General features: G+C 37.8%; 2 protein-coding genes across 10 annotated transcripts; both read right to left on the bottom strand.

The window, feature by feature from the left end:
• Nucleotides 1–1,545: 1,545 nt before the first annotated feature.
• Nucleotides 1,546–174,799, bottom strand: LOC106094211 (pericentrin). 9 transcript variants are annotated; one of them, XM_059360958.1, is made up of 14 exons: nt 173,990–174,799; nt 116,454–121,109; nt 115,712–116,397; nt 111,058–111,292; nt 110,845–110,985; nt 101,765–102,181; nt 54,524–54,649; nt 48,300–49,469; nt 44,743–44,910; nt 38,523–38,717; nt 35,828–36,334; nt 7,891–10,943; nt 7,717–7,827; nt 1,546–2,415 (listed from the first exon to the last, which is right to left on the bottom strand). In XM_059360958.1, the coding sequence occupies exons 1-14, from the start codon at nt 174,014–174,016 to the stop codon at nt 2,145–2,147; spliced, it is 11,763 nt and encodes a 3,920-aa protein (XP_059216941.1). In that variant the 5' UTR covers nt 174,017–174,799; the 3' UTR covers nt 1,546–2,144. The 9 variants fall into 9 exon arrangements, with proteins under 9 accessions (XP_059216941.1, XP_059216942.1, XP_059216939.1 ...); XM_059360959.1 differs by having other exon boundaries at nt 7,891–10,934; nt 101,765–102,184; XM_059360956.1 differs by having other exon boundaries at nt 101,765–102,184.
• Nucleotides 174,800–188,816: 14,017 nt separating this feature from the next.
• On the bottom strand, nt 188,817–199,650 carry LOC106094710 (G-box-binding factor). Its single transcript, XM_013261950.2, has 3 exons — nt 199,404–199,650; nt 199,153–199,331; nt 188,817–194,102 (listed from the first exon to the last, which is right to left on the bottom strand). The coding sequence occupies exon 3, from the start codon at nt 193,887–193,889 to the stop codon at nt 191,304–191,306; it is 2,586 nt and encodes an 861-aa protein (XP_013117404.2). The 5' UTR covers nt 193,890–194,102; nt 199,153–199,331; nt 199,404–199,650; the 3' UTR covers nt 188,817–191,303.
• Between the last annotated feature and the right edge of the window lie 88,708 nt (nt 199,651–288,358).

Genomic DNA, 288,358 nt, shown 5'->3' on the forward strand with positions numbered 1-288,358 from the left:
ACCGACGTCAATCATGAAGGAGTTGAAGTTTCAAAGGACCGATCGCCGCTGGAACAGGGTGGCCATTTGTTACTTAAAGGCGCCAATAACTTACCTTGTTATATGGAGCATCATAGGCACTCAGTATTTGCGCAAGAGCCGGTGCCGCCTGGCCTCTCACTGAGACTCTCCGCATACATATATTCTTGATCGTCTCCACATTCTGAGTCGATCTAGCCATGTCCGTTCATCCATCTGTCAACATTACGGTAGCGTTCGAACGCGTAGAGCTGCCCGCCTGAAATTTTGCACAGATACTTAATATTGCTGTAGGTCGTTGGAGATTGCAAATGGGCCATATCGGTTCAGATTTAGATTTAGCTCCCATACAAATCGATCTCCTGATTCGACTTCTTGAGCATCTGGAAGCAACTGGCTGAGTACGGTCCGAATCGGTCTATAACTTGATATAGCTCCCACATAAACCGATCTCCCGATTTGACTTCTTGAGCCCTTACAAGCCACAATTTTTGTCCGATTTGGCTGAAATTTCGCACGTAGTTTTTTGTTATGATTTCCAACAACTGGGCCAAGTACGGTCTAAATCAGTCAATAACTTGATATAGCTCCCATCTCCCAATTTGACTTCTTGAACCGTTACAAACCGCAATTTTTGTCCGATATGGTTGAAATTTTGCTTGCAGTATATTGCTATGACTTCCAACAACTGTTCCAAGTACGGTCGCTCTATAACCCGATGTAGCTCCCATATAAACCGATCTCTCGATGTAATTTCTTGAGCCCCTGGAAGCCGCAATTTTTGTCCGATTTTGATGAAATTTTGCACGTAGTTTTTTGTTATGATTTCCAACAACTGTTTAAAGTACAGTCCAAATCGCTCTATAACTTGATATAGTTCCCATATAAACCGATCTCCCGATTTGATTTCTTGAGCATCTGGAAGCCGTAATTTTTTTCCGTTTATGCTGAAATTTTGCATGCAGTATTCTGTTATGACTTCCAACAACTGTGCTGAGTACGGTCTAAATAGGACTATAACTTCATATAGTTCCCATATAAATCGATCTCCCGATTAGACTTCTAGAGCCCCTGGAAGCCGCAATTTTTATCCGATTTGGCTGCGACTTCCAACAATTGTACCAAAACGGTCCAAATCAGTCTATAGCCTAATATAGCTCCCATGTAAACCGATCTCTCGATCATCCTTGTTCGGTTCCTAGAAGATTTAATTTTTGATGGTTTGACAGAAGTTTGGTATGTAGAATAAATGTATGCCCTTCTACTAAATTTATTTTACATACATTTTTAGCAGAATCCATGGTGGTGGGTTCCCAAGATTCGGTCCTATCGAACGATTTTACTTGTTATTTATTTATTTATTTTTTATTTATTCATTAGTTTATTATTTATTTTTCAAATAAAATCTCTAAAATATAGTTTCTTATATATCAACATGTTATTTTAACAAAGGCACTTCATTGTTAAATCTATGGGTGATTGGGAAATATAAAACCAAACAGCAAAAAAGTAAAACAAAAACTCATATATCTTGTCATATAATTTTATTATCAAAAAAAATTTCACATAAGGTAAGGGGGCTTCATGAGAGGCCCCCTCAAATAAATTATAAACATAAACACGAAAAATTAAACTCAAGACACAAATAATTTAGAATTAAAACTTAGGCATTAAAAATAAAAATTTCACAAAAACATTTTTGAGGGGCAGGTAGGGCAGTCACTATTATATTAAAGAATAACTTAAAAAGTATTTTTTTTATGGCTACAATAGGTAAAGGGTTTTACAGAAGAAAACATTTTTTAGAAACTTAGGACTACTGCAGAGGGTACCTTACAAGCAACAATAGAATACTGGGCTTAGATATTACACGAAACTTAAAAAAAGAAGAATAACAAAATTTCAAAATAAAAATACATTTTAATATGTTTGAGGATGGGAGGGGAGAATTATTTTACTCACTAAAACTTAACAAAATATTTAACACTACACTTAGCTTCTGGGTAAAAAATATGTATATACATACAATAAACATGGCTTCATATGGGGTTCGTTGTTGAGCATTTTATTTTGTAAGGTATTTTTTTGTTCTTCTTTTTGTTTTTTTGCTATGGTTGCACTTAAATCTAAATTTTCTTTGCCTTGTTTGCCACTTTTGGCCATTCGAATGCTGTTGTGCCTCCACCGCCGCCACCAGATGCTGTAGATGCTGCCGATAAAGGTGTTTTATTGCCACCATTTAACAAAGTTGGTGTTTTCAAAGGAGCCACAGGTCTTTCGAGGCTTCTCATTGGATTGTAGATGTGTGGCGATAGACGGCCATTTGTCATGTTTTCTCCAGCCTGTTGAGAGGATGATGTTATTATGGGGCTACTTATCGTTGGCGCCTGAGAACGTCTGTGTGAGAATGAAAAAAAGGAAAAATCTATTAGTAACCATGGCAGAAATGAGCTATGAAAGTCTTTTCACAAAAAAAAATCTAAAATATCAATAAGCGACATTACAAAAGGTGTTTAATTTCAATTAAGCGAAAAGAGTTTTAGGTTGAGAATATATAAAAACTAATTTTAAGAAAATTTGGAAAAGATAATTTTTAAGTTTGTATAAAATGTGATTGTGGCATAACATAGAAACCATAACTGGACTAAACGTTTACAGTGCGCATTTGATAAAATGAGAAAAAGTCTAACCGACTTATTTGTTAACTCAGATAAAAATACAACACTACCTCAAAGCCAGAAACATTTAAAACAGTCTGAAAATTCTAATATTAAACCAGTAAAAGCGTGCTATGTTCGGCCGGGCCTAATCTTGGTAACCCACCACCATGGATTCTGATAAAAATTTGCAAATTTTGCCCATGAACATTTCATTGGGAAACAGGGGCAAACTTCTCACATATCAATGAGTGCAGTCCGATTCAAGTTTAAGCTCAGCCGAGTCCAAACGGCGTGCCGCAGTGCGACACCTCTTTGGAGAGAAGTTTTACATGGCATAGTACCTCACAAATGTTGCCAGCATTAGGAGGGGAAAACTACCGCTGAAAATTTTTTCTAATGGTCTCGCCAGGATTCGAACCCATGCGTTCAGCGTCATAGGCGGACATGGTAACCTATGCGCTACGGTGGCCTCCCTGATAAAAACTTATACAAATTAAATTTAGGTGAAGCCCATAATTTTAATTCTGTCAAACCAGCAAAAATTAAAGCTTCTAGGAACCGAACAAGGAGGATCGAGAGACCGGTTTACATGGGAGCTATTGGGTTGCCCAAAAAGTAATTGCGGATTTTTTAAAAGAAAGTGAATGCATTTATAATAAAACTTAGAATGAACTTTAATCAAATATACTTTTTTTACACTTTTTTTCTAAAGCAAGCTAAAAGTTACAGCTGATAACTGACAGAAGAAAGAATGCAATTACAGAGTCGCAAGCTGTGAAAAAATTTGTCAACGCCGACTATATGAAAAATCCGCAATTACTTTTTGGGCAACCCAATATATCAGGTTATAGACCGAATTGGACCGTACTTGGCACAATTGTTGGAAGTCATAACAGAACATTTATCTGCAAAATTTTGGTCCGTGTGTCTGTCTGCACAGACTCGTATTACTGCTATATACAGGTTAAGTTCTTGAATGGGTCAAATCGGACTATATTTGGATACAGCTGCCATATTGGCCGAACAGGCGATTGAGGTTTTTAAGCCCGTAAAAGCCGCATTTTTTGACCGATTTGACTGAAATTTAAAAAAAGTAAGTTTTACTAGGGGCCCCTATATTCAAACCGAATATGATCCCTTTTGGGACCATATTTACATAAAGCTGCCATATAGACCGATATGGCGGTTAAGGGTATTAAAGCCGTAACAGGCGCGTTTATTATCCGATATCGATGAAATTAAAAACAGTGCGTTGTTTCAAGCCTCCCGACATCCGACTCGAATATGGTTCAGATCGTACCATATTTAGATATAGCTGTCATATACACCGATTTATTGTTTTAGGATCTTAAACCCACACTCAACCAAATTTGTTATTGAAAACAGCAAAAATTTTTGCTAAAACAGCAGTTTTTGTCCGCTGAAAATGGGAAGCAGACATTACTGCTGTTTCAGCAAACATAGGGCTGCTGTATTAGCAAATATTTCTTACTGCTATTTCAACAAACAAAATCTGCTGTTTTGAGTACACAAGTCTGCCTTGTTGCCTGTTACTTGTTTTGATTTCTTAAGGCATTTTTTATAATTTATTCGAAAATTGGTTGGAATATTACTGCAAAGAAGATACCTGATCCATCCATTGGTATACATTTCGAAATGTGGCTGAGCTAGCTCGCATTTTTTGTTATTGCTCTACTAATGTGTACATGACTGGCATGGCGTTTTGTATCTAAACTTAAAAAAAAAAAATTAAGAGAGTGCTAAGTTCGGCCGGGCCGAATCTTATATACCCTCAACCCTGGATCGCATTTGTCGAGGTCTATGCGCAATATCTCTTTTTAGGCAAACAAAGAATAATGGACAAGAATTGTTATGCTATTGGAGATATATTATGTTATAGTCCGATTCGTCCTACAAGTGAATTGAATGTTGAAGACCATAGTAGAAGTCATTGGGTTATATTATTGTCCATTCGGTTAAGAATTGCGCATTGTAGGGGCTCAAGAAGCATAATCGGGAGATTGGTTTATGTGGGGGCTATAAATCGATTTAGACCAAATTGGACACGCATGTTGAAGGTCATGGGAGAAGTCGTTGTATACAATTTCAGCAAAATCGGATAAGAAGTCAAGAACCCAGATAGGGTTATATGGCAGCTATATAAGGTTATAGATCGATTTGAACCACATTTGGTACAGTTGTTGGAAATCGTAAGTAAACACCTCATGCAAAATTTCAGCCAAATCGAATAGGAATTGCGCCCTCTAAACGCTCAAGAAGTCAAGACCCCAGATAGGTTTATATGGCAGCTATATCACAACATTGACAGATTTAGGCCATTTACAATCCCAACCGGCCTACACTAATACGATATATTTACTCCTTCGAAAGTTTACATGCTTTCGACAGAGGGACGGACGGACATGGCTAGATCGACTTAAAATGTCATGGCGATCAAGAATAAGTATACTTTATGGGGTCTTAGACGCATATTTCGAGGTGTTACAAACGAAATGACGAAATAAGTATACTCCCCATCTTATGGTGGGGAGGTGGGGAAAGTATATATGGTGATTATAAACAACCACTGAGACACACATTTACATATGTGTTCTATTTTTATACCCACCACCGAAGGACAAGGGGTATATTCATTTTGTCATTCCGTTCGCAACACATCGAAATATCCATTTCCGACCCTATAAAATATATATATTCTTGATCACCGTAAAAATCTAAGACGATCTAGTCATGTCCGTCCGTCTTTCTGTTGAAATTACGCTACAGTTTTTAAAAATAGAGATATTGAGCTGAAACTTTGCACAGATTCTTTTTCTGCTCACAATCAGGTTAAGTTCGAAGATGGGCTATATCTTGATATAGCCCCCATATAGACCGATCCGCCGATTTAGTGTCTTAGGCCCATAAAAACCACATTGTTTATCCGATTTTGCTGAAATTCGGGACAGTGAGTTGTGGTACGCCAGTCGACATTCTTCTTCAATTTGGCCCAAATCGGTTCAGATTTGTATATGGCTGCCATATAGACTGATCTCTCGATTTTAGGTATTGGGCCCATAAAAGACGCACTTATTGTCCTATGTCGCTGAAATTTCGGACAGTGAGTTGTGTTAGGTCACTCGACACCTTTCTGCAATATGGCCTAGATCGGTCCAAATTTCGATATGGCTGCCATATAGACCGATCTCTCGAGTTAAGGATTTGGGCCCAAAAAAGGCGCACAAATCGGCCCAGATTTGGATATAGCTGTCATATAGAGCGATCTCTCGATATATGGTCTTGGGCAAATAAACGACGCAATTATTGTCCGATTTCGCCGAAATTTGGGACAGTGAGTTGTGTTAGGCCCTCCAACATTTTTCTTCAATATGGTGTAGATCGGTTCAGATTTGGATATAGCTGCCATATAGACCGATCTCTCCATTTAAGGTTTTGGGCCCATAAAGGGCGCATTTATTGTCCGATGTCGCCGAAAATTGGGACAGTGAGTTGTGTTAGGTCCCTCGACATCTTCCTGCAATTTGGCCTAGATCGGTCCAAATTTGGGTATGGCTGCCATATAGACCGATCTCTCGAGTTAAGGATTTGGGCCCAAAAAAGGCGCATTTATTTTCCGATTTCGCCGAAATTTGCGACAATGAGTTTCGTTAGGCTCATCGACAACTTTCTGCAATTTGCTCCAGGTCGGTTTAGATTTGGATATAGCAGCCATATAGACCGATCTCTCGACCGATCTCTTGGCCTCATCAAAGGCACAATTATTATCCAATGTCGCTGAAATTTGACACATTGACTTATGTTAGGTTTTTCAACATCCGTGTCGTATATGGTTCTGATCGGTGTATATTTGGATATGGCTACCAAAAAGACCAATATTTTGCTGTATAGAATTGAACATTGACTTGTACTTATTAGACCACTCAATATCCGTGTCGAATTTGGCTCAAATCGGACCATATTGTCCGATTTGGCTGAAATTTTGCATTTAGTTTTTTGTTATGACTTGCAACAACTTTGCCAAGTACGGCCAAAATCAGTCTATAACCTGATATAGCTCCCATGTAAACCGGTCTTTCGATCATTCTTGTTCGTGCTGGTGTGACAAAAGTTGGGTATGTACAATAGAATAAAATTATGCCCTACAACTTATTTAATTTTGTATAAATTTTTAGCAGAGTCAATGGTGGTGGGTTCCCAAGATTCGACCCGTCCGAACATATCACGCTTTTACTTGTTAATTTTAATTGATTTTTTTTTTTCAATTAAAACTTTTTTTTTATTTTTCTATATTTTTATCTGTTTTAAAATTCTTACAAATTTTATTTTGTTTGTAAATTTTGTTTTATAATTTATCAATTTAATTTTATTTGTTTCTTATAATAGGATCACATTTTCCATTTATATTATCCCCTTTCTTAATATTGCATCTTACATAGGCGTGATGTTGAATTTAATTTCTAGATAAAAAAAACATTGTGTATCATGCCTTAAAATGTTTTCTATTAAAATAATAAGTAGGTTTTACTAACTTTATTCAGCTCTATTGTTTTTACTATTCTTTTTTAGTTTTACTTGTAAGTTTAAAGTCACCAAAGGTTTTTTACCATTTGTAGAACTTATGTGTTATTGTTATAAAGATTGTTAAAAAAGAAATAATGATAAGAACAAGATGTGTTAGATTAGAAAACAAATTTACCAAATAGTCTTAGAATAACAAATTTTAAAATTTCTAAAAAAATTTATGAAAATTTTAAATACTACACACGATTTGGAAAATGGAATTAATTAAAAAAATTGTGGGACTTATACCATCAATGAAAAATTATAGAAAATCAAATTAAGAAATAAATATTTATCTTAATTTCTTCATAATTCGCTATTCTATAGAGAACTTTTGAGAAAAAAACAATTTTTGTAAATATTTTGGAAAATTAAAAAAAAAAATCTTCTATCGGTTTTTCGAAAATTATAAAAATTTGTTTTTAATCAGACATAATTCCTAAAATATTTAACTTACTTTTGTTGTGTTATGGTAAAAACCGATTTTGAAACAATCCGCTTTCCCGTGTGCCAAATGCGTCCAATATACTTCATGCGTTGTATGGCAATAATGGCCAATGCCACAGTCCTAAAAAAAAAACAAAAACTCATTAAGAACTCATCAAGATTTCCTAACCTCCAATAAACTCACTTAAACAATTTCTTCTTGGGTTTGGGTTGTTGTAGCAAGTGACCCCCATTGAAAGCGGCCAGGGCACGCTGCTCACTGTCCTGATAGTTTTGCAGGGAAACCTTCAAATAACGCTTCTGATAGACCAAAGCCTTGCGATGTGATTCCACTCTCAAATAGCGTCCCAGCAAATGGTTGCAACGTTCCTCCAGTTCTGCAACATTGGCACTACCATTCAATTGTGCCTCCAATTCTTCACATTTACGCTGCAATTGACGGCGTTCCTCTACCAAATATTGAACCGTCTCGGCCATTTGTTTATTTTCTTGGGTATTCTCTGCCAACAGAGTATTGATTTCCTTCATTTTCTGCAGAAATTGTTCTGGCACTGAAGTTGTACCCTCACGGGCAGCCAATTGGGCATTGGCATTGGCCAAGGCCTCTGCCAGCTTGCTTTCACGCTGCGCCGAGCGTTCTATGTCATAGCGCAGCTGTGTTATGGTCTTGTTCAGAGAATCCCTTTCGGCTTCCAAGACCTGCAGCTGGTTCTTAAGCTCCTGCATTTCTGCCATTAGTTGAGCATTCTCCTTTTGATGTTGATCTTTGCGAGTAAAACGTCTAGTTTCTGCAGCCTGTAAACTGCCTATGCGTGCCTCCAGACTTTCGATCTCTTGAGTCTGGAGAACAAGTCTCTCCTGCAAGTGATCGATTTCTTGTTCAGCATTATCTTTGTCACGGGCCACCTTTTCCATTTCCCTTTTGAGTTTGTCGCAGTATTCGATTCTCTCCGATAATTCCTTTTCGTAGCGTGAACGTTCTCTCTCGCTGTTTCTTTGCAAATCAGCAGAGCGCTCTCGTTCTCTCTCATTTTGAGCAGTCAGCAATTTGATTTCACTTCTCAAACGATCTGCTAGTTCTGACTCAAAATCTGTCAGTGAACGTGGAGACTTGCGGGGTGATTCAGTGGGGGACTTCAAAAGCGAAGAATTGCGTCGACTTTCTGTGCGCTGCAAAGTGGTCAACTGAGTCTGCAAACGCTCACATTTTTCTCGCTCTATATCCAAATGCTTGTGTAATTCATCCTCTTGGGCCAAAGCGGATTCAAGGCGTTTACGCATGGCCTCTATGATGACCACATCCTGTTCTTGTACCTCCTGGGAGTGCTGTTTCTCATCGAGCAGCTCTTTGCGCAACTCCTCAGCATGTTCCCTTTCCACAGCTATTTGGGCCCTCAAAGCTTCCAATTGGTTGAGAAGATCTCGTTCCCCTATAAAGTTTTCATCATCCGTGGTTCCAGGAGCATCAATGCCCACCTTTTTGTCTATATGCGAGCGATCCAAATTATTTTCCTCCTCACTTTCTATGGCCTTGAGAATATTCGAATCCAGTTGGGCCGAATAGTTCAATTCCTTTTCCACCTGCTGAGCAATTTCGTCCACGGAAAACTGCCTCGAACTATTGTCACTGCTTTGTTGCTTCCATTTCTCTACCTCACGCTCAAGGTTGACAATTTGTCTCTGCAAATCGGATACTTTCTCTTCGGCTATGGACAGTTTGGTGGAGAGCGAGAGCAGACGCTCGTCTTTGGCTTTGATTTCTTGATTTAAATTTTCAATTTCTTTTTTACGATTTTCATTATCCTTGGCAGTGAACTTGCACTGCTCATGGACCTCACTAATGGCCCTCAATTCTTTGCGAAGGCTCTCCTTTTCTTTAAACTCCTTTTCGGTGTTTTTCAGCATGTTTTCCTCCAGTTCTTGGATTCTGTGTTTATAGTTCTCCTCGCTTTCCTGGAGATTCTTGAAATTTTTCTCATTTTTGCTAAGCAATTCTGATTTCTCCTTTTGCCACTTGTCTTGGTCCCTTAACAGCTGTTCAATTTCTAAGGATTTATCTGTCAGCTGTGCCTCTAGCTGTTTAATTTTCTCGGCATTGAGCTTGAACTCCTCCAATTCCTTCTGGCATCTTTGCAGCTCATCTTGCAAGCCATTTAGCCTTAGTTGCGAGGATATTAAATCATCAGAATTTTGATTCTTCTCCTTTTGCAAGGAGTCAGCAATCTTCTGCAATTCGTCCACCTTTTTCTCTAAAGCCTCTCGCGTCAACTTATCGGCCTCAGGCTTTTGTTCTGGTGTTTGGAATTGCCCCGGGGTCTTGAGTTTAGAATCATCGGTGAATTCGGAGAAATTAATTTGCCTTGGCACTAGAGTAGGTGTGGCTGTGGCGCCTGATTGAGCAGAGCCCAACAACAGGTTGGGATCCTGGAAGTAATAGGGATTATCGAAGGTATTTGCCTGGTGCAGGGTGGTGGCAAAGCCTGTTAGATCCTCGGTACGCTTATGGGTGAGGTTGGCTACGGCCCCCTTGGAGGTGTCCATGGTGTTTTGCAGAAATCCTCCACTACCGGCTGGTAAGAGCAAAGGCGAACTAGTGTTAGCAGTCACCGCTCTGCGCACCACATCGGGCTCATCGAATTCCGATATGGACACTATGTCACTCAGGGTTCTGGCACTAAGTTTTCCCAAGTCTTCGGGTTTCTTATCCATGGTCAAGGAGGAACTATGGGTTATATTCACAAATGCAGTTTGCAATTCCTTCTCCTTGCACTCTAACTGCTCCTTAAGATGGTCAATTTCTTCATTTTTATCGGCCAACATGGTCTCCATGAGATCAGGCAAAGCCAGCTTGTTGATCATTTCATTTTTGATTTTATCCTTCAGTTTTTGATTCTCCACCTGTTTTAGCTTTAACTCTGATTCCAAACGTTCTATGGCACTGCGATCCGGTTGATGTTCCACCGCCAATTCAGCCTCCAAACGATCGATGGCCGTTTTACTTTTCTCTAATTGCTGCTTCATGGTGGCAATTTGTTTATCCCGATTGGAGAGAGTCTCCCGCACTGTTTGCAACTCATTTTGCAGATCATGGATGCGTATATTCAAATCGGAAGTATTGGCCCGCTGCAATTCTTCGGCCCTTTGACGTTGCTCCTCGAGACGAGACTGCAAGGCTGATATGCGTTGAGTCTGCTCGGACATACGCTCCTGCAGCGATTCACGCTCATACTGAAGTTCCTAGGGAGCAAGAGAGAGAATAGGGAGTGATTAGAAAAATGTTGGGCGTTAAGTGGAGATTGAAAACCATAACAACTTTTATTCAATTTTAAAGTTTAAATCAAAAAATATGTGAGAGGTAATAGGAATACATGTGATCCGGCTTTAACCTGATCAAAAAAGCTTTTAATCCCAATAAGGCTCTTGTGATATAAACCAATTTTATACTCCCCACCATAGAATGGGGGTATAGTAATCTAGTCATTTCGATTGTAACAGCTCGAAATACTGATCTTAGACCCCATAAGCTATATGTATTCATGATCGTCTCGACATTCTGAGTCGAACTAGCAATGTCCGTCCGTCCGTTTGTCGAAATCACGATGCCGGTCGAACGCCATCGTGATTTCGACAGTTTACAATTTACGTCAGATTTTGCTCAAATTTTGCACATAGTGTTCTGTTATTACTTTCAACAACTGTACCAAGTACGTTCCAAATCGGTGTATAGCCTGATATAGCTCCCATATAAACCGATCTCCGGATTTGAATTCTTGAGCCCATGGAAGCCAAAATTTTTGTCCGATTTGGCTTAAATTTTTCACATTCTGTTCTCTTCTGACTTCCAACAACTGTGTGCCGAGTGCGGTCCAAACCAGTCTATAACCTAATATAGTGTCCATGTAAACCGGTCTCTCAATAATACTTCTTGAGTCCTTACTGGCCGCAATTTTTATCCGATTTGGTTGAAATTTGCGATTACAACAATTGTGCCAAATAAGGTCCAAATCAGTCCATAACTTGATATAGTTATGGACATGTAAACCGGTCTTTCGATCATCCTTGTTCGGTTCCTAGAAGCTTTAATTTTTGCTGGTTTGACAGAAGATTGGTATGTAAAATAAAATTATGCCCTTCAACTAAATTTATTTTGTATAAATTTGTAGCAGAATCCATAGTAGTGGGTTTCCAAGTTTCGGTTCCAAGGGCCTTCCAGTGGCATTCTGATCCGATTTATGTCCTGAGACTCCCTTTTAAGCTTCGTCTATGTTGTCCCGACATATACCTTTTCGCATATATCTGACTTATTCGCCTTGTCCTCTTTCTTAATTTTGGGATTGGTCCTCTTGAAAAATCTATTGACCGAGTCTTCTGTGCAACCTGATATTTTGTCTTGTTGTACACTTTTGCGCTGTTAAATGTTTCCGAAAAATGTTCAATGTATGTTAAAGGTTTGCAATTATTATCCGATTTAGCTGAAATTTTGCATGACATGTTTTGTTTTAACTTTCAACAACTGTGCTAAGAATAGTTTAAATGGACTTCTCAAATTGTGCAAAAAATTATAGAGTTCGGTTCTCATCGTTCTGGGACAAGCATATCCACTATTAGTATCATTATATAAGGGACACTAATCAAAATGGAACTATCGAGCTGCGGTACTCACCTACACAAGAAATGTTGACGGATATTCTAACAAAACCAATACCGAAACCAAAACATATTTATTGTTATAATGGGCATTGTACTTAATTTATTGATGAATATATCGGTTCTTGTGGATTTTTGGTAACCTGAATATTCTTGAAGCCGTCGCTATGTTACTGGTCATTTTGTTCTTTTCCATTACGTCTGTAATGTTTAATCTTTATAATTTCTCCACGAAATTATTATTCTTAGTCTGCAGCCCCGATTTTGGGTCTCTTTCTAGGCGTCTATAAGTACAAATATCACGCAAAATATTATTCATTTTCGTTTCGTATTCGTCTTTTAATAACGCCACAGTTTTTCCTCCCTTATCAGCAGTTAGAACTAACAAGTAAAAAGGCATTAAGTTCGGCCGGGCCGAACTTTGGATACCCACCACCTCGGGTATATATGTTAACTCCATTTCGTCACAATCCGCTGTAAATTGGATAACTTAAGAACCCAAATTAGGCACGGACATTGAGTGGTCTAATATATATGTCATGTCGGAAATTGATAGTTCGATGTGTTGCAAACGGAATGACTAAATGAATATACCACCTTTCCTACGGTGGTGGGTATAAAAATGCATATGTTTCTCCCGCTGCTTTCTGCTTGAAATCTATTGCAAATGCAAATTTGCCCATGAGCATTCCATTAAGGAACAGAGGCAAACTTCTCACATATCAATGAGTGCAGTCCGATTCAGGTTTATGCTCAAAGATAAGGGGCTACTTTTTATAGCCGAGTCCGAACGGCGTGCCGCAGTGCGACATCGCTTTTGAGGACATTACATGTACCTCACATATGTCGGCAGCATTATGAGGGGATAATCACCGCAGAAAATCATGTGATGGTCGCGCCAGGAACCCAGGCGTTCAGCGTCATGGGCGGACATGCTAACCTCTGCGCTACGGTGGCCTCCAATGGTTGTCGATAAGAGAATCTAAATGTACTCTTGCGGATGATAATTTTTGTTTATTCAATAATATTTTGCCAGAATTTTAAAAGTTTGTCTTCATACCCACCACTGAAGGATGGGGGTACATTCATTTTGTCATTCCGTTCGCAACACATCGAAATATCCATTTCCAACCTTATAAAGTATATATATTCTTGATCAGCGTAAAAATCTAAGACGATCTAGCCATGTCCGTCCGTCTGTCTGTAGAAATCACGCTACAATCTTAAAAAATTGAGATATTGAGCTGAAACTGTGCACAGATTGGTCCATAAGCAGGTTAAGTTCGAAGATGGGCTATATCGGACTTTATCTTGATATAGCCCCCATATAGATTGATCCGCCAATTTAGGGCCTTAGGCCCATAAAAGCCACATTTATTATCCGATTTGACTAAAATTTGTGACAGTGAGTTGCGTTGGGCCACTCGACATCAGTCTTCAATTTGGATCCGATCGGTCCAGATTTGGATATAACTAGCATATAGAGCGATCTCTCGATTTAAGGTCTTGGGCCCATAAAAGGCGCATTTATTGTCCGATTTTGCCAAAAATTGGGGCCAGTGAGTTGTGTTATTCCCTTCGACATCCTTCTTGTATTTGGCCCAGATCGGTCTAAATTTAGATATAGCTGTCATATAGACCGATCTCTCTATTTAAGGTTTTGGGCCCATAAAAGGCGCATTTATTGTCCGATGTCGCCGAAATTTGAGACAGTGAGTTGTGTTGGGCCACTAGATTCTTCTTCAAATTGGCCCAAATCCGTTCAGATTTGGATATAGCTGCCATATAGACCGATCTCTCGATTTAAAATCTTGGCCCCATAAAAAACGCATTTATAAACTGATTTCACTGAAATTTGAAACAGTGAGTTATGTTAGGCTTTTCGACATCCGTGTCGTATATGGTTCGGATCGGTTAATTTTTTAGATATAGCTACTAAAAAGATCAATATTTTGTTATAGACATTTTTAACCAATTTTTGACGAAAGGTGGTCGCCTTTTTACTTGTTTCTTTTCTTTCAGAATCTTCACAGTCCCTTATGTTGGCATCACACTTCTATTTACCCCACATTAATACATCACCCTCTCACACTTTTACGTCAATTTTGCACTGCAAATGAAATCGGTGTTCAGAACATAAGGAATGAACAAAATCTCTATAGTTTCTGCTTTGTTATACCCACCACCATAGAATGGGGGTACACTAGTCTAGTGATTCCGTTTGTAACACCTCGAAATATTGATCTGCGACCCCATAAATTATATATATATATATATTCTAGATCCTCTCGACATTCTGATTTGATCCAGCCATGTCCGTCCGTCCGTCTGTTGAAATCACGATAGCCGTCGAACGTAACGCGTAAAACTAGCCGCTTGAAATTTTGCACAAATACTTAATATTGATGTAGGTCATTGATGATTGCAAATGGGCCATTTAAGTTAAGATTTGGATATAACCCCAATATAAACCGATTTCCCGATTTAACTTCTTGAGCCCCTGGAAGCCGCAATTTTTGTCTGATTTGGCTGAAATTTTGCATGTTATAACTTCCAATATCTGTATAAAATAAGGTCAAAATTAGTCTATAACCTGGTATAGCTCCCATAAAAACCGATCTCCTGATTTGACTTCTTGCTTGGAAGCAAAAATTTTTGTCCGATTTTTCTGAAATTTTGCATGCGGTATTCTGTTTTAGCTTTCAATACGGTTCTATAACCTGATACAGCTCCAATATAAACCGGTCGATTATCGTTGTTCGTTTTCTAGAAGCTTGAATTTTGCTGGTTTGACAGAAGCTTGGTATGTAGAATAAAATTATGCCCTTCAATTAAATTTAGTTTGTAAACATTTTTAGCAGAATCCATGGTGGTGGGTTCCCAAGATTCGGCCCGGCCGAACTTAGCACGCTTTTACTAGTTTTTTTTTATTATTTTTTTTTTTTTTCAAACATCAGAGCAGACTTCTCAGTGGGTATTTTATTTTCCCGCCGCTAAACCCCCAGCAAACTTTATTTAAACCCGGACGCATGCACGCAACCAAAGCAGTATACAAATAAAAACAATTCAATCACTGAAATATATCATGGTGTGTCTGTCTGTTCCTCTTTTAAGGCATGGTGACAATGACAAAGAACGGCTAAATGTAATGACGATGAAGATTGCAATAGGTAGGAGAGTGATGCTGAAGCTGATGTTGCTGCAGATAATAATGATGATGATAATCCCATTGAAATTTTGCCACAAAGTGTTGATGTGTACGCAACACAACCATAACCACCAGACGATAGACGATGAAACGAATTAAATGGATTTACCCCAGCACATATATACCTATCTTTATATTGTATGTATGTGTAACTGAAAATGTCACGAACCCTATGGCGTTTATATGGGACACTTGAGTCTACAATAACAAAATTTACTACAAAAGGCCACCCACCTATTAACACACGCACACAGAAATACATCTGTCTTTCTCTCTGTATCTTCTGTAAGTTCTACACAGAAAAAAAGTTTGTCCTATTATAAAAGATTTATTTCTCGTAATATTAAGGAAGCGATTTTGTCCTAAATGAGAAGTAAATGCTCCTAATATTTGTGATTTTATGCTTGGTTTTAAAAACTAGGTCTTAAAAACAAAAATTTATTAACCTTAAAAATGGTAAACATATTATTTAATATTTTTAAAATCTAGTCCTTGACATAAGGATGCATATCTTTGAGCTAAATTTGAGGTTGCCTTATATTGTAGTATATTAACTTAAACATAAATAAATTACCTATACGAGGGTTGCCTTTCATAATTCGGGATTGGACAACCCTTGTGTTGCAAACTGCCAACTGGCAGCTCTATCAAAAAGCTTGATATTTTTGGAGGTTATACATACTCAGAACATTTTGGCATACGAGCGCTATTTGTGTTGTTTACAGTAAATTGAAAAATGCATCTCGCCCCAAAAATAGAATTAAATAGTGATTATTTTCGTGCGATTATTTTTTACAACTTTCGACGTGTAATAATTAAACAACGGTGCTTCGATGAACTTAATTCAATTTTTGGCAATGAAACTCCATCAAGGACAAGTGTTTATCGATGGTATGGTAAATTCAACCGAGGTCGTAGTTCACTCCAAGACGAATTTCGTGAAGGTCGTCCAAAATCAGTTGTTGTACCACAACCCATTGATGCTGAGCATCAACTGATATTGCAAGATCGTCATGTGACCTATCGTGAGATTGAGGCAAACTTTGGCATTAGTGGGACCAGCATACATTCAATAATGCATGAACATTTGACCGTCAAAAAAATTTGTTCGCGTTGTATCCCACACAATTTGTCAACCGCCCAAAAAAAGGCTCGTGTCGATTGGTCGAAAGTAATGTTTCAAAAATACGATCGCGGTCCTGACTTGGCACCGAATGACTTCTTTTGATTCCCGTAAGTAAAAAATAAAATGAGAAGTCAAAGTTTTTCGACACTTGCGATTGATGTCATCAGTTTACATGTTTTGGAGATACCTCAATCAGAGTGGCAAATGTGATTTGACAATTGGTTCAAACGCATGACAAAGTGTATGGATCTTAATGGGGAATATTTTCAAAAACAATAAAGCCATTTTCGATGATAAATATTTGTTTTTGTTCTATAATCCCCAAATATAAAAGACAACCCTCGTAAATTGAAGGAGAGCATACGACTTTGATTAAAAGTAAAAAATTGCAACTTTATTTCTAAAATTTAAAAACACTTAAACAAAAGTCAAATTTTCATTAAATTTTAAGATATTGGCATTAAGATGTATATTTCCATATTTATTAAATATGATATCATTTAGTGGCCTAATTTAATAAATATGGAAATTTAAAATGCATACCCAGTTTTAATCAAAAGAATTTTTATACCCTCCACCATAGGATGGCGGGGCATACTAATTTCGTCATTCTGTTTGCAACTACTCGAAATATTCGTCTGAGACCCCATAAGGTATATATATTCTTGATCGTCGTGAAATTTTATGTCGATCTAGCCATGTCCGTCCGTCCGTCTGTCTGTCGAAAGCACTCTAACTTCCGAAGGAGTAAAGCTAGCCGCTTGAAATTTTGCACAAATACTTCTTATTAGTGTAGGTCGGTTGGTATTGTAAATGGGCTATATCGGTTCACGTTTTGATAAAGCTGCCATATAAACTGATCTTGAGTCTTGACTTCTTGAGCCTCTAGAGTGCGCAATTCTTATCCGATTGGGATGAAATTTTGCACGACGTGTTTTGTTATGATATCCAACAACTGTGCCAAGTATGGTTTTAATCGGTTCATAGCCTGATATAGCTGCCATATTAACCGATCTTGGGTCTTGACTTGTTGAGCCTCTAGAGTGCGCAATTCTTATCCGATTGGAATTTGGAAATTTTGCACGACGTGTTTTCTTATGATATCCAATAATTGTTCCAAGTATGGTTGGAATCGGTCAATAACCTGATATAGCTGTCATATAAACAGATCTGAGGACTTGAATTCTTGAGCCTCTAGAGTGCGCAATTCTTATCCGATGTGGCTGAAATTTTGCAAGACGTATTTTATTCTTACTTTCAACAACTGTGTCAAATAGGTTCAAATCGGTTCATAACCTGATATAGCTACCATATAAACCCATCTGGGATCTTGACTTCTTGACCCTCTAGAGGTCGCAATTATTATCCGATTTGCCTGAAATTTTGTACAACGGATTCTCTCATGACCATCATCATACGAGTTTATTATGGTCTAAATCGGTCTATAGCCCGATACAGCTCCCATATAAATCGATCTCTCTATTTTACTTCTTGAGGCCCCAAAGGGCGCAATTCTTGTTCGAATTGGCTTACATTATACACATTATACCACGAACAATAGGTTGTGAACTGTAGGCCGGTCAGACGGACGGACATAGTGCACGATGGTGCCGATGAGATAATGAAACCCAATTATCGAAACGCGTCCACCAGTGTGGTGACATGTGCCCTGCATTGTCTGAGAACTTGCAATTTCTTTTCTTCGTTCGTTGAAAATTGCAAATGGGCCATATCGGTTCAAATTTGGATATAGCTCCCATATAAACCGATCTCCCGATTTGACTTCTTGAGACCATGGAAGCCACAATTTTTGTCCGATTTGGCTGAAATTTTGCACATAGTGTTATGACTTCCAACAACAGTGCCAAGTACGGTCTAAATCGGTCAAAAACCTGATCTAGTTCCCATATAAACCGATCTTCCGATTTGACTTCTTGAGCCTGTGGAAGTCACAATTTTTGTCCGATTTGGCTGAAATTTTGCACATAGTATTCTGTTATCACTTCCAACAACTGTGCCAAGTACGGTTCAAATTGGTCTATAACCTGGTATAGATTCCATATAAACCGATCTTCCGATTTGACTTCTTGAGCCTATGAAAGCCACAATTTGTATCCGATTTGGTTCAAATGTTGCACATAGTATTCTGTTATCACTTCCAACAACTGTGCCAAGTACGGTTCAAATCGGTCTATAACCTGATATAGTTCCCATATAAACCGATCTCTCGGTTTAATTTCTTGGGCCTCCGGAATCCTCAATTTTTATCCGATTTGGTTGAAATTTTGCACATAGTATTCTGTTTTGGCTTCCAACAACTGTGCCGAGTACGGTTCAAATCGGTCTATAACCTGATATAGTTCCCATATAAACCGATTTCCCGGTTTAACTTCTTAAACCCTTACAAGCCACGATCTGATTTGGCTGAAATTTTGCATACAGTGTTCTGTTATGAGTCTCAACAACTGCGCCAAGTACGGTTCAATTCGTTCTATAACTAGATAAAGCTCTTATATTTTAGCAGAATCTATGGTGGTGGGTTTACAAGATTCGGCCCGACCGAACTTGTTTTATTTTAAAACGTCGTTTTCTTGGTTTATATTGGCTCTACGTCTTTTATGCTGGGACGCAATCCTTGTTTATACGTTGCATATCTTTGGCTCGAAATTATTACCAATATCCTAAAATTAAGGACAAAATCATTAAGTTTGAGTAAACTTTTTTTTTAGTGTAGTAGTGCGGAGGGTGTACATCTGTCGTTTTCATATATAGCTATAGTTCAAATATAAAAGGGCCTGAATGTTGAGAAACACAGTTTAAAGATGTTAAAACAATAAACAAGGCAAAACGGAAATACTTTAAGGTCTATGGTGTCATGGCTTTCACACATTCTCCCTGCATGAATATATTTTTTAAGGGGGGGATTTAAGAATTCTTTTTAAATTAATTTGTAAAATTGTCACATACTATAACATTAAAAGGGCAAATAGTAAAAGATAAGGGATAATACAGAGTTAAAACATTATAAGAAAATTATACTAGGCAGGTTAGAAAGAAAATATGAACAAAAGGAATATAATACCAAATTTCAAATAATAGGTTAGGTAAGGTTAGGTTTAGTGGTAGTCTGCCATCACACCCACTTAGAAGTTTTCGTCCATAGTGATGCCACGGGAACGGAAGAAGGAAGGTGCCTTCTAGTTGCTACCGTTGAACCATCCAGATCGATTTAAAAAGCCCAATAACTTGCAAATATTCACATCCGCTAAATCAGATAGGTTCTCAAAGAAATGAGAACATAAAGTGGAACTCCTTCTGACTGCAAGTGCGGGACACATACACAGAAGGCGTTCTATAGTCTCTTCTTCTTCGATGTCCTCACAGCTTCTGCAAAAGTCATTTCTGGCAACCTTCAGTCTGTCAGCGTGTTTTTCGATTAGACAGTGACTTGTCATGACGGACACAATGGCTGAGACGACCGTTCTAGCCAATGACAGCAAAGCAGTAGACCTCTTCAAGTCTAGATTAGGCCACATAGTTTTAGAATGCTCATAGCCCCTTGTGACCATCTATCATTCGTTGTCCTTCGGACCTGGTCCTGAAAACTTAGCTTACATGTCGCTAGAGGCATACCCACAGATTCCAGTATCCCTGGAATGTGTAGGGTAGTTCCTAGTCTCGCAAGCTCGTCAGTTTTACAATTCCCTGCGATATCTCTGCGACCCGGCACCCAGAACAGGTGAATTTTGAACTGTTTAGCCATCTTGTTGAGATATCTGCGACAGTCCAACGCGGTTTTTGTGTTCAGAAATACGTTCTCCAGGGATTTAATGGCTACCTGGCTGTTTGAGACGATGTTTATTCCAATGGTCGTAATGACATTATATCTTAGCCATTCCACCACTTCCTTAATTGCAAGGATCTCCGCTTGATACACACTTCAGAGGTCGGGTAACCTTTTCGATGATCAGTTCTAGATCTTTAGAGTACACCCAAAGCCCACCTGGTCGTCTAGTTTGGAACCATCTGTATAGAAGTCTATGTAACTTCTCTTACCAGGGATAGCGTAGTTCCAATCGGTTCTATCAGTGATTACAATGGTACAGAACTCCACACTGATATTTTATCAAGGATAACACAGTGTACGCAGCCGCCACATGACCAATGAGAAAGCTCTCTTAACCGCACGGCAGTGGTCCCTGTAATTTGGGTAGCCACATTGTCTAGAGGCCTAAGATGTTGCATTAAATTCAGTGCATTAGATGGCGTCGTCTTCAGTGCGCCTGTGATGCACAAACAAGCCATCCTTTGAATCCGGTTGACTTTTGAACAGCTGATGGATTTTTGAAGCGCCATCCACCAGACCACAACACCATATAGCACTATAGGTCTGACAAGTGCAATATATACCCAATGCATGACACTCGATCTAAACACCCAAATTTTGCCAATGGCTCTCTTGCAGGTGTATAGGGCAAGAGTTGCTTTTCTTGTCCTTTCCAAAATGTTAGATTTGAAGTTTAATTTCCTGTCCAGCAAAACACTCAGGTATTTTACGCTTTCTGTAAATGGAACATTCTCTCCACCCAAGGAGACAGGTTCCACTATAGGTAACATGTATCTCTTGCTGAAAAGAACTACTTCTGTCTTGCACGGATTTATACATAGACAACTTTCGGTAGCCCACTTTGCTGTTGCACATAGAGCTTTCTGAAGTATATCTCTTAGAGTGCAGGGAAACTTTCCTCTAACCGCAATTGGAACGTCATCAGCATACGCGACAATAATGGCTATATTCCAAAGTAGAGGAGGCATAAAATTTTAGAACGGGTTGTTTATCACATCACACATCATTAGTGGACGTTTCGGAGCAAGGTAAAGGTCCCTTATCAACGCTATTTGTAAGGGACCCTCGTTATCACTATTTTTGTTGGGCGCCAGTATGAAATTTACATTTTTCTATATGATCATGACAAAAAATCTTGTAGAAAGTCGTATACCATTTTGTTTTTTTTTTTGTAACTTCCTTTTTTCCAAATTTTTACTAGATTATGGTTTAATGTATTTAGAAAGGTAAGCTCGCTCTACGGGACAGTTCGAAAATACATGTCTAATTATGCAGGTCCCACGTTACGCGCCAAACTGTTTATTAAATTCTTTAATCTTTTTGTTCTAAATTGTGTAATTGTTCGAATAATTAAACAATTTTGTAATAATATCAATCCAATATCATTTTTGTAACCGTTCATATATTGCATGAGGGCATATTATAGTGCAAGCAAATTATAATTTTTGTGTGATTATGAATTTATAAATCAACATATATACATAAATTTTTCTATTCTCATGGACACAAAATTATATCACAGATCTCTTTTTTTTTTGTTCCCTTTTAATTCTTTGGATATGTCTGTACTTCTTGTTAACCGACACATGCCATTCTACTTCCTTCATCGATAAATCACATGTTCCCCCTTTAAAGAATAAACACTTTGAATTTTAAGTTTGCCATTCTTCATTACATAGTACATCTGTGTATTTTTTCATCAACAGCAACATCTCCATGGGAGATGATGATGCAATTGCTTCTGCTGCAACTACTTCGTGCATTTATTAATCCCGTAAATTTGGAATGCGTTCGCCATGAAAGGAAAGAAAACAGCATTCTTAGAAATTAAACTCCAAATGTATCATTGTAAACAATGAAATCATTTGTGTATGCAAGAGAAATGCCGACTCTTTTGGCAAAGGGATGTTCCCGTCATAGTTTTTGGAGTTTTTCCAGAAAATGCTTTATTTGTATTTGTATTTTTTTTTTTTTCGAAACCAATTTTGTAATATTGTGTTAATGTGGTATGTGTCATTTTACAGTTTGTTCCAACAAGTTGTTTTCTTTTCTAGTCCGAATGAGTTATTTATGTTTTATTTGGATGTGGTAAGAGAAATAAAAAAGGTTGTGGAACATTTAGGATCAAATAATACAAACTATCAATTGCATGTAAAATGCACAAAAAATAAAAAACAAATGGCTTCTACTAAATTGAAAATAGAAAAAAATTACTCTTAAACTCCTAAAATAATAACTTCTCATTTTAAAAATTCGAAGCTTAAGGGAGTTATGGCATTTTCGGAGTAAAATTTTAGTACAAATTATTTTTTGATTTTAGTAAGATTTAAGAACAAATATTGTTGTCTAATATTGTTCAATGAAATCAAACCGGGTTTCGCTTTCAACAGCATATATAAGCCATGAACTGCTCTTCGAAATGCAAATCCGAAAAAATTTTGGATTTTTGAGCCATGAACTACTCTTCGGAATGCAAAACCGAAAAATTTTTGGATTTTCAAAAATCGAAAAATTGACAAAAATCAAAGGTTCGTTTTCAATGAATCTGTTAATAGAAACTAATTTCTCCGAAGTTCCCCCGAATTTCGGAATGCTTTTGAAATTGCGATTTTCACAAATTTGGGGGAGCTGTGGCATTTTCGGAGTAAAATCGAAAAATATTTCGATTTTTTGCCTATTTTCCAACGAAAGCAGAACAGTTTTCGCTTTCAACAGTATATGTGAGCCATGAAGTGCGCTTCGTTCAAATTTGACAAAAAATCAATGGTTCAATTTATAAGAAATTGTTAATGGAAATTGATTCCTCGCAATCACCCAAATTTCGAAATGCTTTAAAAAATTCAATTTTCACAAATTTGAGGGAGTTATGGCATTTTCGGCATAAAATTTTAGTATAAATATTTAAAAAAAATTTTTCTCTGTTTTTCAACGAAAACAAATCAGTTTTCGCTTTAAACATTTTACATGAGCCATGAACCGCCCGTCCCTTGCCAAAAAATTTTACAAAATTCGACTTCTAAGAAATTGATTCCTGGTGATCTGCCGAATTGCGGAATGCCTTCACATTTTCTAATATACACAAAAAAAAATATATACCAAAAATCAAAGCTTCGCTTTCTAAGAAATTGTTTATGGAAATTGATTTCTGGTGATATCCGGAATTGCGGAATGCTTTAACAATTCCAATATTTAAATATTTAAGGGAGTTACGGCATTTGCTGGGTAAAATTTTAGTACAAATATTTTTCAATTTTTTTTGGCTGTTTTTTAACGAAAATCAACCAGCCCTGCGGAATGTAAATCCCACAAATTTTTGGATTTTCGAAAATCGAAATTTTTAACCTGCGAAATGTAAATCCCAAAAATTTTTGGATTTTCGAAAATCGAAATTTTCAACCCCACAAAAAAAATTGACAAAAAAATCTAAAGATCGATTCCAAAGAAATTATTAATAGTAAATTATTAATATTCGTTGTCCGCCGAATTACGGCGTAAAATTTTTTTTCTCTATATCAATCTGTGATATTATCCATAGTTTTTACCAAAATGTCCTTTAATAAAAATGCAAATTTTACCCATGAATATTCCACAAAGGAACGGGGGCAAACTTCTCACATATCAATGAGTGCAGTCCGATTCAAGTTTTTAAGCTCAAAGATAAGGGGCCTACTTTTTATAACCGAGTCCGAACGGCATGCCCCAGTACGACACCTCTTTTGGAGAAAAGTTTTACATGGTACATAGTACCTCACAAATGTTGCCAGCATTAGGAGGGGAAAGCCACTGCTGAAAATTTTTCTGATGGTCTCGCCGGGATTCGAACCCAGGCATTCAGCGTCATAGACAGACATGCTAACTTCTGCGCTACGTGGCCTGCTTTAGTACTTACTTCTTTTTTGAGTTTTTTTTTTTCCTTCCACATTGTCCTTTCTCTATGCTAATTGAATAATGTTCATCAAAAGCCTTTACAATTTAAGTTTCCTACATTTCTTGTAACATTGCTAAAACACACAAAACAAAAACTTATTATGCAAATCTTGTAACAGTTTTCCCTAAAAATCATATTTTTTTATAGCAGGTTATTTATTTTGAGCGCATTAACCTAGATATCCCTAAAGAAAATATGTTTATATTTATGCGTTCCCATTACAAAAATAACAATTCAAGACAAGTCAGCTAGCATGAGAATGAAGAAACATCATTCGGTTCAGGCATTGATGAAAATTATGCTGAAGAAGCTGTACGAAGACAGAGGAGATTTGCACATTGAGCATTAGCAAGTGTGTTACTCAACCAAATGGGATGGATGGACCAGAATGGCAGCAGGGATTATCGAATGACAGATAGGATTATTGAGTTTGTTAATGATATTCAATTCCGAGGGAAAATTTTTGTTAAACTTAAATGTATTATGGTGATATAATAAGAATATGAAATAAAGTCAGAATAATAAAATTAAGTTATAAATATTAAGAAATATAAGATTGATATACATATATAGCTTTTGGATACCCCATTTTTTCATCATAGATAATTTTTTTAGTTATTTCTTTTATACAAATGATTGCAATAAATTTGTTTACAACAGATAAGGTTTTATAACAGACATATTATTAAAAGAATTTGCATAAATTTTTAAAACTCCGTTCAAAAAATTTAATAAAGAAAGTTTTTAAAATAAAAACTAGTAAGGGCGTGTTAAGTTCGGCTGAGCCGAATCTCATGTACCCTCCACCATGGATCGTAGTTGTAGAGTTCTTTGCGCGGTTTGTCTTTTTAGGCAAACAAAGAATAATGAGAAAAAACTGTTATGCGATTGGAGCTATATCAAGTTATCCGATTCTTCCGATTCGCACCATTAATGAATTGAATGCTGACATTGTAGAAGTCATTATGTAATATTTCAGTTCATTCGGATAAGAATTGCGATTTGTAGAGGCTCAAGAAGCAAAATCGGAAGATCGGTTTATATGGGAGCTGTATTAAGCTATAGATCGATTCAGACCATATTGGACACGTTTGTTGAAGGTCATGGGAAAAGCCTTTGTACAAAATTTCTGCCAAATCGGATAAGAATTGCGCCGTCCTGAGGCTCAAGAAGTCAAGATTCCAGTTTGGTTTTTAATGGCAGATATCGCGGAATATGTACCGATTTGCGCCATACTTAGCACAGTTAGTGGAAGTCATAACAAACCACCTCATGCAAAATTTCAGAAAAATCTGATGAAAATTGCGCCCTCCAGCGGCTCAAAAAATCTAGATCCAAGATCGGTTTATATGGTAGCTACACCAGATTATGAACCGATTTGAATCATACTTAGACAGTTGTTGGAAGTGGTACTAAAACACCACGTGCAAAAGCTGAAGAAGTCAAGACCCCATATGGGTTTTTATGGCCGCTATATCAGGTTATGAACCGATTTGAACCATACTTAGCACAGTTGTTGGAAGTGATACCAAAACACTATGTGCAAAATTTTAAAAGAATTTGTGCTAAATTTCTTAGACGCATATTTCGAGGTGTTACAAACAGAATGACGGAATTAGTATACCCCCATCCTATGGTGAAGGGTGTAATAAAAAACACTTGTGTTTGATTTGTTATACATTGTGGTTAAATGGGCATTAAATCGATTATTAGTAACAATGGGATTCGAAGAAAAAAATTCCTCATAAATTCACACATAGGGTATTTATCCGCAAATTTTATGGGTTTTTTTGTGGGTGGTTGTTGGGAATTAATTAGATAGATGATCATCTCTAATTATTTGATCAAATCAAAATTACTCTTTCTTCTATCGTTCGTGCACATCTCATATAGTTAAATGTTAAATAATTAACTTAAATCTTTTGAAGACACAGCCATAAGATTCCGAACGCCTTACCCATATCTTAATAATATACCAGTACACCCTGCCAGCAACTATAACTGTGATCTAGTACCTCTCTTTCCCACTGGGTAAATGTTATTGGGTTTCCCAAAAAGTAATTGCGGATTTTTCATATAGTCGGCGTTGACAAATTTTTTCACAGCTTGTGACTCTGTAATTGTATTCTTTCTTCCGTCAGTTATCAGCTGTTACTTTTAGCTTGCTTTAGAAAAAAAGTGTAAAAAAAGTATATTTGATTAAAGTTCATTCTAAGTTTTATTAAAAATGCATTTACTTTCTTTTAAAAAATCCGCAATTACTTTTTGGGCAACCCAATATATACAGCTGGGCTCTCTCTATCTCTCCATTTTCTCTTAAATTTTAAGCATATGAAAAAATTTAAAAGATTAAACCTACGCATAGGAAAAATACAAATCTATGTCATTCAGTTCATGTTTAATGATACTAATAGAAACACAGTTTATTGTTTTCAACTGTGTTGGTTCCTATGCCCAATGTATACCAATGTATATCACCTTACCGAAATCTCTCTCTCTCTCTCTCCTCATCTCTCTGACATTCAGAGGCATTAAGAAAATTCAGCAATAACACCCACGAATTGTTGTTGGGAAACGAATAAAAATACGAACATTCCGTTATAAATAAATAAAGGAGACTTCGTGCACATCATGAATGGTGTATGTTTCAGCCTTTCTCTTTTATAGCCGACTCCGAATGGAATAACGTTAAATTTCAACTCTTCGTAGTTAAGTTTTACATGTTTGAAGGCCTCCCAAATGTCACCGCTATCTGCAGTGAATAGTAAGCATGGGAAAAATGATGTTACTGTAGTCAATGCAATGTACACACACGTACATTGTTAGTCCACAAATGGAATAAATGTTGGTACAGGCAGATTTAAGCAAGTTTTATGAATGACTGACTGCACCGGGCCCCCTCCGCTGCGCCTTCTTTTACTTTATATGGAACAAAATTAATTAAAGAGCCATGTGTTTCCCAAACACATGGCTCTTCAATTGGATATCAAATTCGTTTTTTCTCTCAAGCACCTTTCGTTTTGAGCTCTATATTGTTGCGATTGGTCCATATACCCATTTAGAGGGTTTTGGACGGCCCCTGAGGCACCCGACCCCAACAATAGAAACCATGTTTTGTTTTGAGTGTGAGAGTGCTAAAAGATTTCGAACGAATCGCACTACCAATCTCCGAGATCTGGTGTTTTTGAAAATTAGGGTAATGAGAAGTGCTTTTTAGGGGAGGGATGGCACTCAGACATTTCGACTCAAATATGGATATCAAATTCGTACTGCACTCCCAAATCCATTTAACGTGAGCCCCATATTGCCATGGTCGGTAAATATGAACTGTTTGGATGGTGTTGTGGGACTGGGGCGGCCACTGGCACTTTGGCCTGAAAATAGATATCAAATTCGTTCTTTACTCCCAAATACCGTTGAATTGAGCACCATATTGCCATAATCGGAAATGAAGTTCAGTTTGGGGGGTGCTTTAGGCCGTACCCCCAAACACTTGGCTCCCAAATAGGATATCAAATTCGTTTTCTACTCTCAAATACCTTTCATTTGAGTTCCATATTGTCATAAAGGGTCAATCAATCTATTTGACTTATTTTTGGAAGGAAAAGCGCCACCTAGACTTGAACACAAATTTTAATGTCATATTCGTAATCTACTCTCAAACTCCCATATAGACATGGTCGGCTAATATGGCCATCGGGGGTCCTTGGGGATGGGGCGACCTTCCATTACTTGGACCTAATTTTTTATGCCATATTTGTAATCTACTATCGAATATTTTTCATTTGAGGTCGATATTGACATGAACGTCGAATATATCAGTTAAGAGGAGGTTTCGGGGGAGGCCCGCTGGGTACTTGGACCCAAATTTTAATACAATATTCGTTTTCTAATCTCCAATACCTTTCATTTGATACCTATATTGTGCCTAACGGTCCACTATTGGTAGGCGTAGTTGGGGTAAGGGGGAGGGACCGCCCCAATCCGATATGAAAAAAATTATAAAGCCTATGTTTCCTTCCAGACAAACTTACACAATCTCTGAATATTTTAAGAAAATTGGTTCAGCCGTTTTTGATTCTATGAAACAAACCAAAAAACCGTGTCCCATATAGTCATGATGGGTCATATGGGGGGTAGTAACCGCCCCCCTTCCGATATCAAAAAATTATATAGCCTATGTTTCCTTTCATACCAATTAACACAATCTGTGAAAATTTCAAGGTAAACGGTTTAGCCATTTTTGAGTCTATACGAAACAAACACAAATTCAATTTTACATATAAGAAGATATATTGTCACCATGGTAGCCATGAGTCTCCGTAATCTTTAGTAATCTTTTCGATATACCCAATCCTAGTTCTTAAGAGTAAGCCCCAAAGCTCATTTGGTTATCTTATTTAAAAACAACCATAAAGAAGTCAGCTTAGCTTCTTTTACCTGGGCTATTTAAGTTCCAATCAGCACTATCAGATGTATATTTTCCCGATATACATCCATGTCGGGAAAGTATACATCTGAACTCAAATCATTGGCCATTGATGGTGTCTCTACACAGATTTATTTTTTGTTATAGCCACCACCACCATAGGATAAGGGTATATTAATCTAGTCATTCCATTTGTAACACCTCGAAATATTCGTCTAAGACCCCATAAAGTATATATATCCTTGATCGTCTCGACATCCTGAGGCGATCTAGCCATGTACGTCCGTCCGTCCGTCTGTCGAAATCACTATAGAGGTCGAAAGCGTAAAGCTAGCCGCTTGAAATATTTCACAGATATTAAATATTGATGTAGGTCGTTGGGGATTGCAAATGGGCCATATCGATTCAGATTTAGATATGCAAATTGCAAATGTTGCCCATGAACATTCTACTAAGGTATAGGGGCAAACTTCTCACATATGAATGAGTGCAGTCCGATTCAAGTTTTAAGCTCAATGCCTCAAGGCCTCCTTTTTATAGCCGAGTCCGAACGGCGTGCCCCAGTGCGACACCTGTTTGATGAGAAGTTTTACATGGCATAGTACCTCAAAAATGTTGCAAGCATTAAGAGGGGAAAACCACCGCTGAAATTTTTTTCTGATGGTTTCGCCAGGATTCGAACCCAGGCGTTCAGCGTCATAGGCGGACATGCTAACATCTGCGCTACGGTGGCCTTCCGATTTAGATATAGCTCCCATAAAAAGCGATCTCCCGATTGCATGTAGTGTTCTGTTATCACTTCCAACAACTGTGCCAAATACGGTCCAAATCGGTCTATAACCTGATATAGCTCCCATATAAACCGGTCTCTGGATCTTCCTTATTTGGTTTCTAGAAGCTTAAATTTTAGGTGGTTTGACAGGTGTTTTGGATGTAGAATAAAATTATGCACTTCAACTAGAATTGTTTTGCATACATTTTTATCAGAATCCATGGTGGTAGGTTCCCAAGATTCTGGCCGGCCGAACAGTACGCCTTTACTTGTTTTTCTCCTATATTATTATTTGCTTAAATAAAACAAAATATTTATGTTTCGCGCATAGATTTACAGCCAAAGGAAAAACAACAAAAGAAACAACCCAATGCTATGGCGATGTAGTATTTAAAGGGGACAATATAGTGGCATATTTAAGCACAAAATTAAGAAATATTCGCAGTTTCTATATTCTGTATAGTCGTGTGGCAAAAGTGGTCAAAACATGTTATTGTTAGCATGCATAGTATATTCAATGAATTATGATTAACTCAGCCATCCTCTAAAATAAGCATTAATAAAAAAAAAAAAAAAACAAAAAAAAAACAATATTATGGCCAATCCGCAAAACGAAATAAATTTAAGTATTCTATCACATATTTCCCACCAACATTCCACTTAGTTGCAGAAGGTACTTCTCCCATATTGATGAGTGCAGTTCGATAAAAGTTTTAAAGTCAATGATTGGGGACCTCCTTTTCCCGCAGAGTCTCCGTAGAGAAGTTTTACATGGCGAATAGCTTACAGCATGATTCAACATGATTAATGAAATAAACGGCCGCAGGATATCTTCTGCCCCACGGCGATCTTTTGCTACATAAAGTAAAAACAAGTAAAAGCATACTAAGTTCAGTCGGGCCGTATCTTGGGAACCCACCACCATGTATTATACTAAAAATTTATACAAAATAAATTTAGTTGAACGGCATAATTTTATTCTACATACCAAACTTCCAGCGAATATTAGAGCATTTATTGGGTTGCCCAAAAAGTAATTGCGGATTTTTTATATAGTCGGCGTTGACAAATTTTTTCACAGCTTGTGACTCTGTAATTGCATTTCAACCAAATCGGATAAGAACTGCGCCGTCTAGAGGCTCAAGAAGTCAAGATCCCAGATCGGTTTATATAGCAGCTATAATAGGTTATGAACCGATTTTGACCATACTTAATACAGTGGTAGAAAGTCATAACAAAACACGTCATACGAAATATTAACCAAATCGGATAAGAATTGCAACCTCTAGATGCGGTTTATATGGCAGCTATATCAAAACATGGCGCGATATGGCCCATTTACAAACCCAACCGAGCTATTTTAATTGGAAGTGTTTGTGCAAAATTTCAAGCGACTAGCTTTATGCCATCGAAAGTTAGAGTGCTATCCACAGACAGACGGACGGACAGGGCTAGATCGACTTAAAATGTCAAGACGATCAAGAATATATACACTTTATGGTGTCTAAGATCAATGTTTCGAGGTGTTACAAACGGAAAAGCGAAGTTATTATAACCTTATCCTATGGTGGTGGGTATAATATAAAATTTTCCATTTCTTCGCCTGAAAGATGATCCTCTATCTTTCCAATAATGTTTTTTTATACCCACCACCGAAGGATGGGGGCATATTTATTTTGTCATTCCGTTTGCAACACATCGAAATATCCATTTCCGACCCTATATATGTTCTTGATCAGCGTAAAAATCTAAGACGATCTAGTCCGCCATGTCCGACCGTCTGTCTGTTAAAATCACACTACAGCCTTTCAAAATGGAGATATTGAGCTGAAACTTTGCACAGATTCTTTTTTTTTCCATAAGAAGCTTAAGTTTGAAGATGGTCTATATCGGACTATATCTCGATATAGCCCCCATATAGACCGATCCGCCGATTTAGGGTCTTAAACCCATAAAAGCTGCATTTATTGTCTGATTTGGGACAGTAAATTGTGCTTGGCCCTTCGACATCCTTCTTTAATTTGGCCCAGATCGGTCCAGATTTGGATATAGCTGCCATATAGACGGATCTCTCGATTTAAGGTATTGCGCCTATAAAAGGCACTTTTATTGTTCGATTTTGCAAAAATTTGGGACAGTGATTTGTGTTAGGCCCTTCGACATCCTTCTTCAATTTGGCACAGATTGGTTGAGATTTGGATATAGCTGCCATATAGACGGATCTCTCGATTTAAGGTTTTGGGCCCATAAAAGGCGCATTTATTGTCCGATGTCGCCGAAATTTGGGACAGTGAGTTGTGTTAGGCTCTTCGACATTTTTCAGCAACTTAGCCCAAATCGGTTCAGATTATGATATAGCTGCCATACAGACTGATATCTCGATTTAAAGTCTTGGCCCCATAAAAGGCGCATTTATAATCCGATTTCACTGAAATTTGACATAGTGACTTATGTTAGGCTCACGGTGGTTTACATCGGTTAAGTTTTAGATATAGCTACTGAAAAGACCAATATTTTGCTATACACAATTAAACAATGTTCCAAATCGGAACATATTTCGATATATTGTAGCTGCTATGGGGCTTAAGGTATGCATTTTTCACCGGATTTTGACGAAAGGTAGTTTACATATATACCCGAGGTGGTGGGTATCCAAAGTTTGGCCCGGCTGCCGTTTTACTTGTTCCATTTTGGGTTTTAAAAATATTTTTTTTTTTTACCAATTCAACCTGTTTTGGCTAAAACATTTATTTTCCCCCATATTTGTTCCCAAAATCCTTTTTCAAATTTCCATTAATCGGAATACAATTTTCCCTCACGCATTATCACAACTGCCAAAAGATTTTTCTTTAGTTTTCAAAATTCTAATAAAAAACAAAAACGACACGTGTCAAGGTAAATGTCTATACAAACCAGTCGATTTTTTTTACACACAATCACTAAACTCTATGATCTTGAAAAGGGAAAAAAAAACTTATCCAATATTTTAATTGGCAAGAAGGCGTTCCATAAACATGGCACAATATGAAATACGACACAAGCTTATTTTTAGGAAAAAAAAATAATTTTAGTCAGATACATAAAGATCAGAAATGGGGGAAAAAATATTTTCCATAAGTTTTTGGTTAAGGTTATCTTTAATATAAAACGAGAAATGTGTTTATCCTAATACTCCTTCTTCAGCACATATTCCCGCGCTTCAAATAATTATATCAAAAATGCCCGAACAAGAATACCAGACCAAAACAAACCATACAATATATGTATGGGCCAAAAGAAAATGTATTGTACAATATTCAAATCTATCAAGAAAACAATTTATGTGTATATTATAAACACAAAATAAAAACAATTTCAAAAAATTTAAACAAAACAAGACCTTCACTTTTAAAATACTTAATATTGGTGGGATATGCAAATGTATTTGGAAAATGTTTTTTTTTACAACAACTTACCCTGAAGGGGCTCATTTTAAAGGTTACATGTTTTTGTAACATTTGGGCAATAATTTTATCCCTTGACTGTCTTTAATTAGTTCACATGACCCTTTTAGTTGTGACACACAAAATAAAAAAAAAAAATTATATAGAATTCCTTTTTTTGTAACAAAAACTACATGGCATTTAGTAGTTATGTTGTCTTTTTTAAACAAACTTTAAATTGAATTAAATTTAATTCAATTATAAACGAACACAAAGCAACAGAAATGTTCTCTCAATGAAGATCGAAAGTGTACTAAATTTGTTTTCAACCAAAGAGCATAGATAAACTTAAAATCAAAGAGATCTTTTGTTGTTATATTAATAACAGAGAGAGCGGCTGGGACTTGATGCTCCTTATCTGTATCTCTGGATGGTGCGGAAAATGAACATCTCATGCAATGTTATGAAAATTGTGTGAGTTTTGTTTATGTTAACAAATGATATGTCAATTAACATACCTTCTCACGAATAATGTAGTTTAGAAGATAGATCTTTGTCGATTGCAACGTGTTGAAAAGCCCTTTCCATGAAAAACGAATAAATATACTTTGGCATATCAATTCATTTTAGTTCATTAAACATTTATTTCCATAATACATGGTACGAGGAAGAAAACACAACAAATTTGGGAAGTATATATGGCGATGGCTGCTATGTCCAAGGATCTGTTGATCAGTCAATTTCAGTAGCTTTTCAATAATCAAATCTTCCTGTCTAACATTATTCTCATGGTCATTCAGCTCGACTCCTCTTTGGAGAAAAAACAACAAACAGACGCACGGACAGAAACACGAACGTAGATTAATCGTCTTGGAGTTTTATGAGGTTCAAGAATATGCAAACTTTGTAGCAGGGCTGCGAGATAGTTTTCTCGACTCCGACTCCGGACCATGGAAGAATGTTTCAACAAATTCTTAAAATTTTTTTGGAATAAACAAGTAAAGGCATGTTAAGTTCGGCCGGGCCAAATCTTACCCCCCACCATGGATTGCATTTGTCAAGTTCTTTGGCCGATATCTTTTTATAGACAAACAAAGGATAATGGATAAGAAATGCCATGCTATTTTAGCTTTACCAAGTTATGAACTGATTGGGACCTTACTTGGTTTGGCTGTTGGAGACCAAGGTGGAATTCATTGTGCAAAATTTCAGCCAAATCGGATAACAAGTACGCCATATAGTGGCTCACAAAAAAAAAATTGGGAGATCTATTTATATGGAAGCTCTATCAGATTATGGACCGATTCAGGCCATATTTAACACGTGTGTTAAAAGTCGTACAAGAATTTGTTGTGCAAAATTTTTTTTAGCCAAAGCGGATAAGAATTTCTTCTTCAAGAAGTAGAATCGGGAGATGGATTTATATCGGAGCTATATGAGGTTGTAAACCGATTTGGGCCATACAAGGCGCAGTTGTTGACGGTCAGAAATTTCAGCAAAATCGAAGAATAAATGCGCCCTCTAGCGGCTCAAGAAGTCAAGATCCGAAACCAGTATATGAGGTTATGAATCGATTTGGACCATACATGGTACAGTTGTTGATAAACAAACCAAATCACTTCATGCAAAATTTCATCCCAAACGTATAGTAATTGCGCCCTCTATCGGCTCAAGAATTCAAGATACGAAATCGGTTTCTATGAGAGCTATATTAGGTTATGAACTGATTTGAGCTTTACTTGGCACAGTTGTTGACGGTCAAACCAAAACAATTCGTGTAAAATTTCACCGAAATCGAATAAGAGTTGTGCCCTCTAGCGCCTCAAGAAGTCAAGATCCGAAATCGGTTTATATGGGAGCGATATCAGATTATGAACCGATTTGAACAGTACTTGGCAGAGTTGTGTGAAGTCAAAATAAAACACTTGGTGCAAAATTCCAGCCCAATTGGACGAGAATTGCGCCCTCTAAAGGCTCAAGAAGTCAAGATCCGATATCGGTTTATATAGCAGCTATACCAAAACAAGGACCGATTTGGCCCATTTTCAATCCCAACCGACCTGCAATAATAAGAAGTATTTATGCAAAATTGCAAGCACCTAGATTTACTCCTTCGAAAGTTAGTGTTTTTCGACAGACAGACGGACATGGCTAGATCGACTGAGAACGTCAATTTGGCTGAAATTTTGCATGTAGTGTTCTGTTATGACTTCCAACAACTGTGTCAAGTGCGACCAAATTGGTCGCTAACCTGATATAGCTTCTATATAAACCGGTCTCTCGATTATCCCTGTTCGGTTTCTATAAACTTTAATTTTTGCTGGTTTGATGGAAATTTGGTATGTAAGCGTGCTCGAGCTCAGGCTCGGCCGAACTTGTTTTACTTGTTACTGCTATAACATTCATTTACTTGTTTAACATTCTCATAGCCTGCTGATCGTTCCACTTTTTGAACATTTCAATTGAGAACCCTCATAGACAAAGGAAAAGTATAGAGTTTGAAATTCAAAATGTTAATAAAATAGCTCAAAATTTATCCGTTCCATGTCGCCCGGGTTTCTTGCCATCTCCCCTTCTCTGTTATATTTTAAGAGAAAGCTGTTGCAATCACCACTAACATTTGACTGTTAAGAACTTTTACCGAAAAATGTTTAAGAAAAAGCTTTTCATCACACAACTTTATGGAACAAACTTATAGCTTATTTTCCCCCCATTGCATGCAAAATCATAACGTTTACTCACCACACATGCTGTCCGCATTTGATTTACTTGCATTTCTAAATCGCGTATGCGTTTCACGGCAGCCTCTTCAACACGTGAGTGTTTGGATAATTTATCCACCACTCGTTGTACACCCTCCATCGTCCACGAGTGTTGACGTGGGGAGGGATGTACTGGTGAACCTTGGGGTGGTGTTTCCACATTAATTGGCAGCGAAGTGGGACCTACACCACGTGCGGATACATCCTCAGGGCAGCTAAGGCTACCTACACTACTGGAATTGGATTGATGAAGGGATTCCAACATTTTGGTCTTCTGTTCCAGAGTGCTTTCTATGTCACGCAATTGTTCCACCACTTGATCCATGATGAGACTTTGTTCAGCAGGAGGTCTAATGTTTTGCAACTTTTCTTCCAATTGATTGATGCGCGTCTGATAGCCATGTTCTATTTCGCCTTTTAGCGATTGTACCTCCATTTGAAGGGCTTCATTCGAGTGCGATTGGGAATTGAGATATTCCTCCAATTGCTAGAGAGGGAGGAAAGGAGAATGTCAACCATTGTATTATAAATGCAAACATAAGAGGAACAATCTTATAAATAAAAATCAATTTGTGCTCGTTTGTAGGTTTGTTGTGTGACTCAGAAACGGTTGAACCGATTTTCAGCCGGACATATATACAACCCCCAAAATCGTACATATATATACCGACCATGGCAATAGGGGGCTCAAATGAAAGGAGTTTCCGAGTAAAATGCGAGTCTGATATCCAAATGTGGGACCAAGTTTCTGGGGGTCCACCTCTTCCCCAAACAGGACTTATTTACTGACCTTGGCAATATGGGCCTTAAAAGAAAGGTATTTGAGTAGAGAAAACGAATCTGATATGCAAATGTGGGACCAAGTTTCTGGGGGTCCACCCCATCCCCAAAACACCCCCCAAACAGGACTTATTTACTGACCATGGCAATATGGCACTCAAATGAAAGGTATTTAAGATTAGAAAACGAATTTTATATCCAATAATCGGACCAAGTGTTTGGAGGACGGACCCCCCAACCCCCAAAACACCCCAAATTCGGACATATTTACGACCATAGCAATATGGGGCTCAAAAGAAAGGTCTATGGAAATAAAGAACGAATCTGATATCAATATTCGGCAAGAGTGTCTGTGGGACCACTCCACCCCCATACACCACCCAAATAGAAAGTATTTGCTGACCATTGCAATATGAGGCTCAAATAAGAGGTTTTTTAGAATAAAACACGAATCTGATATATACTTTCAAAGCCAAGTCACTGAGTGGCCGCCCCATCCCCCAAAACACCCCCCCAACCGGTCATGTTTGTCGACTATGGGAAAAATGGGGCTCAAATGAAAGGTATTTGGGAGTAGACCATGAATCTGATATCAACATTCAGGACCAACTGTCTAGGGGATGTCCCACCACCATAACAACCACCAAATAAGACGTATTTGCTTGCCAAGACAATTTGGGTCTTCAATACAGTGGAGCTCGATATTCATAGTTTTTAGGGCCCATATCCCAAACCGGACACATTTGAGGGCTTTTGCAATAAGGGATTTAAATGAATGGTATTTGAGATTAGAATGGCAATATGGGATGGGAAATAAATGATATGTAGATATATGAGATTAGAGCACGTTGCTGATAAATATATTTTCAGTGCTTAGAGTTTGGGGGACCACCTCACTCCCCAAAACACCCCTAAATCGGGCATATTTACCGACCATGTCAATGTGGGGCTTAAATGAAAGGTATTGGTGGAAAGAACAAGAATTGATACCCACTTTCGGGACCAATTTTCTCAGAGTCTACCCCTTTCCCAAAATACCCCACAAACAGCAATTGTTTTGCTGACCATTGCAATATGGGGCTCAAATAAAGGTATTTGGGAGTAGAATACGAATTTGATATCCATATGTAGGACCATGTATTTAGGGCATCACCCCTTTCCTAAAACACCCCCCAAAGGGTAAATATTTTTCGACCATGCCAATATGTGGCTCAAATGAAAGGTATTTGAGATTAGAAAACGAATTTGATAACCAATATTGGGGTCATGTGTTTGGGGGACGCCTCATCGTGCAAACTCCCCTCAATACTAATGACAATATGGGATTTAAATAAATGGTATTTGAGAGAATTGTCTGGGGATCCACCTCACCCCCTAAATCAGACATCATGAGAATGTCGGGCTGAAATAAAGTATTTTAAGAATGGAGTACATCTTACACCCAAACATAAATTCGTAGACCAATAAAGATCATATGGGATTCAGATAAAAGCACTTATATGGTTAAACTGTTTGTCAAGCGATATACTATTTTCGTAGCATTGTATATCCCTTAAAGCTCTTTTATTGTCGAAAATAAATATTTAAAGGAAAATTTTGCTCCATATAAAAAAAAAGAAGGCACAGCGGAGCGGGCCCGGTTCAGCTAGTAGGGGAATAAACATGAAAATTTTCTTATTAAAACTTTAAGAAAAAAAATGCCTACCATAAAAAAATTTTTTAACTTAGCTGTCTTTGTAGGTAAAAAATCACTGATTTCGATAAACTGAGAAACGAATTCAGTGAAAATTTGTTAGTGGTTTAGGCAAAAAGTGATATGAAAAAAAAAAAAAAAAAAAAAAATAATAAAAACTTGAAGGCATCTTTATAGGCTTCTTCAAGTTGTCTACTATTACCTTAACTTTCTCTCCCATAACATGTTCATTGAGGGCCTTGGTCTCCACCTGGGTTTCCAAATCCGAAATAATTTCACGCAATACAAAGATCTTGTCAATGGAAGCCTTCAATTCAACCTCAAATTTATCACGTTTGCCATTGGATTCTTGCAGATTTTGAGTCAATTCACGTATTTGAGATTCCAAATGCTCCACCTAAATGTTTAGGTCAAAAAATATTATTGAAATATATCTAAGAGCTAGTAAAAAATATTTTTCAATAAAACCATAAAACAATAAAACATAAGAGGTTAGTTTGGTTTTGAAACTTACATTTAATTGAAATACTTGAATTTTTGGATTTTTTTTTTTTTTTTTGTTATCGAAGCGTGCAAAAACACAAATCATTTTTAGAGAGATATGGTTGGTTAATTATTTTGAGTGCTTTTCTTCATTTCAGAATATTAATGATTTGAATGTTGTTTGTTTGTCTTTCGGATTAAAGTGGATTTTCACAAAAAATATTCGAAAATGCTATTTACTTGGCCATCTACAATGGTTGATTGATATAAGGTGCGGGGTCGTAAGGCATGAGTAAGAGAGGAACAGGAAAAAATCACATCACATTTCTTTCAACAAAATTTGTATGGAAAACAACAACCTTGAAATTGAATTCTTTCATGTTTTTACTTTTTTTATTTTTATTTTGAAATGAGAAAAATGTACAAAAGAAGATTTTCTAAAAATTCGAATACTTAATGGATGGATAGTTTTTCTAGGGTGGATATATAATTAATGATGCTTTATCCGAGAGTGAGTGAATATTTACAAAACAGGTGTTGTTAGTTTTTGTTTCATTTTGTGAGTATTAACCCAAATAGAAATGAAAATGTTTTTTTGTTAGTTAATAAAATTTTAAATATTTATAAACTGTTAAACAGAAACATGCATTACCTTTGCCAAAAACACAATTATTTGAAAAAAAAAAAAAAAATAAATAAATAAATAACAAGTTAAAATCTGCTTAGTTCGGCCGGACCGAATCTTGGGTGGGTTCCCAAGATTCGGTCCGACCATGGATTCTGCTGAAAATTTATACAACCTAAATTTATTCTACATACCAAAACTTCTGTGAAACCAGCAAAAATTATAGCTACTTGGAACCGAACAAGGATAATCGAGCGATCGGTTTATAAGGGACCTGTATCAGATTATATTCCGATTTGGACCGTACTTGCCACAGTTGTAGGAAATGGTAACAGAACACTACGTGCAAATTTTCCAGGGACTCAAAAGTCCGATGATCGGTTTATATGGGAGCTATATCCAAATCTAAACCGATCTATATCAATACAAAGTATCTGTGCAAATTTCAAAATTTCAAGCAGCTAGCTTTACGCGTTCGACCGCTATCGTGATTTCGACAGACGGACGGACGGACATTGCTAGATCGAATCAGAATGTGGAGACGATCCATTATATATATACTTTATGGGGTCCCAGATCAATATTTCCAGGTGTTACAAACGGAATGACTAGATTAGTATGCCCCCATCCTATAGTGGTGGGTATAAATAAAATGAAAATAGAAACCAAACCCTTAAAATATTTGCACCGAATTTTATTGGTATTGAATTAAGTTTATGAACTGTTGATTTAAATTGAAAAATAGCATAGAAACTTAAATAGATTTTTTATGATCTTATGAAATTTTTTAAATCAAAAGATAACAACTAAAAAGGCATTTAGTTCGACCGGGCCGAACTTTGGATACCCACCACCTCCAATATATTGGGTTGCCCAAAAAGTAATACAGAGTCACAAGCTGTGAAAAAATTTGTCAACGCCGACTATATGAAAAATCCGCAATTACTTTTTGGGCAACCCAATATATGTATACCACCTTTTCTCATACTCCGTTGAAATATGCATTATTATTCCCCCATAGCAGCTGTATCCAAATATGATCCGATTTGGAACAAATTCGGCACGGACATTGAGTGGTCTAGTAAATACAAGTCACTGTTCAATTTTGTAGAAGAAAATATTGGTCTTTTGGGCAGCTATATTTTGTTTTAGGATGTCGAAAAGCCTAACACATAAGTCAAAATGCAAATTTTGCTAATTTTGCCCATGAACATTCCACTAAGGAACAGGTGCAAACTTCTCACATATCAATGAGTGCAGTCCGATTCAAGTTTAAGCTCAATGATAAGGGGCCTCCTTTTTATAGCCGAGTCCGAACGGCATGCCGCAGTGCGACACCTCTTTGGAGAGAAGTTTTACATGGCATAGTACCTCACAAATGTTGCCAGCATTAGGAGGGGAAAACCACCGCCGAAAATTTTTTCTGATGGTCTCGCCAGGATTCGAACCCAGGCGTTCAGCGTCATAGGCGGACATGCTAACCTCTGCGCTACGGTGGCCTCCCTAACACATAAGTCACTGTGTTTAAAATTTCAGCGAAATCGAATAATACATGCGCCTTTAATGGGGCCGAGACCTTAAATCGAGAGATCGGTCTATATGGCAGCTATATCCAAATCTGGACCTGAACAAAATTGAAAAATGATGTCGAAGGGCCTAACATAACTCACTGTCCCAAATTTCGACGTAAATCGAACAAGTATTGTACCTTTTATGGGCCCAAGACCTTAAATCGGCTGTACGGTCTGTATGAGGGCTATACAGACCGTATAGCCCTCATACAGACCGGTCTATAACCTGGTATATAACCTGGTATAGCCACCATATAAACCCATCTGCCGATTATCCTTGTTTGGTTCCTAGAAGCTTTTATTTTTGCTGGTTTGAAGGAGAAGATGTTTGGCATGTGCAACAAAATAATGCCCCTCAACTAAATTTATTTTTTATACATTTTTAGCAGAATCCATGGTGGAGGCTTCCTACATTCGGCTTTTACTGTTGAAATCACGCTACAGTCTTTAAAAATAGAAACATTGAGCTGAAATTTTGCACAGATTCTTTGTTTGTCCATAAGCAAGTTAAGTTCGAAGATGGGCTAAATCAGACTATATAAATATCTTCATATAGCCCCCATATAATCCGATCCCCCGATTTGGGGTCTTAGGCCCATAAAAGCCACATTTATTATCCGATTTTGCTGAAATTTGGGACAGTTAGTTTAGTTAGGCCCTTCGACAGCCTTCTCCAATTTGCCCCAGATCGGTCCAGATTTGGATATAGCTGCCATATAGACCGATCCACCGATTTAGGGTCTTAGGCCCATTAAAGCCACATTTATTATCCGATTTTGCTGAAATTTGGGACAGTGAGATGCGTTAGGCCCTTCGACATCCTTCTTCAATTTCGACCAGATCGGTCCAGATATGGACAAAGCTGCCACACGGACCGATCTCTCGATTTTAGGCCCATAAAAGGCGCATTTATTTTACGATTTCGCCAAAAATCGGGACAGTGAGTTGTTTTAGGCTTTTCGACATTTTTCTGCAACTTGGCTCAAAACAGTCCAGATTTAGACTGTTTTTTTTTAAGTCACATAAAAAGCACATCTATAATCCGATTTCACTAAAATTTGACACAGTGACTTATGTTAGGCTTTTAGACATCCGTGTCGTATATGGTTCAGATCAGTTTATTTTTAGATATTTTGTTATACACAGTTGAACAATGACTTGTACTTTCATATTTCGATATAGCTGATATGGGGAATAAGGTACGCATTTTTCACCGGATTTTGACGAAAGGCAGTTTACATATATACCCGAGCTGGTGAGTGTCCAAAGTTCGACCCGGCCGAACTTAAAGCCCTTTTACTTGTTTTTGAATTAAGAATAGGGCAATGGTTATACGAGGGTTGCCTTTTATATTGCGGGATTGTACAACCCTTGTGTTGCAATCTGTCAACTGTTAGCTCTATCGTAAAGCTTGACATTGTTGGGGTTATACATACTCAGAACGTTTTAACATACGAGCGCTATTTGTGTTGTTTACAGTAACTTTAAAGATTCATCTCGCCCCAAAAATTAATTTAAATCGAGAATATTTTCGTGCGATTATTTTTTACAACTTTCGACGTGGAATAATTCAACAAAGGTGCATCGATGAACTTAATTCAATTTTTGACAATAAAGCTCCATCAAGGACAAAGGAGGCCACCGTAGCGCAGAGGTTAGCATGTCCGCCTATGACGCTGAACGCCTGGGTTCGAATCCTGGCGAGACCATCAGAAACATTTTTCAGCGGTAGTTTTCCCCTTCCTAATGCTGGCAACATTTGGAAGGTACTATGCCATATAAAACTTCTATTCAAAGAGGTGTCGCACTGCGGCACGCCGTTCGGACTCGGCTACAAAAAGGAGGCCCCTTATCATTGAGCTTAAAATTTGAATCGGACTGCACTCATTGATATGTGAAAAGTTTGGCCCCCTATCGTGAGATTGAGACAACCTTGAGCATTAGTGGGACCAGCATACATTCAATATTGCATGAAAATTTTACCGTCAAACAAGTAAAAGCGTGCTAAGTTCAGCCGGGCCGAAGATTAGAAACCCACCACCATGGATTCTGCTATAAATTTATACAAAATAAATTAAGTTAAAGGGCATAATTTTATTTTATTCTACATACCTCTAGAAACCGATCAAGGATGATCGAAAAACTGGTTTACATGGAAGCTATATCAGGTTATGGACCGATTTATACCGTGCTTTGAATAGTTGTTGGAGTTCATTACATAACACTACATGCAAAATTTTATCCAAATTGCGGCTTGTAAGGGCTCACAAAGTCAAATCGGGAGATCGGTTTATTTGGGAGCTATATCAGGTTATAGACCGATTTGAACCGTACCTGGCACAGTTGTTGAAAGTCAATCGGATAAAAGTTGCGGATTCCAGGGGCTCATGAAGTCAAATCGGTAGATCGGTAGATCGGTTTTGTGGGAGCTATATCAAGTTATACACCGATTTTAACTGTACTAGGCACAGTTGTTGGAAGTCTCAACAGAACATTACAATCAAAATTTCAGCCAAATCGGACAAAAGTTGCGGCTTGTAAGGGCTCAAGAAGTCAAATCGGGATATCGGTTTATATGGGAGCTATATCTAAATCTGAACCGATATGGCCTATTTGCAATGTCCGTCAATATTTAGTATCTGTGCAAAATTTTAAGCGACTAGCTTTACGCGTTCGACCTCTATCGTGATATTGGCAGACGGACGGACATGGCTAAATCGGGTCAGAATGTCGAGAGGATCTAGACTATATATACTTTATGGGGTCCGAGATCAATATTTCGAGGCGTTACAAACGGTATGACTAGATTAGTACATTCCCATCCTATGGTGGTGGGTATAAAAAAATTGTTTCGCGTTAGATCCTACATAATTTGTAAATCGCTCAAAAATAGCCTCGTGTCAATTGGTCCAAAGAAATGCTCCAAAAATACGAAACAACAGCATTTTTGAGCACTTAAAACATTGATTTAATGAGTCCTGACATGGCACCGAATGACTTCTTTTTATTCCCGTACGTACAAAATAAAATAAGAGTTCAGGGTTTATCGACACCTGAAGAAGCGATTGATGCATTCAGAATGCATGTTTTGGAGATAGCTAAATCAGAGTGTCAAAAGAGCTTCGACAATTGTTCAAACGCAAGCAAAAGTGTAAAGATCTTAATGGGGAAAATTTTGAAAAACAATAAAACCGTTTTTGATGATTTATATTTGTTTTTGTGTTCTCTAATAACGAAATATAAAAGCCAACTCGTATCAGTGCCATAAGAAATGAATAAAAATAAAGAAATGGTTTGAATATATCACAAAAGATGTGTCAAAACCCAAACACCTTTTCGGACGAAGGATTGTGAAGAATAGTACCGAAAAATTCATACATACATTCATACAATCATACAGAAAATAAAAATTAAAAAATACAAATGATAGGAAAATGTAAAAATCTTAAAACTAAAGCAACTTTATAAGCAATCAAACTCATCAAATTAAGATTTAATTTTAGCCATAACAATAATTAACTAATAAATAAAATCAAATAAGAATTTCAACTCATTTTTGTTGAAGATAGTTATACAACAACCAAATTATATCCACAACCATAATTAGTTAAACAAAATCTCAACCATAAAAAAACTCAAATAAAATGGCATCTTTTAAACCAAACATATGCAGGAAAAGTGGGTACAGTGATTGAATGTAGTGGTTGAATTGTAGCAAAACTTATTCGTTTTTTTTAACTCACCTCCTCAGAGGCATTAGCATACGATGAACGCTCCTTTTCCTTGTCACGCAATTGAGCTTTGAGATTGTCAATCTCCTTCAAGAACTCATCACGTTCCTGTTCCCGTTCGATGGCTTGCTCTTCCAGAAATTGCCGGGTGGCTTTTAATTGTTTGTCGGCGGTATCAATCTGAGTTGCGATTAGATGTTGTCATATTTATTATGTATATATATATATAATTTTAATTTTTATTTATTTTTTTTTTTTTCATTTAAAAATAGAAATTTCACTTAAGCATAAATAATAATTTCTTAGGAAAAACTACCACTATGTTTTCAATTATAAAGCATTTTCTATACGATATTCATGTTGATAATCTTTATAATAAATTTCTAGAATGTGGTTCTCAAAACACACATAGTGCTAATGGATCTTTTAGGCAGGGGATTCTGATACCAGAGCCTTGGGCAATACTATTTCTTAAATTCATGTTATTTATACATTAAACTCCAACATTGAACATGAAGAGTGATTAACCCTGTTAACTGAGTCCATCAATATTTATATATACTTGTAAGTATTTCTGACCACAATTCCATAAAAAAAAATCCAGTAAGGAAGGGCAAAAGTCGGGCGGTGCCGACTGTATAATATCCTATACCTACACTATAACTACAATGTGGGGGCTTTATCTAATTCTAAACCAATTTTAATGGACCTCGGCGGATGTTTTCAGATGGGTTACTAAACAATCCGTATAATATAGTGGACAAATGACAACATTATTGGAAAATAAAGCCAAAACCTGACGAACGTATATATGGGAGCTGTATCTAAATTGCGAGCCAGCTTCTCAGATATAGTGGTAGTCATCAAGGAAAGCGTTGTGCAAAATGTTGGCAAGATTGGTCAATAAATACGCTTGCTGTGGCTCTGGGAGTGAAAATCAGGCGATATACATATATGACAGCTATATCTAAATCTGAGCCGATTTCTATGAAATTCACCATAAATGTCGAGAGTGAAGAAAAAATCCTTTTTGCCAAATTTCGAAAGAATCTGTTAACAAATGACCACTTTATTAGAACATTTCTCAAAATCGGACGAACATGTATATGGGAGCTGTATCTTAATCTGAACAGATTTCAAGCAAACTTCCCATATATCGTGGTAGACGTCGAGGAAAGCGTTGCGCAAAATTTTGGCAAGATTGGTCAATAAACGGGCTTGTTATGACTCTAGAAGTGAAAATCGGACGATATATATATGTGAGAGCTATATCTTAATCTGAACCGATTTTCATGAAAATCACCAGTAGTGACGAGAGTCAAGAAAAAATCCGTCCTGCTTAAATTCGTGAGAATCGATTAACAAATGACCATGTTATTGTATTATTACTGAAAATCGGACGAACATAAATATGGCAGCTATATCCAAATCTGAACCGATTTTTTCCAATCTCAATAGGTTTCGTCTCTAGGCCGAAAAACATTCCTACACCAAAATTTAAGACGATCGGATGAAAACTGCGACCGATACTTTGTACACAAATTAACATAGACAGACAGAATGTTAATCGACTCTGAATCAGAAAGTGATTCTCAATGGGCCTATCTCTCTTCCTTCTGGGTGTTACAAAAAAATTTACTAAGCTATAATAAACTGTACCACAGTAGTGGTGTTGGGTATTAAAATGTTATGTCATTATCAGGAGGTATATCCTATTGTAGACCGAGTACAATTAAAAGTTTTTGCCTTCGAAAATATGGCGCCCAAATCTCAAAATTAAATAAATCTCCAAAAAAACCAAAAGGAAATATTTTTCCAAGCAATGAAATAAGTCTCCAAATAGAAAGAATGACAGTCTAATAGGACAAAAACCGTTTGCCTTCCTTGGGTAAGGTCTCCCTGCTTTCAGAGTGAAAATGGTATCTGAGTCTCTCCATCCCGCTGATATATACGGCATGGTGATAAAAACAGAGTATATCTCCCTAACCCAAGGAGCCAGTGTGTCGGACACAGCTTATAATTCAAGTGGTGATACATCATTAGGGCCAGGCGATTTAAAGGAGTCGAAACTTTTTATCGTCCAAACGATTTTTGACACAGAACCAATTTCCCCAATAACCTCCGACGAATGCATATCAGTGACAACCTCTTCTGGCGCCACGTTATCCGTTGGAGTCTTTTTCGGTAAATGTGTGTCAACGAATAGTTCTAGTGTTACTAATGGGTGATTTTTTAGCTATTATCTTTTTGGCAACACTGGTTTAAAAAGCTCGCGCACTTTTCAGTTTGAACTATAATTTATCCATGAATCGTCTTAGAAACGAACAACGCTGGCAAATTATTGAATTACCAAAATGCGTGCTCTGTTAAGAAATTTCATCGCGCGCTTCTTCCATTTTACGATGAAGCTCCTTTTTGGCTCAATGTGTACGTAAATTAGTCGATTTTGGAGTGAAGATCAGCCAGAAGCATGGCAAGAGCTACCAATACATCCAGAAAAAGTCACAGTTTGATGCGGTTTATGGACTGGTGGCATCATTGGGCCGTACTTCTTCAAAGATAATGCGAATCGTAACTTAACTGTGAATGGTGAGTGCTGCCGTCAGATGATATCCAACTTTTTTTTTGCCCAAAAAGCAAGAGCTTGACTTGTATGTGCCACACAGCAAAATGTTGGAAAAAGTATGCCAAAATTGGACTATGCAGATGGACCATTTGAGGCGCAGTCACGGTCAACATTTTCATGAAATAATCTTCAAACATTAATTTATATGGACCGTACTATCGATTCAAATAAAATCACCCTTAAAAAATCACCCTTTACATCCTTAGTTCTTTTGCCGTCAGTAAAATTAATTTTTGTCCAAGAAATTAATTATCATTTTATTTTCATAAAAACCCTATTAAAATAGTTTGGGGATTTTTATTGGGTATTTTTGGGAACAAATTATTCGAAATTTGGGTACAAGGGACAGAAAAATACTGGCAACTCCCCTAAGTTTGCAAATTTGTACTGGAGATTTTTTTCCCAGCACAAATTAGCAGCGTCGAATAGCTGTTTCATGAAAACTAGCCGTTTAATTCAAATAAATAGCAAAAGAGAGCCTGCAAATTTTTACTGTAAATATACGCGAACAGAAAAAATCGGGATAATGGGTCATCAAATAAAAAAAAATTCAAAAAAACAAAAGTGAGTTTCTCTACCGCACCCTGTAGGTAATGTTTGATCATTGACATATTTTTTCGAGTACTCATGAAAATGCATATTTTGAAATTGTTTGTGCTCTAAGGGCCATTCGTAACTGTGACTGCTTTTTGAAACCGACGAAATGACCGATTCTTAGTCATCTACGAGGGGACAAACAAAATTAGTAAATTTAAAATGCTTTTCATAGTGTATACATATTTAGAGCACAAGACTCTGTGTAATTACATCAATCACAACAACAATTTTAGGCATGCTGGTGATTTCTATATCTGAAATCTAATATATGATAACTACATCTTTCAAAACTAATATATACAAGGTAATCTACTTAGACTTTATAGTTCATGACTCTCAAACTCACCTGCGATTGCAAATCTTCACGATCCTTTTTGCTGCACTCCACCACCTTATCACCCTCACGGCAAAAATCTTCTATCATTTGCAGCAGCTGCACTGTGGAATCATTATTCTGTTGTTTCTGAGTGGGTGTGGATAAAATATTTCTGGCCTTCTCCTGCAGTTGAGCAAAACCTGTCGATGAGTTATCCGATCCAGAGAGACGTGGTGGCGATTTTATAGTGGTTCCCAAACCATAGCCCTCATTGTATTCCACATTGTTCAGTGAAGAGAGCTGTGACAGTTGATCTCTTAGATGTTGCAACTCCTGACCCAAATCGGAATTGCGTGATATGGTAAGATCCAATTCCTGTTGCAGATGCAAACGATCATTTTCCGATTTGATGAGACGATTTTTCAACTCTGTCAATTGGAAATGTAATTCCACGGCATTTACACCACCAGCTGTGGTCGAAGACCAATTGTCCTGATACAAACGATTAAGATCCGGAGGCAGAGAGGTGAGATTTTGTGCCTGCTGTTGTATCAATGAAGAACGATGTGTGGGCAATTGTTGCTCATTAAGGGAATTGACACGTATGAATTTACGATTCTGCTGCAATTTCAGACCATCTTCCTGTTCACTGTCATTCTTCTCCCTCTCACTGGAATAGGAATCTTTGCGTTCATTGCTTTCATTGTGCTTCTTAACCAAATCCTCTGAAAGATGCAACAAGTATGAAGCCTCTGAGCGTAAACACTCTAGACAGTCTTTCAAATCAAAATCCTCGGAGTTGTCATTATTCTTTTGGGTGATGTACTGCACCAAACAGGGATCTTCCACAACTTCCATTAGAGTATGCACATCTGGCATAAGACGCATACGTGTTGTATTCAATGTTTCATTTAGCAATGTAGTGCTTAGATTGAAATCTTCCGAGGCATGTTCCTCCAAAGTGCGATTGCAAGAGAGCAGGCGTTGTACTTCCTCCACTAGGGCATCGTTTAAATCATTTTCACAGTTGGCCACACATTTCAACAATTCTGCCAACACTTGCCGGAAGGCATTGGACAGCTCACGTAAATTATCCCTTTCGCCCAGGAGCTTATCGTATTCGCGCAAAGAATCAAACGTTGAGTTGCGTTTGTTCTTGCGATTGAGTTGTTTTTCATAGTCTTGTTTTAGGCGCGACATCTGTTGGGTAGGTGGAAAAAAAAAACAAAAATTGAGACAAGTTATACATATATAGAAAGTCCTTAAAAAAAGTTTTTGGACAAATAGACGGACAAACAAACGACGAATAACGAAATGGGCGTACGGAGGGACTAAAGAACAAATGGATCAATGGACGGACGGACAATTTTAGGGATGGATGAACGTACAGACGGAAAGACAAATAGAAATGGACGAAATTAAGGGATGGATAAATGAACGGACGGATAAATGGAGGGATGAATAAACGGACTGGCGTATAAATGGAGGGACGGACAAATGAATGGACGAAAAAGTGAACGGACGGACAAATGGACGAACGGACTAATAGACGGACATACAAATGGATGGATAGAAGGCACATGCACGGACAAATGCAAAATTTCTGCGAAATCGACAAAAATTGCTACTTGTAAGGACTCAAGAAGTCAAATCGGGAAATCGGTTTATATGGAAGCTATACTCGGTTAAAGACCGATTTGGACCGTACGTGGCTCAGTTGTTGGAAGTCATATCAGAACACCGCATGCAAAATTTCAGCCAAATCGGACAAAAATGCGGCTTGTAAGGACTCAAAAATCAAATCGGCAGATCGGTTTATATGGGAGCTATATCAGATTATATACCGATTTGGACCGTACTTGGCAAAGTTGTTGGAAATCATAATAGAATATTACATGCATAATTTCAGTCAAATCGAATAAAAATTACGTTTCCAGGCCCTCAAGAAGTCAAATCGGGAGATCAGTTTATATGGGAGCTATATACAAATCTGAATCAAAACTTCAAGCGGCTAGCTTTACGCGGTCGGCCGCTATCGTATTTGCGACAGACGGACTCGGATCGACTCAGAATGTCGCGACGATCAAGAATATAAATACCTTATGGGGTTTTAGATCAATATTTCGTGTTACAAACGGAATTACTAGATTAGAATACCTTCATCCTATGGTGGTTGGTATTAAAATGTTGAATTTATTTTTCTGTTATACTTATAAGATGGGAGAAAATCCTAATCCTAGGCCTTCGTTTGGTTAATTTCCTTTCGTTTTAGAATACACAGAGCATTTTTATTTAGAAAAATTTTGACTTAAATTTTCTGTAAGACCTACAAAAGAGGAGACGACTATAAGCACGGCCGAAGGCATCGGTAAAGACTTTGGATTCCAAAGAAAGACTTTGGCCGGGCTTACGATTTTCTCCTTTCTCATAGCTTCAACAGTAAAATAAACTCAACATTCTTCTAAATCCAAATAAAAATGGCTATTGCATACAAAGAGGGGGAAATTAACCAGCCATCTCCACCCTCAATCAGTCTAAAGTAAAAAAAAAAGTCAAAATTTTTTTTAATAACAAATAAAAAGGCATTTCACTCGGCTGGGCCGAACTTTGGATACCCACCACCTCGGCCATATATGTTAAACACCTTTCGTCATAATGCGGTGAAAAATGCATAATTTATGAATCCATTGCAAAATATGGACAGATCTGAAGCATATAGGCAACGGATGTCGAAAAGCCTAACATAGGTCACTACGTCAATTTGATAATAAGTGCGCCTTTTTGCCCAAGACCGGCAGATCGCTCTATATGGCAGCTATATTCAAATATAGACCGATGGGTGCCATATTGAACACGGATGTGGAAGGGTCATAGACCGATTTAGGTCCTAAGCTCATAAAAGCCTCATGTATTATCCGATTTCGCAGATATTTAAAACAGTGAGTTTTATAAGTGTCCCGAAATAGGATCTAAATATGGTTCATATCAGGCCATATTTACATATAGTTACTATATGGACCAAACTGTCGATTCAGGATCTTACAGCTATAAAGGCCGCTGTTACCACTCGATTTTTTTTTAGAATTTTAGAACTTTATAAGAAATTTATAAGGACCATCGAAATACATACCGAATATGGTCGAAATTGGACCAAACATACGGATATCGTTGTCATATAGTCCGATTTGCCTATTTAGGTTCATTTATTATCCGATTTTACTGAAATTTGAAACAGGGAAGTTTCATTGAGCCAATCGATATCCAAACCGAATATAGTCTATGTTACACAGATAAAAATTGCTCTGCTATTAGAGCGATATTAAGATATGGTCCGGTTTGGATAACAATTAAATTATATTTATGTTGGAGACCTGTGTAAAATGTCAGCCAATTCGAATAAGAATTGCGCTCCTTGTGGGCTCAAGAAGTAAAATAGAGAGATCGATTTATATGGGAGCTGTATCGGGCTATAGACCGATTCAGACCATAATAAACACATATGCTAATGGTCATGAGAGAATCCGTCGTACAAAATGTCGGGCAAATCGGATAATAATTGCGACCTCTAGAGGCTCAAGAAGTCAAGATCCCAGATTGGTTTATATGACAGATATATCAGGTTATGAACCGACTTGTACTTTATTTGAAATAGTTGTTGAAAGTAACAATAAAAAACGTCTTGCGAAATTTCAGCCAAATCGGATAGGAATTGCGCCCTTTAGAAGCTCAAGAAGTCAAGTCCCCAGATCTGTTTATATGACAGCTATATCAGGTTATAAACCGATTTGAACCATATTTGGCACAGTTGTTGGATATCATAACAAAATACTACGTGCCAAAATTCATTCAAATTGGAAAAGAATTGCGCCCTCTAGAGGCTCAAGAAGTCAAGACCCAAGATCGGTTTATATGACAGCTATATAAGGTTATGGACCGATTTGAACCATACTTGGCACAATTGTTGGATATAATAACGGAACACGTTGTGCAAAATTTCATTCCAATCGGATAAGAATTGCGCACTCTAGAGGCTCAAGAAGTCAAGACCCAAGATCGGTTTATATGGCAGCTTTATCAGGTTATAAACCGATTTGAACCATACTTGGCACAGTTGTTGGATATCACAACAAAACACGTGGTGCAAAATTTCATCCCGATCGGATAAGAATTGCGCACTCTAGAGGCTCAAGAAGTCAAGACCCAAGATCGGTTTATAGGGTCTAAGAGGATATTTCGAGTAGTTACAATCAGAATGACGAAATTAGTATACCCCCCATCTTATGGTGGAGGGTATAAAAACAACCACGATTTATTTTGAATCTCAATAACCCAAAGCAAGCCAACATATAACAACAACAACAATATGTAAGCAAGACAAAAAACTCTCCAACCAGCCAACTCATGTGCTTTGCTTCGGGTGGTGGTGTTTTTATTTTCTTTGTTCGACTCGAGCTACTTTGTCTCGTTCGTTTTACTGCAGCACTCGGGCTTTTCTCTGTCACTCTCTCTGCTATGACCCTTAAAAATGTTAATAACTTCGGTGCCGCTGAGTATTGAACTCACGTTTGGTAGTCTTTAATGCATCCTCTAGCCTACCGACATCATGTTCTTTATGATGAAATAACTCAATAAGTACTGATGCACAGTAATAAAAAAAATTTTTTTTCTGAATACGGAATTCATATTTTTTATGCCGAATTTTCTAAAAAAAAGTTTAATGAAAAAAAAAAAAAAATAAATTTTTATTTTGTTTTTGGCCGACCGGGGTACTCGAACCTGGGTTTGCAAGTCATGAATGGCATGGGAGTTTTGTGCTCTATATGGTGGTGCGCCTATTTTAACAACTACCTCAACTAAAGAATTTGTTAAAAGTCTATAAGATTTGAATAATTTTGTCTGTCAAGTCTCTTGTAGAGACTTACTTACGTACTTCAACAAATAATGTCTTCGATTCAATGCTTAAATTCGTTAAGAATGTAAAGTTTCACATACAAATTTGGTAGTTGGTTTTTTTCTAAAAGTTATTTTTTTCTGTGTATTGTATTGTAGTGGAGGTGGCTATCCTCGTCAAGCTCTTATAGGAGAACATCATGGGCATTGGTTATTTAAAGGCGATAACATCTCGCCTTACCGTATAGAGCACCATAGGCACTCAATATTTAAGCAAGAGCTGGTGCAACCTGGCCTCTCACTGAGGGTCTCCACGCGACACCGCTGATTGTGCGGGACTATAGTTGCAGCTACTCCGTATAAAGCATTTTACTATCCGCAACATATGGACGTGCCCAGCAGCTCCCAGCTAAGCTTCCGGTGATAACGAGATTGGAGCTCAAAGTTCCAGCCTGTGTGATGCTGTTAGTTATCCTGTGCCGGGCTATATTTAGATAAAGCTGTCATATAGACTGTTCTGGCGATTAAAGATCTTAAGCCGCATTAAATACCCGATTTCGCAGCAAATTGGAACTTTCAGTTGGACTAGGCTCCTCCTTTGTCCGGTCCAGGTCGATATAGCTGCAAATATAGACCGATCTGCCAATAAAGGGTCTTAAGCCTATAACAGGCGCATTTATTATCCGACTTAGTTGAAATTTGGAGCAATGAGTTTCATTGGGCCCATCGATATCCCAAAGAAATATAATCTAGATTAGACTATATTTAGATATGTATTTCGTTATAGCTGCCATATAGACCGAGCTGCCTATTTAGGGTCTTCCAACAATTGTGCCAAGTACGGTCCAAATCAGACCATAACTTGACTTTGATAACTTTGACTTCTTCAGCCCTTGAAAGCCGTAATTTTTGTCCGACTTGGCTGAAAATTAGCACGTGGTGTTCTTTTACGACTTCCAACAACTGAGCCACGTACGGTCCGAACCGGTCTATAACCTGATATAACTCCCATATAAACCGATCTCCCGATTTGACTTCATGAGCCCCTGGAAGCCGCAATTTTTTTCCGAGTTGGCTGAAATTTTCTTATGACTTCCAAAATCGGTCTCTAACCTGATATAGCTCCCATGTAAACCGGTCTCTCGATTATCCTTGTTCGGTTTCTAAAAGCTTTAATTTTTGCTGGTTTGACAAAAGCTTGGTATGTAGAATAAAATTATGCCCTACAACTTAATTCATTTTGTATAAATTTTTAGCAGAATCCAGGGGCCAAGATTCGGCCCGGCCGAACTTAGCACGCTTTTACTTTGGTCATGTGTTATTAACCTTTAAAAACAGTTTTGTCTTAAACCTCCTAAACTCACCTCATCAGCATGTTTAATTTGCAATTGGGCAATCTCCAGTTGGCTTTTAGCTGTAAATTTTTCTCGCAATAAAATCAGTTCTTTGGGCCAATGTTGATCATCTGCTGTTGATTCCGATAATAAAGTCTGAAAAAATAACAAAAGCAAAAAAAATTACGTTAATTTGAGAGGGAAATAATTAATAAAACAAAAGACAAATAAACTTTCCGTTTTTCAAAAATAAAAGAAAATAAAACAAATACGTAAATCTTGTAAATATTTACAAAACACCCAAGATGTTTTCCTTTTTTTTTCAAAATGATTTCTTTCCCAATATACCAGCCCCTATATGCAGAAAGTTTACTTCGATGCATGGAGAAATGTGTGGCCCCTTTCCATGAGATGTGAAATATACAAATTCAACAGAAATGCTACAACGAGTTTTCAATGATGTGCATGATGTGGCCCTTTTTAAATTTTGTTTACTTCATTAATGCCACCCCTTTTTGAATGTTGCATGACGGATATGTCCAAAGTCGATAAAATGACAGAAACAAAAAACAAACTTTGAAAGAAGTCAAAAATAAAGCAAATAAGTAAAAATGCATTAAGTTCCGGGGTGTATATGCAAACCCCCATTCGTCACAATCCGATGAAAATTGGATAACTTATGCACCCAAATTCGGCACGGACATTAAGTGATCTTATAAATATAAGTCACTGTTGAATTTTTTATTTCAAATTTCAACAAAATCGGGTAATAAATAAAGCTTTTATGAGCTTCAGACACTTAATCGGCATATGGGTCTATATGACAGCTATATCTAAATACAGTCCGATCTTTACCATATTTGGGTCGGATGGTGGCTGGCCTAAAGCTACTTACTATTTCAAATTTCAGCGAAATCGCATAAAAAATAAAGCTTTTATTCGCTTCAGACCCTTTATCGGGATATCGGTTTGTATGGCAGCTATATCTTAATATAGTCCGATCTGAACCATATTTGGGGTGGATGTCGGGAGACCTAAAACTACCAATTGTTTCAAATTTCAGCGAAATCGGATAATATTGGGTTGCCCAAAAAGTAATTGCAGATTTTTTATATAGTCGGCGTTGACAATTTTTTCACAGCTTGTGACTCTGTAATTGCATTCTTTCTTCTGTCAGTTATCAGCAGTTACTTTTAGCTTGCTTTAGAAAAAAATGTAAAAAAAAAGTATATTTGATTAAAGTTCATTCTAAGTATTATTAAAAATGCATTTACTTTCTTTTAAAAAATCCGCAATTACTTTTTGGGCAACCCAATAAATAGGGCTTTTATGGGCTTCAGATCGGGAGATCGGTCTATATGGCAGCTAAATTTAGGTATTTAGGAGTAAAGAACAAATCTTATATCTATTTTCAGGCCAAAGTGAGCGCCCCATTTCCAAAACTCCCTCCAAACGGTTCATATTTACCAGGATTAAAGGGATTTGGGAGTGAAGCACACATTTTATATCATTTGAGTCGAAATGTCTGATGTTCCATACCTTCCCTTAAAAGCACTTCTCATTACCCTAATTTTCCAAAAAACCAGATCTCGGAGATTGGATCTCTGAAATTTTAAAATTTTTTTGCACTCTTGCAAAATATGATTTCTATTTTTGGGGCCACCCAAAATTCGGCAAATCGATATATAGACCAATCACAACAAATAGGGCTAAAACAAAAGGTGCTTGAGAGCAAAAAACGATTTTGATTTCCATATAAAGAGCCATGTGTTTGGCTCTCAAATAGCTGATATAAGATCTATTTGGGAGTAGAGTACGAAACTGAGACTCATTGCGTTCAGTCCACCCCCAAACATAACTTATTTACCGCTCATGCCTATATGGGGCTCATATAAAATATTTTGCCCATGAACCTAGCAGGAGCAAACTTCTCACACATCAATGAGTGTTTTTTCCGATTCAAGTATAAACTCCATGATAAGGGACCTTTTTTTATAGCCAAGTTTGAACGGCGTGCCGCAGTGTGAAACCTCTTTGGGGAGAATTTAAATGACCATGCATGGCTTGTTATCTCGCAAATTTCGCCAACATTAAGAGGGGATAACCATCGCTTTAAATTGTAGTCGATATTCTCGCCAGAATTCGAACGAACGTACAGTGGCACGAATTTGATACCCACATTCGAAGCGAAGTGTCCCCACCCTAAAAAGACATTAGAGAGTTAAAGTAGGGGCAGCGGAGCGGGCCCGATTCGGCTAGTTAAATATAAAATAAAAATATTGAAGAAAATTAATTAAAAACGGACTATATCGAAATATGATACTATTTGAACCAAATTCGGCACGCAAATCGAGGGGTCTAATACAACCACTATACATTCGTTATTCAGTAGCTATATTAAAATAAAGTCCGATTTCCACCATACTCCGGCCATAACATAACATTATACGATTTCACCGAAATCGTATAATAAATGCACCTTTTATGGCCCAACACCTTAAATCGATAGTTTGGTATATATGACAGCTATATCCGAATCTGGACCGATCTAGGCCATTTTTAACATGGATGTCAATACACTTCTCACTGTTACAAATTTCAGCGAAATCGGAAAACAAATGCGACTTTTATGGGCCTAAGACCTATAATCGAGAGATCGGGTCATATGGCAGCTATATCCAAATCTAGACCGATCTGGGCCAAATAAAACAAGGATATAGAATGCCTTAACATAACTCATTGCCCTAAATTTCAGCGAATTCGGATAATAAATGTGGCTATCGGTCACAAAGCGGTCTATATCAGAACGGGAAAAATATCGATATATTATTTTTTCTGAATATCGATTGATATTTTTCCTATCGACACTATCGGCAAAAATCAATTTTTCGCAAAAGTTAAGAAATGTAAGCGATCGGACATTGAGGGAGTAATTTGCATCCGATTAGGCTACAATAATTTCTCTCATTACCTCCAGATGGCTTCACTAAATTTGGTTTTATTCGAACTGTGCTCGATATTGTTCTCTATATAAATCGATTTCCTGATTTTTATACCCTCCGAAACAGGATGTTTTGTAACACCTCTAAATATTCGTCTAAGACCTCATAACGTATAAATATTCTTGATCGTCATGACATTTTAAGTCGACCTAGTCATGTCCGTCCGTCCGTCCGTCTGTCTGACTGTCAAAGCCACGTTATGTTTCAAAGAAGTAGAGCTAGGTGCTTGAAATTTTGCACAAATATTTTATGTTAGTGTAGGTTGGTTGGGATTGTAAATGGGTTCCATCCATGTATTTTGAAATAGCTGCCATATAAACCGATCTTGGATCTTAAATTCTTGAGCCATTAAAGAGCGCAATTCTTATCCAATTTGGCTGAAATTTTGCAAGAAGTGTTTCTTTATGACTTCCAACAACTGTGCTAAGTATGGTTCAAATCGGTCTGAAACAAGATATAGCTTCCATATAAACCGATCTTGCATCTTGAGCCACTAGAGGGCGCAATTTCCCATTGCACCAGGTATTCCATTTTTACGTTCAACAATTGTGCTAAGTATGTTTCAAATCTGTCAAATAACCTGATATAGCTCCCATATAAACCGATCTGGGGTCCTTACTTCATAAAAACCTACAGGGCGCAGTTATTATTCGATTTGGCTGAAATTTAGCATGAAGTGTTTTGATATCACGATCAAAAATTGTACCAAATATGGCCCCATGGGTTCGTTACCTGATATAGCTCCCATATAACCCTATATCAGATATTCAATTTTTGAGCCGCTAGAGGGCGCAATTATTAAACAAATTGGCTAAAATTGTGCATGAAGTATTTTGGTTTGAGCACCAAAAACTGTGCCTACTACGGTTCAAATCGGTTCATAACCTCATATAGCTTCCATATAAACCGATTTTGGATCTTGACTTCTTGAGCCATTAGAGGGTGCAATTATTAACCAATTTGGCTGAAGTTTTCCAAGAGATGCTTTTTTATGATTTCCAACAACTGTGCTAAGTATGGTTCAAATTGGGTTATAACAAGATATTGCTGCCCTATAAACCTAAGTTGGACCTTCACTTCTTGAGTCTCTAGAGGGCTCAATTCTTATCCGACTTGTCTTAAATTTTGCACCAGGTATTCCATTTTTACGTTCAACATTTGTGCTAAGTATGGTTCAAAACAATTCATAACCTGATATAGCTCCCATATAAACCGATTTCAGATCTTGACTTCTTGAGCCTCCAGTGGGCACAATTACTATCTGACCAAATCGGTTCATTACCTGATATAGCTCCCATATAAACCGATATCGAAACTGCACTTCTTGAGTCGCTAGAGAGCGCAATTATTAACCGATTTGGCAGAAATTTTTAACAATAAATTCCACTTTGGTCTCCAACAGCCAAATCAAGTATGGCTCCAATCTGTTCATAACTTGGCATAACTCAAATACCATAGCAATTCTTATTCATTATCCATTGTTTGCCTATAAAGAGAAATCGGCCAAAGAGCTTGACAAACGTGATCCATGATGGAGGGTATATAAAATTAGCTAAAAGCGTGCTAATTCTATATACCCTCCATTATGGATCGTGTTACCTCTGATTTTCATTTTAAACATAGGTAGGTGATGGGAAATTAACGATAGTATCGATACTATCGATATTTATCATTAGAAATATCGAAAGTAACAAGTGTTGCAATCAACGGAAGTTTGCCAGTTCTACTCTATATGGGGGCTAAATCAAGATATAGTCGGATATATAGCCCATCATAGAACTTTCATGGGCAGGACAAAAAAAAAAAAGGCAAAAGCGTGCTAAGTTTTGGGAACCCCACCACCATGGATTCTATTAAAAATTTATACCAAATAAATTTAGTTGAAGGGCATAATTTTATTCTACTTACTTCTATGAAACGAACAAGGATGATTGAGAAACCGGTTTACATGGAAGCTATATCAGGTTATGGACCGATTTAGACCGTATTTGGTACATTTTTTGGAAACCCCAACAGAATACTAATGCAAAATATCAGATAAATCGGACAAAAATTGCTGCTTCCTGGGGCTCAAGAAGTCAAATCGGGAGATCGATTTATATGGGGGCTATATCTAAATCTGAACCGATATGGCCTATTTGCAATCCCCAACGACCTACATCAGTATTAAGTATCTGTGCAAAATTTTAAGCGGCTAGTTTACGCGTTCGACCGCTATCGTGATTTCAACAGACGGACGGACGGACATGGCTAGATCGACTCAGAACGCCGCAACGATCAAGATTATGTATACTCTTAGACGAATATTTCAAGGTATTACAAACGGAATGACCAGATTAGTGTACCCCCATCCTATGGTGATGGGTATAAAAACAATGTGTGCAAAGTTTTTGCTCAATATGTCTACTATTAAAGACTGAAGTGTGATTTCAATATACAGACGGACGGACGGACGGACATGGCTGGATGGCCGTAGATTTTTACGACGATCAAGAATATATATATACTTTATGGGGTTGGAATGAATATTTCGATGTGTTTTTGAAACGGCATGACAAAATGAGTATACCCCCATCCGTCGTTGATGTATAAAAATAATCATTCCATTCACTCGCTTTGAACAATTGTGTTTTATTTTTATATATATAATTTTTTTTGGTTTTTGTGGGCAAGTTATAAAATCCAAATTTCCCCTACAATTCTTGAAAATTAAATCAAAATTTTAATTTTTCCAAAAAAAAAAAGAAAAGTAAAAATCTCTTTGTGTGCCATGGAAATAAAATTTAAAAATTCTAATTTTTCATTTTTGTTTTCCCTATGCCAGGGTCAAGTTTATGTGGCACATGGGTGGGTATATTACTGAGTGCGTGTCTCATGAAGGATTGATTTGCAAACGCCACACACTCAAAGCGGAAATGAAATTTTCAAAATAGAAACAGTCGAAAAACGTTCCCTACTTACAAGATATCAAAAGACTTGCACACATGCTTGAATGCCATATGGCTGTCTTCTTTTCATTATGCTGATTAATTTATTGACAATACGTGTTCTCAAAAAAGAAATATATAGCCAATTTGTCTACACAATCAAATTTATATAGAAATGTTTTAAAATTTTATTAGATTTAATATTTTAGATTTATTGTAAAACAAGTCTGGGCACATATTTCGTTAACTTTTCAAACTGTTTATTAGACCGTTACTTTTTCAAATAAATCAAATTCAATTAAAACAAATTAATGGACGAGGGGAAGCAACAACAGCACACAGACAAGTGGTTCTTAAAAAAAATGTTTAGAATAACGACAACGATGTTTGCTTGATGAGGAGAAGTGGGGACTTGCGTCTTACAATAACTTTAAACAAGAAGCCAGCTGAGAGATAAACATTCTCATGTTGGTCCCAGTTTTCACTAAAAGAGCATTTAATTAAGAATTATGCTGATTGATGACCCACAAAACTCCAGAATTTTTACAAATGCCTCAAATGATGATCTGGGAATATAAACAACAAGAATTTGCTGGTGTCATTGTCGTCGTCAACAAGTCGACTCCATCACTGTGTTCTAACATATGTTTACACTTCACCAAATGGAATTGTATGCACAGGCATATGTAAGGAAAGACGGACATATTCACAGACAGACAGAGATCCATATGGGTCCGTTTCCAACTTTATTGTGTGATTTTATATAAGACATACGATAGAAGTCAACCAATTGATGCTTTAAATTCATGAAAATACTTGGTCATTGTTTGTTGGGTGACAATTTAACTTCAATTTTAATATGTTTGAAAAAAGTTATTATATTTTAAGTTTTGTTCTCCCCCTTTGCATAGAATTTCATTTCCTGTAACAAAGTGTTGCAATTTTATTAGACAATACTATTTAATGCAAGTCATTGTGTGTAGCAATTTTATGGAGAGAGGGAAAATGGTTATTTTTATACCCTCCACCATTAGATGGGGGGTACACTAATTTCGTCATTCTGTTTCGAAATATTCGTCTGAGACCCCATAAAGTATATATGTTCTTGATCGTCGTGACATTTTATGTCGATCTAGCCATGTCCGTCCGTCCGTCTGTCGAAAGCACGCTAACTTCCGAAGGAGTAAAGTTAGCCGCTTGAACGCTTGGCACGAAGTGTTTTGTTATGATATCCAACAACTGTGCCAAGTATGGTTCAAATCGGTTCATAACCTGATAAAGCTGTCATATAAACCGATCTTGGGTCTTGACTTCTAGAGCCTCTATAGTGCGCAATTCTTATCCGATTTGAATGAGTTTTGGCACGACGTGTTTTGTCATGATATCCAACAACTGTGCCAAGTATGGTTCAAATCAGTTCATAACCTGATATAGCTGTCATATAAACCGATCTGGGATCTTGACTTCTTTAACCTCTAGAGGTCGAAATTATTATCCGATTTGCCTGAAATTTTGTACGACGGATTCTCTCATGACCATCAACATACGTGTTTATTATGGTCTGAATCGGTCTATAGCCCGATACAGCTCCCATATAAATCGATCTCTCTATTTTACTTCTTGAGCCCCCAAAGGGTGCAATTCTTATTCGAATTGGCTGAAATTTAACACTGGTCTCTAACATATAATTTAATTGTGGTCCAAACCGGACCATATCTTGATATCGCTCTAATTGCAGAGAAAATCTTTTCTTATATCCCGTTTTTCCTAAGAAGAGATGCCGGGAAAAAAAACTCGACAAATGCGATCCATGGTGGAGGGTATATAAGATTCGGCCCGGTCGAACTTAGCACGCTTTTACTTGTTAAGACCTAAGATATAAATATCTAGTAAAGAAACATTTAATTCGACTAGGAACCTCCCGCTTACCACAATTTTCAAAAACGCCAGATTTCGGAGATGGGTGCACTGATTTAAGCGAAATTTTGCATACCACCAAAAACACGAAAATGGTATAAAACTTTGGGGTCAAATAACATCCACCATCCCAAAACCCACCTGAACGGACATGTTTACCGATTAGGACAATATGGGTATCAAATGAAAGGTATTTAAAAGTAGAGTAAAAAGCTGATATAAAAATTAATTCTTTGGTGTATGGGCGCCCCCACCTCCCACACCCCAAAAACACCTCAACAGGACATATTTTCCGATTGGGACAATATGGGTATCAACTTTAAGGTGTTTGGAAGTTGTGTACACATCTGTTATAAGAATTTGTTCTAAGGTGTTTACTGGGCCTCCCCAATCCCAAAAATCCGCAAAACGGCCATGAATGACCAACGTCACAAAAAGGGTTTCAAATGAAAGGTCTTTGGGTTTTGACTACGAATCTGGTATACACATTTGGAACAGAGTCTGGCACCGTCCCACCCTCTAAATACCCTTCAATACGACGTGTAGTTCGATCGGAATAATATGTGAATTAAAAGAAAGGTCTATAACAGTAGAGTGCGAATCTAATGTTGATATATGGATTCAAGTATCTGGATCACGTCCTGCCGTTCAGCAGGACATGTAGATCGCAACCATAAATGACTACAAGATATTGTCTTTTGGATCTTAGCTTCGGAGGGGCCGACCCTCTTCTCCCAATAAAAACAACATCAAACTATCATGTAGGACGACCAAGAATATATTGTAATCAAATGAAAGCACGTTGTAGAGGTCAATCCCCCTCACCCAACCTAAACAAACAACAAGAATTAAAAACATGTAAAAAGGCGTTAAGTTCGGCCTAGCCGAACTTTGTGTAACCACCACCTCCGGTATATATGTATACCACCTTTTGTCATAATCCGGTAAAAAATGCATAATTTATGCTCCCTAGCAGCTTTATCGAAATATGGTCGAATTTTGACCAAATACGACACGGATATTGAGAGGTCTAATAACGACATGTCATTTTTAAATTATGTAGAACAAAAATTGGTCTTTGTGGTAGCCATATCTAAATATAGACCGATCTGAACCATAAACGACAAGGATGTCGAAAAGCCTAGCATAAGTCACCGTTTCATATTTCAGCGAAATAGAATTATAAATATGCCTTTTATGGGGCAGACTTTAAATAGAGAGATCGGTCTATATGGCAGCTATATCCAAATCTGAACAGATCTGGGCCAAATTGAAGAAAGATGTCAAAGGGCCTAACACAACTCACTGTCCCAAATTTTGGTAAAATCGGACAATAAATGCGCCTTTTATAGGCCCAAGACCTTAAATCGAAAGATCGGTCTATACGGCAGCTATATACAAATCTGGACCGATCTGGGCCAAATTTCAGCAAAATTGGATAATAATGGTGGCTTTATGCCTATGGCCTAAGACCCTAAATCGGTGGATCGGTCTATATGGGGGCTATATCAAGATATAGTTCGATCTTCGTCCATCTTCGAACTTAGCCTGCTTATGGACAAAAAAAATCTGTGCAAAGTTTCAGCTCAATATCTATATTTTTAAAGACTGTAGCGTGATTTCAACAGACAGTCGGACGGACGAACGGACGGACATGGCGAGATTGTCTTATAATTTTACGACGATTAAGAATATATATACTCTATAGGGTCGGAAATGGATATTTCGATGTGTTGCAAACGGAATGACAAAATGAGTATACCCCCATCTCTCGGTGAAGGCCGATCAGGATGGAATAGGACAGCAATAAAAAGTCTTTGGTAGTAGAGTACACTTTCTACCCTTAAATTGGGACAGACACAGAAGGATTTGCGGGTCGTAGACCCGTAGACCTGAATATCGTGATCGCCACCTTCAAAATGCTCAAACAAAATCGTTCTCTAGCACGATGCTGATATTATTTCAGGGTCCGCCCCCAAAACTCACTTTAAACCGCCCATCTTTGACTACTATGCCAATAAATAGTACACTCAAGCAAATATGTTATTCAAAACAGCAAAAATGTTTCTAAAACAGCAGTTTTTGTCTGCTGAAAATGGGAAAGCAAACATTACTGCTGTTTCAGCAAACATAGGGCTGCTGTATTAGCAAACATTACGTACTGCTATTTCAACTAACAAAATCTGCTGTTTCGAGCACACAAGTCTGCAAAAAAAAATTGTTATACTACTTTTTAAGGTTGTCTATTACTTGTTTTGATTGCTTTAGGGATTTTTTAGATTTTTTTCTAGCAATTATGATGGAAGATATGACTTTAGTTTGGGGAATATTACTATATAGATGCTACCAGATCCATCCATTGGTATACATTTCGAAATGTGGCTAAGCTAGATCGCATATTTTGTTATTGATCTACTAATGCACATGACTGGCATGGCCTTTTGTATCTAAATTTAAAGGAACAAGGTTATGGAAATTATACATTCAGTGCTGATTATAAACATCAACTGAGACATACATTTACAAATGTGTTCTATTTCTGCTTCTAACATCCCCTTTATAATTAAGCAGCAGTCATTTTCAGCAAACAACAGACTTTTCTGCAGGAAGCCTGCTACCCTGAAATTGCAGTACTATTGCTGTAATAGCAGAACTACTCTACAATAGCAGCAAAATTGACTGCTAATATTCAGCAGACAGTGTTTGCTATTCTCAGCAAACTTTGTACTATGAGTGTAGGTATTTGATAGTAGAAAACTAATTTGATATCCAATTTTGAGGCCAAGTGTTTGGGGGGTCGTCTCACCCCATAAGCTCCTCCTAAACCAATGTCAATTGGGGCTCAAATAAAAGGAATTTGAGAGTAGAGCACGATGTTGATATTTTTTCAGGGCTAAGTGTGTGGGTGGCCGCCCCAACCTACATACCCCTCCAACTCGACATATTTGTGTGTTTCAGGGACGCTTCACCTCATAAACTACTCCTAAACCACACATATATACCGACTATTACAATATCAAGCTCAAATATGGTTTTTGGATGAAGAGTATGAATCTGATATCCACTTTCGGGGCAAAGGGTTTGGCTACTCCAACTCACCACCAAAACTAAGAGAGTGAAGTAGATCTAACATAAAAATTTTTAGTGGACTTTAGGTTTCTTCAGGTTCAAGAAGTCAAACCCGGGGATCGATTTATATGAGAGCTATATCTGTTCAAAGACCAATTCGGATCATAGTTGGCGTGAATGTTGGATTTTAGCCAAATCGGATGAAAATCCATCAAAATCATGAAATCCAATCGGGGAATCGGTTTATATGGGGGCTATAACCAAATCTGAACCGCCAATTTGCAATCCCCAACGGCATACATCAAAACTAAATATTTTTTAAAAATTTCAAGCGGAAAATTTCGACAGACGGACGAACGGACATGGCTAGATCGACTCAGAACGTCGAGACGATCAAGATTTCATATACCTTAAGGGGTCTGGGACAAATATTTCGAGGTGCTACTAACGGAATGACTAGATTAGTATACCCCCATTATATGGTGGTGGGTATAATAAGAGTGTGAAAGAAGCCGCAGCAGAGTGGATTCTGTCCAGCTAGTTGTATTTATGGAATAAATTGTCATACAACTTTTAGGCTAATTTGACTCATTCACTTTGAATAAAATATAAATAAAAAACCTTGGGCAATCCCAACAACAAACGCAACAATATTTAAGCAAATTACTTTCGTCGCTTCATAACTTTGGGGAAATAAAAAATATTTGAAAAATTGCCAACATTTCCCATTGGTGATTGACATATTGTGGTCTATATTAATTCCCTGTGAAAAGGTGGAGGATGCTCTCTAAAGAACAACTTTATATATATTTTAAATTTCCATTTTGTCTAGGTGGTGAGGCAAAAAAAAAAAGCAAAAATCTGTTGACAAAACATTGAACAATGCCATTATTTATGTTAATGGCATTTGTCGCTTCATAAATTATGCGGTATAAAAAATGCTTGAAAAGATGCCAAAATATTTTGAAACTGATTCATTAAATGATTTTTTTCAAGACACGTCATTAACTTAATTACGTTTTAAGCTAAAGCATTTTCTTAATATATTGTAAAAAGGCTAGATGACATGAAATGTTACCAATTTCGCACAGGTATATCTGTCATACCAGAAATGACAGCTACAAGATATTTGTTTTATTGACAGCTCATTATATGTTGGTTAGAAACCACCAAAAACGTTTGCTTTTGGGTTTATATAAAAATAAAGTTTGTTTGTTCAATAATGGGCTGGAAAATCGCAAACGGTTATTGTAGGCGAACTCAGACACCTGGAAAGTGGACAAACTGTTTGTGTATTACACCATAAATCGTTTTAATGGTGATAGTCTACAAAAAACTGCAACCTCAACTGAAATGCTTTGACCATTTAACACACGGTTTTCACGAAATCCATGCTGTAGTGGCAATCAAGTGGGTAAAGATCTGAAAATATTCCGGAACACGATCTTACAACCAAGCAAAAACAAACAGAATAACAAGAAAACGGCATTATGTTTCAGGCCGAACTTCAAGCACCTAGCTTGAAGTTTAAAAATACTTTCGTGACAGACATATTTGCAAAAATGCTTAAAGTAATCAAAACAAGTAACAGGCAAACAACAAAGAAGTTTCACATTGCGGCACGCCGTTCGGACTCGGCTATAAAAAGGAGGCCCTCTATCATTGAACTTAATATTTGAATCGGACAGCACTTCAGTGATATGTGAGAAGTTTGCCCCAGTTTGTGGAATGTTCATGGGCAAATTTGCAATTTGCAATAGACAAACATAAAACAGCATAAAATTTTTTCTGCAGATTTTTGTACTTAAAACAGCAGATTTTGTTTACTGAAATTGCAATACGAAATGTTTGTTAAAACAGCAGCACTATATTTGCTGAAACAGCAGTAATGTCTGCTTCCCCATTTTCAGCAGACAAAAAAAATTTTATTATAACTCCACTACCATATCCATAGTTTTATCCAAATATGGGCTCTACTGGATCATATTTGATTCAGGTGCCGAGAACTCTTATTCAATTCATAATTTCAGCGAAATCAGGTAATAAATTCGATTTTTATGGGATTAAGACCTTAAACTGGATGAGTGGTCTATATGGCAACTATCTAGTCTAGTCTAGTCGGATGGCGGGAGGCTTAAAGCAACTGACTTTTAAAATTTCAGGAAAATCGGGTTATAAATGCGGTTTTTATGTGCTTAAGGCCTTCAATCGGCAGATCAGCTATACCTTAACGTATTTCGATCTTGATCATATTCGGGACGGATGACGGGAGGCTTTGAACAACTCTCTGTTTCAAATTTCAACGAAATCGGATAATAAATGCGGCTTTTACGGGTTTAAAACCTTGAATTGGCAGATCGGTCTATATGGCAGTTATATCGAAATATATTCCGATTTAAACCATATTTAGGTCGGACGTCGGGAGGTTTAAAACAACTCACTTTTCAAATTTCAGCAAAATTGTGTAATTAATGCGGCTTTAATTGGCTCAAGACCCTGAATCGGCAGATCGGTCTATATAGCAGCTATATCTAAATATATTTCGATGTGGACCATATTGGGGACGGATGACGGAAAGCTTTGAACAACTCACTGTTAAAAATTTCAGCGAAATTGGATAATAAATACGGCATTTATGGGCTTAAGACCCTGCATCGGCAGATCGGCCTATATGGCAGCTATATCTAAATATATTTCGATCTGAAACACTTTTAGGTCGGACTTTCGATTTCGATCTTGATCATATTCGGGACGGATGACGGAAGGCTTTGAACAACTCACTGTTTAAAATTTCAGCGAAATTGGATAATAAATGCGGGTTTTACGGGCTTAAGACCTTGAATCGGCAAATTAGTCTATATGGCAGCTATATCGAAATATATTCCGATCTAAACCATATTAAGGTCAGACGTCGGGAGGTTTAAAACAACTCACTTTTTCAAATTTCGACGAAAATAGGTTATACATACGGCTTTTATATGCGTAAGACCCTTAATCGGCAGATCGGTTTATATGCCAGCTATATCTAAATATAGTCCAATCTGGGCCATATTCGGTTCGTATGATGGGAGGCTTAAAGCAATTGGCTGTTTCAAATTTTTGGCGAAATCGGGTAATAAATGCGCCTGTTATGGACATAGGACCCAAAATCGGCCGATCGTGCTATATGACAAAAATATATGTAAATATCGCACGATATAGACCATAATCGGGTGGCACGACGGGGTCCCTACTACAAATCATCACTTAAAATTTCAGCAAAATGGGACAAAAATGTGGTTTGTATGGGCATAAGATCCTAAATCGGCAGATAGGGCAATACGGCAGCCATATCCATATCTGGCCCGATATGACCTATTCAAGAACTTGGCCTGCGTATGAAGAAAATACGAGTCTGTGCCAAATTTCAGCTCATTATCTCAATTTTTGAAGGCTGCAGCGTGATTACAACAGACATACGGACATGGCTAGATCGTCTTAGATTTCGACGCGAAGAAATGTTGAAACAAGTAAAAGCGTGCTAAGTTCGCCCGGGCCGAATCTTGGGAACCCACCACCATGAATTCTGCTAAAACATGGGTGCTCTATCATGTTATATCATGTTTAGACCGTACTTGGTATAGTTGTTGGAAGTCATAACGGAACACTATGTGCAAAATTTCAGCCACATCGGACAAAAATTGCGACTTCCAGGGTCTCAAGAAGTCAAATAGAGAGTTCGGTTTATATGGGAGCTATATCCAGTTCTTTACCGATTTGGATCATACTAGGCACAGTTGTTGGAGGACATAACGGAACACCACATGCAAAAATCGGACAAAAATTGTGATTGGGGCTCAAGAAGTCATATCGAGAGATCTGTTTATATGGTAGCTTTATCCAAATCTGAAACGACATGGCCCATTGGCAGTCCCCGACGACCCACATCAATATAAAGTATCTGTGCAAAATTTCAAGCGGCTAGCTCTACGCGTTCGACACCTATCGTGATTTCGACAGACGGACATGGCTAGTTCGAATCAGAATGTTGAGACGATCAAGAATATATACACTTTATGGGGTCCTAAATCAATATTTCGAGGCGTTACAAACGGAATGACTAGATTAGTAAACCCCCAGCCTATGGTGACGGGTATAAAAAAATACGCTCGCGGTGCTTCAAGATCATCACACCTGGCGAATCGTGGATGTAAGCGTATGAGCCCAGAAGCACTTCGAAGCAAATTGTTGCCTCTTTATTCGACAAAACTACTCATGTGGCGACTGTCCCAATTGAGCAACGTAGGGCGGTCATTTATGAATGGTGCACCATAATTTGATGTCTTAATGACTTCTTTTTATAACCGCACATTAAGATAAAAATATGTGGTCAATGAATTTCGTCGCCAGAAGAAAATTTCGAGAATTGGTTTGACAGCATGCAAAAAAGGTATAAATCATGCTGGAGGATACTTTGGAAAGCAATAAAACCATTTTTAATGACAAAAATTTGCAATTTCTTATTAGGCCAGAAATGTATGCAGCAGCCCTCGTATCTTATGAACAGGGGCCGAACTCAAGCCTGATTGGGCTTTGCTCTCAAGTATGAATGTGATTCAAAGATTTTATGATAAAACATTTGTTTTCTCTAGAGAGCGTTTGCCACTAACCAGTATTTCTCTAAGCAGTTTCCATCCTGATGAGTTTTGTTATCTCTGATGAGTTTTACTTGACGTGTCTCTTTTCTTGACGTGTCTCTTTTCTTTTATCTCTAACTAAATTGTCTTTCTTTTTGGTCTCTCACACACTTTAGTTCCCTTTGTGGGCTTTGTTCTCTTTCCTCCCCTGCATACGTTGATCTCGTAAATATAACGAACTTTGCTCTCTTTCAAATGTTTGCTTTACTAACTAGATTTGCCATTAACATTCCACTAAGGAACAGGGGAAACTTCGCTCACATCAATGAGTGCAGTCCGATTAAAGTTTTAAGCTCAATGTTAAGGGGCCTCCTTTTTTGCCAATATCATGGTTTTAACATGGTAAGGGAATACCGCCGCTGAAAAGTTTTCTTATGTTCACGTCAGCATTTGAACCCTGGCGTTCGGTGTCATAGGCGGACATGCTAACCTTTGAGCCACGGTGTCCTAAGTTCCCTTCTTTGCTTTCTGTATTTTTCCCCACTGAGTTTTTCTCCCTCAAAGGACATATTTTCTCCCTGATTTTTAATGCACAAATTTTTCTCTTTAACGAGTTTCTACCTTTAATGGGATTTTGTCTTCAACTAGCTTTTCTCCTTAATGAACTTTAATTTTTAATGTGCTTTTCTCAAAGGAACTTTACTTTCCCTCTTGAGCTTAGCTTTTCAAACTTTTCACTACTCGGGCTTTATTCTCTAAGGTCATTCCTCGCTAACAGTATTTTCTCCTCACAGACTTTTACAATCTCAAAAGAGATTTCTTCGCAGGTTTATTTGATTTACAAAGTTTTGTCTATAACGTGCTTTCTCTTGCACGGGACTTTTTCTTTAACGGGCTTTTTTCTCTTTCACAAGTTGAAGAGTTTATATACTTTATAGGATCCCCCCATCCAATGGTGGTGGGTATAAAAACAACTTGCCCAGTCTGTTATATTTATACCCTACACCACCACTGTGGTATAGGGTATTACAAGTTTGTGCAATTGTTTGCAACGCTAAGAAGAAGAAGAGTTGGACCTATTGATAAGTATACCGATCGACTCAGAATCACTTTCTGATTCGATTTAGCCATGTCCGTCTGTGAGTCCATGTATTCTTGTAATCAAGGTAAAGGTCGTATTTATTGATCCAAGGACGAAAGCTATTGATTTTGGTAAAAATCGGTTCAGATTAAGATGTAGCTTTCATATATCCCATATATACATATATATATATTTTCAACCGATCTGCACAAAATTTGGGACGGAATGTTTTGTTACTGATCTTAACCTATTTGCAAAATTTCATCAAAATCGTGTCACATTTAGATATAGTTCCCATATATGTGTATTTATCGCCGGATTCGCACTTATATGGCCGTAGTAACAACAATTTTCTAAGATCTGTACAAAAAAGTGGGTTCAGATTTAGACAAAGCTCTCATAAACATATATCTATTGCCCGAGTTTATTATTGTATGGTAAGTATATGGTATTATATAGTCGGCACCGCCCGACATTAGCATTTTTTTAATTTTGTAATACCTTTTTCCTCTTCTTTAGTTATGTGAACTCCGCGAACCATTTTTAGGTGCTAATGCTTTAATTTGCGAAATGAATATTGCAATAGATCATGTGAATGTGTAGTAATCATTTCTATTTCTCTCCTCTTAGGTTTAAAGTAACGAAAATAATACAATTCATAAGTAATAACAACGTTTTGATGAGTGTCCCTATTATTTTTTCCAAGTAAATTTACCAAAAAAACGACACCATAACGTGTATCCGTGAATTATATGAGATTAAATAGCAAATTTAAGTTAACCGTTCAAAGCCCAACATGTCTACGAATATTCAGGTTCAGCCTTATACAGATGTAATCATGTTTTCTGATTCTTTTTGTGTAAAATTATTCTTAGTAACTGTTGTCCCTATTACTTTTTCCGCCACTATATATATTTATATCACCCGATTTTCTTGCCTAGAGCCACTGCAATGCGCTTGCAAAATTCCCAAAATTACAACACTTTCTTCGACGAATACCACAATATTTCAGAAGTTTGCTCGAAATTTGATACGGATTGTTTAATGCAAATTGCAAATTTTGCCCATGAACATTCCACTAACAAACAGGGGCAAACTTCTCACATATTAATAAGTGCAGTCCAATTGAAGTTTTAAGCTCAATGATAAGGGAACACTTTTTAATAGCCGAGTCTGAACGGCGTGGCGCAGTGCGACACCTCTTGGGAGAGAAGTTTTTACATGGCATAGTTCCATATAAACCGATCTTGGGTCTTGACTTCTTGAGCCTCTAGAGGGCGCAATTCTCGTCCACTTTAACTGAAATTTTGCACATAGTGTTTTGGTAGCACTTCCAACAACTACGCTAAGTATGATTTTAATCGGTTCATGTTTTGATATAGCTGCCATATAAACCGATCTTGGGTCTTGACTTCTTGAGCCTCTAGAGGGCGCAATTCTCGTTCGATTTAATTTGAAATGACGAAATTTTGCATGTAGTGTTTTGGTAGCACTTCCAACAACTGTGCTAAGTATGATTCAAATCGGTTCATAATCTGGTATAGCTGTCATATAAATCGATCTTGGATCTTGACTTTTTTAGCCAATATAGCGCCGATTTGGCTGAAATTTAGCATGAGGTGCTTTGTTATAACTGTGCTAAGTATGGCGTAAATCGGTATATAACCTGATATAGCTGCCATATAAACCGATCTGGGATCTTGATTTCTTGAACCTCTAGAGGGCGCAATTCTCATCCGGCTTCTTTCATGACCTTCAACATACGTGTCTAATATAATCTGAATCGACCAATAGCTTGATATAGCTCCTATATAAACCTATCTTATCCGAATGAACTGAAATATTACACAATGACTTCTACAATGTTCAGCATTCATTTATGGTCCGAATCGGACTATAACTTGATGTAGGTCCAATAGCATAACAGTTCTTATTCAATATTCTATGTTTGTCTAAAAAGAGCATAGATCTCGACAAATGTGATCAATGGTGGAGGGTATATAAGATTCGGCCCGGCCGAACTTAGCACGCTCTTACTTGTTTTTATTATTGTTATTAAGAAACGAAAAGAAGTGCATTGAAAATTCATCATCATCTGAACTACAAATAGAGGGGAGAGGGAGGGAGCAAAGGCAGCTACCAAGTCTTGATTGAGAGTTCAATAATTATGTGATTAAAATAAACCTTATCACAATGTTTAATTCACAACAAATGAACGGCATCATCATAGTCGTTTCAGTTGTTTTCGATGGAGCATGCAATGAGTAATCTAAGAAATTGAAGCCTATTTACGCGAGTGCCTAGAACTCAAACTCAACATCAAGGAAACTGAAGCATAAGCATCGAACTAAGCAATTTCAAACATCACTTTATGACTTCCTTGGTAGTTTGCCTCAAATCATCAAAGACAACATTTCAACATGACATACTTCTTGTTATTGCCTGTTAAAATTGTTCGTATATATTTTTTTTGACAGTCTTCTTGCACAAAAAAAAAACAAAAATCTAAAATTATACCATACTTCATTATAGAGTTTTGCCTGTCTATGGTCTGTGGTTTTTGTGTTTGTTTTTTCGAACAACACAAAACTTTTGCGCCAAAATTATTCGTTTGAAAATTTTCGAGTTTATGCTGCTCGGAAATTTACCGTCTCCGTTTGTTTGTCCGTCGATATACAATAGTTCTTTTTATACCCTCCACCATAAGATGGGGGGTATACTAATTTCGTCATTCTGTTTGTAACTACTCGAAATATTCGTCTGAGACCCCATAAAGTATATATATTCTTGATCGTCGTGAAATTTTATGTCGATCTAGCCATGTCCGTCCGTCTGTCCGTCCGTCCGTCCGTCCGTCCGTCCGTCCGTCCGTCCGTCCGTCCGTCCGTCCGTCCGTCTGTCTGTCGAAAGCACGCTAACTTCCGAAGGAGTAAAGCTAGCCGCTTAAAATTTTGCACAAATACTTCTTATTAGTGTAGGTCGGTTGGTATTGTAAATGGGCCATATCGGTCCATGTTTTGATATAGCTGCCATACAAACCGATCTTGGGTCTTGACTTCTTGAGCCTGTAGAGTGCGCAATTCTTATCCGATTCGAATGAAATTTAGCATGACGTGTTTTGCTATGATATCCAACAACTGCGCCAAGTATGGTTTAAATCGGTCCATAACCTGATATAGCTGCCATATAAACCGATCTTGGGTCTTGACTTCTTGAGCCTCTAGAGTGCGCAATTCTTATCCGATCAGAATGAAATTTTGCACGACGTGTTTTCTTATTATATCCAACAACAGTGCCAAGTATGGTTCAAATCGGTCCATAACCTGATATAGCTACCATATAAACCGATCTTGGGTCTTGACTTCTTGACCCTCTAGAGGGCGCAATTCTTATCCGATCAGAATGAAATTTTGCACGACGTGTTTTGTTATGACATCCAACAACTGTGCCAAGTATGGTTGAAATCGGTCCATAACCCGATATAGCTGCCATATAAACCGATCTTGGGTCTTGACTTCTTGAGCCTCTAGAGTGCGCAATTCTTATCCGATTTGAATAAATTTTTGCACGACGTGTTTTGTTATGATATCCAACAACAGTGCCAAGTATGGTTCAAATCGGTCCATAACCTGATATAGCTACCATATAAACCGATCTTGGGTCTTGACTTCTTGACCCTCTAGAGGGCGCAATTCTTATCCGATTGGAATGGAATTTCGCACGACGTGTTTTATTATGATATCCAAAAACTGTGCCGAGTATGGTTCAAATCGGCCCATCTTTTGATATAGCTGCCATATAAACCGATCTTGGGTCTTGACTTCTTGAGCCTCTAGAGGGCGCAATTCTTATCCGATTGAAATGAAATTTTGCACGACTTGTTTTCTTATTATATCCAACAACTGTGCCGAGTATGGTTTAAATCGGTCCATAACCTGATATAGCTACCATATAAACCGATCTTGTGTCTTGACTTCTTGACCCTCTAGAGGGCGCAATTCTTATCCGATTGAAATGAAATTTTGCACGACTTGTTTTTTTTATTATATCCAACAACATTGTCAAGTATGGTTCAAATCGGTCCATAACCTGATATAGCTACCATATAAACCGATCTTGGGTCTTGACTTCTTGACCCTCTAGAGTGCGCAATTCTTATCCGATTAGAATGAAATTTTGCACGACGTGTTTTGTTATGATATCCAACAACTGTGCCAAGTATGGTTCAAATCGGTTCATAACCTGATATAGCTGTCATATAAACAGATCTGGGGATTTGATTTCTTGAGCTTTTAGAGGGCGCAATTCCTATCCGATTTGGCTGAAATTTTGCATGACGTATTTTATTTTTACTTTCAACAACTGTGTCAAATAAGGTTCAAATCGGTGCATAACCTGATATAGCTGCCATATAAACCGATCTGGGATCTTGACTTCTTGACCCCTAGAGGTCCCAATTATTATCCGATATGCCTGAAATTTTGTACGATGGATCCTCTCATGACCATCAACAAACGTGTTTATTATGGTCTGAATCGGTCTATAGCCCGATACAGATCCCGTATAAATCGTTCTCTCTATTTTTCTTCGTGAGCCCCAATTGGCGCAATTCTTATACGAATTGGCTGAAATTTTACACAGGTCTCCAACATATAATTTAATTGTGGTCCGAACCGGACCATATCTTGATATCGTTTTAATAGCAGAGCAACTCTTTTCTTATATCCTTTTTTGCCTAAGAAGAGATGCCGAGAAAAGAACTCGACAAATGTGATCCATGGTGGAGGGTATATAAGATTCGGCCCGGCCGAACTTAGCACGCTTTTACTTGTTTATTTTCATGTTAGTTCGTAGCATTCCCGCTTGGCCTGTGGTTTTTGTGTACGAGTCTACGAAAAAGTTGGATTTAAAAATAAAATTTCCAAAAATATAGAAATGCTTGTTTTTGTTATGGCTAAAACATTGGGGTGTAACGAAAAATAAAATAAAACCAGCAAGGAAAGGCAAAACTCGGTCGGAGCCGACTATATAATACCCTACACTTTCCCTACAATTTAAAATTCAGGCAATATATAAATATATTGGGTTGCCCAAAAAGTAATTGCGGATTTTTCATATAGTCGGCGTTGACAAATTTTTTCAAAATTCAAATTCAAAATTTTATTAAAAATGCATTTACTTTCTTTTAAAAATTCCGCAATTACTTTTTGGGCAACCCAATATATGTATATGAGAGCTATATCTAAACTAAACCGACTTTCAAACAGATCGTTTGAAAGTTGTTGGTACTATGGTCATGTAAGTGCAAATCCGACAATAAATATGAATGGGTGCTACTTCCAAATTTAAACCGATTTTGATGAAATCTTGCAAGTATGTTAAGATCGGTAACAAAACAATTTATGCAGATTGGTTGAAAATTGTACTTTCTACCTTTAAGTGCAAATCGGGCGATAATTATATATGGAATCTATATCTAAATCAGATGGCGGCTTAATTTATTTCTGTCCCCACACATTAATTCAATCACACAGTGTCCTTTTAGGTTATTATGATTGATCGACAGTTTTGGGGTGAGGTGGTCCGCTAGATATATGAGCAGAATTAAGATATCATTACGTTATAACTTAATTTAACCCTAGGTTGTCATGATTGTTGTATACAGCCGAACAGAACTTTCGGGATTGGAGTGGCCCCTGGGTTCCTTAAACCCAACTTTTAATGGCATATTCGTATTTTATTTAGTATAGAAACCAACCAACCAAAGACAACAAAACATTCAAAAAGTGTGCAGAAACCTCACTCTTAAGAATTTTCAGAAAATTTTTCGGAATTTTATATAAAATTGCTTTCTTTTAACCAGCCAATTTCCCCCAAAACATGACTTCTTATAACGATGCACATTTCATTTAACTATTTTCATTAGTCCACTTTACGACAGTTAAACATTGCGATATCTCCTTTATAGAATGTTTCAAAAGACAGCTCTATTTTTATACCCGCCACCGAAGGATGGAGGTATATTCATTTGTCATTCCGTTTGCAACACATCGAAATATCCATTTCCGACTCTATAAAGTATATATATTCTTGATCAGCGTAAAAATCTAAGATGATCTAGCCATGTCCGCCCGTCTGTCCGTATGTCTGTTGAAATCACGCTACAATCTTTAAAAATAGAGATATTGAGTTGAAACTTTGCACAGATCCTTTTATGTCCAAAAGCAGGTTAAGTTCGAAGTTGGGCTAAGACCGATTCGCTGATTTAGGGTCCTAGGCCCATAAAAGCCACATTTATTATCCGATTTTGCTGAAATTTGGGACAGTGAGTTGGTTAGGCCCCTCGACATCCTTCATCAATTTCGCCCAGATCGGTCCAGATTTAGATATAGCTGCCATATAGAACGATCCACCGATTTAGGGTCTTAGGCCCATAAAAGCCACATTAAATATCCGATTTTGCTGAAATTTGGGACAGTGAGTTGTGTTAGGCCCTTCGACATCCTTCATCTATTTCGCCCAGATCGGTCCAGATTTGGATATAGCTGCCATATAGACCGATCTCTCGATTTAAGGTTTTGGGCCCATAAAAGGCGTATATATTGTCCGATGTCGCCGAAATTTGGGACAGTGAGTCGTGTTAAGCCCCTCGACATACTTCTGCAATATGGCACAGATCGGTACAGACTTGGATATAGCTGCCATATGGACCGATCGCTCGATTTAAGGTTTTGGGCCCATAAAAGGCGCATTAATTGTCCGATTTCGCTGAAAGTTGCGCTTGGTCCTTGGATATCCTTCTTCAATTTGGCCCAGATCGGTTGAGATTTGGATATAGCTGCCATATAGACCGATCTCTCGATTTAAGGTTTTGGGCCTTTAAAAGGCGCATTTATTGCCCGATGTCGCCGAAATGTGGGATAGTGAGTTGTGTTAGGCTCTTCGACATTTATCTGTAACTTGGTTCACACCGGTTCAGATTTGGATATAGCTGCCATATAGACCGATATCTCGATTTAAAGTCTTGGCCCAATAAAAGGCGCATTTATAATTCGATTTCACTGAAATTTGACTCAGTGACATATGTTAGGCTTTCCGACATCCGTGTCGTATATGGTTCAGATCGGTTTATTTTTAGATATATTGGGTTGCCCAAAAAGTAATTGCGGATTTTTTAAAAAAAAGTAAATGCATTTTTAATAAAACTTAGAATGAACTTTAATCAAATATACTTTTTAACACTTTTTTTCTAAAGCAAGCTAAAAGTAACAGCTGCTAACTGACAGAAGAAAGAATGCAATTACAGAGTCACAAGCTGTGAAAAAATTTGTTAACGCCGACTATATGAAAAATCCGCAATTACTTTTTGGGCAAAGGTATGACTTTTTCACCGGATTTTGACGAAAGGTGGTTCACATATATACACGAGGTGGTGGGTGTTCAAAGTTCGGCCTGGCCGAACTTAACGCCTTTTTACTTGTTTAGTTTTTTTTTCTACCCATTCGTCGTTAATGGATTAAGAAATTCCATACTTAGGTGCTGCCCATACAACATTATGACCCAATTCCGACCATACTAGATATGGTTGAGTTCAAGACATAACCTCAGATACGATATCATAGCCAATACGGATGTTTTCCTCATACCCAAGACGCATAATCAGTTGATCGGGTATATGAGAAAATGTATATCTTCAGAACACACTAATAAATCTTCCCATGGCAAATTGCATATGCAAATACGTATTTATATCACTCTCTTAGTTTATGTTTATCTTTTCAAATTTGTAACATCTCTAGTAAATTTCCAATGCACTCAGAGGGGTACGGTTGTGCTTGTTTCGCCAAAAAGAAGGCTATGAATAGGTGAATTACTCAAAAATAAAATAAGGAAAAATATGTATTTTATAAAAAAAAATTTAGCTGAATCCGGCTCGCTCCCTCGCTCCACTGTGTCTTCTTTTATGAAACCACTGCTTTCTCCACTGCCAAATACGTTCAATTTAAGTCCTGCCTTGCCCTGATGGGTGTACCTGCTCGTTAAAGGGTTTTTCAGTGGACCGTTCCGACCGACACGGGATAACTATAAGCACCACACAGGCTGATAGTGGAAGGCTTTGTTATATGCGGATTAGCTGCAAATCCAGCCGCGGGAAGTCGAGAGAAGAGTCTCAGTGAGGGGTCAGATGGCACTGGCTCTTATTTAAATACTGAGTGCCGATGATACTCAAGATGACAAGGCGAGTTATTGGCGCCTTCAAATAACCAATGGCCAACATCAGCGTCTGTTCCTAGGAAAGGGTGGGCTGGAGGCGAGCGTCGGATCTTGAAGCAAGAGGCTCGCGATATCGTGGGATACATATGCGATCCCACAAAACCCATGCGGTTTGGGCGCTGAGCCAGTAACCCGCCCCCGGAAAATTATGAGTATCACTATAAGAAACAAAGGAATAGAGACAAAGAAGGAAATCTGGTAATTGATACAGATAGTGAACTGAGAATACGGAAAGAACATTTTACCCAGCTGCTAGTGTCCGCAGAACCAATCCCTAATGATGGCATAGAATATTAACCTCCTAATGAAGAACAACAAGACAGCAGGAGACGACGGGTTACCCGCTGAACTATTTAAGACCGGAGGCGAACTATTTAAGATTTCCTCAACGACTACCACAATATCTATAGAGTTTGGTCGAAATCTTCATTTCATAAAAATCGGTTCATGATTTTTTAAGAGCTATAGGAAAACACATTAAGTTCAGAAAAATGCATGAAATCTTTATTTGAATCGATAGTACGGTCCATATAATTTAATGTTTGAAGATTATTTTATGCAAATGTTGAAATTATCTTTAAAACATTTATTGATCCATCCGCTTAGTCAAATGGACCATCCACTTATTCCAATTTTGGCATACTCTTTTCAACATTTCGGCAGGTATCTCACGAATAAATGCTTCAATGTTGTCTTCCAATGCGTCAATTGGTGGGCTTGTCTATATAGACATGAGCTTTAACATAGACCCACAAAAAATAGTCTAAAGGCATTTAATCGCACTATCTAGGCAGACAATTGACCGTTCCCGGACGTGAGATAAAATGTTCACTGAACTCGCCTGTCAATAAGTCCATTGTTACGTGTGTTGTGTTGCATGTGGCTTTGTGTTGTTGAAACCACATGTCATACAAGTCAAGCTCTTGCATTTTGGTCAAAAAAAAGTTGCATATCATCTGACGGTAGCGATCACTATTCACAATTACATTACGATTCGCATCATCTTTGAAGAAGTACGTTCCAATGATACCACCAGCCTATGAACCGCACCAAACTATGACTTGTTCTGGATGCATTGGTAGCTATTGCAATGCTTCTGGCTGATTTTCACTCCAAAATCGACAATTCTGCTTATTTACATGCCCTTTGAGCCAAAAATTAGTTTTTCGTTTGTAAGACGATTTATGGTTAAATTGTAGACCAAACTAAAGCTGTTTAAATCAGTTTTGCCAGAAAGATAATAGCTAAAAAATCACCATTTAGTTTTTAAAGGTGTTTCTGAGGTTATTAATTCTTAATTCCATTTTACTTGTTCAGCTTGTCCAGAAATTATATAAGAAGTTTAATGCAATCCTGCTTTATACAAACCAGTTCTATGTTTCACTACAATGGACGTTTGTCTTTAAAGTAAATTTCTTAGAAACTGTGTCTTCAGAGAGAATTTTGTCTCTAGAGTAGTTTTTCTTGAAATTTAGTCTTTAGAAAAGATTTTATCATGATTTACGGATTGAAGAAAACTTTATCTTCTCGTACGCTAACTGGAATAGGGACATGCAGATCTACTTTTGACTTCAATTAAAGGTTTATTTTGGAAAATTACGTTGTAAGGGAATAACAGGTTTAACAAGTTTAATGGGTTTTAAAAAACTGTTAAAACTTAAACCGGTTTTTGAAAAATAAATCAATCTTACAATAGTTGGTTAAATAGCTCCCAAATATATATAAAAAAAATTTTGTCTTTTGGGACTATTTTATTTAAAAAAAATAAAAAAAAATTTTGTTAGTTTTTGTTTTGGTCCCCCTTCTTTGGTCCCTTAAATGGAGGTGCGGCTTTATATAGCCAAGAAAACAAAGCCAAACACAAAAACATTAGATGAATATGTCTGGGGAGAAAAACCTCTATTTAAGATTTTTCCCACACTTTTCATTATCTTAAAAAAGAGAAATAATTGTGAATTATCTACAGTAAAGTGTAGACTATTTAAGATTTTTCCCACATTTTTTATTGTCTTAAAAAAGGGAGCAAATAATTGTGAATTATCTACAGTAAAGTGTAGACTACTTTTTTTTGAAAAATTTATACATTAAATATATTTTGAATTAAATTTTAAGTTACATAAAAAACTTACAATACAAATTTTTGTATAAGTATATCAAAAAAAAAATTTTAAAGTTTTTTTTATAATAGGTTTGTTTTGTTTATATTTTTTTCACTTCACTTAGTTTCTCTTCTCTTTTCCACTTTGCCAAATAACTTAATTTATGATAACTAAATTGATTTGTTTATTTTGTTTTGACACAATTTTTTATTGCTGTCACTTGGTATTCGGTATTGTTGTGTGCTTTTGTGATATCTTTGCATTTAAATTTAAATAAACCGTTACACTTTAATTGAATACACATTTAACGCGCGATTCACCACGAAGTCTTTCAACGGTTCTGCTTTCTATACACACTTTTTTCATTTTCAATAAATCACAAATTAAATTAAACTTTCTTTTGTAGTACATTTTTTGGGGGGTTGGCTATATTAAATGCCATATAATTTGCAGTATTCTTATAAGAATATTGGTTGCTCTCTTCGTGAAAAGTATTTTAGACACTCATTATAATTTTTCTTAGAAAATTTAATTTTTCTCACAATTATGCGCTGAACATACGAACGCTTTGAAGATTCACGTTGAACTGTTGAGTTTTTTCAAGAATAAAAGTCTTCTTGCCTTGGACTACTCTTCGCGCGAGGGCAAAGTGAATTAATATACACACTCACAAACAAATTACATGCTAAATTTGTTCTAAAGAGAGAGAGAGAGAGAGGCGCATACTGACAGTAATGGAGAAAAATAATAGGGAGCATCAGTAACATTATCAGCACAGAAAGAAGGGCTGCATGACAGTCTATGCCCTGCAGGTCTAGTATCAATACCCTGTGCACTACTAATACAGACTTATGCTACTCGAATGGCCATTATGTGCCAAGTGGTTACCTACATCGAACTCCCTATGAAAAATTGTGGGATAAGCGAAAAAGTTTAACATCATGAGAACCCTCCAAACATTTGGAAGTGACTTTCCCACACCCACCCAGAATTGCCACTTTTTAGATTCTTTCGTATGATAGAGATTGTAGAGATTTCATGATTTAAAACAACAAAATCCATAACTATTGGAATTCTATCATTCATGTTTCGCTAATTAGTTTCTCATAATCAATTGTTATTGATACAAATTTAAAAATAGATTTTTTGTTCTTGTTTTGGACGCTAACTCAAAAATCCCCACACAAGACAATGTATGTTTACTTAGCCTTCTGTAATGAAGAAAGGTCCGTAGCACAGAGGGATAGCATACACCTCTCAATGGTAAGGTTGGCTGTTCAAATCCCAGTCAGGCAAAATTATTGCAAATAAAATCTTCGATTATTAATCTCGATTTGAAAAAGAAATAAATTAGAAGGAGAAATCAAAAAATAAGCCTCACTCTAACAGGTAAAAAAACATTAGGCAAAAAAAAATATTTTTATTAATGACGATGATAATCGAATTTTAAACTTTTTTAGTCCCCATTTAGTCACTCATGGGTATATATCGCCAAGTGACACGTTTTCTCTCGTACCGAGGACACTAATTAGAGAAAAAAAGATATCGTTTGAGATTATTTTAAACATCCTTGGGTGCAGATTTATTGACTCGCACGAAAGAAAATGTTTGCAGGGAAGGGTCGTGTAAGCATCAGGCAGCAATCGATGATGCTAATGCCCTTTACCCTTTGGGGAGCTGTGTGTGTGTGTGTGCACATGTATCATTCTGTAAGTGAATGTGTTTGAGACAATTTAATCTTTGTTTTTATTGATAATGTGTGAATAAATTTAAGGCATTTTACTTGTAAAATTAGCGTATTTACAAAAATATGAAAAATTACTATCAGTACTTAAAATTGTCATTTCATGTAATAGGGTGTCCCTCTTATTGAAAATTAAATACCGACGAAACTCTTTACAAATCAAACTTTGACAAAATTCTTTGCAGTTTTAGTACACAGAAAGAAATAACTTAGAAAAAACTAACTATCAAATTTGTATGTGAAACTTAAAATTCTCAATGAATTTTAGCATTGAATCGAAGACATTATTTGTTGAAGTACGTAAGTAAGTCTCTACAAGAGACTTGACAGACGAAATTATTGAAATTTTGTTGAAGTAGTTGTTCAAATAGGAGTACTGCCATGTAGATCGCAAAACTCCCATGCCATTCATGACTTGCAAACCAAGGTTCGAGTCCCCGGTGGGCCAAAAAAAAAAAATATTTTTTCTTCATTTAACTTATTTTAGAAAAGTCGGTATAAAAAAAAAGGATTTCGTATTCAGAAAAAAAATTTGAGTGGTTTTAACCTTTTTTAATTTAAATAATTGAGACACTTATTGCTGTGCAGCAGTACTTATTGATTTATTTCATCATAAAGAAGATGCTGTTGGTAGGCTGGAGGATGCGTACGAGACTACCAAACATGAGATCATGAGTTCTCAATATCAAAATTATTAAAATTTGTTTTCAAGGGTAATAGTAGAGAGTAACAGAGGAAAAACCGAGAGCAGCAGTAAAATTAACGGGACAAAGCAGTGCGAGCCGAACAAAGAAAACAAAAACACCACCATCGGAAGCAAAGCACATGCATTGGCTAGTTAGATGATTTTTATACCCTCCACCATAAGATGGAGGGTATACTAATTTCGTCATTCTGATTGTAACAACTCGAAATATTCGTCTGAGACCCCATAAAGTATATATATTGTTGATCGTCGTGAAATTTTATGTCGATCTAGCCATGTCCGTCCGTCTGTCCGTCCGTCCGTCCGTCCGTCTGTCTGTCGAAAGCACGCTAACTTCCGAAGGAGTAAAGCTAGCCGCTTGGAATTTTGCAGAAATACTTCTTATTAGTGTAGGTCGGTTGGTATTGTAAATGGGCCAAATCGGTCCATGTTTTGATATAGCTGCCATATAAACCGATCTTGGGTCTTGACTTCTTGAGCCTCTAGAGTGCGCAATTCTTATCCGATTGGGATGAAATTTTGCACGACTTGTTTTGTTATTATATCCAACAACTTTGCCAAGTATGGTTCAAATCGGTCCATAGCCTGATATAGCTGCCATATAAACCGATCTGATCTCTTGAGCCTCTAGAGTGCGCAATTCTTATTCGATTGGAATGAAATTTTGCACGACGTGTTTTGTTACGATATCCAATAACTGTACCAAGTATGGTTCAAATCGGTCCATAACCTGATATAGCTGTCATATAAACCGATCTTGGGTCTTGACTTCTTGAGCCTCTAGAGGGCGCAATGCTTATCCAATTTGAATGAATTTTGGCACGTAGTATTTGGTTATGATATCCAACAACTGTGCCAAATATGGTTCAAATCGGTTCATAACCTGATATAGCTGTCATATAAACAGATCTGGGGACTTGACTTCTTGTGCTTCTAGAGGGCGCAATTTCTATCCGATTTGGCTGAAATTTCGCAAGACGTTTTTTATTGTTACTTTCAACAACTTTGTCCAAAAAAGTACAAGTCGGTTCATAACCTGATGTAGCTGCCATATAAACCGATCTGGGATCTTGACTTCTTGAGCCTCTAGAGGTCGCAATTATTACCCGATTTGCCCGAAATTTTTTTCATGACCATCAACATTCGTGTTTATTATGGTCTGAATCGGTCCATAGCCCGATAAAGCTCCCATATAAATCGATCTCTCTATTTTACTTTTTGAGCTCACAAAGAGGGCAATTCTTATTCGAATTGGCTGACATTTTACACAGGTCTCCAGGTCTCGCTCTAATACCAGAGCAAATCTTTTCTTATATCCTTTTTTTTTGCCTAAGAAGAGATGCCGGGAAAAGAACTCGACAAATGCGATCCATGGTGGAGGGTATATAAGATTCGGCCCGGCCGAACTTGGCACGCTTTTACTTGTTTGCTTGCTTATGGATATATTGTGATATGTTGGCTTGCAAAGAGTGCCTTTTAACACCAAATTTGTACTTTAGGACGTTGAGATTTAAAATAAATTGTTGCAGGAAAATTAACAACTTTCGTACTCGTTTTCGACTAGGTTAGGTTGAAAAGAGGGTGCAGATATTTATCGGCCCCATGCCACTATGGACATACACCTAAACCAGTAATCGGCTTGTTGTGCGCTCTAAAAACTATAAAGTAACCTCTAAAAATAAAATTTTAAGTTAGGAATTAAGTGCTACTTACAAAATTCTTGATTGTTTTCAATACCACTCCCCTAAGTTGGTTCATGTCTGATATTGTGTCTCCACCTAAGTACCGATATCTGTTGGACGCGAAAGAAATGACGAATGACGAAGAAATGAAATCGGAAATGAAATGACCATAGAAACCGCAACCGCATTTATTGACCAATCTTGCCAAAATTTTTTACTTTCCGCTTTCCCCGACGACTACCACAATGTATAAGAAGTTTCCTAGAAATCGGTTCAGATTTAGATATAGCTCCCATATCTATGTTCGTCAGATTTGGACTAATATTGCAATAGAGTGCTCATTGTCAACCGGTTCTCTCAATAGTTGACGGTAAGGATTTTCTTATGTCTTGTATAGTCCTGGTGAATTTTATAGAAATCGGTTCAGATTTATATATGGCTGCCATAAATCTATTTCTCCCGATTTTCACTTCTAGGGTCACTTCAAGCGCATTATTGGCCAAAATTGTGCACAACAATATCTAAGAAGTTTGTTCTAAATCGGTTCAGATTTAGATGTAGCTCCCATATATATATTTGTTAGGTTTGCAATAATGTTGTCATTTTTCCGCTGTTTTTATTCCAGTTTGAACATATTTGCTCGAAATTTGATACGGATTGTTTAATAACCCATCTGAAAACATCCCCCGAGGTCCATCACAATTGGTTCAGAATTTGATATGGGTCCCACTTTGTACCTATAGAGTAGGTGTAGGGTATTATTGTAAGTTGGCACCGCCCGAGTTTGCCTTTCCTTACTGATATTTATACCCACCACCGAAGGATGGGGGTATATTCATTTTGTCATTCCGTTTGCAACACATCGAAATATCCATTTCCGACCCTATAAAGTATATATATTCTTGATCAGCGTAAAAATCTAAGACGATCTAGACATGTCCGTCCGTCTGTCCGTCTGTCTGTTGAAATCACGCTACAGCCTTTAAAAATAGAGATATTGAGCTGAAACTTTGCACAGATTCTTTTTTGTCCATAAGCAGGTTAAGTTCGAAGATGGGCTATATCGGACTATATCTTGATATAGCCACCATATAGACCGATCGGCCGATTTAGGGTCTTAGGCCCATAAGCCACATTTATTATTCGATTTCGCTGAAATTTTGGACAGTGAGTTGTGTTAGGCCCTTCGACATACTCTGTGAATTTGGCTCAGATCGGTCCAGATTTGGATATAGCTGCCATATAGACCGATCATCCGATTTAGGGTCTAAGTCCCATAAAAGCCACATTTATTATCCGTTTTCGCTGAAATTTGGGACAGTGAGTAGCGTTAGGCCCTTCGACATCCTCCGTCAATTTGGCTCAGATCGGTCTAGATTTGGATATAGCTGCCATATAGACCGATATACCAATTTAGGGTCTTAGGCCCATAAAAGCCACATTTATTATCCGAGTTTGCTGAAATTTGGGACAGTGAGTTGTGTTATGCCTTTCGACATCTTTCATCAATTTGGCTCAGATCGGTTCAGATTTGGATATAGCTGCCATATAGACCGATTTCTTGATTTATGGTTTTGGGCCCATAAAATGCTTATATATTATCCGATGTCGCCAAAATTTGGGACAGTGAGTTAAGTTAAACCCCTTGACATACTTCTGCAATATCGCACAGATCGGTTCTGATTTGGATATAGCTGCCATATTGACCGATATCTACGTTTTAGGTTTTGGGGCCATAAAAGACGCATTTATTGTCCGATGTCGCTGAAATTTGAGACAGTGAGTTTAGTTAGGCTCTTCGAAGTCCTTCTTCAATTTTGCCCAGATCGGTCGAGATTTGAATATAGCTGCCATATAGACCGATATCGCGATTTAAGGTCTTGGCCCCAAAAAAGGCGCATTTATAATCCGATTTCACTGAAATTTGACACAGTGACTTATGTTAGGCTTTTCGACATCCGTGTCGTATATGGTTCAGATCGGTTTATTTTTAGATATAGCTAGTGTACTTTTAGTATTTGGTCCAAATCGGAACATATTTTGATATAACTGATATGGGACATAAGGTATGAAATTTCCACCGAATTTCGATGAAAGGTGGTTTACATATATTCCCGAGGTGGTGGGTATCCAAAGTTCGGCCCGGCCGAACTTAACGCCTTTTTACTTGTTTTGTTTATTTTTGTTAAAAACCATAAATATAATAGTAGTAGTAACATTGTCTGGAGTTATTTAAATTCGTTAAAAATTAGCACATTGTAGAAAATTAAAAAAAAAATACGTAAAATTTAAAGATACGATGGTATTTAAAATTTTTTAAATATTTATCACATTTTTGAGCCTTTTTACCATTTGAAAACAGTAGAAAATGTTTGCTGTTTTAGCAAAAAATTACTGAGCAGCAGACTTTCTGCTATTACAGCAAACTTTTTTGCAAACAAATTTCTCCAAGTGTATTAGCTTTTCAAAAGGCAATCAGATTGGTTCAAATTAAGGTTGTTGTTCTTATAGTTCCACAATGACTAAACTGTCTTAATTTCAACAATGTATATATAGACTGTTAAAGAAAACTAACATGAAGGATGTTAATAATTTATAGAGAGACTAATAAATTACAACATAGTCATGTTATGGGACTATCAATTTCAAAAATTCCAAAAATTTTAAGTTTTTTTTTATTTTCAATATATGTTTAAAAATCTTTTCCCTGCACAAGTTTACAATAAATAAACCCATAATGCTGATGGGTTTTTAGTAAATCTTGACCTTGGAACAAATTTTTTTTTAATTTTTTATAACTTAAAATCTGAATACCAACGAAAAATTTATTTATACGAAATTGCCAAATATTTCATAGCTGAAAATGTCAACGAAATGAACATACATTTGCAGTATTTATGCATGTAAACATACATATGTGTATGTGTGCATGTCTGTCGGTTACCACTCATATAGTCTGTCCTTGCCTCAGTTCAAATATCAACCTTTGGACAATGATATTGAACTTTTTCTTTGGATCCCTATGTACCAAAATGCCCATCTACAAAATTCGATCTAAACGCAACACTCAAACGTATATATTTTCCAAATTTTCTTTTTGACATTAATTCCAAAAATACATTTTTTATGTTTTCGTGTTATTGTCGTTGTTGATCAGGGTGTCTGTGCATAGGCCTTTCTTTGCATGTGTGTGAGTTGTTCAAATTCAAATTAGATTTTGAATTTGATTTCACTGCGCGTGATGATGTCAGTTGAACTTAGTTGGTTTGGGATGTTTTTAAAATACCGCAAAGCACGTGTCCCGAGTGGGAATAGAAAGATCCCCTCTTTATGTATGGCGAATCTGGGGGCATGGCTGCTTATATTAGGAGGTGTGAGAGAAGGCGCCTGCCATCAGTTTTGTTTTCTTTCAACTGAAACTATCGACAAAAATATAAGAAAAATCACAGACGGTTTTTCAACGCAACTGATTGTAGTCTGAGAAAAGTGAAATAGAAAGTGTGAACATTGTCTGTGTCCATGTATGGGTGTGTGTGAGTGTATGTTTATTGAAATGTCTCTTACTCTTTGACAGGGGAAACGTGTTCGTTGACATTATGCGGCCGGCATTACCACAAATGATGTTTTGGTGTCGTTTTGTCCCGTATTTTGTCTTCTTTTTTCAAATGAAAATAAACAGACTTTTGAGAAACTAAAGTAATTGGATTTTTTTGTTTACAAAAGTGTGGTAAAATGTTTATTTAAACATTTCTAGCAAAAGATTTCATTTCTGTAAAAAAAAAGTTGAATAAAAACAAAATTTTGACAAATTAGTTTTAGAAAAAAAAATTTACGAAATTTTCCATAGAAATACAATTTAAACAAACATTTTGAAGAAATAGAATTTTGTCTGTTTGCGCTTATTGAGCTTCCATTGCAGTATATTGTCCGGCTTTAGACCACTGTTTAATGCTTTATATTCAAGGAATAGTATAGCAAAGACATTTAAAAGTCAGCCAAAAGTGTGTTGTTGATATTTCGTCAAAATCGGTTCAGATTTAGTTATAGCTCCTGTATATATGTATCGCCCGATTTTCACTTGAATGGCCGTAGTAGCTAAAATTTTCAACCGATCTGATCTTACAATATCTACGAAACTTCATCAAAATCGGTTCAGATTTAGTTATAGCTCCTGTATATATGTATCGCCCGATTTTCATTTAAATGGCCTTAGTAGCTAAAATTTTCAACCGATCTGCAAAAAATGTGGCACAAATTGTTTTGTTACTGATCTTACAATATCTATGAAACTTCATCAAAATCGGTTCAGATTTAGTTATAGCTCCTGTATATATGTATCGCCCGATTTGCACTTAAATGGCCGTAGTAGCTACAATTTTCAACCGATCTGCACAAAATGTGGCACGGGCTGTTTTGTTACCGATCTTAACATATCTGCAAGATTTCATCAAAATCGGTTCAGATTTGGATATAACTCCCATATATATGTATCGCCTGATTGGCACTCATATGGCCGTAGTAACAAAAAATGTTTGCATAAATTTTGGTACGCATTGTTTTGTTACCCATCTAAACATATATGCAAAATTTCATTATAATCGGCTAAGATTTGAATATATAGCTGCTATATATATTTCGCCCGATTTACACCTTTAAGGGCGCAATAAATATAATATTCAACCGATCTGCCCGCAATTTGGCACTGATTTTTTTATACTGATCTTAATATATCTGCAAGATTTCATCAAAACCGGTTCAGATTTGGATATAGCACCAGTGCAGATTCAGATATAGCTCTCATGTACATATATATATATTGCCCGAATTTATAATTGTAGGGTAGGTGTAGTGTATTATAAAGTCGGCTCCGATAACTCCCCACCGCCCAAATCAAATTGCCATATTAAACAATTTTCTGTGGTAAATAAATAATTTGCCTGTCTGTATATATATTTGGTGCGGTGGCGACAATTCTTAGTAATAAAACCATGAACAAGAAAGTGTTGCCCAGCAGCACGTGGTTTGGACTTGTCTAAGAAAGAAGGCCTCTTATAGATGAGATACATACAAATGGTGGCAACTTTAACTCTAAGATTTGCAACTCCTCCTATCACACTGAACGTCATAACTTTTGGGGGTATGTGTCCAGTTAGGTCGTTATGATTAATCGACTGTTTAGGGGTGAGGTGTTCCGCATATGAGCAGAATAAAGATATTAGATTCGAAGTCCACAACCGTATACCTTTCATTAGAACCCCATATTGTCATGATTGGTGTATACAGCCGTTTGGTGGAGGGCGTCTAAAGGAGGGTTGTGCGCCACACCCCATCTGGCACTTGAGCACAAATTTGAATGAATGGGTCAACCAACCACCTACATTCTTGGACACAAAGTGTAATATCATATTCGAAATCTGCTCCCAAATTTCTTTCATTCTCATCTAGCTATGATCGAGGGGCCTTTTGGGGTTGGGGCGACCCCCAATTACTTGGACCGCATTTTTTATGTCATATTCATATATTGATATGTTCGTCCAATTTGTTTGTTTGGGGAACTTTTGGGATTGGAGTGGCCCCTGGGTTCCTTGGACCCAACTTTTAATACCATATTGGTATTATACGCTCCAATACCTTTCATTTGATACCCATATTGTCCCGATCGGTCAACCTTGATTTTGGGTGGTGTTTTTGGGCTAATAGGACAAATTATATAGCCTATTCCACCTTCCTGACCATATCCGTAATCTACTCCCGAATACCATTCATTCGAATCCCATGCTGTCATTATGGTCCAATATGCCTATTTGAAGGGGTTTTGGGGTCGGGGCACCCCCTAGGTACTTGGACCCAAATTTGGATATCCAATTTGAATTCTACTCTCGAATACCTTTCATTTGAGTCCCATATTGCCTCGATCGGTCCACTTCTATTTTTGGGGTAAGGGGGAGTGTCCGCCCCCCTTCCGATATGAAAAAATTATATAGCCCTATTGTAAGAAAATCGGTTCAGCCGTTTTTAAGTCTATACGGTACAAACAATTTTAAAACCCCACATACAAACAAACACAAATTAATTTTACATATTTAGATTAATAGTTATTGAATTTCTTGTCCACACTCCTAATATTGACCTGCATTACTACCTACCTACTGTTATACAAAGACAAATATGTTGTTATTTGTCATCTTTTTAATCCTTGGAACTTGTTTTGTATGCATGAAAATACATGTTTACCTATATTTAGCTAGTTTTTCAATTAATTTTTATGATTCGCAAATCTTCTTGTTTATGCATGACAAACAACACAGGTAAATGATAAATCTTTAGGACAAACAACTCATGTCTATGTGTGCTGCAGGGATCACCACAACGCACATTTTACGACGAAACTCATTTTTGGCTCAATGGGTACGTAAGTAAGTGAGAAGAATTGTCGATTTTGGAGTGAAGATCAGCCAGAAGAATTGCAAAGATACCAATGCATCCAGAAGAAGTGACATTTTGATGCATCCAGAAGAAGTTACATTTTGATGTGGTTTATGGGCTAGTGGCATCATTGGACCGTACTTCTTCAAAGATGATGCGAATCGTAAAGTAACTGTGAATGGTGAGGGCTACCGTCAGATGCTATTTAACTTTTTTTGTCCAAAATGCAAGAGCTTGACTTACATGACATGTCGTTTCAACAAGACGGTGCCACATGCCACACAGAACGCGTAACAATGGACTTTTTGAGAGGCGAGTTCGATGAATTTTTTTTCTTTCACGTTCGGGACCGGTCAATTGGCCGCCTAGATCGTGCGATTTAACGCCTTTACTATTTTTTGTGGGGCTATGTTAAAGCTCATGTCTATACAGAAAAGCTCTCTTCAATTGACGCATTGGAAGACAACATTGAAACATTTGTTCGTGAGATACTGGTCGAAATGTTGGAAAGAGTATGCCAAAATTGGACCATTTGAGGCGCAGTCACGGTCAATATTTGAATGAAATAATCTTCAAACATTAAATTATATTGACCGTACTATCGATTCAAATAAAGATTTCATGCAGTTTTCTAATTTTTTTAACCTTTCCTATAGCTCTTAAAAGATACACTTTTAATTTTGACTTTTAGTCCAAAATTCAATATATGGAAATAGACGAGCATGACATTTTAATATCTTTCGATGTCATACCCTGTTCCCAAGCATCCCGGTTAATTTAGCTATTAATGTCATAGAGAGGAAATGGGATCAAACTGAAAACCACACTCGAATTCCGAGGGCCATCTTCATTGAGCTGGTGAAATTTTGCATTAAGGACACCCGTTATTTAAATATGACGACAGAAAATATGAACAACTCAAAGGTATGCTTAATGGGTTCACCAGCATCACCGCTCATATCGGACATTCTTATGGAAGTAGTATTAAATGAGGTATTGGACAAAATAAACAAGTAAAAGCATGCTAAGTTCGGACGAACTGAATCTTAGGAACCCTCCACCATGGATTCTGCTAAAAATTTATACAAACTAAATTTAGTTGAAGGGCATAATTTTATTCTACATACCAAACTTCTGTAAAACCAGCAAAAATTAAAGCTTCTAGGAACCGAACAAGGATGATCGAGAGACCGGCTTACACGTGGGCTATATCGTGTTATAGAGCTATTTAGACCATACTAGGCAAAATTTCAGCCAAATCGGACAAAAATTGCGGCTTCTAGGGGCTCAAGAAGTGAAATCGGGAGATCGGTTTATATCCAAATCTGAACCGATATGGTCCATTTGCAATCCCCAACAACCTGGATCAATTAGAAGTATCTGCGCAAAATTTCAAACGGCTATCTTAACGCGTTCGACCGCTATCGTGATTTCGACAGACAGACAGTGATTGGATCAGATGTCGGGAAGCCTAAAACTACTCACTGTTTAAAATTTCAGCGACCCTTTATCGGCAGATCGGTCTATATAGCAGCTATATCCAAATATGGTCCGATTTGGCCTGTTCAAGAACCTGCATGCATCAAAAAGACGTAACTGTGTCAAAGTTCAGCTCAATATCTCATTTTTTGAAGGCTGTAGAGAGATTACTACAGACGGATGGACAGACACACCGACATTGTTCAATCGTATTAGAATTTTACGACGAACCGAAATATATATACTTTGTGGAGTCGGAAATGGATATTTCGATGTGTTGCAAATGAAATGACTAAATAAATATACCCCCTATCCTATGCTGGTGGGTATAAAAACCGAGCGAAATTTGTTTCAATTGACCTACAGCCGGAACCATACAAAAACTAGTAAGGAAGGGCAGAAGTCGGGATGTGCTGACGGTAGAATACCCTACACCTACCCTATTAATACAATGTGGGGGCTATATCCAATATCAAACCAATTTTGATGGACCTCGGCGGATGTTTTCAGATGGGTTATTAAACAATTACAACATTATTGCAAATTACCCAAAATGTGACGAATATATATATGGATGGTATATCTAAATCTGAAATAATTTCAAGCAAACATCCCAGTTATTGTGGTAGTCGTCGAGGAAAACATTGTGCAAAAATTTTGGCAAGATTGGTCAATAAATGCGTGATGTACATATATGACAACTATAGCTAAATCTGTGCCGATTTCTTTGAAATTCACCATAAATGTCGAGAGTCAAGCAAAAAATCTTTTCTACCAAATTTCGAGAGATTCGGTTAACAAATGACCACTTTTTTGGAATATTTCTCAAAATCGGACGAACATATATATGGGATCTATATCTAAATCTGAACCGGTTCTGGGCAAACTTCTCAGATATCGTGGTAAACGTCAGGGAAAGCGTTGCGAAGATTGGTCAATAAATGAGCTTGTTGTGACTCTAGATGTGAAAATCGGACGATAAATATATGTGGGAGTTATACCTTAATCTGAACCGATTTACAAGAAAATCACCAGTAGTATCAAGAGTCAAGAAAAGATCCGTCCTGCTAAAATTCGTGAGAATCGGTTAACAAATGGCCAATTTATTGCATTATTACTGAAAATTTAACGATCATATATATATATATGTGAGCTATATCCAAATCTTAACCGAGTTATTCCAATTTCAATAGGCTTCGTCTCTTGGCCGAAAAACATTTCTGTACCAAAATTTAAGACGATCGGATGAAAACTGCGTTCTGTATTTTGTACACAAATTAACATGGACAGACGGACATAGCTAAATTGAATTAGAAAGTGATTTTGAGTCGATCAGTATGCTTATCAATAGGTCTATTTCACATCTTTCTGGTTGTTGCAAACAAATTCACTAACTTATAATACCACATTATTGGTGTAGGGTATATATTTTGTTTTGAATATAAACAAACTTTTGATACTAAAACTCTCATTGAATAAAGTTTAAAAATCCAAAATTTTATAAAAAACCTAAATTAGTTTTTTTATGCCCTCCACCATAGGCTGGGGGGTATACTAATTTCGTCATTCTGTTTGTAACTACTCGAAATATTCGTCTGAGACCCCATAAAGTATATATATTCTTGATCGTAGCGACATTCCATGTCGATCTAGCCATGTCCGTCCGTCTGTCTGTCGAAAGCACGCTAACTTCCGAAGGAGTAAAGCTAGCCGCTTGAAATTTTGCATTGTAAATGGGCCATATCCGGTCCATGTTTTGATATAGCTGCCATATAAACCGATCTTGCGTCTTGACTTCTTGAGCCTCTAGATTGCGCAATTTGTATCCGATTGGAATGAAATTTTGCACGACGTGTTTTGCTATGATACCCAACAATTGTCCCAAGGATGGTTCAAATCGGTCCATAACCTGATATAGCTGTCATATAAACCCATCTTGGGTCTTGACTTCTTGAGCCTCTAGAGTGCGCAGTTCTTATCCGATTGGAATGAAATTTTGCATGACGTGTTTTGCTATGATATCCAACAACTTTGCCAAGTATGGTTCAAATCGGTCCATAACCTGATATAGCTGTCATATATCGACCCATAACCTGATATAGCTGTCAGATCGGTTGAGATTTGGATATAGTTGCCATATAGAACAATCTCTCGATTTAAGGTTTTGGGTCTTTAAAAAGGCGCATTTATTGCCCGATGTCGCCGAAATTTGGGACAGTTAGTTAAGTTAAGCCCCTCCACATATTTCTGCAATTTGGCCTAGATCGATCAAGATTTGCATATAGCTGCCATATAGACCGATCTCTCGATTTAAGGTTTTGGGCCGATTTATTGTCCGATGTCGCCAAAATTTGAGACAGTGAGTTGTGTTAGGCTCTTCGACATTTTTCTGCAACTTGGCCCAAATCGGTCCAGATTTGGATATAGCTGCCATATAGACCGGTATCTCGATTTAAAGTCTTGGCCCCATAAAAGGCGCATTTATATTCCGGCCCAACGAACTTAACGCCTTTTCACTTGTTTTTTAATAAGAAACCAATTTTGGATAAATAAAAATTATAGATTTTTATAAAACACACGACATTTACAAAAAAAAACTTTATGTAAAAATGTGCCAAAATAAATATATTTTTTACAAATTACATTACACAAATTTTAATTTGTGTATAAAAAAATTGACAAAATTTTGTAGTGTAGAAAAATGTTCGCTGGCAAACTTACCATAAAAAAAATTTGGCGAAATTTTCTATAAAAAAAAAAATCTATAGAAAAAAAAAACATTTTCTATAGAAATAAAATTTTGCGAAATTCATTTGAATTTACTCTATACGCATAACATTGAAAGACTTTTTTCCATGTCTGATGCTTAAATTTCAAAGGCAATGACAACTCCTGCTTCCCTTTCTTACTTAACAAACAAGTAGACATCATTCAACAATGTTGCATTGCTTTAATAGGCAATTTTAGAACCAATTACACGCTATCTACCTCATCCCCATAATGTTTTGCTTTGATGTACTCGCACTTCTTCTGGTATAAATATAAATCTCGTACTTTGGACCAATAATACAGCGGACTAGAGATACAAATCGGTGTATATGTGCGTTTGTGACATTATGTTGTATGTAGTAATTGCCACTGAAACATATCGAAGACATCTCGCACCAAACCAATTAAGCATTTCGTCCGTTTACAAGTAAAAATTTGAAAAATAGAAAATACATTTGAATGACCACACGTTAAGTTTGCTAAGCAAAACAGCACTCGACACTTTTGGCAATTTTTCAAAATAGCAGTAAGAAAAGCAAATAATTTGTAGTACATATGGCACCTTACCTACCATACACGCAATATTAGATTGTAGGGTAATGCAAATGGGTTTGAGTGTCTTTCTATCATTGGTGGCAGAACAGTGGTTCTGGAACATAAACTTTATTTTAAATCTTAAGAAAATTTAATGTTCACAAAATTTTCTGCGAAAATCAAATTTTGACAACCTTATGTAGGAAAGTACATTTTTGGCACCATTTTTTATAGAATAAAATTTTGAAAAAAATTTTCATAAAACAGAATTTTTAAAAAACAATGGAAATAAAATATTTTGACAAAATTTTATATGACATTAAAACGTTAACAAAATTTTTACAGTTAAGTCAAATGTTGATAAAATCTTTTATATTAAAATCAATTTATTTTTGTTGGTTTGTACTTTTGTATGTTTGTGTTCTGTAGACTCAACAAGTAAAAGCGTGACAAGTTCGGCCGGGCCGAATCTTACATACCCTCCACCATGGATCGCATTCGTCGAGTTCTTTTACCGGCATCTCTTCTTAGGCAATAAAGTATATAAGAAAAGATTTGCTCTGCTATTAGAGCGATATCAAGATATGGTCCGGTTCGGACCACAATTAAATTATATGTTGGAGACCTGTGTAAAATTTCAGCCAATTCGAATAAGAATTGCGCCCATTGGGGGCCCAAGAAGTAAAATAGAGAGAACGATTTATATGGGAGCTGTATGTATTAATACGTTTGTTGATGGTCATGAGAGGATCCGTCGTACAAAATTTCAGGCATATCGGATAATAATTGGACCTCTAGGGGTCAAGAAGTCAAGATCCCAGATCGGTTTATATGGCAGCTATATCAGGTTATGGACCGATTTGAATCTTACTTGACACAGTTGTTGAAAGTAAGAATAATAATCATGCAAAATTTCAGCCAAATTGGATAGGAATTAGGCCCTCTAGAAGCTCAAGAAGTCAAATCCCCAGATCTGTTTATATGACAGCTATATCATGTTACACACAGCCATATCACGGCACAGTTGTTGGATATCATAACGAAAAACTTGGTGCAAAAATTCATTCAAATCGGATAAGAATTGTGCCCTCTAGAGGCTCAAGAAGTCAAGACCCAAGATCGGTTTATATGACAGCTATATCAGGTTATGGACCGATTTGAAACATGCTTGGCATATTTGTTGGATATCATAACAAAACACGTCGAGCGAAATTTCATTCCAATCGGATAAGAATTGCGCACTATAGAGGCTCAAGAAGTCAAGACCCATGATCGGTTTATATGGCAGCTATATCAGGTTATATACCGATTTCAACCATACTTGGCACAGTTGTTGGATATCATAACAAAACACGTCGTCCAAAATTTCATCCCAATCGGATAAGAATTTCGCACTATAGAGGCTCAAGAAGTCAAGACCCAAGATCGGTTTATATGGCAGCTATATCAAAACATGGACCGATATGGCCCATTTACAATACCAACCGACCTACACTAATAAGAAGTATTTGTGCAAAATTTCAAGCGGCTAGCTTTACTCCTTCGGAAGTTAGCGTGCTTTCGACAGACAGACGGACGGAAGGACAGACGGACGGACAGACGGACGGACAGACGGACAGACGGACGGACAGACGGACGGACATGGCTAGATCGACATAAAATGTCACGACGATCAAGAGTATATATACTTTATGGGGTCTCAGAGGAATATTTCGAGTAGTTCGAACAGAATGACGAAATTAGTATACCCTCCATCCTATGGTGGAGGGTATAACAAATGATGCCTATGTATCCAAATTTAATGTGATAGGAGGAGTTGCAAACTTAACGTTAAGATTGCAACAATTTTTGGCTCATCGATAGACAAGACCAAACGACATGCTGCTGGGCAACACTTTTTCTTCAAAAGTTTTCCATGGTTTAATAGTAAGAACTATCGCCACTGCACCATATATATAGACTGGTAAATTAGTTCTTTACCACAAAAAATCGTTTAATATGGCAATTTTATTTGATTACAAAAAAAAGACTAAATGATGACTATTTAATAGGCGTTAATCCACTGTTTTGAAATAAATTTAGTTGATCGAATTGAAAACAGCCAGTATATGGCATTAATTTGGAGAAGCTAACATGAACAGAAAGTGGGCAGAGTGGTCAAAATTTATTATAAAACATTTTTCTTCGTTATGACTTCGTTGCGGGTTTTTACGGTATTATTTTTTAACTTTCCCACTCTACGACGGGACTTAATAATTTTCAAAAACAACAGATCTCGGAAATGGGAAGGGCGATTTGGTCGAAATTTTGTTGACACACTTACATTAACCTAAAATCAAAAATTTGGTATCAGAATCTGGGGTGGGGTGCCTAGGAGGCACCAACCCACAAAACATGCCAAACGGATTTATAGACCAATCACTACAATATGGGTATCAAATTAAAGGTATTTGAGAGTAGAAAGCGAATCTGAAATCCAATTGTGCGACTAAATGTTTAGTGGGTCATCCCACCCCCAATAAACCCCTCAAATCGGACATAATTGCCGACCATGGCAAAATGAAGGGTATATGGCAGTAGAGCACGAAATTGACTTTCACTTATTAGACCAAGTCTCTGGGGACCCACCACACCCTTCAACAGGACTTTTACTTATTGGGGTTTAAATAAGTGGTATTTGATAGAAGAAAAATCCACAGGAAAATTGGAATAAATTTTCTACTGAAATTAGGCAGAAATTTCGAAATTAAGAATACTTTTCTACAACATAGAATTATCGGGCGCAGCAGAGCGGGCCGGGTGCAGCTAGTCTCATATATAAAAATCAATTTGTGTTTGTTTGTTCCGTATAGACTCAAAAACGGATGAACCGATTACCTTGAAATTTTCACAGATTGTGTAGGTTGGTCTGGAAGAAAACATAGGCTACATAATTTTTTGATATCGTAAGGGGGGGCGGATCCTCCCTCAAACCCCAAAAACACCACCCAAAATGAAAAAGGGTCGATAGGCACAATATGGGTATCAAATGAAAGGTATTAGAGACTAGAAAACGAATATCGTAATAAAATTTTAGGCCGAACCAACTTCAAAACTCATCTACAATAAAAAGTATTTGGCAGTAGATTACAAATATATGGTATATAAAATTAGATACATGTAAGGGTAGGTCGCCCCACCTCCAAATGGGCACAATAGCCGACCATGGCAATATGAGACGCAATTAAAAGCTATTTGGTGGTACATTACGAATACAACATCAAAATTTGCGTTCAGGTATAGGTGGCGCTTTTTCTCCTAAAAATACCTAAAATAGGTTCATTGACGCATTTAGACAATATGGGACTCAAATGAAAACTATTTGAGAGTAGAAACGGAATATGATATTCAATTTTGGAGCCAAGTATTTGGGGGTACGCCCTAAAGCACCCCCTTAACTGAACTTCATTTCCGACTATGACAATATGGAGCTCAAATCAACGGCATTTAGGAGTAAAGAACAAAATTATATATCTATTTTCAGCCCAAAGTATTCGTGGGCGCCCCATCCTCAAAACACCCTCCAAACGATTCATATTTACCGACCATGGCAATATGGGGCTCAAATTAAAGGGATTTGGGAGTAAAGCCCATATTTTATATCATTTGAGTCGAAATGTCCATACTTCCCCTAAAGAGCACTTCTCATTACCCCAAACTCCAGATCTTGGAGATTGGCAATGTGATTCGTTTGCATTGCGTTTTTTCGCGCTCTTACAGCCACCTAAAACAAAACATGGTTTCTATTGTTGGGGGCCACCCAGATGGATATATAGACCAATGACGACAATATAGGGCTCAAACGAAAGGTACTTGAGAGCTATCCACATTCATATGAAGAGCGAATCTATTTGGGAGTAGAGTACGAAATTGATACTCATTTTTGGGACAAAGACCCTGGGGTTCACTCCACCCTCAAACATAACTTATTTACCGTTCATGCCAATATGAAGCTCATATAAAATATATTTGAAAGTGGAGCACGAAGCTTATATTTACTTTAGGGGCCAAGTGTCTGGGTGACCATCCCATCCCCGAATTACCCCGTAAACAGGAAATATTTACCAAAGTGGTAATAAAGGACTTCAAAGAAAGACATTTGGATGTAGAGTAAAGTTTTGCCCATGAACCGAGCAGGAGCAAACTTCTCACACATCAATGAGCGCTTTCCGATTCAAGTATAAACTCCATGATAAGGGACCTTTTTTATAGCCAAGTCTGAACGGCGTGCCACGTTGTGAAACCTCTTTGGGGAGAATTTAAATGGCCATGCATGGCTTGTTATCTCGCAAATTTCGCGAGCATTAAGAGGGGATAACCATTGTTTGCGATGTTTTCGCCAGAATTCGAAAGCAGGCGTTCAGCTACAGTGGCACGAATTCGATATCCACACTCAGGGCAAAGTGTATCCACCCTAAAAAGACATTAGGGAGGTAAAGAAGGGGCAGCGGAGCGGGCCCGGTTCGGCTAGTTTTCTATAAAAATTAGGTGTTTAGGACGTTTTGAGGATTTTTTTTAAATATACACACAAATATACATTTTTGTAATTTAATATAAATTTTTGTAATTTTGTTTTCATATATGAAATTAAACATTTTTTTTAATAATGTTATGTTTAAAATTTTGTAAAAACCACTGTTTTGAAAAGGATGTTAGAACATTTGAATACAAATTGAAAAATTAAGACATTCAGAAAAAAAAGAATAAAAACATAAGTTTAAGAAATGAATCATGCATTTATAGGAAACACAAGAAAAGCAACAAAAGACAAAGAAAAATAATAACTTTAAGAAAAATAAAGTTTTTTTTTTCTACAAAATAAAAACGCACAAAAATTAAAAAAAAAACATATACATGAGTATAACATATGTTTCTTAAGTTGTTTTTCTTAATTTTCCTCAACTTACCTGTATCTGCTGTTCCAATTCATGAACTATGTCCTCACGGGCCAATGCCAATTGCTCCTGCAAGCGGCGCTCGTATTCTTCAATGATCTTTTGTATGATTTGTGTTTCATTATTCGAATTTAATTCATCCGTATCGATGATTATTAATGAGGTGTTATGGTTGTTGCTGTTACTATCATTGTTAGTTTGTGCTAATGGCGATGTTATGGTATTGGTAATGTCGGTTATAGCAGCGTCTGGTTTAGATGACTCTGACTGTTCTGAGACCAAATCCTTTAAGCAGGAGGCAGAACTGGAGGCCTCAGGAGGACATGTATCATGGCTTTGGCTTATATTACGTACGGTTTGCTGTGTTACATCCTCCGTATTGGTTGAACTATCTCGCGTTGTATTGAAGGTGGAGTTTTTAGAGGATGACTGCTTTTGGGGGGATTTTTTTTTTCACAAAATTTGTTTTGTTTGGTTTGGGTTAGCACAAAATAGCCCGCGTCCATGTTTTGAAAAGTTTCATTTATTTGGTTTCATTTTTAGCCATAAAATAAAGAAAATTCAAATGCAAGACATGCTGGTTAGCACAACGGTAAAATAACTTTCTTGAATAATTCAAACAAACAAATCGTTGCTTTTAGGAGAGATTGTGTGCTTGTTGGTTTTTATCGTTAGATTAAGACAACAAAAAAATCTGTTTACCCAAAAGAAACCCAAAATAAGAATCTTCCTTCTAAATTTAGGGTCTAGTAAGAAGGGAAAACGCCTTAACCAAAACCCCCTGATTGGTACAATATAGGTGTCAATGAAAATGACTAATAAAAGGGGCTTTGTGTACGAAGACAGAACCAATCCACAAAATCAGCTAAACTTCAGCAAACCTGCAAAACTATCCTTTACATTCCAAAGGATATGGAGGGAGGTCAGAGTGGTATTTATCACCCAAGCGTAGGTTTAACCTCAACGGATGGAAGACTATAGGCTCATTAGTCTGTCTTCATATTCACCCAAAACACTATAAAGATAAACTGACCTTAATGTGCGAGAAAAAACAAGTAAAAGCGTGCTTAGTTCGGCCGGGCCGTATCTTGTGAACCCACCACCATGGATTCTGCTAAAAATGTACACAAAATAAATTTAGTTGAAGGGCATAATTTTATTCCACATACCAAACTTCTGTCAAACCAGCAAAAATTAATGCTTCTAGGAACCGAACAAGGATGATGGAGAGACCGGTTTACATGGGAGCATGTGTGTTGAACACCACATGCAAAATTTCAGCCAAATCGTACAAAACTTGCAGCTTATAAGGGCTCAAGAAGTCAAATCGGGAGATCGGTTTATATGGGAGCTATATCAGGTTATAGACCGATTCGGAACGTACTTGAGACAGTTGTTGGAAATCATAACGGAACACCACATGCAAAGTTTCAGCCAAATCGAACAAAAATTGCTGCTCATAAAGCCTCAAGAAGTCAAATCGGGAGATCGGTTTATATGAGATCTATATCAGATTATAGACCGATTTGGACCGTACTTGAAACAGTTGTTGGAAGTCATAACGGAACGCTGCATACATAATTTCAGCCAAATCGGACAAAAATTGCGACTCATGAGGACTCACGAAGTCAAATCGGGAGATCGGTTTATATGAGAGCTATTTCAGGTTATGGACCAATTTGGACCGTACTGAGCACAGAAGTTGAAAGTCAGAAAAGAACACAAAATGCACAATTTCAACCAAATCGGATAAAAATTGCTGCTAGTAAGGGCTCAAGAAGACAAATCGGGAGATCGGTTTATATGGGAGCTATATCTAAATCTGAACGATATGGCCCATTTGCAATCCCCAATGACCTACGTCAATAGTATCTGTGCAAAATTTTAAGCGGCGTTCGACCTCTATCGTGATTTCGACAGACGGACGGACGCACGGACGGACATGGCTAGATCGACTCAGAACTTCGAGACGATCAAGTATATATATACTTTATGGAGTCTCAGACGAATATTTCGAGGTGTTACAAACGGAATGACTAGATTAGTATGCCCCTATCCTATGGTGGTGAGTATAAGTACTTTGGATAACTTTAAAGGGAATCATATGTAAAAATCAAAAAATAAAAAAATCAGTGAAAACGATTCTCCACCAAATAGTCAAGATGTCTCTACAGCAGAATGAGTACACCTTGCCGAAGCCCGATTGGTTCGGCTTCAGATGATACACCTATCGCCGCTTCAATGAACTGACACCCCCTGATATATGCTAGTTTGCGTGAGGAAATTCCTAGACATCGCTTTAAACCAGCTGGTAGAATACCACAAGTACGGCCCAACTTCCTGGTTCAGGCAATGGTACTTGCAGACGAGCGTGATGGGATTCGTTGCACGGACCCCACTAACCCCAATATCAACGAGCTAAATCTGGAAATAAACAGAGAAGTGGAATTTGTGGCTGGAACACTTGGAGCAATGTAACTTGGTTATCGGTTTAGGCAAGTTGTGGTCTACTGTTAAGTCACTTTTGGCAATATAACCGTGCCTGATCCGAAGACGTGCGCCAGGTTATTCAACCGTCAATTTATTATGCATTCCGAGAGTTACAGGGCTAGAAGGAGAGTCATACGTCGTATACGTGGTCTACGAAACGTAGAACAGCCATCACAATCTACCTTGGACGAAGTAACGAATGTTATCTGTGGCGCCAAATCATCCAAGGCGTTGGGCCCCAACGGAATCTCTGCTTTGGTGCTAAAAAATCTGGAGCAACCTGGATTTGAGTGCATTACAACTGTTCTCAAACCTGTCTTTCAACACTCTTATAGTGCCCTATGTCTGTAAGATGTACAGAGTGATCCCGCTACTGAAGCCTGGAAAGGACCCGTGTAAGGGGGTGTCGTACAGATCAATCTCCCTACTCTCATCAGTAGCCAATACGCTTGAGGGATTACTTTTCCCGAGCCTCGATAGAGAATTTCCATTCGCTGAGCATCAGCATGGATTTCGAAGACTGCATAGCAAAACAATTGCCTTGCGTTTTGTCACTGCAAACATTTGCGTGGCTTCAATCAGCCCAGGCCCTGTGATAGGACGGTATTCGTGGCACTGGACCTATCGAAGGCACTAGGCACGGTCAACCATGCCCAACCATTGACAACATCGCCAACATGTCCCTTCTGCCTGACCTGGAACGCTGGATCGCAAAGTATCTGTGTGGTCGCCAGTCATTTGTGGAATTTAGGGATAAGAAATCGCAACACCGTAGAGTGAAACAGGGAGTTCCTCAAAGCGGGGTGATATCTCCGGCATATTTACCTATCCTCTAATGCACCCAGACGGTGAGAGATCTTTCATATGCGGACGATTGTACGATCAATGTCATCAATGGGTAGGGAGACTGATGCCATAGTCTCCCCACCCATTGATGACACCTGCGATAGGTTAAATGTTTGCCTGAACGAAATTGCCGCCCATTTCGCTGCAAGCGATATAAAGATACTCGCCAACAAGGTCCTCAAGTCTCTTGCCGGCAGCACTTGGAGTGCTGACAAAGAAACCTTGTTCACCACGTACAAGACAATTGGCCCGTCTGTGGGCCAATGTGGTATTCAGATCTGTTAGAATACCGCTCTTCGAACTGTGACCGGCTATCTCCTCAGTTCTCACGTGGACTACCTCCATCAGGAGACAAAGATCCTACCCTTGCGGAGACATAACTACATGCTGTCCAAGCAATACCTGTTCGTCTGTTATCGCAGGAGCCATCCAAATCATCATCTCGTGGGTAGGTGTCCACCGCCCAGAAGCCTTAAGGTGATTCTACATCATCTGGAGCATGCGATTCGCGCTACTAGAGAGAATCTCTAGATCCCCCGACAAACCAAAGTAGTTCTGGCTCAATTACAATCCGGCAGATGAAGCCGTCTCAACTCCAACAGAGCAAGAATTGATACCACTGTGCAGAATTGATACCCGATTGTGACCTGGGACCACACGTCATCCATTTAATTTTCCAGCCAGACCCACTCATCTCAGATACAGTTCCCTTTGGATACACACTACCTTAGTGGCACAGTACCTGGATCTGAATACTCGACAGAGTCAAGCAGACGAGAGTTAGAACAAAACACACTGCTACAACAACAACAATCTTGGTGTTAAGGAACCATTTAGAAACGTAGTCGCAAGTCTAAACTGTACGAAGGCTATTCCTAATGTCTCCCAATGGATAAATAATATGAGAATTATTTACTTTAACTTGGGAGACTAAATATATGGTCGACCGTATTCAATGTTATTAATTCACAAACGGTGAATTTACTCATGGTCGGAGTTCGGTTCAAAGTCTAAGAAAGCTTGTCAACTTTGAAGCAGAACCAGAATCCGATTTCGACTCCGATCCTAAAAGTCAGACTTCGCAACCCTTGTCACAAGTTGGATGAAAAGAGTAATGCCGCAAGAATATGTCACCGATTTTCGATCTTGTGATAAACGAAGCCGAATGCATAAGTAATGTGCCATACCATCAGCTCCTGCCATCTTATTATTCTTCAGTTGAATTACTGCCATTTCGATCTAAAGCACAATCTTGGATTGTCAACTCTACTGCCATACACATGGTCAATAGGTCAAGTCATAGGGCTGACTCAAAGCCCGGCGAAATACCAAGAAACCAAGTTTCTTAGTCAACACCATCATCGATTACTGACTATGTTATGACCGTATTAAAATTAGCCCATGAATATTCCATTATGCTGTCCCACCTCCCTTTTATAGTCAGAGTCCGAACTGCGTGCCTCAGTGCGACACTTCTTTAGGAAGAAGTTTTTACCTGAGATTGTACCTCACAAATGTCACCAGCATTAGGAGGGGATAATCACCACTGAAAATGTTTTCTGATGTTCTCGCCAGGATTCAAACCCAGGCGTTCAGAGTCATAACATCTACGCTAGGTTAGATTCTTTAGTGGCCTAGGCTGTTTTAAAATCGGCACTCCTTTTTCAAACGAACGGCATTGGGTTCTGGACAACTGCGACCTCCGCAAGATGGCCACGAAAAAAGACAGTACTGCTGGGAAGATTACCGCGAGGGAGGCGCTAAATGCTATAATCGATCTTAAGCGTTTGCAACTAAACGTTGGGGGTGTGGCATCGAAAATCGCCCTTAGACTGAGGGAGTCAGTAACCTAGTGCTCCTTAAACTTTGGGCATTGTTATACGGAATGACAATGCGTCGTAGCGGCATGCTATGTGCGGCGTGACGAATTTTTTAGCAAAGTAGTCTTTACTTGTTGACGGGTTGTTCGTTGTTTTCCGAAAAGGGATCTCTGGGCTGGAGGTGTTCCGTCTTCCCAGGACCTTCTGTAAACACGGATGGATCTAAGTTGGGATGTGGAGAAAGGGAGAGAAAGCTTTCTGGATAGACGAGGACCAACCCAAAAAAACTGAGCAGGTATTTCTTTTACCAAGAGGGGAAAACTGGGTGTCTTCAAGGGAACTATCTTCTATAGGGTAGAGCTACTGATCTCTGCGGATGCCAAGTACTTGTTTGTGACCAGAAACTTAGCTGGAAAAGGAACGTTTTGGAAACGGGAATGAATGAGCTCTACTGCTGTACCGGGAACGGTACACAAGATTTTTACCGCAATTTTTCAGACGATTCCCACCTATGGATGTCTGAAACAACTGATCGAATGATCGAGAAGAGTACCAGAGCAGAGTTGATCCCTGTGGGCGAGGAGGAGTGCCCGAGGGAGGTGGAGAATGCCATGCACGGTCTTAGGCCTATTGGGTGTGTTGTAACGAAAAGTTTTAAAATGGCAGTAGCCGAAGATGGTAGACATCCAGAGCACGGGGTAGTACTCAGAAAATAACAAGTAAAAGCGTGATTATATACCCTCCACAATGGACTGCATTTGTCAAGTTCTTTAAACGACTTTTTCAAATATATATGAGCTATATCAAGTTATTGACCAATATGGACCGTACATGTCATAAATGTTTGAGGTCATAGTAAAACACAACCTCCAAAACTTTAGACAATAATAAACTGTACCAGGGTATAACAAGTAAAAGAGTGCTAAGTTCGGCCGGGCTGAATCTTGGGAACCCACCACCATGGATTCTGCTACAATATGGGAGCTAAATCTAGTTATAAACAGAATTGGACCGTATTTGGTTGTTGAGATTCATAACAGATCAATATATGCAAAATTTTAGCCAACTCGGATAAAAATCGCGGCTTGTAAGGGATCAAGAAGTCAAATTGGGAGATCGGGTTATATGGGAGCTATATCAGGTTATAGACCGATTTGGACCGTACTTGGCTCCGGTGTTGAGAGTCATAACAGAACACTATGCGCAAATGTCAGCCAAATCTGATGAAAATTGAGGCTTCCAGGGGCTCAAGAAGTCAAATCGGGAGATCGGTTTATATGGGATCTTCATCAGGTTCTTCACTGATTTTGACCGTACTTGGCACAGTTGTTGGAACTCATAACAGAACAATAAGTGCCAAATTTCAGCCAAATCGGACAAAAATTGTGGCTTCCATGGGCTCAAGAAGTCAAATCGGGAAATCGGTTTATATGGGAGCTATATCAGGTTATAGACCGATTTGGATTGTACTTGGCTCCGTTGTTGAGAGTCAAAAAAATACAAATTTGGACAAAATTTCCACATTCCACTAAGGAACAGGGGCAAATCGGGACATCGGTTTATATAGGAGCTATATCAGGTTCTTGAACGATTTTGACCGTACTTGGCACAGTTGTTGGAAGTCATAACAGAACACCGCATGCAAAACTTCAGCCAAATCGAACAAAATTTGAGGCTTCCATGAGCTCAAGAAATTAAATCGAAAGATCGGTTTATATGGGAGCTATATCAGGTTATAGACCGATTTGGACCGTACTTGGCTCCGGTGTTGAGAGTCATAACAGAACACTATGTGCAAAATGTCAGCCAAATCGGATGAAAATTGAGGCTTCCAGGGGCTCAAGAAGTCAAATCGGCAGATCGGTTTATATGGGATCTTTATCAGGTTCTTGATCGATTTAGACAGTACTTGGCACAGTTGTTGCAACTCATAACAGAACAATATGTGCAAAATTTCAGAAAAAAATTGTGGCTTCCATGGGCTCAAGAAGTCAAATCGGGAAATCGGTTTATATGAGAGCTATATCAGGTTCTTGACCGTACTTGCCACAGTTGTTGGAGGTCATAACAGAACACTACGTGCAAGATTTCAGCTTAACCTAATCTGAGATCGTTTCATATGGAAGCTATATCCAAATCTGAACAATATGGCTCATTTGCAATCTCCAACGACCTACATCAATATAAAGTATCTGTGCAAAATTTCAAGCGGCTAGCTCTACGCGTTCGGCCGCTACAGTGATTTCGACAGACGGACGGACAGATATGGCTAGTTCGCTTCAGAATTTCGAGACGATCAAGAATGAATATACTTTATTGGGTCCTAGATCAATATTTCGAGGTGTTACAAACGGATTAATACCCCCATCCTATGGTGGGGGGGTATAAGAATGAACACCACAAAGATCGGTGTTAAAAGTTCCAGCCTGTGTGGTGATCATAGTTATCCTCTGCCGTATCTTGTGCATTTGTTTCCTTTTTCTTCATTTATAGTTTCTAATATTCCCGGGCTCTCCAACCTAAACAACCAATCTAATCCAACTTGGAGGTCACCGTGGCGCAGAGGTTAGCATATCCGCCTATGACGCCGAACGCCTGGGTTCAAATCCCGGCGTGAACATCAACTAAAATTTCAGCGGTTGTTACTAATGCTGTCTACATTTGTAAGGTATCCTGCCATGTTAAAACTTCTCTACCAAGTGGTATGCGACACGCCGTTCGAACTCGGCATAAAAAAGGAGGCCCCTTATCATTGAGCTTAAACTGCACTCATTGATATGAAAGAAGTATCCCCTTTTCCCTAATGAAATGAATGTTCATGGGAAATTTAGTAGTATTAGTTGTTGTTGCTGTTGTTGTTGTAGTAGCAGTTTGTGGTACACTGAGGCGGCAGCCCGTGCCGATGAAGGAATTCATTGGGTCAATCCGGTACACGCAACCGGCTGCCATGGGATTATTGTTGTAGCAGTGTGTTGTACACTGAGGCGGCAGCCCTTGTCGATGAAGAGCTCCATCGGGTCAATCCGGTACGTACAACCGGCTGCCATGGGATTGTTGTGTTTATCCCAGCTAATAGGATTTGTTTTATAGTAGCTAATTATAACAGTTGTGGTTTCTTGTGAGTGATTTCGATCGATCGAAGCTATAGGTGGATGATGTACCATAAGTCAAGGATTATATTTGTTGTTGTTGTTGTTGTAGCAGTGTGTGGTACATGAGGCGGCAGCCCTTGGCAATGAATTCGTTGGGTCAATCCGGTACATACAACCGGCTGCCATGGGATTGCATCTATGTCGTTGTCGTAGCAGTGTGTTGTATGAAGAAGGATGCTTGTTTAGTTCCATATGAATGCTCTTCAGATCAGCCCAATATTCTGGTGGCCTAAAGGTTATTTTTCATATATCTCTACAGTTCATGTAGATCTAGACAGGTATTAGTAAGATGAGGCATATGTTGGGTCTTCATTCCTCATAAGGCGATCAAAAGTCTTGAGGAGAAAATCTGCGATGGTTTATATGCCGAAAAGTGTGATGTTTATTACACTGCATATGGTGGTATGCAAACGTTTCAAACGAAAAATCTCTTCCGGTTTTTGGAAACAATGCTTTCAAATGATATAAACATTTATACTTAAGACCAGGACGAAAGCAAACATGAAATGGGGTTAATGGACTGGTACTTGGCTTACATAAAGCAACTTTTATGATAACATCGATTTATGCAATGCATTGCACTTGGAAATGACATAAGCCCTCGCCAAAAGCATGATTTTGTCTGTTTATTGAATTATTACAATGTAACGTAAATGGAATTAGTTTTTGTTAAAAAAAAAACAAAAAAAAAAAACAAAGCAAACGTTTTTAAGCAATACATGCCATTGTAAGAGATGTGAACAATGATCAGCGTAAATCAATTCAGTGACATAAGGGAACCTACCATAAATTCATCCTCGGGATAGCGTGTCTCATAATATTTCAATCTGTCACTCAGCTTTTTGATGTTTTCCTCTTGGGAACGTTGAATTTCATGAATTTTATTTTGATAAAATGTCTTTAATTCTGTAATTTCTAGGGCCAACTGTAAGAGAATTAAAAAAAGAAGGTAATTCAATTATTCAGAAACTACCACAAGGTAAAACAATCCACTCACTTGTGATCCCTCATTTGTCTGACCCTCTTCATTATAGGCATCATTGCTGGGTGTCATTTGGCGATGTGAGGGACTGAGCAGCAATTCTGCCCGAAAACGTTTTCTAGGTGACGTTTCTTTGGAACGGGGCAATGAGGGCGATTTATAGTCCAGAGATAATTGTTCCTGATCCGAGGATTCTGATGAGGACATGCCTTGACGTTGGGATTTTTGTGAGAAGACATCATCGGAAAATCTGTCAATAGTTGGAAAAGATTAGATATTAATTTATGAAGTAAAAACAATTTTTTAATAACAAAAATTATTAATACTTTTGTGTTTCCTTATTTACAGATGGAGGGCTTGAAATGAGGGAGGAAAAGAAATTTTAATTTAATACTTAACAAATTTTACAAAAAAACTATTAATTTTTAAAAATTTGAGAATTAGGAATTATTTCTAAAAAAAATACAGTTTGGTAATTTTTAATAAAAAAAAATTAAAAAAAAAAGTAAAAACGTGTTTAGTTCGGCCGGGACGTAAATTTGGATACCCAACACCAAGGATATAATAATAATTCCATTTTATTATAACTGCACTGCTATATCCTAAGTTAAATCTAAACAAATAAAAGTGTGCTTAGTTCGGCCGGGCCGAATATTGGGAATCCACCACCATGAATTCTGCTAAAAATTTATACAAAATAATTTAAGTTATAGGGCATAATTTTATTCTACATACCAAACTTCTATTAAACTAGCAAAAATTTAAGCTTCTAGCAAGCGAACAAGGATGATCGAGAGACCGGTATACATGGGAGCTATATAAGGTTATACTGATTTTGGCCTATTTGGCACAGTTGTTGGAAGTCACAACAGCACACTATGTGCAAAATTTCAGACAAATCGGAAGAAAATTAAGGCATCCAGGGGCTCAAAATCAAATCGGGAGATCGGTTTATATGGGAGCTATATCGGGGTCTTGACCGATTTGGACCGTACTCGGCACAGTTGTTGGAAGTCATAACAGAATACCATGGACAAAATTTGAGCCAAATCGGACAAAAATTGCGGCTACCAGGGGCTTAAGAAGTCAAATCGGGAGATCGGTTTATATGGGAGCTCTATCAGGTTCTAGACCGATTAGGACCGTACTTGACACACATATTAAAAGTCATAACAAAACACCATGGGCAAAATTTGAGCCAAGTCTGACAAAAATTGCTTTGGCAGAGCAGATTGAAGGCTCCACATTTTGCACGGTGAATGAGGATGACCCCACTAGAATGATGAGGAGATGCAACAGCTCGCCAGACATTTCCATTGCATCCCCTGATCTTCTGAGTGACGTAACCTGCAAGCTATCGAAAAACCTTCCGAATTCATAACCCCAGAGCGCCGGACGTTTATCAATTAGACGAAGGCCGGTTGGGTCGGTTTCCGAGTTTCCTTCAAATGTGCTTGTCGCCGAGAGTAAATTCCCAGACATCATTAAAGCAGCAGCCGCTCACTTTATATCAAACGGGCCCCTAGTGCGGCCCAATTTTCAAATGTGCTTGTCGCCGAGAGGAAATTCCCAGACATCATTAAAGCAGCAGCCGCTCACTTTATATCATACAGTCGAATTCCCCCTAGTGCGGCCCAATTTTCCGGCACAGGCAGTGGTACTCGCAGACGAGGGTGATGGGATTCGTTGCACGAACCCCACTAACCCCAGAATTAGCCAGCTGAATCTGGAAATAAGCAGGGTAGTCAACGAACATTGGCGGAATTTGTGGCTGGAACACTTGGAGAAATGTAAGTAAGGCATCGGTTTAGGCAAGCTGTGGTCTACTGTTAAGTCACTCTCGAACCCCGGTAGACGGGATGACAGGACCTCAGTCACTTTTGGCGCCTTAACCGTGACTGATCCGAAGAGATGCGCCAGGTTGTTCAACCGTCAATTTATTGTGCATCCCGATAGTGACAAGGTGCAAGGAGGAGAGCCATTCGCCGTATCCGTGATCTTCAAGCCGATGGACAGCCATCACAATTTACCGTGGGCGAAGTTACGAATGCCATTAGTGGCGCCAAATCATCTAAGGCATTGGGCCTCGACGGAATATCTACACTAAAGCTGAGGAATCTGGATTTACCAGGAGTTAAGTATGTCCTCGACCTTTCTTTGAAGACTCTTATAGTTCCCGACGTCTGGAAATTGGGCAGAGTTATCCCGCTACGGAAAGGACCAGAGTTTGGGGGAGTCGTACAGATCGATCTCCCTTCTCTCACCAGTAGCAAAGACGCTTGAGGCCCGAGCCTCGTAGGAGAATTTCCATTCGCCGAGCATCTGCATGGATTTCGAAGACTGCATTTGCACACATTTGACGTGGATTCAATCAGCCCAGGTCATTTGATAGGACGGTCCTCGTGGCACTGGACCAATCGAAGGCATTCGACATAGTGATGGTCGACGGAGTGACAATTCCAACCATCAAGTGTGCCAAAGTACTTGGCGTCACATTTGACAGCTCTTACACATTCTCCCCACATGCCACAGCAATTTGCGATAAGGTCAAAAGTAGAAAAAAGTTCCTCAAGTCACTTGCAGCACTTGGGTGCTGACAAAGAAATCTTGTTCACCTCGTACAAGGCAATTCGCCGGCCTATGGTAAGTTATGCAGCGCCAGTGTGGTCTCGTCAGCTCTGTGACACGCAGTGGAATAATATTTGTCAGAATGCCGCCCTCCGAACTGCGACGGGCTGTCTCCTCAGTTATCATGTGGAGAACCTCCATCAGGAGACAAGGATCCTACCAGTGCGAAGACATAACTACATGCTGTTTAAGCAAAACCTTCTCGACTGTTTTCGCAGAGACCATCCAAATCATCATCTTGTGGATCGATATCCACCGCCCAGGAGCCTTAGCGTAGATCTACATGATCTAGAGCGTGAGATTCAGCGCTACAAGAGAGAATCTCTAGATCAAGCAGGCCTAGACAATATTCATGCAGACACGGTAGCAGATGCGGTAAATAGCTACCGGATGAATGTGGCCCTTGGAGAACTACCGCCTCCCATTGCATCTGAAGAAATTGATCTCCCCGGGCAAACCAGAGAAGTTGTGGCTCAAATACGTTCCGACAGATGCAGCCGCCTCAACTCCTACAGAGCAAAGATTAATGCCGACGTGCAAGATGTATGTCCCAATTATAACCAGGGACCACACGATACACGTCACCTGTTTAACGGCCAAGCCAGACCCACTCGACTCAGACCCAGATCCCTGTGGACGTACCTCATCTTAGTTGCAAAGCTCCTGGATCTGGGCACTCAAGAGAATCAAGCAGCCGAAAGATTATTTATAAATAAAAAATCTCCATTTGCTTTTATACCATAAATATTTTCAAAACCAAATTTCGACCAAATTTTTGAAAATATTTTTTATTTAAAACTTAATAGGGATTTTACTAATAAAAAAAATCCTCCACCGTTGTCCACTAATAAATAAGTTGGACAATCATTGGTTTGGTAGTTACACCTGTGGTAAATGCCAGCCAAAAATAACTGATCTTGAACGAATAGACTACAAAAAGAACTGTGAGGAATAAGTAAAAGCGTGCTAAGTTGGGCCGGGCCGAAACTTATATGCCCTCCACCATGGATCGCATTTTTCAAGTCATTTAAATGACTTTTTCAAAGATATATGAGCTAAATTAAGATATTGACCGATATGGGCCGTATTTGTCACGGCTGTTAGAAATCATAGAAAAACACCAGCTCCAAAATTTGAGGCAAATCCAGTGATAATTGCGCCCTCCAGATAATCAGAAAGTCAAATCGGGAGATCGGCTCATATGACAGCTTATCAGGTTATCAACCGGTTTAGACCAGTTGCTAGAAGTCATATCAAAACAACATGTGCAAAATTTCAGCCAAATCGAATAAAAAATGCGCCCTCTTGAAGCTCAAGAAGTCTAACCGGGAGATCGGTTTATATGGCAGCTACATCAGGTTACGAACCGATTTGAAACATACTAAGCACAAATGTTGGAAGTAATACCAAAACATCACGTGCAAAATTTTAGCCAAATCGGATGAGAATTGCGCCCTTAGAAGCTCAAGCTCGGTTTATATGGCAGCTGTATCAAAACATGGACCGATTTGGCCATTTACAATCCCAACCGACCTACATAAATAAGAAGTATTTGTGGAAAATTTCAAGGGCCTACCTTTGCTCCTTCGAAAGTGAGAGTGCTTTCGACAGACAGACGGTCGGAGGGACAGACAAACGGACATGGCTATATCCACTTAAAATGTCATGGCGGTCAAGAATATATATACTTTATGGGGTCTTAGAGGTGTTAGAGGTGGATGGAAATGGATGGTGAAATTTGTATACCCCTATCTAATGATGGAGGGCATAAAAACAGATAAAATAAATATATATAAAAATTTTCTATAAAAAAAAAAATTAAAATTTTTCTGTAAAAAAGCATTTTTAGCAAAATTTTCCAAAAAAATAAATTCACAAAAATTTCTCAATTTGACAAATTTTGGATAAAAATAAAATTTTGACAATTTAAAACAGAACAATTGAAAAAATTATCTATAAACAATTAGATGACAAAATATTGAGAATCTTTTTTGCTCCAAAAGTTTCTCTTTCTTTGATTCTTTCCCTCAGCTCTACTTACTGCTTTTCCAAATCGGCACATTTAGTTTCAAAATATTTCCTTAAATTCTCCATTTCCTGATTGTGTTTGACTTCCCTTTCCTGACGCAGTTGTAACAGACGTTGAATTTCCTCATCTTTCTCACGCTTCTCGGTGTCCCATTGATCCATGACTATTTTCATTTCTTGGTCATTCTTCATCTTGCTCTTCTCCAGCTCTTGACAAAGATAATCATCGAATTTCTTTTGAACCATAAAAAATAAACGCACCTCACTGGGGGTCAAATATTTTTGGAATTGTTCAATTTGTTTGCTAAAGGGGGTGGAGACAACTTCAGGTTCGTTGGCCGAATACTCAAATTGCCTAGGCATGGAGAGTTGACGTTCGCGGGAATTACGAGAGAATTTCTCTTCAGTATCGGTGAAATAATGGCGATCGAAGTCATCATCACTTTCACTTATGAGATCCATAGAGATTTCGGATATGCGTTGGCCAAAATTACTCTCTTGATCGACACGGGGCCAACAGGGACGTTTTAAGGTCTCCATGGCATCGGTGAGCTGTTTGCGCAGCAGTTGTACTTCAGTGGACATTTTTTCACTTTCTGTTTGTAGATTTTCGCGTATGGTCAGGGACTGTTGCAGTGAATCGGTGAGTTTGGCTATAAGCTCATCGCGTTTGGTTAGCTCCATGTAAATGTCCATGGTCTGTAATTGGTTAAAATGATTAGAAAATGTCTTTCTTTAAATCAGGCTATACGTACCCCTTGTCCAAAATCTTCCTGTAGGGTTCTATATTCCGTGGAGTTTGTCACCAAGGAACTGGTATCTCTGCCAGATACCGAACCCAATTGCTCTATGGATTCTCTGCGATTCATATTCTCCAATTGCATGTTCAGAGAAGCCAAGCAGGCATCCTTGCTGGCCAACATTTGTTGCAGTTCTCCCACCTTTTGCTCCAACATTTGTACCATATTCACACTTACTATGGAATTACTGGTGGAGGTGGACTCATTCTCATGTTGGACTGCTCTGGCTTCTAATTTCGAGGCCAAAGCTGTCAAAGAGATTTTGTCTAAATTTAAAGATTGCTGCTCTTCTTGAGTAGATAGGGAGTTACGTTCACTTTCTTCTGTTATATCCTCTAAGACATCTTTGGCAAATTCCAACAGAGCAACACGTTCCATGGGTTTGGCATTTTGTTGATTGGCGCCATCCAAGGGCTGGGCGGCGCCTTCTGCCGTGGGTGAGAGTTGGGACTCCTTGGGTTGATGTTTCATGGCCATTATACGCAGCTTCATTAACTGCAAAGAAGTATCCTCTTCCTCCTCTTCATCATCATCAACGTCTTCCTCATCTTGGGTCGTTTGCACATGCAAAGGTTGCGTAAAGTTTTCCACATTCTCTTGAGTATTTGTTGAACTCATGGGTTTCTCTTCATTCTCCTGCAAACTATCATCCAAATCGGTTATGATATCCTTATTCGGATTTTGCTGCATAGTCAAATTGCCACATGTTTCGATTTGTTGAAAATCTGGTATGACAAAATTCTCTGTAGCATAGTGTAAATCTTGTTCGCTGGGCTCTAGCTGTTGGGGTATAATTTCCCGAAAACTAGTTACGGCCTCTTCGGCTGCCAAAAGCTCTAAGGATAAGGGCTTGGGAAGTACAGGTGTTCTTGTCACCACATAGGGATCTTGAAGCTGCATGCCTTCATTGCATTCGACCTTCGTTTGATTGTTGAGGCTCGAATCTTCTATATCTGGGGATTTTCGGGATTTTTCGGGGGAAGATCTCAAAAGCTCTGGGTTTAAAGGGCTTAGCTTCACACCATGTATTTCGGGTGATGCTCTAGACTTTTCGGGATTCGCTATCAGATCATGAGATGAAGTTTCTTGTTTGGCGCAAAAGCTCGGATCCAAAGAGCTTTCTTTTGTAGCTTTTTTATCTGGCGAACTTGGCGAGCTTCTTGTGTTATCCAACAAATTATGAGTAAAAGTTTCAGTTTTGGCATCAAAATAACTTAACTTGGAAATCTTTTGGTCAGGGGATTTTTGAGATTTCTCTGATGCAGCCAAAAAGCTGGGATCCAAAGAGCTTTCTTTTGAAGCGTTTTCATTAGACAGGCTGCCGAATTTTTCCGAAATGTTTAGCAAATCTTGTGTTGAACCAAACTTGGTATTCTCTCCCGATTTCCCCGTATTCTCCAATGAATCATGGCTTGAGGATTCATTTTTGGCAAAAAAGTTGGGATCCAAAGGGCTTAGCTGCGTTATTTTTTCTTTGGAAGATTTTTTGGATGTTTCCATACTCTCAGGGAAATCCGGCACCAATGATTCATTCTTCCCCCTTAAGCTGGTATTTAAAGAGCTTAGCTTGCAATCCTGTATGTCGGGAGTTTTTCTGGATTTTTCCGGAATATTTTCTTTATTGGCAACAAAGCTGGGGTCTAATGAACTTTTCCCTGAAGACTTGATGGATTTTTCAGAGCTCTCTAATAAATCCTGGTTATACTTCGCCGAAAAACTGGGATCCCAAGAACATGGCTGAGAAACCTTTTCTTCGGGCGGGTTGAGGGATTTTTCTTCGTTGGGGCAGAGGCTGGGATCCATAGGGCTTAGGTGAGAGACTTTTTCATCGGGAGATTTTCTGGATTTTCCCGGAGTGTTTTCAACCATGTCTCCAATTGTAGTATCTTTAGTGCCCACAAAGCCGGAGTGTAAAGGGCTTAATCTAGAACTCTGTTCCTCAGGTGATTTTCTGGAATTCTCCTGAAGTGAAGTTTCATTTTTGGCAAAAAGTCTGGTATCCAAAGCGCTAAGCTTTTGAACTGAAAATATTGAGGATTTTCCTGGAACACTTGCACCAGTGTCTCTGGCCAACGGGTCTTTGCCAAAGTTTAGGGAAGTAAGGCTAGAACTCTGTTCCTCGGGCGATTTCCAGAATTTTCCTAGAATATTTTCACCAGAGTCTCTGACCATTGAGTCTTTGTTGGAGTTTAAGAAACTCAATCTAGAATTCTGTTCCGAAGGAGATTTTACAGACTTCTCCAGATTTGTTGATAGATTATGACTCGATGTTTCAACATCAGCAAAAATGTTGGGATCCAGAGTGCTTTCTTGAGAATCTTTGGCGATTGGCGATTTTCTGGATTTCCCCAGATAACTTTGTGAAAATTCGTTGCTAAGGCTTGGGGGAGTTTTATCTACAGATATTTGCTTAGAAGGTTCTTCATCTGGCCATTGTTTAGTTATCTCTGAAAAATTCAGATCTTTGGATTCGTCCTTAGAAACTGAGCTGGGATGTAACAGCGCTTTATCACTTAACGATTGTACCAACTTCTCCGAAAGACCAGATTCCAGCAATTCTTTAGGGTTTAAAGAGCTTAGTCTAACATCTGACGATTTCTGGGATGTTCCCTGGTTCTGTTCCAACAAATCTTTGGGTTTTAAAGAGCTAAGTCGGGAGTCTGGCGACTTTTGGGATGCTACCTGGTTGTCAGCTAACAAATCTTTAGGGTTTAAAGAGTCGAGCCTAGCATCAGGGCCTTCATGTGATTTCTGTGATGTTGCTTGATTATCTTTCAACAATTCATTGACCAATGTCTCATTATTGGCCAAAAAGCTGGGATTCAAAGAGCTTAGATTCTCATCAAAGGTCATTTGCAGGGAATGATTAGAATCCATAATTTCTTCCATGGATTGATCCTTCTCACTATACATGGAGGAGGCTCCCGACAAAGGCTTAATGTTGGGATTTTCGAATAATTCCGGTAAAGTGGCTTTGGTAAGGGAACGCTTAATATCTTGCTCCACCCCAGGAGAAGTACCGCTGAGTAACAAACTTTGTTCTTGGCCCAAGGATATACTGCTGAGTGGTATACTTGGCATTGTTGGACCCGAGGATCGTAAACTTTCAGCTGTGTCCAGAAGTTTCAAGCCCCCTTGGGGTGTTGCTGACAGTTTTCCCATATCAAAACTTTCCAGCTTCTCATGATCACCTTGGGGAATATCAAGCATGGGTATTTGCAAAGAAGACTGAGCTGAATCCACTTCTTCCAAATTAATAGATTTTCTACTATTACCCTCAGGCAGCGATATATGACAGTCTCCATCGGTTAGCAAAGAATCCTCCAAATCTATATCAGCTTTGGATTCTTCCTGCAATTCTGAAACATCATGCGAGGTACTCTGATTACTTAAACTTTGTTCATGCTCAATACTATGCTCCGAGTCGTTGGGCAGGGATGGCATATCGGGTTTAGCAGGAGCTAAACCACTCTCTTCTTCCTCCTCATCATCATCAACTAAAACGAAATGTTGAGCCAATTTTCCACCCGACAATTGATCCTCATCGATTTTAAATTGGTCATCATTGCTGGAACTTTTCAAACTTTTCCCACTAGTGATTAGCAATTTTCCTCCAGATATTTCCAAACTTGAGTTATCGGAAAACTCTATGCCAAACATTTGGTCATGATTTAGGCTTTGGGAGGGGGGTTTAGTACTTCCACCCGCCTTTATATCCAAAGATTCCACTGGCCCTTCTTCGCTGCTTATCTCCAAAGCCTCTTCGATCTCTTCTTCAATTTCATCGCTTTCACGTTCTTCACTTAGACTAGAGGGAGTATGGGTTAAAAATTGTTGTGGCACATAACTATGGCTAACGCTGGGGTTTCTGGTGTCCGAGCCGCCCCCCGAGGAGGGTGTCATTGAGACCGAAGCCGTTGCAGACACTGAGGTCGTTGTATATGTGGTCGTAGCCCTTTCTGAGTTTGTTGGATGAGAGCCTTGATCCATCATTTCTATGGATATGGAACTGGTGGGCTCATCGAAATATGTGGAAACAGAAGTCAAGCTTATTAGTTCAACCTCTTGCCTTAATAATTCACTGGTATCATCCAACGAAGACAAAGAATCGTTTTTCTGTTGCTCTTTTTCTGGCGCTGCTGCTCCTGCTGCCGATGCTGCCGAACTTTCGCTGCTTACGTCTGCGTTTTCTTCTGTTGGTTGGCTTACAGTAAATGTTAGTGGGGGACTTGTTGCAGACTCATGTTGCTGAAACAATGTTGGTATTAATGAATCTTGTTGCCGTTGCTGTGGCTGTTGCTCCACTTCACTTAATGGAGAGCATTGTTGTGAATGTTGACTTGGAGTTTTTGGTGGTGATGGCGTGGGTTGATTAACAAATTCAAGGGTAGGTATTAATTCAACATTGTCTATTTTTGAACTTTCCTCCTGATCATTTGAACTGCTCTCTTCTACGGCTGGGGTGGCTGCAGCAGCATATACCACTATATCATCGGATTGGTTATTGGCGTTGGCGCTTCCCAGATATGGATGAAGGGTTACGCTGGATGTAGTGGCTGCTGGTATTGGTGTGGTCTTATATGTTGCACGTGGACGCAACAATGAGGTGATCTGAAAAGAAAAAGAAAGAAATTTGTTAAGTTTTTAGGAAAGACAATTTCATTCATATAATATTTTTAACAATTTCTTTGCAATTATTCGTTCACACAAATTTTCCCCAAATATAATTTTAATAGAAATTTTTGTATATATTTTGATTTAGAGAATGTGTTTCAATTCAGTTTTTATAGAAATTATTTTAATTAATTTTTACAAAAAAATTGTAAAATTTTAGTTTCAAAGAAATTTTGCCAAAATTTTGAGAAAATAATATATTTTTAGCAAATAGTGTTTTAAAAAAATGTATTCATAGAAATATATGGAAATTTTTTGTTTTACAAATATTTGTAAAAAATTTATGACTATAGCTTTCTACAACAACAATTACCTAAACTTTGTATTCGTAGAAATTTTTATCAAAATTTTTGTTAAAATTGTCAAAAAATAGCATCTTAAAAAATTTTTCCAAAAAAAAGTTTTTGTTTATAGATGACTAGCTGACCCGGGCCCGCTCCGCTGCGCCTTTTCGCAATTACTTTTTGGGCAACCCATACTTCATTTCAGCCCGATATTCTCATGATGTCTGATTTAGTGGTGTTTTCGGGGGAGAGGTGGTCCCCCAGATACTTGGCACTGAAAAATTATCAACATCGTGCTCGTCTCTCAAATACCATTTATTTAAACTCCCTATTGCCATTGGCTTAAGAGGAGTTTAGAGGATGAGGCGTCCCCCAAACACATGGCCCCAAAATAGGTTATCAAATTCGTTTTCTAATCTCAAAAACCTTTCATTTGAACAACATATTGGCATGGTCAAAAAATGTTTTCCCTTTGGGGGTGTTTTGCGAAAGGGGTGATGCCCTAAAGACATGGCCCCTTTTCCCGAATATTGATATGAAATTCGTGCTTTACTTCCAAAAACCTTTCATTTGAGCCCCATATTGCTATGGTCGTAAATTTATCCCCTAAGTCCTGTTTGGGGTGTTTTGGGGAAGGGGTGGACCCCCAGAAACGTGGTCCCACATTTAGATATCAGATTCGTATTCTACTCGCAAATACCTTTAATTTGAGTCCCATATTGCCATGGTCGGTAAATATGTCCGATTTAGGGGTGTTTTGTGGCTTGGGGTGGTCCCCCTAGCACTTGGTCCGACAATTGGATATTAGATACGTTTTCTTATCCTAAATACCTTTTATTTGAGTCCCATATTGTTGTGATTGGTCTAAGTAAATGTTTGGTAGGTTTTAGGGTGGGGCAGCCCCCATGGGTACCCCATCCGAAATTTGGATACCAAATTTTTATTTTTAGGGCACTATTTAGGAGTTCACAAAATTTCGCTTAAATCGACCACCCTTCTCCGAGATCTGGCGTTTCTGAAAATTAAGGTAAGGGAGGGTCCGCCCCCCTTCAAATATCAAAAAACGTAGTACCCTATTTTCAGTATTTAGTATTTTTATAACAAAAAATATTTTCCTTATATTTTCAAGTTTTTTTGATCATTTAATTTTACAATCTTTGTTTATTTCTCTCTCTCGAGACGAGCTTAATGATGGAGATTTTTCTTTGCAAATGGAAAAGGAAAACCAGAGGTCGCAATACATACCAACCACTATGGGACGCGTTTCGTAAATTGGTTAGAATTACTCATCGGCCATATTAGGTTTAAAGGCTTCAAGGGCCGTACGTTGGTATGTTGTGCTTGTACCAAATTTATTGCGAAAACGCCTCTATGATAAAATACCACATTAACCACGCTCGACAACTCTGTCTGTTAGCTTTACTTTTCCCAATGCATGAGTTTTTGTGTAATGGATGAAAATTGTGACCTGTAGTTTGTACACAAATTAACGTGGACAGACGGACATATCTAAATCGAATCAGAATGTGATTCTGAGTCGATCGGTATACTTATCAATGGGTCCATATACCTTGTGGGTGTTACAAACAAATGCACTAAGTTACAATATCCTGTACCACAGTAGTGGTCTAGGGTATAAAAAGTCATTCAAAGAACTTGACAAATGCGATTCATGGTGGAGGGTGCATAAGATTCTGCCCGGTTTCGTTCGTTTTATAGAAGATTAAGAAACTTTGTAGTTTTTTTTTTTTTTGGGAAAATTGTATCCAAATACTTTTAGAAAATTTTGCTTACAAATGCATTTTGTGAAAATTTTTATAAAATTGTTTTTATTTTTATTTTATAATGTCCAAATACCTTTTTTTTAGAAAATTTACTGAACCGAACAAGCTCCGCTGCGCTTTCTTTTACCATGTAAGGAACTTCTACTTTTAACAAAGGAAGTGACCCCTTCAGGAACTTGGTCCCGAAAGTGGATATCAGATTCGTGCTCTATTCAAAAATGTATTTCATTTGAACCCCATATTGCCATTGTACATAAACATATCCGGGTTTGAGGGGTTTTAGGAGTGGGAAGCCCCCCAAACACTTGGCCCTAAAATTGGATAACAGTTTGGATTTCTATACTCAAATACCTTTCATATTGTCATGATTGGTCTATGTATCTTTAGGGGTGCGGCGGTCCACACCCCAATTTGAGATACGAAATTTTTTTTTAAAGATAACTATAAGAATGCCAACAATACTTTGTTGCTTAAATCGCTCTGACCATCTTTAAAATTTGGCATTTTTGAAAATTAGGTTAAGTCGGAGTCCACCTCCTTCATGTATCAAAAAATAATGTTCTCTGTGTTCACCATTAGATTATTCTGCACTATCTATGAAAGGTTCAAGAAAATCGGTTACGCGGTATTTAAGTCTATACGAAACCTTACTTTGGTTCCCAACATTCACATTTCCCCTTTGATCCAATTACATTTTAGACCAAGTCTTTGAAAAAAAAACCTCAAAGAACCATCTCCGATGGACCATCTATGTGATGTAAAGAAGAAGATACTCATGTTCCCATATTAAAAATTCAAATGCCAAATTACAGCAACTGCATTTTGATAATCAAAAAATGAAACCCAAAGTAAAAGATGACTTAGTCTACGGGGAACTCTTCGCCCAACATGTTCCGTAATAATTTCCAATTGATTTGACCTTCATTTCATCATGCATCCAGACGGAATAGAGTCATCATGCAAGCAATTCAAAAAAAGTAAAAAACAAAAAAACGTTTCTTTGGAGAACTACACTTGCCGATATTTAATTACACTCAAGACAGCAGAGAAGGCAGGCAGTCAGACACACAGACAGACAAATAGCCGAACTGATGGTTGGTGGAATCTGTAAGGGAGAGATGATCTGATCTACCCCATCTTTTGAATGCCATAATAATGGCTTCGGTTTCGAACAAAATGCATAGGCAGTGTAAGTGTATTCATTATTATTTGATGGATTACATCTGTTGGATGTTGCCATTGCCACTACTCCGTTAGCGACCATGGGCTCTTCCATCCGGCGCAGTCAGTTACATCTTGTTTGGCCAAATGAGAATTAATATAATAAATAAAGAGCAAGAAATATCTTATCACAAATTGAACTGCTTGGCCAGCCGCCGTATAATTCTTGCTCTAATGGATTGCTGTACTTCCGTAGTACATTTAAAAGTACTTTGTCTGTGATTCTAGGAATAAACCGACAATATGAAATTGTTAAAAAGATTCAGATCAACATTATAGAGGTATTAACATGACGAGATGATGTGGTTCACATAAGCATACATTCAGAAAAATTTTTATACTAAATGTGAGTTACTACTGGTAAGTTCAGTTGATGGGTTTTTGAAGCACAGTTCACCAGACCACAACACCATATAGCATAACGGATCAGATAACTAATATGTCGTGATGTTTTCCAATAGCCCACTTTCTACGTCCTTTCAAGAATATTTCCTTTCCAAAAAAAAATTTTGTCAAAATTCATGTTAATATATATAGGGAAGTTTGAATAGGGTAGAAGTGACCTTCCTCGTCCTCTCGAGAATTTTTTTTCTGCGGTTCAAGATGGGAAAATGCTTTACGCATGTGACGAGTGCGTGTCCAGTTTTATGCCGAACTCCGTTAGCAACGGTACCAGCTAAAAACCCACACTGTGTCACCGCTGGCGATTATTTCCACATCGTAACCTCTTTTGTATTACTTCGAGGTGGACCCCATATGTGGTGATTTACCATATCATCTTCGTTGTGTCTGAGTCCAGATCTATCTCTTTCCTGCGCAGTACTTCCGTTCCCAGTTCTTCTTGTCTTCAAGCATTCTCTAGACTATTGTCCCAGGCGAAACGTCGCCAATCGCTGTTTTCAATTCCCTGCGTCTTTCAACCCAACGCTCGCAGTGGAAGAATGTTTGTTCCACATCGCATGCAACTTCTAGCTCCCCATAAATGCAGCTACTGAAGGAGCATTTGGCCATTCTATGCAGGTATTTCCTGAAGTAGCTATGGCCTGTTAACAACTGTGTGACGTAATATTAGACGTCGTCGTGCTTCCTATCTCCCCATATCCGTATTAGTCGTCGCGTCCGTATTTGGACGCGGGATATGCACATTTGAATATCCCATTAAGGAACAGGGGCAAACTTCTCACATATCAATGAGTGCTGTCCAATTCAAGTTTAAGCTCAGTGATAAGGAGCCCGGTAGGATAATAAGACCCTATAAGCCGCTGTCCTCTGCACCGAGAGCAGTGATTCGCTCCGCATGCTGTCTGTAGTATCTGGCCCCACACTACGCTCCCATAGAGGAGAATGCTATTGCATGTCTCCATCAGGGGTCTGCACCTGCTCTGGAGAACCATCAGTCGACTGTGTTGTGCCGTTATCCTCGCGGCCTTTGTTGTTGCGTGCGTGCTGTGAATCCAGTCGGATCCCTAGATATTTAACCGATCTCTTGGTGTCTATGCGCATGTCCACTTCCACTGGGATATTTTTTCTCGTTAGGAGTAGCAACTCCGCCATCTGCATCGAAAGTTGTAAGCCGTGGGAGTCCAGCCAGTACCTTGCCCTTAGCATCCTACCGCAGATTGCGCTTGACCACAAAAACCTAGAGCGGGCAACAAATGTTAATCTCAAGTTTGGTGACAAATTTTAATCCGAGTGAACTCTACTTTGAGAAGTCATAGTAGTCACCAGTGCTGGCAAAATTCAATCGATTATTTGAGAAGCAAGAGAAGACAGCAGTGCTGAGCAAAAGTTAGATTGCTTGCCCGTATCTTTGAGAACCGCATGGTAGGTGGTAAATTGGAGTTCAGGAAGAATTCATCAATTACTTTCGGTTTCGCTTGCAACGGTGGACGTGAAGAAGCCGGCTGGAAAAAATTCAGAGGCGAAAAGTGACCAGGGTGTACCCTCTGATACTAGACCTATATCAGAGGCAAAGTCGTCCCGAACGAAAAAAGAAAAGTGGAAGAGACATAAAGATGGCGTAAGCAATGAATCCGATGACGCTTACGCCAACATGTTATTGAAATTGGAAAATGAAAACTTGACCGATCAAATGCGCCTTGCGAAAGATTCAGCGGATGAGTACCGACGACAAATTTAGGTACTCACAATTACCATTCAAATGCTCTCGGAGGAGTTGTCTTTGCTACAAAATACACTCTCTAGTGGTGGAAATAATGATAATGCTGCCTGGATAGCCGAAGACCCAGGTATAGCGATTGATGATGATGTTGAACTTGCCTTAGCCGAAGAAGGCAATGGAGAAAAAGATGGCCCGTCGGTTAGGGCATCTACTTCTGTTGACGTCTCAAGAAGAAATAATCTACTAAGACATTATCTGGGAGGACCGGAGAAAAATAAAAATCTAGGCGTCGTGCCGAAGACCCCGCAGGACGCAGGAGAGAGTACCAAGAGTAACTGTGGGAGACGTCTTCCGGAAATTACTTTGTACAACGTCCGTGGGACAGAAGCGACGACACTATTTTGGCCACTTGAAGTGGGATGACTTTATCATCCGATTGACTGATAAGTGCTCGATAGATTTTAATCAGGCTGAGGGGTCTTGAGAATATTGCGAAGATTAAGGGTCTACTTGCGGAGCGCGGATATGAGATGCATACGCACACTCCTTGGGAACTATTTTCCTACTCTATCAAAGTTATTGGACTTTCCAGTGCGTTTTCGAAAGAGGAGGTTCAGGAATTGTTCACTTTACTCGATTTCAGAGTTGTATTTCTTGATGCCACGAGATAGTTTTGATGCGACGAATGTTTCGCCTGATAAATGGGTGGTTCGTTTAGGTAAGCACACCGATATTGAGGGGTTGTATAGGGTTGATCTCATGCTTCACTGTAGAGTGAAGATGCGGAAGGGAAATGTACGTAAAATGACGCAGTGCTTCAATTGTCAGCGTTTTTCGCATGTGTCAGCGAACTGCACGATGATGTATCGCTATGTGAAATGTGCTGGTTCATAGGGCCTGGTAAGTGCGAGTTGCCTTCGAAGAAGGCTGTTGGATGGCAGGATAAGTCTGCCGATGCTGGGAAATGCCAGCTTCGGTGTACTAATTGCGATGTGCTGGCCATACGGCAAGCTCTCGCTCCTGTCCTATGTGCTTGGCGAGGGTTGCTTGAAGGAAGCAAGAGGCATATGAAAAATCTAAGGCTCGATCTGTTCGTTTGGTTAATTTGAGCACAGGGTTTTTGTATGCCTCGGTTGCTCGATCGCACTTAGGTCCTCCACAGACTGGCCCCGCCCTTCGGGTGGACCGATCTGTGGGTCGTTTGGCTCGCGATCATCTGGCGCGTGGGCCTTCTGGGGGCTCGCGTGGTGTTGAGGAGGATGTGCGTAGGCGTGGACGGACTATTGCCGATTCTTGTCAGGAGTATTTCGGTAGGGACCTTTTCTCCGTGATGGCATGCATTGGAGAATTTGGTCCTAAGCTCGAGAGGTTGGAGAAGGAGGGTAATGACCCCAGTGCGGGTCTGTTGATGCGTATTCAGGGACTCTGAGATATATTAGAAATACTCAAGGCCCTTGGGCATCGTGGATCGAAATCTCTGGACGGTATGTTATCCGGATGACGGAGGAGTGTCCCGGTATATGCCGGCAGTATTTTGTATATATGTATATATTTTCTCTATTTTAGGTTAGTTTTTAAGGGCTTATATAAGTTAGTTTTAGGTATTTTTGAGAGATTTGCCTAAGTTTGTGTTCTTTTTGGGTCGTCTTAATCGAATTACACAAGTATTTTTGAGAAGCATGAGTGTGACTAGAGTTGCTACTCCGATGCAATTTTTTTTTTGATCTGGTCGGCCCTGATGAATTTGTATGCTGGGGTTAATTTGTTTTGATCGTTTACTTTCAAGGTTATTTTGTAAATTAGTTATAAGCGATTTTCAAGAATAAAAATAGCCTATGACTATTCTCTTCCATACCATCGGAAAAACACCTTCAAACAGGCACCTGTAAAAATTCCTAGAAAAATTTCGGTTTGTTATCAGGTATCTGCCTGATGACCTCGGCCACTGTTCCGTCGGGACCGAGGATTTTTCTGCTCTGAAGGCTGCGGGCTGCATTCCTTAGCTTTTCTACCGTAAACGGTCTTATGTTGTCAGCGGACTCTTCATAAACTTTTCCATTGTTCTTCCGCCCATCAATGCTGTGTGCCGAGTACTTTCATCACAGTTTTGTATTCAAGACCCCAAGAGTTTCGGTTTATGTCTTCTCTTAATTCCTTCCACTTTACTTTCTGGCTCTTTCTTTCTATTAAGGCAGCGAGTAACTTTTTTGTCTCCTTGTTTAGAGTGTTGTCTGTCTCGGCAGTGTTTTCGGCGGCAAGGTTTCGTGTATTTGCGTCTTAGTTGCTCAGCTATAGCGTCATTCCACGAGTGTACTGCGCTTCTATTTCTCTTCAGCCTTTTGAGTCCTGGTATAGATTTTTCGCATTCACTCTCTATGATGCCCATCACTAGTTTCACTCTCGACAGAACGTCTAGGAGTTTTGAGGTATCGAACTTTTTCACGTTCCACTTTCATTACTTGCGCTTATTCTCTCATTAACTGTGTCCCTTCCAGTATTAAGGGAAGGGACACTAGAAACTGTGTAGGTTTCCAGTACACTCCACTCTGATTATTTCCTCGGATGCAAGGGTGATGTCCGGTATAGTGTCATCGAATCCGGGTCGCCTAAAGGTTGGCACGTTTCCACTGTTTACAATGAGTAAACCTAGAACTCGTCTTCCTCTGGTCGTTGGTCGTTGGCATGTCCCATTCTACCGCTCGAGAGTTCGAAATTATTGGATGTTAACTTTTTGGAAACTTTTCTTCATTTTTTTTTTATTTTTGACAAGCAGACCTAACTTTTGAGAATCGTTTACAAAAACTGTTTGAGTTTAAAATTCTCAAATTCTTTTTACTTTCTGTGCCATAATTCACTTTGTCAGGGACAACAAGTTATTGGGATATCCACCCTTGACCTTTACAATTTCATTTCAGCGTTTACATGCATATGAGTTTAATCCAACCGAATGAAGTTTTTACTCTTTCACTTTTCAACATCTCCCTAAGATTGTCAAATTCCAAAAAATCCTCTTGTAATCCTACATTAATTTCTCACAGCGAACAAATGGTTGACATTATTAGAGATATTTATGTGCATCAGTGTTCCATCAGGAGAACTTTTATTTTTAAATATTCCTTCCTCCCAACCCACCAACTCCACTCAACATTTGTTTTGAAATTTCCATAATTTTTGGGTTTTGATCTTCCGAAACAGCTAATTCTGGAAAAATTCATTTTTAATTTCATGTTCTGTGTTTGTGGATAGCCATCCATCCCATGCCTGCCATCGACCGTCATCATCCTCCTCTTGGTCTATGTCATTTTGTCTCTCATTTGCCTTATTTGTGCCTTTCATAATTAGATAAATTTATGATTCTTTGCCATAAATCACTCAACTGCATTTTTACGATTTATATCTTTTTTTGTGGCATAGGAAAAAAAAAACAAAAATCAGTTTCGAAATAGAAATTCAAATGAAATAAAATCTTTGAAAGAGGAAGAAAACTTCAATGCATTGGAACATAGAATGTAATTATTGTGGTTATTCCAAAGAAAGACAAATGGAGAAAGTACTGTAAATGAATAGTGAAAAAACATTGTCTTTTGTTTTTTATACCCACCACCGAAGGATGGGGGAATATTCATTTTGTCATTCCGTTTGCAACACATCGAAATATCCATTTCCGACCATTTTAAATATATCCACTCTTGATGGTCGTAAAAATCTAAGACGATCTAGACATGTCCGTCCGTCTGTCCGTTTGTCTGTTGAAATCAAGCTACAGTCTTTAAAAATTGAGATATTGAGCTGAAATTTTGCACAGATTCTTTTTTTGTCCATAAGCAGGTTAAGTTCGAAGATGGGCTATATCGGACTATATCTTGATATAGCCCCCATATGGACCGATCCGCCGATTTAGGGTCTTAGGCCCACAAAAGCCACCTTTATTATCCGATTTTGCTGAAATTTGGGACAGTGAGTTGTGTTAGGCCCTTCGACATCCTTCGTCAATTTGGCTCAGATCGGTTCAAATTTGGATATAGCTGTCATATAGACCGATCCTCAGATTTAGGGTCTTAGGCCCATAAAAGCCATATTTTATATACGATTTGGATAAAATTTGGGACAGTGAGTTGTGTTAGGCCCTTCAACATTCTTCGTCAATTTGGCCCAGATCGGTCCAAATTTGGATATGGCTGCCATATAGACCGATCCTCCGATTTATGGTCTTAGGCCCATAAAAGCCACATTTATTATCCGATTTTGCTGAAATTTGGGACAGTGAGTTGCATTGAGCCCTTCGACATCCTTCGTCAATTTGGTCCAAATCGGTCCAAATTTGGATATAGCTGCCATATAGACCGATCCTCCGATTTAGGGTCTTAGGCCCATAAAAGCCACATTTATTATCCGATTTTGCTGAAATTTGGGACAGTAAGTTGCGTTGAGCCCTTCGACATCTTTCTTCTATTTGGCCCTGATCGGTTCAGATTTGGATATAGCTGTCATATAGACCGATCCTCAGATTTATGGTCTTAGGCCCATAAAAGCCACATTTATTATCCGATTTTGCTGAAATTTGGGACAGTGATTTGCCATAGGCCCTTCGACATCTTTCTTCTATTTGGCCCTGATCGGTTCAGATTTGGATATAGCTGCCATATAGACCGATCTCTCGATTAAAGGTTTTGGGCCCATAAAAAGCGCATTTATTGTCCGATGTCGCCGAAATTTGGGACAATGACTTGTGTTGGGCCCTTCAATATTTGTCTTCAATTTGGCTCAGATCTTTCCAGATTTGGATATAGCTGCCATATAGACAGATCTCTCGGTTGAACAACGACTTGTACTTATGAGCATTTGGTCTAAATCGGATGATATCTATAGAGCTGCTTTGGGGCATAAGGTATGCATTTTTCACTGGATTTTGACGAAATGTGGTTCACATATATACCCGAGGTGGTGGGTATCCAAAGTTCGGCCCGGCCGAACTTAACGCCTTCTTACTTGTTTTAGAAAAATTTTGTTAAACTAAATTTCATAAATTTTTTTTTTTTTGCCAAAAAAACTCTTTTTCCTATATGGCGAACATCGAGGTTATTTCAATATAGCCTTCAAATTATCATTTCTCTTGGCGGCCTTATACCTACAACAAACTCTATACCAAGTTGATTTTCTTTATAGGTTAAAATGGACTCAAAGCCACACATTCATATGAGCATTTAAATGGCAATGCGCGTAATGCGTGGATTTGTCAAAACAACTTTATAACAATCGTTGACAAAAACGCAAACCCCTCCCTTCACACATGTGACACAAACTGTCACCTAATCTCAACCTCAGGCAATGGGGCAGGTAATCTGCTGTCAAAAAACGAAAAAACCAAAAGATCTTCTAATTGCATTTTGTCATGCTCACCAAATTATGTGTAGCAATTTACGGTCGTTTTTCGTTTTCTTTATAATTCTTGGATGAACTCTTTTTGGAGAATAATTTGTTTTGTCTTGCTTCTTCTTTCTTTGTTTGTATTTTATACGAAATTGTAGGTGGTGCAATGATACTAGGAACTGGGAGTGGCATTTTATAACTTTGACGTCATTAATACCATCATGAATATGACGGGGGAAAAAAAGAGGGATAGACAATAATGTCAAAACTGTGGACTAAATGGCAAGTAGACTGTTTTAATTGCTTTAGAATGGGTAAAGGTCAGTGCTGACCCAAAGATGGTTAGACCAGTATGAAGACGAAAAATCTGTAATTCAGGCCAAATGAGAATGGAAAATGTAACCAGTAAGGAAAAGCAAAAGTCGGGCTGTGCCAACTGTATAATAACCTACACCTACCCTATAAGTACAAAGTGGTATCTATATCCGTATAACATTTCGAGAAAATATGTTCAAAATTACAACATTACTTCAAATTACCCAAAATCTAACGAACATTTATATGGGTGTTATATTTAAATCTGAACCGATTTCAAGTGCTAGACGTCGAGGAAAGCGTTGTAAAATTTGTGGCAAGATTAGCCCATAAATGCGCTTGCTGTGACTCTAGAAGCTAAAATCAGGCGATATACATATATGGCAGCTATATCTAAATCTCAACCGATTTCTATGAAATTCACCAGTAATATAAAGCGACATAAGTAAATCCTTTCTGCAAAATTTCGAGAAAATTGTTCAACACATGAACACTTTATAGGAATATTTCTCATAATCGGACGAACATATATATGGGAGCTATATCGAAATCTGAATAGATTTGAAACAAACTCTATTGATATTGTGGAGGTCTTCGGGGAAAGCGTTGTACAACATCTTTGGAAGATTGGTCAAGAAATGTGTTTGCAGTGGCTCTAGATGTGAAATCGGGCGATACATATATATGGGAGATATAGATAAATCTGAACCGATTTCTCTGAAATTCACTAGTATTATTAAGAGGGAATAGAAAATCATTCCTACAAAATTTCGAGAGAATGGGTGAAGAAATGAGCTCTATATTGTAATATTTCTCAAATCGGAGGAACCTGTATGTATGGGTATATCTAAATGTGAACAGATTTCGACGAAGTTTCTCGGATAATGTGGTGGGTATTGAGGAAATCGTTGTCGAAAATTTTTGGTTGGTCTATAAATGCGTTGGGCCCGCTCCGCTGGGCCTTCTTTTACTTTATATGGAACAAAAGTTTCCTTCGAATATTTATTTTCGAAGATCTTTTAGTGAAATGCCATGCTAACTTGACTAAGAGTTTAACAATATAAGTGCCTTTATCTGAATCCCATATGATCTTTATTGGTCTACGAATTCAAGTTTGGATGTTCGGATGTAAGGTGTACGCCATTCTTAAAATTCAGCCCGACATTCCCATGATTTATGATTTAGTGGTGTTTTCAGGGGGAGAGGTGGTCCCCCAGATACTTGGCCCTGAAAAAAATATCTGCATCGTGCTCTTCTCACAAATATCATTTATTTAAACCCCATATTGTCATTTGCATAAGAGGAGTTTACTGGATGAGGCGTCCCCCAAACACATGGCCTCAAAATAGGTTATCAAATTCGTTTTCTAATCGCAAATACCTTCCATTTGAGCCACATATTGGCATGGTCGAAAGTTTTTTTCCCTTTGGGGGTTTTTTGAGAAAGGGGTAGACCCCTAGAAAATTGGTCCCTAAAATGGGTGTAAATTCTTGCTCTACCCCCCAATACCTTTCATTTAAGCTCCACATGGTCGGTAAATATGCCCGATTAAGGGGTGTTTTGGGGATTGGGGTGGTCACCCGAACACTAAGCCCGCAAAATATATCAGCAACGTGCTCTATTCTCATATATCTATATATCATTTATTTTTACCCCATATTGCTATTGCCCTCAAAATTGGATATCAAATTCGTTTTCTAATCTCATTTAAACTCTTTATTGCAAAAGTCAACAAATTTGTCCGGTTTGCGGTATTGGCCCTAAAAACTATAAATATTTAGCTCCACTATCTTTAGGACCCAAATTGTCTTGGTGAGCAAATACGTCCTATTTGGGGCTTGGGACGTCCGCTAAACAGTTGGCCCCTAATGTTTATATCAGATACGTGGTCTACTCCCAAATATCTTTCATTTGAGCCCCATATTTCCATAGTCGGCAAAAATTACCGGCTTGGGGGGTGTTTTGGGGGATGGGCGGCCACTCAGTGAGTTGGCCTTGAAATATATATCGGATTGGTGTTCCACTTTAAAAACCCTGTTATTTGAGCCTCATATTGCAATATTCAGAAAATACTTACTGTTTAGGTGGTGTTGTGGGCGTGGGGTAGCCCCATAGACACTTTTCCCGAATATTGATATCAAAGTCGTGCTTTACTCCCAAAGACCTTTCATTTGAGCCCCATATTGCGATAGTCGTAAATTTGTCCCCTTTGGGGTTTGGGGGATGTTTTTGGGGAGAGGCGGCCCCCCAAACACTTGGTCCCATATTTGGATATCAGATTCGTATTTTATATTCAAATATCTTTTATTTAAGCCCCATATTCCCATGGTCAGTAAATAAGTCAAGTTTGGGGTGTTTTGGGGAAGGGGAAGACCCCCAGAAACGTGATCCCACATTTGGACATCAGATTCGTATTCTACTTGCAAATACCTTTCATTTGAGTCCCATATTGCTTGTTTTGGGGCTTGGGGTGGTACCCCTAGCACTTGGTCCGACAATTGCATATCAGATACGTTTTTGTATCCTAAGTACCTTTCATTTGAGTCCCATATTGTCGTGATTGGCCTAAATATATGTTTGGTAGATTTTAGGGTGGGGCAGCTCCCTTAGGTACCCCATCCGAAATTTGGATAAATTTTTTTTATTTTTAGGGTACTGTATGAGAGCACTCAAAATTTCGCTTAAATTGCGAAATTTTTTGATATAGCTGCCATATAAACCGATCTTGGGTTATGAGTTCTTGAGCCACTAGAGGGCGCAATTCCTATACGATTTGTCCAATGTTAGTTTTGTATGACTTCCAATAATTGTGCTATCGGTCCATAAGGTTTAAATCGGTCCATAAGCTGATATAGCTGCCATATAAACCGTCCTTGGGTCTCGACTTCTAGACCTTTTAGAAGGCGCAATTCTTATTCGAAATTTTGCACGCGGTGTTGTGGTATGACTCCCAACAACTTGACACAGTTGTTGTATAGTATAAATCAGTCTATAACCTGATATAGCCGCCATATAAACCTATCTTCCGATTTGATTTCTTGGGTCTTGACTTCTAGAGCTTCTAGAGGGCTCAATTCTCATCCGCTTTAGCTGAAAATTTGCATGAAGTGTTGTGGTATGACTTCCAACCACTAGATCCCATGTAAACCGAACTCCCGAATAGGCTTCTTGAGCTTCTAGAGGGCGCAATTCTTATCTGAGTTGGCTGAAATTTTTCACGAAGTGTTTTATTTTGACTTCCAACAACTGTGTCAAGTATGGTTTAAATCAGTCCATATCCTGATATAACAGCCATATAAACCAATCTCCCGATTAGACTTCTTGGGCTTCCAGAGGGCGCAATTATTATCCAATATGGTTGAAATATTGCATATATCGTTTTGGTAAGCCTTCCAACAACTGTTCTAAATCGGTATATATACTGACATCTCTCAGTTAGAGCTTTTGAGCCTCTGGAGAGCGGAATTATTACTCGATTTGCCTGAAATTTTGGGGGTGGTGTGTTTTTTTTTTAACTGATATTTTTCTATTTGAAAAAGTCATTCAAAGAACTTGACAAATGCGATCCATGGTGGAGGGTAAATAAGATTCGGCCGGGCCGACCTTAGCACGCTTTTACTTGTTTAAATTTCCTTTCTATAGGAAATGTTGTCAACATTTAAAGGGAACGGAAAATGTTTTCATTTCAATTTCGTTCTATGGGAATTTTTTCAAAATTTAATTTTTACAGGAAATTTTGAACAATCGGTGATTTCTATAGGAAATGTTGTAAAAATTTGGCTTTCATAGAAAAATTTCAAATAATTTCATTGGTATGGGAAATTTTCTGAAAATTTCTAGGGGAATCTTTGTCAAAATTTAATTTCTATAAAAAAATTTGTTACAAATTCATTGCCATATGAAAATTTACCCAAATTATCATACTAACCTCCTATTGCCTATCTAAGCAGACAAACAGATTTTCTTATGGACACACCCATCCACAACGAAACAACGATTGCGGCAACATGATTAACTATCACCTTTAACTAAAAGCTCCATCAATTTGCCAAACTAAAACATTAGATATTGACATTAAGGAGTTACTTTTCCAGGATATCGATATCATTTGCCTTATCGCGGTTTCCATAACAATCTTTTTTGTTTATTTTTCAATCAAAGCCACCACTACTAAGCTAAGGGCTAGGCGCTATTTCTCGCCTTTTTTTTAACAAAAAAAAAACGTAGGCATGTCAGGAAGTGAAAGTGGGTGACAAGTTCAAGGACTTTTACCATGGGCAACGTTTGGAAAAGTTAAGTTTGCAAAAACATAAAAATTATCCCCACCCTGCCACAGCGTGCAAATTTCTTTGCAAAAGTTTGTAGAACAAATTATTTAAGTTTTCTTAAACAAACATGAACTCATTTTCTGGGAATTACAAAATGAAAATGATGGGTAATTTGTTGACGTTTTTTTGCAATATTATTTAAATCTGAGTTCATTTTATCATTTATTTTGTTTTTGTTGTATTTTTTGAATGCATGCACTTGTGCGTTCTAGATTTTTGACCGACTTTTGTTCACACCGTCCTAAGATTGTTTTTATTTTTTTTTTTTTTTGCAAATATTTTCTCATGTGAGTTAGTGTAGTTGTTGTTATATTTGTATCTAGCAAAATGATCTGGGCTTTTGGTCTAATTGTGTAAATTATTAATGAACATCTTTGTAATGTCATTTGAATGTTTTGTCAATGTTCCCATTATGCCACAATTATTGTGGTCATGTGGGAATGTTTATGGGTTAATGTCCCTAAAATGCACTATTTTGGTTTACATGAATCTCGAACTTTAACAAAAGAATCAGGTCATAATAAAATTTGCTCAAGTATTATAAGAGCAAACAAAACAAATTAAAAGGCATTGGATAAGCACCACCTCGGGTATAACATATGTAAACGGCATAATCCGTCGAAAAATGCATAATTTATGCCACAATAGCAGCTATATCGAAATATGATCCGATTTGGACCAAATTCGACGCGGATATTGAGAAGTCTAATAAGAACAAGTCATTGTTCAATTTTGTAGAACAAAATATTGGCCTCTTTGGTAGCCATATCCAAATATAGACCGATCTGAACCATATACGAAACGGATGTCGAAAAGCCTAACATAAGTCACTGTGTCAAATTTCAGCGAAATCGAAATATAAATGTGCCTTTTATGGGGCCAAGACTTCAAATCGAAAGATCGGTCTATATGGCAGCTATATCCAAATCTAAACCGATCTGGGCCAAATTGAAGAGGGATGTCGAAGGGCCTAACACAATTCACTGTCCCAAATATCGGCGAAATCGGGCAATAAATGCTCCTTTTATGGGCACAAATCCTTTAATTGAGAATCGGTCCAAATTACAGAGAGTTGTCGAAGATTCTAACGTAACTCACTGTCCCAAATTTCGGCGACATCGGACAATAAATGAGCCTTTTATGGGCACAAAATCATAAATTGAAAGATCGGTATATATGGCAGCTATATCCAAATCTAAGCCAATCTGAGCCAAATTGAAGAGGAATGTCGAAGGGCCTAACACAAATCACTGTCCCAAATTTTAGCAAAATCGGACAATAAATGCGCCTTTTATGGTCCCAAGACCTTAAATCGAGAGATTGATCTATATGGCAGCTATATGCAAATCTGGGCCAAATTGAAGAGGGATGTCGAAGGGCCTAACACAACTCACTGCGAAATCGGGCAATAAATGCTCCTTTTATGGGCCCAAATCCTTAAATTGAGAGATCGGTCTATATGGCAGCTATATCCAAATCTGGGCCAATCTGAGCCAAATTGAAGAGGGATGTCGAAGGGCCTAACACAACTCACTGTCCCAAATTTTAGCAAAATCGGACAATAAATGCGCCTTTTATGGTCCCAAGACCTTAAATCGAGAGATTGATCTATATGGCAGCTATACCATATCTTGACCAATTTGGATATATCTGGTCCAAATTGAAGAGGGATGTCGAAGGGCCTAACACAACTCACTGTCCCAAATATCAGCGAAATCGGGCAATAAATGCTCCTTTTATGGGCCCAAATCCTTAAATTGAGAGATCGGTCTTTATGGCAGCTATATCCAAAAATGGACCGATCTGGGCCAAATTACAGAGAGTTGTCGAAGATTCTAACGTAACTTACTGTCCCAAATTTCGGCGACATCGGACAGTAAATGCGCCTTTTATGGGCACAAAATCTTAAATCGAGAGATCGGTATATATGGCAGCTATATCCAAATCTGGGCCAATCTGAGCCAAATTGAAGAGGGATGTCGAAGGGCCTAACACAACTCACTGTCCTAAATTTTAGCAAAATCGGAAAATAAATTCGCTTTTTAAGAGCCCAAGCCCTTAAATCGTGAGATCGGACTATATGGCAGCTATATCCATATCTTGACCGATCTGAGCCAAATTGAAGAAGGATGTTGAATGGCCTAACATAATTCACTGTCCCAAATTTCAGCAAAATCGAATAATAAATGTGGCTTTTATGGGCCTAAGACCCTAAATCGGCGGATTGGTCTATATGGGAGCTAAATCAAGATATAGTCCAATATAGCCCATCTTCGAACTTAACCTGCTTATGGACAAAGAAAGAACTGTGCACAGAGCACAGTTTCAGCTCAATATCTCTATTTTTAAAGACTGTAGTGTGATTTCAACAAACAGACAATCCTACGGTGGTGGGTATAAAAATGTTAACAAGTAAGAGCGTGTTAAGTTCGGCCGGGCCGAATCTTATATACCCTCCAACATGGAGCGCATTTGTCGAATTCTTTTCCCGACATCTCTTCTTAGGCAAAAAATTTTATAAAAAAAGATTTGCTCTGTTATTAGAACGATATCAAGATATGATCCGGTTTAGACGACAATTAAATTATATGTTGGAGACCTGTGTAGAATGTCAACCAATTCGAAAAGAATTGCGCCCTTTGGGGGCTCAAGAAGTAAAATAGAGAGATCGATTTATATGAGAGCTGTATCGGGCTATAGACCCATTCAGACCATAATAAACTCGTATGTTGATGGTCATGAGAGGATCCGTTTTACAAAATTTCAGGCAAATTGGATAATAATTGCGACCTCTAGAGGCTCAAGAGGTCAATATCCCAGGTCGGTTTATATGGCAGCTATACCAGGTTATGGACCGATTTGAACCATACTTAATACAGTTGTAAGGAATGATACTAAAACACTATGTGCAAAATTTCAGTCAAATCGGATGAGAATTGCGCCCTCTAGAGGCTCAAGAAGTCAAAACCCAAGATCGGTTTATATGACAGCTATACCAGGTTATGGACCGATTTGAACCATACTTAGCACAGTTGTTAGAAGTGATACTAGATTTTTTATTGTTTGGTAAGGAAATAATCCTATCATTTCAAAAATACCGATACGATACCTTAACGGAAATTTAAAAAAAAAAATTATATCTCCAACGTAGAAGATATTCCAGTCATGTACGCAAGTCGGACTATGTGAGCTGTGTTTTTGAAAAACGAATCATCCCGATCTGATAATATCCAAAATAACTCTACATTGACTATGTTAAGTTTCGTGTAGATATCTTTATTTGTTCAAAAGATCCAGAATTATAAATGACTTCGTACATTGGGCTAAATTTGGACAAAAGCGACCGTTTGATGCCCTTTGCCACATTGGGTATGCAGGCTAAGTCGCCAAAATTAAAATTTGCCTACATTTTTGATATGTTGAATCGCGACCAAAATCTGTATTTATGTGGTACTTGTATAGGAAATCGCTGTGCAATTTTTTGAGATGATCGGTTGATAAATGCGTTTGCAATGGCCCTAAAAGAATAAGTCGGAGATACATATAAAGGGTGATTTTTTTGAGGTTAGGATTTTCATGCATTAGTATTTGACAGATCACGTGGGATTTCAGACATGGTGTCAAAGAGAAAGATGCTCAGTATGCTTTGACATTTCATCATGAATAGACTTACTAACGAGCAACGCTTGCAAATCATTGAATTTTATTACCAAAATCAGTGTTCGGTTCGAAATGTGTTCATTCACCGTTCAGCGATGAGGCTCATTTCTGGTTGAATGGCTACGTAAATAAGCAAAATTGCCGCATTTGGAGTGAAGAGCAACCAGAAGCCGTTCAAGAACTGCCCATGCATCCCGAAAAATGCACTGTTTGGTGTGGTTTGTACGCTGGTGGAATCATTGGACCGTATTTTTTCAAAGATGCTGTTGGACGCAACGTTACGGTGAATGAGCACATTTCGAACCGAACACTGATTTTGGTAATAAAATTCAATGATTTGCAGGCGTTGCTCGTTAGTAAGTCTATTCATGATGAAATGTCAAAGCATATTGAGCATCTTTCTCTTTGACACCATGTCTGAAATCCCACGTGATCTGTCAAATACTAATGCATGAAAATCCAAACCTCAAAAAAATCACCCTTTATATGAGAGCTATATCTAAATCTTAACCGATTTCATAGAAATTCGCCTGTGACCAGAATAGATATAAGAGAAACTTTCGTGGTAAAATTTTTGAGAATCGGTTAACAAATGTCCAAATTAGTGCAGTATTAGTCAAAATCGGACGAATATATATAAGGAGGCTATAACTTAATCTGAACCGATTTAGACCGTACACACAATTACATAAAATAAGACATTGTACAACATTTTTAGAAAATCTTTTCAGAAGTACGCTGACATAGGCTCTAAAGGTGCAAATCGGGTAATACATATGTATATGTGAAAGGGGTTAACTGTTTATCGAATTTATTATAAGTTGTAATAAAGGGGATAAACCGACCTTTATTAACAGGAACAGGCAGAAGATTCTAGATATTACCTTTGTATCGGAAGATCTAAGCGGAAGGATATGCTGCTGGGAAGTGTTGGATGACTACAGCTTCTCTGATCATCGTTATATAAGTTCCAGCCTCGAAGAAAATACTGCAGAAGTGGTCCCTCGGCTAAACAGAAGAAAAGCGGATTGGGATAAATTTCGGCACAAATTCTGCTACTAGACCAGAAAAGGAAGTGGAAACTGCGGTGGAAATAGACATAATGGTCATGCGAATCACGAAGCTCTGAATGACTCGCTTGTGACAGCATGTCCTAGAGCAAACCAAGGGGCAAACAGCGACAGCCATGGTGGACCCCAGAGCTCGTTGGTCTAAGGAAAGACTGCAGAAAACTCTTCAACAGAGCAAAAGCCACAAGAGTGTCTGAGCCCAAAATCCTTTCGGCGATAAGAAGTTTCGACTCCTTCTCCAAGCAGAACATATATCCCTAAGCCAAGAAACAAGTCTATCAGACACAGCTTGTAATTCAACCGGTGATACATCATCAGGGTCTGGCGACTCAAATAAGTAGAATTTTCTTATCGCCCAAAGGATTTTCGGCTCAGACACAATTTCCCCAATTACCTCCGACGAATACATGCCAGTGACAACCTTTTTTAGCGCCATGTTGTCCGTTGGAGAATTTTCCTGGAAATGGATATCTACGAGTAGTTCTAGTGTTTCCTCACTAAACATTGTCCATACATTCTCTGACGTCTAAATATACACCACCGTAATAGGTCTCGAGGAAAGAATCTTCCTTAGCCTAGAGGCCTCAGATGTATCCTCCAAGGAGCTGCAGAATTCTACCCAGGATTTGTTCTGAGCCTTTCTAAGATCGCACTTATATTTTCTTAGCTCAGCTTTAAAGATGTCCCAATCGTGTGGTGCTCTTGTGGCTTTCGCCCTGTTGAAGAGTTTCAGCTCTGGGGTCCACAATGGCGGTCGCTGTTTGCCCCTTGGCTTGGCACTAGGACATGCTGACACAAGCGAGCCATTCAGGGCCTTCGTGATCCGCTTGACCATTATAGCTATATCCTCCGCAGTTTCCACTTCCTTTTATGGTGTAGAAGGGATAGACGTGCAGAATTTGTGCCGAAATTTATGCCAAACCGCCTTTCTTCTGTTTAGCCGAGGGAGCACTTCCGCAGTATTTTCTCCAAGGCTGAATCTAATGTAACGATGATCAGAGAAGCTGTGGTCATCCAACACTTCCTAGTCGCACATTCTTGCGCTTATATCTTCCTATACAAAGGTAATATCTGGAACCTCCTTCCTGTTCCTGGTAATAAAGGTCGGTTTATCCCCTTTATTACAAATCACCAGATTGCAACCTATAATATATTCGAGATTCGCAGCTCACCCCTTTTGTTGAAATGTGCATTAGCATCACTAGCTAAAGGGTGATTTTTTTGAGGTTAGGATTTTCATGCATTAGTATTTGACAGATCACGTGGGATTTCAGACATGGTGTCAAAGAGAAAGATGCTCAGTATGCTTTGACATTTCATCATGAATAGACTTACTAACGAGCAACGCTTGCAAATCATTAAATTTTATTACCAAAATCAGTGTTCGGTTCGAAATGTGTTCATTCACCGTAACGTTGCGTCCAACAGCATCTTTGAAAAAATACGGTCCAATGATTCCACCAGCGTACAAACCACACCAAACAGTGCATTTTTCGGGATGCATGGGCAGTTCTTGAACGGCTCCTGGTTGCTCTTCACTCCAAATGCGGCAATTTTGCTTATTTACGTAGCCATTCAACCAGAAATGAGCCTCATCGCTGAACAAAATTTGTCAAAATTTGAACACATTTCGAACCGAACACTGATTTTGGTAATAAAATTCAATGATTTGCAAGCGTTGCTCGTTAGTAAGTCTATTCATGATGAAATGTCAAAGCATACTGAGCATCTTTCTCTTTGACACCATGTCTGAAATCCCACGTGATCTGTCAAATACTAATGCATGAAAATCCTAACCTCAAAAAATTCACCCTTTACAATGAGGCTTTTCTTCCCTACAGAAGCGGCTTCAACCAGCACCTTAAGGTTTGGGCGCGGCATCTCTGAATCGTGTGCCATATATAGGGAAGCCAGCCAGTAATGAGACTTATTTATTTCAAGGCTGGCTACTACTAAATCTTCCCTTAAACATTTTATAATTTTCTTTTGTACCTATTTATTTAAGAACCCGTTTTTGCATGCCGTTGATCAAACACTTGGAGTTTGGCAGATCACACGCGTACATCGCAATAAAGAATTAAAAAGATTATCTGTGTGTTTTACATTACAGTAAATTATTACAAAGCATTTCAAAATTTGATATATTCCATGCAATTGTCTATTTTTTTTTTCTAATAAAATGGCGGAAACATTCATCCGCAGATTGTTTTCATTTATGAAATATGAAACCTAACACTCACGCTTTCAATTAATTATTGAACAAAGGCTTTTTTAAAAATATATTAAAATTGCAAATCAACAACAACTATAAATGAACAACACGAAAAAAAAAAAAACAAGTAAAAAGGCGTTAAGTTCGGCCGGGCCGAACTTTGGATACCCACCACCTCGGATATATATGTGAACCACCTTTCCTCAAAATCCGGTGCAAAATTCATACCTTGTGCCCCATAGCAGCTATGTTCCGATTTGGACCAGATACTAATAAATAAAAGATATTGTTCAATTTTATAGAACAAAATATTGATCTTTTTAGTAGTTATATCTAAAAATAAACCGATCTGAACTATATACCACACGGATGTCGAAAAGCATAACATAAGTCAGTGTGTCAAATTTCAATGCAATCGGATTAAAAATGGCCAAGACTTTAAATCGAGAGATCGGTTTATATGGCAGCTATATGCAAATCTTGATCGATCTAGACCAACTTGCAGAAATATGTGGAGGGGCTTAACTTAACTCTTTGTCCCAAATTTCGGCAACATCGGACAATAAATGCGCTTTTTATGGACCCAAAACCTAAAACCGAAAGATCGGTCTATATGGCAGCTATATCCCAATCTGGACCGATCTGAACCAAATTGAGGGAGGATGTTGAAGGGCCTAATAAAACTCACTGTTCCAAATTTTCTCAAAATCGGATAATAAATGTGGCTTTTATAGGCCTAAGACCCTAAATTGGAGAATCGGTCTATATGGCAGCTATATCCAAATCTGAACCGATCTGAGCCATATTGACGGACGATGTCGAAGGGCCTAACACAACTCACTGTCCCAAATTTCAGCAAAATCGGATAATAAATGTGGCTTTTATAGGCCTAAGACCCTAAATTGGAGAATCGGTCTATATGGCAGCTATATCCAAATCTGAACCGATCTGAGCCATATTGACGGACGATGTCGAAGGGCCTAACACAACTCACTGTCCCAAATTTCAGCAAAATCGGATAATAAATGTAGTTTTTATGGGTCTATGACCCTAAACCGGAGGATCGGTCTATATGGCAGCTATATCCAAATCTGAACCGATCTGAGCCATATTGACGGAGGACGTCGAAAGGCCTAAGACAACTCACTGTCCCAAATTTCAGCAAAATCGGGTAATAAATGTAGCTTTTATGGGCCTATGACCCTAAATCGAAGGATCGGTCTATATGGCAGCTACATTCAAATCTAAACCGATCTGGGCCAAATTGACGGAGGATGTTGAAGGGCCCAACACAACTCACTGTCCCGAATTTCAGCAAAATCCGATAATAAATGTGGCTTTTATGGGCCTATGACCCTAAATCGGAGGATCGGTCTATATGGCAGCTATATCCAAATCTAAACCGATCTGAGCCAAATTGAGGAAGGATGTCGAAGGGCCTAACACAACTCACTGTCCCAAATTTCAGCAAAATCGGATAATAAATGTGGCTGTTATTGGCCTAAGACCCTAAATCGGCGGATCGGTCTATATGGGGGCTATATCAAGATATAGTCCGATATAGCCCATCTTCGAACTTAACCTGCTTATGGATAAAAAAGGAACCTGTGCAAAATTTCAGCTCAATATCTCTATTTTTGAAGACTGTAGCGTGATTTCAACAGACAGACGGACGGACATGTCTAGATCGTCTTAGATTTTTACGCTGATCAAGAATATATATACTTTATAGGGTCGAAAATGGATATTTCGATGTGTTGCAAACGGAATGACAAAATGAATATACCCCCATCCGTCGGTGGTGGGTATAATAAACAATTAATGAAAGTGGTATACATGGAACTACATCTCCAATATGGATATTGGAGATGTATTCCAGTACATCTCCAATATCCATATTTATTGTCTTTTGTTTATAATACAAAACCAAAGTCCCCTTTACATCTCTTGAATAAGAAATTCTCTACCATATGGGTCTATGAAGTATGCTGCACGAAAACATAAACATTTCATGCGATCCTATTTTATTCACGTGCTACTCATCTCGCACTTCAGGCATTGCTACTGCTTTACTTGCCCTGTTTTCTCTATGGCTGGTACACATTTCCTTTCGCACTTTACAATTTAAACAATAAAATAGAAGAAAAACCACGATAGTTGATGTTCGAAACAAAAATATGTGCATTGAAAATAGATTTTTTGCAAAAAGCGAAAAAGAAGCGCGCAAAACACAAAATGGGAAAATATTGAGTCATTACGCTTTGGGCGAACAGGAATTTTCCGCAAAATACAAAAAAGGTAAATACTCACTCTTCGTAGTGTGTAGACGCAGTTTGAAGAGGTATATTTTAAAATTAGAAAATCTTATTTGCCAGCAATATACTTGTGAAAGAAAAATCAATACACAAAAAGTAAGAGTGCGCTAAGTTCGGCCGGGCCGAATCTTATATACCCTCCACCAGGGATCGCATTGGTCGAGTTCTTTGCGAGGTATCTCTTTTTTTAGCCAAACAAAGAATAATGGATAGGACTTGTTATGCAATTGAAAGTATATCAAGTTATAGTCCGATTCGAACCATAAGTGATGTGAATGATAAATACCATAGAAGAAGTCATGGGTAATATTTCAGTCGATTCGGATAAGAATTGCGACTTGCAGGGGCTGAAGAAGCATAATCGGGAGATCGGATTCTATGGGAGCTGTATTAGGCTATAGGTATGTGTCCATATTGGACACGTATGTTGAAGGTCATGGGAGAAGTCGTTGTACAAAATTTCAAGAAGTCAAGATTCCAGATCGGTTTAAATGGCGGCTATATCAGGCTACGTACCGATTTGAACCACACTTAGCACAGTTGTTGGAAGTCATAACAAAACATTTCATGCAAAATTTCAGCCAAATCGGATAAGAATTGCGTCCTCTAGAGGCTCAAGAAGTCAAGAACCCAGATCGGTATATCAGGTTCAGGACCGATTCGAACCATATTTAGCGCAGTTGTTGGAAGTCTTATGACAACTTCATGCAACCATTTCAACCAAGTCGGTTCATGCTTAATTTCAGCCAAATCAGATAAGAATTGCGCCCTCTAGAGACCTAAGAAGTCCATATCCCAGATCGGTTAAAATGGCAGTTATATCAGGTTATGGACCGATTTGAACCATACTTAGCACAGTTGTTGGAAGTCATAACAAAACATTTCATCCAAAATTTTAGCCAAATTGAATAAGAATTGCGTTCTCTAGAAGCTCAAGAAGTCAAGACCCAAGATCGGTTTATATGGCAGCTATATTAAAACATGGACCGATTTGAATACTTAGCACAATTATTGTTAGTCATATCAAACCAACATGTGCAAAATTTTGGCCAAATCGGATAGGAATTGCGCTCCCTAGAAGCTCAAGAAGTCATGACCCAAGACCGGTTTATATGGAAGGTTTTGGACTGATTTAGGCCTTCGCACAGTTATTGGATGTCATACCAAAAAGAAATGTTCAAAATTTCAGCCAATTCGGATAAGAATTGCTCCTTCTAGACACTCAAGAAGTCAAGACCCAAGGTTGGTTTATATGGCAGCTATATTAAAACATGGACCGATTTGAATACTTAGCACAATTATTGGAAGTCATACCAAACCAACATGTGCAAAATTTTGGCCAAATCGGATAGGAATTGCGCCCCCTAGAAGCTCAAGAAGTCATGACCCAAGACCGGTTTATATGGCAGCTATATCAAAACATGAACCGCTATTTACAATAGGAAGTATTTGTGTAAAATTTCAAGCGCCTAGCTTTACTCGTTCGAAAGTTAGCGTGCTTTCGACAGACGTACGAACATTGCTAGATCGACTTAAAATGTCATGGCGATCAAGAATATATATACTTTATGGGGTCTTAGACGAATATTTCGAGGTGTTACAAGCGAAATGACGAAATTACTATACCCCCATCCTATGGTGGAGGGTATAAAAATATTGTGAAATGAATTTGTATTGGTCTAAAGCACTTGAACTAGAAATGTGTGGAAAAAAATCAATATTTATCCCCAGAGATTGCGACTGCACTAGTGGAGCCTTTCGAAGATAGTTGTCCTTTTCGAGAATGGAAATCAGCCCAAGTAAAGTTCTAGATGACCGGGGAGATTCGCAACATTTGGAAAGAGGTCCACAGAATTTTATAACAGAGCTCGTCATAAAAAAGCGGAAGTTTACTGGGATGTGTACTGCACACGGCCCAAGGAATACAATAAGTTTAGCAGAACGGCAAAACTTGCCTCCGGTAAACTTTTCTGCGAACAGGTTGATAGCGTTAATGACGCCGCCAAGATGAAAAAGTTTCTCTCAAAGACTTCTGTACAAACTGAAAAGATAGTAGACGACAGGGGAGACATATTGAGACTTTTGATGAATACACATTTTCCACAGGATACGACGGGACTCACGGAGACACCGGAATCTTGGAATAATGAGGTTGATCGAAGGCTTATCATTACGGAATTTATGGTCAAGGAAGCATTGAGGAGCTTCAAACCATTTAAGTCGCCCGGACCTGATGGAATATTTTCGGCGTTACTAAAGAAGGAGGCTGACTATCTGGCGCCCCATCTGGCCTGTAATTTTAGAGCGTATCTAGGACTTACATATACTCCGAAAGTCTAGCAGCAGGCAAGGGTGGTATTAATACCCAAGCCCGGCAAGGCAAGTTATGCGACACTAAAGGCCTACAGACCTATAAGTTTACGTCCTTTCTACTCAAAACAATGTAACGTATTGTGGATACCATGAAAAGAGTAGGACATCCAGCGAACTGCTCAAATACAAACAGCATGCTTATGTCAAGGGAAGGTCGGTGGAGACTGACCTGCACGAGGTTGTGCAAAAAATAGAAGAATCCTTCGATGCCAAGACGTACACACTGTCGGTGAGCATTGACATCGAAGGGCTTTTAATAATGTGCAGACCGATACACTGATCCAATTCTTAGACCAGTATCGGTTGGACTAGGTCCTTAGAGACTGGATAAACCATACGCTAAGGAATAGGTGGATAAATTGCGGGTCCCATGACATAAATATAAGGGAGATAGTGGCACTCGCCACTCCTTTGGGTGAACACCATAAATAACCTAATACGGATGCTGACTGAGGAGGGATTTGAACCCGTCTGCTATGCAGACGATGTTATAATACTTTTTAGGGGTAAGGATCCGAACCAGCTAGGCAAAAGGGCCGAAAAGTTCTTGTATATGGCATATGACTGGGGTATACTCAGGGGTATCAATGTTAACCCAGAAAAGACGGAAATATCTCTGTTCACTAGGTAGATGAAGATGGGCCAGTTTGACGCACCACCTTCCCTCAATAAAAGGATTTTGATATGTGATAAGGTCAAATATTTAGGAGTGATCTTGGATAGGCAACTTAATTAGAAGTGTCACTTTCAGGAGCGTACTGAGAAGGCTCACAGATTTGGGCACTATGTATACGGGCCGTAGGCTCGAAATGGGGCCTAAATCCGAGGAAAGTCCACTGGCTCTACAGGAAAGTGATTAGACTAATACTTACTTACGCCTCAGTGGTTTGGTGGAATGCTATGGAGAAAAAGGGCAACGTTAGGATTATACCACAGGTTCAGAGAACATGTTGTCTTGGCATAGACGGAGCGTTGAGGACCACGCCCACTAGGGCACTGAAGACTATTCTAGATGTACGACCCAATGACATACAGATTAAGTGTGAGGCACACACTGCGGCTATAAGACTGAAGGCGATATAATCGAGGCGACCATAGGAAACCTGAAAGAAAGGGAAGAGGTTTCAGATCGGATACCTGAGACGACACTTGAGGTCAAGTGCGAGGCGCTACTGCCAGCGGCACAGTTTTGGATTGACGGAACCCTAGTATTGTCCTCAGGAAGATCATGTTACACGGATGGATCAAAGCTAGGTGGCAGAGTGGGCCTGGGGGTCTACATTGAAAACCTAGGGACTGAGATCTTTTTAGACTGTCTGATCATAATGCGGTATTACAGGCGGACATCCGGGCGATCATGGAATGCGTGAGGTGGTGTGTTCCTAACGCGAGAACGTCGAATGTGAACAACTTTACGGAGAGTAAAATTGCCATTGGGGCAATAACAACCAGGACGGTAAGTTCACGAAGAGCCTGCAGTGTAAAAAGGGGATTAACGCCTTCTCTGAGGATGGAAAAATTCGCGTCGTTTGGGTGCCAGGCCATAATGGAGTTAGGGGAAATGAATAGGGCAAACGATTTAGCGGTGAAGGCCAGAGGACTGCAGTCAATAAACTTAGTTAACCTGAAGCCTTTCGCGTCGACGCAGTCCGATTTAAGGGCGTGGGCGACGAACGCGCTTGTTACTCTATGGAACAGCGTATTAGTCGGTAGGACGGCGAAAATCCTATGGGGTGATCGTATTCAAACATTAATTTATATGGACCGTTATATCGATTCAAATAAAGATTTCATGCATTTTTTATACCCTCCACCATAAGATGGGGGGTATACTAATTTCGTCATTCTGATTGTAACTACTCGAAATATTCGTCTGAGACCCCATAAAGTATGTATATTCTTGATCGTCGTGAAATTTTATGTCGATCTAGCCATGTCCGTCCGTCCGTCCGTCTGTCTGTCGAAAGCACGCTAACTTCCGAAGGAGTAAAGCTAGCCGCTTGAAATTTTGCACAAATACTTCTTATTAGTGTAGGTCGGTTGGTATTGTAAATGGGCCATATCGGTCCATGTTTTGATATAGCTGCCATATAAACCGATCTTGGGTCTTGACTTCTTGAGCCTCTAGAGTGCGCAATTCTTATCCGATTTGGATGAAATTTTGCACGACGTGTTTTGTTATGACATCCAACAACTGTGCCAAGTATGGTTCATATCGGTTTATAACCTGATATAGCTGCCAGCTGGGTCTTGACTTTTTGAGCTTCTAGAGTGCGCAATTCTTATCCGATTGAAATGAAATTTTGCACCAAGTGTTTTGTTATTATATTCAACAACTGTGCCAAGTATGGTTCAAATCGGTCCATAACCGGATATAGCTGCCATATACACCGATCTGGGGTTTTGACTTCTTGAGCCTCTAGAGTGCGCAATTCTTATCCGATTGGAATGAAATTTTGCACGACGTGTTTTGTTACGATATCCAATAACTGTGCCAAGTATGGTTCAAATCGGCCCATAACCTTATATAGCTGTCATATAAATCGATCTGGGATCTTGACTTCTTGAGCCTCTAGAGGGCGCAATTCTTATCCAATTTGAATGAATTTTGGGACGTAGTATTTTGTTATGATATCCAACAACTGTGCCAAATATGGTTCAAATCGGTTCATAACCTGATATAGCTGCCATACAAACCGATCTGGGATCTTGACTTCTTGAGGCTCTAGAGGTCGCAATTCTTATCCGATATGCCTGAAATTTTGTACGACGGATCCTCTCATGACCATAAACAAACGTGTTTATTATGGATTATGAATCGGTCTATAGCCCGATACAGATCCCATATAAATCGTTCTCTCTATTTTACTTCGTGAGCCCCAATGGGCGCAATTCTTATACGAATTGGCTGAAATTTTACACAGGTCTCCAGCATATAATTTAATTGTGGTCTAAACCGGATCATATCTCGATATCGCTCTAATAGCAGAGCAATTCTTTTTGTATATCATTTTTTGCCTAAGAAGAGATGCCGGGAAAAGAACTCGACAAATGCGATCCATGGTGGAGGGTATATAAGATTCGGCCCGGCCGAACTTAGCACGCTTTTACTTGTTTGAATTTTATGTGTTTTTTTATTTTTGAAAAACTTTCCTATAGCTCTTAAAAAATCACCCATTATAAGGCATAGAAGAATACATTGTGCAAAATTTTGAGAAGATCAGTTGAAAAATGCGGTAACAAAGGCTCTTGAACGCAAAATGAAGCATTACAAATAAGTGGGAGCTCTTTCTTACCTGTAATGTCAAAAGTCAGAAATAAATCTTTCGTGCCAAATTTTGTGAAGATTGGTTCACAAATGGCTGCATAATTGTTATACATATTAGTCAAAATCGGAGGAACATACGGTGGTGGAAAAAATATAATAATAGGGACAACAGTTACAAAGAATAATATTGCACAACAAATAAAAAAACATGATTACTTCTGTAGGAAGAGAAAAAAATAGGTCTGCACATGTGTCAATCGACCACCACAGTTCAGTGCTTGCGACGACGCGAAACAGTAAAGACGTGCATGCTAATACAATTCTCTCCACTCTCAAACCAACATATTTCATTCATTCATTCAATCATACATTCTTTAAATCATTTAAATACCCCTAACATTTTCCATTAAACTTATTCTTATAAAATATCTGTGTTTTGATTAATTGAACCAATCGGATAAGCATAATCCCACACATCTGTAAAAGGCTGAACCTGAATATTCGCGACATTGTATGGCTTTAAATGGTGAATTTTAATTTGATATTCTTGTTTGAACCGTTAAGTGGAGCGGACGTTTTGCTATTTTGCTCCGCAAGAATTTTTCTGTAACTCGTAATGAGTCTATATTTTTGAAAAAAAAAAAAAATTAAGTCACTCAAGGCCTGGCCTGCGGGTGCTTTTGAAGAAGACACCTGGTTCGAGCCTTAAGGACAAGGCCGAACCTATTCTAACTTCGCATGCCTATAACTTGCCTAGGCCATCGGCCTTCCCCGGAATACTTACACGCTCTTAAAGAGGTTGGAATAATAGAAGACGCATCGCTCTCAGGTTTATTTAGAGGCTTGGTGCAAATAATGCTAAGACCCTCATTAATAGCGAGAGAGACTCCCTAAATTAGGCACGGGAATTCGCTGCGCAGGCTACTCCAAAGACTACACGTCTAGATTCAGAAACCTGGACGACATCCCATGCCTAAAAAACTAGGGCGAACAATAGTAAGGTGGGTCCAAGAACCTTTGCTAATGTCGCTAAGGACAGTTTGGTGATGACAGTTGTCGGAATAATTGGAGTCAATGGACTGTCATCAGTATACTCCGATGTTCTTGCGGAATTTCGTGGGTCACCTCAAGTTTGTGACGATGCAGGCTGGTATCGGAGCCGATACAGACTAATTGCCTTCGGGGATCAACGTTGCGCCCTAAAAATGATTGTGAGATCTGGCCAGGTGCAGCACTAGATTAGTCAAGAAGGAAGATATTCCTTCTTGACCAGGAGCATTCTTGGATACCAAAGATTCCCTCACATTCTGAATCCATACTTGGAAGACTAAGGGACTAAGACAATCTTTCAACCACCGACTGGAAGATTGGTAGATTGTTGCTGGACACTTGTCTGAGGAACTATCGACCACATGGCTAAAGTCTTGCGGATTGCAGAAGAATGAAAATCCCCCTGCCGCAATCGCGACAGGAGGGTGTGTGTAAGAATGGTTCGTGGGAATGGGAGACACAGAGCCTGTATTCTTGCAAAGAGTAGTCTAAATGTATTTCTTCTTCCGTCGCTAAGCGCTGAAGATTCAGTAGTAGCCAGCCCCGAAATAAAAAAGTCTTATTTCTAGTTGGCTTCCTTATGTATGGCACACGATTCAGAGATGTCGCCTTCAAACCTTAAAATGCTTGGAATAAATTTCGGAACAAATTCTGCACGTCTATCCCTTCCACACCATAAAAGGAAGTAGCAACTGCGGAGGATATAGCCATAATGGTCAAGCGGATCACGAAGGCCCCGAATGGCTCGCTTGTGTCAGCATGTCTTAGTGCCAAGCCAAGGGGCATACAGCGACCGCCATGGTGGACCCTAGAGCTCGTTGGTCTAAGGAAGGACTGCAGAAAACTTCAACAGGGCGAAAGCCACAAGAGCACCACACGATTGGGACATCTATTTATAAGGCTGAGCTAAGAAAACATAAGAGCGAGTTGAGAAAGACTCAGAACAAATCCTGGGTGGAGTTCTGCAGCTCCGTGGAGGATACAGCTGAGGCTTCTAAGCTAAGGAAGATTCTGTCCTCTAGACCCATTACAGTGGGGTATATTCAGAAGTCAGAGAATGTTTGGACAATGTCTAGTGAGGAAACATTACAACTACTCGTAGATATACATTTCCCGGGAAATTCTCCTACGCACAACGTAGCGCCAGAAGAGTTTGTCACTGGCATGTATTCTTCGGATGTTATTGGGAAAATTGTGTCTGAGCCTTATTGTCCTTTGGACAATAAGAAGTTTCTACTCCTTTGAGTCGCCAGGCCCTGATGATATATCACCGATTGAAGTACAAGCTGTGTCTGTTAGACTGGTTCCTTGGCTTAGGGAGATATACTCTGCTTGTATCAGAATGTCATATATATACCTATGGGATGCAGGGACAAGAAGGTCATTTTCATTCCGAAAGCAGGAAAACCTTACCACAGAAGAAGACGAAAAATTTTCGTCATATTAGTCGGATATCCTTTATGCGGAAGACTCATAGGGCAAAGATCCCAGGAGATCGCCTGTCTCGGCAGCAGCTGCATATAGTAAAGACAAATCCACAGCCCTTCACGACCTAGTCGTCTACATAGAGGGTTCTCTCATTGTAAAGGAATATACAATGGTAGCATTTCTTGACTTTGAAGGTGCTTTCAATAATGTAAAACTGACTTCAATCATGAAGAGATGGAGTCTCTAGGCATCAACTTTATCGTAGGAAAGTTTATTAATAACTTACTAAAATATGTTTTTCAACAGGCTTGGGATCTGTGGATCTAAAAAGATGGGTCAGCAGAGGAACTCCTCAAGGAGGTGTACTGTCTCCTCTACTTTGGAATATAGCCATTAACAATATATTGTTGTCTCTCGAAGAAAAAGGCTTAAAAGTGGTCGCGTATTCTGATAACGTGCCAATTGCGGTTGGGGGAAAGTTTCCCAGCACTCTAAGAGATATACTTCAGGAAACTCTACGTGCAACAGCGAAGTGAGCTAGCGAAAGTGGTCTAGGTATAAATCCGTGCAAGACAGAAGTAGTTCCTTTTAGCAGGAGATACAAGTTGCCTACAATGACACCTATCAGAAAGCGCAAAATACCTGGGGGTTTTGTTAGACAGGAAATTGAACTTGAAATCCAGCATTTTGGAAAGGGCAAGAAAGGCAACTCTTGACCCATACACCAGCAAGAGAACCATTGGCAAAAGTTGGGGGTTTAGACCACATGTCATGCATTGGGTATATACTGCAGTTGTCAGACCTATTATGCTACATGGTGTTATGGTCTGGTGGACGGCGCTTCAAAAGTCCATCAGCTGTTCAAAAGTCAACCAGATCCAAAGGATCGGTTGTTTGTGCATCACAGCCGCGCTAAAGACGACACCATCAGATGCACTGAATTTAATGCTACATGTTATGCCTCTGGGCATTGTGACTAGACAAATTGCTGCGACCACTGCCGTGATAGGTGTACTCTTAAGATCTGGAACTGGTCATATCGAAAAGGATACCCGATCACTCCAGTGTGTATCAAGCATAGATACTTGCAATTAAGGAAGCGGTGGAATAAGGAAATAATGTCATAACAAATATTGCTATAAATATCTTCTCAGACAGCCAGGCAATCATTAAATCCCTGGAGAACGTATTACTGAACACAAAAACCGCCCTCGACTGTCGCAGATTTCTCAACAAACAGTTCAAAATTCACCTGTTTATGGTATCGGGCCACTGATATATTCCAGGGAAGCGGATGAGCTTGCGAGACTAAGAACTACCCTACACATTCCAGGGATACTGGAATCTGTGGGTATGACTCTAGCGACATGTAAGCTAAGTTTTCAGGACCAGGCCCGAAGGACAACCAATGATAGATGGTCGCAAAGAGTGGGCTGTGAGCATTCCAAAACTATGTGGCCTTATCTAGACTTGAAGAGATCTACCGCTTTGCTGTCATTGGCTTAAACAGACGTCTCAGTCGTTGTGTCCGTCATGACAGGTCATTGTATAATCGGAAAACATGCTGACAGACTGAAGGTTGCCAACGGTAACGACTTTTGCAGAAGCTGTGAGGACATCGAAGAAAAAGATACTACGGAACACCTTCTGTGTGTGTGTCCCGCACTGAGAAGGAGTTCCACTTTAGGTTCTCATTTTTTTGAGAACCTGTCTGGTTTAGCGGATGTGAATATTCGTTGGGCTTTTTAAAGCGATCTGAATAGTTCAAGGGTAGGAACTAGAATACATCTTCCTTCTCCTGTTCCTGTGGAATCACAATGGACAAACACGTCAAAGTGAGTCTGATGACAGATTGCCACTTACCTAACATACTTGGAAAAATAACAGGGGCACTTATCAAAACGTTCTAATTACTTATGAATTCTATTATTTTTGTAACTTTTAATCTAACAGGAACGAAAAATAAATGGTTACTACTCAATCACATGCTTTATTGCAATATTAATTGCGTAAATTAAAGCATTAGTACCTCAAAAAGGTTCGCCGAGTTCACACAACTGAAGAAGAGAAAAAAATTAAAAAAAAATACACATTTAAAAACCATAAGCAAGTTTCAAATTTTGCTCGTTTTATACCCCAGAGGTTTTTAATAAGGTATAGGTCCCATGTTTGGGATAGGCCTTCCAAATTCGGTACAGAAAGCTCTTAGAACTAGAATTCTGCTAGTCTGGAAGAGTGCTTTAAGTCGTTAACTTACATGAACTGTTACTTAGGGTCATTTTCTTTCTCGGAAAAAGGAAACATTTTATTCCCTAAGATATCCTTGTAATCTTCAACACACATTTTGTCCCTAATCCAGAAAATGGGTTATGGACCAAAAACAGAGAATCACCCACAATCTTAGGGTTATATTCTTTGGTCCTAATATTAATTTTCTTCTTTTATCAGACGGAAAAATTTTCGTCCCATAGTGCGAGAAAATTTAAAAAATTTCCAGATAAGAGTGTAATTAAATTCTGATCGAATTTTTTTTACAAAAATCAAAAAAATATCCCTTTCGAGCAAAGATGGTTTCGAAATCGGCACTTTTACTAAATTTGCTGTAAATTTGGTCCATCCGCTTAGTCCCATGTATCTCACAAATAAATGCTTCAATGTCGTCTTCCAATCAGAAAGTGATTCTGAGTCAATGGGTCTATCCTTCTGGATGTTACAAACAAATTCGTCAATCCATTTGTAACACATCGAAATATTGATCTGAGATCCACCAAAGTATATCTATGCTCTTAATCGTCTTAACATTCCAAATCGATTTAGGAATAAATCTAGCTGGGAATAAAGCTAGTCACATGAAAATTTGCACTACTACAATCCGTTGAAATTGTAAATGGATCGGATATTGACTTCTTGAGTCTCTAGAGGAACAATTCTTATCCGATTTGGCAGAAATTTTGCACCAAGTTTTTTATTTCGACTTTCAACAAATATGCCTAGTATGATCTAAATCGGTTTATAACCTGATATACAATAGCTCCCATATAAACAGATCAGCATGAAGTGTTTTGTTTTGATTTCCAAATACCTATGCTACGTATGGTCTAAATCAGTTCATAGCCTGATAAAGCTCCCATATAAACTAATCTCGAATCTTGATTTCTTGAGCCTATAGAGGGCGCAATTCTTATCCGATTTGGCTGAAATTTTATACATTTGCAAATTTTATATTTGCAAATGCAAATTTGGCCAAGAACATTCCACTAAGGAACAGAGCCAAACTTCTCACATATCACAGAGTGCTATCCGATTCAAGTTCAATCATGAGGCGCCACCTATTTGTGGAGAAGTTTTTTCATGGCTGCCATACCATTTTTATACCCTCCACCATAGTATGGGGGTATACTAATTTCGTGATTCCGTTTGGAACACATCGAAATATTATTCTTGATAGTGATTCTTGATTCTTAGGAGATTTAGCCATTCCCGCCCGTACGTATGTCTCTCCGTCGAAAGCACGCAAACTTTCGAGGGAGTAAAACTAGGTGCTTGAAATTTTGCCTAAATACTTCTTACTAGCGCAGGTCGGTTGGGATTGTAAACGCAATTATCATCCGATTTGGCTGAAATTGAATAGTTCTGGTTTGACCATCAACAAATATGCCAAGTACGGCTCAAATCGGTTTATAACCCGATATAGGTACCATATAAACCGATCTCGGATCTTGACTTCTTGAGCCGCTAGAGGGCGCAATAATTATCCGATTTCGCTGAAATTTTGCATGAAGCGTTTTCATCCAACTTCCAACAATTGCGCCAATTATGGTTAAAATCGGTTAATAACCTGATATAGCTACCATATAAACCGATCTCGGCTCTTGACTTCTTGAGCCGCTAGAGCGAGCAATTATTATCTGATTTAGCCGAAAGTTAGCATGGAGTGTTTTGGTTTAAACATCAACAACTGCGTCAAGTATGACCCAAATCGGTTCACAATCTGATATAGCTCCATTATAAATCGATATTCTGATTATATTACTTGAGCCTCTAGGGAGAGCAATTTTTATAGGATTTTGCACAACGACTTCTTGTTTTAAATATGCCATGAAGCGGTCGATAACCTGCTATAGTTCCCATATAAACAGATTTCCCAATTTTATTTAATTCTTATCCGATTTGACTGAAATTTTGCACAATAAATTCCACTTTGGTGTGGAATAGTCGAACCAAGTATGGCCCCAATCGGTTCATAACTTGGTATATCTGAAAATGCACAGCAATTCTTATCTATTATCCTTTGTTCGTCTACAAAGAGATATTGGCCAAAGAACTTGACAAATGCGATTCATGGTGAAGGGTATATAAGATTTGGCCAGGTCGAACATAGCACGCTTTTACTTGTTTCAAATGTCATAGTTCCTTACAAATGCCGCCAGCATTAGAAAGAGATAACCACCGTTGAAAAATTTTTTTAATGTTCTCGCCAGAATTCGAACCCAGGTGTTAAGCGTCATAAGCGGATATGCGCTACGGTGGCCTCCAACCTGATATAGCTTCCATAAAAACCAATCTCCGGATTTTATGTCTTGAGCCCCTGTAAGGCGCAATTCTTATACGATTTGGCTGAAATTTTGCGTAATGATTTTTACTATTCTCTTCAACCTCAACAAACCAATTACGGTGCGAATCGGTCTATAACCTGATATAGCTTTAATAGCAAAGCAATTCTTATTCATTATCTCTTTATATTCAAACATATTGGGTTGCCCAAAAAGTAATTGCGGATTTTTCATATAGTCGGCGTTGACAAATTTTTTCACAGCTTGTGACTCTGTAATTGCATTCTTTCTTCTGTCAGTTATCAGCTGTTACTTTGAGCTTGCTTTAGAAAAAAAGTGTAAAAAAAGTATATTTGATTAAAGTTCATTCTAAGCTTCATTAAAAATGCATTTACGTTCTTTTAAAAAATCCGCAATTACTTTTTGGGCAACCCTTGCCCAAAAGAGATATCGCGCAAAGAACTTGACAAATGCGATCCATGGTGTAGGTTATGTAAGATACGGCCCGGCCGAACTAAGCACGCTTTTACTTGTTTATTAATAGCCTTTTTGTTGATGTCGGATATGAATTCCTTGCGAATCGGGCACTCCATAAAAAGTGTATCGAAATAATTCCTTATTTACTCGGATTGTCCTTCAACCAAACTCTTGAGTTACAAGAAAATGGGCCTTCAAGATCGCCAAACAAGCCAAAAATTTTCTTTATTTTTCGAAGCCCGAAACAAATGCCATAGATCTCTTTCCCGTAGAGAAACAGGATGATCCTAACCGAAGATGTATTTATTTAATAAATTTTTTTCAACGTAGTAGACTTACATGTATTTTAGGCATTTTGTAGTTCGTTTTTATAACATATTTCGGAATCCAATAGGTTTTCAATTAAAGAAATTTCGCCTTAATTTACAATATCTTATCACTTTGGCTAAGAAAAGCACTTTTCCACAATTGGCAAGGTTTATAGCAAAAAAAAAACATTATATCTTTTTTACAATTCCAAATAGTTGAAATTTTTTAGGGCTTTAGATTGAATTTTAATATGTTTTCTTTTAATTGCAAAACCTTTCTCAGATTTTCCGTAAAACTTTTAAACGAAAGCCCAGCACTCAGGATTCATATATGTAAAAGCCCCTTTGTATTATTTTTTAAATTTTTTTTTAAATCCTTTATTATATGATAATAATTATTTTTTTATTTTCTTAAAACATGTTTATGTTTCAGTGCGTTCAACGCTCACTACCGTTTGTTCTCTCCGGCCGCACGATATATGAAAAACTAATCGTTTCACTTTCTATTGCACGATAACGAACCCCACCAAGAGCAGAGAACAAACAGCGCCACAGATAGAAGGCAGGACGGACAGAATCAAACGAAAATGAATGAACGAACGATTGGAGCAAGGCACACTCACACACCACACGCTGAAAAAAAGCGCGCCAACAACCCATTCGTCCGTATTTCATCCATCCATCCAACTATCTATTGGGGCATACAACAGCCTAAGGCTCCATGCAACAAACATTTGCGCGTTATAAAAACAACAAAAGATTTCAAAACGAATGCAACATAAAGAGAGACTTTGTAAAATTTGCAACAACAGAAGAAAAGTAAGAAGCAACACAACAATTCGAAAAAAAATACTATAAGTATTTGAAGATTGATATTACTTACATTAATAAAATACTGTGTGGTTATTTTGTTTTTATACCCTCCACCATAAGATGGGGGGTATACTAATTTCGTCATTCTGATTGTAACTACTCGAAATATTCGTCTGAGACCCCATAAAGTATATATATTCTTGATCGTCGTGAAATTTTATGTCGATCTAGCCATGTCCGTCCGTCTGTCCGTCCGTCCGTCCGTCCGTCCGTCCGTCCGTCCGTCCGTCTGTCTGTCGAAAGCACGCTAACTTCCGAAGGAGTAAAGCTAGCCGCTTGAAATTTTGCACAAATACTTCTTATTAGTGTAGGTCGGTTGGTATTGTAAATGGGCCATATCGGTCCATGTTTTGATATAGCTGCCATATAAACCGATCTTGGGTCTTGACTTCTTGAGCCTCTAGAGTGCGCAATACTTATCCGATTGGAATGAAATTTTGCACGACGTGTTTTGTTATGATATCCAACAACTGTGCCAAGTATGGTTCAAATCGGTTCATAACCTGATATAGCTGCCATATAAACCGATCTGGGGTCTTGACTTCTTGAGCCTCTAGAGTGCGCAATTCTTATCCGATTGGAATGAAATTTTGCACGACGTGTTTTGTTATGATATCCAACAACTGTGCCAAGTATGGTTCAAATCGGTCCATAACCTGATATAGCTGCCATATACACCGATCTGGGGTTTTGACTTCTTGAGCCTCTAGAGTGCGCAATTATTATCCGATATGCCTGAAATTTTGTACGATGGATCCTCTCATGACCATCAACAAACGTGTTTATTATGGTCGAATCGGTCTATAGCCCGATACAGATCCCATATAAATCGTTCTCTCTATTTTACTTCGTGAGCCCCAATAGGCGCAATTCTTATACGAATTGGCTGACATTTTACCCAGGTCTCCAACATATAATTTAATTGTGGTCTGAACCGGACCATATCTTGATATCGTTGTAATAGCAGAGCAACTCTCTTCTTATATCCTTTTTTGCCTAAGAAGAGATGCCGGGAAAAGAACTCGACAAATGCGATCCATGGTGGAGGGTATATAAGATTCGGCCCGGCCGAACTTAGAACGCTTTTACTTGTTTTATATTGGCCGGCCGCAAGAGGCGTTATATGTTAGGGCACTAGTTTGTAGCAAAAAAATCTACAAATGTTTTCTATACAACAAGTAAAAACGGCCGGGCCAAATCTTGGGAATCCACCACCATGAATTCTGCCAAAAATTTATACAAAATAAATTTAGTTGTAGGGCATAATTTTATTCTACATACCAAATTTAAAGCTTCTAGGAACCGAACAAGGATGATCTAGAGACGGATTTACATGGGAGCTATATCAGGTTATAGTCTGATTTCGACCGTACTTGGCACAGTTGTTGAAAGTGGAAACATAACACTACATGCGAAATTTCGGCCAAATAGGACCAAAAATGCGCCATGTAATGGCTCAAGAAGTTAAATCAAGAAATTGGTTTATATGGGAGCTATATCAGATTAAATACCGATTTGGACCGTACTTGGCACAGTTGTTGGAAGTCAAAACAAAACACAGCATGCAAACTTTCAGCCAGGTCGGACAAAACTTGCGGCTTCCAGGGGCTCAAGAAGTCAATAACATATAGGAGCTATATTAGGTTATAGACCGATTTGGACCGTACTTGGCACAGTTTTTGAAAGTTGTAACAGAACACTATATACCAAATTTCAGCAAAATCGGACAAAAATTGCGGCTTTCAGGGGCTCAAGAAGTCAAATCAGGAGATCGGTTCGTATGGGAGCTATATCAGGTTCTTAACCGATTTGGACTGTACTCAACACAGTTGTTGGAAGTTGCAACAAAACACTATATGGCAAAATTCAGCCAAATCGGATAAAAATTGCGGCTTCCAGGACCTAAAGAAGTCAAATCGACAGATCGGTTTATATGGGAACTATATCCAAATCTCAACCGATATGGCCCATTTGCTATCCCCAATGACCTACATCAATATTTAGTATCTGTGCAAAATTTCAAGCGGCTAGCTTTACGCGTTCGACCTCTAACGTGATTTCGACAGTATGTAGAAGCCACAATTTTTGTCCGATCTTTACAAAATTTTGCATGAAGCATTTTATTCGAGGTCCTCATATGTGTGCAAGATTTCGTCAAAACCGGGCCAGATTTAGATATAGCTCCCATATATATATTTCACCCGATGTGGTCTTATAGGAGCCGCAGTTTTGTTCTGATCTTTACAAAAATTTGCATGACGTATTTTGATTGACGTCGTCATATATGTGTGCAAAGTTTCATAAAAATCGGGCCAGATTTAGATATAGCTTCCATAAATATTTTCCATCCGATATGGACTTCTAAGCCTGTAGAACCCACAATTTTCGTCCGATCTTAACAAAAAAAGGCACGAGGAGATTTAGTTGACGCCCCAATACGTGTGCAAAATTTCATAAAAATCGGTTCAGATTTAGATATAGCTCCCCTATATATATCTTTCATCCGATATAGCCTTTAAAGGCTGTAGAAGTCACTATTTTGGTCCGATCTTTACGAAATTTAGCATGAGGTGTTTTATTTGAGGTCCTCATACAGCGGTCAAAAAAAGTATTCATCATTCAATGTTTTTTTTTTTAATAAGTCTACAAAAGACAATTGGAATAAAAACATATTAAACTAATGATGCAGTAGTGCTTGTGTGATATATATGTACACAATTTCATTGTTTTTAAAGAAAAAAATAGTATTTATTGGAACAAAAAGGGCCATTTTACAGCTGAACACAAAAAATTAAACAAAAAAAGTATTCATCATTGCAAAAAAACAAAAAAATAAATAACATAATTTAAAAAAATTAATATTTTGTTATTCGACCACCGCGTCTTATAACTTCTTTTAAACGGTTTGACATCGATTGGACTAATTTAGCGGTTATATTTTGGTCTATATTAGTCCATTCCTCCATTATCACCTGTTGCATTTGACTCTTGCTCGAAAAATTGCGCGTTCTCAATTTGCGTTCGAGATGTTCCCAAAGATGTTCAATTGGGTTCAAGTCGGGACTTTGAGGAGGAGTTTTAATGACTTTGGGGCAGTTATACAGCATCCACATCTTGGTATTTAAAGCAGAATGTTTGGGGTCATTATCTTGATAATATTGAAAGTTATTACCAAGCCCAAGTTTTACAGCACTATCTTTTAAATTCCTCTTTAAAATGTCAATGTAATACTTATGATCCATTACTCCATTAATAATTTCAAGATTTCCCGCTCCTGAAGCCGCCATACACCCCCAAACCATTAAACCACCTCCACCATGTTTTACAGTAGCAACTGTGTTTCGTTCTTCAAGCTCTGTATTTGGTTTTCTGTACACTATGACCTTTCCATCGCACCCAAAAAGATTAAACTTGCTCTCGTCTGCAAAAATGACTGTTTTCCAAAATGATTCGGGCTGTTTTACATACATTTTTGCGAAGTTTAGCCTTTTCACTCGGTTTATTTTATTTATAAAGGGCTTCTTACGTGCAGTTCTTCCTCTGTAACTATGCCTTTTGAGTGTATTTCGAATTGTTTGTGTAGTAACTGCCTTCCCTAAATATTCCATAGTGTTTTTACGAAGAATGGTCGCATTTGTCTTCGGAGTTTTCTGAACTTGCCGCACTAGCCAACGCACATCTCCAACTGAAAGTGCTTTTGGTCGACCAGATCTTGGTTTATTGTCAACAGTTTTCGTTTCTGTCCACTTTCTGATGATGGATTGTATAGTAGATCGTGGTCTATTTAATATTTCACTGATAGTTTTTTGAGTTAAACCATTCCTGTGGTGTTTTATTATCAAAACTTTTACCTCATCAGAAACCTCGTTTTGCTTACGACCCATTTTGACAAAAACTATATTTTCAATGAAATTAAATATTTGCTGTCAAGGGCAAAGCCTCCTTTACTAAATAAAACAGAAAAGGGGGATTCCCAAATAATATTTGAATTTGACTTTGATGATAGCACATCAATGATGAATACTTTTTTTGTTCTGTTTTTGGTGTTATTATATAAAATTGCATTTTTTGCTCTAATTAAATTTATTTTTTGAATTTATTTTAAAACATATTACGAAAAATAAACTATTGCATAAAACTGCATTATTTGTTTACTTTAAATTTTCTTCAATTACCCAAAATAAGTGAATTTATTATCAATTTTGCTAATGATGAATACTTTTTTTGACCGCTGTATGTGTGCAAAATTTCATAAAAATCAGTCCAGATTTAGATATAGCTCTAATACACATCCCTTGTCCGATATGGCCTTTTGATCCGATCTCTACAAAATTGTTCATGAGATGGATGTTTTATTTGACGTCCCAATATGTCTAATAAAAGATTTCATCAAAATCTGTTCAGATTTAGATAAAGCTCCTATATACATATATCTTTTATCCGATACGGCCTGTTAAGGCTGTATAAAGCCACAATTTTTATAACATGGTAGAAAAATCTTAAAGTCTGGCTAGATTTGGAGTTAAGTTCTACATATATAGAAATTAGTGCGTAGACTCGGGGGTGTAGGGTATTATACAGTCGGCTCCGCCCGACATTTGCCTTTCCTTACTGCTTCCTAAGAAAAATGTTGTTTTATAATAAAAACTAAATTAATTTTTTTTTTTACAAAAAAACTAACGGAAATCTTTCTATACGAAAAAATTCTATACAGAGCAATTTGCAAAGAAATGGACAAACGTTTTTCTGTATGCAGCAGTTGGACAAAACATTTCTGAATAAAAAATATAACGGAATTTTTTTCTTGTAAATTGAGCTAGGGCTTTAAATTTTGGAACTACACTATGACTGCCTTAATTGGGAGAGTAAATAAGTTTTTCGACATTTAGGTGCTTAAAAGAACGAAATAGGTGAACTTTGCACAGGACAAACGGTTAGTGCAAGAACTCTAAAATTTGGCTTAAATGAGTGTTGTTGCGAAATAAAGAGCATAAATAGAAGAATGTGAAAAATAGTACAGTAAACGGGGAAAAACGAACGTTTAGTATCGCACTTGGTACCATTTCGTACTTTCTTTACGTATTGAACCAGAGCTCTGATATTCTGCATGTAGGTACAACTAGGAAATATATGTTGATGACTAAATGATTTTTGTGCATGGGTCTTTCAATAAGAGCGCTACAAAAAAAAAATATAAAAAAAAACTTTAAAATGGAAAAATTAGGCAGAGCCCTGCCGGGATTCTGGGGTCACGAAGCAATGTCGAGAGCCGTTGCCATTGTCTAGCCTTCAAAGCCAGCAATGCAACTTCCAACAGTTACATAGAATCATGTGTATACCATGTAATTGAGTAGTGTAATTGTGTAGACAAAAAATTTGCCATTAAACAAAAACACATGCCTTGGGAAAAAGTACAGCTAATAGGCAGGGCTGTCGAGCGTGGTTAATGTGGTTATTTGTATCATAGAGGCGTTTTCGCAATAAATTAGTTACAAGTGCAACACACCCACGTACGACCCTTGAAGCCTTCACACCTAATATGGCTGATGAGTAATTCTTAACCAATTTACGAAACGCGTCCCATAGTGGTAGCTGTGTGTTGCGATCTCTGGTTTGTTTTTGTGTGTGCATTATAGTTAAGAACCTTACCCACACAAACAACGAAAAATGGAGCGAACAAGTATACAAGTATATATAACAAGTATATATATAGTTGAACTAATCACTGACAGACAGTACACCCAAAATTTTGTTGTTGGGCAATTGTTCCTACCTGTATATGAATATATATTGCATAGACCATAGACTTGGCGTAGCTCCACAGGAAACGGCGTCAAATTGCACGACCGAGGCCGCCAATCGACTCGACTCCAAACTTGGTTTCCAATAAAATGATTTTTAACATTCGCTGTGTGGCTTATGCCAATGTCCTGTTGCAACCACATGCCCTCCAAGTCCATATCATCCAATTGGGGTCAAAAATATTATGTTATCATTGAACGTTAACGATTCCCATTCACAGTAACGTGATTATTTGCTTTTACCGTAAACGGTACGAAATGCTGTAATCGCACCAGGAGGGAAAGAAAACGTTCTTAAGTGCTGTAATTGGTAGTATTTGGTAATTTCTTTACAGATTGAGCTAGAGGTCTGAAATTTGGCATCCAGATACACATTGACAGTATATAAAGGGTGAGTTTCTAAGAGCTATAGGAAAGTATTTAAAAAAAATCTTTCCAACATTTCGGCCGAATAAATGCTTCAATGTTGTCTTCCAATGCGTTAATTGAAGCGGGCTTATCTGTATAGACATGAGCTTTAACATAGCCCCACAAAAAAAGTCTAAAGGCGTTAAATCACACGATTTAGGCTGCCAATTAACCGCTCCCGAACGTGAAATAAAATATTCACCGAACTCGCCTTCCAATATGTCCATTGTTACGCGTGCTGTTGAAACCACATGTCATGCATGTCAAGCTCATCTCACGATAGCGCTCAGCCTATACAGTTACGTTACGATTCGCATCATCTTTGAAGTACGGCCCATTGATGCCACCGGCCCATAAACCACACCAAAATGTTACTTTTTCTGGATGCATTAGTAGCTCTTGCAATGCTTCTGGTTGATCTTCACTTCAAAATCGAAAAATTATGGTTATTTACGTACCCATTGAGGCAAAAATGAACTTCGCCGCTGAATACGATTTGAACACGATGAACTTTCTTAACAGAGCACGCACTTTGTTAATACAATTCAATAATTTGCAAGCGTTGTTAGTTTATAACACGATTTATGGTTAAATTGTAGACCAAACTAAAGATGTCTGACGGTGAAACAAAACACGAAACGTACGTGAGCTGTTTAGTGTTGCCAAAAAGATATAATCGCCCTTTATATAGCATTTTGGGCAAAAAGTTTGATATCATCTCACGATAGCGCTCAGCCTATACAGTTACGTTACGATTCGCATCATCTTTGAAGTACGGCCCATTGATGCCACCGGCCCATAAACCACACCAAAATGTTACTTTTTCTGGATGCATTAGTAGCTCTTGCAATGCTTCTGGTTGATCTTCACTTCAAAATCGAAAAATTATGGTTATTTACGTACCCATTGAGGCAAAAATGAACTTCGCCGCTGAATACGATTTGAACACGATGAACTTTCTTAACAGAGCACGCACTTTGTTAATACAATTCAATAATTTGCAAGCGTTGTTAGTTTATAACACGATTTATGGTTAAATTGTAGACCAAACTAAAGATGTCTGACGGTGAAACAAAACACGAAACGTACGTGAGCTGTTTAGTGTTGCCAAAAAGATATAATCGCCCTTTATATAGCGCAAATCACAATTAAACGTTTCTTATTATCTGTTATCGCATGATATCGATAACTTATCAGTACAACTTTGCACTGATATTTTATCCAGAACATCTGAATTGCACTGGATAGGACTAAAATAAAGCCCGTCAAACGTGGAGTATATTTGAAGTCAAGATACAACCATGAGACCTCGAAATTTATATCGTCAATACTATAGCTAAAATTTTTCTTCTGTATAGTGTAGAAGCAGGCCACCGTAGCGCAGAGGTTAGCATGTCCGCCTATGACGCTGAACGCCTGGGTTCGAATCCTGGCGAGACCATCAGAAAAAAAATTTCAGCGGTGGTTTTCCCCTCCTAATGCTGGCAACATTTGTGAGGTACTATGCCATGTAAAACTTCTCTCCAAAGAGGTGTCGCACTATGGCACGCCGTTCGGACTCGTCTATTCTTATCATTGAGCTTAAACTTGAATATGTGAGAAGTTTGCCCCCGTTCCTTAGTGGAATGTTCATGGGCAAAAAAATAAATTAATTAAAAAAAATAAAAAATAGTGTAGAAGGCACAGCGGACGAGGCTAGATATATGCAAGTATTTTGAACTTCATGAAAGTAGAATGAATATTTGTGACAGTTGAGATACAGCTTACCTTGTTGAAAGAATTCACAAAGTTTTTTTGAAACAAGAAAATTTTCTAATGCAACAATTTGTTTTTCAACAAAAAAAATTCCTATCAAAATATATAAAATTTTTTCATACAAAAATTTTGCCAAATGTTTTTTTATTAAATTTTTTTAAAGTAATTTCATATTATATTCGTGTTCAAAAACATAATTTTAAATCGAACAGCCCTCTGTCTTTCCCTATTCTCTGATATTCCATATTTTATATTTTTTAACAATACATTAAATTTTGTGAAGATTTTGTGTTACAACATTTTTATGTCATTCATTCCCATGTCTACACCTTGTCAATAAAATATGCCCCCAATTTGTTTCAAAATTCCTACCAACGCCAGGGAACATGTTGTCCCAAATGTTGTGTAAGGCATTCAATGTTCTACGCCTACCACACTTTATAACTTTTCGCTTTCTTTGAACATTTACTTACATATTTAAATGTATATGTACCTACTTCATAATAAAATATACGAAATCGTTTGAAAGTCAAGCACAAAAAAAAACATCCATGAGGTTCCAAGCGGTTCCGTGCACCAACAAAAACAATAATTACAAACAAACAGCAGCGGCAACAGCAAATCAGGCACGAAATAACCAACATGTGTCTGCAACACATTCAAAAATAAGGAACACACTGAAAATGTTGTCAATATTGCGTCCGCAACATTGTAAAACGCGTTGATATTCATTTGAGGTGAATTTTTATTGGTGTTGTTGTTATTGTTTTGCCTTTGTCATTTGTCAAATTTATTTGTATGATGTAAGTTCCCTATAGGAAGTTAAGTGTCCCCAAGTCACCACTTTTGTCTACTATGTATGTGACATTGTCACCAAATTGTCTACATTGTTTTTATTGACAGAAGACCAACTATAATTTATTTTATTATACCCACCACCGTTGGATAGCAGGTATATTCATTAAGTCATTCCGTTTGCAACACACCGAAATATCAATTTTCGACCCTACAAAGTATATATATTTCGGATCGTCGTAAAATTCTAAGGCGATTCAACAATGTCAGTGTGTCTGTCCGTCCGTCTGTTGTAATCACTCTACAGCCTTCAAAAACTGAAATATTGAGCTATATTTGGCACAGATTTTTGATGCACGCTGTTAACTTTCTTGAACAGGCCAAATCGGAATGTATTTGGATATAGGGGCTATATAGACCGATCTGCCCCCTTTATCGGCAATCTAATGCCCATAAATGCTTTATTTTTTTATCAGCGAGTAGATTAAGGCTTCCCGACATCTGACCCAGATATGGTTCAGATTGGACTATATTTAGATATAGCTGCCATATAGACCGATCTGCCGATAAAGGGTCTGAAGCTTTATTTAATACCCGATTTCGCGGAAAATTTAAAATGTGGGTTATTTTAAGCCTCTTAATATCCGACCTAAACATGGTTTGTTCGGACTATATTTGAATATAGCTGCCATATAGACCGATCTCCAGATAAAAGGTCTGAAGCCCATAAAAGCTTTATTCATTACCCGATTTCGCCGAAATTTTAAACAGTAAGTAGTTTTAGGCCTTCTAACATCGGACCAAAATTTTAGATCAGATATGACAATATTTACATATAGTTTTGATATGGACCAATCTGCCGATAAGGGATCTGAAGCCCACAAAAGCTTTATTTACTACCCGATTTCGATGAAATTTTAATCAATGAGTTATTTTAAGCCTCTCAACACCCGACCTAAATATGGTTCAGATCGGACTATATTAATATATAACTGACATATAGACCAATCTGCCGATAAAGGGTTTGAAGCACATAAAAGCTTTATTTAAGGCCTCCCAACATAGGACCCAAACATGGTTTTATTTATTACCCGATTTCGCCGAAATTTGAAACCGTGAGTAGTTTTAGACCTTCCAATATCGGACCCAAATATGGTTCAGAGCGGACTATATTAAGATATAGCTGTCACCTAGACCGTTCTGCCCATAAGGGGTCTGAAGCCCATAAATGCTTTATTTATTAACCGATTTCGCTGAAATTTTAAACAGTGAGTTGTTTTGAGCCTCCCAATATCCCACCCTTAATATGGTTCATATCGGACTACATTTAGATATAGCTACCACATAAAAGCTTTATTCATTACCCGATTTCGCTGAAATTTTGAAACAGTGAGTTTCAAATATGTATCAGAACAAACTACATATATTTAGATATAGCTGCCATATAGACCGATCTGCCGTTTAACAGTCTGGAACACATACCCAATTTCGCTGGAATTAGAATTAGAGAGTTTTTTTAAGCCACCCGCCATCTGACCCAAATATAATAAATATGGGAATGTATTTAGATATAGCTGTCATATATACCGATATGCCGATTAAGAGTCTGAAGCTCATAAAAGCTTTATTTATTACCCGATTTCGTCAAAATTTGAAATAGTGAGTTGGTTTAAGCCCCTCGACATCGGACCCACATATGAGTCAGATCAGACTATATAGATAAAGCTATCATATAGACCGATCTTCCAATTTAGGGTCTTAATCCCATAAAAAGTAGATTTACTGCCTGAAAATCTTTATTTGTATATGAGTTCTCGGGACCTGAATAAAATATGATCAAGACCAGCCACTATTAAAATATTAAAATAATATAACTACAGATATAGTAGTGGAGTTATAATAAAATAGGATGATTATTATATCTTTGTTTAATTTGGTCCAGATCGGTCCAGATTTGGTTATAGGTGTCATATAGAATGATCTCTCGATTTAAAGTCTTGGCCCTATAAAAAGCACATTTATTATCCGATTTCGTTGAAATTTGACGCAGTGACTTATGTTAGGCTTTTCGACATACATGTCCTATATGGTTCAGATCGGTTTATATTTGGATATAGCTGCCAAAAAGACCAATATTTTGTTTCAATATTTTTTTTAATGGAATATGCAATTTTTTTAATTAAAATTTTATTCAATCACCTTTTTTATAACTGTGATTGATATTATCATTTTCGTGATTGAAGCAGTTTCCATTAAAAAATTAATTGGATTAATCAATTTCGTGATTGAAACCGATTTTTTTTATTTTCTGTGTGCATACCCATAAAAATGAACATATTTGTGAATTATTATGCAAATAGGAGCTCAAAGGGGGCTCATATCTGTTTTACGGCTAAGTGTTTCAGGGACGCCTTACCTCATACACTCCCCCTAAACCACACATATATAACGACTATAGCAATATGTAGGGCAAATGTGGTTTTTGGAAGTAGAGTATGAATCGGATATCCACTTTCGGGGCAAAGGGTTTGGCTACTCCAATTCACCACCAAAACCAAGAGATCTAACATCCAAACTTTAATAGGCGGACTCCCCTTACCCTATTTTCAAAAACGCCTGATCTCGGAGATGGGTGGGGCGATTTAAGCAAAATTTAATTTGTTTATAATAACTCAAGAACAGAAATGTGGTATCCTTATTTGGGGTAGGATATCTAGGTAGGAACCACCTCTAAACCCGCCAAGGGGAAATATAAACCAATAATGTAAATGTGGGGCTCAAATAAAAGGTATTTAAGACTAGAGTACGATTCCGATATACCCCTATACCGGACATATTTACCAACCTTAGTAATATAAGGCTCAAATGAAAGGTATTTGGGAGTAGAGCACGAATATGATATCCACATTGGGACAAAATATCTGAAAGGCCGTACCAGCACCCCCATAGCGATTAGATAAAAAAATAGAGTAAAAGAAGACGCAGCGGAGCTGGCCCTTTCCAGCCCAGCTGTCAATCATGTCCTCCCCATGTCTTTCCCATTTCCCAGCAGACTATCTGTTGTTACTCCAAAATTTGTTGTTGATTTTAATAACAAATTTCTCTGAGTGTAAATTTTTTGCAATATTGTACACAAACCTTTGAAGCTAAGATGCAACCATAAAGCCTAGAAATTTAAATTTCCAGACGGAGCGTGACTGGGTGGGCTAGCAAAAATTAAATTGAAACGCTTGACGGAGTATTTAAATTAAAGGTATCAAGGTAGGAATCTGAGGTACAAATCAAATTTAGCACCTGGCCATATCTGGCTTAACACGCAAAAATCTTTTATTGCTAGACATGGCGTGCAAAGCATCTGCCTGTATTTATGTTGCGGAGAATTTCAAACTGATCGGGGTTTTCAATCACATACAGGATTGGGTGTCCCAAATGGTTACAAGATTTTTATACCCTCCACCATAAGATGGGGGGGTATACTAATTTCGTCATTCTGATTGTAACTACTCGAAATATTCGTCTGAGACCCTATAAAGTATATATATTCTTGATCCTCGTGAAATTTTATGTCGATCTAGCCATGTCCGTCCGTCCGTCTGTCTGTCGAAAGCACGCTAACTTCCGAAGGAGTAAAGCTAGCCGCTTGAAATTTTGCACAAAAACTTCTTATTAGTGTAGGTCGGTTGGTATTGTAAATGGGCCATATCGGTCCATGTTTTGATATAGCTGCCATATAAACCGATCTTGGGTCTTGACTTCTTGAGCCTCTAGAGTGCCCAATTCTTATCCGATTAGGATGAAATTTTGCACGACGTGTTTTGTTATGATATCCAACAACTGTGCCAAGTATGGTTTAAATCGGTCCATAACCGGATATAGCTGCCATATAAACCGATCTTGGGTCTTGACTTCTTGAGCCTCTAGAGTGCGCAATTCTTATCCAATTGGAATAAAATTTTGCACGACGTGTTTTGTTATTATATCCAACAATTGCGCCAAGTATGGTCCAAATCGGTCCATAACCTGATATAGCTGCCATATAAACCGATCTGGGGTCTTGACTTCTTGAGCCTCTAGAGTGCGTAATTCCTATCCGATTGGAATGAAATTTTGCACGACGTGTTTTGTTATGATATCCAACAACTGTGCCAAGTATGGTTCAAATCGGTCCATAGCCTTATATAGCTGTCATATAAACCGATCTGGGGTCTTGACTTCTTGAGCCTCTAGAGGGCGCAATTCTTATCCAATTTGAATGAATTTTGGCATGTAGTATTTTGTTATGATATCCAACAACTGTGCCAAATATGGTTCAAATCGGTTCATAACCTGATATAGCTGTCATATAAACAGATCTGGGGACTTGATTTCTTGAGCTTCTAGAGGGCGCAATTTCTATCCGATTTGGCTGAAATTTCGCAAGACGTTTTTTATTGTTGCTTTCAACAACTATGTCAAATAAAGTACAAGTCGGTTCATAACCTGATTTAGCTGTCATATAAACCGATCTGGGATCTTGACTTCTTGAGCCTCTAGAGGTCGCAATTATTATCCGATTTGCCTGAAATTTTGTACGACGGATTCTCTCATGACCATTAACATACGTGTTTATTATGGTCTGAATCGGTCTACAGCCCGATACAGCTCCCATATAAATCGATCTCTCTATTTTACTTCTTGAGCCCCCAAAGGGCGCAATTCTTATTCAAATTGGCTGACATTTTACACAGGTCTCCAATATAAATATAATTTAATTGTGGTCCAAACTGGACCATATCCTAATATCGCTCTAATAGCAGAGCAAATCTTTTCGTATATCCTTTTTTTTTGCCTAAGAAGAGATGCCGGGAGAAGAACTCGGCAAATGCGATCCATGGTGGAGGGTATATAAGATTCGGCCCGGCCGAACTTAGCACGCTTTTACTTGTTTTATTTGTTTTATCATCAAATAAAAAATTCTACCGTCACTTATTTGCGATCTACCCTGATATACAAAATTTTTAAACAAAACAATAAATACCATACACAAATAAACACACACAATACATACCCAATCGTAGACTGCAAAAAAATCCATAGCGGAAAGACCACTAAAAGAACTCAGCCATCAAAAGTGGATCTTATGTGGACTAAAGAGCAAACATTGCACAATCGAAGATTGTTTATAATCAGAATGAGCGAGACAAATTAAAAAAAGACAAGTTTGCACTCTTCTATAGCTTCGAGATGCATTAGCGTGAATGCGTTATTTGGGCGATAGTTGCAGCGTCATTAAGACACCAGCATATAAGACACAAATTAATGGTGGATCCAAAAACGTGACGATGACTTTGTAAATAAAGGGCATTCGGCATTGGACAGTCGAAAAACCAAAACATATGTCCAATGAGGTTTTGTATTTTCGAAAATTAGATACGCAACACATTCACAAGCAAAATGGGGACAATTTCGTCATCAATTTTGAAAATATTTACAACAACAACAAAAAGATGCACCAGAAATGTTGTTTAAAAACACTTTTCAATTAAATTTTTTTATTTATTATTTTTTTAAATATTAAAAGAAACAATTTTTTATTTTCACACTTTTGAGGGTTATAGTTTGCCAACCAAAAAAAAAAAAAGTTCACGTAATGGCCATAACGAAAAGAAAATTGTTCTAAACACTAGACGAGACTGTTTCTACACGCTACAGACTATGGGTTCTGGTTTGTTATTCCATTTTTAAGGTTTTTTTCTTCTTTGATTTTCTTTTCCCTTAACAAAAGCAATAATTTTTGAAAACGAAACTTTTTTTTCCAAATTTCTTTCCCGTAAAAAACACACACGAACGGACGATTGTTCCAAATAACGCGCCAATTGCAACTGAAAATCGTTGAAATAGTTAAAATCGAAATAGCTCCCCCATACAAAAAAATAGCAAATAAAATGCATCCATCGACCCTTCACATCTCGTGAGATTGATTTTCAGTTTCAACGTTTTTTCGTTTCTTTGGCTCTCATTGAAATTCTGTAGAATTCTCAAAATTTTCTTCCCAATTTTAAAGCAAAACAGTGTTGCCATTGTCAAAATTTCATTTTTTTAGAAAATATTCTGAAATTTAAATTTTTGAAGGAATTTTCTACAAATTTCATTTTTTTTAAATAATTTTCTAAAAATTTAATTTTTATAGGAAACCAGCTGAACCGGGCCCGCTCCGCTACGCCTTCTTTTACTTCATAAGGAACAAAATTATCCTTTGAATATTTATTTTCGACATTTAAAGAGTTTTTAGGGAAATTCCATGCTACGAAAAAAAGTAAATGTATATCGCTTGACTGGAATCTGAATCCCATATTATCTTTATTGGTCTATGAATTCGCTCGGAGAGTTAAGGGTCATTAAAGTTTGGGTGTTTGATATACTCCATTTCTAAAATACATGGTCCCACATTTGGATATCAGTTTCGTATTCTACTTCCAAATACCTTTATTTGAGCCCCATATTGCGATGGTCAGTAAATAATTGCTGTTTGTGGGCTGTTTTGGGGGAGGCGTAGACCCCCAGAAAATTGGTCCCGAAAGTGGGTTTCAATTTCGTACTTTTCTCCCCAATACCTTTCATTTGAGCCCCACATTGACGTGGTCGGTAAATGTGCCCGATTTAATGGTGCTTTGGGGGGGTGTGGTGGTTCCCCAAACACTTAGCCCTGAAAAGATATCACCACCGTTCTCTTCCCTCCCCATAATGCTATTGGCCTCTAAATTGGATATCAAATTCGTTTGCTAATCTCAAATACCGCTGATTTAAACCCCTTAATGATATCAAATTCCAAAAGACCTTTCATTTGAGCCCCATATTGCTATGGTCGGAAATTTATTCTGTTTAGGGGGTGTTTTTTTGGGATGGACAGCTCCCCAAACACTTGGCCCCAAATTTGGATATCAGATTCGTAATTCCACACTCAAATACTTTAAGCCCCATATTGTTATGGTCAGTAAATAAGTCCTGTTTGGAGGATGTTTTGGGGAAGGATATCAAATTCGTTTTCAACTCGCAAATACCTTTCATTTGAGTCCCATATCACCAAGGTCGGTAAATATGTCCGATTTGGGGTGGTCTTCCAAACACTTGGTCCGACAGTTGGATATTAGATACGTTTTTTTATCCTAAATACCTTTCATTTGAGTCCCATATTGTCCTGATTGGTCTAAATATATATTTGGTAGGTTTTGGGGGTGGGACGGCTCCCCTAGGTACCCCATTCAAAATTTAGATACCAAATTTTTATATCTACGTTACTATAAGAGGGGAGAATCCGCCCCCTCTTCAGATATCAAAAAATTTAGTACCCCATTTTCACCACGAGATCATTATGCACCATCAGTGAAAATTTCATGAAAATCGGTTCAGCCGTTTTTATACCCTCCACCATAAGATGGGGGGTATACTAATTTCGTCATTCTGATTGTAACTACTCGAAATATTCGTCTGAGACCCCATAAAGTATATATATTCTTGATCGTCGTGAAATTTTATGTCGATCTAGCCATGTCCGTCCGTCTGTCCGTCCGTCCGTCCGTCCGTCCGTCCGTCCGTCCGTCCGTCCGTCTGTCTGTCGAAAGCACGCTAACTTCCGAAGGAGTAAAGCTAGCCGCTTGAAATTTTGCACAAATACTTCTTATTAGTGTAGGTCGGTTGGTATTGTAAATGGGCCATATCGGTCCATGTTTTGATATAGCTGCCATATAAACCGATCTGGGGTCTTGACTTCTTGAGCCTCTAGAGTGCGCAATTCTTATCCGATTGGAATGAAATTTTGCACGACATGTTTTGTTATTATATCCAACAACTGTGCCAAGTATGGTTCAAATCGGTTCATAACCTGATATAGCTGCCATATAAACCGATCTGGGGTCTTGACTTCTTGAGCCTCTAGAGTGCGCAATTCTTATCCGATTGGAATGAAATTTTGCACGACGGGGTTTGTTATTATATCCAACAACTGTGCCAAGTATGGTTCAAATCGGTTCATAACCTTATATAGCTGCCATATAAAAAGATCTTGGGTCTTGACTTCTTGAGCCTTTAGAGTGCGCAATTCTTATCCGATTGGTATGAAATTTTGCACGACGTGTTTTGTTATGATATCCAACAACTGTGCCAAGTATGGTTCAAATCGGTTCATAACCTGATATAGCTGCCATATAAACCGATCTTGGGTCTTGACTTCTTGAGCCTCTAGAGTGCGCAATTCTTATCCGATTGGAATGAAATTTTGCACGACGTGTTCTGTTATTACATTCAACAACTGTGCCAAGTATGGTTCAAATCGGTTCATAACCTGATATAGCTGCCATATAAACCGATTTTGGGTCTTTACTTCTTGAGCCTCTAGAGTGCGCAATTCTTATCCGATTGGAATGAAATTTCGCACGACGTGTTTTGTTATTATATCCAACAACTGTGCCAAGTATGGTTCAAATCGGTTCATAACCTGATATAGCTGCCATATAAACCGATCTTGTGTCTTGACTTCTTGAGCCTCTAGAGGTCGCAATTATAATCCGATTTGCCTGAAATTTTGTACGATGGATCCTCTCATGACCATCAACAAACGTGTTTATTATGGTCTGAATCGGTCTATAGCCCGATACAGATCCCATATAAATCGTTCTCTCTATTTTACTTCGTGAGCCCCAATGGGCGCAATTCTTATACGAATTGGCTGAAATTTTACACAGGCCTCCAACATATAATTTAATTGTGGTCCGAACCGGACCATATCTTGATATCGTTTTAATAGCAGAGCAACTCTTTTCTTATATCCTTTTTTGCCTAAGAAGAGATGCCGGGAAAAGAACTCGACAAATGCGATCCATGGTGGAGGGTATATAAGATTCGGCCCGGCCGAACTTAGCACGCTTTTACTTGTTAAGTCTATAAAGAACACACAAACAAACAAACACAGCGCAACAATTTAATTTTTATATATGATAGACTAGCTGAGCCCGGCCCGCTCTGCTGCGACCGATAATGCTATGTTGGAGAAAAGTACTCTTAATTTGAACATTTCTACCGAATCTCAGTTTAAAATGTATTTCAATTTTCCTGTGGATTTTTCTACTCCCAAATACCACTTATTTTAAACCCCAATAAGTAAATGCCTTGTTTGAGGGTGTGGTGGATCCCCAGAGACTTGGTCTCAAAAGTGGAAGTCAATTTCGTGCTATACTCCCAAAGACCTTTCATTTAAGATCCATACTGCCATGGTCGATAAATATTTCCGATTTGAGGGTTTTTTCGGGGGTGGGGTGACCCACGAAACACTTAGTCCCACAATTGGATATCAGATTCGCTTTATACTCTCAAATACCTTTAATTTGATGCCCATACATAGTGTAGTGATTGGTCTATAAATCCGTTTGGTGGGTTTTGGAGGTGGGTGGCCCTCCTCGGCACCCAACCTTAGATTCTGATACAAAATTTTTGTTTTTTGTTTTTGTTTTGTTGTTTGGTTTTAGGTTAACGTAAGTGTACAAACAAAATTTCGCTTACATCGCCCTACCCATTTCCGAGATCTGGAGTTTTTGGAAATTATTGTTAAGGACCGTCTTAGAGTGTGAAAGTTAAAAAATAAAACCGCAAACAACCGAAACGAAGTCATAACGAAGATAAATGCTGTATGATTAATTTTGACCACTCTGACCTCTTTCTGTTCACGTTGGCTTCTCCAAATTAGCGCCATTTACTGACTGTTTTCAATTAGATAGACTAAATCCATTTGAAAACAGCCAGTAGATGGTGCTAACTTAAATGTTAGTGCTACTACTACTCGCTTGGAGTGGCTTAACGCCTATAACATTGATTATCATGTGGTAGATGTCTATAAATGACTATATGACTTACTATTTAGTCTTTGTTTAAATCAAATTGCTATATTAAACGATTTTCTGTGGTAAAGAACTAATTTGCCAGTCTATATATTTGGTGCGGTGGCGATAGTTCTTACTATTAAATCATGTAAAACTTTTGAACAAATAAGTATTGCCCAGCAGCAATCAGTTTGGCATTGTCTATCGATGAGCTAAAAATGGTTGCAACCTTAACATTAAGGTTTGCAACTACTTCTATCACGCGGAACGTCATAATTTTGGGGGTATGACGACCTACATTTGTTTGTGTCCCCACACATTAATTAAATCACACAGTGTGCTGTAAGGTAATTATGATTAATCGACTGTTTTAAGGTGAGGTGGCCCGCTAGATATATGACGCACTCTACTCATCTATCTCTATCACTTGATTCCCCATTGTTTTAATGGATCAAATAACCTATTGGCGGCGATTTTAGGAGATGAAGAACCACCTAGATTATTGGACACAAAATTTAATATTATATTCGTAATCTGCTCCCAATTGCCTTTTATTTGAGTTATTACATCAAGCTATGATCAAGTAATATTCCCATAATATTATCGGTGGTTAAGTGACCATCAATTACATGGACCTCATTTTTTATGAAATATTCGTAGTCTACTCCCGAATACCTTTCATTTGAGTTCTTTTTTGACATGTATGTCCCATATGTCTGTTTGGGGCAAATTTTGGAGTTAGGCGACACCTTGGATACTTGAAACCAATTTTTCATATTATTGGGTTGCCCAAAAAGTAATTGCGGATTTTTCATTTAGTCGGCGTTGACAAATTTTTTCACAGCTTGTGACTCTGTAATTGCATTCTTTCTTCTGTCAGTAATCAGCTGTTACTTTTAGCTTGCTTTAGAAAAAATGTGTAAAAAAAGTATATTTAATTAAAGTTCATTCTAAGTTTTATTAAAAATGCATTTACTTTCTTTTAAAAAATCCGCAATTACTTTTTGGGCAACCCAATATAATCTCTAATAGCTTTAATTTGATAGGCACATTGTCAATACTAGTCCACTTTTTAAAGGGTGGTGTTTTTGGGGTTTTTGGGTATATCAACAAATTATAAAGCCTATACCTCCTTCCCGACCATATTCGTAATCTACTTCCGAATACCTTTCTTTCGAGTCCCATATTGTCATTATCGTCCAATAAACCTATTTTAGGGTGTTCTTGGGTCGGGGCGGCCCCTACTTACTTAGACCCATTTTTGGATATAAAATTCGTATTCTACTTCTGAATACCTTTCAATTGAGTCCCATACTGTAACGATCGAACCACTTTTATTTTTGGATCGTACTTTTGGGGTAAGGAAGAGGATCGGCCCCCTTCCGATATAAACAAATTATAAAGTATATACCTCCTTCCTGACCATGTTCGTAATCTTTTCCGGAATACCTTCCATTCGAGTCCCACAATCTGTGTTAACTTCAAAGAAATCAGTTAAGCCGTTTTTGAGTCTATTCGGAACAAACAAATTTACAAACCCACAAACAAACACAAATTCATTTTTATACCCTCCACTATAGGATGGGGGTATACTAATTTCCTCATTATGTTTGTAACTCCTCGAAATATACGTCTGAGACCCCATAAAGTATATATATTCTTGATCGTCATGACATTTTAAGTCGATCTAGCCATTTCCGTCCGTCTGTCTGTCGAAGGTACGCTAACTTTCGAAGGAGTAAAGCTAGCCGCTTGAAATTTTGCACAAATACTTCTTATTAGTGTAAGTCGGTTGGGATTGTAAATGGGTCATATCCGTCCACGTTTTGATATAGCTGCCATATAAGCCGATTGTGGATCTCGACTTCTTGAGCCATTAGAGGGAACAATTCTTATCCGATTTAGCTGAAACTTGGCATGAGGTGTTCTGTCATGATTTCCAATAACTGTACTAAGTTTGGTTGAAATCGGTCAATAACCTGATATAGCTGTCATATAAACCCATCTGGGGTCTTGACTTCTTGAGCCTCTAGATGGCGTAGTTCCTATCCAATTTGGCTGAAATTTAGCATGACGTGTTTTGTTCTGACTTCCAACAACTGTGCCAAATAATGTTTAAGTCGGTTCATAACCTGATTAAGCTGCCATATAAACCGATCTGGGATCTGACTTCTTGAGCCTCTAGAGGGCGCAAGTATTATCCGATTTGACTTAAATTTTTTAAAACGGCTTCTCCTATGACCTTCAATATACGTGTCAAATGTGATCTGAATCGGTCTGTAGCTTGATACAGCTCGCATATTTTTCTTCTGGAGCCCCTAAAGTGCGCAATTCTTATCCGAATTGGCTGAAATTTTACACAATTCCTTCGACTATGGTCTCCAACATTCCAATAGCATAAGAATTATATGTTTGCCTAAAAAGAGATACCGGGAAAAGAACTCGACAAACCCGATCCATGGTGGAGGGTATATAAGATTCGGATTTTAAGATTTTACTTGTTATATATATATATATAGATTTCTGATCATTTAAATTTTATTGGAAATTTTCGAAGAATTTCATTTCATTTTCAGAAAATTAAATCTCTTTAGGAAATTATCCGAGCTTTACATTTGTATGGCAAAACTTTTCAAAAATCTGCTTCTTTAAAAATGTCTAAAATTTTGTGGGAATTTTTTTAAAATTTAATTTTTATGGGATATTTTCTAATATTTTCATTTCTGTGGGAAATTTTTTCAAAATTTTATTCAATAGTAAATTTTCCAAATATAAAATTTTTATGGGAATTTTCTGAAAAATTAAAATTTTATGAAAATAGTATGTTTTAGGAAATTTTGTCAAAATTTCATTTCTTTACGAGAGAAGTATGCCCTGTTCCTTAATGGAATGTTCATGGTAAATTTAGTATAGGAAAATTTCTGAAAATTTTGTTTCTATAGGAGATATTTAAATTTTTATGGGAAATTTTCTGAAATTTAAAAAAAAAATTCAAACGTTTGTAATGGGAAATTTTCCGAAAATTAAAATTTTTATGAAACATTTTTTAAAATTTCATTTGTTTTTAAAGGAAATTTTTTAATTTTTATGGTTTTAAGATTTTATGGAAAATTTTCTGAAATTTTGAAAAAAATTGTCAAAATTTATTTTTGGAAAATTTTTCGAAGAACTTTCAAAAATTTTAATTTTTGTGGGAAATTTATCAAAATTTAATTTTTAAAGGTAATTTTCTGAAAATATTATTTCTTTAAGAAATTTTCTGAAAATTCCATTTCTTGAATTTCACTTTAATTGAATATGGCCACTCTGTTGATATTCCTGCACTCACTATTGAGCGTTCCACAGTAGGACGGACAAAAACCATTTACTCCCCATTTTAGCAACTACTGCTGCTACCACAACTTCTCTCCCTCACCAAATTTTTCATTGGGGTCATTGTTGTTGTTTTAGTTTTCTTTAAATGGAATTCTTGTGGAAAATTTACATATACAGCATACGCCGCTCATCATCCATGCGACTGCAATACGAGTCGGAAAAAAAACAAACAAGTAAGAGCGTGCTAAGTTCGGCCGGGCCGAATCTTATATACCCTCCACCATTGATCGCATTTTTCGAGTTCTATGCGCGGTATCTCTTTTTAGACAAACTTAGAATATTGAATAAGAACTGTTATCATAGTGGAGCTATATCAAGTTATAGTCCGATTCGGACCATAATTGAATGCTGATTGACGTTGTAGAAATCATTGTGTAATATTTCAGTTCATTCGGATAAGAATTGCGCCTAAAAGGGGCTCAAGAAGCAAAATCGGGAGATAGGTTTATAAAAGAGCTGTATCAAGCTATTGATCGATTCAGACCTTACTAGGCACGTATGTTGAAGGTCATGAGAGAAGCCCTTGTACAAAATTTCAGCCAAATCGGATGAGAATTGCGCCCTCTAGAGGTTCGAGAAGTCAATATCCCAGATCGGTTTATATGGCAGCTATATCAGGTTCTATATCGATTTACGCCATACTTAGCACAGTTATTGGAAGTCATAACAAAACACCTCATGCAAAATTTCAGCCAAATCGGATGAGAATTGCGACATCACTTGGCTCAAGATGTCAAGATCCAAGATCGGTTTATATGACAGCTATACCAGATTATGAACCGATTTGAACCATACCTGGCACAATTGTTGGATATCATAACAAAATACGTCGTGCCAAATTTCATTCCAATCGGATAAGATTTGCGCCTTCTAGAGGTTCAGGAAGTCAAGACCCTAGATCGGTTTATATGGCAGCTATATCAGGTTATGGACCGATTTGAACCATACTTGGCACAGTTGTTGGATATCATAACAAAACACGTCGTGCAAAATTTCATTCAAATCGGATAAGAATTGCGCACTCTGGAGGCTCAAGATATCAAGACCCAAGATCGGTTTATATGGCAGCTACATCAGGTTATATACCGATTTTAACCATACTTTGCACAACTGTTGGATATCATAACAAAATACGTCGTGCAAAATTTTATTCCAATCGGATAAGAATTGCGACTTCTAGAGGCTCAAGAAGTCAAGACCCAAGATCGGTTTATATGGCAGCTATATCAGGTTATGGACCGATTTGAACCATACTTGGCACAATTGTTGGATATCATAACAAAATACGTCGTGCAAAATTTCATTCTAATCGGATAAGATTTGCGCCTTCTAGAGGTTCAAGAAGTCAAGACCCAAGATCGGTTTATATGGCAGCTATATCAAAACATGGACCGATATGGCCCATTTACAATACCAACCGACCAACACTAATAAGAAATATTTGTGCAAAATTTCAAGCGGCTAGCTCTACTCCTTCGGAAGTTAGCGTGCTTTCGGCAGACAGACAGACGGACGGACGGACGGACATGACTAGATCGTCATAAAATTTTGCGACGATCAAGAATATATATACTTTATGGGGTCTCAGACGAATATTTCGAGTAGTTACAAACAGAATGACGAAATTAGTATACCCCCCATCCTATGGTGGAGGGTATAAAAATGTTGTCCCATATTTCGTTGTAGTTTTTCTTTCTGAATTTTTTTTTTTATTTATTTTGGAAAATTCTACAAATTGGTACCATCGAGCTTTGGTGGCATTGGAATGATATAGTGTTGAAAAAGTTAATGGGATTTATTAAAAATAACAAAGAGTTTCAAAAGAAAACACCCCTAAATGATTTTTCTTTTGGGCTTAGCTACTACATGTGTCAAGAGATCTTATCCGGTGTTTAATTGTTTTAAGAATGTCATACGAGAATATGGGTCACACAAAAGCTCAAAGGTGAAGAGAACAACTTCTCTATGATGTAATAAACGTGGGGCTTATACAAATGCTAATTTTGCATTAAAAATTTAAATTAAAATCTATGTAGGGATAATATTTTGGTAAAATTTCGCAGAGAAATGAATATTTTGACAAAATTTTCTAAAGAAATGAAATTTTAACAAATATATCTTTATATGTATATGAAAATGAATTCGTGTTTGTTTGTGGGTTTGTAAATTTGTTTGTTCTGTATAGACTCAAAAACGACTGATCCGATTTCTTTGAAATTTTCACAGATTGTGGGGAGTGGTCCGAAATAGCAATAGGTTTTATATTTTTTTGTTATCGCAAGGGGAGCGGACCCTCCCCCTTACCCCAAAAGTACCACACAAAAATATAAGTGGACCTATGAAAGGTATTCAAGACAGTATGAAAGGTACTCAAGAGTAGAGTACGAATTTCATATAAAAAATTTGGTCCAAGTAGTGGGGGGCCCCCAACCTCAAACCCTCCCAAAATAGATTATATGAACGACAATATGGGGCTCGAATGAAAGGTATTCGGGAGTAGATTACGAATAGGGTCGATAAGGAGGAACAGGCCCCGTTACCCCAAAAACACCACCCAAAATCAAGGTTGACCGATCGGCACAATATGGGTATCAAATGAAAGGTATTGGAGAGTAGAATACGAATGTGGTACATATCAATATAGGACTTAAATGAAAAGTATTCGGGAGAAGATTACGAATGACATAAAAAATTATGTCTAAGTATTTGTGGGTCTCCCCAACCTCAAAAGGCCCCCCAAATGGGTAATCGATTATTGCTTTAAATGAACTCAAATGAAAGGTAATTGGGAGTTAATTCCGAATACCTCCGAAAATCGCCTCCAATAGTTTATTTGACCAATTAAAACAATGGGGTATCAAATGATAGAGTGCGTCATTCATATATGTGCTCAAGTGGCAGATGGAGTGTGACGCACAACCCTCATATAGACACCTTCCACCAAACGGCTGTATACACCAATCATGATAATATGGGATTAAATTAAAGGTATAAGGCTGCGGATTACGAATCTGATGTCTTCATTCTGCTCATATATCTAGTCGACCACCTCACCCTAAAACAGTCAATCAATCATAATGACCTAACAGGATAGTGTGATAGAAGGAGTTGCAATCCTAAACGTTAAGATTGCAACCATTTTTAGCTCACCGATAGACAAGGCCAAACGACGTGCTGCTGGGCAACGCTTTTTTGTTCAAAAATTTTACAATTAAGAACTATCGCCACCGCACTGAATATATAGACTGGCAAATTAGTTCTTTTCCACAGAAAATCGTTTAATATGGCAATTTGATTTAATTTAAAACCAGTAAAAAAACGTCTTTGGATACCCACTACCTCGGTTATATATGTAAACCACCTTTCTTTCATAGTCCGGTGAAAAATGCATAATTTATGCCCCCATAGCAGCTATATCGAAATATGCTCCGATTTGGCCCAAATTCGGCACGGACATTAAGTGGTCTAATAAGTACAACTCATTAGAATGAACATTAAACAAATATACTTTTTTTACACTTTTTTCTAAAGCAAGCTAAAAGTAACAGCTGATAACTGACAGAAGAAAGAATGCAAGTACAGAGTTACAAGCTGTGAAAAAATTTGTCAACGCCAACTATATGAAAACTCCGCAATTACTTTTTGGGCAACCCAATATGATCTTGACTTCTTGAGCCTCTAAAAACCGCAATAATTATCCGATTTGGCTGAAATTTTGTAAAACGGCTTCTCCCATGACCTTTAACATACGTGTCGAATATTTTACTTCTTCAGCCCCTGCGCAATTCTTACTAGATTTAGCTGCAATTTTACACAACGACTTCTGCTATGGTCTCCAATGTTCAATATTCTTTTATCCTTTGTTTGCCTAAAAAGAGATACCGTGGAAATAGCTCGACAAATGCGATCCATGGTGGAGGGTATATAAGATTCGGCCCGGCCGAACTTTGCATTAAATTATATTGAAATTGGTATCAAATTAAATTGAGAGTAGAAAGCGAATCTGATATCCAATTGTGGGACTAAGTGTTTCCTGTGTCACCTCACCCCCAAAAAATCCCTCAAATCGCACATATTTTCCGACAATGGCAGTATGAATCTTAAATGAAAGGTCTTTGGGAGTAGAGCGCGAAATTGACTTCCACATTTGTGACCAAGTCTCTGGGGATCCACCACACCCTTAAACAGCACTTTTACTTATTGTGGTTTAAATATTAGGTATTTGGGAGTAGAAAAATCCACAGGAAAATTGTCAAATGAAATTTTGACAAAATCTCCTATAGAAATGAAATTTTGACAAAATCTCCTATAGAAATGAAATTTTGACAAAATTTCTTATAGAAATGAAATTTTGACAAAATTTCTTATAGAAATGAAATTTTGACAAAGTTTCCTATAGAAAAAAATTTTGACAAAATTTCCTATGGAAATGAAATTTTGACAAAATTTCCTATAGAAATGAAATTTTGACAAAATTTTTACAAAATATTTCCTATTAAAAACTAATTTTGGCCATAGAAATAGAAATGTAGGCAAAATTATCTAAAACAAACATGTTTCAATTTTTTTGCATGTTAGAGCCAAGAGCATTCAATCAACAAAAAAAAGTTTTCAGAAAAATTGCTATACAAAAAAATTTTATAAAATTTCACTAGAAATAAAGTTTTGAAAAATTTTCCTAAAAATAAAATTTGACAAATTGTCTAAAAAACAAACTTTTGTTTGTGGTGACAGAATGGTGTATTCATTGGGTAATTATTAGTCGTCCCGGGGGAGTCCATTTAGACATGAGGCCACCGTAGGGCAGAGGTTAGCATGTCCGCCTATGACGCTGAACGCCTGCGTTCGAATCCTGGCGACATTTGTAAGGAACTATGCCGTTTGAAAAAATGTTATAGCAGAAATGTTAAAACTGCTCCCCAAAGAGTTGTCGCACTGCCGCACGCCGTTCGGATTCGGCTATAACAAGGGAGCTCCTTATCAGTGAGCTTAAATTTGAATCGGACAGCATTCAATGATATGTGAGAAGTTTGCCAATGTTCCTTAATGGAATGTTAATGGACAAAATTGCATTTGCAAGCTTCCCCATGCTACTTGAAGTATAAAAAAACAACTAAATAAAGTTTTAAAATTTTTCTTTTTTTAAAATACATTTATTTTTTTTAATAATACAAATATTTAATATAAAAATATTTTACAGTTTAGTTTTTGTTTTTCATTTTACGTTTTACCATAAAATTTAGCTATAAAAATTTATAAAAAAAAGTTTGTATATATAGAATAACTATGTACTGGTAAATATCATTGAAAAAATTTTATTGTCTATGGTTTTTTTCAAAAAAAACACATGCAAAGATTTTGGCAAATTCATTTGAGCATTACGTATTATTATTTTTTATATTTGTTCATATATATAAACAAATATATGTAGAAGTAGTCAAGTGTAAGGCATAAGTTGTTTATTTTTTAGGAATTTTTGTAAAGTTCCTTAAGGACTTTTGTTAGTTGTTTTTTAAGTTTAGTTTTTCAAGACACTGGTGTTTATTTATTTTTTTTTTTTTGTTAAAAGTTTGAATAAAATATTTCAATGTTTTGTTAGCCCCTAGTTTATTTTGGGGCAACAAAAAAATAACAATTATTTTTTTAATTTAAAATATAAAATCGTAGAAAATTTTTGTGTATATTAAAATGAAACATCTTAAAATGTTAGTTTTTTTTAATAATAACAATTAAATGATACATAAGGTAATAATTTAAAATTTAAATACAATTTCATTGTCAAGTGTGTACAAGAGGGATGGAGTTTGAAATTATGGATAAAAAATCCATTTTTATATATTGTACATAAATTGAAATACATAAAAAGTAGCAGCTGTAGATTTTGTGAATATTAAGGGAATTTTTAATGTTTACATTGAAAAATATATATCTAAGAATTTTTCATTTCAAAAATTAAAAACTGGGGTATGTTCTTTCATTGAAAACAAATCTTTAGTACATGCAAAACCTTCTTGATTAACCATTAACAATTAATTAAAATGTTGTTACTCGAAAAAAAATTATTAAAATCTTAGCATTACAAACATATTGCACTGTAAAGGGGGAAGAGGGAACTCAAGATTATTTTATTAGTTTTAACCATATTCAAATTCGAATTGGTCTGAAAACTAATGATTCTTAACGCCTCAAATATTCTAAAACTATCTTTTAAAGTATGAGCATTTTTTTTCAATTTATATTGAAAATAATAGAGAGAATTATTTTGCTCAAAAAATTGCTATTGTTAGTATTTTTTAATCATTGAAAATACGGTTTTTTTATAATATTTAATATTGACCAACAATCAATCTGGGACCCCTCTATTTTGGTAACTAACTAAAAATTTTTTAAATTTTTTGTTTTGGGTTAATCAAGAATAAAACAAATTTAAAATCTTTAAAAAACAAGGAAAATTTCTTTTATAATTCCCTAAAAAGTATATCATTCTTTATACAAAAACAAAAGAAATGTCTTTACCTTTTGAGGGGATTGGTTTTTCAAACGATGTTAAATTCATGTTTAACATATTGAAAATTTTAAAAATATTGCTTAGAGCTAGAACTTTTTACATTTTTTATTAATTGAAGGCATTACAATTAACATGAAGGAAAAAAAGAAACAGTATGGGTTTTTTTTATTAAAGCCAATACGTCTTGAATCTTACATATTCAAGGTAAGTTGTTTCGTTGTTTTTTAAAAGCTGTGGGGAGAAAGAGACCCATAAGACAAATTTAAATACTCACTACAAATAAGAGAAGGAGAAGGATATAGATAGCTCAATATTATTTTGGTAAACCACGTTTTTGAAGGCTTTGAAGAGAGTTTAACGGTCTATCCTCCTAAATTTCTGTCACTTAAAATGAGCGATTTTTGTATTTAAAAATCAGCTGATTTCATTATGGAAAAACATATGCTTGAGTTAGTTGAGTCACTTATTAGTGAGACAGACAGTAAGATTATTTTGAAAGAGCATAAGAATATCAAAAATTCAACATTTTTTGTTGGGCAAGAGTAATGCCAAAGTTAAAATTTTCTTCAAAGGTCTGCTGGGCCTCAATGTATCAATAACAAGGCAATCATAGTAAATTTCAAGCTATAAAATGGCCTCATTAAGAATTTGTTACCCAATTTGGAAGCCATAGTCTGGGGTTTATTTTAAGGATTGTTAATAATATGATTTTCCCTTTTTTTTCTCCCATTCTCTCTCTCTCTTTCTTTTACTCTCTTTTTATTTCTTCTTACCCTCTTTTCTTTTGTTCTTAATTTCATTCCTTCTCTCACACTCTTATTTTTGCTCACTCTCTTACATTCTCTCACTCCCATACATTTGGTTACTCTCTTACGCTCTCTTACATTCCTACACTATTTTAAGTTCTCTTTTTCTCGCACTATTTTTTTCCCATTCAATTTGGAAGTCATTGTCTTGGGTTTATTTTGAGGATTGTAAATAGTAAAATCTTTTCCCTTTTCTCATTCTTATTCGCACACTTCTCTTATTCATTCTTTATGTTTCTCTCACTCTTTCTCTTACTCTCTCTTCTTTTCTATTTACTTTCATTACTTCTCTCACTCTCTTACATTCTTTCACTCTCTTATATTATCTTACTCTCTTACGCTCCCTCACCCTCTTACATTCTCTCATTGTCTTATATCGTCTCACTGGTTTGTTTTAGCACTTTCTTTATCCTGCATTGTTCCTTCCTTTTTCCTCAGTCAGTTTAAAACAGCGATGTCCACAATGAAAATGAGACTGTATGTGTGAAATACTCTCCTTATGTATTTTTAATTCTCTCAATATGTAAAAAATCATTTTTGGGCTGAATGATTGGTGTTTTGCAAAAATAAACATAAACCAGGAAACCGGAAATGATTGTTTCCTTTCCATGCGTTTTTTAAAATCATTGTTTCTAAAATAAATTCAGAAAAACTATGCGTATACCCGTAACCGTCCACATGTTCATTCGTAGATATCTCAATAACGACTGACAAAAAGAGCACAAGAATGCGTGTGACTTGCCATCACCGATGCCTTGAAGGGTTGGACATCACTGGTTTAAAAGCCATAGTCTGGAGTATATTTCAAGGTTTGTAAAAACTTAAATTTTCCTTTCTCAAACTTTTTCGCAGTTCCCTTATTCACTCTCTATCTTTCACTTATTCTCTCTTTTCTCCCTCTTAGATTTCTTCCCTCTCTAACATTCTCTCACTCTTTACATACGTTCGATATCTTACATTCTCCCGCTCTTTTACATTCACTCACTCTCTTTAATCGTTTCACTCGTTTTGTTCTCGCACTTACTTCATCTTTCGCTTCTCTTTCTTTTTTTCGGAGTCAATTTGGAAGCTATAATCTGGAGTTTATTTTAAGGATTGTAAAAACTACGATTTTCCATTTTGTCAATCTTCTTCGCACATATTCGTTGTTCACACTTTATCTTTCTCTTAGTCCCTCTTAATTTATTTCTTTCTCTCATCCTCATGTCTTTTTTACTTTCTTTCTCTTCAGCTCCCTCTTATCTCGTTTTTTCTTCTGTATCTTTTGTTACTCTGTTTTTCTCTATCTTTTCCTCTCATTTGCGCCTTATCTTTCTCTTTTTTTTACCTTATTTCCTCTTTCTTTATTCAAAATTGTCTTGTGGCTTTCCACTCGGTATCAAAGTGGTGTCTTCTTCCTTGAAAACTACCTTCAATTATTTTGCGTCGATGTTGTCACAATATTATATGTCTATATATATAGTGGATATATATATAGAAATCCGACAATTCGAAAGGTTTTGTAAACTCTTTGTAATGTTGAAATATTGCTTGCTGTGCCATTGTGATATTTTATCGCATTTAGCTCTTATGCTTATTTTCTCTCTCTCTTTCTTTCATCCTTCTTTCAGTCTTTTTTCTTTCTTCTCCATCTCTCTTCTCTCCTTCTATCTCTCTTTTCTCTCTCTTCCTCTCATGCTCCTCTTAACTTTTTCTCTCCTTCTTTACCTTATTTCCTCTCTCTTTACGCAAAATTCGTCTTATAGCTCTTCACTTCTGTTTTGCATCAAACCAAATCACCCTTGTTTCTTTCCTCGAAAATGGAGTCCTCTGCTACTACCTTTAATTATCTTGTGCCAATGTTGTCGCATTATTTTCTTTCTGTCTATATTTGGTCGAATATTTATAGAAATCGGACATTTCGAAAGGTTTTGTAACCTCTTTGTAAGGTTGAAATGTCGCCGGCTGTACCACGGTGACATTTTTCGGTGATTCAACACGTATATCGGGCGATAAGGCGCCCGAAAACAAACCTGTGGTGGGTGAAGCTGCGGAAGGGCCACCGGCATTTATATAAAGTGGGGGTCTGGCTGGTGGCTTATTTGCTGCCGCTGGTAACAATTTATAAGCCCCTGGAGGAGTTAGAGGTGATAAAGCTTCAACATTATAGGCCTGTGATATGGAGGGAGCTGCAGTTGCCGCTGCAACATTGACCCCCGCCATAGATGTTGCTGGTGTTGATGTTTCTATTTGATTTAAATATGAAGTGGATTGACTTAATTTAGCATGTTGCACATTGTGATTAATGGGAGAATTCAAGGGTTTCGCCTGAGCCGCCGACATGGAATAATGTCTAGAGGTATTCAACGAATGTGATGACAATTTGGAACGTGCTGGTGCATTGTTGTTGATATAGTCCCCTGCCGACATTTCTTCCACGCCGCTGCCTTGATGCGTTTGTCGTATCACAGGACCATCTAATGACGATTCCAGCCATTGTTTGGGTTTGGTTTTCTTTTGGCTCTCTGAAGTATAAGAAGTTATGGAAATTTCATCCAATGGTTTGAAGGGTTTCACTTGCGTTACATTAGGCGGATGATTGGTGGTGGCTAATGCTGTTGGCGGTGGTGGTGGTGGTGGTGCATTCAGCGTGGTGTTATAATATTGGTTGTTATTCAGCATATCACTGGAGTATGACTTCACCTCGGCAGAGACCATTCCCAGGGCCGTTGAAGTGGAGGGTTGTATGTTATTACCAGGAGGTAGATTGCTTTGTGACCTCCATCTTTGTTGGTTTTGGTTTTGGTTTTGATGATGATGATGCTGTGTTGATGTTATTGGCTGCATATAATCCACCGATTCCATTGACATATAGGAAGGAGCCAATGATATAACATCCATGGAAGGGGTATTGTTGGCCAAACGATTGCTTAGATTTGTTTGTGATGCCAAACGCTTTTCCCTACCCGCCATTAGCTGTTGTTGGGGCGATGTTATGGGCGATATATACTCTTTGATATTTTGACTGGACTTGATGAAACCCCCACCCTCATTGTGGGATACATGATGAGTGGTGGGAGACAGATAATACTTATCACACTGTACAATTATGGGCTGCTGTTGTTGGGCTTGGCGATGCAAGGTGGCCACATTGTTGGAATTTAGGGAATACAAGGAAATGTTATCCATAGGAGCTAATCCAACACCACCACTACCACCGCCGCCATGAGGAGGAGTCAACAACAGATGTTGCTGTTGAGGCTGCTGCGGTAGCTGAGTATGCAGAGTAGAGGTGGTGGGAATTTGCTGGCCTTGATGCTTTGGCGACTGCTGTTGATTTAGAGATGTTTGAGATGTAATATGATGATGTTGCTGCTGCTGTTGCTGTTGTGGCTGGGCCTTTATATAGCGACCATATTCCTGTTGTTGTTGGTGTTGCTGCTGCTGTTGGGTTGGCTGCAATGTGGTGTAATAAAACTTTTGTGTGGCATATTGCAAATGTGGCATCAGTACTTGATGATGCTCCATATGCTGCTTAAATAAATGCCGCTGTGGATGATGATAATGATGTTGTTGCTGCTTATACAAAAGTTGCTGTTGATGTTGCTGTATTAGCTGCTGGTCCATGTGATGCTGCCTTATCATTTGTAATGTGGTGGTCGACTGTTGAGTGGTACCTGCCACTGTAGCTGAGCGTTTCTTGAGTGCTGATTTTGCATTGTATTGCTGTTGGGCTTGGGCATGCTGCATAGTCATGGCACTTCCACTGCCTACAGCTCCTCCTACCACACGACCCCCAGAGCTGCTGGCAGCACCTTCCGAGTGTGTAGACAAATTATCCTGATGCGGATAATTGTCATATTCCGAAGAACGATTCGAAATCTCCGATTGTCTGCGATACAAGACATTGTGATGATGTTGTTGATGATTCTCTTTAGCCGCCAAGGGTTTGCGTCTTAGTATGGCCTCTTCGCCGCTAATGCCTTCCAAAGCCTGCTCCTGCTTATATTGCAAAGCCAAATCCTGTATGAAATCATTGAAATTCATATACTCAAAATTGCCATTCAATATTTCCGTTTCCTGTTTCTGCAACTGTTGCAGCAACCAACTTTTCTCATTCAACAATTTTTCCAATTCTATTTTACGTTGCTGGAGATTTTCCTTTTTTTCTTTCGCCTCATTGGCTCCCAGCGTTTTCTGCTGGGATGCATTGGAAGTTTCACTGGTGTTCGCGCTTGAGTTGTTGTTATTGCTAGTCTGTGCCTGCTGTTGCTGCTGCTGTGTATTACGCATTGTTGTGGAGCTTGTTGCATTGTCCTCTTCATCATTTACCAAACTACTTGCCATATTTAGGGACTTTCTATTCGCACGATTTTTCTGGCGGCTATTCTCTAGAGAATCCGAATTTGTTTTCAATTTTAAATGCATTGGCTTTTGATAATGATTTATCAAATCATCCCAGACATGGCAGACGATAAATGATCAACAAATGAGTTTAGAATGTGAGTAAGATCACCAGATAGCGCCTCATTATGCACCATAGCCCTCATTTTTCATCTAAATATCAATTGGTCCCAATTGAATTGAATTTTTAGTTTTGTTTTTGAAACCCCTCGCCTATTTTTCTTTCTCTTTCGTGCCCTAGAAATAGAAAAATCAGGCATTAAGCTTTAATTATTATTTTTAATTTATTAAAGATTTGTTAGTTTTTGTTTTTGGGTTTTAGGACAAATTATTTACATGCAAAATAATGGGAAGATTGACCCTTTACCACTAAGTGTTTCGGTTTTTTGCTTCATTCGAAAAGGAAAATAACAGCCAGGACATGATTTTGTCTCCAACAATGCGCGCATACACAGCAGCTTTAATGCAGCTAGTTTTAGTCAAATAGCAGTTTTTTACATGCTTTTGGTTTGTTGTTAAGCACAGCATAAAAAATACGCATAGGATTTTTTGTTAAGGATTTTGTAATTATTTTAAGTTCATATATTCTTAAATTTAATACTTTTTTTCCTTATTTTCAGGATTATGTATTTTAGGTGCATGTGATACTGCGTTATAAGTTTGTGCTTCTTTAGGTCATTCAAAAATGATGCTCTTAACATTTTCTTTTCAATATTAGGATTTCTATCTTTAAAGTTACATATACACATTTATATCATGAGCAAACATCTCATTTCTGGCAAGAGGAAGAAACTTCTCACATATCAAAGAATGATGCTCGTTTAGCTCTTTATGAGGGCGTTCTATTTTAATTAAAGCGGGGGTATTTTGGGAAAGGGGTACACCCGGCAGTGGGTATCAATTCTTGCTCTACCCCCCAATACCTTTCATTTAAGCTCCACATTGACATGGTCGGTAAATATGCCCGATTTAGGGATGTTTTGGGGATTGGGATGGTCCCCGGAAAATATATCAGCAACGTGCTCTATTCTCATATATCTATATATTATTTATTTGAACCCCATATTGCCATTGGCCTCAAAATTGGATATAAAATTCTTTTTCTAATCTCATTTAAACTCCTTGTTGAAAAAGTCACCAAATATGTCCGGTTTGGGGTACTGGCCCTAAAAACTGTAAATATTTAGTTCCACTCTCTTTACGACCCAAATTGTCTTCGTGAGCAAATTCGTCCTATTTGGGGGTTGTTATGGTGGTGGGACGTCCCCTAGACAATTGGTCCCTAATGTTTATATCAGATACGTGGTCCACTCCCAAATACCTTTAATTTGAGCCCCATTTTTTCATAGTCGGCAAAAATGACCGGCTTGGGGGGTGTTTTGGGGGATGGGCGGCCACTCAGTAAGTTGGCCTTGAAAATGTATATCGGATTCGAGTTCCACACTAAAAACCCCCTTTGAGCCTGATATTGCAATGGTCAGAAAATACTTACTATTTGGGTGGTGTTATGGAGGTGGGGTGGCCCCATACACTTTTCCCAAATATTGATATCAGATTCGTGGTTTACTCCCAAAGACCTTTCATTTGAGCCCCATATTGCTATAGTCGTAAATTTGTCCCCTTTGGGGGATGTTTTTCGGGAGAGGCGGCCCCCCCAAACACTTGGTCCCATATTTGGATATCAGATTCTTATTCTACACTTAAATACCTTTTATTTAAGCCCCATATTCCCATGGTCAGTAAATAGCTCCTGTTTGGGTGGTGTTTTGGGGAAGGGGTGGACCCCCAGAAATGTGGTCCCACATGTGGATATCAGATTCGTATTCTACTCGCAAATACCTTTCATTTGAGTCCCATTTTGCCATGGTCGGTAAATATGTCCGATTTAGGGGTGTTTTGGGGGTGGGGTGGTCCCCCTAACACTTAGTCCGACGATTGGATATCAGATACGTTTTCTTATCCTAAACACCTTACATGTGAGCCCCATATTGTCGTGATTGGTCTAAATATATGTTTGACGGGTTTAAGGGTGAGGCGGCCCCCCTAGGTACCCCATCCGAAATTTGGATACCAATTTTTTATTTTTAGGGAACTATATGAGAGCACACAAAATTCCGCTCAAATCGCACCATCCATCTCTGAGGTCTGGCATTTCTGAAAATTAGGGTAAGGGGGTGGGTCCGCCCCCTTCAGATATCAAAAAATTTAGTACCCTATTTTCACCACGGGATCATTATGCACCATCTGTGAAAATTTCAAGAAAATCGGTTCAGCCGTTTCTGAGTCTATAAGGAACACACAAACAAACAAACCTACAAACACAAATTGATTTTTATATATAAGATCCATATATATTTCGTTACCTCAACCCGTATAGCGGTCGTAAGGCACCCGAAAGCAGACCTGTCGTGGGTGAAGCTTTCGACATTTGGCATTTATATAAAGTGGGGGTATGGCTGTTGGCTTATTTGCCGCAACCACTGCCAACAATTTGTATACCCTACACCACTACTGTGGTACAGGGTATTATAACTTAGTGAATTAGTTTGTAACTCCCAAAAGGAAGAGGGATAGCCTCATAGTATACGGATCGACTCAGAATCACTTTCTGATTCGATTTAGCTATGTCTATCTGTCTGTCCGTCCGTCTGTCTGAATGTCTGTCCATGTTAATTTGTGTACAAACTACAGGTCGCAATTTTCATCTGATCGTCTTCAAATTTGGTATGGGCATGTTTTTCGGCCTAGAGGCAAAGCCTATTGAAATTGGAAAAAATCGGTTCAGATTTAGATATAGCTTCCATATATTGCAGTAATAATGCAATAAAACAGTCATTTATTAACCGATTTTTTTGGCAGGAAGGATTTTCTAATGACTCTCGATATTACTGGTAAATTTCATAGATATCGGTTCAGATTTGCTGTAGCTCCCATATATATGTTCGTCCGATTTCCAGTAATACAGCAGTAAAATGGTCATTTGTTGACCGATTCTCTTGAAATTTGTTGGGAAGCATTTTCTTCTGACTCTCACTATTACTGGTGAATTCGATAAAAATCGTTTCAGATTTGGATATAGCTCCCCTTTATATTTTCGTCCGATTTGGAGTAATACAGCAATAAAATGGTCATGTGTCAACCGATTCTCTCGATATTTGGCAGCAAGGATTTTCTTATGACTCTCAATATTACTGGTGAATTTCATAGAAATCGGTTCAGATTGGGATATAGCTCCCATATATATGTTTGTCCGATTTGCAGTAATACAGCAATTAAATGGTCATTCGAATACCCCAAGTGTGGCCCAATTTCTCGGCGCAGGCAGTGGTACTCGAAGACGAGCGTTATGGGATTCGTTGTACGGACCCCACTAACCCAGAATCAGCGAGTTGAATCTGGAAATAAACAGGGTAGTCAACGAACATAATCGGAATTTGTGGCTGGAACACTTGGAGCAATGTAACTTAGGCATCGGTTTAAGGAAGCTGTGATCTACTGTTAAGTCACTCTCGAACCCCGGTACACGGGATGACAGGACCTCAGTCACTTTTGGCAATGTAACCCTGACTGATCCGAAGAGATGCGCCAACTGTCAATTAATTGTGCATCCTGAGAGTGACAGGGCAAGGAGTAGAGTAGTGACAGGGCAAGGCCATTACAATTTACCGTGGGCGAAGTTGCGAATGTCATCCGAGGCGCCAAATCAACCAAGTCGTTGCACCCCGACAGTATCTCTACATTATGTTGAAGAATCTGGATTTAGCTAGAGTTGAGTAACTTACTACTGTCCTCTACCTGTCTTCGAACACTCCAAAGTTCCCGATGTCTGGAAAATGGGCACAGTGATCCCGCTACTGAAGCATGTAAAGCACCCGAATTTGGGCAAGTCGTACAGACCGATCTCCCTTCTCCCACCAGTAGCTAAGACGCATAGCAAAACAACTGCTTTGCATACCATCAGCGCACACATTTGCCGTGGCACTGGACCTATTCAAGGCCATCGCCAACACGTCCCTCCAGCCAGGCCTGAAACGCTTGGTGCGAATTATCTGTGTGGTCGCCATTCTTTTGTAGAATTTAGGGATAAGAAGTCGAAGCACCGTAGAATGAAACAGGGAGTTCCCGTATCCTCCATTCCACCCTCTACCCAGACAGCATAGAGATCGTATCATATGCGGATGATTGCACGATCATGGCATCAAACCCCCCACCCATTGTTGACATCTGCGATAGGTTTAACGTCTACCCCAACGAACTTGCTTCATATTTCGCTGCAAGAAATCTGAAGATAGCTGCCACCAAATCTTCAGGGACATTGTTCACTACAAATACGCGTGAGGTGAATGCCGAGCTGACTGTGATGGTCGAGAAATGATTCCGACCATCAAGTGTCCCAAAATACTTAGTGGCTGCTATGGCAGTCGCGGACAATCAGTGGTATCGAGCGGAGAGTCTCAGCTAGGGGTCGGGCGGCACCGGCTCTTGCACAAATGCTGAGTTCCTGTAATGCTCGATATGACAAGGCAACTTTAAATTACCTACGGCCACCCTGTTCCCACGGCGGTCGGTCCTTTGCAACGGAACGAATTTGCTCACCTACTGGAGCTTGAAGAGGTTCGCCACCTCCACATGAAAATGTGGCTACAACAACAACAGCCACCGGGTAAATGTGGCCCTTGGAGAACGACCGCCACACATGGCACCAGCCAGTGTAAGCCTGGCTCAATTGTGTTTCGGCAAATGCAGCCGTCTAAACTGCTATAAAGCTAGGATTGGTGCCAACGTACGGGATGTATACCCTGATTGTGACCTGGAACCACACGTCACCTATTTCACTGCCCAGCCAAACCTACTCGACTCTGACCCAGATCCCTCAGCAGAACCAAGTAGACAAAAGAAAGAACATAACACACAGCCAATAAAACAACAATTAAAACCCGTCCTTTACAGATATAAATTAATGTAAAAATGTTATGTATAGTTAACAAAATAAGGCAAATAAGTAAGAATTTGCTTTATCTCAGTCTTGAAGGAATTTCCCATGAACCATATGAAAAAAGCACAAATATTTCAATATGCTATGGTGGTGGCCGACACTATAGTAAACAAACCAAAATGAATGCCAACGTTTTCCAACACTTCAAGAAATTCACCATCCATCCATTCACATATCCACACCCCTAGCACCAACACAGAGTACGCCTGCTAATATAATTTATCTAATCTTAAATTTTAATATCTTATACTAAGAGAAACAAACAAAAAAAACTTAAATAAAAGAGCTTACCCTTGACTTTATACATAGGCTTCGGTAAGACAGTTGCTATTGATGATTATGGTGATGATGACACCAACTTTAAATATACCATGGAAGGTATTCTTTAATCAAAAACCAACACTCACACAAAAGCAAAACAAGAAAAAAATTCTTGGCAGAGCTGCATAAATAATTTATCAAACACACATCTAAAGATGAAATAGAAAACAAATACAATTAAATATAGCAAATTTATTGATTAAATCGACTTCCATATATACCTTTTTTTAAAACTCTTAATTTCTGCTGCTTTAAGTTTGGTTTCCCTTTTTTGTAGTCATACACACATATATACAAGCTTTATGCATCAAATTCAAGCCATTGAGACATATTTCTTCTTTTTGTATTTTAGTTTTCAAAGAATAATGTTAATGGTTTGTGAATTTAACAACATTTTCTTTTCGTTTAATTCTTTTAACAAAAATTGCAATTAACAACGTTAAAACAACCATAGAAACTAAAAACACATCTAAAAATTAATAGAAGCAGCTAGCTGCAGAAAACAAAGTCGCGTTAGGATTTTTCCAAAGTCGTTGGCATTTATTATCGGTGCTGAGCAACGATAATAATTATCGCTTTTGTTTTTACTAATCGAAGCGCATGGGTCGTTTACATAAAGAGAATTTATGCGGTTTTTTTTAATCCTCTTCGCAAGGTGGATTTAATAAGGTGATCTCACGCGCGTTAACAGACGGCCAGGTTTGACGGTATTTAAAAGTCTGATTTTTGTTTGCACTCTTTCTCACTTATTTTCAACTCATTTACGCACACAAATTTCTTTGTGTATGTTGGCAAATCGTGGATCTGCTTAAAGACAAGATGGCGGAAATGCTCCATACGATTTGTAGTTGTTGTACACATCAGACCATCTTTAATAATTTCGCCAGAACAAGTCAGAGGTCCTGGATAGAATTGCCGTTGTACTGGAGAGTTATCGATATTTTGCACAAATACTTCTTATTAGTGTAGGTCGGTTGGTATTGTAAATGGGCCATATCGGTCCATGTTTTGATATAGCTGCCATATAAACCGATCTTGGGTCTTGACTTATTGAGCCTCTAGTGTGCGCAATTCTTATCCGATTGGGATGAAATTTTGCACGACGTGTTTCGTTATGATATCCAACAACTGTGTCAAGTATGGTTCAAATCGGTCCGTAACCTGATATAGCTGCCATATAAACCGATCTGGGGTCTTGACTTCTTGAGCCTCTAGAGTGCGCAATTCTTATCCGATTGGAATGAAATTTTGCACGACGTGTTTTGTTATTATATCCAACAACTATGCCAAGTATGGTTCAAATCGGTCTATAACCTGATATAGCTGCCATATAAACCGATCTTGGGTCTTGACTTCTTGAGCCTCTAGAGGGCGCAATTCCTATCCGATTTGGCTGAAATTTCGCAAGACGTTTTTTATTGTTACTTTCAACAACTATTTCAAATAAAGTACAAGTCGGTTCATAACCTGATATAGCTGCCATATAAACCGATCTGGGATCTTGACTTCTTGAACCTCTAGAGGTCGCAATTATTATCCGATTTGCCTGAAATTTTGTACGACGGATTCTTTCATGACCATCAACATACGTGTTTATTATGGTCTGAATCGGTCCATAGCCCGATACAGCTCCCATATAAATCGATCTCTCAATTTTACTTTTTGAGCTCACAAAGAGCGCAATTCTTATTCGAATTGGCTGACATTTTACACAGGTCTCCAACATATAATTTAATTGTGGTCCAAAACGGACCATATCTTGATATCGCTCTAATAGCAGAGCAAATCGTTTCCTAATATCCTTTTTTTTGCCTAAGAAGAGATGCCGGGAAAAGAACTCGACAAATGCAATCCATGGTGGAGGGTATATAAGATTCGGCCCGGCCGAACTTAGCACGCTTTTACTTGTTAAATCTGCCTTGCACGCAATAGTTAAACAACTTTGACGACTAAAAACCCTATCTACCTGTGGCAGCACTGAATGACGCTCACTTTTAAGCGTCAAAGTTGAACATTTTTTAACTTTATCGCGTTGCTTTTGTGTGCAGAGTTGCATTTTGGCAACACGACACTCAAAAATCAAACTCACCTTATACTGTTTTGGCATTTAAGGATAAAATTGCTGTTATTATTGGGTTGCCCAAAAAGTAATTGCGGATTTTTCATATAGTCGGCGTTGACAAATTTTTTCACAGCTTGTGACTCTGTAATTGCATTCTTTCTTCTGTCAGTTATCAGCTGTTACTTTTAGCTTGCTTTAGAAAAAAAGTGAAAAAAAGTATATTTGATTAAAGTTTGTTCTAAGTTTTATTAAAAATTCATTTACATTCTTTTAAAAAATCCCCAATTACTTTTTGGGCAATCCAATATATTACATATTACAGTCGAGAAGGGAAAAATAAAACGCAAAAAAATTTCCAGTGCAATTCTGTTTGTCTACCATGAAATGGTAACGCCATTTATCTACCTGTCAATATGAGGAAAAAAGTGAAAATATTTGTAAAATTTATAAATTAAATTGCCAAAAACATTTGTGGGCAAAGAAGCCAAACAAAATCTATTAAGATTTGTGCAAACAAATCGCTTGTTATTATCTGTTATTGGGAAAAAAGTAGGCAACACTGAACGCATCCAGCCGTGAATTTTTACATCTAAAGATAAACAAATTCATAAAATTTCAAATAAAACAGTAAATTTACAGGCTTCCCACATGCAATTTTTGCAAGCAAGATGCTTGTTGAAATTCCTCATGAAATGGACTTCGACGTCGTTGAGGAAGAGGCATCAACTTCTCAGCATCAACCGAGAGCAGTGTCTACAGCAGTGCAAACATTATCAAATGCCAATAAGAGACAGCGGCTTGAAACCACTGTTGACATAAGGATTTGGAAAGTCCTTAACTTCGAGAAAGATTTAAAAAAAAACACAAGCAGACTGACGATAACCCATTTGGTGTAGTTGATGTTCTAACTCAAGTAAATTTCGCCTCTGTTCCTGTAAAAATCAAGCCACCAGTGGTAAAAACAACAATAACAACAATGGTGAGACAAAACCAAAATTGTGCCCACCGATAATTATTTATAACGTAATATTAAAGCCCTTGTTGAGTCCTTGAGGGATACAATTGGTACTGTTTCTTTCAAGGTCAAGAATATAAATAAAAAGAAAAGCAACATTTATTTTACTGACCCATCTGTTATGCCTCAATGATGGCTATTTTGCGAAATAAAGGCGTACTCTCATATTCTTTCACACCGACAGAAAGAAAACAAGTTTCGTTTGTTTCAAGAGGGCTTACTGCAAACCAGGATTCACTGAATAAGGTTAAGCCAAGCGATCAGCCGATATACTTTTTTTTAATATTTGGCAGTACTTGGCATTGAGGATGTCAACTTGTTCTCTTTTTACATTCATTCTTTGTTTACGTTTTCTCCTATATGATGACATTTTCAATCGTCAGATTTGACATCCTTAATGATGTTTATGGGGCCTATCCACTTTGTGTTTTTGCATGTGACCTAACCTTCTATTAGTGAATCCTGACTGCAAACACAGAAACAAAAGATATTAAAGCTGAATTAGACGAAAAGATTCCAGACACTGTTGAGAATATAGTGAAATACAAGACATCCAGAAACAATGATACGGGCATTTTTTAGTTTACTTGTTGCCAGGGAAAATACCTCTAACACCTCTGCCATTATGGGGCTGTTGTTACATGGGAAAAGCCGAAAAAAAGAGAGAGAAAGGAGGATTCGGAGAATCCTTTTTGTAATAATTGTGGTGAGGCAGGTCATCCAGCGAATTGGCGTGGATGTCCGACTTACAAAAAGTACGCTGGAGCTCGTCAGCAATTGCAAAGGCGATGGAAGAAAAGGTTTGGGCTAGGGCCAATGTAAATAAAGCTATAGGACTGTCCATGAGAATGCCAGGGCAAACATTCTCAAATCTTTTTTACTCTGGTTCTTCACAGCAGGTCAATTTCGAGCAACACAAGCCTCCCGTAATTGAACAGTTTTTGAAACTAGCTTCACTGTTTCTAGAACCAGAGGAATTAACACTAGAACAAGAGGTGAACATATTCCTCTCAAGCATGCCGAAATCAGAGGCCAAATCTGAATTTTTGCGCCTATTAAATAAAGAAATTATGGACCATAGGCTCCTAAATTTTGTTACTTACAACGTATGGTCTCTTGTTGATGCTAGTCGGCAGTTAGAGTTAAAGGATATTCTACAACGTAACAAGACAGATATTGCATTCATTCAGGAGTGCCACCTGAAAATGAAGAAGAAAAAGGGATAACTTCGTCTACGACAACTCATCAATTGGAGTCGCCATTGCTGCTAGAAATTCTATACAGATTAATCGAATTTCTCTCAATGATTTTGGAATTTATACTTGTCTGGTTTTAATCGAATTGTAAAGCAATAACGTCCGCAAAAAATATTTGATTGGATCGGTTTACGTCCCATGTAACTGTCCAAGTTATAAGTTTGAGGCGGATCTTTCCAAATTGCAAATTTTGCCCATGAACATTCCACTAAGGAACAGGGGCAACTTTCTTTCCAAACTTATCCAAATTTGTGAAAACTTCGACGGATTTATACTGGGCGGTGACTTAAACTCAAAAAGTTCAATATGGGGAGACACAATGGAAAAAGCAAATGGAAGAGCTCTGCGTAGTGGCTTGAAAACAACAATCTTGACGTCGTTCGAATGTGTGACTCTACTCCGTCATACCCAAATTGGTCTTCATTCTTGGACCATTTCTTCGTCAGTCCTCATCTCATAAACGGAACAGTACCAAATTTGGACTTGACATCTTTACCACCATTCTCAGATCACTTTCCGATTAAATTGTCTCTCCGTATAGACCATCACGAAGTCCTTCCGAGAACTCCACGTACATTCACATCATATAAAGACACAAGTTGGAACGATTTTATGCAAGATATGGACTCAGCTACTCGTCGTATAATGCCTTTTTATTCTTCTAACCTAGAAAATGAGGAAATAGAATTGTTAATAAATGACTATAACACTTCATTTAAAAGTATACATAGTCGTCACACAAAATAGGTTGAAATCCATGACAACAAATTTTCTCTCTCTGAAAAGGCTAGAAAGCTCTACAAAATTAAATATCTTTGGCAGAAGGAGTTGAAAAAGATATTCCACCGCTATGGAAATAGAACAAGCAGTGATTATAAACTTCTTTATAATCAGATACAACTGCTAAAAACATTAATAAAGGAAACTTTCAACTTTGAACAAGCGGAAACGTTCAATAAAAAGCTTCAAAATATTTAAACTGGTACCTCCGCTTTTAAAGAGATTTACCAAATCACGGGAAAATCTAAATCGCCTTTCTGTCAGCTAATTACCAGTGGTAATGATATTCTCACCAATAGTTCCGATATAGTCCAAGAGTTTCATGAGTTTTACTCCAACACTATCCGTAGAAGACTTCCTCAACAACCGGTAGAAGATTTCAATTCTAGAGTATTAAAATGTATAGAAGTCATCCCTCGCTATCTTTTTACATTTGACGAAAAAGTTAACGAGCTTCAAAACCAAGACAACTTCCACTTCACTGATACAACAAAAATCAAAAGCATTATTAATTCCACAAACAACAAAAAATTCAGCGACCTCGATGGAATCTCCAATTTTATATTAAAGAAATCCACTGACTTCACATTAAAGTTACTGTCTGGCATCTTCAACCAATGTTTAAACAATGGCTACTTTCCCACAGTAGCAAAAATAATTCCTATTAAAAAGAAAACCGAATCAATGACTCCGGCTGAATATCGTCCTCTTTCTTTTTTGTCTAATGTCGGGAAATTGCTGGGACAAGTCATAAAAGAGAAAATTGAAAACTGTTTTGTAATTGAACCTATACCAGATTACCAATTCGGCTTTAGAAGAGCGCATTCAACACAACATGCTATCTTGAAATTAGGAACCAAACATGTACCGTTTGCAATTTCCCTTGACATTGAAAAAGCTTTTAATTCTGTAAATCACCAAGTAATATTAGATCCTTACCTGGTGAAAATGATCTGCAGGTTTCTTTCAAATCGGAGATTTTGTGTTGATGTCCAAGGCACCCCATCGGATTAACAGTGGAGTGTCCCAAGGAAGTGTGCTAAAAGCATTAATTTCTTCTTGAATGAGTTTCTCATACGACACATAACTCGCAGGCAATTCTATACGCAGACGATTGTCTATTATATGTCCATTATACTTCGCCTGAAATCGCTCGCGATAAAGTCTTGCAACACCTTAGAGTTAAAAAGGATTATTACGAAACATGAGGTATAAAAATAAATGCCGAAAAATCCAAGGCCATATGCATAAGGAAAGCATCTGTAAAATGCCCTAAATATGTGGTTCCGCAAAGCAAAGAACTGAAACTTACCCTTGATGAAGCCAATATTCCAAATCAAATACCTCGTCATTTAATTCGGTAAGTTATTGAAGTTTTCGTACATGCCCGGTCAACACTGACGAAATCAAAAAGAATTGTTGGATCATTTTCATATATCTTAAACAGTAGGCACTTACTCCAATTCACAAAGTTGTTGCTCTACAAAGTGGCCATCAAGCCTGTGCCAATATATGAATTTCCAATTTGGTATACTATTTCCCCATCAGTAGCCAAAGAGTTGCAAATCTTTTAACAAAAACAAGTAAAAGCGTGCTAAGTTCGGCCGGGCCGAATCTTATATACCCTCCACCATGGATCGCATTTGTCGAGTTTTTTTCCCGGCATCTCTTCTTAGGCAAAAAAGGATATAAGAAAAGAGTTGCTCTGCTATTAAAACGATATCAAGATATGGTCCGGTTCGGACCACAATAAAATTATATGTTTGAGACCTGTGTAAAATTTCAGCCAATTCGTATAAGAATTGGGCCCATTGGGGCTCACGAAGTAAAGTAGAGAGAACGATTTATATGGGATCTGTATCGGGCTATAGACCGATTCAGACCATAATAAACACGTTTGTTCATGGTCATGAGAGGATCTGTCGTACAAAATTTCAGGCATATCGGATAATAATTGCGACCTCTAGGGGTTAAGAATTCAAGATCCCAGATCGGTTTATATGGCAGCTATATCAGGTTATGAACCGATTTGAACCTTATTTGACAAAGTTGTTGAAAGTAAAAATAAAATACGTCATGCAAAATTTCAGCCAAATCGGATAGGAATTGCGCCCTCTAGAAGCTCAAGAAATCAAATCCCCAGATTTGTTCATATGACAGCTATATCAGGTTATAGACCGATTTCAACCATACTTAGCACAGTTGTTGGATATCATAACGAAATACTTGGTGCAAAAATTCATTCAAATCGGATAAGAATTGTGTCCTCTAGAGGCTCAAGAAGTCAAGACCCAAGATCGGTTTATATGGCAGCTATATCAGGTTATGGACCGATTTCAACCATACTTGGCACAGTTGTTGGATATCATAACAAAACACGTCGGGCGAAATTCCATTCCATTCGGATAAGAATTGCGCCCTCTAGAGGCTCAAGAAGTCAAGACCCAAGATCGGTTTATATGGCAGCTATATCCGGTTATGGACCGATTTGAACCATACTTGGCACAGTTGTTGGATATAGTAGCAAAACACGTCTTGCAAAATTTCATTTCAATCGGATAAGAATTGCGCACTCTAGAGGCTTAAGAAGTCAAGACCCAAGATCGGTTTATATGACAGCTATATCAGGTTATGGACCGATTTCAACCATACTTGGCACAGTTGTTGGATATAATAACAAAACACGTCGTGCAAAATTTCATTCCAATCGGATAAGAATTGCGCACGCTAGAGGCTCAAGAAGTCAAGACCCAAGATCGGTTTATATGGCAGCTATATCAGGTTATGGACCGATTTGAACTATACTTGGCGCAGTTGTTGGATATCATAACAAAACACGTCGTGCAAAATTTCATTCCAATCGGATAAGAATTGCGCACGCTAGAGGCTCAAGAAGTCAAGACCCAAGATCGGTTTATATGGCAGCTATATCAAAACATGGACCGATATGGCCCATTTACAATACCAACCGACCTACACTAATAAGAAGTATTTGTGCAAAATTTCAAGCGGCTAGCTTTACTCCTTCGGAAGTTAGCGTGCTTTCGACAGACAGACGGACGGACGGACGGACGGACATGGCTAGATCGACATAAAATGTCACGACGATCAAGAATATATATACTTTATGGGGTCTCAGACGAATATTTCGAGTAGTTACAAACAGAATGACGAAATTAGTATACCCCCCATCTTATGGTGGAGGGTATAAAAATCCTGCGAAAATGCGTAAACAAGAATTACCAAAGCCGCACAAAAAATTTGTCAAATAATTACATCTATGTATAACATTTCTGGACTTAAACCTCTATGTTCGTACGCATTCAAGCTTCAGAAAATATTTGTTGAGAAGATGGCCACACACGAAAATCAATTAATAGAGGAAATTTATGAATTCCATCAACATTCCTCATGGGCTGATTCAGCTTATCTCTCCCTTGGTGCCATAATTAATGCCACCGACAATGATTCAGCCCGTCATAGCACACCAGATTTTTATCTGAAAACATCACCTGGTTCTCATAGAGGATGAGAAAGAAGAGAAAAAGAAGAAAGAAAATATTTATATAAATTAGGAATAGAATTACTGTACGATTATTGTATTTTTTAAATACTTACATTTTATATAATTCTTTAATGTTATCTATTAGCTACCTCTTTAAACGAATGTTTTAAAATAAAAATGCCTGTGTATAAGCCGTCGTTTGCTTATACACACAAACAGATCTGTGATATTTACACACAATACTTTTCAGTCATAACTTGCTAATACCATCCATCCCGCACTGTGTGTCAACATAATTTAGTCAGTCTAGTTGTTAGTGTTAAACTCTGTAAGTAACAGCAAAAACCGGGAGCAAGTCTTTAAATTCAATCATTTGTTTTGATTCTCATTCATATACATATGTAAATACAATCATTCTAGCATGTAGCGAGGAGATCAATTCATCCTGTACTAGAACTAAACAACAATAGTTCTAAGTTTGTTTGCTTAAAGTAATCGATAACCGATATGCAATACATTCCAATGTAACCGAAAATAATAAGACTCAATAAACACCACTATTACTATCTGTTATTGCACATTATCCATAACTTACCAGTACAACTTTTTACTGATATTTTATCCAGAACATCTGATTTGCACTGGATAGGACCATGGCGAAGCAATTAAAGACGCGACGCTCCTGCGTTGAAAAATGCAACTCTGCAAACAAATGTTAAAAAAGCAACTCGCAAAAGTTAAACCATTTGTAAAGTTGACGACAAAAAACACGACCTTAAGAGCGGTAACACTGAATGACGCTCGATTTCAAGCGTCAAAGTTGAAGCTTTTGTAACTTTTCCGCGTTGTTTTTGTGGAACTTGTGTGCAGAATTCCATTTTTGCAACCCTTCTCATTTATTTTAAATTGGAAATTGTTAATAGAACAAGACGTGTATATGTAGTTCTGGGGTAAAACTGTTAACCTCTCACTCAGCATGTACAATGATGTATTATCAATACAACAAATACATCATCAAGATGTGATTTAAAATAAGTAAAAGCGTGCTAAGTTCGGCCGGGCCGAATCTTATATACCCTCCACCATGGATCGCATTTGTCGAGTTCTTTTCCCGGCATCTCTTAGGCAAAACAGGATATAAGAAAATATTTGCTCTGCTATTAGAGCGATATCAAGATATGGTCCGGTTTGGACCACAATTAAATTATATGTTGGAGACCTGTGTAAAATGTCAGCCAATTCGAATAAGAATTGCGCTCTTTGTGAGCTCTAAAAGTAAAATAGAGAGATCGATTTATATGGGAGCTGTATCGGGCTATGGACCGATTCAGACCATAATAAACACGTATGTTGATGGTCATGAAAGAATCCGTCGTACAAATTTCAGGCAAATCGGATAATAATTGCGACCTCTAGAGGCTCAAGCAGTCAAGATCCCAGATCCGTTTATATGGCAGCTATATCAGGTTATGAACCGACTTGTACTTTATTTGACATAGTTATTGAAAGTAACAATAAAAAACGTCTTGCGAAATTTCAGCCAAATCGGATAGGAATTGCGCCCTCTAGAAGCTCAAGAAGTCAAGTCCCCAGATCTGTTTATATGACAGCTATATCAGGTTATGAACCGATTTGAACTATACTTGGCACAGTTGTTGGATATCATAACAAAATACTACGTGCCAAAATTCATTCAAATTGGAAAAAAATTGCGCCCTCTAGAGGCTCAAGAAGTCAAGACTCAAGATCGGTTTATATGACAGCTATATAAGGTTATGGACCGATTTGAACCATATTTGGCACAGTTGTTGGATATAATAACGAAACACGTCGTGCAAAATTTCATTCCAATCGGATAAGAATTGCGCACTCTAGAGGCTCAAGAAGTCAAGACCCAAGATCGGTTTATATGGCAGCTATATTAAAACATGGACCGATATGGCCCATTTACAATACCAACCGACCTACACTAATAAGAAGTATTTGTGCAAAATTTCAAGCGGCTAGCTTTACTCCTTCGGAAGTTAGCGTGCTTTCGACAGACAGACGGACGGACATGGCTAGATCGACATAAAATTTCACGACGATCAAGAATATATATACTTTATGGGGTCTACGACGAATATTTCGAGTAGTTACAATGAGAATGACGAAATTAGTATACCCCCCATCTTATGGTGGAGGGTATAAAAATACTACAATGATCCCTCTTCCGTCAACTGCATTATTTGGAATATATGAAACGCGTGTTCGTTCTTGTTCAATACAAAATTAATTTATTTATTAGCGGAAACAGTATTGCTCCGCCATCTTAGAATTGCCATACTATGTATAGATCTATATTACATTACCATATTGTTACAAACTATTATACAGAATCGTACCAACTACATCTCGGCCAACCTGCTCATGCAATCGAATCATAGAACTTCATCATCTTCATATTCACTCGTCTCATCTTAATTACAATCAATAATACTGGCAGTGTTGCCCTCTGTATCTACCAATTTCTTCGTCTCTTCCTCATGTTCCAGCCACATTTGCAATCGACTTGAGTCTACTATGCCGACATAAGGCATCTGTGCGATCTGACAGTTCTCGATGTCCGATATCTCATAGCCCAATTCCCTCCGAACGACATACGACCCACGATACTTCGGTATGAGCTTCTAGTTCACCCTCGAAGTAGTGTCAGCATTTTTCAAAACCACTAAATCCCGCGACTTGAAAGTCCTGGCGGGCCTATGTTGCTCCTAATATACTCTAGGTTATAGGACTGAGACCTCCCAATAGTCTTCGACACGTCCCCTCTAATCGTCCTCAAATCGCCGTTATCCCTACCATAGGTCTTCCTCAGGTGCTCCATCAATTCGTCTACTATATCTCCTCTCTGGTCTACACCAAACAGCAGCTTACTCGGAGACTGTCCAGTAGGCTTACTCAACCTCCGCCAAATTCTCCACCCAGTCCGAGTGTTTTACCGGTTCAGCTAATTTAGACAACATCGCCCTTAGATCCCTTTTCACTCTCTGCACCTGGCCGTTAGACTGAGGGTAAGCTTGAGATATGTAAAGATATCTCTTCACATGAGATATGTAAAGATCGCCCAAAAATGTTGCGAACTCTTACGAGGTAAAACATGTCCCCCTGTCACTGATCACGCTGGGACGGCTATAATACTCAAAATACCACAGACTTCTTTCGTTCATGGTGTTTTGGCCGCATACAGTTTGACGAATATCGTAAACCCGTCTATGACAACGAAAATATACATTATTTTAGAACTCACTAACGGCACTGGGCCGAAGAGATCTATATGTAAAGTCTCATATGGCCGCGGGGTCTTCTCAATTTTGTACAAATTCCGTTCATTCCTTCTATAGGGCGCCGGAAAAAATATACATTTCAAACAATTCCTTTTAAACCTAATAAACTTATCCCTCATGCCCTGGAACCAATAATACCTTTTGGTCTGATTCATACACTTCTCGAACTCCACATGACCATACCTCTCATGAGCCATACGCATAATATTCTCCTCCAATTCCTCGGGCACATACAGCTGACCTTTACCTTTGGCATCCAATCCAAAGACCAATCCGTTCTCCGAAACATAACCCCCATTGCCCCTTTCTAATGCCTCCCGTCACCTCTGAATCCTTCCATCTCTAGACTGTGTTATCTGTATATTAAAATCTACATCATACTCCTCTATCGCAGCAACAACGGGAACGCGACTAAGTACATCGACTTGTAACATCATTTCGCCCCTTATTGTATAACCATAATTTTCCATATCCAAAGTCCCCCTAGCAATCCTCGGGTTTACCTGCCTCTTACCCAGCGCTAATGCAAGCGAGTTACAGTCTGTCACTATTGTTAATTAAATTCCTTCCAGGTATATCCTAAATCCCCTTAAGGCGTATATAACAGCCAACGTCTTCTACACGAAGCTGTGGTATCTCGACTCCGCCGGTATCGATAGTCAACACACAACCTCAATTTACCATTCCTTCGTCTAGCCAACACCATGGGGGAAGCATATGGGGAATCCATTGGGTGTATAATGCCCCGTTCGAGAAGCTAATCAAGTTTCATCCTTACCTCACACTTCTCACGATAAGAAATACCTCGCGGCCCGCTAGACACAGGCATATCACTCGAAAGTCTTATCCTCATAAAATAATCCACCGGTTCGTAAACTATATTCCCTTCATCATAACAAACACAGTCGACAATTGACCTTGCGGGTAACACAACATATTACTTGCATCACCTCCTGGCACTCATCGTTCAAGTCCACTACCTCCATATCGATAGCATCCCATTCAGAAATGCCTCCTCGTCGACACAACTCGCCACCCAAAAAAATTGCTAATTTCAGTGCCTTTACTTCGCCTAATGAAGGCAACACTTATCGTTTGATATACATCTTTTTGATCCTCATCCTTAGAAACTTCAGTTTAAGCGGCAGCATAATTCTTCAAGTTACGGGCTAAAACTGACGATATATTTCTTGGCGCGATGTGGTACGCTTGAAGACGTTTAGCAGTCAGTTTAGCAATCCGCCATCTTGCCATCAAGCTATTTGTGTGCGTGTGTTTACTTGTGCGTATATGAGCAGATAATATGCGAGAAAGAAGATAACAGAAAAGAGGATGCAAACAAAAATCTGTCATCATAATACCGTCAAACCTGGCCCCGGCTGTTAAAAACTGTTCGCGTGAGACCACCTTGTCGTACTGCATAAACCATTTCTAAATGTCATAATTATCGTCGCCAGAAAATATGGGCACCGCTGCGTCTAGCTCTGCCAAGTCTACACGGTGTGTACTTGGTCGGCTTTGATCAAGTAACTCCAAATCACGGATTCTTTGTTGCAGATGCAACAACTGCAATCTTAATCTGCGTACTTCCTCTTCCGCAAAAAGCAATTTTTGAATGTTTGAAATCTGTTTATATTGCCGCACTGAGCAGCGGATATGACAACAGTGGACTCGGTGGCAGCAGAATTGTTGTCCATGGGTCCGGTGTTAGCAGTTTTGATAGCAATGGCAGCAGGATTGATGGCTGCAAATATGGCGGCAGCGAATTTGACGGCAGTGGACTCGGTGGCAGCAGAATTGATGTTCATGGGTTCGGTGTCAGCGGGTTTGACAGCAGTGGAAGCAGAATTGATGACTGCAAATATGGTGTCAGCGGATTTGACGGCAGTAGACTCGGTGGCAGCAGAATTGATGTCCATGGGTTCGGTGTTAGCGGGTTTGATAGCAGTGGCAGCAGAATTGAGGTCGCACACTTGGTAGCAACGGATTTGACGGCAGTGGTCCCAATGGCAGCAGAATTGATGACACTGAGTCCATCAGTTTGGTGTATAACTTGAGTCCGAGACACGCCGAGTGCCGAACAAAGTTACCCAGATTTCATTTTGACATTCGTCGTCAAAACACCATTTCCAATCTGGAGGCCAGGAATTGACTTCGTTCAAATGCCACCTCAAGGAGGAGGTCATTAACATAAATTTGATGTATCACACTTGGCTGGAATCAGTTTTTCCTGAAACAAAGTTTCCAGATTTCTATTTAGAACTGAAGGGCAGGACACTGATTCCAGCCTACCGTTCAGAAATTGACTTCATTCAAAAAAGTGCGAATGTCACGTCAAAAAGGAGGTCATTACCTTCAATTTGACGTATCATACTTGGCTGGTATCAGTTTTTCTCGAACACAGTTTCTAGATTTCTGTTCAGAAACTGGAGGGCAGGACACTGAATCCAGCCTAGCGTCCAGGAATGGATTTCGTTCAAAAAAGCGAAAAAGCTATGTGTTATTGGACGATATTGATAACTTTATAATACAACTCTTCTGGACCGATCTGTGCCATATTGCAGAAGTATGTCGAGGGGCTTAACTTAACTCACTGTCTCAAATTTCGATATCCGACAATAAATGGGCCTTTTATGGGCCCAAAGCCTTACATCGAGAGATCGGTCTATATGGCAGCTATATCCATATCTGTACCGATTTAGGCCAACTTGAAGAAGGATGTCGAGGGGCCTTACGCAACCCACTGTCCCAAATTTTGGCAAAATCGGACAATAAATGCGCCTTTTATTGGCGCAAGACCTTAAATCGAGAGATCGGTCTATATGGCAGCTATATCCAAATATGGACCTATCTGGGCTAAATTGAAGAAGGATGTCGAGTAGCCTAACAGAACTCACTGCCCCAAATTGCAGCAATATCGGACAATAAATGTGGCTCTTATGGGCCTAAGACCCTAAATAGGCGGATCGGTCTATGGGAGCTATATCCAAATCTGGACCGATCTGAGCCAAATAGAGGAAGGATATCGAAGGGCCTAACACAACTCACTGTCTCAAATTTCATCAAAATCGGCGGATCGGTCTATATGGGGGCTATATGAAGATATAGTCCGATAAAGCCCATCTTCGAACTTAACCTGCTTATGGACAAAAAAAAGGGCAACATTTCAGCTCAATATCTCTATTTTTAAAGGCTGTAGCGTGATTCCAACAGACAGATGGACGGACTAGATCGTCTTAGATTTTTATGACGATCTAGAATACATATACTTTATAGGGACGTAAATGGATATTTCTATGAGTTGCAAACGGAATGACAAAACGAATATACCCCATCCTTCGGTGGTGGGTATAAAACGAAACTAACAAGGGCGTTAAAAAGTGTTTTGTAAAAATAATTTTAAGTTTAAAAGCAAACAAGTGTCCACAATCCAATGAAATCGCATTAATTGTTCATACACAGTATGTTGAAATTCTATATTTTCTGAATTTTCTTCGTTTATTTCAAATATTTGTATGTGGAGCCTCTTAAAAGAGGCCATGGCAATCTATACCTATTGAACATATGTGGTTAAAATTGTAATTGCATTCTTTCTTCTGTCAGTTATCAGCTGTTTTTTCTGTGTGGTCACCATTCACATCTTCAACATATATTTATACAGATTTAAACATCAAACCGGTAAAGTAAATACAAAATCACCATTTACACTCAATGCTACATTAACAAATTTAGGTTTCATCCTTGCTCGAGATCTTCTGAACTTTGAAGGACATGTGCGCCTAGAGAATTACTTATACATTCAATCTTGTTTAAAATTTGCTACAGAAAATTTCAAAAAAATAATAATATTATTAATAATTGTAAATCCAAAATTATTCTAAGCAACTGTAGACACAAAGAGGTTATTTACATTGGTAAAACTCTTTAGAATTACATTAGATTAAAATTTGTAAACATATTGTTATTTTCATTTATGAAAGACAAAATAAAATAAAATAAAAAGAGTATGGAAAAAACGAATGATTTTTTTTATAGATGTGTGCCTCGTGTATGTTCGTTTTAATCGAAAGAGTTGCATATATATTCGAAAATCCATTTTTCACATTAAATTTTTCGTTCGTATCACATGGTGTGTACAACTTTCAGAGGTGCTATCTTTGAAAATACATATCAGGTCTGTTCGTGTACTTTTCCAGCAAAAATATGCAGGAGAGTAAGAGAAGCCGTTACTCTCTTTTACTATTTTTTTTTAAATTAAACAGATGGTTTTCATAAAACAGCTGTTGAATATGGGATATTTCTGCTGGAAAAAAAACCTCCAAGCTCTCAATTATCAAACTCTTAACATTTTGTTTCCTCTCACACACTATCCCGCTTTCCCAGTACAATTTTGCACCGATATTTTATCCAGAACATATGACTTGCACCGGATATGACTAAAATAAAATACGGTTATTATAGGAATTTGAATGAAACTGAAAAACTGTCATTAATTCTTACGACGTTCTTTAAAAATTCCGTTTGTTGTTCAAATAATTTGAAGGTGTAAAGAAACCATTACCACGTCAGTACTAAAAGTAGCGCCACCTATATGTCGTTTTTAGTGCACAATTTTTAAAGCCCCCGGAGACTAGACGTTATTTTCGAATCACAAATTTCGGATTTGCTGAAATCAGGGTCGCATTTCGAACTACATTGAAATGAAGCAAGCAAAAGCGTGTTAAGTTCGTCTGGGCCGAATTTTATACACCCTCCACCATGGATGGCATTTGTGAAGTTCTTTGCACTCTTTTAAAGCTGAATCTGGCCCTCTAGCGAACTTAACGGTTGCAGCTAGACATTTAAGGCCAAAACAGAATGAGCGCGTTGAGCTTAGTTGTTGAGTGTCACGTTGCAAAAATGCAACTCTGCACACAAATCCCACAAAAGCTACGTGGCAAATTTAAACATATAGTGCTGCCACATTTGGATAGTGTTTGAAGTTGTCAAAGTTAAAAATTGTTCAACTTTTGCGTTTTGATTTTTTCGCATAAATGAAACACTGCTCACAAATTCCGACGCTCCTCAACACGCTCATTCTGTTTAGGCCTTTATATCCTCACTGAAAAAGAGTCGCAAAAATGCAACTCTGCGCAAATTCCATAAGAGCAACAAGGAAAAGGTAAAAAATGTTAAACTTTGACAAGTTAAACCGAGCATTAATTGGTGTTGCTACACTTGAAGTAGTGTTTTTGGTCGCCAACGTTAAAAATTGTTTAACTTTTGCGAATTGCTTTTTTAACATTTGTTTGCAGAGTTGCATTTTTCATTGCGACGCTCCTCAACACGCTCATTCTGTTAAGGCCTTTATATCGCCACTAAAAAATAGTCGCAAAAATGCAACTCTGCATACAAATTCCACAAGAGCAACAAGGAAAAGGTAAAAAATGTTAAACTTTGACACTTTAAACCGAGCATTATTCGGTGTTGCTACACTTGAAGTAGTGCTTTTGGTCGCTAACGTTAAAAATTGTTTAACTTTTGCGAATTGCTTTTTTAACATTTGCTTGCAGAGTTGAATTTTTCAACACGCTCATTCTGTTTAGGCCTTTATGTCGCCACTGAAAAATAGTTGTAATAAAAGGTGGCGACAAGCATCAATTTATAATTTCGGCTAAATTTTAAAAATGTTTGGTTAATAAAGTACATATGTGCTATAATTAATATATGCTATAATAATTAAAGTACATATGTGCTATAATTCATGTTATTATTTGCCAAAAACTTTTTTTCATGTTGCATGGAACCAATAAAACATACATTTTCATTGGTAGTTGTTAGAAAAAATCAACCAATGCCTATTATGTCACCCTGTTACGCAAAGAAAATTTTATTTGAGCTGCGTACACGCCGTGACATAATTTACAGGCAGTGTATCGTAAGCAGCTGAGTACAATTTTTTCTCGCGAAGTGCACCATCTGTCAACGAGTTTTGGTTGTGTGTATGCATTCTAGTTAAGAACCATAACACACACAAACAACGAAAAATGGCGCGAACTAGTAACATACTCAAAATCAGAGTTGCACTAATCACTGCTTTTGACAGATAGTGCACTCAATATTTTGTTGTTGGGCAACTGCGAATACCTGTAAATGAATATATCTTGGTACGTGCAACCGAAATTTTCTGTTATGTTACTGGTGACAAAAATGTCGTTAAGGATATGTCAATGTCGGATTTATGTAGAAGCAACAATAATGCACAGACCGAATAAAACCAAGTCAGTTGGAAGTCATGAGAGAAAACATTGTACAAAATTTAAGCCCAATCGGATGAAAATTGCGCCCTCTATTGGCGCACTTTTTCTTATAGGAAACATTCAGTGTCGGATCGCTTATTTTTGTAAAATTTTATGAAAAACTTAACTTTGCCGATAGTATTGATCGGAAAAATATCAATCGATATTCAGACAAAAAAATGAAATATCGATAGTGCCATCGATATTTTGCCAGCTCTATTTGGAAGGGTGTATACTTAAATACTTCTTTAATTTCTGTTATGCCCATCACCATAGGGAGCAGCCCTGCTTTCTTGAAATTTTTACAGATTGTGTAAGTTGATCTGGATTGAGCAAGAGGTTATATAATATTTTGATATCGGAAAGTGGTTGGACCCTCCTCCTTACCCCTAAAGCAACACCCAAAAATAAAATAGAAGTGGACCGATCGGAACAATGTAAGACCGATCGGGACAGTGTAACTCAAATGAAAGGTATTTGCGAGTAGAGTAAAAAAATTGGCTCCAAGTACCTAGGTAGTCATAAAACCCCCTCAAATAGGCATATTGGACGATCCGGAGCAATAGGCTATATGATTTGTTGATATCGGAAGCGGACCCTCTCCCTTACCACAATAAACCGAAAAAAAAATTGGACCGACCGGGACAATGTAAGACTCAAATGAAAGATATTCAAGAGCAGAGTATAAATTTGATATTAAAAATTAGGTCCAAGTACTTAGGGAGCCGTCCCCACCCTAAATCCTCTATTAAATAGCCGATAGTGGCAATACGGGAATTATTGGTGAGTAGAATACGAATATGGTATTGAAATTTGTGTCAAATTATCTGGGGACAGCCATTCTCCAAAAACCCCTTAAAAATAGGGGATACAATGTGGGACTCAAATGAAAGGTAAGTCGAAACTGAGGATCTGGGTGGCCGCCCCACCCCCAAAACCGCATAAATTTATAGATTTTGGTAATATGTGGCTAAAAAGAAAGGGGGTGTTTTGAGAGTGTAGCGGACACCCAGGCATTTGCCCCCATCTTCTGTTTGGTCTATAATTTAACCATTGATCCGTCTTACAAACGAACAACGCTTGCAAATGATTAAATTTTATTATGAAAATGCGTGGTCTGTTAAGAAAGTTCATCGCGCTAAAATTGTGTTCAGCGACGAAGCTCATTTATGGCTCAATGGGTACGTAAATAAGCAGAATTGTCGATTTTGAAGTGAGGATCAGCCAGAACATAGCAAGAGCTACAAATCCATACTGAAAAAGTCACAGTTTGGTGCGGTCTTAGGGCTGGTGGCATCATATCGTACTTCTTCAAAGATGATGCTTATCGTAACGTAACCGTGAATGGTGAGCGCTACCGGGAGATGATATCCAACTTTTTTTTTGCGCAAAATGCAAGAGTTTGACTTGTGTTTTCAACAAGATGGTATCAGCATGCGGAACAATTAACTTATTGAGAGGCGAGTTCGGTGAACATTTTATTTCACGTTCGGAACCGGTCAATTGGCCGCCTAAATCATGCGATTCAATGCCTTTAGACTATTTTTTGTGGGGCTATGTTAAAGCTTATGTCTATACATGATAAAATTTCCAGAGAGTGTACCGTTAACAGTTGAGTACAATTTTCTCGCGAAGTTTCAACGAGTTTTGGTGTATAGTAGTTAAGAACTATAAATCAAAACTGGTGTCATTCGTTTCGGTTACGGTAGTGCAGAGGTAGATAAAGTTGCTGACAATCTTAAAGTTTTTGTTTCCAACTTTCCCCATTTTCTTATTCGGTGTTACAAGGCGCTTGGGAGTTGAAACCTTCAATTTCGTCTTATCTCCATTTACTGCCAGACCAATTTTCACTGACTCTCTTTCGATTCTTTCAAAGACTGCAGATACTACTTCCGGTGACCGACCTATGATGTCGATGTCGTCGGCATAGGCGAGTATCATGTGTTCTCTGCATCTCGTATAATCTTCTCCAGCAGGATAGGCTGTCTCCTTGTTTGGTATTAAATGGTTCCAAGAGATTCTGTCCTATTCTTGCTGAGGAACCCGTATGAACAAGTGTCATCCTGCAGAGTCTTATTATATCTGGTCTAGGGTTGATTAAAGCCGATTGATAGGGCCCAATTATCTCATTGACAGCTTGTCGCCTCCGAACTTAAATAGTTCAGCGGGCAACCCATCAGGTCCTGTTGCCTTGTTGTTCTTCAGCCGGATCACAGCTACTTGGACCTCATTCTGATTAGGAGGTAAACATTCTATACCATATATATATATATATATATATATATATATATATATATATATATATATATATATATATATATATATATATATATATATATATATATATATATATTTAAATATATATATATATATATTTATATATATATATTTATATTCCAATATTCAAAAAGAACGGATTTCCGTATAATTCATAAGCTGAACAAGCATCAGCAAATGTAAAAAATGAGCTTGTGGATTTGTCAGTCATAGAAAATGTTGTCAATTTGAATTCGGGAGCAAAGACCAATTCTCGGGATACATTGTTTGAGTTTTTAGATGATAGACCCATTAACAAATACGCAAACGTGTGATCAATATCTGGAGCTAGCTACCATATAGACCGATCTCATGATAAAGGATCTGAAGACTATACAAGCTTTTATTTTTGCCCGATTTCGCTGAAATTTGCAACAGTGGGTTATTTTAAGTCTCCCGACATTTGACCCATATATGGATTAGATCGGTCCATATTTAGATATAGCTGCCATATAGAACGATCTCCCGATAAAGGGTCCGAAGCCCATAAAAGCTTTATTTATTACCCGATATCGCTGAAATTTGTAATGGTGCGCAGTTTTAAGCCTCCCAACATTTGACCCAAATATGTAAGAGATTGGTCTATATTTAGATATAGCTGTCATATGGACCGATCTGCAGATAAAAGGTTTGAAGCCCATAAAAACTTTATTTTTTAACCGATTTCGCTAAAATTTCAAACAGTGAGTTATTTTTAGCCTCCTGATAGCCGACCTAAAGATTCGATCGGACTTTATTTATAAATAGCTGCCATATAAACTAATCTCCGGACCATATCTTGATATCGCTCTAATAGCAGAGCAAATCTTTTCTTTTATCCTTTTTTGCCTAAAAAGAGATGACGGGAAAATAACTCGACAAATGCGACCCATGGTGGGTGGTATAAAGGGTGATTTTTTTGAGGTTAGGATTTTCATGCATTAGTATTTGACAGATCACGTGGGATTTCAGACATGGTGTCAAAGAGAAAGATGCTCGCTGAACAAAATTTGTCAAAATTTGAACACATTTCGAACCGAACACTGATTTTGGTAATAAAATTCAATGATTTGCAAGCGTTGCTCGTTAGTAAGTCTATTCATGATGAAATGTCAAAGCATACTGAGCATCTTTCTCTTTGACACCATGTCTGAAATCCCACGTGATCTGTCAAATACTAATGCATGCAAATCCTAACCTCAAAAAAATAAGATTCGGCCCAGCCGAACTTAGCACGCTTTTACTTGTTTTATTTGCTTTTCATATCATATTAAATTTAGTTTAGTTTCCAATTGCAAAACTTGTTACATTTACTTTCAAATTGCATGTTTGTTTAATAATTTCGTTCTAACGATACAACAGCGTTCGAAGGTAAGGGTTATGTTCCAACTGCTCCTTGGTTGCTGCAGCAATTGTTACAAGATTAGTGTGGGACATGGAGTAAGAGCAGCTGTTGCTTGCTCCTCATGCCTCAAAAAGTAGTAAAAGTTGAAAAATAAAAACAACAACATCGATTGAATTCATACAAAGTTGATTTTATTGAATAACTGATATTCTATTTGGACTTTTCGAATTTTGTAAAGGTACCAGAGTTGCCAAGCAACTCAAAAATATGTTACTTTGCATTACACTGGGGAACACAGAAAACATTATCACAAAATTTTTGTTGTTTAAGGGTAGTACTATATTCGCTTTTAGCGAATTTTTTTCATGATTACTTTTTTTAGATAATAGATTTTGAAGCAAAATTACTTGCTATTTTCAATCAACATTCCCTCTTTACTTATGAAGACATTTTCACAAAACTATTATGTTATTGAGATTTGTTTAGTGTTTTAAAAAAGCAACAGAAAAAAAATATGTGTTTTCACCGGTGAAAAACGAACATAGTACCAGCCATTACACACGAATTACTTCTAAAATTTCATCAAATGCAATTATGGACTCTGAAGTATGAAGAGCACCAAGTTGCTTGAACGTGACCGTAAATCTTAGTTTTAACTTTGGCGACTTCAAGTGTGGCAACACCGAATGATCATAACATATCTGCAAGATTTAATGAAAATCGATTCAGATTTTCATGTAGCTCCCATATATATGTATTGGCCGATTTGCACTTAAATGGCCGTAGTAACAACAATTTTCAACCGATCTGCACAACACTTGGCACGAATTGTTTTGTTACTGATCTTAACATATCTGCGAGAATTTTCGGGCCCTCCGCAAAACGATTTTGTCTTAAGAAAAAATTTTATTTAAAATTATTCCAAACAAAAAATTGCATTAACTTTTCTTATAATGACAAAATTTTATACTTATAATATTCTACAAAGATATATGTTGGAGACCTGTGTAAAATGTCAGCCAATTCGAATAAGATTTGCGCCCTTTGGGGGCTCAGAAGTAAAATAGAGAGATCGATTTATATGGGAGCTGTATCGGGCTATAGACCGATTCAGACCATAATAAACACGTATGTTAATGGTCATGAGAGAATCCGTCGTACAAAATTTCAGGGAAATCGGATAATAATTGCGACCTCTAGAGGCTCAAGAAGTCAAGATCCCAGATGGGTTTATATGGCAGCTATATCAGGTTATGAACCGACTTGTACTTTATTTGACATAGTTGTTGAAAGTAACAATAAAAAACGTCTTGCGAAATTTCAGCCAAATCGGATAGAAATTGCGCCTTCTAGAAGCTCAAGAAGTCAAGTCTCCAGATCTGTTTATATGACAGCTATATCAGGTTATGAACCGATTTGAACCATATTTGGCACAGTTGTTGGATATCACAACAAAACACGTCGTGCCAAAATTCATTCAAATTGGATAAGAATTGCGCCCTCGAGAGGCTCAAGAAGTCAAGACCCAAGATCGGTTTATATGACAGCTATATAAGGTTATAGACCGATTTGAACCATGCTTGGCACAGTTGTTGGATATCGTAACAAAACAGGTCGTGCAAAATTTCATTGCAATCGGATAAGAATTGCGCACTCTAGAGGCTCAAGAAGTCAAGACCCAAGATCGGTTTATATGGCAGCTATATCAGGTTATGAACCGATTTGAACCATGCTTGGCACAGTTGTTGGATATCGTAACAAAACAGGTCGTGCAAAATTTCATTGCAATCGGATAAGAATTGCGCACTCTAGAGGCTCAAGAAATCAAGACCCAAGATCGGTTTATATGGCAGCTATATCAGGTTATGAACCGATTTGAACCACACTTAGCACAGTTGTTGGATATCATAACAAAACACGTCGTGCCAAAATTCATTCAAATTGGATAAGAATTGCGCACTCTAGAGGCTCAAGAAGTCAAGACCCAAGATCGGTTTATATGGCAGCTATATCAGGTTATGAACCGATTTGAACCACACTTAGCACAGTTGTTGGATATAACAACAAAACACGTCGTGCAAAATTTCATTGCAATCGGATACGAATTGCGCACTCTAGAGGCTCAAGAAGTCAAGACCCAGATCGGTTTATATGGCAGCTATATCAGGTTATGAACCGATTTGAACCATACTTGGCACAGTTGTTGGATATCATAAAAAAACACGTCGTGCAAAATTTCATCCCAGTTGGATAAGAATTGCGCACTCTAGAGGCTCAAGAAGTCAAGACCCAAGATCGGTTTATATGGCAGCTATATCAAAACATGGACCGATATGGCCCATTTACAATACTAACCGACCTACACTAATAAGAAGTATTTGTACAAAATTTCAAGCGGCTAGCTTTACTCCTTCGGAAGTTAGCGTGCTTTCGACAGACAGACGGACGGACATGGCTAGATCGACATAAAATTTCACGACGATCAAGAATATATATACTCTATGGGGTCTCAGACGAATATTTCGAGTAGGTACAATCAGAATGACGGAATTAGTATATCCCCCATGTTATGGTGGAGGGTATAAAAACGTCTTGCGAAATTTCAGCCAAATCGGATAGAAATTGCGCCCTCTAGAAGCTCAAGAAGTCAAGTCCCCAGATCTGTTTATGTGACAGCTATATCAGGTTATAAACCGATTTGAACCATATTTGGCACAGTTGTTGGATATCATAACAAAACACGTCGTGCCAAAATTCATTCAAATTGGATAAGAATTGCGCCCTCAAGAGGCTCAAGAAGTCAAGACCCAAGATCGGTTTATATGACAGCTATATAAGGTTATGAACCGATTTGAACCATACTTGGCACAGTTGTTGGATATCGTAACAAAACACGTCGTGCAAAATTTCATTGCAATCGGATAAGAATTGCGCACTCTAGAGGCTCAAGAAGTCAAGACCCAAATCGGTTTATATGGCAGCTATATCAGGTTATGAACCGTTGTGGACCATATTTGGCACAGTTGTTGGATATCATAATAAAACACGTCGTGGCAAAATTCATTCAAATTGGATAAGAATTGCGCACTCTAGAGGCTCAAGAAGTCAAGACCCAAGATCGGTTTATATGGCAGCTATATCAGGTTATAAACCGATTTGAACCATACTTAGCACAGTTGTTGAAAATAGTAACAAAACACGTCGTGCAAAATTTCGTTGCAATCGGATAAGAATTGCGCACTCTAGAGGCTCAAGAAGTCAAGACCCAAAATCGGTTTATATGGCAGCTATATCAAAACATGGACCGATATGGCCCATTTACAATACCAACCGACCTACACTAATAACAAGTATTTGTGCAAAATTTCAAGCGGCTAGCTTTACTCCTTCGGAAGTTGGCGTGCTTTCGACAGACAGACGGACGGACGGACGGACATGGCTAGATCGACATAAAATGTCGCGACGATCAAGAATATATACTTTATGGGGTCTCAGACGAATATTTCGAGTAGTTACAATCAGAATGACGAAATTAGTATACCCCCCATCTTATGGTGGAGGGTATAAAAAAATCTGGGTTAATATAAGTCTGGTATAATTTCTTTCTTTTTTATTTAATTTTCTGATGCCCCTTATAAGCGGCAACACTGGTGAGGACATGTGTGTGTTTGTTCTCCGTACACATGAAAGTCCTGTTGCGCTTTTCCCTTGATATTTTGTATAAACGGAACTAGACATGTGTGTATGCGAGAGTGTGTGAATTGATATGCGTTGTATTTCGCGTGCATGTGTTCGACTTATGTTCAAATTCTATTTTGTTTCTCTGTCTTTTATCATCTTCTGGTGATGATGCTCTTCGAATTGGTTCCGGATGAGGGATTTAAGAACAATTTTAATATTGACTGCACGTACGTTTGAAGATGTAAAGTTTTTCTGTGTTGCGCTCCTGTCTTTTAATTTATTTCAATTTTTTCCATTTCGAAAAAGGACCAATTGCATTTGATGTAAGTGAGTAGACGGCCACGTTTCGTTACAGGTTTGTTGCGGAATATTTTATTTGTTTTTCTATTTGTTTTTTATACCCTACACCACCACTATGGCACAGGGTATTATAAGTTTGTGCATTTTTTTACAACGCTAAGAAGGAGAAGAGCTAGACCCATTGATAAGTGTATCGATCGACTCAGAATCACACCAGATATAGATACCTAATATTGGGTTGCCCAAAAAGTAATTGCGGATTTTTCATATAGTCGGCGTTGACAAATTTTTTCACAGCTTGTGACTCCGTAATTGCTTTCTTTCTTCTGTCAGTTATCAGCTGTTACTTTTAGCTTGCTTTAGAAAAAAAGTGTAAAAAAAGTATATTTGATTAAAGTTCATTCTAAGTTCTATTAAAAATACATTTACTTTCTTTTAAAAAATCCGCAATTACTTTTTGGGCAAACCAATATATATGTACCGTCCGATTTCCACTTAAATTACCGTAGTAGCTAGAATTTTCAACCGATCTGCACAAAATTTGGCACGGACTGATCTTAACATATCTGCAAGATTTCATCAAAATCGGTTCAGATTTGGATATAGCTCCCATATATATGTATCACCTGATTTGCAGTTATATGGCCGTAGTAACAACAAATTTCGGGCGATCTGCATAAAATTTGATACGCATTGTTTTGTTGCCCATCTAAACATTCCATTATAAACGGCTAAGATTTAATTATATAGATGCTATATATATTTCGCCCGATTTTCACTTATAAGGCCGCAATATATATAACGTTTAGCCGATTTGCACAGAATTTGGCACCGATTGTTTTGTAACTGATCTTAACATATCTGCAGGATACCATCAAAATCGGTTCAGATTTGTATATAACACCTGTGCAGATTTTGATATAGCTCTCATATACATGTATATATATATTGCCCGAATTTATAATTGTAGGGGAGGTGTAGGGTATTATATAGTCGGCTCCTCCCGACTTTAGCATTTCCTTACTGGCTTTATTTTAATTTGGTTTGCCATCAAATACTGGAATGCTTTTGGAGTAAAGGTTTACCTCAATTATATTCGAAGCGTCAAAGCAGAGAGGCGACACTTAATCAATGAGGTTAAAAAATTTAATACCCACTATACTAATTGTCTTAACTTTATTCCATGAAATCGTACAACCGATTGCCTAGTGTTCCTCCAAACAACTAAAGCTGTTATCACACTATATGTATTATCATATGTATTTTTATACCCTACACCACTACTGCGGTACAGGGTATTATAACTTAGTGAATTAATTTGTAACACCCAAAAGGAAGAGAGATAGACCCATTGATAAGTATACCGATCGACTCAGAATCACTTTCTGATTCGATTTAGCTATGTCCGACTGTCTGTCTGTTCTGTCCATGTTAATTTGTGTACAAACTACAGGTCGCAACTTTCATCTGATCGTCTTCAAATTTGGTATCGGCATGTTTTTCGGCCTAGAGACGAAGGCTATTGAAATTGGAAAAAATCTCTTCAGATTTGGATATAGCTTCCATATATATGTTCGTCCGATTTGCAGTAGTAAAGCAATAAAGTCATTTATTAATCGATTCTCTCGAAATTTGGCAGGAAAGATTTTTTTATGACTCCCGATATAACTGGTAAATTTTATAGAAATCGGTTCAGATTTGGATATAGCTCCCATATGTATGTTCGTCCGATTTCCAGAAATACAGCAGTAAATTGGTCATTTGTTGACCGATTCTCTTGAAATCTGTTGGGAAGGATTTTCTTCTGACTCTCAATATTACTGGTGAATTTGATAAAAATCGGTTCAGATTTGGGTATTACTGCCATATAGACCGATCTGTCGATTTGAGGTCTTCGGACCATAATAGACGCATTTACTGTCTGATTTCGCTGAAATTTGGGACAGTAAGTTATGTTAGGCCCCTCCATATCCTTGTTTAATTTGACCCAGATGGATTCAGATTTGGATATAGCTGCCATATAAAACGATCTCTCGATTTAAGGTCTTGGGCTCATAATAGGCGCATTTATTATCCGATTTCGCAGAAATTTGTTATTGTGGCTGCCATATATACAGATTGCCCGATTTAAGGTTTTAGACTCATAAGAGATGAGTTTATTAACCGATTTTGTTTAATAAAGTTCCGTAAATTCTATATCTATATTCGTACCGAATATAGATATAGCTGTCATTTACACCGATCTCTCGATTTGAGTTCTTGTGACAATAAAAGCACTTTTATTACTCGATTATTACTGGATCTTATTGAACAAGGATGTAGAGAGGCCTAATACAACTCGGTGTGTCAAATTTCAGCGAAATCGAATAATAAATGTGGCTTTAATGCGCCTAAGACCTAAGGCAGATCGGTCTATATGGGGGCTACATCACGATATAGTGCGATATAGCCAATCTTCGAACTTAAACTGCCTATGGACAAAAAAAGAATCTGTGCTAAGCTTCAGCTCAATATCTCCGTTTTTAAAGACTGTAGCGTGATTTCAACAGACAGGCGGACAAACGGACGGACATGGCTAGATGGTCTTAGATTTTTACGACGATCAAGAATGTGGTTACTTTATAGGGTCGGAGATGGATATTTCGATGGGTTGCAAACGGAATGACAAATTTAATGTACCCCCATTCTTCGGTGGTGGGTAAAAAATGAATTTTAGAATAAATGTGGAACTCTTTCGATTAAAGCGAGCCCTTATTTCATCGACCATACATAAACATTTGTATGATAATACATTCCGCTTAGAGCGCGCTCTATTCGTATTTGACGTACCCAGCGGGAAAGTTCGGGAGTAAAAGCTGCTTATAGAGTGCCTTATTTTGGAGACAAAAGACATGCTAAAGACCTTCCCTTGCTATTTAACAAGGCGTGTCCAAAAATATAAGGCCTTCCCTTTTTTTATCCAAAAGTAGGGCTTACAGAAGGTCACATGCCAATGGAGGTTTTGAACGTGTAGTACAAAAAAAAAAAAAAAACAATAATGCTCTCTCAATTATAGTTGAGAGAGACAAATTAATTAAAAATTTTTCTTTTTAGACTGGAATCTTTGAAAATCTATTTTTAGAATGAGAATTTTATTTCTATTTTATTTTTACATTTTCGAAAACTCAATTTGCCGTCTGTTTGCTAAGCAGATGTGCTACCTATGGGCTATCGCACACCGAACCATGACGCTGTCAAAAAAATAATTTGAGTTTGAAATTGACTTATTTGTATTTTCTTTTGTTTACTTGTGTACACCCGGCAAATATTTTTGATCGCCAAACAATCTTCTAGAAGAAGGTTACGTCTAAGAGCCGTAGACGATTCCCCCGTCGTGAGGAGTTGTGTCATCAGGCGAATTTTCTGGAAAAGTTTTCCGCAAGTCTTCGATATGAGTTGGTAAAGAGTAAATCAGAAGAGTCGGGGAATATCTTAGAATCGCGTGAATGAGTAACATAGGAGTGTTTTGGAAAATTAATAACACAAAAATCGTCACTTAGGGTTACTATAACTTCGGCACACGCAATGGATTGCCCAATGATAACCTAGAAACACAATGGGTTGCAAGAGAATCGTCGCGAAGAGTTGCTAAAAGTTTCGCACTCGCAATGGATACCAATGATATTGACAATCCCAAGGCAGCCGGTTGAACGTACCGGATTGACCCGATGAAGTCCTTCATCCGCAAGGGCTGCCGCCTCAGTGTACAACACACTGCTACAACAACAACCAATGATATCGTAGACGAGTGTTTCGTGACCCATACGGGAGAACAATTGCGTAAAAATATTCCAGAAGATTGTTTTTTTCATCGCGGGGACGGACACTCTTCGAAAATTATGAAAAATATTTGTGGGGAAGTTATGATGAGTTCAAAGAATCGCCCTTGTATAAGGTGCTTTTGAACGACTTGAATTTGAAAAGTGAAAAAGATGCAATACAAAGTACAGGTTGTTTGAGGTTGAAGTATAGGCTTTATGGAAGGTTTCTAAATATAGGTCCTCAAGCTTCCCCCTGGGTACATAAGGATAGTCTTATGAATACAGAAAGTTGCAGGACACAGATGACGCACATATTGTGTGACAGCAGCTTAACTAATTTTTATTACGACATGTACTTATGTTTTCATTGAGTAGTTTGGTATAAAGATGGCGAATTATCGATGACACTATCGATACTAACCACATTTTAGTTTTTTGCTAAATATCGATAGATATTTTTCCTATTGCATATGGCAGCAAAGTTGTACTATTTGTGAAATTGAACAAAAACAAGTAAAAAGGCGTTAAGTTCGGCCGGGCCGAACTTTGGATACCCACCACCTCGGGTATATATGTAAACCACCTTTCATCAAAATTCGGTGAACATTTCATACCTTATACTCATATACCTCATACCGATCTGAACTATATACGACACGGATGTCGAAAAGCCGAACATAAGTCACTGTGTCAAATTTCAGTGAAATCGGATTATAAATGCGCCTTTTATGGGGCCAAGACTTTAAATCGAGATATCGGTCTATATGGCAGCTATATCCAAATCTGGACCGATATGTGCGATATTGCAGAAGTATATCAAGGGGCTTAACTTAACTCACTGTTCAAAATTTCGGGGACATCGGGCAATAAATGAGCATTTTATGGGCCCAAAACCATAAATTAAGAAATCGGTCTATATGGTAGCTATATCCAAATTTGAACCGATCTGGACCAAATTGAAGAAATATGTCAAAGGGCCTAACACATCTCACTGTCCCAAATTTCAGCAAAATCGGATAATGAATGTGGCTATTATGGGCCTTACACCATAAATCGGAGGATCGATCTATATGGCAACTATATCCAAATCTGGACCGATCTGAGCCAAATTAACGAAGGATGTTGATGGGCCTTACACAATTCACTGCCCCGAATTTCATCAAAATCGGATAATAAATGTGGCTTTTGTGGGCCTAAGACCCTAAACCGGAGGATCGGTCTATATGGCAGCTATATCCAAATCTGAACCGATCTAGACCAAATTAAAGAAACATGTCAAAGGGCCTAAGACAACTCACTGTCCCAAATTTCAGCGAAATCGGACCATAAATGTGGCTTTTATGGGCCTTAGACCCTAAATCGGAGGATCGGTCTATATGGCAGCTATATCCAAATCTGGACCGATCTGAGCCAAATTGACAAAGGATGTCGAAGGGCCTAACACAACTCACTGTCCCAAATTTCAACAAAATCGGATAATAAATGTGGCTTTTATAGGCTTAAGACCCTAAATCGGCGGATCGGTCTATATGGGGGCTATATCAAAATATAGTCCGATATAGCCCATCTTCGAACTTAACCTGCTTATGGACACAAAAAGAATCTGTGCAAAATTTCAGCTCAATATCTCTATTTTTAAAGACTGTAGCGTGATTTCAACAGACAGACGGACAGACGGACGGACATGGCTAGATCGTCTTAGATTTTTACGCTGATCAAGAATATATATACTTTATAGGGTCGGAAATGGATATTTCGATGTGTTGCAAACGGAATGACAAAATGTATATACCCCCATCCGTCGGTGGTGGGTATAAAAAACAAGTAAAATCGTGTTGGCTAAATTAACACTCGTCTTTTATAACAACTCCACTACGATATCCATAATCGGGGCTGGTCCAGATCATATTTGAGTGAGGTTCCGAAAACTCTTATTCAAGTTTCAGTGAAATAGGGCAACAAATCCGCTCTTTATGGGATTACGAACCTTAATTGGAAGCTGGGTCTATATGAAAGCTATATCTAAATATAATCTAATCAGGACCATATGGTGGTTGGATGATGGGAGGCTTAGTACAAGTCACAGTGTTCAATTCCAGCAAAATAAATAAATAATAATAAATAAAGAATTATGGGCTTCAAACCCTTTATCGTGAGATCGGTCTATAGGCAGCTATATCTATTGGGTTGCCCAAAAGTAAAGTAATTGCGGATTTTTTAAAAGAAAGTAAATGCATTTTTAATACAACTTAGAATGAACTTCAAATCAAATATACTTTTTTTACACTTTTTTCTAAAGCAAGCTAAAAGTAACAGCTGATAACTGACAGAAGAAAGAATGCAATTACAGAGTCACAAGCTGTGAAAAAATTTGTCAACGCCGACTATATGAAAAATCCGCAATTACTTTTTGGGCAACCCAAGTAAATATAGTCCGATCTAAACCATATTTGGGTCGGATGAAGGCAGGCCTAAAACTAACCTCTGTTTAAAATTTCGGTGTAATCGGATAAAAAATAAAGCTTTAATGGGCTTCAGACCCCTTTATCGGGAGATCGGTCTATATGGCAGCCATATCTAAATATAGTCTGATTTAAACCATATTTTGTGTCAGATATTGGGAGGCCTAAAGCTACTCACTGTTTCAAATTACAGCGAAATCGGATAAAAATAAAGCATTTATGGGCATTAGACCCTTTATCGGCAGATCGGTCTATATAGCAGCTATATCCTAATATTGTCCGATTTGGCCCTGCGTGCATCAAAAATACGTATCTGTGCCAAATAGCAGCTCAATATCTCAGTGTTTGAAGGCTGTAGAGTGATTACAACAGACAGAGGACCAGGCCAACAGATACACGGACATCGTTAAATCATCTTAGAATTTTACGACGATACGAAATATATATACTTTGTAGTGTCGGAAATTGTTGTTTCGATGTGTTGCAAAAAGAATGATTAAATCAATATACCACTTATCCTATGGCGGTGGGTATAATCGAATCGGACCATGGCCTGTTATAGCTTCCTTATTAAATCTTCAGCTTTTTCTTCTTCAGCCTGTAGAGGGCGCAATTTTCATCCGATTAGGCTAACATTTTGTACAGTTTTTTTTCCCATGATTTCTAAATGACTTTATAAATTTTGGTTTTAGTCGGTCCATGCATTGCTTCTACATAAACAGAGGAAATAAACGATAGTATCGATATTTAATATAAGCAATATCGAAAATATCTAATGTTGTGAATATCGATAGTTTGCCAGCTCTAGTTTGGTAGTTATTCGCTACGTATCGTATATGACACTTATCTATGTTTTCCTCTTGTAACTCCTCAACTTAGAATTCTAAAGGCCTAAACAGAATGAGCGCGTTGAGGAGCGTTGCGTTGAAAAATGCAACTCTGCAAACAAATGTTAAAAAACAAACTCGCAAAAGATAAACAATTTTTATATTTGAAGATTAAAAGCACTTCTTACCATCATTAGATCTTCTCTTTTATATCTCTTATATCCTCCTCTAGTCCCGATCGATTGTTGTGGCAGCGACAACAATGGGATAGAGTGTGCTCTGCATTGTCTAGGACCTCCTCTTCCGTGTGGATGTTTTGTTATGACTTTCAACAATTATGCCAGGTACGGTCCAAATCGGTCTATAACCTGATGTAGCTTCTATATAATCCGATCGCCGGATTTGACTTCTCGAACCCCTACAAGCCGCAGTTTTTGTCCAATAATCCGATCGCCGAATTTGAATCCATGGTGGTGGTTTCCTTAGATTCGGCCTGGCCGAACTTAGCTCGCCCTTTCTTGTTTGTACTTACTTGCGGAAGTGTCTGGAGTCGGATATTATCTGTGTCATGCAGCCTTTCTTTCTTTTTGCAAACCCATTGACAGTGTGCAAGGGATCAGCCTTATGGTTTATTTGCCTTGCCTAGAATCATTCCATCTGGATTCCGGTTGGCGTTCAGCCTTGTGTAAAATATTCTTAATACGTAGGTGTATTGGTTTAATAGCGGCCTTGAAGAAAACCGCTGGCTCAGATAAGTCGGTAAGATGACGTAACCCTAGGACCTTTCTCTCCTTTCTTGCCAACGTAGCGCCTGTAGATTTTCAGAAGCAATGCTTTAGAATAAAAGTGTAAAAAAAGTATATTTGATTAAAGTTCATTCTAAGTTTTATTAAAATTGCATTTACTTTCTTTTAAAAAATCCGCAATTACTTTTTGGGCAACCAATAGATTGCCATTTTCATTTAAAGATTTTGCATTACGATTTTATAACCAATTCCTTAAAGGTCTTGGTTTAAGTATTGTTTTGACACTTCCATATTTTTCCTTCTCTTATATCCGTGCCGATTGCATTTTTTGCCGTCTTGTATTGAGTATGTTCTGCTTCTGCTGCACTCCTTAGTTTACCTATGTAATACTTTTGCCTCTTTAGAATACAATCTTGTTGGTGTTCATCGATTGAATTATTTTAAATACGAACCGTAACTCTATTGGATCTAGATCCCATAAACGTCGGCATAGTCTTGTCAATCCTTTGGCAATTATAGACGTGATTTGAGTCGTTTGTCATTCTTTCCGAGTGTTGGTCATTGGTCTCACTCTTTTCTTCGTGGGTTGCTTGGCATCTGGTGAAATGAAGAGACTTTTGGCATCACGCTTCACATTCTGTCTGAGACTTCGCACTGAGACTTACTGCTGGTTTGATTATACAGCTTCTGGTTCTCTTTTGGCTGCCATTCTCGTTGTTGTTACTCCTTGGAGTCTTTTCGAATCGTATATCACTTATCTCTTCTTTGCTTCGTGGAGTGCTTGGCATCCGAGTTTTGACTTTCTTATGGATTGGACTGTCACGTTCCTCTATTTGGTCTGCTCTTTTGAGCAAACATAATAAACTGGGTATTATTACTTTGTGCATTTGTTTGAAACACTAAGAAGGAGAAGAACTAGACCCATTGATGAGTATAGACTCACTTCCTGATTCGATTTAGCTGTGTCCGCCTGTCCGTCTGATCAAGGTACATGTCGAATTTGTTGTTCGATTGTGATGAAATTTAGCACAAGTCACTTTTTTGGTCCAAGCACGAAAGCTATTGATCAGATTTAGATATAGCTCCCATATATAACTTAAATCCGATAAGGCTTTTTAAGGCCTTTAATAGCCACAATTTCGATCCAATCTTTACAAAATTTTATATGAGATGTTTCATTGGACCTTTTAATACGTATATAAAATTTCATCAAAATCGGATCGGATTTAGATGTAGCTCTCAAAATCGGATCAGATTTTACCACATTTTTGGTCCAATCTTTCCCAAATTTTGTGAGAAATGTTTTGTTGCACGTCCCAATACCTGAGTAAAATTTCAATGAAATCAGATCGGATTTAGATATTGCTCCCATATATATCTTTCATCCGATAATAACTTTAAAAGTTGTAGTAGATTTCTACAACATTTAGCATGGGGTGTTTTATTTAATATCTCAATAAGAGTGCAAAATGTCATCAAAATTTGTAAAGCTCCCGTATATATCCTTCATCCATCTCTCTATGGATCTATGCGTCATTTCAATAGGTATGCTAAATTAGAGTCTGACTAGATTTGAGCATAGGTGCTATGTATAAAAAGTAGATGTAGGGTATTATATTACGACTTTTGCCATTACTTACTTTTTGATGGATTAAACAGCCGCGCCAGTCTCTTTAGGCTTCACACTCTACCTGAGACTGCACAATATTTTTAAAGTGACATCTAGGATGACATCTTGTTTGGTATCCAGTTCATATCAGACTTTTTGGGCTTCATATTCTACTTTAGACTTTTGAGCACGCCGGCGTAACTTCGCCTTTATGCAGCTTCTTGAGGTCTATGGGAGTCTCGGAACACTTGTCTGTCTATCTTTGCTTTTTGGAACCTACCTGTCCATTTACCTTTTTTCCTTTGATTTTTTCCCCGGACTAACACCGGACGGGTGTTAGTCACAAAATCCTTCCGAGGCGAACTAATAACAGTTTCACGAGGTATATGCAGACACCCAGGAATGATGGATATTTTTTGCTGCTGTTAAAAGAACAGTAAGATCCTCCTGACGGTGACACAAGAGTCTAATAGTATTTGAGTTCAGAGCCAGGTTGGGCATTACTCGGGATATCGCATCAACAGAATCTACACAGAATCTACATTAACAACACAATTACTACGATGCACTCAGCTTTCTCCAAAAGTTATTCAGAGATTTAATTAAACGAAGACAGCGGTGACATTAGCCTGAGAGCCATTGAAGGACGAGTACTGTTTCAAGCATCTTAGAATTGGCGGAGCCAAGTCTCCCTTACTAGAATCTTTTTCTGATTTCAGTTGCTGGATCATAGTGTCCGTTTTCCAAAACATCAGGAACCATGCCACTATGGACATACACCTAAACCAGTAATCGGCTTGTTGTGTAAGATGTTGATGCCGAGATTTGAACCCAAATGTTTGGCGTCATAGGCGGACATGCTGACCTCTGCGCCAAGGTGGCCTCCAACTTATGCAGGTACTAAATTCTTTTGCTTTACTGTATAGATTTCAAAGTGTTCCTAGGCTTTGGATAGATCTGGCGCTACCGATGACGTTTGTAACATTGTTCACTATATTGTATAGGTTGCCCATCTACTCGGGGACGAATGCGTGGAATAGAGGAAGGACCTCTCCTATCATCCCCTCAATGGGGATTCGAGAGTGACTTGCCAGTGGACTACAGCTCATCAATTAAGTGCCTCAAGTGTTCTAGCCATACTTTCCGCTTATGTTCGTTGACCACCCTATTTATATCTAAATAGATACAATTCTTCGATTGTTCCTTTACATCTTTGTTGTGTTATTCTGCCTAATTGATATTTTGTATAACCAAGGCTATTCTAATATAATTCTTTGTTACATATTCTGGTAATTTCTTCAATTTCCTTTTTTCCAAAACTAGCACTCAACCGCAAAACCAGCTAACCGTCAAGAAATAAAAGTGAGATATCCTATGATCTGATGACTATTAAATTACAATAATTTCACCCTAATGGTGTTTAAATATGAAAAATGTTGAACGAGCGGCATACAAACAAAATTTGCTGGCCAAGAGCATTCAAACAAGCAACCACACAAATAGTAGCCAATCAACCGCATCAACATAACAATATGTACCACAAAATAAGCCTTTCAGCATGAAATGTTGCATGGCAGGCATAATGATGACGATGAAGACATTCATTCATGGCAAATTTTGGCTTCCAACATATGCAACAGCCATATACAATTCATATATACACGGGACAGAGTGTACATTTGAATTCAAGGATGTGTTTTGGTTGGTCCTTTTTGCCGTATTTTGGCTTAACGAAGACGAATGAATTCAACTGGCGGCCAGGGTAGGTCTTCAACAATTTTGTTTAAGCGTGTTATTGTAATAACCATAAAAAACAATTGTTGGCAAGTAGTCATAACTAACAATGCTCAAGAAAAGGAAAAAAATCGAGGAATCGCATTTAAAACCCAAAAGGCACGCCAGTTTTGGTAACATGATATGGGCTAAGTACTTAGAGAAGTTTCTTAAACACACACTGAGGTTAAATGGTAAGGGTTGTGAGAAGGTATAGAAATAACAAGTAAGGACGGGCTAAAGTCGGGCGAACATTTGATGTAATGCCCTACACCACATTGGGTATGCAGGTTAAGTCGTCGAAATTGTAGCCGTTGAGTGGAGCTTACGTGTTTTTATTTTTGCTCCTCAAAGAAAAAAATTATATATACATCTGTATCTCGGAATAGGTACTACCTATTACGAAGTGCACTCCAACATTTGCGGTGGTGGCGTCAGACCGTAGCGTGTTGTCCTCCCCTCTTATAGGTGTGGGTGCCTTGGCACCTGTAGTCGAGAGTAATGCTTCAAGCGCACCAATAGTCGTCAGACTAATTAATGAGGAAGAGACGGATAAACCAGAGGGATGCATAGTTCGTCCCCCGCCTTTAAGTAAAGATGGTGTTTTTGACTCGAATTCAGACAGCGACGGTGTCAATGAAACAGTCATCGCAGCCGAATCGAGAGATGAGGGCATTTGGATGACGGCAGAAGTGAGCGATGGCTTTCCGATCTGACAAGATCAAATACTTAGGTGTGATCTTGACAGGAAGTGTCACATTCCGGAGCGTACTGAGAGGGCTCACAGATGTTGGGCAATATGTAGACGGGCCGTAGGCTCAAAATGGGGCCTGAATCCGTCAACTGTCTCTACAGGAGCATGATTGACTGCTATGGAGAAAAAGTGCAACATAAGGACCATACAACAGGTTCAGAGAACATATTGTCTTCGCATAGGCGGAGCGTTGAGGACCATGCCCACTAGGGCACTGGAAACTATTCTAGATATTAGACGATTTCGCGGTGAAGGCCAGAGGACTGCCGTCAATAAACTTGGTTAACCCGAAGCCTCTCGGGTCGACTCTGGAGCAATACCTTTGCCATTGCTCTGCTGTCGCGTCGAAAATATACCGGCATTTAGGTAGAGACACACAGAGACATGAACCAACTTAGGGGAGTGGTATTGAAAACAATTGAGGATTTTGTAAGTAGCACGGTATTTTTAACTTTAAAATTTCTTTTTAGAGGCTACTTTATAGTTTTTGAGCGCACAACAAGCCGATTACTGGCTTAGGTGTATGTCCATAGTGGCATGGGGCGGATTAATATCTGCAACCTCTTTTCAATCTAACCTAACCAACCTAAGTTGTCGAAACCATAAATTGATTAATTTTGATGTGTAGAATTTCAACCAAAATCCGGACATATTGTGGGTCTTAAAGAAAAATTCGTAGTGCAAAAAATTTAGAAGATCGGTTGATAAATGAGTTAGCAAAGGCCTTAAAAGTGTAAATCGGGAGATATATATATATATATCGGGGCTATAATATATAAATAACAGATTTCTATGAAGTTTATCAGTGATCAGAAAAGTCGTATGAGAAACCTTAGTGACAAATTTTGTGGGGATCGGTTAACGAATGACCACCTTATTGCAATATTGGTCAAAATCGGACGAAAATATTTATGAGAACTATATATAAATCTTAACAGATTTTAACCCAAATCGGCATACATACTTAAAAATAAATTGGGCTAATTTTATAGAAAATCTGTTAAAAAATACGCTGACAAAGGCTCTAAAAGTGAAAATCGGTTGATACGTATATTTTGGGGCTATATGTGAATATGAAACTCAACAGCAAGGTCAAAGCCATAAGGGAATCCTTTGTGCCAAATTTCATGTGAATCAGTTAACAAAGACCACGTTATTGCAATATCAGTCCAAATCGAACGAATATATAGACGAGAGCTATATCCAAATCTGAACAGATTTCGACGATTAGTGGTAACCGTATTAGAAAACGTAGAGCAAAGTTTTGGAAAGATCGGTTGATACATGCGCTTGCAGAGGCTGTTGATATATATGGGAGCTATAGCTGAATCTAAACCCATTCCTATGAAATTTACCAGTAATGTCGATACTCATAAGAGACTCCCTTGTGTCAAATTTTGTGAGAATCGGTTTACAAATGAGGATACTATTGCCGTATTAGTCTAAATCGGACGAACATATATGTGGGAGCTATATCAAAATCTGAACCGATTTTTAGAATTTTAATGTGCTTCGTCTCTAGGCCAAAATATTGGGTTGCCCAAAAAGTAATTGCGGATTTTTCACATAGTCGGCGTTGACAAATTTTTTCACAGCTTGTGATTCTGTAATTGCATTCTTTCTTCTGTCAGTTATCAGCTGTTACTTTCAGCTTGCTTTAGAAAAAAGTGTAAAAAAAGTATATTTGATTAAAGTTCATTCTAAGTATTATTAAAAATGCATTTACTTTCTTATAAAAAATCCGCAATTACTTTTTGGGCAACCCAATAGATGCCTGTTTCAAAATTGAAGATGGTCGGATAAAAATTGCGAACTGTGCTTTGTACACAAATTAACATGGACAGACGGATGGACGGACAGACAGGCGGACATAGCTAAATCAAATCAAACAAGTAACAAGTAAAAGCGTGCTAAGTTCGGCCGGGCCGAATCTTATATACCCTCCACCATGGATCGCATTTGTCGAGTTCTTTTCCCGGCATCTCTTCTTAGGCAAAAAAAGGATATAAGAAAAGATTTGCTCTGCTATTAGAGCGATATCAAGATATGGTCCGGTTTGGACCACAATTAAATTATATGTTGGAGACCTGTGTAAAATGTCAGCCAATTCGAATAAGAATTGCGCCCTTTGTGGGCTCAAGAAGTAAAATAGAGAGATCGATTTATATGGGAGCTGTTTCGGGCTATATACCGATTCAGACCATAATAAACACGTATGTTGATGGTCATGAGAGAATCCGTCGTACAAAATTTCAGGCAAATCGGATAATAATTGCGACCTCTACAGGCTCAAGAAGTCAAGATCCCAGATCGGTTTATATGGCAGATATATAAGGTTATGGACCGATTTGAACCATATTTGGCACAGTTGTTGGATATCATAACAAAGTACTACGTGCCAAAATTCATTCAAATTGGATAAGAATTGCGCCCTCTAGAGGCTCAAGAAGTCAAAACCCCAGATCGGTGTATATGGCAGCTATATCAGGTTATGAAACGATTAGAACCATACTTGGCACAGTTGTTGGATGTCATAACAAAACACGTCGTGCAAAATTTCATCCCAATCGGAAAAGAATTGCGCACTCTAGAGGCTGAAGAAGTCAAGACCCAAGATCGGTTTATATGGCAGCTATATCAAAACATGGACCGATATGGCCCATTTACAATACCAACCGACCTACACTAATAAGAAATATTTGTGCAAAATTTCAAGTGGCTAGCTATACTCCTTTGGAAGTTAGCGTGCTTTCGACAGACAGACGGACGGACGGACAGACGGACGGACATGGCTAGATCGACATAAAATTTCACGACGATCAAGAATATATATACTTTATGGGGTCTCAGACGAATATTTCGAGTAGTTACAATCAGAATGACGAAACTAGTATTCCCCCCATCTTATGGTGGAAGGTATAACAAGTAAAAGCGTGCTAAGCTCGGCCGGGCCGAATCATATATACCCTCCACCATGGATCGCATTTGTCGAGTTCTTTTCCCGGCATCTCTTCTTAGGCAAAAAAGGATATAAGAAAAGAGTTGCTCTGCTATTAAAACGATATCAAGATATGGTCCGGTTCGGACCACAATTAAATTATATGTTGGAGACCTGTGTAAAATTTCAGCCAATTCGTATAATAATTGCGTCCATTGGGGCTCACGAAGTAAAATAGAGAGAACGATTTATATGGGATCTGTATCGGGCTATAGAACGATTCAGACCATTATAAACACGTTTGTTGATGGTCATGAGAGGATCCGTCGTACAAAATTTCAGGCATATCGGATAATAATTGTGACCTCTAGGGGTCAAGAAGTCAAGATCCCAGATCGGTTTATATGGCAGCTATATCAGGTTATGAACCGATTTGAACCTTATTTGACACAGTTGTTGGATATCATAACGAAATACTTCGTGCAAAAATTCATTCAAATCGGATAAGAATTGTGCCCTCTAGAGGCTCAAGAAGTCAAGACCCAAGATCGGTTTATATGGCAGCTATATCAGGTTATGAACCGATTTGAACCATACTTGGCACAGTTATTGGGTATCATAACAAAACACGTCGTGCACAATTTCATTCTGATCGGATAAGAATTGTGCACGCTAGAGGCTCAAAAAGTCAAGACCCAAGATCGGTTTATATGGCAGCTATATCAGGTTATGAACCGATTTGAACCATACTTGGCACAGTTGTTGGATATCTTAACAAAACACGTCGTGCAAAATTTCATACCTATCGGATAAGAATTGCGCACTCTAGAGGCTCAAGAAGTCAAGACCCAAGATCGGTTTATATGGCAGCTATATCAGGCTATGGACCGATTTGAACCATACTTGGCACAGTTGTTGGATATCATAACAAAACACGTCGTGCAAAATTTCATTCTGATCGGATAAGAATTGCGCACGCTAGAGGCCCAAGAAATCAAGACCCAAGATCGGTTTATATGGCAGCTATATCAGGTTATGAACCGATTTGAACCATACTTGGCGCAGTTGTTGGATATCATAACAAAACACGTCGTGCAAAAATTCATTCCAATCGGATAAGAATTGCGCACTCTAGAGGCTCAAGAAGTCAAGACCCAAGATCGGTTTATATGGCAGCTATATCAAAACATGGACCGATATGGCCCATTTACAATAACAACCGACCTACACTAATAAGAAGTATTTGTGCAAAATTTCAAGCGGCAAGCTATACTCCTTTGGAAGTTAGCGTGCTTTCGACAGACAGACGGACGGACGGACAGACGGACGGACATGGCTAGATCGACATAAAATTTCACGACGATCAAGAATATATATACTTTATGGGGTCTCAGACGAATATTTCGAGTAGTTACAATCAGAATGACGAAACTAGTATTCCCCCCATCTTATGGTGGAGGGTATAAAAACGCCATGCCGATCTTTGGATACCCGCCACCAAGGTTATGATAATCATCCTATTTTATTATACCTCCATTAGTATATCCAAAGGTATATCTAAATAGAGGCTGGTCTCGATCGTATTTTATTTAGGTCCCGAGAACTCATATACAAGTAACAGTTTCATCGAAATCCGGCAAGAAATACGCTTTTTATGGGATTAAGACCCTAAATTAGAAGATCGGTCTATATGACAGCTATATCTGTATAGTCTGATCTGATTCATATTTAGGTCGAATATAGGGAGGCTTAAAACAACTCGCTATTTAAAATTTCAACGAAATCGGGTAATAAATAAAGCTTTTATGGGCTTCAGATCCTTTATCGCCATATCGGTCTATATGATGGCTATATGTAAATATCGTTCGATCATAACAATATCTGAGTCAGGCTTAAAACAACTCACTGATTCACTTTTCAGTGAAATGAGGTAATAATTAAAGCTTTTGTGGGCATCAGAACTTTAATCGGCATATCGGTCTATATGACAGCTATATTTAAATATAGTCCGGTTTGAACCATACTCAGGTCGAATGTCAGGAGGCTTAAACTTACGCACTGTTTCAAATTTCAGCGAAATCGGATAATAAATGCAGATTTTATGGGTTTCAGACCCTTAACCGGCAGATAGGTCTATATGGCAACTATATCTTAACATAGTCCGATCTCAACCATATTTGGGTCAGATGTCGAGAGGCATAAATTTATTCACTATTTCAAATTTCAGCGAGATCGGGAAATAAATTCAGCTTTTATGGGCATTAGACCCTTAACCGGCAGATCGGCAGATATGAGCCATATTTGGGTCAGATGTCGGGGGGCCATAAACTACTCAATGTTAAAAATTTCAGCGAAATCGTTTTAAAAATAAAACTTTGATGGGCTTCAGACCTCTTATCGACAGATCGATCTATATGGTAGCTATATCCAAATATGGTCCAATTTGTCCTTTTCAAGAACATAACCTGCGTGCAGCAAAAAGACGTATCTGTGCCTAATTTCAACTCAATATCTCAATTTTTGAAGACTGTAGAATGATTAAAACAGACAGACGGACAGACACACGGACGTCGTTAAATCGTCCTAGGAATTTACGACCATCCGAAATATATATATTTTGTAGGGTCGGAAATTGTTATTTCGATGTGTTGCAAACGGAATGATTAAATGAATATACCCCCTATCATATGCTGGTGGGTATAAAAATAATTCACTGGTTTACTTATTAATGGGTCTAGCTCTCTTCCTTCTGGGTGTTACAAATAATTTCCACAGTGGCGGTGTAGGGTACACAAATTTTATGATACCCTACACCACCACTGTGGTACAGGGTATTATAAGTTTGTGCATTTTTTGCAACGCTAAGAGGGAGAAGAGCTACACCTTGATAAGTATACCGATCGATTCCCTTTCTGATTCGATTTAACCATGTCCGTCTGTGAGTTCATGTATTCTTGTAATCAAAGTGCAGATCGTATTTTTAGTACAATCATCACGAAATTTTGCATATGTCGCTTTTTTGGCCTTAAGACAAACTCGATTGGTTTTGGTAAAAATCAGTTCAGATTTAGATATAGCTCCCATATATATGTATAGCCCAATTTGCACTTAAATGGCCGTAGTATCTAAGATTTTCAACCGATCTGCATAAAATTTGGCATAGATTGTTTTGTTACTGATTTTAACGTATCTGCTAGGTTTCATGAAAATCGGTTCAGATTTCGATATAGCACCAGTGCGTATTTAGATATAGCTCTCATATACATATATGTATATATATTGCCTAAATTTATAATTGTAGGGTATGTGTAGGGTATTATCGGTTCAGCCCGACTTTATCCTTTCTTTACATGTTTTTGAATGGGGCCTCTGTTCTCTAATGGAAATAGGATTACAAGCAAAAAACTGAAGCTATATGCGCGCACCGCTGAGCATCGGGCGGAAGCGGGACGATAGGATCTTTCGAGCCTAAGGGTGGTCATTGTAGACAGTGTGAAAACTGATGGTGTGATGATCTCTACCTACCGAAAAATACTGGACACAAACCTGGTCAAGTTTATGATCTCAGATAGATGGAGCACACCGACATATTGTTTGACGAGGTGAATTGGAAGGACGGACTCGGAGTTATGGAGTGCACAAATGAGACGTTCACAGAATTTTGGCCTTGTGTAATTGATCACGTTGAGACCCCGTAGCCGTGAAAAGCTCAGGGATGAACTGTCTTTTCGCCACTATGCGAATGGATACCGAATGAAGGAATTCAGTCGGACCAGCTAAGGCTGCTGGCGAAGCAAAACGTGGGCCTCTCTACATAAAGTTGCAAAATTATTTCAATAAAACCCTGTGCGAAGAGGTTAAAGCTGGATGGATCCTGGTTGGTGTGAAGCTGTAGCTCTCACCGGAAGCCAAGTATCTGGGCGTGATTCTTGACCAGAGACAAAGCTGGCGAAGGAACGTCGAGGAAAAGGACAAAGGGAACCGAATTCGCTCTACTCCTGTTGCAATTCGATGCAAAGGAGTTAGGATCTTAGGCCGATTCTCATATTCGGCCAATTCTCATGTGTGGATGTCTGGTATCGGGCTCCGCCTTGACTCTTCACTAGTATGTGGATATTGGCTTATTTACACTAAAGGTCGATTGGCTGACAGGTCGATTGGCTGTGGATGGCTACATCGAAGGGAATTTGAGTGTCCCTTCTTGGACAGGCAAGAGAGCTTGAAATAAAGTTAAGTTGCTCTGCTGGACGTGGGGGGTTCCCAAGTCCAGCAGGGCAACCCAATTTCTATCTATTGATAAATTGGGTTGAAAGGATGCTGAAAGCTGTCTGGATTAGCGACGGCCGACGGGTTTGGTATGAGCCTAAGTAAGGCTGGGCTGTTCCTTTACACAAGGAGGTGAAAGCTGGGTATTTTCAGGGAACCTACCTGAGTTGGATGAAGATTAGAGGTGTGCACGTGAGTTGTTGTCATGACACTCGTAAGTCATGTGATTCGTGAGTAAAATCCATATCTAATCACGTGATCGTGCGTGACCGAGACTGAATTAAAATTCCTCGTGCGAGTGAAATCATGCTCAAGATACTAATCACGTTCACGAGAAAATCACGATTTACGAGACACTTACGACTCACGAATCAAAAACGAACGAAAAAAACGAAAACCATATGTTTCGTATGCCCTCAAATTATACGGTATTTTAACGTACGGATCTGTCTACAGATGCAAGGAAAGGAAGAGAGCTAATAAGTGGTTATGTAGGACTGATACATTTTATACATTAATACACGTACTTTCAAATGTATTTGGCCTGAGGGCCCCCAACCGCCCCCTTGACCCACCCAAGTGAAATGACACCGAATGTAGGCAATATTGTATTTAAACTTAAAGCGAATTTTATGTAGAACACGAACATGAAAAATAAAGTAAAAAGCGCACCCACAAGTCTTTGGGAGGGGGCTTTCAAATATTAGAGCTCTATATGGGGAAGATTAGAAAAAAATTTAAAAAAATCACGAAACAGCCAATTTACATTACTAAAAAAGAAAACAAGTAAAAAGGCATTAAGTTCGGCCGGGCCGATCTTTGGATACCCACCTCGGGTATATATGTAAACCCCCTTTCGTCACAATTCGGTGAAAATTGGATAACTTATGCACCCAAATTCGGCACGGACATCGAGTGGTCTAATAAATATAATTCACTGTTGAATGTTGTATTTCAAATATCAACAAAATCGGGTAATAAATAAAGCTTTATGAGCTTCAGACCGGCACATCGGTCTACATGTCAGCTATATCTAAATACAGTCCGTTCTTTAACATATTTAGGTCGGATGGCGGGTGGCCTAAAACTACTTACTGTTTCAAATTTCAGCGAAATCGGATAAAAAAACAAAGCTTTTATTAGCTTCAGACTCTTTATCGGGAGATCGGTCTGTATGGAAGCTATATCTAAATTTGGTCCGATTTAAACCATATTTGGAATGGATATCGGGAGACCTACAACTATCCACTGTTTTAAATTTCAGCGATATTATGTAATAAATAGAGCTTTTATGGGCTCCAGTCCCTTTATCGGCAGATCAGTATATATGGCAGCTATATATATATATAGTCCGATATGAGCCATATTTGGGTCAGGGTCAGATGTAGGGAGGCCTTAAACTACTCAATGTTGCAAATTTCAGCGAAATCGGTTAAAAAATTAAGCTTTTATGGGTTTCAGACCCTTTATCTGGAGATCGGTCTATATGGCAGCTATACCTAAATATAGTCCGATTTGATCCATATGTAGTTCAGATGTTAGACTAAAATAACGCTCTGTTTCAAATTTCAACAAAATAGGATGAAAAATAAAGCATTTATGGGCATTAGAACCTTTATCGGAAGATCGGTTTAAATAGCAGCTATATCCCAATATGGTCCGATTTGGCCCATTCAAAAACTTAACCAGCCTGCATCAAAAAGACGTATCTATGCCAAGTTTCAGCTAAATATCTCAATTTTTGAAGGCTTTAGAGTGATTACAACAGACGGACGGCTAGACGGACAGACACACTGACAACATTTATACTTTGTAGGGTCGGAAATTGATATTTCGATGTGTTGCAAACAGGATGACTTAATGAAAATTCCCCCCTATCCTAAGGTGGTGGGTATAAAAATGGGATTTTTTATTTTATAAGTGGGACCAAGGCCATGCAGAATTCTTAAATAATAACGACCTAATAACACATAGTAGTGGTCATACCGCTACCTTTGTTGATAGGATTAGGAGGGAGGCTTTAGATCTGACAATATGCTCGATAAATCTCATCGATGAGGTTCAGGATTGGAGGGTCTCCATAGATAACTCCTTCTCTGACCATTGCTACATTGGGTATAGAATAGCACGCCCTGCGCCAACTGGACAAAATTCGTCATTCTTAACAGAAGAAGACTTGGGCAAGATAATTTAGATTTTCCAACCATGAAAGACATTGACGACAATATCAACAGGATTACGAAGGCAATAGTGGGGCCTTTTGAAGATAGTTGTCCTCTTCGAGAAAGGAAATCACCCAAAGAAAAACCCAGGATGTCCAGGGAGATTCGCAGACTTTACAACAGCGCACATCGAAAAAAAACTGAAGTTTATTGGGATATGTATTACACACGGCTCAAGGAATACAACAAGAATATAAGAGCGGCAAAACGTGCCTCCTGAAAGCTTTGCTGCTAACAGTTAAATGACGATGACAATGATGACGATGCAAAATTTCAACCAAATCGGAAAGAAATTGCGACCTCTAGGGGCTCAAGAAGTCAAATCGGGAAATTGGTTTATATGGGAACTATATCAGGTTACAGACCGGTGTGAACCGTAGTTAACACATTTGTTGGAAGTCATAACAGAACACTACATGCCAAATCGGGTAAAAATTTCGGCCGCTGGCATATATTGGCATATATCATGCAAAATTTCAAAAAATTGCGGCTTCCAGGTGCTCAAGAAGTCAAATCGGGGGATCGGTTTATATGGGAGCTATATCAGATCATAGATGGATGTGAACCGTAGTTAAACACATTTGTTGGAAGTCACAACAGAACACTACATGCCAAATCGGGTAAAAATTGCGGCCGCTTGGGCTCAAGAAGTCAAATCTGGAGATCGGTTTATATGAAGCTATATCTAAATCTGAACCGATAAATCTAACCCATTTGCAATCTCCAACGATCTACATCGATATTAAGTATCTGTGGAAAATTTCAAGCGGCTAGCTTTATCGTGATTTTGACAGACGGACGGACATGGCTCGATCGATTCAGAACGACGAAAGGGGTATCGTAATGAAATTTCGATTGGCGTATAGTGGACGACTGAAACCAGTTACAACATTTTATCCCTTCAGGTTTTGGGGGAAAGTCGGCAAAAATTTTCTCAAAATTCTTAAATGAGATTTCTGGAATCCGTTTTAACGTCTTGTTGCTTTTAATGGTTCCTATATGAAAGAAATAAAATTGCAATAATCCTACTTCTTTTGACAGCTGTGCTGTGCTGTTTTATACCAAAATCATAAAATTCAGCTTTCTTCGCTAAATGGTCATAAAATATTAAGAAATGGAATTTTTTGCCGTAAGGGCTAAGGAATGTATTTTTTTTTTAATTTTTAAAATTCACAATATTTTAAAAAATTGCTACGTCAGTATAAATTCTCTAAATTATGAATATATTGGCTGGACAGGGACCGCTCCGCTGCGCCTTCATTCACTTTCTAATTATACACCATAGGATGAGGGTATAATAATCTATCATTCCGTTTGTAACACCTCCAAATATAGCGACCCCATAAAGTATACATATTCTGGATCGTCTCGTCATTCTGAGCCGATATAGCCATCGTCGTCCGTCCGTCTGTTGAAATCACGATAGAGGTCGAACGCGTAAAGCTAACCGCTTGAAATTTTGGATAGATCCTTCCTAGTGATGTAAGTTGTTGGTATTGCAAATGGGTCGTATCGGTTCAGATTAGGATATAGCCCCCATATAAGCCGATCCCCCGATTTGATTTCTTGAGCCCCTACAAGCCTTAATTCTCATCCCATTTGGATGAAATTTGGATCAAAGATTTATTTTATGACTTCCAACATCCATGCCAGGTAAAATTTTAATCGGTCTATAAACAGAATTAGCCCCCATATAAATCGATCTTCGGATTTGAGTTCTTGAGCCTCCATATAAACCGATCTCCCGATTTGAATTCTTGAGACCTTAAAGGCCTAAATTTTTATCTAATTTGTCTGAAATTTGGAAAAAGGACTTGAGTTATGACTTTCAACATCCGTGCCAAGTATGATTGGAATCGGTCTATAAACTGATATAGGCCCCATATAAACCGATTCCCGGATTTGAATTCTTGAGCCTCTCTTAAAGCCTCAATTTTCATCCGATTTGGCTGAAATTTGGAACAAAGACTTGTGTTATGTCTTTTAACATCCATACCAAGTATGATTTAAATCGGTCTATAAACAGATCTAGGTCCTTTAAAAGCCTATCCCCCGATTTAACTTATTGAGCCCTTCGAAGCGTCAATTTCCATCCGATTTGGCTAAAATTTGGAACAAAGACTTACATTATGACTTCCAACATCCATGCCATGTATGATTTGAATCGGTCTATAAACAGTTATAGCCCCATACAAACCGATTCCCAGATTTGACGTCTTCAGCCCTTAGAAGCCTAAATTTTTACCTGTTTGGGCTGAAATTTTATGACTTTAAACATCAGTGCCAAGTTTTATCCGAATCGGTCAATTTGGTGATATAGGCCCCCTAAGTACCGATATCCCGCTATGACTTCTTGAGATCAACATAATTCAAATACAAACTCAATAAATAAATGTTAATTTTCAGCGAAATCCATGGCCGTGGTTACGTATGATTCGGCCCGGCCGAACTTCACACGCTTTTACTTGTTTTATCATAGACCTATACTGGAAATAAGTCCTGTTTGGGCGTGCTGGTATTGCCTTTCAGATCTTTCGCCCCAACGTGGACATCATATTGGTGTTCAATTCCCAAAGACCATTCATTGCTATGGTCGGTAAATATGTTAATTATGGGGGTTTTTTTGGGGGGTCAGGCTGTTCCTCATATATCATACTTTTTATTTAAGACCTATATTCTCGTTATTGGTCTATATTTCCATTCGTTGGGCTTTGGAGGTGTTGCGGCCCCCTAGATATCTCACCCAAAATAAGGATACCAAATTTCTGTTTTTGAGATATTACAAACAGAACAAATTTCACTTAAATCGCCCCACTCCGAGATCTTGCGCTTTTGAAAAAAGGGTAAGGGGATATTCCGCCCATTAAAGTTTGGATGTTAGATCTACTTCATTTTCTTGGTTTTGGTGGTGGATTAGAGAAGCCAAACCCTTTGCCCCGAAAGTGGATATCAGATTCATACACTACTCCCAAAAACCACATTTGATGTACACATTGCTATTGTCGGTATATGTGTGTAGTTTAGGGGGAGTTTAGAGTTTAGGCATCCCTGATTTGAGCCCCTGTTTGCCATAGTCCACAAATATGTCCAGTTTGAGAGGTATGTAGGGTGGGGCGGTCACCTACGCGCTTAGTCCTGAAAAAATATCCCTATGGTGATCCACCTATCTATCTATAACATTATTGCAAATTAGCGAAAACCAGACGAGCATTTATATGAGAGCTACATCTAAATCTGAATCGATTTTGACCAAACTTCTTAGATATTGTGGTAGGGAATGAGGTAAGAGTTGTGGACAATATTAGTCATTAATGCGCTTGCAGTGACCCTAGAAGTGAAAATCGGGCGAAATACATATATGGCAGTTATGCATAAATCTGAACTGATTTCTATGAAATTCACCAGTCATATTAAAAGATATAATAAAAACCTTCCTGCCAAATATTGTAAGGATCGGTTATCAATGATCGGTTGAAAATGAGCCGACTAAAGAATGCCCTACATTATTTCTCTCAGCATAAAGAATAACTGCTGCCATCATGGTAATGTCTACATTAATTCCTCTTTTGCCAAGAAATAACTACCTACAACAGAGTCTTTTTTATACCCTCCACCATAAGATGGGGGGTATACTAATTTCGTCATTCTGTTTGTAACTACTCGAAATATTCGTCTGAGACCCCATAAAGTATATATATTCTTGATCGTCGTGAAATTTTATGTCGATCTAGCCATGTCCGTCCGTCCGTCCGTCCGTCCGTCCGTCCGTCCGTCCGTCCGTCCGTCCGTCTGTCTGTCGAAAGCACGCTAACTTCCGAAGGAGTAAAGCTAGCCGCTTGAAATTTTGCACAAATACTTCTTATTAGTGTAGGTCGGTTGGTATTGTAAATGGGCCATATCGGTCCATGTTTTGATATAGCTGCCATACAAACCGATCTTGGGTCTTGACTTCTTGAGCCTGTAGAGTGCGCAATTCTTATCCGATTGGAATGAAATTTTGCATGACGTGTTTTGTTATGATATCCAACAACTGTGCCAAGTATGGTTCAAATCGGTCCATAACCCGATATAGCTGCCATATAAACCGATCTTGGGTCTTGACTTCTTGACCCTCTAAAGTGCGCAATTCTTATCCGATCAGAATGAAATTTTGCACGACGTGTTTTGTTATGATATCCAACAACTGTGCCAAGTATGGTTCAAATCGGTTCATAACCTGATATAGCTGTCTTATAAACAGATCTGGGGATTTGATTTCTTGAGCTTTTAGAGGGCGCAATTTCTATCCGATTTGGCTGAAATTTAGCATGACTTATTTTATTTTTACTTTCAACAACTGTGTCAAATAAGGTTCAAATCGGTGCATAACCTGATATAGCTGCCATATAAACCGATCTGGGATCTTGACTTCTTGACCCCTAGAGGTCCCAATTATTATCCGATATGCCTGAAATTTTGTACGATGGATCCTCTCATGACCATCAACAAACGTGTTTATTATGGTCTGAATCGGTCTATAGCCCGATACAGATCCCGTATAAATCGTTCTCTCTATTTTTCTTCGTGAGCCCCAATTGGCGCAATTCTTATACGAATTGGCTGAAATTTTACACAGGTCTCCAACATATAATTTAATTGTGGTCCGAACCGAACCATATCTTGATATCGTTTTAATAGCAGAGCAACTCTTTTCTTATATCCTTTTTTGCCTAAGAAGAGATGCCGAGAAAAGAACTCGACAAATGTGATCCATGGTGGAGGGTATATAAGATTCGGCCCGGCCGAACTTAGCACGCTTTTACTTGTTATACTTGCCCCCTATTATATGTAACTTTAAGTTTATTAAGCATTTCCTTACCAAATGTGTGTGTTTTTTGAATCTAAAAGTGATTTGGAATAATAAAAGAACTTAAGAACATGCAAACTCTAAAGAGTTGGTGTTGCAAAAACAATGGCATTTAAAAAAAACCCGGAGGTAGTGCATAACGGAATGTATTATTCGAAAATACATTGTATAACTGAGGTATAAACAAACTATGGAATGGTGCAACAATCTGCTTTTAGCATTAACATATGGTCAAAAGATGAAAACGCACTTCCGGCTAAAAGAAATTAGTTGTAGCTAATAAATGTTACGAGGGTGATATGATAGTTTTGATTAAAACTTATTAGACGTTAGAAAATGCCTGTATCAAGTTGGCAGAAGACCGCTACTGTACATTATGAAGAAATTTGTTGAAGAAGATGAGCTATTGGACAGACAGTACGCAGATGGAAAGGCAATCAGGCTGAATTTTCAGATCGAAATAGAGGTGGGCATTTTAGTTCCTTTTGATGATCGCTTCTTTTAGTTCAATTCCACAAAATGAACTAGTTCCTTTTCTGAGTTTCTTAGCACCTTTTTCATTTGCAAGGGGATCGCATTTTTGATTCCTTTATACAAAACAAAAAAAGAGCATTGAATTTTGTTTTGAACCTTTAAATTGTGTTTTTAATTGTACATATAGATACAAACATTCCGACTGTATATGTAATTGAATTTAAAATTAATGTTTATACCCTCCACCATATAATGGGGGGTATACTTAATTCGCCATTCTGTTTGTAACTACTCGAAATATTCGTCTGAGACCCCATAAAGTATATACATTCTTAATCGTCGCGACATTTTATGTCGATCTAGCCATGTCCGTCCGTCCGTCCGTCCGTCTGTCTGTCCGTAGGTCCGTCTGTCCGTCCGTCCGTCTGTCTGTCGAAAGCGCGCTAACTTCCGAAGGAGTAAAGCAAATATTTCTTATTAGTGTAGGTCGATTGGTATTGTAAATTGGCCATATCGGTCCATGTTTTGATATAGCTGCCATATAAACCGATCTTGGTCTTGTCTTCTTGAGCCTCTAGAGTGCGCAATTCTTATCCGATTTAAATGAATTTTAGCACGAAGTATTTTGTTATGATTTCCAACAATTGTGCCAAGTATGGTTCGAATCGGTCCATAACCTGATATAGATGTCGTATAAACTGATCTTGGGTCTTGATTTCTTGAGCCTCTAGAGGGCGCAATTCTTATTGGATTTGAATGAATTTTAGCACGAAGAATTTATTATTGATATCCAACAACTGTGCCAAGTATGGTTCTAATCGATTCATAACCTGATATAGCTGTAATATAAACCGATCTTGGGTCTTGACTTCTTGAGCCTCTAGAGGGCGCAATTCTTATCGGATTTGAATAAATTTTAGCACGAAGAATTTTTTATTGATATCCAACAACTGTGCCAAGTATGGTTAAATCGCTTCATAACCTGATATAGCCGCCATATAAACCGATCTGGGTTCTTGACTTCTTAAGCTTCTAGAGGGCGCAATTTCTATCCGATTTGTCTGAAATTTTGTATAACGTATTTTATTCTTACTTTCAACAACTGTGCCAAATAAGGTTCAAATCGCTTCATAACCTGATATAGCTGCCATATAAACCGATCTGGGTTCTTGACTTTTTGAGCCTCAAGAGGTCGATATTATTATCCGATTTGCCTGAAATTATGTACGACGGATCCTCTCATGACCATCAATATACGTGTTTATTATGGTCTGAATCAGTCTATAGCCCGATACAGCTCCCATAAAAATCGATCGCTCTATTTACTTCTTGAGCCCCCAAAGGGCGCAATTCTTATTCGAATTGGCTGACATTTTACACAGGTCTCCAACATATACAATAATTTAATTGTGGTCCAAACCGGACCATGTCTTGATATCGCTCAAATAGCAGAGCAAATCTTTTCTTATATCCTTTTATGCCTAAGAAGAGATGCCGGGAAAAGAACTCGACAAATGCGATCCATGGTGGAGGGTATATAAGATTCGGCCCGGCCGAACTTAACACGCTTTTACTTGTTTGTACTTTGTTTTAAACAAGTATTAAATCTCGATGCTGAAAAAAACATCGATCGAAGCGCAACAAAACAGTTCAGATTTGTTGACACTAAAAAAGAATAATATGTGGATGCCAACACGTTTCTATATTTGTGCCACCACGTTCATTTAATATGGTTGTCACAAATAATTTATTTGTCACCACCTTCCGATATCAACAAATTTTAAAGCCTATTCCTCCTTCCTGACCATACTCATAATCGACTCCCGTATACCTTTCATTTGAGTCCCATATTGTCATGATCGTCCAATAAGTATATTTTAGTGGCTTTTGGGGTTGGGGCGGCCCCCCCCGTTACTTGGACCCAATTTTAAATATAAAATTCGTAGTCTACTCCTCAATACCTTTTATTTGAGTACTATATTGTTTCGATCGGTCCACTTTTATTTTTGGGCGGTACCTTTGGGATAAGAGGTAGGGTCTGTGAAAATTTCCAGGATATCGGTTCAGCCGTTTTTTAATCTATACGGAACAAACAAACACCACCATGGGATGGGGGTACACTAATGTAGTCATTCCGCTTGTAACACCTCGAAATATTCGTCTAAGACTCCATAAAGTATATATATTCTTGATCGTCATGACATTCTGATTCGATCTAGCCATATCCGTCCGCCCGTCTTTCGAAATCACAATAGTGTTCGAACGCGTAAAGCTAGTGTTCTGTTATGACTTCCAACAACTGTACGGTCCAAGTACGGTCCAAATCGGTTTATAACCTGATATAGCTCCCATATAAACCGATCTCCCGATTTGACTTCTTGAGCCGCAATTTTGTCCGATTTGGCTGAAATTTTACATGTGGTGTACCGTTGTGACTTCCAACAACTGTGCCAAGTACGGTCCAAATCGGTTTATAACCTGATATAGCTCCCATATAAACCGATCTCCCGATTTGACTTCTTGAGTCCATACAAGCCGCAATTTTTGCCCGATTTGGTTGAAATTTTGCATGCGTACTTCCAACAACTGTATAAATCCTTCCAACAACTGCATAAATCCCTTGATTTGAATTCTTTGTCCTTAGGAGCCTCGAATTTCATTCGATTTGGCTGAAATTTGGAACAAAGACTTGAATTTTGACTTTCAGCATACATGCCAAATATGATCCGAATCGGTCTACAAACATATATAGCCCCCATATAAACCGATCCCCGGATTTGACTTCTTCAGCCCTGATTTGGATGAAATTTGGCCAAAAACTCTATCTTATCACTTTCAACATCAGTGCCAAGTTTTATCCGAATCGGTCAATATGTTTATACAGCCTTCTCTAAGTACCGATATCCCGATATGATTTCTTGAGACCAATATAATTCAAATAGAAACTCAGTTACCACCATGGAAATTTAAGGGTATCCAAGACTAGGCCCGGCCGAGCTTGGCACTCTTTTACTTGTTTCATCTGAGCTATACTGTTACGGTCAGGAAATAAATCCTGTTTGGGGGTGCTGGTACGGCCTTTCAGATATTTCGCTCCAATGTGGATATCATATTGGTGCTCTACTCCCAAATTCCATAGCCGTATATTTGCTATGGTCGGTAAATATGGTATGTAAATATTTGAGATGGACTCCCCATATATCAGATTTGTGATCTAATCTCTAATACCTTTCATTTGAACCCTATATTTTCATTATTGGTTAATATATGCATTTTGCGGGCTTTGGAGGTGGGGTGGCCCGCCCAGATATCCCACCCTAAACAAGATTACCAAATTTCTGTTTTTGAGTTATTATAAACAAACTAAATTTCGCTTAATTCGCCCCGTCCATCTCCGAGATCCGCCCATTAATGTTAGACCTACTTCACTCTCTTGGTATTGGTGGTGAATTGGAGTGGCCAAACCCTTTGCCCCGCAAGTGGATATCAGATTCATGCTCTACTCCCAAAAACCACATTTTAGCTGCATATTTGTGTGGTTTAGTAGGAGTTTAGGAGGAGAGGCGTCCCCAAAATACTTGGTCATAAAACAGATATCAGATTTGAGACCCTTTTTACCATTATTCACAAATATGTAAAGTTTGAGGGGTACGTAGTTTTGGGCGGCTTCCCTCGCACTAAGCCCTGAAAAATATCAGCATCGTGCTCTACTCTAAAATTCCTTTTATTTGTGCCCCAATTGCCATTGGTTTTAGTTGAGTTTATGGGGTGAGACGACTCACAAAGACTTGGCCTCAAAATTGTATATCAAATTCGTTTTCTACTATCAAATACCCGTTATTTATTGCCATAGTAGTGAAGCATAGCAGCTTTGAAGGGAGTTTAGGGGGCGGACCCTGAAATATGAAGGTGGTGATCAAGACATTCAGGGCTAAGGGTCTCGTTGAGATTCACACTTATAAATTTTTTTGTATTGTATATTGTATTTTATTGTATTTTGTACCACTTGGGATACCAAATTTTTAAAGATTCGCAGGTCCTACTGTGTCTATCCCAATTTGAGTGCAAAAGGTGTACTCTACTACCAAAGACCTTTTATTGCTGTCCTATTCCATCATGAACGACCTTTATACAATATATTCTTGGTAATCTTACGTGACAGTTTGATGTTGCTTTTATTGGGGTCGGTCCCCCCCAAGCAGACCTAAAATATTGGGTTGCCCGAAAAGTAATTGCTGATTTTTTAAAAGAAAGTAAATGCATTTTTAATGAAACTTAGAATGAACTTCAATTAAATATACTTTTTTACACTTTTTTTCTAAAGCAAGCTAAAAATAACACCTGATCACTGACAGAAGAAAGAATGCAATTACAGAGTCACAAGCTGTGAAAAAATTTGTCAACGCCGACTATATGAAAAATCTGCGATTACTTTTTGGGCAACCCATACAATTTATTTTAGTACTTTATTGTTGCGATCTACATGTCCTGCCGCGGCAGGACATGACCCAGATACTTGAATCCTTATAGCAACATTAGATTCTAACTCTACTGTTGTCGACCTTTCTTTTAATTCACATTTAGACACCAAAATAAAAATTTTTATATCCACTTTTAATATCCACCACCGAAGGATGGGGGTATATTCATTTTGTCATTCCGTTTGCAACACATCGAAATATCCATTTCCGACCCTATAAAGTATATATATTCAGCGTAAAAATCTAAGACGATCTAGATATGTCCGTCCGTCTGTCCGTCTGTCTGTTGAAATCACGCTACAGTCTTCAAAAATTGAGATATTGAGCTGAAACTTTGCACAGATTCTTTTTTTTTGTCTATAAGCAGGTTAAGTTCGAAGATGAGCTATATCGGACTTTATATTGATATAGCCCCCATATAGACCGATCCGCCGATTTAGGGTCTTAGGCCCATAAAAGCCACATTTATTATCCGATTTTGCTGAAATTTGGGACAGTGAGTTTTGTTAGGCTCTCCGACATCCTTCGTCATTTTGGCCCAGATCGGTCCAGATTTGGATATAGCTGCCATATAGACCGATCTTCGGATTTAGGGTCTTAGGCCCATAAAAGCCACATTTATTATCCGATTTTGCTGAAATTTAGGACAGTGAGTTGTGTTAGGCTCTCCGACATCCTTCGTCATTTTGGCCCAGATCGGTTAAGATTTTGATATAGCTGCCATATAGACCGATCCGCCGATTTGAGGTCTTAGGCGCATAAAAGCCACATATATTATCCGATTTTGCTGAAATTTGGAACAGTGAGTTATGTTAGGCCCTTCGATATCCTACATCAATTTGGTTCAGATCGGTCCAGATTTGGATATAGCTGCCATATAGACCGATCCTCCGATTTTGGGTCTTAGGCCTATAAAAGCCACATTTATTATCCGATTTTGCTGAAATTCGGGACAGTGAGTTGTGTTAGGCCCTTCGATATCCTTTGTCAATTTGGCTCAGATCGGTCTAGATTTGGATATAGCTGTCATATAGACCGATCCTCCTATTTAAGGTCTAAGGCCCATAAAAGGCGCATTTATTGTCCGATGTCGCCGAAATTTGGGACATTGGGTAAGGTTAAACCCCTTGACATAGTTTTGCATTATGGCACAGATCGGTCAAGATTTGGATATAGCTGCCATATAGACCGATCTCTCGGTTTTAGGTTTTGGGGCCAGAAAAGCGCATTTATTGTCCGATGTCGCCACAATTTGGGACAGTGAGTTGTGTTGGGCCCTTCGACATCCTTTTTCAATTTCACTCAGGTCGATCAAGATTTGGATATAGCTGCCATATAGACCGATATCTCGATTTAAAGTCTTGGCCCCAAAAGAGGCGCATTTATAATCCGATTTAACTAAAATTTGACATATTGACTTATGTTAGACTTTTCGACATCCATATTGTATATGGTTCAGATCGGTTTATTTTTAGATATAGCTAAAAGGACCAACATTTTGTTATACATAATTGAACAATGACTTGAACTTATTAGTATTTGGTCCAAATCGGATCATATTTCGATATAACTGCTATGGGACATGAGGCATGCAATTTTCGCTAGATTTTGATGAAAGGTGATGTAAACCATATATATATATATATATATACCCGAGGTGGTGGGTATCCAAAGTTCGGCCCGGCCGAACTTAACGCCTTTTTACTTGTTACTCTTCTTTTAAACAATTGGTAAATATGTCCTGCTGGGGGGTATTGGAGGTGTGGAGGCCCCTCAGACATAAACGAATAAATTTGTATGTCAGACTTGTACTCTACTTTTAAATACCTTTCATTTGATACCCATATTACCCAAAGCGGTAAAGGTGTCCTATTGGGCGGACACCTAAGGTGAAATTTTCATGCCAAATACGTACTCTACTCTTAAATACCTTGCATTTGATACCCATATTTCCATATTTCCTAAAGCGATAAAAGCGTTCTGTTCGGTGGCGTTTTTGGGGGTGGGGGACCCCGCCGACACTTAGTTCTGCAAAGTTCGTACTCTACTCTTTAATACCTTTCATTTGATACCCATTTTGTCGCAATCGGTAAACACGTCCGTTCGGGTGGGTTTTGGGATGGGGCGTCTCCCCAGGTTATTTTACCAAAGTTTTTATACCAATTTCGTGTTTTTGGGGTACCAGAAGGTGGTATGCAAAATTTCGCTTAATCGGTACACCTATCTCCCAGATCTGGCGTTTTTGAAAATTGGAGTAAGGGGGAGGGTCCATCCCCCCTTCGAATATCTAAAAATGTAGTACCATATTTTCACCAGGACCTCAAAATCTACCATCTGTGAAAATATCATGAAAATCGGTTGAGAAGTTTTTGAGTCTATACGGAACAGACAAACAAACAAAGCGCAACAATTTAATTTGTATATAATAGACTAGCTGGGTAGGGCCCGCTCCACTGCGCCTTCTTTCACTGTCTCATTTTATCTATGCCTTATATTGGCATGGTCAGGAAAAAGTCCTTTTTGGGGGTGCTGGTGCGGCCTATCCGCTCTCATGTGGATATCATTTTTGTACTCGACTCCCAAGTTTCTTTCATTCTTCTGGACACAAGTGTCATGTCATATTCGTAATCTGGTAACCACTATCTTTAATTTGAGGCTCATCTAGCTATGATCGAATTATTTTCCCATTTGGGGGTGGGGCGACCCCCAATTACTTGGGCCTCATTTTTTATGTCATATTCGTAGTCTAGTCCCGAATACCTTTCATTTGAGTTCCATATTTATATTAACGTCCAATATGTTTGTTTGGGGGAGTTTTTTGGGTTGGACGACCCCTCGCATACTTCATCCCAATTTTTAATACCATATTCGTATTTTACTCCCCAATACCTTTCATTTGATACCCATATTGTTCCTATCTTTTGATTTTAAGTGTTGTTTTTGGTGTAACGGGGGAGGGTCCGCCCCCTTCCAATATCAATAAACTACAAAATCTTTCCCTTCTTTCTTTCTTTATCGTCCAATAAATCTATTTTAGGGGGTTTTGGGGTCGAAGCGGTCCCCAGTTACTTGGATCCAAGTTTAAATATTGGGTTGCCCAAAAATTAATTGCGGATTTTTCATATAGTCGGCGTTGACAATTTTTTTCACAGCTTGTGACTCTGTAATTGCATTCTGTCAGTTATCAGCTGATCGCAATTACTTTTTGGGCAACCCAATATTAAATTCGTAGTCTACTCCTGAATACCTTTCATTTGAATCCGATATTGTCCCGATCGGTTCACTTTTATTTTACGGTCGTAACTTGGGATAAGGGGGAGGGTTCGACCCCCTACCGGTATTAATAAATTATTTAGACTATTGCTCCTTCCGGACCACTCCGCACAATCTGTGAAAATTTGAAAGAAATCGGTTTAGCTGTTTTTGAGTCTTTACGGAACAAACTAATTAACAAACCCACAAACAAACAAACACAAAATCATTTGTATGTACATAGATTTTCAGAAAATTTTATTTCTATAGAAAATTTGTTTCTATAGAAAATTTTATTTCCGTAGAAAATTTTATTTATGTAGAATATTTTATTTTTGTAGAAATTTTTTAAAAATTTTTTTTTCATAGAAAATTTTCGGTAATTATTTATCTGTAGTTAATGTAATTTCTACAGAAAATTTTTTAATTTTTTTTTTTTAATTATACTGCCTAGTATGCAGTGTAATCTCTATCTAGGTTACAACAAAAATTTGTTTTTATGTTCTCACCGCGTATAGCATTGAAAAAGCTAACAAATTATTGCCATATCAGTTTACTACTATGCATTTTTTTTACATGCTTCACAAATTGCTCTGCATTTTTTGTGATTGTCATCTCTTTCATTGTTTTTGCTAGAAGTCGAACAAATATGCAGCATGTAGTGTAAGCTCAGGTTTTTTGCTTTGTATTTTGGCGTCATCTGTAGTTTGTTTTGCTTTAAGCGGGAATTTACCAATAGCAATAAATGGTTTGCGTTTTAATGTTACTGTGTTCATTTCCGGTTTGACTTTAGTGTTTCCAAAAATCCATTATTCGTTGTTTACTTAAGGTTTATGAATGTGAGTTGGATAAGATAATAGACTGGTGCTTAAGCGAAGCATAAATTTTCGCTAAAAATGTTTAAGTGTTAAAAATAAATATCTCATTGTTTAATACTTGCGTTTTAAATTTTTTTTTTATCAAAATGTACATACATTTTTAAATTATTGAATTAAATAAAAAAACAAATGTTGTCAACTATTGTCATAATTTTATACGTATAGATTTTTTTTTAAAATTTTTTTTATTTCTTTTTAATTTTAGTTAATTTTTTTTTATTTTAGTCTACTATATTAATAAAAACAAGGAGACAGCGCTTTATAAGTTCGAATGAGCCGAACATTGGATGGAGGAAGGGACTAATTTTATAATTCATTTCAAATTTCATTGAACTTGCATGAACAACACGTTTTCTGTGGTCTAAATAAGAACCACCAGTCTCACGTTCCATAGTGCGTATGATTGTTTTCATTTGCCATCATGTTAATGTTGTTGATACGCACGCATGTACTTGGAGGAGGTGATATTTGTGTGCGAGTGTGGATTTAATGAATGCTAATATGACCACATTGGTTTGTATGTGGTGGCGGCTTGACTACTTACACCTTTTTAACTAACGTTACAAATGCGAGTACATAAAGACAATACAAACAACAACAATAATAAAATACATCAATTTCTGTGGCAGTCGTAGTTATGATTGTTGCTGCTTGCTGGTATGCCAGTTATTATTGTTGCACTTTTTGTTTTGCAAAAATGTGCCGTTCATAATTCATCCATGCTAGTAGACAGTGGTTTAAAATAGTTTTTGGATAAAGATTATACTCTTGTGTGTGAGTGCAAGTGAATTATGCATATTAAATGCACGGTATATAAGCAGGCTATGTTTCAATCTGATCACTTTTGATCCAGTCACAACAGCTTGTATCGACGATAAGATATATTGGTGAATCCTACATGACGAACGCTATATATTGTGTTGCCCAAAAAGTAATTGCGAATTTTTCATATAGTCGGCGTTGACAAATTTTTTCAACGGCTTGTGACTCTGTAATTGCATTCTTTCTTCTGTCAGTTATCAGCTGTTATTTTTAGCTTGCTTTAGAAGTGTAAAAAAGTATATTTGATTAAAGTTCATTCTAAATTTTATTAAAAATGCATTTATTTTCTTTTAAAAAATCCGCAATTACTTTTTGGGCAATCCAATATTTGAGCAATTTTTGAATGAAATATATAATTTTTCGTTTGTGATGTGAACAATTTTTTTAAATCTACTGATAGTGAATTAAAGAATTTGAAAATACTTTCGAAAGAAAAAAAATGTTTCCCCTTTTTGTGTGATACACGCTACAAAAAATGGAAGTGTCCTTTGAGGTTAGTGTAAATTTTGGAAATTTTAAGCGAATTTTATGTAGCTAACTTCAAAAATTACATTCTATGATTTAAAGATGAACAAACGACAATTTTAGACTTGTGCCTTAACATCGCAAAATTTTTTTTCACTAGTTTGTAAATAAGCAAGTAAAAAGTTCTGCAGGGCCGAACCGGGCCCGCTCCGAATGAAATGAAGTTCAGTTTAGGGGCTGCTTAAAAATTATATAGTCTATGTATCCCTCCAGACCAACCTACACAATCTGTGAACAGAGTAGTGACCTCCTTTTGTATGCCGAGTCCGAAAGGCGCGCGGCATAGCGACACCACTTGGTAGAGAAGTTTTAACATGGCAGGATGCCTGACTAATGAAACCAGCATTAGTAAGGGGATAACCACCACTGAACATTATTCTGATGTTCTCGCCGGGATTTGTACCCAGGCACTCAGTGTCATAGGCGGCACTGTGACCACGGTACTATGTACCACAGTTGCGATGTAAAAACTGCCCTACAAGATAAAAGCTCTTTTCGATGTTATGATATACACGCTGGCCGAATGAGTTGGGATTGAGGAGGCCTCCAAAAATGTGGGGACTGACACACCTTTTCAATATATATATATATATATCTTCTATATATATAAAAGACTTGAGTGACTGACTGATCAACACCCAGTCCAAACGGCTAACGCTAGAATCAAGAAACTATTGGAGTCGGTAATAACTTTGTTCGATTTATATCGAGCTTTCTCAGAGATCGCACTATACCAGTTGTTGTAGATGGGTTCTTATCCGATGAGTATACATTGACCGCAGGTGTGCCACAAGGCTCTGTCCTTTCCCTTTCCCCTTCCCTTTTTCTTATTTTCATTGACGATCTATTGGGTCAGACTTTGAATCCAGCCTACTCATTTGCCGATGACAGTAGTCTGTGTCATTCATATTCATTCGACCATAGGCCCAGTCCTAAAGAAATTGTGGACAGGAGGTGCATTATGGATGAGACGCTCTCCCAGGATTTGTTGGCCATTTCCGAATGGGGTAGAATGAACAGAGTAGACTTTAACGCACAGAAGACGCAGTGCTATTTCTTGTCTCACAAGCGATTCACTAACCCACTACAATCGTCGATATCTATCGACAGTATAGATATTGAGCAGTCAGATGTTCTGAGCATGAAGATACAATGTGATGTCCCTTGGTCAAAACACGTATTCGAAGTGTCGAAAGAAGCATTTAAGTATTTAGGCTTTCTTAAGTTGTGTAAAAAATATTTCACCATTTCTGATCTTCTCAATATCTATACTACCTACATCAGGCCGAGGATGGAATATAACTCTCATATGTGGGCAGGAGTTCCAAAATCATCCTTGGAGTTACTTGACCGGCTTCAACGGACAGTAGAGTATCCAACTCTATTGCTTCTCTTGAACATCGTCGGAATGTGGGTAGCGTTGTATTACTCTATCGTTATTTTCATGGCGTGTGTCTGAGGGATATTCGTCTTCTTATCCCTGATGTTCACCAGGAAGACTTGCCAGGAACTGACCCCGTTTGTAATTGATTGGCCAGTTGACCGAACCATGCATTACCGACAAGATTCATTTTTCGCCCGAATCATTTGTGTGTGGAATCGCCTTCCGGCTAATGTTTTTCCCACCGACATTGACGTTTCGAAATTTAAGACGAATTTCAATAAACTCTACTCCCTCTTTCGTCCCCTTAACTTTCTAATTGCCAATGCAATGCACTTCATAAATATGGGACATCCTATATATATGCATATATAGGGGACATGTTGGTAACGTAAAAAAAAAATTAAAGAGCGTCTCGAAAAAATAAGATTTGGAAGCGGAAGTGGGAGAAATAGTACGATTAGCGCCTCAATTGGTACTATTTGGTACCTTATTTTCGTATTTAGCTAGAGATCTGAATTTTGGTACTTAGCACACTCTGTAGCAATCTTAATTGAATGGCTTTATGAGTTTTTGGGAAATGGTACATTTAGGTACCAAAAATGTGCGAAATGTGTGAATATTAAACAGGGAAACGGATAGATCTAGAATTTTGAAATTGTGCTTAAACGATCATGTTGGGTAAAATTGGGGTTGGGAAAAAAATGTGGAGAGTTATTCTGAAAACAACAGAAAACATACATTTATTACCGCATTTGGTACAATTTGGTACTTTCTTTATGGATTGAGGTAGAACTCTGAAAATTAGCAAGCAGATACAACTAGGAAATCTGTGATGGGTGACTTAATGATATTTCCAAAATTCGTAAATGTTGGTACCAAAAAGAACAAAATTGTACAAAATAGATGGTGCTCTTGAAAAAAATTGAACATTCGGTACCAAATCGTACCAGAAGTGGAAGAAAACGTACTATAGTGATGTAATTGGTACTAAATATTTGGTACATTCTTTATTCTGATTGAGCTAAAGCTTTCATAATTAGAACACAGTTACACCTTGACGATATATGGGGGAACTAGGAGATTTTCTTGAAATTCGTTTATTTAGGTACTACAACGAAAAAAATGTTACTTTCAATACGAACTAAGCTGGAGCTTTGAAATTTGGGATACAGGGACACCTCGAGAGTATATTCGGTCGACTGGGATATTTTTTTTTGATATAAGTACATTCAGGTACTAAAACGTTCAAAACGACACTTTCGTTGCGGATTGAATTAGAGCTCACTAAATTGGGAAACAGTTACACTTTGAAAGAGTATATTGGGCGACTAGAAGTTTTTTAGAAATTCGTACATTATTGAATCAGATGGATTATTGATCAATCTGTATTAAATTTCGAGCAAATATGTTCAAACTGTAATAACTACAAAATCGATTTACTGCTAATGTTTTTCCCACTCACTATGACATTCAGAAATTTAAGACAAATGTCAATAAACTCTACATCTTTTCTCCCCCTCCAATTCCTAATTTCCATTCGCCAACGCAATGCACTGCATTCATAGAGGATAAAATCCTCGCATGTTTGTTTGTTCTGGCAGAATATTATAATAAATTCGCTTATCTCTGCGAACTAGTTGTTTGACCAGCGGGGCGGAGGCGCGATATTCAGTCCCGATATTCAAGTGTAACACAGGCCGCATGTTACACTTGATTTTGCCCGCTTTGCTTTCGACGACAATAAGAGACCGACCCCGTTTATTCTGATTATTTCATTGTCTGAAAAAATTCAATGGTTGCCACCTTGAAGATTCATAGTTCCAGATTTCGGCCATCGGACTTCACATAAACCGAGGATGTCTAAATTGTCTGGATGATTCTGAGAGAGTTCTAACGTTACACCTTGATGGTAAATCTTCTGGAGATCTGTGAGTGCCATTTAGTTTGGCTAATTCGCTGCCGACCCTATTGCACGGACCCATCGTGTTCGTATTCGTATCTGTGCAAGCGGGACACCCTCTGCTTGTGCTAACTTTTTGGTTTGCCAAGCATATTTTATTTCTGCGATACCCGTCATATCTGATGACCTTTCCCCTATCCAACACCTGGGGAGTCGTCCGATGGGAGAAGTAACATGGAAAGGTTCAATACTTATACAATACTTCCACCAATATTAGCTGGACCGGTGCTTAAGACATTTGATACGCCACATACTAGGTTAGATTATAGACATATAGACTTGCAGCCACTCATAGTGGAAAGAGACGAAGAAGAAGTGAACGCCAAAGGGTTTTTTTTTTAATTCAGCACTGATGTAGGCGAACCCAAAAAATCTATGACCAAAGGTATCGAAATGCTGAATAAAGCCACAAATTAGGCATACGGAGTAACCTTGCAATCAGTAGCAATGCGCCCAGTGAAGGAGAGGTATCGGAAGAAAAGGAGAACAAATAAACGTCTATTCCGCAGAAAGAAGTTTAAAATGGAAAGACTAGAGTGGGAGCGAATCGAGAAGCACAGGAGTCAAAATGTAGTCCGGGAAGTTTACTGAAGAATCATACATGAGAATTTCTAACATTGCGATAAATTTTGAAGCCGGGCAGTGACAACTTGTGCTGTGGCTTGAGAAAAGTTTTAATCAACAGGATTATGTCTAATAAGCGTCGCTTGATAAAATTAAGAAGTTCTATCCGATTTCTGATAGTCTGTGAATCCTTGGCAATTCCAATGCATTATCAGAAGCTGATTCAAAACGTGTTTGGCATATTGAAGCATTGCCATAATAACTTGAAGCTGCTCTGCCTTTGAGTTACATTTACGCAGATCTGTAACAGCGGCAGTAGAACTATTGAAGAGTTCATCGATTGAGAAAAGATCATTAATGTTCGAAGGGTTAGGTTGGTTATATGTCAACATTAATCTTTCGATAGCTTCGGCAATAATCCTAGCGTAACGACTTACAAACTGTAATAGCTGAGTTCCCGAATGAAAATACGGTGGTAGAGGTATTGAAAAATACTAAACCCTTAGCAGGATCTGCAATTTCAATTGAAAGAGATTTGAATCCTAGAAGGCAAAGAAGATAAAGAAACCGTATTACAACAACTATATGGAAATGAACTAAAGTCAAAGTTTTTTGATAATATTTTTGATAAAATTGAGTCAAAAAACTAAATGGTCGTCGAAAGAGACAAAGCTCGAATAAAAGGCCTAAAATTATGCAACTTAGAATCATATCATATATAATGTAAACGGAGTCTCAAATAAATATGTTTCCAATTTTTTTTTAATTATATTAAGGAGTTTGTAATCACTATCCTTGTAGAGACTATAGTTAAGCTCAAAACAAAACTCGAACCGAAAAATACTTCCCCGAGTACGAAATAGATGCCAGAAAGCAGATATGGTCGTGCTTTCGAAGGTATGTTAATTGGTGTCAGAAAATGTTTATTTCAAAAAGGCTTAAACATGAATATATCCATAACCAAGATCACTGTGGCTTACAGATTAGAATAGAAAGTTGTCAAATACTAATAGTTCCACTTTACATAAGAGGCGCAGACTGGAGACGAGAGTTCGCACTAGCAAAATTGTTTATGGAAGAAACGGTACATAGACGAATGCAATGAAGAAAATCTTGAAGTAATCTTATATGGCCAAACATTAGGAAATGAGGTTGGTAATTTCGCATATGTGAGCAATGCCGGAGTCTCAGTAAATGATATTTGCTCAGTATCTTCTAACATGCTTCGATATGTGGAAAACTTTAGAGTTGTGGAAAAAATCTGGTCAGACCATTTGCCAATAACTCTTGGCCTAAAGCTAAATAAATCCCTATGGCCGGAATACAGGCTCAAATTACTACCGAAGCTGCAGAGGAAAGATAGCCTCAAAGATCAATATCAGAATAAGCTCGCCTCTAACTTAAACATTCAATTAAGCAATAACAACATAACACGTCTCAAAGACATGACAAATATAATCGTTGCATCGACAGATAAAACAGATAAAGTACAGCACTATGTTCCACATAAAAAGTGGTTAATTGATAAATGTTACTGGGCAAGGAAGAAAACCTTTCAATGCTTATCAAAATTTAGGAAATCGTCATCGGAATTAGATAGACAGGCATATTTAAACGCGAAAAGTGGTATAAGAACGTTTGCCAAACCAGCAAAAGTATTTATCACGCCAAAATCTCTAATAAGCTAAATGAAACGTCGAATACTAAAGAATGGTGGAATTTAGTTCAAGAAATAAATTGTCAGGACTTTCATATAAGTCATACATTATCGGCAGAGGGACTTAAAACTTATTTTATGCAACTGCTTCGGAAAGAACAAGCATCTTTAAGTGTACACTACTCGTCTGAGCTAGTTATAAACCAGAAGTTAGATAAAGACGTAACATTAGCGGAAATTTCGCAAATCTTAGCTAAAACCAAACCGAATAAGGCCCCAGGCGAAGACAGAACTCCCTATGAATTTTTTTACAACACTACAGACGAATTTTTAGCACGGCTTCCAACAATATATTGTACAACATAATCAACATTGAGGGCAAGATTGATGAAGAATTCCAGAGGACAGTAATATTTCCTATCCATAAAAAAAGGAAGCCTAGAAGACGCATCGAACTATAGTGGTATATTCTTTATGAATTCCGTGGCTAAAATCTTCATGGGTATACTAAACGAAAGACTGGCACAGTGCTCGGAAGAGAATAATATCTTGGTTGAATTCCAAGCTGGATTTTTCAAGAACTACTCTACGGCTGACAATATTTATGATTTGGCATCGATAGTCAATATCAAGATGGCAGAAAAGAAAAAAGTTTGTGCGTTTTTTTGTGAATTTTGGAGCGGTCTTGTACAACATTTCTAGAAGCCTACTTATTTTTAAATTAAATCAGATTGGCGTTTCCAACAAATTTATAAAGATGGTAGAAGCTGTCTATTAAAACACTCAATCAGCAGTATGGACTGGAGAAGAGCTATCTAACTATTTAACACAGAATCGGGTGTAAAACGGGGGTGCTTATTATCGCCTCTCTTATTTTCGCTATATATAAATAACTTAAGTGATGCATTGGAAGGAGGCTTGGAGATAGAAGGCACAAATATAAAAATCCTTTTTTATGCGGATGACATAGTCATTTTAGCCAATGATACAAAGACCCTGCAATATATGCTATTAAACTTTGAAGAATATTCCAAAAATGGAGCTTGCAAAAATACGGAGAAATGTAAAATAATGGTATTCCGAAACGGGGGAAGGTTATACTAAAAGGAAAAATGGTTCTTTCATGCAGAGCAACTTGAAATGTTAGTAGAAGTGGTAATTGTGGTGGGTTAGGGGTGGTACTTATCCAAAAAATTTTTGAAGCACAGAGCCGGACAGCACAAACTAAAAGCGCTATAAAAGCGACATGGAAAAACTTCCAAAAGAAAGACAAAATTTCTCTACAAAATAAATGGAACTTGTACATGGCAATATATAGGTCGGTCCAGTCGTACGTTGCTCAGGTCTGGGTGTATACGCATTTTGAAGAAGTCGACAAATTACAGCGATGTTTCTTGAAAATAGCTTTTAGTTTTCCAGACTCAACCCCGAACTATGCCCTTTATCTGGAAACAGACGTGGAAGAAAATCATCTATATACTCTAAGACTCCATATGAAGTATATTTCCAGCACTTTGTTCAGATACAAAACAGACAGACTGCCGCACCAACAAACCCGTATAATGGTCCAGAAAAAACTCTTTTGGGTGAAAGCTCTTTAAAGAAATTCTGATCGAGTTGGATATGCAACTACTGCTGAAAAATATGACACAGAATGAGTGGAACAGATAGATGCATTAGCTAAAGGTAACAAACAAAATTCGCTTCAGAAAGCAGGTCCAGATTTTACAAATCTTGGACTTGGAGTATATACCTGAATGACGCATATAACGTTAAGGAAATCAAGTAGACATTTAAAGCACGAGTGGATTTAATGCGATTCGAGAGAGAGAGAGAGAGACGATTTGCCATTTTCTGGCCGTACAGCCCATATTCAGAGGCCAGCGCACGATTTTCTTCAACAAACCAACCTTGACAGAACCTGAGCTTATTAGAATCCTAGATAGAAAAGAGATAACCGACTGGGGAAATCTTATTAAATATATGAAAAATGCCTAAGAATACCGCAAGTTGATATTAACAGGGTTTGCCTAGCAATTACAAGCATGAACAAAAATGTTTCTTAAACACAGTTTTGAAATTCCATAAATCCGGCTGACGACTTGAAGTCGTAGCGGTATATATTCATTAAATTAAGTTTATCCCGAATGTATATTTATATATTAATTATATGTTATTTAGAAATTGTATCTATACACTATTGTTTTGGAAAAGAAAAAAATGAATAAAGATTACTCACTACTTACTATATCAGGTGGCGATTGAATTGGTGCTGGGTTGTGTGAACTTGAAGGATGAGTATGCTCGGTGCGATGCTCCTGCATGTTGTTACTGAGCAAGCTTCTTAATACAAACTTATTCTTATTAGACAGATTCTGCCGAAGCATAATATAGTCTCTACGACATGTACATCGGGGATCATCAGTTCGGTGATTTGTATTTTTATACCCTACAACACCATTATGGTACAGGGTATTATAAGTTTGTGCATTTGTTTGCAACGCTAAGAAGGAGAAGAGCTAGACCCATTGATAAGTATACCGAACGACTCAGAATCACTTTCTGCTTCGATTTAGCCATGTCCGTTTGTCCGTCTGTGAGTCCGTATTGTATTCTTGTATTCAAAGTGCAGGTCGTATTTGTTGTCCAATCATCACGAAATTTTACACATGTCATTTTTCGGGTCAAGGACAAACGCTATTGATTTTGGTAAAAATCGGTTCAGATTTAGATATAGCTTCCATATATATTGTATGATACGATACGATTTGCACTTAAATGGCCGTAGTAACTACAATTTTCAACCGATATGCACAAAATTTGGTTACTGATTTGAACATATCTGCAAAATTTCATCAAAATCGGTACCGATTTGGATATAGCTCCCATACATATGTATCGCATGATTTGCATTTATATGGCCGTAGTAGCAACAATTTTCAACCGATCTGCACAAAATTTGGCACGGACTGTATCGCCCGATTTGTACTTAAAATGCCGTAGTAATAAAAAATTTATTTATTTCAGTCTATGGAAATACAATTTCTTACGGACTATTGCAAATTAATTCAAAAATAATTTTAAAATCATTAATACTAATTGAGAAATCCAAATTTGCTAATCTAAATATGTTGTTAAACTCTCTATGTGAACAATGGGTTCATTCATACCATAATTAGTTCTATGGGTCGGAACGATAAATACTTCAAATTCCCTTTACCTACAAGGGGGCACATTAAAAGAGATTAAACTTAACAGATTAGGACAGTTAATAAATTTTTACAAAAACAAAAACGATTCGATAATGTTGGGACATGAATTAGTTTCACCCCGACTCACAGGCTTGAATTGGATGATCAAAATAAAACAAAAAGCAATAGTGCTTTTTGTGCCAAATGATTTATTCATATTCTTATTTAGAGTGGATAAAATATATATATATAAAGTTTTACGGACGTACGGATCAATGAAATATGAAGAATGACGTTTGATAAAAGCAAGGCCTTAGGTAAGATGAAGTCAATATAAGATTTGAAAGAAAGTTTTGAATCAAATATGACCCCTAAGCCAAGGGCTTCTTTGACTTGCTTAAGTCTTTTATCCTTGATATAAAATTCCATAAATATAGGACAATGTACTCTCCTAAGCAAACATGGAAGCACTAATCAATATTAAGATATACTTTGCTCATATCACACCACTTAACTAAAGAGAATCGTAGAACGACCTTCAATAAACCCATGTTGATAATCGGTTAAAAACGGCTTAGTAGTTGAGAGCATCTTTCTCTACATAATATGCTTAAAGGTTTTGGATACACAAGAAAGCATGGTCATAAGATGGTAGTGAAGAACATTGGATTTATCACCCGATTTACAAAACAGGAGTTATAAAAGGAATTTTCCATTGGTCAATAAATAGACCTGTTGACAATGATTTATTACAAATTGCACTTAATGGTGGACATTTTGAAGGGGCTATGTTCTTTAAAAGAATGTGCGCAAAAAATATCAATGTCCAGTTTTTGGGTACTTTTGGGTTCCACTTTGGCTTTATACGATTATCAGGGTATTGATAATCGTATAAAGCCAAAGTCAATGCACAATTCAACTGAATTCAAGAACTCGAACGAAACAGAGTCTGCACTCCTGTCAAAGTTCGATTTAAAATAATCCGCAAATAAATTTACTGTTTCGAAACTCATACTAGCAGAGTTATCTAGAAGATTTAATTGATTTAACAAAATCCCAAAATTTGTTTGGATTACCTAAAATCTTATTTGCTTATAAAGGAACGTAAACTCACGTAAATAGTGATTATAAATCCTTTTTTATACCCTCCACCATAGGATGGGAGTATACTAATTTCGTCATTCTGTTTGTAACACCTCGAAATATGCGTCTGAGACCCTTGCTTTAATTGGCTATGACAGAATATTTGTTCCACTAGCCGAACGTAGAATAGCGTTCCAAGCGCCTCGATCTTCTGCGCTCATTCTGAGACCCTATAAAGTATATATTGTATATTCTTGATCGTCATGTCATTTTAAGTCGATCTAGCCATGTCCATCCGTCCGTCCGTCTGTCGTGAAAGCACGCTAACTTTCGAAGAAGTCGCTTGAAATTTCGCACAAATACTTTTTATTAATGTAGGTCCGTTGGGATTGTACATGGGCCAAATCGGTCTATGTTTTAATATAGCTGCCATATAAACCGATCTTAAGTCTTGATTTCTTGAGCCCCTAGAGGGCGCAATTCTCGTCCGATTTGATTGAAATTTTGCACGTGGTGTTTTGGTATCACTTCCAACAACTGCGCTAATTATGGTTGAAATTGGTCCATGTTTTGATATAGGTGCCATATAAACCGATCTTGGGTCTTGACTTCTTGAGCCACTAGAGGGCGCAATTCTCGTCCGATTTGACTGAAAGTTTGCATGTAGTGTTTTGGTATGATTCAAATCGATTCATTATCTGGTATAGCTGTCATATTAACCGATCTTAGATTTTGACTTCTTGAAATAGTAGAGCGCGCAACTCTCATCCGATTTGGCAGACATTTTATACAACGGCTTCTCTCATGACCTTCAACATATGTGTCTTATATGGTCTGAACCAATCTATAGCTTGATACGGCTCCTATATAAGCCGATCTCCCGATTTTGCTTCTTCAGCCGCTACAAGGCGCAATTCTTATCCGAATGAACTGATATATTACACAATGACTTCTACAATGTTCAGCATTCATTTATGGTCCGAGTCGGGCTATAACTTGTTTTCATTATCATTTGTGGATTTATAAAGCATATGATATTTATTTCTCACATTTTTAAACTTTTTTAGCCCTGGTATACGCCAGGCAATTTATTTCTTCCATTTTTCGCAGTACGCCGGAAATCATGATAATACGAATTAATGATGTTAATATAGCTGGAGTAACAATGTTCCACAGAAAGATTCAACAAATATTAGGCCAATCAATATTTGCAATGGATTGATTAAACAAAAAATTATAATCACAGCTTGTAAACTCATAGTAGTACCGATTAAAACACTAGCTTTAGGGAACAACAATAAAAATTCCAAATTAACTTCAAGTGCAGTGTGATGAACATTCGGGGCAGAGAAGGTATGATGACATAAATATATGTCAAACTTTTTATTTTCAGATCTAAAATTCTATGCAAAGCATTGAAGTAGCAATTAATTTGACGAAGATCAATGGATAGAAAAGTATCAATCAAATCAATTTCAATATCAGAATTAACATTTGTAGCAGACATGAAACAACTGCCTGGAAACGTTGTCCAAACTATATTATTTAAATTAAAACCACCAAAAATAGCAAGCTCACTATGGTAATACAAGGCGGCAATATCTGATGAATATGAGCATCATAAATAGAATAACTACTGTTAGACTGCTCTGCACAAAATTGTGTACGTATTGTTTTGTTACCCATCTAAACATATATTTTGAATATAAGATTTGAATATATAGCTCCTTTATATATTTCGTCCGATTTACACTTGGCACAGTAATATTATACGCTTCTTTGAGCTCAATGCTAATACAGTTAGTGTCCATTTTAGGCAAACTGGAAAGGACAAGCTCGTAGCTTTTAGTGTATTTCAATTCATTGGTATAATATTTAAAATATGAATCATTTTGAAATATGCACCCATAAGACGGTGAATAGCAGATAACACAAAGCCAGAATCAACAATAATTAGAGGAGTAATAACTTTTTATTCTTAAGTTTCATCTTTACTTACTTACTTTAATTGACTATGACAGAATATTTGTACCACTAGCCGAACGTAGAATAGCGTTCCAAGCGCCTCGATCTTCTGCGCTCATTCTAAAATCTCTGACATCAAGTTTCGAGGTGTCTCCACAACTTAATCTTTCTATCGGGCTTTTGGTCTTCCCGGTTTGCGTGTACCACCGTGTTTGCCTTCAAAAGACTTCTTTGCTGGAGCTTCTTCATCCATTCTGACAACATGTCCTAGCCAACGCAGCCGTTGTTTTTTGATGCGTGTGTCTATGCTATCGTCGTCATACAGCTCGTGGTTCATACGTCGCCTATATTCTATATAAGTTTCATCTTTACTTTCGCTATATTTATAATCATTATCTTCATTTTCGTCATTCACATTGGAATAAACACTGAATCTATTTTCGTTAGCTTTCCAATTGTTTTTGGGTGCATTTCCCCAAAACCTCTTTCCTTTCAAAAGCGCTCATGTACAATGAGTCCAAAACAAAATTCTTACAAATACTCCATTACTGCCTTAAAGATAACAACTATTTTAACTACGACAATGAAATATACCACCAGATATTTGGAATGCCAATGGGAAACCCTCTTTTCCCTGCAATAGCAGATATAGTTTTAGACGATCTTCTTGACAATGCTATACATAATTTAAATAACAACAATACCACAACAAAATGCATAAGCAAATATGTTGATGACACGATATTGATAATTAAGAAGGATGATTTAGTTAAGACAATTTGATTGGTACCAGAAAGATATGGCATCTGGTAGAATCATGCATTACCACAGCACACAACCAAAATCACAGATAATCAACACCGCTAAAAGATTTATCACCAGAGTACTCCGCATCAGTGACGAACAATTCCATCAAGATTTTTCGCCAAAATTAATTAATAAATTTTTTAATTAATAAATCCTCAGCGCTTATGGCAACTCTTCAACAAATGAAGATACCAAACGATATTGTAGCTTCAAATACATTCCTGGATTAACAGATAACAAAAGCCTAAGAACTTTAATGAACAAAACAAAAAACATAAAATATGCATACAGGGCAACAAAATATACTTCAACGCTAAAACTGCAATCGACAAACAACAACAAATCAATGTTGTTTACGAAATAGAATGTAAGGGAACTGACAAACAAAGAATTTGAGAACACAGAGCTAACATTGAAAATGGAACATAGAATACAGCTTTGGGGCAACATATTTTGAAAAGTGGACATAGGGCAGACTTAGAAAATGTAAAAATATTAGATAAAGAAAACAAAGAGAGAAAGAGATACACTTTAGAAAGCTTAAGGATACAACAAAAAATAGATAGGACGATGAACTAGAAAGAGAACACAAACAATATTACTACAAGTTACCGTTTTGCAATATAAAGTTCTGTAATATTAAAATTTAAGTTGTCTCTAATATAATTACAGTCGTGTTGTTAATGAATGTGCTTTTGACGAAAAAATTAATGTGAAAATATTTTAATTTATTGCAAGTTAATTATATTTTCATGAAGATTTGAAATTAATGTAATGTTTTAATTAAATACACGTATCCCCCGAAGATGTGAACAAAAAATTGACAAAACGTTGGGACAAATGAAATAAAAAGGAATTTTTATTTACGGAACTTAGGTCCAAAGAGCTTAAGATAAAATTTAATGTTATTTAATTGGACCAAGAAAATCTTTGTTTTGTTGTTACAAATGAAACATGCAATTGTTGTTTAACTAAACACTGGGTATTGTTTTTGTACTTCACTAACCGAATACGAAACGGTTTAGTTAATTAAAAATAACAACAGCACACGTCTACTCACGATCAATGACGGCAAGAGACTGACAAAATGTCAATGATATTTTTCCTAAAGTCAACATTTTCTTAAAATTTTCTATAGGCACAAAATTTCAGTGAAATTTTCTCAAAAGGCAAATTGTTCATAAAATTTGCTCTAGGGACAAAATTTTCATGAAATTTCCTGTTAAGTCAAAATTTTCTTCAAATTCGCTCCAAAGACAACATTTTCATGAAATTTCGTCTAGACACAAAATTTTCATGAAATTTCTCCAAGGAAAAATTTCGCAAAAAATGTTCTCCTATGACCAAAATGTCAATGAAATTTTCTTTAAAGACAAAATTTTGATAAAATTTTAGTCCTTAGTTTAGAAGTTTTAATAATTTGTTTTAAGAGAAAACTGGTAATAAAATTTTATGACTAATTTCTTATTCGATCTCACACAGATATGTTTCATTTGTGGAATATTTGATATATATTATTTCGTTTTGCTTTACGCGAATTAAATCTCAGGTGCATGCCTTGGAGTATTGTTGCCCTATTTGCATTAATGTCACATACAAATATACCAGCATAACACGCAGGGTACTCATTCACACTAACACATACACACACTTCGTTACCTCTATATAATGTTAAACACACGCACCACTAACCATTCAAATATGTAGAAGTGAACTACACATTATGCAGCTATGCTGTTGCATGTTTATAGATAAAGGACATTATCATAAATTATAATTAAATTTATGCGACATCATACACAATTTAACAATAACATTTCATTTGTTTAAAACAATCTTACCATGCGATGACTACAATGACAACGTTGATGTTTGGTTATGAGACGATGACGACAACGGCGAGTCCAATAACAAGCCCAAAAATATTATTTGATATTCTTTGGTTTCTTTTGTTTTATTTCTTAATTACAGAACAAATGGAATTATGGTTAAATGCAATCTTTTACTACTGAAAGGGTAAAAATAAATAATGCGGAATGAGAAGAAATATATAATAAACAGGATATTTTCCAATTTTTTGGGTTAAATATTAATATATATATATATATATTCAAAATAAAAGTTTTTTAAAAATTATAGTATGAACTTTTTTATATATAAAAAATTTTATAAAAAAATTTTTTTTCCGATGTTTTTTTGCCTTTTTTGCCTTGTCTTTAATGAAACTACTTCAGTCTATAACACAGCAATGAATTCATTCGACCTTATTCACAAAACTTAATTAAGCTTTAAAATAGGTATATGTCACAGTTATATTCAGGAAATCTGTCAAATAAACCTATTTCAAATCTACATTAAGTTTTGTGAATTAGGCCGACTGTCTATAATTTATTTAAATTTTGTTCTCTTTATACCATACACCACCACTGTGGTCCAGGGAAATATTATACCCACCACCGTGGGATAGGCGATATATTCATTTAGTCTTTCCGTTTGCAACACATCGAAATATCAATTTCCGACCCTACAAAGTATATATATTTCGGATCGTCCTAAAACGATTTAACGATGTCAGTGTGTCTGTCCGTCCGTCTGTTATAATCACTCTACAGCCTTCAAAAATTGAGATATTGAGCTGAAATTTGGCACAGATTCGTCTTTTTGATGCACGCTGGTTAAGTACTTGAACGGGCCAAATTTATTAAATTATTTGGATATAGCTGTTATATAGACCGATCTGCCGATCTGCATTAGACCCTTTGTCTAATGTCCATAAATGCTTTATTTCTTACCCGATTTCGCTGAAATAACAGTAAATTGTTTTGGGCCTCCCGATGTCTGACCCAAATATGGTTCAGATCGGACTATATTTAGATATAGCTGCCATATAGACTGATCTGTCGATAACGGAGCCTATAAAACCTTTATTTTTTACCCGATTTCCCAACATCCGACCTATATATGGTTCTGATCGGACTATATTTAGATATAGCTGCCATATAGACCGATCTGCCGATAAATGGTCTGAAGCCCATAAAAGCTTTACTTTTTATCCGATTTCGCTGAAATTTGAAACAGTGTGTTGTTTGGAGCCTTCTGATATTCGACCCAAAAATGATTCGGATCGAAATATGTTTAGAGATGGCTGCCATATAGACCGATCTGCCGGTAAAGGATCTGAAGCCCATAAAAGCTTTACTTTTTATCCGATTACGCTGAAATTTTAAACGGTGAGTTGTTTCAAACCTCCCTGCATCCGCCCCAAATATGTTTCAGATCAAACTATATTTAGATATAGCTTTCATATAGACCGATCTGCCTTTTAAAGGTCTGGAACCCATAAAATCAATGAGTTTTTTTAAGCCGACCGCCGTTTGACCAACATATAGTAAAGACTGGACTGTATTTAGATATAGCTATCATATAGACCGATATGACGATTAAGAATCTGAAGCTCATAAAAGCTTTATTTATTACCCGATTCGTCGAAATTTAAAATAGTGAGTTATTTAAGCCTCCCGACATCTGACCCACACATGAGTCAGATCAGACTATATAGATAAAGCTGTCATATAGACCGATCTTCCAATCAAGGGTCTTAATCCTATAATCTTCTTCCGCAACCCCCAAAACACCCCAAAATCGGACATATTTACCGACCATAGCAATATGGGACTCAAATGAAAGGTATTTGAGTGTAAAATACGAATCTGATAACCAAGTTTCTGGCGGTACACCCCTTCCCCAAAATACCCCCCAAACAAGACTTATTTACTGAGCATGGCATTATGGGACTCAAATGAAAGGTATTTTAGATTAGAAAACGAATCTGATATCCAATTGTCGGACCAAATGTTTGGTGGACCACCCCAACCCCCAAAACACCCCAAAATCGAACATATATACCGACCATAGCAATATGGGACTCAAATGAAAGGTATTTGGAGTAAAATACGAATCTGATATCGAAGTTTCTGGGGGTACACCCCTTCCCCAAAATATCCCCCAAACAAGACTTATTTACTGAGCATGGCATTATGGGACTTAAATGAAAGGTATTTAAGATTGGAAAGCGAATCTGATATCCAATTGTTGGACCAAGTGTTTGGGGACCACCCCGATCCCCAAAAAACCCCAAAATCGGACAAATTTACGACCATAGCAATATGGGGCTCAAATGAAAGGTCTTTCGAAGTAAAGCACGACTCTGATTTCAATGTTCGGGAAAAGTGTCTATGGGGCCACTCCTACCGCACAACACCACCCAAATAAGATGTATTTGCTGACCATTGCAATATGAGGCTAAAATAAGAGGTTTTTTAGAATAGAACATGAAATTCATATATATTTTCAAAGCCAAGTCACTGAGTGGTCGCCCCATCCCCCAAAACACCCCTCAAACCGGTTAGCCGACTATGGAAAAATGGGGCTCAAATAAAAGGTATTTGGGAGTAGACCATGAATCTGATATCAATATTCGGGACCAACTGTCTAGGGGACAGACAATTTGGGTCTTCAAGACAGTATAGATCGATATTCAAAGTTTTTAGGGCCCATACCCCTAACTGGACATATTTGCTGGTTTTTGCAATAAGTGGTTTAAATGAATGGTATTTGAGAGTAGAAAACGAATTTGATATCCTAATATAGGGCCATGTATTAAGGGCATCATCCCTTTCCCAAAACACTCCCCAAAGGTAAAAATTTTTCGATCATGCCAATATGCTTAAATGAAAGGTATTTGAGATTAGAAAACGAATTTGATAACCAATTTTGGGGTGATGTGTTTGGGGGACGCCTCATCGTGTAAACTCCCCTTAAACCAATGGCAATATGGGGTTAAAATAAATGGTATTTGAGAGAAGAGCACGTTGCTGATATTCAGGGCCAGGTGTCTGGGGGACCACCCCACCCCCGATAACATCCCTAAATCAGACATCATAAGAATATCGGGCTGAAATAAAGTATTTTAAGAATGGGGTACACTTTACATCCAAACTTAAATTTGGAGACCATTAAATATCATATTGGATTCAGATAAAGGCACTTATATTGTTCTGATTAAATATGATCTAGACCAGCCACTATTAAAATATAACTACGGATATAGTAGCGGAGTTATAATATAATAGAATGATTATTATATCCTTGTTCAATTTTGTCCAAATCAGTCCGGATTTGGTTATAGGTGCCATATCTTGGCCGTTCTCTCGATTTAAAGTCTTGGCCCCATAAAAAGTGAATTTATTAACCCATTTCGTTCAAGTTAGACGCAGTGTCTTATGTTCGGCTTTTCGACATCCGTGTCCTGTATGGTTCATATCGGTGACTTATATTTATTAGGCAACTTAATGTCCGTGCAACAATAGCAAAACTATTTTTGTGTTAATAAGTTCAAGTTTTTTTTTCTGAGTGGCCAAATATATAACAAACTTTGGGTGGAAAATAATTCTACTTCAAAACAATGCATCGCAAAAAAATTTTCATTAATATTTTTATACCCTACATCACTACTGTGGTACAGGGTATTCTAACTTAGTGCATTTGTTTAAAACACCGAATAGGAAGAGAGATAGACTCATCGATAAACATACAGATCGACTCAGAATCACTTTCTGATTCGATTGTGTACAAACTACAGGTAGCAATTTTCGGCCGTAGATTTTACAAATTGAATATATTTGCTCCAAAATTGATTCGGATTGTATAATATTCCATCTGAAAACTTCCGTCGAGGTCCATCAAAATTGGTTCAGAATTAGATATAGCTCGCATATGTAATTATAGGGTAGGGTGTAGGGTATTATACAGTCGGCACTGCCCGATTTTTGCCCTTCCTTACTAGTTTTTAATTCTTCGTTGTCGTCGATTATACCCAAAGCTTTCTAAGTGATGTGGAGAGAAGAAAGCAAAAAACGCATTTGAAAATAAAACCATGAAGATTTCGCTAAGGAAAATTTTCTTAACAAAAGTTTTAGTTGAGGTCGTATTGGTTGAATAGTTTTTTCTTGTTAAACCTACAACATTCGCCATTCGTATTTTGCCCAACCGCCAATTCATTTATACTCACATTCAAACAATAACGAAAGAACCGGAGATAAATTTTATTTAAGCGTTTTCTATAAACGTTGTTATTTTTCTAGTGAAAAAACCATAAAATAAAAGTTTTAGGAGCACTGTGGGGCAAAAAAGGGATATAAATAAATATTTGAGACTGTAAATCAACAAAATATATATGTATATTAACAAATAAATAAAAACATTGGATAAAATAAAATAAAAATCAAATCAACTCAAATCAAATCAAATCAAATCAAATCAAATCAAATCAAATCAAATCAAATCAAATCAAATCAAATCAAATCAAATCAAATCAAATCAAATCAAATCAAATCAAATCAAATCAAATCAAATCAAATCAAATCAAATCAAATCAAATCAAATCCAAATCCAAATCCAAATCCAAATCCAAATCCAAATCCAAATCCAAATCCAAATCCAAATCCAAATCCAAATCCAAATCCAAATCCAAATCCAAATCCAAATCCAAATCCAAATCCAAATCCAAATCCAAATCCAAATCCAAATCCAAATCCAAATCCAAATCCAAATCCAAATCCAAATCCAAATCCAAATCCAAATCCAAATCCAAATCCAAATCCAAATCCAAATCCAAATCCAAATCCAAATCCAAATCCAAATCCAAATCCAAATCCAAATCCAAATCCAAATCCAAATCCAAATCCAAATCCAAATCCAAATCCGGAGATAAATTTTATTTAAGCGTTTTCTATAAACGTTGTTATTTTTCTAGTGAAAAAACCATAAAATAAAAGTTTTAGGAGCACTGTGGGGCAAAAAAGGGATATAAATAAATATTTGAGACTGTAAATCAACAAAATATATATGTATATTAACAAATAAATAAAAACATTGGATAAAATAAAATAAAAATCAAATCAACTCAAATCAAATCAAATCAAATCAAATCAAATCAAATCAAATCAAATCAAATCAAATCAAATCAAATCAAATCAAATCAAATCAAATCAAATCAAATCCAAATCCAAATCCAAATCCAAATCCAAATCCAAATCCAAATCCAAATCCAAATCCAAATCCAAATCCAAATCCAAATCCAAATCTAAATCTAAATCCAAATCCAAATCCAAATCCAAATCCAAATCCAAATCCAAATCCAAATCCAAATCCAAATCCAAATCCAAATCCAAATCCAAATCCAAATCCAAATCCAAATCCAAATCCAAATCCAAATCCAAATCCAAATCCAAATCCAAATCCAAATCCAAATCCAAATCCAAATCCAAATCCAAATCCAAATCCAAATCCAAATCCAAATCCAAATCCAAATCCAAATCCAAATCCAAATCCAAATCCAAATCCAAATCCAAATCCAAATCCAAATCCAAATCCAAATCCAAATCCAAATCCAAATCCAAATCCAAATCCAAATCCAAATCCAAATCCAAATCCAAATCCAAATCCAAATCCAAATCCAAATCCAAATCCAAATCCAAATCCAAATCCAAATCCAAATCCAAATCCAAATCCAAATCCAAATCCAAATCCAAATCCAAATCCAAATCCAAATCCAAATACAAATACAAATACAAATCCAAATACAAATCCAAATCCAAATCAAAATCAAAATCCAAATCCAAATCCAAATCCAAATCCAAATCCAAATCCAAATCAAAATCCAAATCCAAATCCAAATCCAAATCCAAATTCAAATCCAAATCCAAATCCAAATCCAAATCCAAATACAAATACAAATACAAATCCAAATCCAAATACAAATCCAAATCCAAATCCAAATCCAAATCAAAATCCAAATCCAAATCCAAATTCAAATCCAAATCCAAATCCAAATCCAAATACAAATCTAAATCCAAGTACAAATCCAAATCCAAATCCAATCAAATCACGCTACACTCTTTAAAAATAGAGATATTTAGCTGAAACTTTGCACAGATTCTTTTTTTGTACATAAGCAGGTTAAGTTCGAAGATGGGCTATACCGGACTATATCTTGATATAGACGGATTCTCCGATTTAGGGTCTTAGGATCATAAAAGCCACATTTATTATCCGGCTTTGCTGAAATTTGGGACAGTAAGATGTGTTAGGCCCTTCAACATCCTTCGTCAATATAGACCGATCTCTCGATTTTAGGTTTGGGGTGACTTATGTTAGGCTTTTCGACATCCGTGTTGTATATGGTTCAGATCGGGATATATTTCGATATAACTGCTATGGGACATAAGGTATGCAATTTTCACCGAATTTTGATGAATGTTGGTTTACATATATAGCCGAGGTGGTGGGTATCCAAAGTTCGGCCGGCCGAACTTAACGCCTTTTTACTTGTTTATGAATAAATTTTTGTCCCTTTTTATGACTTTGTTTTGAAAATCCTTTTTTATGGAAAGTATAGTGCAAATAAAATTCAAAAGGAAGAAAAAGGTTTTTGATTTTTTTATGATGAAATTTAAGGAAATTAAAATATTCGAAATGTTTCTAATTTTTAAAGATGAATAAAGATAATTAATAACATTCCAGAGAACATCATATTTAGCTTGAATGTGGTTTTATTTTTGATTTTTATAGGAATTAAATTTTGTCTTCCTCTTTGTCCCCCTTTTGTGATCGAATGGATTACTGTAAAAACTTTTCGTATTCCTTGAAGACCTCCCACATACTTAGTTCGATTTAAAATTTGTCGGAGTTGGGGATACTTCCCCTTGCCTATAACAGTTCACCAGTTGAACTTATTTGCTCATTCACCATCTATTTATTGGCAAACAATTGAATATGCATTTGCTGTTACTACTTTGGCGTTTTATTTCTTTGGTATTGTTATTGGTTTGAGGTTTTGGCAATCCATTTCTTATGTAGGGTTTTTGTTTTCCTTCATTTCCAGCCTTGCTGCCAGCTCAGTTGTTAAGTTTAAACGTGCGTTTATAATGGAATTTATCTGCTTTTATTATCTTCAAGTCTTAATGCCATTGTTTGAATTTTTTTTTGGTTTCCTTATTCATTCGCTTGCACTTAGACGTTACGAAATGTAGTGAGAAGCGGGCGTATTGGATTGGTTTCTTGAGAATTCCAATAGGTTTATCATAATATGAAGTGAAGTAAATAGACATTGGCGAGAGCAGGAGCATTTGCATCATCAGCAGCAGCAACAGTGGAATTTTGTGGTATGCATAGGCCATGTTTTGCATAACAAAAAGAATTCTATTGCCTTTGGAGGCGTAATTCAAAGTTTTTTTCTTCCATTATTTAAGATCATTTCATGCTATTCTATGATGACCAGGACAGCAAGAAAAGTTTTCTTCGTAAATTCAGCATATTTTTCGATTGTATTTCTGTTTATAGCTTGCTGTTGTTATTCTTGTGGTTTCCCATTTTCTTGATGAATGTTTTATTTTTTGTTCCCACATTATTCATAGATATCATACGCACGAAGTTGCTTGCAAACATTTCAAATAAATGACCTTTTTTAAATTACTTTCTTAGGGAAGGCGTCGTAAAATGGCACTGCAATTTTGAGAGGTTGGAGATTTTGTTTCGTTTTAAATTTAGCTTTGTAATACTAAACTTTACTTAGTGAGCGTATGGCGAATTTTAATTACGATTCCCAAAATCCATGGGTATATATGAAAACTTAAAAAAAAAATTTATTAAATCAAATTTAAAAATGATTTATCTTCCAAAAAAAAAAAAACAACTAGATTTTTTATGAAAATTTAATTTAAAATGTTCTATGCATATGCAATTTTCAAAAATATAAACAAACAAGTAAAAAGGCGTTAAGTTCGGCCGGGCCGAACTTTGGATACCCACCACCTCGGGTATATATGGAAACCATCTTTCATCAAAATTCGGTGAAAATTTCATACCTTATGTCCCATATCAGTTATATCAAAATAAGATCCGATTTGGACCATATACTAATAAGTAACTAGCTATATCTAAAAATAAACCGATCTGAACTATATACGACACAGATGTCGAAAAGCCAAACATAAGTTACTGTGTCAAATTTCAGTGAAATCGGATTATAAATGCGCCTTTAATGGGGCCAAGACTTTATATCGAGATATCGGTCTACATGGCAGCTATATCCAAATCTGGACCGATTTGGGCCAAGTTCAATAAAAATGTCGAAGAGCCTTACACAAAGCAATGTCCCAAATTTCGGCTAAATCGGACAATAAATGCCTCTTTTATGGTCCCAAAACCTTAAATCGAGAGATCGGTCTACATGGCGGCTATATTCAAATCTGGACCGATCTGTGCGATATTGCAGAAGTATGTCAAGGAGCTTAACTTAACTCGCTGTCCCAAATTTCGGCGACATCGGACAATAAATGAGCATTTTATGGGTCCAAAACCATAAATCAAGAAATCGGTCTATATGGCAGCTATATCCAAATCTAAACCTATCTGGAACACAACTCACTGCCCCAAATTTCAGCAAAATTGGATAATAAATGTGGCTTTTATGGGCCTAAGACCCTAAATCGGAAGATCGGTCTATATGGCAGCTATATCTAAATCTGAACCGATCTGGGCAAAACTGACGAATGATGTCGAAGGGCATAACTCACTGTCCAAAATTATAGCAATATCGGATAATAAATGTGGCATTTATTGGCCTAAGACCCTAAATCGGCGGATCGGTCTATATGGGGCTATATCAAGATATAGTCCGATATAGCCCATCTTCGAACTTAACCTGCTTATGGACAAAAAAAGAATCTGTGCAAAATTTTAGCTCAATATCTCTATTTTTGAAGACTGTACCGTGATTTCAACAGACAGACGGACGGACATGTCTAGATCGTCTTAGATTTTTACGCTGATCAAGAATATATATACTTTATAGGGTCAGAAATGGATATTTCGATGTGTTGCAAACGGAATGACAAAATGAATATACCCCCATCCTTCGGTGGTGGGTATAAAAACAACTAGATTTTTTATGAAAATTTAATATAAAATGTTCTATGCATATGCAATTTTCAAAAATGTAAACAAATACGGTATAATTTTATCAAGTTTTTTTTTGTGATAGAGGCTCAAGAAGTCAAGATCCTATGTGGGCTTATATGACAGCAATAATACAACGTGTAACGATATGGGCCATTTACATACCCATCTTACCTACACTGATAAGACAACCGACCTACACTAACGGCTAGACGGACAGACATACAAACGGAGAGACAGACAGACAGTTGAACGGACATGGCTATATGGATTCAGAATATCAAGACGATCGAGAATATATTGGGTTGCCCAAGAAGTAATTGCGGATTTTTCATATAGTCGGCGTTGACAAATTTTTTCACAGCTTGTGACTCTGTAATTGCATTCTTTCTTCCGCCAGTTATCAGGTGTTATTTGATTAAAGTTCATTCTAAGTTTTATTAAAAATGCATTTACTTTCTTTTAAAAAATCCGCAATTACTTTTTGGGCAACCCAATATATACTTTATGGGGTCTCAGATCAATATTTCGATGTGTTACAAACAGAGTGACGAAATGAGGATACCCTCATATAATGGTGGAGGATATAAAAACAGAATGACTTCGAGCTTGAATTAAAAAACAGCAAAATTAAACAATCACAATTTTCTTAGAGAAACTTTTATCGAAATATTGTTTTTAGAGAAAAAAAGTTATTGATGTGTTGTCACAAAAATTTCCTTGTTTGGTTTTATAAGTTTTTTAAAAATGTTGACTTAACGTCATTTTTCGAACATCTTCCAGCTCGAGATCATTTTCAATGCATTCTTTTCAAAGAATAGCATAGCAAAGAATGTAAAAAAGTTGAAGAAGTGTGTGTTATTATTCAAACCACCTAGACTGGCTAGTGGATCATGATTTAGATACGCCACCTAAACACAAAAAATCATTTGCAATAACATTCATAGAATGTTCAAATACACAACAAAAAGAGTTTGGCAATTTTGCTATGTTTGTTGTTGTTTGCATTGACGATTAGTTTGCATCGGAATAGGAGGAAATAAGGGTTTCTTCTCTCTTGCTGTGCTATGGAGAGTAAGGGGACTTATTGAGACCTGTTTCAAAACAAAAACGTGCTCTCCACCGTACCGTTGGGTATGTAGGGCATCTTAATCAATCTGACAAAAGTGCTGCCGATGTTACATGGCGTAATAAAAATCGCGATCTAGTAACCTTTCAAATAAATTTTGTTATAACAACACACACTTGCACAAACTTTTATAAGTTCTTTGCTATGCCATTCTTTGAAAAGAAAGCATTGCATTTGATCTCGACAAATCACGAAAAGATTTGAAAGCTCAATATAAAGGAGCGCAAACAGTCAATCTGGTCTCAAGAAAATAATTCAATAAAGTCTATTTAAGTCTGACTATTTAGGATCAAGTCTTTGAATTCTTTGATGCACACAGCTGCCGTGCTGTAGCTGTTCTTATTCTACAGAGTTAATACACGTCAGGAGAAGATAATGCGCCTGTTAACGCCCATTACATAGCCAGGGCATACATGAGTAACAATACGTTAATGAGCGTTACCACCTCGGCTGGAAGCATAACACCATTTTAAACTACTTCCTTCTAGTATGAGTCTCTGCACCTGGCTGTATTTTGCTCTCCCTGCGACTTAAATTCAAAGCATAGCCATCACATTGCGCCCCTATTAGTCTTACCAATGTCAGGCAAAATTTTCTGCGAAATTTGGAAGGTAGTTTCTATTAAAGTTTAAAAAAAACCTTCGACTTCAGTTCAAGCCACTGTAACCACATTGATCCCATATGAGTGTCATCAAAAGTTACGCTTTAGCCGAAAATTTTACTTGGCGAAATTCCTGTGGAGTTTTGAAGGTATTTTCTATTAAAGGGGAGCATGAGCAGGAGCACAACGAAAAAGTTGATAAAACCGCCATCAAGCCGAGTAGGAAACCACCGTATATTTAGGGATAAGTCTTTGAGGTGTTTTATGCGGGCAGCTGTCGTGTTAGCCTACTTCTGTAGGGCCCTTAACCTCAGGTCAATATAATGCATCTACCAACACCTCTATTAAAAGCCAAGGTCTATTTCTTTTCCACATTGTTCGGACGTGTTCATCACCTTGGTTAGAAGCATAATATAATTTAACAATTCTAACGATCTATAGATTACGACATATGGTTGTTCCACACCGGGTGGCTTCATCCATAGTCAGGCTGGAACCGAAAATCTATTTTTATCGAAATTTTCTGTGGAGTTTTTACTTCATAGGCATTTTCTACAAAAGTCACAAACAATGGAAGTGGCGCCCGATCAGAAACACAAGTATTTTGCCCTCCCTGCAAGCTCAAACCACAGCCTCTACATTGTTCCCATATGGAGCCTCATTAATAGTCCGTCTCATATAGTACCTAAAAATTAAATTTGGTATTCACCCTAAAACCTACCAAACCTATTTTTAGACCAATCGCGACAATATGAGACTCAAATGAAAGGTATTTAGGATAAGAAACCGTATCTGATATCCATTTGTCGGACCAAGAGTTAGGGGGACCACCCCAACCCCCAAATATGTCCCTAAATCGGACATATTTACCGACCATGGCAATATGGGACTTAAGTGAAAGGTATTTGCGAGTAGAATACGAACCGTATATCCAAACGTGGGACCACGTTTCTGGGGGTCCACCAATTCCCCAAAACACCCCCCCCCCCAAACAGGACTTATTTACTGACCATGAGGATATGGGGTTTAAATAAAAGATATTTGAGTGTAGAATTGGAATCTGATATCCAAATAAGGAACCGAGTGTTTGGGGGGCCGCCACTTACCAAAAACATCCCCCAAAGGGGACAAATTTACGACCATAGCAATAGGGGGCTCAAATGAAAAGTCTTTGGGAGTAAAGCACGAATCTGATATCAATATTTGGGAAAAGTGTTTATAGGGACACCCCACCCCCACAACACCATCCAAAAAGTATTTGCTGACTATTTCTACTATTTCGAGTAAAATACGAATCG

The sequence above is a fragment of the Stomoxys calcitrans genome, chromosome 1, assembly GCF_963082655.1.
Source record: "Stomoxys calcitrans chromosome 1, idStoCalc2.1, whole genome shotgun sequence".
Lineage (NCBI taxonomy): Eukaryota > Metazoa > Arthropoda > Insecta > Diptera > Muscidae > Stomoxys > Stomoxys calcitrans.

What these genes read in the sequence shown, in the direction of transcription:
- LOC106094211 (XM_059360956.1), bottom strand. Translation starts at nt 174,016, where the DNA reads ATGGATTTTTTTGCAGTCTACGATTGG. An exon ending in AGGAAGATTTTGGACAAGGG is followed by an intron (nt 116,398 to 116,453) that starts GTACGTATAGCC and finishes AACCAATTACAG; the next exon opens with ACCATGGACATTTACATGGA. An exon ending in TGTGCCGATTTGGAAAAGCA is followed by an intron (nt 111,293 to 115,711) that starts GTAAGTAGAGCT and finishes AACTATTGACAG; the next exon opens with ATTTTCCGATGATGTCTTCT.
- LOC106094710 (XM_013261950.2), bottom strand. Translation starts at nt 193,889, where the DNA reads ATGCATTTAAAATTGAAAACAAATTCGGATTCTCTAGAGAATAGCCGC.